The sequence below is a fragment of the Sus scrofa genome, chromosome 1, assembly GCF_000003025.6.
Source record: "Sus scrofa isolate TJ Tabasco breed Duroc chromosome 1, Sscrofa11.1, whole genome shotgun sequence".
In the NCBI taxonomy this organism is placed as follows: domain Eukaryota; kingdom Metazoa; phylum Chordata; class Mammalia; order Artiodactyla; family Suidae; genus Sus; species Sus scrofa.
The window spans coordinates 222,472,889-222,747,330 of record NC_010443.5 but is presented as its reverse complement, the minus strand read 5'-3'; the positions used below and the strand labels follow the sequence as shown (position 1 = coordinate 222,747,330).

The 274,442-nt window shown below is 42.8% G+C and overlaps 2 protein-coding genes and 1 long non-coding RNA gene across 13 annotated transcripts; all 3 read right to left on the bottom strand.

Annotated features, from left to right (window-relative positions):
• On the bottom strand, positions 22,069-88,843 carry FAM189A2 (family with sequence similarity 189 member A2). Of its 3 annotated transcripts, none has more exons than XM_021064669.1 (11): positions 88,343-88,842; positions 79,166-79,222; positions 52,694-52,804; positions 41,983-42,111; positions 40,158-40,265; positions 39,887-40,020; positions 32,333-32,486; positions 32,104-32,182; positions 29,838-29,990; positions 26,506-26,798; positions 22,069-22,999 (listed from the first exon to the last, which is right to left on the bottom strand). In XM_021064669.1, the coding sequence occupies exons 1-11, from the start codon at positions 88,748-88,750 to the stop codon at positions 22,796-22,798; spliced, it is 1,830 nt and encodes a 609-aa protein (XP_020920328.1). In that variant the 5' UTR covers positions 88,751-88,842; the 3' UTR covers positions 22,069-22,795. The 3 variants fall into 3 exon arrangements, with proteins under 3 accessions (XP_020920328.1, XP_005660207.1, XP_020920333.1); XM_005660150.3 differs by having other exon boundaries at positions 32,357-32,486; positions 88,343-88,840; XM_021064674.1 differs by lacking the exon at positions 29,838-29,990 and having other exon boundaries at positions 88,343-88,843.
• LOC110255668 lies at positions 121,759-130,773 on the bottom strand. The gene is made up of 3 exons (XR_002336309.1): positions 130,367-130,773; positions 129,059-129,152; positions 121,759-123,851 (listed from the first exon to the last, which is right to left on the bottom strand). It is a non-coding gene; the product is annotated as an uncharacterized LOC110255668 (long non-coding RNA).
• TJP2 (tight junction protein 2) lies at positions 134,342-272,813 on the bottom strand. Of its 9 annotated transcripts, XM_005660146.3 has the most exons (25): positions 272,599-272,737; positions 272,250-272,486; positions 241,074-241,194; positions 177,015-177,068; positions 173,046-173,170; positions 171,380-171,482; positions 168,991-169,570; positions 165,459-165,562; positions 164,519-164,672; positions 162,532-162,640; positions 162,294-162,427; positions 160,019-160,085; positions 158,854-159,004; positions 154,824-154,932; positions 153,839-154,049; positions 151,189-151,376; positions 150,196-150,291; positions 149,344-149,423; positions 148,760-148,970; positions 142,420-142,520; positions 141,023-141,235; positions 139,387-139,497; positions 137,877-138,206; positions 136,683-136,768; positions 134,344-135,251 (listed from the first exon to the last, which is right to left on the bottom strand). In XM_005660146.3, the coding sequence occupies exons 4-25, from the start codon at positions 177,057-177,059 to the stop codon at positions 135,086-135,088; spliced, it is 3,474 nt and encodes a 1,157-aa protein (XP_005660203.1). In that variant the 5' UTR covers positions 177,060-177,068; positions 241,074-241,194; positions 272,250-272,486; positions 272,599-272,737; the 3' UTR covers positions 134,344-135,085.

Genomic DNA, 274,442 nt, shown 5'->3' with positions numbered 1-274,442 from the left:
TGAGCTCAGCCTTGGGCCACCCAGAGTTTTTGTGGGAGCTGGGCGCAAGAGCACAGAAACCCGACAGTTCTCTGTCCCTTCTGCTAGGCTGGGAGAAGCCATTCTTGGAGGGCTGAGGGTGCCAGTCTGAGAAGTAGGAGGCAGAAGCACAGCCTTATCACTAATCTGAACCCCCTACTCTGTAGCCCACCCCTCACTCTGCTCCTATTGCCTAACTACACGACAGCTCTCTTTCCCCTCAATAGTGTGTTTGTTTCATCTTTTTAGGGCCACACCGCCAGCATGTGAAGGTTCCCAGGCTAGGGGTTCGATTGGAGCTACAGCTGCCCACCTTTCACACCCACAACAACACAGGGTCTGAACCACATCTGCAACCTACACCACAGCTCATGGCAATGCTGGATCCTTAATCCACTGAGCCAGGCCAGGGATCGAACCCACATCCTTATGGGTACTAGTCAGGTTCCTAACTGGTTTGGTTGGGGATGGGTTGAGTGAGCCATGATGGGAACTCCCCCCTCCAGAGTTTCTTATGGGTAGGGGACAAATTTTTCTCAACTCTCTAGTCATGCTGAGCTATGACTAGAAGAGTCACACACAGGCATTTGAATTATAGCTCTGCTGTTATATTAATTATATTCTTACTGTGTGACCCTGGGCAAGTTAATTAACCACTTTGAGCACCTATGTCTTCATCTATAAAATAAGCATAGCTTGGCTCAGTTCTTAATATTAGAAAGTCTGTCCTTGGAGGCAGTCATTAGGTACAAAGTACAGAACTGGAGTTCCCATTGTGGCTCAGTGGTTAACGAATCCGACTAGGAACCATGAGGTGGCGGGTTCGATCCCTGGCCTTGCTCAGTGGGTGAAGGATCCAGCATTGCTGTGAGCTGTGGTGTAGGTCGCAGACACGGCTCGGATCCCACGTTGCTGTGGCTCTGGCGTAAGCCGGTGGCTACAGCTCCGATTCGACCCCTAGCCTGGGAACTTCCATATGCCGCAGGAGCGGCCCTAGAAAAGGCAAAAAGACAAAAAAAAAAAAAAAAAAGTGCATAACTGGTCCTGGAGACAAAGTGTCAGGAAACTCTTCTCAGAGGAGGTGACATCTCTGCAAGGTTTTGAAGGCGCTGTAGGAGTTTGCCAGGTGCCATGGTTGAGGAGACTTGTCCATGCAGAGGCAGAGGCCTGGAAGAACATGGTGAAAGGATCCAAAAGCACTTGGTACCATGGAAGCGTGGTGTGGTGTCTTTCCACTGTGTCAACTTAGCTAAGCTGGAACTTGGTTTTCCACAATTCCCTTCCCTGTGTGATTCTAAGTGAGATTTGAATGGCAGACATGAAGCTTCAGCCAAAATTCTCTGAAAGTTAGAGTAAAGCTGGAGGCTGCTTCAGTGCACACAGCATTGCTGGCCTGCTGGTTCCCACTGTTGGCTCAGAGTGAAGACTGTCCAACAGCTCTTCCAGATCCTCCTCCAGCCCCTCTGAGTCCTGGGCTAGGTGTGTATTTATAATTCATGTGAACATATATGTGTATATATGTGTGTGTGTTTACACACACTCTCTCTCACGTTTCCTCCAGAGAGCCTATTGTTAAACTCTTACCAGCACACCTGCTGTGGCTCAGCTTCCCAGTTGGCTGGGGCCGTCTCCAAGCTTACTTGTGGAGAGTTTGCCTGCAAATCTTTTTTTTTTTTTCCTTGTCTTTTTTGACATTTCTTGGGCCGCTCTCGCAGCATATGGAGGTTCCCAGGCTAGGGGTCAAATCGGAGCTGTAGCTGCCAGCCTACGCCAGAGCCACAGCAATGTGGGATCCGAGCTGTGTCTGCAACCTATACTACAGCTCATGGCAACGCCGGATCATTAACCCACTGAGTAAGGGGCAGGGATCGAACCCGCCACCTCATGGTTCCTAGTCGGATTCGTTAACCACTGAGCCACGACGGGAACTCCTGCCTGCAAATCTTTATTAATAAAATAAATAATAATCTTTTGTGGCCCCCTTGGGAGCAAACAAATCTTGACGAGTCTTCATCACAGCACTTGGGGGCAGGCTCTCTGGGGTTCCCAGGGCCTGCCTTGTCCAGGTGAGAAGAGATGTGTCCTGGGTGACATCTGAGGGTCCCTTGGTGCATTGGCCTCACAGGGACTCAGAGCAAAACAAAGCACTTGCCATTCATCAGGGTTTAGCAAACCCCAACCAGCCCCACTGACAGTCAGAATGAGAACTTGCATTCTTTGGCCACCTCTAAGAGGCCAGGTAGTTGAGCCGCATCTGTGTTCTGTCATGTCCTAACACAGCACTAGCACAAGGAAGATATTGATGAAGAATCTGAACTCAGATGCAGTGGGTACATTGCCCAAAATCCAAGAGTGCTGATCTGAATTCAATCCTAGCTCTGTAGTGCTGCCCACTCTTCCTGCAGGAGCATGTGGTCAGGGGTGTGGCCTGAACTGCCAAGCAAGATGCTCATCACAAGATGTCACCTACAGAGAACTTGGCAGGAGGGGGGTTTGGTGGGGGATGGGTTGAGTGAGGGCAGAGGAGACAGATGTGTAGGGGGTAAGGAATGGGATGTTTGGGGCTGCAGGCAGCACAGTCAAGCCACCAGTGTGTCAGGCAAGGTTAGCTAGACTTAGATTGTGAAGCCCACACCACACAGATGGGAGCAAGTCCATTAGCAACTGCATGTTATTTCATTTATTTCATTCTTGACTAAAGAAGAGCTCTAGGGAGGGCACATGCAAATTCTACCTGGGCTGTTAATTACCAGATTCCGTTTTCACCCTGAGACCTCCTCAGTCCATTTCTTCAACCTCTGAGCACAGCTTGGGGCCGGCCCCTGTGCTGGGATCTGAGGAGGCCGGGCTGGACCTGAGGCACCATCTGTGCCTGGGAGCTCAGAGCAAGGGCCTGGCACCTGCATGTGGCTGGAGAGGGAGTAAGCGTGTGGTAAGTTCTGGTTCTCTTACTGCCTGGCCCTCACCAGCATGGAAGCATTTGCTAAGTTACTTCACCCCCTCATTTGAAAAATGGGACAGTAGCAGTGCTTACCTCTGAGTCTGGCTCTGAAAAGCAAATGAACAGATGAGGGACTTGGAATGGTGCCTGGCTGTGGTAAGCACTCCATGGGTGTCACCAATGATCGTCCCAAAAGAGTCTCAGTGACTGACATCCTCGTCCGGTGTCCCCATAAGGACACTCAGAATCACCATCTGGAGGTGGGTCAGGTCTCCATAGTGTGTCTGGCTCTCCTGGCCTCCTGCAGGCCAGACCTAACTGCTGGGCGGATCTATGATGTTCTACAGCCACCTGCTGGGCCTTCTGCGAATGTAGCAACTAATTCAATAAACCCCGCAATCCTGATTCTATAGGAAATAAGTCTGAGGGCTGGCCTTGTCTGGATCTCACTGCCTGTGCACTGCTCAGAGCCTACATTATTCCCATTTCTCTTTAGTAAGAGAAAATATTCGGAGTTCTCATTGTGGCGCAGCAGAAATGAATCTGACTAGCATCCATGAGGACGCAGGTTCTATCCCTGGCCTCGCTCAGTGAGTTAAGGATCCAGCATTGCCGTGAGCTGTGGTGTAGGTCACAGAAGTGGCTCGGATCTGGCATTGCTGTGGCTGTGGTGTAGGCTGGAGGCTGCAGCTCTGATTCAACCCCTAGCCTGGGAACTTCTATATGCCACGGCTGTGGCCCTAAAAAGAAAAAAAAGAAAGAAAGAAAGAAAGAAAGAAAGAGAGAGGGAGGAAGGAAGGAAGGAAGGAAGGAAGGAAGGAAGGAAGGAAGGAAGGAAGGAAGGAAGGAAAGAAAGAAAGAAAGAAAGAAAGAAAGAAAGAAAGAAAGAAAGAAAGAAAGAAAGAAAGGAGGGAGGGAGGGAGGGAGGGAGGGAGGGAGGAAGGAAGGAAGGAAGGAAGGAAGGAAAGAAAGAAGGAAGGAAAGAAAGAAGGAAGGAAAAGAAAAGAAAATATTCAACTGGTGTTCCCTTGGCTTATCTGGAGTGGGTGAAAATGAGATATGGAATAAAATTTTCCCATTCTGCTTCTCTGCTCAAGTTACTTCCATATAAAAATAGATTAGGCAGAGAGGAAACACTTGGCTGGAGGAGGGGGATAGGAGTGGCAGAAGAGGAGGTCTCCACCAACCCCGAGTTCCAGAACCTTCCATCCAACACAGTGGCTCTTATTGGCCAGGGTTGTAGGGGGTCCCAGCCAATCCAGCTGGGGGTGGTGGGGGGAAGGCGGGGAGGCGATGGGAAAGGTGTTGGAGGTGACGTATTTCCTGGGCAGGAGCTTTTGACAGCAAAAGCAAGGGATGCTTGGGAAGCCAGAAGCACAGCTCATCCTGGTATGTGCTAAAACCACCTGCAGTTGCCTTCTCAGTGGAGGTTGCTTATCTATGGCCAGAAACCCCCCCAACCCTAGGGAAATGGCTGATGCTGTAACTGGACTCACAATTCCCCAACCAGAACCAGTCTCACAAGAGTGATCAGGGCATCCTGGGAGCTGCACTGTGTTGAGCACATCAGGGGCGGAGCTTTCACATGCTCTGGGATGGATCACCAGGGCAACCCCATCCTCTCTTCTCTTCAAGTCCCCACCTCGGTACCTGCCTCTACCTCCCATCTTTAAACCACAAGTAGAGCTACATTATTCCTGAAAACAAAGAAACAAACAAACAAATCGTGAGAGAATGGAATTCTTAAAAATGGATTCTAAATGCACCAAAAAGTCTAGCCATCTAATGGCATTTACTAAACACTGCTACATCTGATGGTCTTCTGGTGGTAAATGGAAATTTTGGGTTCTTTATTTAGGTTACGGTCATTCAGTCAGTCACCTAGCATTTATTTAGGGTTAATTCTGTGCCAGCAACCGAGGAGACCACAGTGAACAATACAGACAAAATATCTGTTCTCCTGGCATTTGTGTTGTAATGGAAGAGGCAAAAAAATAAGTAAAGTATGTAGTTATTTTAAGTCACAATGTGTGCTGGGGAGAAAAATTAAGCAGGGAAATGACAGGAGTACCAGAGAGTTGCAGTTTTGAAGACGGTAGCCAGAAAAGGCTTCCCTGATAAAGGGACCCTTGAGTTATGACTTGATGCGGGAAGGAAGGGGCAAGAGATCAAAAAGCACACCAGGCTGGAGAGGTCAGGTACAAAGGCCCTGAGGCAGCAATACCTGGACAGGTTTAGAAACAGGAAGGAAGTCAGAGAAGCCTGAGTGGAGGGAGGTGGGGGAGAGGGAGAGGCTAAGAGCCAACCAAGCCAGGAGTAACCGGGATGGGATGGGAGCTTTGTATGGAGCCTTATAAATGACCTGAAGGACTCTGGTTTTTATTCGGAGCCTGGTGGGGGCCATGGGAAGGTTTGACCAGAGGACTCGTGTTTTACAGGGTTGCTCTGGCTGCTGCAGGAAGAAGGAATTGAAGAGGTGCTACTTTAGTTATCTTATACTCTGCCTCTTACCTCCTGCCAGCCAGCAAGTTCTCCCAATTCTGCTTCCCATGTATTTAGTCCTCTAAATAGTGTTCTTAAGGCATGCTTTTCAATTATGCTAAGTCCTTATTTTATATTTTAATTTTTACTTATAACCAATTTTTCTCATTATAAAATTCATGCATATTCACATGAAATTTTTCAAAAATTTAGAACACTAAGAATAAAAATGGCAATCACATACAATTTAGTACCCAGAGAGAATCACTGGGAGATTTGGGGCCCTCTTCCTTTCTCTCTGTGGGTGATGACTGTGTCTGTTTTGCTCACTTCTTGGCCCATGACACCTAGCAGAGTGTGTGGCATATGGCATAGAAAAGAGGTATGTGTTCAAAGAATGGTCACCAGTTGGCTAGAAACTCACAAAAGCATCAGAAACTTCATTGTCTTAGGTCAGTGGCTAAGACAACTTCCCGGACATATGTGGCTGTGGCAGGAGCCGTATCTGAATGTGCCCATGCTCTTCATGACCCCCACGGTGCCCTCCCTGGAACAGGCCACCACCACCATGATCTGCATTAATGCAGCAGGCTCCTAACTGGTCTCCTGTTTTCTCTCTTCTCTCCACCGCCCCCTCCAACCTGTAGGCAGAATGAACCTATTTATATAACTAAACCATGTTAATTCCCCTCCTCCAATCCTTCCACCACATCTCATCACATGTAGACGGAAACCAGGGGCCTTGCAACGCTCATGTACTGCGGGTGGGAATGTAAACTGGTGCAGCTACTGTGGAAAACAGTATTGGGCTTTCTCAAAAAACTGAAAACAGAACTGCCATATGACCTAGCAATTCCAGTCCTGGGTATATATCTGACGAAAGTGAAAACACTAAGGAGTTCCCACTGTGGCACAGTGGGTTAATGACCTGGCTTATTACTGTTGTGTTGCCAGTTCAGTCTCTGGCCTGAGAACTTCCATATGCCACAGGTGTGGCCATAAATTGGAAAAAAAAAAACCAAACACTAATTCAGGACAATACATGCACCCTAAGGTTCACAGCAGCATTATTTACAGATGCCAAGCTATGGAAGCAACCTAAGTGTCCATTAACAGATGAATGAATAAAGAAGATGTGGTATATACACACAATGGAATACTACTCATTCACAAAATGAATGAAATTTTACCATTTGCAGCAACAAAGATAGACCTGAAGGGTATTATGCTAAGTGAAATAAGTCAGAGAAAGACAAATACTATATGATATCACTTATATGTGGAATCTTACAGGTATAACAAACTAAATATAATATAATAAAAATACAGTAGACTCACAGATATAGAGAATAAGCTAGCGGTTACCAGTAGCAAGAGGGGAGGGGAGAAGGGCAAAATAGGGGCAGACAATTAAGAAGTCAAACTACTATGTGTAACATAAGCTACAAAGATATATTGCACAACACAGGGAATATAGCCAATATTTCATAATAACCTTTATGGAGGATAATCTTTAAAAATTGTGAATCACTCTATTGTATATTAGTAACTTGCATAATACTTCATTAAAAAATAAATGAAATAAAATTTAGGGCCTTACAATAGCACTATATGATCTGGCCCCTGGCTGCCTCTCTGATCTCATCTCCTATCAATCTTTCCTTTGCTCACTCTGTTTCCTCCACACTTATCTGCTCACTCTGTTTCCTCCACACTTATCCTCTCAGCACACACCAAGACCACAACTGCTTCAGGGGCTTTGCCCTCTCTGTACCTGCTCCTATGTGGCTGACTCTCATTTCATACAGATTTCTACTGGAATGTCTCCTTAACAGAGAGATGTATCCTAGCCCTTCCTCTAGTGCAGCAGGCCCTAACCTGGTCACTGTCGGGAGCAGCAACACTTAGCACCTCCTATCCCTTTATCATGCTTTATTTTTCTTAATAGCCCTTGCTATCATTGCTGTTATTTTGATTATTATTTTTTGAAGAATGCTCCATTTGTTCAAACATAATTTGTTTTAGGAAATAAATATAACACCAATACCTAAACCACCAGATACAAAGAAATATACAGACCACTATTGTTCATAAATATCATTGCCAACTTTCTACATGAAACATTAGCAAACCACAATAAATCTAAAATCACATTCGGAAATCATACATCATGAATAAGAGGAATGTATTCAATAATGCAGATTAGCTCACTATTAGGAATCCATTAACGTCATAGTCCACATTTAAAAAGTCTAAAGGGGGAGTTCCCGCTGTGGCACCATGGGGTTGGTGGTATCTCTAGAGCAATGGGATGCAGGTCTGATCCCTGGCCCAGCACAGTGGGTTAAGGATCCAGTGTTGCTGAGCTGTGGTGAAGGTCGCAACTGTGGCTTGGATCTGATCCCTGGCCTGGGAACTCCATATGCTGTGGGGAGACCTAAAAAGAAAAATTCTAAAGGCAAAAAATCAATATCCCTATCAATGCTGAGAAAAATTTAACACCCCTTCATAAATAAATAAAAACCACTCAAGATCTTAGGAACAGAGGTATAAGTATACTTCAACATGATAGAATATACATATCTTCATCCTAAAGCTCTTATTTAATGAGGAGGCATCAGAGGCATTTTCTCCAAGATCGGGAACAAAGCAAGGATTTTGATTGTCTCTACGACTCGTCAACATTATACTAGAGGTATTAGCCAATGCAGCTAAGCAAAAGAAATCAAGTCAAGTTATAAGAACTGGTTGTTGGACTGCACTCTACAGGCCTGCAAGGCCTATACTCGCCTGGATTCAAGATGGAAGAAAGCGCCTAGAATTAGCAACACAGACTTTAATGGTTTAATGGATAGGGGAGCTTCCACAAATGAAGCAACATCCTGGAGTGACTCCACGGACTCCAGTGATGCTGTGTCCTGTGGATGGTGGGCAGGACATGGCCGCAGTCTTTGCTACCAGGAGGAGAGGGTGATGAACATTTACAGCGGAAGTGACATCAGGTTGGCTCACTGGTAACCAAAGAAACTAGCAGAAGGGCATCCCCTCATCTCCCCCCTTGACAAGAACAATCACTAGCTGTGACCTGGGGCACATATGTAGGAAGGTCAGTCATGTGAATAGGGAATGGGTAAGGCAGAAGTGGTAAAGCAAGGGATGCAGAGAGAACAAGAGAACAGCCATCTTGGGTGGCCTGCCATACCCTCCACCTCTATGTACCCTGCACAACCCTTACAACCTTGGTTTGCCCTTCTTCTGAGATATCCCTGGGGTCAGGTACATAGAGGGGCACTGAAACTAGATACTGCAAATACAATACAGACAGAAGCAGCCGAAGAAAATCAAGAGTAAGATACCTAGTTTGCTGAGAACAGTTATTTTCCAGGATGTGGGCAAATGTTGGGGCCAAGTGCTTACCAGGTCAATGGAAAGGGAGTAAGTGGCAGCATTCAGTCCAGTTATAAGGAAGGTAAGGCTACCCCTGTTTTTTACAAACCCAGAGCCACTGCCACAGGGAGGAGAAGGCCCAGCTTTAAAGGAAACATTCTGTTGGCCTAGGCAGGAGTCAGCAGTCACACTACAGGTTTGCCATTCCATATTATTTGCATGTCATTAAGGGGAGACTTGAGTGTCCAGAAGCCAGCTATTCCATTCCACACAGCAAAGCCCAGGGGTGCTCATGGGCAGTCAGTTGTATATTAATGTTTAACAACAAGGGTCCTTTTGATGTATTAGCATGTGGGAAAAGAAGATGATTATAGTCACCCCCATGGGCAGTCATCCCCTCATAAGCACATTAACCAGACTGATTTTTCATGGAAGTCCAGAGGAAAACAATGGCATCTCACTGTAGACCCAGCGATTATACTCATTTCCCAATGAGGCCATTGTTGCTGCTCAGTCCCTTAAATACATTTCTCCCTCTCAGACTAGGGACAAATGTAAGACATCTAAAGGGAACAATTCAGGGGATATCATGACAATAAAGCAAAATACAGGCAGTAACCACATTCTGAGATTCCCCACCTACCTGGGGTTTCTATCCTAGTTTGCAATACAGTTTAGAGATCTCAAGTTTTCAGTAAAACAGGAATATGTCCAAAATCACATTCACAATGGTTGCCTAGTTTTACCTCGGGTGTATGAACCACAGCTACTCCACTTGGACTTTCAAGAGTCTTCCCCTCTACACAATGGCCAAAGCAGGTGTACAATACACGTTCAATAGGCCACAAACCAGGCCACTCTACTCAGGAAAGTTAAACCATGTATAAGCCAGAGTAACTCCCCCATACCTCGGTATGTACAAGTTTCCCCTCCTTTTCCATCATATCCACTTTTGATTATAAATCTTTCCACGGAAAACACCAATGATCTAAATATTTATCCTTCAAAGCTGGGGTAGTTCAGCTGCCCGGCCCAGGTCCAGATCATGCATGTCCTTCGGTGCTAGACCTCTTCCATTACTTGATTAATTTTAAACTTTAAATTATTTTTTGGCCACACTTGCAGGATATGGAAGTTTCTGGGCCAGGGATAGAACATGTACCATAGCAGTAACCTGAGTCACAACAGTGACAACACCAGTTCCTTAAAAAAAAGGACACCAGGAAACTCCTGGGCCTTCTTTATATAGGTCTAATTATCCACATATGGGGAAAATTAATCAGATATTGTGAACAGGCTCAAGAGTATGTTGATGAGGAAGCATTTTAGAGGTTGTACATTTTATCAGTTATACCCAGCTGTCACACAAGCATTGTACATGTGATTTTGTCAATAGACTTAGAACAAGCATATGAATAGTTATACTCTGTGAAAATACCATTAGATAATTTTCTTTTCCTCCTGAACATCAGGCAAAAATGTGGCTAACACAATAACTTTCATAAATCTAAACCTCAACTAAGAAAACTAGAATGTACTATCCACTAAAACACATGACTATGTTTTAACGGATATTAAATTTCTCTCTGAAATTTCCCTCATCTCCGCCAAATCAAATCACACAGCTAAATCAAGACTAACTTGTTGGCAAGCAAGTCTGGTCAATTGACTCTATGATCTCTCAAGGCCAGGAAAGTCATGTCAAAGGCTTTCCATCTTGCTCCACCTCAGTGGATTTCTTTCTTCTAGAACACCCCAAAATATTGAGATTTCTGCTCATTCTGGGAGACAGTCTTTCCTATTCACCTGATAAAGTTGCTTGTCACCCAAGAGTTTCCAATATCTGAAGTGACCAGGCAGAGAGAGAAGGAAAATGCTTCAATTCCATCCCCAAGTTTAGTTTAGCAAATTGCTTTAAGTCATAAATAACTTGAAGGCAAGAGCTTCCCTATACCTGGAAAGCATAGATCAAAACTAAAATGGATCGGGACCCTATGGAGTGTGCCCTGGTACAAATCCATTCCATGTCCTCCATTTCTTGTTTGCAGGAAGTAAGCCCCTCCCATCCAAGTGGAGAATGATAACTTCAGGCTGAATGCAAGATTCCTGGAACACCACCCTATTACCTCACAACCAATCAATCAGAAGAAAGTCACAGATCCTGTAGTCCTCACCCCAGATTTTGCCTACAAAACTTTTCCCCCAAAACCATTAGGGAGTTTAGGATTTCAGAGCATGAATTACCTGTTCTCCTTCTTGGCACTGCAATAAACCTGTCTCTGCTCCAGACCCCAATGTTTCAGTTTATTTAGCCTTACTGTGCATCTAGCAAATGCTACTTTTGGTAGCAGCAAAACTAGTAATATTTATTTAGCCTTACTGTGCATCTAGCAAATGAACTTTTGGTAGCAGCAAAACTAGTAATATTTCCAACAAAAACTATAAAAATTGTAATCATATTTAGCAGTTCATTGAATAACCAATTCTTTGTTTATCTTTTTATAAAGCCATCAGATTTTCCATTAGGATTCTTTCATTTCTTACCCAATTCAGCAGTAAGAGCTGAAATTTATTTATCAAAAAAAAAAAAAATAGCAACTGTGAGGAGAGTATGAATACAGGATATTAGAAAGGCATTTGAAATTAGGAGACCAGCAACTTAAAAACAATCTTGGATACACACACACACACACACACACACACACACACACACACACACACACTACTATAGCAAAACCTCATGGTAACCACAAACAAAAGATCTACAAAAGATACACACACAAATAAGAAAAAGCAATCCAAACACAATACTAAAGATAGTCATCAAACCACAAAAGAATAAGAGGTAGGGAAGAAAAAGATTCCCCCAAATAAATCCAAAACAATTAACAAAATGCAAAGAGGAACAGATATATCAATAATTACCTTAAATGTAAATGGATCAAGTGCTCCAACCAAAAGACATACACTGGCTGAATGGATACCAAAACAAGACCTGTATATATCCTGTCTACAAGAAACCCACTTCAAATCTAGAGACACATACAGACTGAAAGTGAGAAGAATGGAAAAATGTATTCCATGCAAATGGAAATTTAAAAAAAACCTGGAGTAGCAATACTCATATCAGGCAAAATAGACTTTAAAACAAAGAGACAAAGAAGGACACTGCGTAATGATCAAAAGAATTAACCCAAGAACAAGCTATACCAACTGTAAATATGTGTGGACCCAACATAGGAGTACCTTAACATATAAGGTAAATGATAACAGACATAAAGGAGAAATTGATAGTAACATAACAATAGTGGTGGACTTTAACACCCCACTTATAACAATGGACATATTGTCCAGACAGAAAATCACTAAGAAAACAGAATTTAAATGACACATTAGACCAGGTGGACTTAGTTATATTTATATGGCATTCAATTAAAAAACAGGAGAGTACCTAGATTTCAGAAAATTGAAACCATATCAAGCATCTTTTCTGACCAAAATGCTATGAGATTAGAATCAACTGCAAGAAAAAAACCTGCAAAAACCCACAAATAGAGGCTAAAAAATATGCTACTAAACAACCAATGGATCACTGAAGAAATCAAAGATGAAATAAAAAAAATCCTAGAGACAAATGAAAACACAAAAACCCAAGCCTATGAGACACAGCAAAAGCAATTCTAAGAGGAAGTTTATAGCGAAACAAACTTACCTCAGCAAACAAGAAAAAAAAAAATCACAAATAAACAACCTAACTTTACACCTAAAGCAACTAGAGAAAGAACAAACAAAATCCAAAGTTAGTAGAAAGAAATCATAAAGATTAGAGCAGAAATAGAGACAAAAGACGAAAAAGATAGGATTACCCAAAACTGAACCAGGAAGAAATAGAACATATAAACAGACCAATTACCAGTACTTAAATTGAGTCAGTAATTTAAACTTTCAATAAACAAAAGTCCAGAAACATAGGGTTTCACAAGCAGATTCTACCAAACATTTAGAAAAATTAAACACCTATCCTTCTGAAACTATTCCAAAAAAATGGCAGAGGAAGCAACACTCCCAAACTCTTTCTATGAGGCCACCATTACCCTGACATTAAAACCAAAGATACAACAGAACAAAGGGTGGGGGAAAAAAATGTAATTGTAATGTATACATGTAAGGATAACTTGATCCCCTTGCTGTACAGTGGGAAAATAAAAGAAAGAAAGAAAAAGGTGGAAGTTACAGTTTTCCACATTCTAAATAAAATATATTTTAAAAGGTAAAAAAAAAAGAGATACCACCAAAAAATTATAGGCCAATATCATGGATGAACATAGATGCAAAAATCCTCAGTAAAATAAAATACTAGAAAACCAAGTGCGACAATTCATTAAAAGGATCATACACCACAATCAAGTTATCAAGTGGGATTTATCCTACAGACGCAAAGATTTTTTTAATATCGGCAAATCAATCTGTGTGATACACCATATTAACACATTAAAGAATAAAAACCATATCATCTCAATAGATGCAGGAAAACCTTTAGTTTATGATGAAAACTCTCCAGAAAGTGAGCACAGAAGGAACATACCTCAACATAATAAAGGCCATATATGGCAAACCCACAGCTAACATCATACTCAACAGTGAAAAGCTGAAAGCATTTCCTCTAAGATTAGGAACAAGACAAGGATACCTAGTCTTACCACTTTTACTGAATATAGTTTTGCAATAGCCATGGCAATTGGAGGAGAAAAAGAAATACAAGGAATCCAAATGGGAAAGGAAGTAAAACGGTCACTGTTTGCAACTGACACAGAAAATCCAAAAGATGCTATCACAAAACTACGAGAGTTCATCAAAAAATTCAGTAAAGTTGCAGGATGCAAAATATACAGAAATCCCTTGGATTTCTATACACTAAAAATGAAATATCATAAAGACAAATTAAGTAAACAATCCCATTTACCATCACATCAAACAGGATACAATACCTAGGAATAAACCTACCTAAGTAGGCAAAAGACATGTACTTTGAAAACTATAAGACACTGATGAAAGAAATTGAAGATGACACAATCAAATGGAAAGATATACCATGTTCTTGGACTGAATGAATCAATATTGTTTAAACGACTATACTACCCAAAGCAATCTACAGATTCAATGCAATCCCTATCAAATTACCAATGGCATTTTTCACAGAACTGGAAAAAAAACAATTTAGAATTGAAATGGAAACACAAAAGACCTCTATTGACAAAAGCAATCCTGAGAAAGAAAAATAGAGCTTGAGGAATCAGTCTTGCTGGTTTCAGACTATACTGCAAAGCTACAGTTATCAAAACAATATAGTACTGGCATGAAAACAGACATAAGAACAATGGAACAGGACTGAAAGCCTAGAAATAAACCCACACACTTATGGTCATTTAATCTACAGCAGGAGACACAAGAATATGCAATAGAAAAAAAAACAGTCTCTTCTATAAATGGTCTGGGAAAGCTGGACAGCTATATGTAAAAGAATGAAATTAAAACATTCTTTAACTCCATATACAAAATAAAATTCAAACTGGATTAAAAACCTAAATGTAAAACTGGATACTATAAAACTCCTAAAGGGAAACAGATGCAGAACTCTCTGACATAAATCACAGCATTATCTTTTTGGATCTACTTTCTGGAATAACGGAAATAAAACCAAAAATGAACAAATGGGACCTAATTAAACTTAAAAGCTTCTGCACAACAAAGGAAACAGTAAACAAAATGAAAAGACAACCTACTGAATGGGAGAAAATATTTTCAAGCAATACAACTGACAAGGGATTAATTTCCATAACATACAAACAGCTCAATATCAAAAACAAAAAACAATCAAAAAATGGGCAGATGATCTAGGCATTTCTCCAAAGATGACACACAGATGGCCAACAGGCATATGGAAAAAGGCTCAACATCAATAATCATTAAAGAAATACAATGAGGTATCACCTCATACCAGTCATAATGGCCATCATCAATAGGTCTACAAATAGCAAAAGCTGGAGAGGGTGTGGAGAAAAGGAATCTTCCTACACTGTTCATGGAAATATGCAGTCACTGTGAAGAACAGTATGGAGGTTTTAAAAAAAACTAAAAATAGGAATTCCCTTGTGGCATGGTGCATTAAGGATCCAGCATTGTCAGCACAGTGACTCGGGTCACTGCTGCGGCAAGGGTTCGATCACTGACCCAGGAACTTCCACATGCTGCAGGTGTAACAAAAAAATCTAAATTAAAAATAGAGTTACCATAATCTATCAATCCCACTCCTGGGCATATATCTGGATAAAACTCTATTTGGAAAAGGATACATGCACCCCAATGTTCATAACAGCACTATCTCCAATAGCCAAGATATGGAAGCTATTTAAATGTCCATGGACAGATGAATGGATAAAAAGATGTGTATACACACACACACACACACAGAAATAATGCCATTTCCAGCAACATGGATGGACCTAGAGATCATCATACTAAGTGAGGTAAGCCAAAGACAAATATATGATATTGCTTACATGTGGAATTTTTAAAAATTATACAAATAAAGTTTTCTACAAAACAGAAATGTTCTCATAGACATAGAAAACAAACTTATAGTTACCAAAGGGAAAGGTAGGGGGATCAACTAGGAGTTTGGAATTAATATATACACACTGCTACATAAAAAATAGATAACCAACAAGTAACTACTGTATAGCACAGGGAACTGTACTCATTTTCTTCTTATAGCCTATAAGGAAAAAGAATCTGAAAATGAGTATGTGTAACTGAATCACTGTGCTGTATACCTGAAACTAACACAACACTGTAAATCGACTATACTTCCATTTAAAAAATAAAAAATAACTCAGGTTTCAAGTTATCAAAATCTGGAGAGACTATTTTAGATAGACATTCCCAAAACATAATTATTCCTTTGGAGTGAACCTGAAAGCTCTTTTTTTTTCCTCCTTTACTCTTAGAGATCACAGGTGATTCAAGTTCCTGAGAGCCCCGGCAGGTCATTTACATCTCAAAGGCACAAGAAGAGAAATACCAATTCCTTGGAGAGCTAGCTTAGCTAATTACCAAAGGTTCACTATGATGCTCAGCAGAGCCATTAGGAGCCATTGTTCTCCAGATGTCTGCGTGGCCCTCATTCCTCAAGAACAGCCACCATGGGGTCCCACATATTAGATGGCCACCCCAGGATTTCCCCGCCCTCCTGCAACTTTCGGGATCATCCCCACAACTTCAGGGCCCCACATGCTAGTGGATGGCCCTGCCACTGTCCATTCCCCTTACTTCTCAACATCTTGGCGCTCATGGGAGTTTCCTTGGTCTCCCCGCTGCTCACCAATTGTTGGGCATCACCCTTCAGGCCTAAAAGTCTTGTATGGGCCCAGCTTCAAGATCAAAGAAAGAGCCTGGTATTAGCAACAGAGACATCAATGGTTTAATGGATGGGGAAGCTTACACTTTTGAAGCAAGGTCCTGGAGCAACTCCCCACCGTGGGCTGCAGAGGACAGGAGGACAGGGGAGCAGACTCCTCTCCCAGTAGCAAAGGGGGCTTGCCAGTTATAGGGTGAATTGAGGGCTTGCTGGCTCCTTGGTTACCAGGGAAACCAGCAGGGCCCCGCCCCTCACCACCCCCTTGATAAAAACAATCACCAGCTGCAGGGCTGAGCCAAGTATGTAGAAAGGTCACTAGCACACGTGTAGGTGAAGCAAGCACTGGTGGAGCAGGGGAATGTACAGAGAGCAAGACAACAGCCATCTTGGGTGGCCTGACCACACCCTGGTGAATCATGAAGGGTAATATGCAGATTACCTAAATTAGTAAAATAGTTCTGGAAGGGCTCACAGTAACTATTAGTCATGATCACTATTCTGAAGTGATACACTGGTGTTAATGTTTTCATTCCAGTGGGTTCCAATCCTACATTTCCTTTACCTTCCCATAGTTCTGTGGACCCAAAAAAAAAAAATGTTGCTGGCCACTTCAGTAAGCAAAGAATATCACCTGCCATTCCAGTAAGCAACAGATATTGCCTGCCATCAAGCCATCATCCACGGCAGCTGCCCCTCAGGTGTGCCTTCAGCGGAATTCAGCGTGGAGGAAAATGGGATGCTGGCCCTAGAGAGTTAAAGTGCATATCTAAGGAATAATGTCAATGAGCCGAGACTCTTTCAACTTCTCATACATTGAAAAACACAAGCTAAAATCATTACCTTCAGATGTCTCTTTTTTTGGAATCAGTCATTAATCTTTTGATGTTCTACTACTTTTTTTCTTTTTCCAACAACAAAAAAAAAAAGGACAGGAGGACAAGGGATATCCTGGCTCCTTCCTTACCTCTCTGGACAGTTCTTCAGAGCTATCAGATGCAGCTGAGAGAAGTGTAACTTTGCATTTATTATTAGTATTTTGGTTGGTCCCCTTGTCCCGGCTCAACATTCTCTCCTCTGTACCTGGCTCATTGCCTGCTACTCTGTCGCTCAATAACTATCTGCTGAATGAATGAGAGGATGGAGGTTCCTGCAGAGAGAGAGAAATGGGAGAAATGTGGTGCCTTTGGCCCCAGACTTGGCTTCCCTTACAGAGTCCCAGGGAGGAAAGCCTTGGAAACAAAGATGCCCTTGTCCAGACCCCCAGCCCCACCCCCTCATTGTTCTCTTCTGCATCCTGGCCAGTCTGCGGAGGGGAGCAGAGATGAGCCCCTTTGTGCTGCTTCCCCAGCTCCTCTCCTGCTGGGTGGAGCCCACAGCTGCCTCTTTCCTCTGCCAGTTCTTCCTAATCCTGAGGGTCTCTCCAAGCCAGGGATTTTGGCAGTGTGGGCTTCTCTGTGAGGGGTCCTCAGGGGTCAGGCACCCTTGGAGACACATGGGTGCAGAGGGAAGGGTGTCTGCCTGCCCTCTCCTTCCCAGTCCAGCAGTTCCTCCCCCTCCATCAATGTCCATGCAGAATCGGCTCAAATGAAACCGGGAAAATCAGGCTGGAGTGGGAACCCTGAGCAGCACTGAAGTGTGGGCCACAGACCCGAGCTGAGAACTCTTTGTTCCTGGTCCCTGACAGGAGCGAGTTCAGAAAATGAGGGTGTTTTGAAATGTTCCCTTGTTAGAGCATTAAAGTACCATTATGACTGTTGAATCTAATAATTTAATAAGGGGGTTAAATGAACCATTAAGTCCTAGAAAGGGATGGAGGAAACTTAAAAGCGTATGACTAAGTGAAGTCAACCGGAAGCAGCTCCAAACTGTGTGACTCCTACTATATGACATTTTGGAACAGGCAAAATTATGGAGGCAGTAAAAGGACTGGTGGTTGCCAGGGGTTGCAGGGAGGGAGGGATGAATTGGCAGAGCACCAAGGATGTTTAGGCCAGAGAAATTACTCTGTTTAATATTATAATGGTAGATATGGGTCATTGGTCATTTGTCAAAACTCACAGAATATACAACACCAAGAGTGAAGCCTCCTGTAAACTATGCACTTTGGGAGATGACATGTCAATGCAGCTTCATCGACTGTCACAAATGTACCACTCTGGTGAGGGATGTTGTTCGTGCAAGAGCTCAAGCGTGTGTGAGGGCAGGAGGTACATGAGAACAGTCAATTTTGCTGTGAACCTAAAACTGCTCATAAAAACAAAGTTTCGTTGGAGTTCCCAGCATGGCTCAGTGGTTAATGAAACCGACTAGTATCCATGAGGATGAGGGTTCGATCCCTGACCTTGCTTGGTGGGTTAAGAATCAGGTGTTGCTGTGAGGTGTGGTGTAGGTCGCAGATGCGGCTCGGATCCCACATTGCTGTGGCTGTGGCCTAGGTGAGCAGCTACAGCTCCGACTCAACCCCTAGCCTGGAAACGTCCATATGCCTCGGGTGCAGCCCTAAAAAAATAAAATATATATATAATATTTTATATTAAATATATCTATAACACGAGAAGGGGCTCTGCATTTTCTATGTCTTTTTTTGGTTACTATTATTTCATTTTCCTGTAATCAGTGCCATTGTTAAATCAGCACCATTGACTGAATTTTATGCTCCCTCAAAATCCGAATGTTGAAGCCCTAATCCCCACTGTGATGGTATTTGGATGTGCGACCTTTGGCAGGTGACTGGGTTGAGGATGAAGCTCCTGTGATGGGATTAGTACCCTTAGAAGATGAAGAGACCAGAACTCTCTCCACCACGTGAGTACACAGCAAGAAGGAGGCTGTGTGCAAGCCAGGAAGGTGGCGGCTCTCACCAGAGCCTGAGTCTTCCAGAACTTTGATCTTGGACTTCCCAGGCTCCAGAATGGTGAGAAATAAATATTTCTGTTGTTTCAGTCATCCAGTCTAGGGTAGGCTGTTAAAGCAGCTTCAGCTAAGAGTTTTCAGCTGGTTTATTATAAAAGTTTTTGGTCTGTGACAGATTGGAGGGGGGAAACACTGGTCCTTCATCCCAAATAGTTTGAGAAGCTCTGACCTGCACCAACAGCCCTGGTCCAGGAGTTGGAAGCACTGGTCTCCTGCTACAGCTCTACATGTAGCTCTCTGCCTCAGTCTCCCCAGCTGCAAACTACAGGGGTAGAGTGACCAGACCTAGCAAATGTGGCTGTTCATATTTTGGTAAATATGGGCAACCTCTAGCAGTGAGGTGCACGGAGCCCCTTCCTTACACCTCACTGTTAGTTGGGATGTTCCAAAGAAAGCAAATTTGGGGGATATTCTTCCAGCCAGACACCAATACTCACTGGCAAGCTGCACACAACACCTTGCAAGCCTGGGAAAGTCCTGCTCTGTCCTAAGACACGTGGACACACAACAGGTGTGAAAGGTTGGGGCAGAGGCAACAACATTCTCAAAAAGCAGACTGTGTCCTGGTCGGTCCCATGAACATCTCATGAAGCGGGGACCAGACTCTCACTCTGCACTGATGCAGAGGCAACGAAGACTGTCTGGGGCTCCTAGCCAGACAGTCACCTCACCACTGAAAACTTATTTCAGATACCCCCTCCATGCCAGTTAATTAAACTTCTGGGGTACTTTTGATAAGGACATTTGAGAGGCTTTGTTACCATGTCTGGACCAGATTCTTAAGATACTCCAAGTGCAAAACAGCTGCCCCCTCCCATTCAATTCTGCACGCACATGAATATCACATTATCAATGTCTATATATGTCAAAGTATACTATACCCTGCAAGCTAACAGGGAGCAGTACCATGTGGCCTCTAAGTTCTCTAAGGCAAACAGAGATAAAATATTGTATTACCTATTGTAAGATAAATGGTAATCTATAAGACATACATTTTTTTTTGCTTTAGGTTCCTTTAAAGTCTGAGAAGTAAGACAGAAGTCAGTTATCTGACTTTACCAATACCTTCAGATCCTGGAAATACATGGGCCATTCCCCAGGCTGAGGGTCGATCCTTCAAAGCTGAGCCAGGTCCCCACTTCTTCCTGATATGTGTTAGGGGATGCCCTCAGTCTGTTTCCCTTTCCTCTTCCAGTTATTGCCGGCAATTCCCCTCTCCTCGGGATGGCTGGGACCATCTCTGTGACCCTTCCCCAAGGCTAGAAGCAGGCACTGTCCACACCCTCAGTCCTCACCTGCCTTCCCTGGGCCTTTGGGGGTACAGCGATGTTGGCAATGGCTGCTGAAGGTGCGTGGTAAGGACTTCAGACGGAAGATGGAAAGGGGTGCGCTTCCAAAGTGGGGAAAAAGAATGTAAATCTAGGAAAGTCAGAAAGGCCAGCCAGGAGGTAAGGTCTGAGAGGGGTGAGGCTGTCCTTTTCTCCCTGATCATGGAGGAGCAGCAAATTGGTAGCTGAGAGCTCCTGGGCCTCACCTGGAGACACCAGGCTGGGGAAAATAAACATCGGAAAAGGAGGAGAGCAACCAGACAGGGTGACATGGGCAGTTCACAGTGACGGTGAGCCTGGGAGGGCATGGGACACAGTGGAGACCCTCAAAGAGGGCAGGGGCTTGCCCCAGGGAAGTGGGCCAGGCCCCAGCGGGCATATCTGGTGGTGACAGCAAGGGCTTCTAGGAAAGACTGCTCACTTGCCTGGGGAACTCAGTGCCTAGGCCCAGGCAGATGGGAATGGAGAAACTGTCATTCTGAAAAGCTCCTATAAACCTCCTCCATAAACACAGCTCACCCCAGGAAATGGGCCAGCCCCCCATCTCGCCTTCATTTCCAGCTCTGCTCCCACAGGGCACTTTCCACCCCAGCTCAGTGCCTCCAAATGGTCTCTCCTCCTCTTTACTCTGTCCCCTGACCTCACCCCAGTTCCCACGCTGGTCTGGCGTGTTAGCTTAGAACCAGGAGAGTCTTGCCTCCACAATCCAAGCTAGAAGTCTCAGCAACCACTTGTTCACAGAAACATGAAATGGCAAATTGCTATGATTTGGGAGGCGTAAATGAAAATGACATCTCTAGTGCTCAACTTCTCTGTGGTCTTGGGCAAGTTACTGAACCTCACTTTCCTCATCTGTAAAATAGGGACAGTCACCACACCCATCTCTGAGGCTGGAGTGAGGGTAACATGAGAGTGTAAAGCCCCCCGCTGGGCACCTAGAGCCCAGGTGGTGCCCAGCAAAAACAGCGGGCCTCCCAGTGTATAGCCTCTTTGTCCAACTCCGCTTTATCCCATATCCTGACCTAAACTAGTTTCCATGTGGCATGCTGATCCTCTGAAATGTAATTACATCTGCACTCTTCTGTTGCAAACTCTTCCATCATATCTCACTGTGAACATAAAATCCAGCCTGAGGCTCCGCCCTGCCTCTCCCCTGGCGCAGGGCTGCAGTCACTGCCATCTCTAGTATGGGGGGTTGGGGTGGGGGATTCGCACTGGTTGTTCCCTCTGGCTGGACCACCCTTCCCTGACCCTCAAAGTCAGGTCCAGCTCAAATGCAATTTCTTTGCAGAAGCCTTCTCTCACGGCCCCCATCCTTCTTAGCACTAATCCTCAATCTGCAATCACTTTACTGATTTGCTGCCCATGGCCTCACAAGAAGGCAGCTCCGTGAAGCCAAGCGCTGGCTGAATGCATGAAGGAGGCATTGTTACCCGCCGGGCTATGTGCTTTGGGGATTAAGCTGGTTTGGTGGCCTGCCCAGACCTGACCACCTGACCACCATGGCCCCAAGTTCCAAACTCTTAGTAAGGTAAGGCCTGACCACCTACTCATAAACAAACATTGCACAGCAAGCCCAGAGGTCCGAGGTAAATGTTTTTATTCTCAGTTCTGCCTTAGCCGTCTCTAATTTTGCAAGCATGAATAAATGGAATCAACAAGAATTCTCTCCCTAAATGGCCTTCCTTAAAATTTGTCACCGAGTGAGTTTCCTGTTTTCCCTAAAGAGAATGAGATTTAAAAGTGACCTAGCATGAGGCCTGACGACTGCAGAAGATCGGGGTTAATCGTCCTGCTTCCGTGCTTCCTGCTTCCATCCTGCTTCTGTGTCAAGTTCCTCTCTCACTTGACAGCACAAGGCCACAGACAGCTATAAATAGCAGCCCGGCAGTTCTGCCCCTCCATCGAGGTAAAGAACTCTGTGAGGAAGAGCCCCCTGGGGGCGTCGGGGGTGGGGATGGGGAGCGCACCGGATTCTGAGCGGTTTCCGTCCACAGCAGGGCCAGCCCAGCAGAAAAGGAGATGCTGCTTCATTCGGGCCTCCAACTTGGTACATCCAAAAGCCACACAGGCTGGCAAGAACTTGTTGTCCCCCTCAAGTGCCCTCAGCCAGCAGAAAGGGGAGTCAAAGAGCAGGGGGAGGCAATGTTCCCGGGAGTCCCCCCCTTTCTAAGGAGAACCCAGAGGAGGCCCCCAACTCCCAGCCAGCAAACTACAGAGTGAGGAAGGGGGTTTGCTCCCTGGGAGAGGCTCTCTGCCTTCCAGGGCCCACCGTTCTTCCTGCTCCTCAGGCGCCCCGGCCCCGCAAGTTCACAGGACAGTCTCCCGGATGACACCAATGAGGCTGTGCGGCCTCTCGGCCTCCACTCGCCGGGGCCTCCTCTCGGCTCTGGGCCGCCCCACCGGGACAAAGGTGCTCAGATCTCCGCAGCTCCGCAGGTGCAGCAGGCCAGGCTGTCTTCTCGAGGGCAGCACAGGGGTCCTGGAGGCACTGGGCTGCATCGGGGCCATGATCTTTGAGAGAAGAAACAGGGTGACAAGAGGTTAGGCTGCACCAGATGTGACTCTCAGACCTGCCTCCTACATCCATCCATGGAATGTTTAGTTGAGTTGCCCTGGGAAAGAAAAAACGTGTTTTCCCAAAGAGGAACTCACCTGGAATTCCAAAGAGTCTTAACATATTGTCTCTTTTCTGAAATTCCTAAGAAATTCCCCCAATTTTCTATTGCTTCAGCTGTAGACGTGCCATGCTGAACTGTTTGTCTACTTCCATTTCTTGCTTATATTTAACATTCTTATCACTTTTCCCCATTTTCCCTGAGGTCTAAGCCAGTGATTTCTAGTGGGTCTGCACATCACTGGAGGAGTGGGGAGCTTGTCAGAAACGTGGACTTCCTGCTCCCCTCACAGCAGTTCTGACACAGGAGTCTGGGATGGGGGCTGGGTATCTGTATTTTTTTGTCTTTTTTTGTGCGTGTCTTTTTAGGGCCGCACCCGTGGCATATGGAGGTTCCCAGGCTAGGGGTCGGACCAGAGCCGTTGCCGCTGGCCTATGCCAGAGCCACAGCAATGCCAGATCCAAGCCACATCTGCGACCTATACCGCAGCTCATGGCAACACCAGATCCTTAACCCACTGAGCGAGGCCACGGATCGAACCTGAAATCTCATGGTTCCTAGTCGGATTCATCTCTGCTGGGCCATGACGGGAACTCCGGCATCTGTATTTTTAACAAGAACCTGGGTGATACCCACATACTTGAAAATTTTATAACCACTGGGATTGTGACCAGATAGATAGTAAATTTATAAAATGTCAACCAAAACCAGTGATGCCTCTAATCTATCTGAGAACTCTTCAATTAAAAACACAATACACAACATAAAAATCAGGCCAATTTATTTGTTAAAAACTCTTAAGAATGTTTCTGCTGCTAGATCCATTTTGCAGTGTACCACATACATAACTTTAAATATATCATAAGATGGCAAAAAAAAAAAAAAGGAAATTCCTGATTCAACTGAGATAGGGAAGAGCTGTCGTGTACACACAGTTTTTAAAAATGACACGGTCATGTCCCTATGACCTGTATTGCTGTGAGCACCTTGAGAAAAACTCAAGTGCTTTATTTTTTTTATTTATATATATATATATTTTTCTTTTTATGGCTGTACCTGCGGTATACGGAAGTTCCCGGGCCAGGGATCAAATCCAAGCCACAGCGGTGACCTATGCCACGGCTGCGGCAATAACACATCCTTAACCCACCATGCGGGGCTGGGATTGGAACCACCGCTTCCACAGAGACAAGCCAGATCCTTAGCCTGCTGTGGGAACTCCTCAAGTGCTTTATGACTGTCTGACATCACAGCACAATCTTTAGGATGACTTTCTGTTTAGTCTATGCCATTCTGAGACTTTAAGGTCATCAAAAGGTTAATCCCCTAAACCATGGGTCATGAAATTTTGCTAACACTCTATTATTAGATTTGTCCTTAAGGCTGTCTTTGTTTCCTGAGTAAGAAGAAAATCCTAACATTCATAGATGTCTACTATTGTTACACAGTAAATGAGGACAAGTGGTTTTAATATGGGTAAAAATCAAAACCGATATAAAAACACATTCCAATAACACTAGAGAAAGTGAAAATGCCCAAAGCTGGGTAGAGTGAGAAGTAAAAGCTCCCTTCCCCTTGTCCTGCCTCTTTCTCTCTGGGGAGTTGTGTGGCATTATGATGCCTCACCACTGGGGTCCAGTTCTGGAAGCCCTAGCAGGTGGCCCAGATCTGATCCAGTCTGCGCACGAAGACATCACAGACATCTGCAGTGAGAGCATCTGTTGGACTGTAAGTGCTTGTGCTTTTCTCCCAAAGCAGCTTTCCAGCAAGCAAAACTTTGCAAGAGGTGCTTTGCAACAGCTTCGCAGAGGCTCCAGTTCTTACCTCAACAGCATCTGGCAGCCTCCAGTACTTGGTCCTGTTTGTTGGGCTACTGGGGCTGAACAGAGGGAGGGAGGCAGGGAATGACCTCTGAGTGGACCAGGGACATGCAGATGTAAATGTCCCTCCTACACAGGCTCCTAACAGGAGCCTGACCCAGGACCACGGGTGGACCACTTTTTGAGAAAGCGTACAAGAGGGCCCATGGTTCATGTACCCCTTTGGACGGGCATGTAAAATCAGGCTGCTCTCCTGCTCCCCAGAGGCCCCTGAGGGCTGGGAGAGAATTTGCCTTCTGGTTTCTGTTAAGAGGCCAGCAGGTGGGAAGGGCAACAGAGAGGAAAGTGAGAAGGGGGTGTGTTCTATCTGCCTTAAAAACTTAGCTAGGCTCCTGTAGCTGGTAATGACCCTGAGAATCAGGCCAAGTCAACACAAGAAGTATTTGATGGGTGCTTCACACCCACAAGCACAGCCAAATAACACCCGTGAGCCATTGTGTACTGAGGTTTAAAACCACCTCCCCACAGACATGGAGCAAGGAGCAAATACCTAAAAGGCAAATACTCCTTTTAGAAGAGGAGGATGAGGAAAGCTGTGATCCATTCCCAGTTTCAGAGGGAAGTTCCACTCACTCAGAGAAACAGATAGGGAGACCACCTAGTCCAACCCTCCACTTTAAAAATAAGAAAGCTGACACCCAAGTGGAATATTTATGTGCCCAGTTTTATCTCTACACTTGTGGTTTGGGGATTGCCTTGAGTTTTTTGTGGGTTTTTTTTTTTTTTTCTTTTTATGGCTGTACCTGTGTCATATGGAAGTTCCCAGGCTGGGACTGAATCAAATCTGCAACTGCCAGCCTATGCTGCAGCTATGGCAACAGTGGGTCCAAGCCATATCTGTGACTTACGCTGCAGCTTGCAGGAAAGAGCAGATCCTTAACTCACTGAGCAAGGCCAGGGATCGAACCCACATCCTCACCGGCACTGTGTCAGGTTCTTAACCTGCTGAGCTACAATGGGAACTCCCGTGTGCTTTTTAATCTACGGACAGGAAAAGGTGTTGATTTCTTTAAATCTATCAGCTTAGGTAATCTCGCCAAACATTTCATGGGAATGTGAACAGCTCCCAGGATCTTGCCAGTATTAAAATTCCTGTGTGTCCATCATTGTCAAAGGGCTAAAAAAACACATCAGATCAAGGGAAATTTTCAACTTTGGAAGTGGGATGTTGAATATACTGCATGCTGCCCACAGCCCTCACTTTTACCCCAGTGAGGATGAAAACCCCAGTCTTTTTCGCCCAAGAGAAGAGAAACCACAGCAGCTGCTCCCCCAGGCACGCTTCCACATCCCAGAAAAATTGGTTTCTCTTCTCTTGGGCCAAAAAGGCTATGAACAAGTCACCACACCTGGAAAGAAAGCAATCAGCTTCCTCCTCTCCATCCCCAGACCTCCTAACCCCATCCCCCTTGATACAGCGACCATGACCTTTCTGAGTCTTGGATAGGAAACCAAAGAAGCTGCTTCAGCTGCTATGGAAACAAGTTATTTGACTCATGCCTGATATTAATAATAAAACTACCTGTTCTAGAAAACTGGCACTTGTGATGGCTTCCTCCATGTGCTCCTCGTCGGACTTCAAGACAGATTTAATGTTTTCTACAAGTTCATGGATATCCGGGGTCATAGTGCAGGAGGACTGCTCCAGGAACCTCGCCACCAGCAGCTTGGTGTCCATGTAAGATTTGTAATCTATTAAAGACCTCGGTCTGCATCGTGAAGCTCGGGATCTCAACCCTCTCCTCAAGGTCACCGCAGCCAGGTCTGGTCTCCCCTCAGTCTGGGTCGCAGCTTCACAGCTGAGCACAGGGACGGCTGTGGGCAGAGACAAACAACACGCACCCATTGGCCAAGCCCCATGAACCCACACCTGTATCTGAAACAGCACAGACCGTGAAACAGTATGGAAAGCGTGCGACAAATGCCGATGGCCATGCACATCTCGCTCTTGCTCTTGCAGAAGGAAAAGGCAAAAGAACCAACCAACCAACAACCATGACATGAACTTATTCCCTGAAGTGTCATTTCAATAGGACAGGTCCCCCCAACATTTTATGATGTCACACAAAACAGAACCATTAAGGTAAAGACAGATGAGAGAGAGTGTCCGGAAGACTAACTCTAACGGAGCAACATTTTCATGGAGGGATGAAAAATATATGAAGATGGGTGGGGCGGGCAGAAAAGAACATGGTTGGCGGATAGAAGAATGTTCCGGGGGGTTAATGAAGAAGCTGCTTAAAGAGAGGGACTGCGGAGAGACGAGACTTGTCGGAGGAAGGGATGCTCTGCTCGCGCTGACTGTACCTTTGTCCTAAACATCCTCAGGGGCACTCTACTACTTAAGAGTATCCACGTTGCACCATGGTTGGGAGGTGGCGCTACGGCTGATGTTACAGAAAGAGAAATCTAGCGCAGAGGAAGTCCGGGGCATTCTGGAAGTCAACAACGGGCCTGGGAAATCCACCTCAGGCTCCGATTTCCACAACTACCTACTTTAGTAAGGGTACAAGGACGGGCAGAACAGTGCGGCTGTGGCAGGAGGGCGAAGCGAAATCAGGCCTGGTCTCCACGTGTCCGTAAGGCAGCCAGCAGCCTTCAGTGTACACCACACTGGAGATTTCAGTCTGGGAAGGTCTGACAAGCAGGAATTCAGAGTCGAGGAAGAAAGGAGGCGGGTGGGGTGGGGCGGGAGAACAGGCGGAGGAATGGGAGCCCTCCTTTTCCTCTGGAGAAAGGTAGGCATGAGGAGTTCTACACAGAGGTCAGTCGCTGTCTTCCTAGGCTGCCACGTGCAAGCCACAGAGAGCCAGAGTCTTCCAGGACCGCTCACTACAGGCACTCATGTGAGGAGGGTCGGGGGCTACGCTGCCACCTGAAGGCAACCCAGTCTCTTCCACAGCAGAGGGCTCAAACAGGGATATAGGCGTCATCCTCGCCCCTGCAGCGCTGCAGAAGGAGAGCGGGCTCTGGAAAGATCTCACTAGGCTGTGCAGACAGCCAAGTTCCCATGGAGGCGGCAGGTGGCCATCTCGATTCCTCAACTTGCCAGGTTGGGGCAGAGGACCCCGAGGTGCAGACGGGTCCTTGGAGCTGAGGAGCCAGGCTGCTGGCCAGCTGGGGGGCGGAGGGTACTCAGTCCCCACTCAGAAGCCGCTGGAGAGACAAGAGGAGTGTTCTCTCTGGCTTCCACACGGTCAGTCCAGAGCTGTGACAAACAACACAGGCTGTCAGAGGGACAGAGCTGAACTAGCAGGGGACACAGGGCCTGGGACAGAGCAAGACGAGAGAGTTTGCAAAGCTGTATTGGCACAGAGCTTGAAGAGAGCACAAGCCACCTGTTAGGATAGGTCACCAGAAGACACTTGTGCTGGTGGGTTTACAGAAACTTTTCCTTTTCTTCCTTTATTTCCTTTATTTTTTACCATTTTCTACAATGAAGAGGTATTTGGAGATATCCAATCATATATTCAGAAAAAAAGATTCAATCTTATTTTAAGCTTCATTTTTTCCCCCTTTTTACAGCCACACCCATGGCATATGGAAGCTCCCAGGCTAAGGGTCAAATCAGAGCTGTAGCTGAAGGCCTACTCCACAGCCACGGCAACAAAGGATCCGAGCCTTATCTGCAACATACACCACAGTTTGTGGCAACACTAGATTCTCAACTCACTGAGCAAGGCCAAGGATTGAACCCACATTCTCACCAAGACTATCATCAGGTTCCTAACCCACTGAGCCACAATGGGGATTCCTTAATTTGTGTGTGTGTGTGTGTGTCTTTTTGCCTTTTCTAGGGGTGCACCTGCGGCATATGGAGGTTCCCAGGCTAGGGGTCAAATCGGAGCTGCAGCCCCCGGCCTACGCCAGAGCCACAGCAACACAGGATCCGAGCCACGTCTGCAACCTATACCACAGCTCACGGCAACGCCGGATCCTTAACCCACTGAGCAAGGCCAGGGATCAAATCCACAACCTCATGGTTCCTAGTCAGATTCGTTAACCACTGACTGCGCCATGACAGGAACTCCTCAAATTTTTTTTAATTAAAAAAACTGAAATTAAAATTCAAAAGTATTCAGATAACACCTATACATCAACAAACTCAAAATAGGGGCAGACATGGAGTGAAAGTTTCACCCTCTCCAGAGCTCTTTTTTTTTTTTTGGCTTTTTAGGGCCACACTTGCAACATATAGAGGTTCCCAGACTAGTGCTCAGATTGGATCTACAGCTGCCAGCCTACACCACAGCCAGAGCAATGTAGGATCACAGCCATGTCTGCCACCTACATCACAGATCATGGGAACGCCAGATCCTTAACCCACTGAGCAAAACCTGGGATCAAACCCACATCCTCATGAATACTAGTCAGGCTCATTACCACTGAGCTACAATGAGAACTTCCTATCCAGAGTTCCTTAAAAAAGGTCAGATTTGAATAATTCCATCTACTTATAAGCAATGAAAGTATAATTAGTATTAAATGATAGAAGAGGGGGTAAAAAAATACGCCCCTTTAACTTTTTCCTGGTATGAGAATGTTCATTCCCACAGGACTGGGAGCATCTAGGAATCAAGTTTGCACCCATTTTCTTTGTGTGGTACCCAGACAATACCATGTGCAACCAAACGCTTTTGACAATACTGACTTAACAAGAAAAAACCCTCCCAGCCTTAAAAGACATGGTGGATGTCTATCCCTAGTGTGCACGCAGAATATCCTATTTCCCCAAGACCTCTTAACCCCCTCCAAGTTCTCTCTCAAACCGTGGGGACTTGGGTGGCCAGAGCCACCTGGCGCCTTTAGGCAAACAAGCACCGTGCCCTGGGAAGCGCTTGGGGAAGACATCACCTCTTTCTGTGGAATGATGCAGCATCGGGTCACTCTTGGATCTTGTCCTCAGGGGTTGGAGGGCTCTCTGGCTCCTCGAGGGATGTGGCTGGTTTGCGTTGGGCGTTGATATGGATGCCCTTTCTTCTCCAGGTGTGTTAGGAATGTCCCCACCTGATTTTTTTTTTTTTTTAAAGAGGAGAAACATAAATTATTTCACCAGCTGGTGCCTTCAAAATGCGGGGCAGGAAACACCTGGAAGCCCAAACCTGCTGGGACAAGGGTAAGACAGTCAATAATATTTGCTTAGGCTGCAGGCCCAGTAAGTTTTTATCTCCCAGCACTGTGGGAAACGCTGCCTCTCCAGGCCACCCTTCCACACCTAAAACAACCAAATAAAAAAACCTCTAAGTCTAAGAGCAGAAAAAGAAGCCAGGCCAGAATGTGTGGAGGTGTTAGAATCTTCGCCAGTGAAGCTTCCTGGTGCCGCACAGGGAGGCTCCTGCCATTTTACAGTTCCTGCCAGTTCAGGATGAACTTGACTGAGTGGAAGGTAATACCGGTGAGGTGGTCGCCCTGCAGGCTGCTGGCCAGTGCAAGCAGAGAAGGTATCTGTGGGGCTGGGTTGTGAAATTCTCCCCAAAACCAAGTTAAAGAGCCAGTGGCCACTAAATGAATCAGTCAGACCACTGCAACTGGATGACTGCTCCTCTGGAAAAGAAAACCCCATCATTTGTGAGCCTAAGCTGTGGTTTGGGAAACTTTTTTTTTTTTTGCTTTTTAGGGCTGCACCCCCACAGCATATGGAGTTCCCAGGCTGGGGTTGAATCGGCGCTATAGTTGCCAGCCTACACCACAGCCACAGTAGCACAGGATCCGAGCTGCATCTGCGACCTACACCACAGCTCGTGGCAACGACAGATCTTTAACCCACTGATCGAGGCCAGGGATTGAACCCAAAACCTCATGGTTCCTAGTCAGATTTGTTTCTGCTGTGCCATGATGGGAGCTCCTGGGAAACTTTTTTAAGAAAGGGGAGAATTACAAACATACTTAGGAAACAGAATCCTACTGCATAATTCTACTTAAGGTGGAAGGTGAACAGAAACCCATTCCAAATGGTGCTGCTGAAAAATTACCGCCGTCTAAAATAGCTCAAAGTTGATCCATTATTTATCACCATTTGCAATTTTGTCCTGTGGACAATTCTCTGGGCCATTTAAAACCTCTCCAAAGAGAGAAAGCGGTAACAACGTTCCCTTAAGCTCCCAGGATAAATGTACACTGACTCTAGTATCTAATGCAGGATTGGAAATCAGCATTCAGGACATATGAAAGCAGCAGGACCTGGGTGCTCGTTATAAATGAACAAATCACTCTGCAACAGATGAAACTCTTTTTGCCCCTTTAAAAGAGCTCATCCTATTTTAACAAGAGAAAAAAAGTTAGATCAGAAAACACCAGACCTCAGAGTTCCTATCATGGCTCAGCGGAAACGAATCTGACTAGTATCCATGAAGATGCAGGTTTGATCCCTGGCCTCGCTCAGTGGGTTAAGGAGCCAGTGTTTCTGTGATCTGTGCTGTAGGGCTCAGACCTGACATTGCTGTGGCACAGGCCAGTGGCTACAGCCCTGAATTGACCCGTAGCCTGGGAACCTCCATATGCCATGGCAGCCCAGAAAGAAAGGAAGAAAGGAAGAAAGGAAGAAAGGAAGAAAGGAAGAAAGGAAGAAAGGAAGAAAGAAAGAAAGAAAGAAAGAAAGAAAGAAAGAAAGAAAGAAAGAAAGAAAGAGAGAAAGAAAGAAAGGAAGAAAGAAAGAAAGAAAGAAAGAAAGAAAGAGAGAAAGAGAGAAAGAGAGAGAAAAAGAAAGAGAGAAAGAGAAAAAGAGAAAAAGAGAGAGAGAGAGAAAGAGAGAGAGAGAGAAAGAGAGAACGAGAAAGAAAGAAAAGAAAGGAAAGAAAGAGAGAAAGAAAGAAAGAAAGGAAAGAAAGAAAGAAAGAGAGGAAGAAAGAAAGGGAAACACAGGAATGCCAAATTAAACATTGTAATCCATTTCTGAAAACAGTCTCGTTATTCATAAAAGATTCTTTATTTCTGTTCACATATGATCTCCTATGTACAAGCCCCAAGTGTTGATTGTATTTTCGCACCTGGAAGAAAGGACGTAGTTTGAACCATTTGTTGCAAGAATATCTGACCTCCAACAAACTACGATACAGATCATTATTTTATCATTTTTACTCTACTGAATCATGAGTTTGGGCAGCAATAATGTATTTATTACCTTGAATCACTGGTGTGCAGATCAGTTCCAATGGGCTGGTGGCAACTTCTGATCCTTCTGGCATTTGGAATGAAGATTGCTACATCCCAGAAAAAAAAGAGGGTTATTTGTTGATATTCAACTCAACCATCCTTTGGACTGGAGTGAACTAAAAAAGATCTGTAGGACACAGTTCCCTCCCCAACCCCGTGCTCTGGGCAGCTACTTTTCCTACCTGCCACCAACGTACCAAAGAGAATCTCAATGGAAGTACCTGCTGCTGGTCTGTCTGGCTCACCACAGCTTCATAGGGAGGCGGGGGGTCCAGAGGACAGAACACTTCCACGCCTTTGATCCGCGCTCCGTAGATATGCGGCAGTGGAATAACATCAGGACCGGCCATCCTAGGAAGAACAGCTTGGCATTAAGAAGCACTTTCTGGCCATCTGATGGTAGTGGCTCCACACGGGCTTTTGCCTTGGGAAGGGTTATCCACGGACAATGGGGAAAATCACTCACCCCTCCACACTACAGTCTCCTGGTCCAGGAGCAGGAGAATAACCTAAGCTGCTCTCTGACGGAGTGCCCGGAATTCTTAGGTGAGTGACAACACAGAAAATGCAATACTATCATATTCCTTTTAAATCTGCTAGTCAAAAAGCAAACAACAATACATAAGAGATAGAAGTAAATCAGCAGCTGCCCAGGGACCTGGGGACAGGGGGAGAATGAGACGTGACTGTTCAATGGGTACATGATGAAAATGCTTTAGAACTAGATGGAGGTGATGATTGTGCCATATGGTGAATATATAACTGCCACTGAATTGTTTTCAAACAGTAAATCTCACATTATATGAATTTTGCCTCAATAATAAAAACTAAGGACTCAGGGAAATAATTATTTCTTAGCTTAGTACATGACAAAAGTTTCTTGCCTGCATTTCCATTAAAGTCTGATTCATGATAGAAACTCATTGTCAAACAAATATTTGAAACAATGAATACCAAAAAGGGGGGGGGGAGAGCATCACAGCTCAGAGACAAAGCAGCATGCTGCAGGGGCATCATGGAGTGCCTCTTCCTAAAGGTGGTCTTTCAACCTACACTGATGGAGCACTTGCTCCAAGCCAGGCACTGTGGCTTTTGTCCTGTGCAAGAGAGCAGCAAATAAAAACAAAAACCCCACAAGATCTTCTACCAATGTTCACAGAAAATTAGACAAACCAAAAAAAAAAAAAAAATTATCTAGATAACAAAGAACCTAAACTTTACAACAACAGTTAAAAATACACGAAAGTTGGGGAGTTCCCAAGTTCGATTCCTGGCCTCGCTCTGGCATTGCTGTAAGCTGAGGTGTAGGTCGCAGATGCGGCTTGGATTCTGTGTTGCTATGGCTGCAGTGTAGGCCAGCAGCTGTAGCTCTGATTCGACTCCTAGCCTGGGAACTTCCATATGCTGTGGGTGCCGCCCTAAAAATTAAAAAAAAAAAAAAAAAAAAAACTCGTGTAAATAAGTCCTGGGGACATAATGCACAACAAGCAACTATGGTTAATAATAATGTACTGTACATTTGCATCTGTACAGATGCTGAGAGTAGATCTTAAAAGTTATCACAAGGAAAAAAAACCTGTAACTATATGAGGTGATGGATGTTAACTAGACTTGTGATCATTTCACAATATATACAAGTGATATATACATATATATATATATCATTACTTGAAACGAACAAATATAACGTTGTATGACAATTATCACAATTAAAGAAATACACAGAAGAACAAAAAACCTGTACACAGGCCATGAAGTGCTGGAGAATAAAAAAAGATACAGTAGCAAAAGTTTAATATCTGAAATGCAAAAATAGACATAAACTAAAGCAGACCAATAAAAAGACAAATTCTGGAGTTCCCATCATGGCTCAGTGGTTAATGAACCCGACTAGGATCCATGAGGACAAGAGTTCGATTCCTGGCCTAGCTCAGTGGGTTAAGGATCTGGCGCTGCTGTGAGCTATGGTGTAGGTGGCAGACTCGGCTCAGATCTGGCGTTGCTGTGGCTGTGGCGTAGGCTGGCAACCATAGCTCTGATTTGACCCCTAACCTGGGAACCTCCATATGCCCCAGGTGCGATGCTAAAAAGACAAAAGACCAAAAAAATAAAAATAAAAAAATAAAAAGACAAATTCTGGGGCTGGGGTCAGCTTTTTTTTTTTTTTTTTTTTCTTTTAGAAAGGTGCTCTCTGGATTATGGTTGTTTCGTTTGCACGCATTTACAAAAATGCAATATTGGTGGGAAAAAAACCTGAAAAAGATGTGATATTCTTTTTTCCTACCAATAATGCTTCAGGAATTCTGGGATTTAGAAGAATGAGGCTTCTGCGCCCAAATGAAAAAAATGAAAAAGCGTTCCTCTTTTTTCCTGCATCTTTGTTCAGAAGCAAGACTCTCACCCTCTGCTTGACCTGAGCGGGAAGGAGAAGGTCACATGCTGACACCAAGATGTCTGAGCTCAGGCACCGGCAGGAAGGATCCCCTCCCTGGACTGGCTGGGAAAGTCACCAAGAAAGGGATATTCTCCCTTAGAGCAGGACTGCTCATGGGCTTTACGCCAACTCTCCACTCCAGCCGAAGGTGGTGAAGAACTATTAACACTGAGTGCCTTGAGGAAGCCAGACCCTTCTTGGACCTGACTGAAGACTCTTTCCAGACAAAAGAAAAAGGCAATTTGTTTAACTCACTGAGACCTAGGCATCCTTCCGACCTCTCCAGAGGGCCAGTCTTCAATCCTTAATTAGCATAATCCTATAAGCATCTTTCCAGCACTACAGACCCTTGCCTGTTCCCTCCCTCAGCCAACTCCCCAAGCATTTCTTCACTACTGTGTTCTTGCCTAGTTCATCCTCCAGCTTTGTTTGCTACCTCTGGTGCTCTTTGGTTCATAGTCCCAGCCCAGTGGCTGGCTGTATGTTCTTACAAGGGCTTGCACGTTAGCACCAAGAAGTCAGAGGAATGGGCTCCACTTTAGATCCGAAACTACTACAGAATCTCATCAGGAAGGAAAACTGGGGTGTAAGAGGGGGTGCACTTTATCTAAATTGGCTGCAAAATGAACGGCTTCTAGAGTGGTTACTACGATGACCAGCGAAGCCTCATTTAGACGGAAGATGCTTCTAGAGTTGATGCAGAAGGAAAGTTCCTTTCCTACTATGCAACTTTTCCTTACTGGTACCTCTTTGAGGTGAATAAGGATCTGTGAAGGGAAATGGGTCTGCTGTCTCCTGCAGGTTTTGTTCCTGACCCATACGGCGCTCAACCCTAGCTAAAGCGTAGAATCACCTAGGAGCGTTTCTAATCCAGGCACGGCCCAAGCCTCACCTCCAGAAATTCTGCTCTAGCTGACTGGGGGCGGGGGGGTGGGGAGCGAGGGCAGGTGTCGCCATGCTGTCAGTGCTCCCGGATTATTGCAAGGCACAGCCAGGATTGAGACCACTGCTAAAGGAAATGGATTATGGTGGCTGAAATCAAAACTTTGTTTTATCTGGGAAAGTTGATCAGACTTCTATTGAGAACTGGTATCAGTGATATACAACTATAAATGTAATAAATTCATTGAGAAATAAAAAAAGAAAGACAGCAAAACTTAAAAAAAAAAAAAAGAAAAGAAAAGAAAGAAAGAAAGAAAACTGCTGCCTGATAAGGTAGAGCTAAGATTAAGGGTTAAATGTTTCCCAAGAGTAAGACACATGCCAAGAACACTTTAAGCCATGCAACTACAGAGGTGGAACACAGTCGAAGCTCTTTTTAGAAAGGTTTGTTAGCACATTATCTCTTCATGAGCCTCCCAGAAGCCACGTGACAAAGTAGGTGAATGAGGAAACTGAGGCTCAGAAATAGTAAGAGATCCACCCAGGGACAATCTTTTAAGACTCCAGAGCTCAGCTTTTTTCAAGTTCATCCCAAAGCCTCCAGGAACCCTTCACTGGTTCATGCTCATGAGCTCTGAAAATGAACAGAAAACTCAAACAGATCATGCAAAATATTCTGCCTTGATGTTACAAATAGGCCCTCCCTAAGAACTTACATGAGGCTGATGCAGCAACTAATATGACCTTGACCAAAGAATGATCCCCCTCCGAGTGCTGGGAAAGCTGTGCCATTCCACTGGGCACATGTTGGTAGGGTTCTGGTGGGGGATGGGGGAGTGAGGGAGGCAGGGGCACCTCGCCCAACAGCCAAGCCCTGGCACAGCTGAGCCCTGGCACAGCCCAGCTCCACCTGAGTTGGGGTTTTGAAGTTCATTTGGAAAGGAACCAGGTGGGCTTTGCTAAGTCTTCATCTTTAAGAAATGCCTAGGTCAACCTGGTTCCCATACCCTCATCTTGTTTTCTCTAGCAGGTAACATCCCACAGCACAACCTGGGCCACATTCATGGTAGAAGTTGGAGATTCTGGAGTTCCCATTGTGGCGCAGCAAGAAACGAATCTGACTAGGAACCATGAGGTTTCGGGTTCAATCCCTGACCTCACTCAGTGGGTTAAGGACCCGGTGTTGCCATGAGCTGTGGTGTAGGTAGCAGAGGCAGCTCGGATCTGGCATTGCTGTGGCTCTGGCGTAGGCTGGTGGCAATAGCTCTGATTCTACCCCTAGCCTGGGAACCTCCATATGCCACAGGTGCGGCCCTAAAAAGACAAAAGACAAAAAAAAAAAAAGAAAAAAAATTTGGAGATTCTTTTTGCCTCTTGGCTCAAGCCAACTTCTGAGCTGGTGGGACTCTCTGGAGTAGTGGAAAGGGGTCCACAGCCCCTCCTGTCCTTCCAAATTGGTTCACAAAGTAGATAATTATCTTTAGACAGAAACCTTGACTACAATCAGGCTTCTGTTTTTGACAGTAACTTGAGAAGCCCTTTCTCAAGGAGATACCAACGCATGAAATGGTTGTATTTATAGAAGTTAAATAAACCTCTTCTGAGAGGTCTCAATACCTTATAGGAAATGGGGAGCCTCTATTTCATGAGAACTCTTCACGTAACTGGTTGTGGAAATATTAATGAAAACATCTGTCAATATTCTTGCCTGCCTGCTTATGAGAAAGAAAAGTACCAACTTAAACTGCAAGCATCTATGACGTTGATTTATACTGAGAATCTAGAAAGTCGGTCAAATTTCCAAACATCTCTGATAGAGTATCTAAAGGTGAATAAATTTGGTCATTTTAAAAAGGAAGGTGGGCAAGGGGGGAGGGGAAAGATAGAGGAATGGGATTGAGAGATACAAACTACTACATATAAGCCACAAGGATATATTTGTATGGCACAGGAGAACAGAGCCATTGTTTTGTGATAACTTTAATTAATGTACAAGCTATAAAACTACTGAATTACTATGTTGTACACTTGAAACTAATATAGTAATGTAAATCAACTATACATCAGTTTTTAAAACATACGTTAAAAAAAATAAAGTGGGATATTGGTAGAATTTCAGAAAATGAGGATATTTGCCCATTGGAGATAGAAGCTAGGGCTCCAGGTATATATTTTAGGCTGAGCCTTCTTTTTCTCTCAAGGCTGTTCTGTGTTACCCCCTCTCCCCGTGGCTCCTGGGAAGTTCTGGCTAGTGAAGCCCTTGAAGAAAAGCTTATCTATCTTCTTACAGCTCAGATTTGGCCAGAGGCTAGCTCAGTACTCAGAGGGGGCAAATTCAGGGATGCCCCCAGATCCTCAAAGACCCATACTGACAAGCATGACCACAGAGGTGCAAAGAGAAAGGAAAGAGAGAAGAGAAGGTGGGGGTGGGGGTGGGCCCCCACAGGACGGCGTGACTTCTAAACCCACATGAGTCACTTTCCCTTTCTGCCACTGCAGGAAATTAAATCTGTCTGCTGCCTCCTCTGAGGTCAACCAAAGGCTCACCCACAACCTCAGAGAGCCAAGGAATTCTTCCTGCAGAGGGCATTTCTCTTCCCAATCACGAAATAACAGGCATTTATTTGCAGGCAGCCTGCAAAGGTCTCAGGTCTTAGCAAACGTGTCCTATGTGCACAAAGAATAAGTTTTTCGTTGCTATGTCCTTCCAGCCTCTGTAATACTTGGCTCATTTCCTAAAAGACTACAGAAGCCATCCTAGCCCCTAAAACTCTAAAATTCCAGTACACCAGTCCCTGTACAACAGGGAGGTTGAGCTGTCTGCCAGGCCAACTATCCAGCAAGCTAAGGCCCCTCTGGCTTTGTGGTCATTGCTACATCTACCTAGGTGGGTGGACAGGGGAGGGGCCAGAGCGGGGTTTAGATATGATTTTGAGGGAAAAGTTGGGAAGATAATCCAATGAAAATAACATTAACAGTGACGGCGCCTGGGTGAGAGCTCCTGTTGGTCACCTGCTTCAAAGTCACATATGGCTGCCCTGAATACTAGAAAATAGATTTCCAAAATTCCCAAGCCTGGCACCAAATTTGTCTGACAACTTCCCATGTGTACCTCAGGGATTAAAAAACAGAAATTCCTGGAGTTCCCCTGTGGCTCAGCAGTAATGAACCCGACTGGCATCAAGGAGGATGTGGGTTTGATCCTTGGCCTTGCTCAGTGGATTAAGGATCCAGTGTTGCCATGAGCTGTGGTGTAGGTTGCATAATCTGCCTGGATTAGGCGTTGCTGTGGCCGTGGTGTAGGCCAGCAGCTGCAGCTCCAATTCGACCCCTAGCCTGGGTACTTCCATATGCTGCAAGAACAGGCCTAAAAGGATTAAAAAAAAAAAAAAAAAAAAAAAAGGCAGAAATTCCTAGCCCGCCCAATAGCAAGTGAAAGATACTAGTCTTCCTTGGTGAATTCAGAGATTTTCTTTTGGAAGCTTAAAATTCAGGTTTGTTTACCCTGTAAATTCATACAAAGATCACTTCGTCCAACAAGCCAACTCTGATTAGCTGACTCTTCCTTCAAACTCTCTGCAGCCCACTCTCCATGTGGGGTGGGCAGTTCTCCTTCTGCATTCAAAAAAAAAAAAAAAAAAAAAAAAATCCTCCCTTTTGAGTCCTATGGGGATCCTTCCAACACTCATTTTAAGACCTAGACTGTGAGCTCTTTGATGGGGGTGGAGGGTGGGAATGGGGGGTGTGGGTATTACTCATTTCAGATTTCAATAACCCAGCACCATGATTAGTAAGCAATAGAAGATGGATTAAATGTTTGTCGGATGAATAAATGAAGTTAATCTTTAGAAAGGTACAATTCTCGAAGTAGCAAACAACAAGAACCAATGTATGTGGCACTTCATTCTACAAATAATCATTTCTGAGATTTAAGAAACAGACGATCAAATTTTGAGCTAGAATTTGAAAAGGAAGCAAAACATGGTGTCTATTCTTTTTCCTAGACCAAGGAGATGTAATTAATAATTAATCTTTTTTAATGGCTGGGAGAGAATTTCATGACATGAGGACCTGCTGATGGTGTTACAATGAATATCGATTTGGCCCAACTGAGAGCGTTTCCAGGGCAACAGCAGTTCTCAATCATGTCAAATTACAGCAGTTATCTCACTGGGTGTCAGTTTTCCTAGGAAGCTAATTGAAATTGAAAAACTATATTCTTAGGTCAAAGTTTGAACTTTGGTTTCATGCAATTTGTCAGGACCCCTCCCCCTCAAAAAAAAAAAAGAAAGAGAGAAAGAAAACAGAAAATCTTGAAAAATAACACAATGTCTAGACTTTGGAGAGAAGCCAGAGCGCATGCTGTGAGTTCTGGAGACCCTTCCATTTTCAAAACTGAGGGCACCCCAAAGAAACCTGGGGCTTAGGAGAATACCTGCGGTTCATCCGGGGTGTACACGAGTAAAACGTGGCAAAATAGGAAGGGGGAGGCACCGGAGGCACAAAGTCATCAGGGTCTGGGATGCGTCTGTGTTCCTCCACTTCTTCTGCAGAAATCTGGGATTCATCCTAATTAAACAGCACCTCAGTTAGTCCACAGCCTTCCCTACAAAGGCTCAGGGCAAAAAGCAACGGGTTACACAAAAAAGTTCGCAGGCAGGCTCAGCGGAGACATGGTCTCGCACGGCCCCCTTGCATGCACTTACGATGCAGGATCTTCTGGCTGCAAAGATCTGGAGGTAGCGGAGGGCGGCTGCCACCAAGCAGACAGTGGTAGTCAGGGCGTTCAAGGCACACAGGGCGAAAAGCACTTTCTGGAACCAGGAAACAATGATGCCCCTGAGTACCTCATAGCTGATGACCAGAATGCAACATTAAAACTTTAAAAAAGAGTAAGAGTGCTGTCCCACTAAGTCAATTCTCATGAGAAAACGTATGTAAAGGCCTTAGATGATGTTTGGCTCATGCTACATGCCAAACAAATGCTGATTACTATTAAGGCTCTCACTGGAGTTTCCTTGTGGTGCAGCAGGTTAGGGATTGGGCATTACCACTGCAGTGGCTTGGATCGCTACAGTGGCATGGGTTTTATCCCTGGCCTGGGAAATTCCACACGCTATAGGCATGGCCAAAAAAAAAAAAAAAAAAAAAAAAAAAAGGAAGAAAAGGAAAAGAAAAACACTCTCACACAATGCTGTGTACTTCTTAATTTTAAAAACATCTTCGGTACTATTGAAATCTCTTACATTTTTAAGATAATATCTTTGCAACTAAAAACAGAACTTATCTTAGAAGCTTTCCGTGCCAGGCAGACCTGACGTTACCATATTTCTTTTTGCCAGCATCAGAATCCTGTCTGGAAACGCTTTTTCCAGGCAAGCGCTGTTTCTCTTCTGAAGTCAGTGTCCTCAGTGATACCGATTCCCAATCTCCCCGCCCTCCTACCCACGGTCCCCCACCAGGACAGCACAGCTGCTTAATTTGTGGCCACTGATTCTATTTCAGGAGTCACTGGCAGAGCTGCTCCAGGCACCCAACTAGGACAACACAGGGGGCAGGTCGGCCCGAGTGTAAACAGGGCTTCTCTCCTCTAAACACATGTCTCAAAATAGCAGCAAAGCCAATTCCAAAAGTTTCTGTTGCCACAGTCGAGGCTCCTTAGTGGGGCTTTCCTCAAGCAAATTCTGGCTCAGAGAAAGTCTGGGGGTGACTCAGCTGCCAAAAATCCAGAAGCCAAAGAAGGAAGGTCTTTTTTATATCCTCCATGACCCAAAGAGTTGGGAGCTTCTCTCTCTTTTGCTGAGATTCTTCTTCCACACAAAATAGAAACCCAGAACAAAGATCAAAGAAAGCCATCAATGATGGACCATCCAAATGCTATTATCTCAGCAACTGATCCTGTCACTCACTTAGCTAACAGAGCTTAAGTCAGGACACCGCTTTTATCCAATTCCCTAATAAAGGTCAATTTTGTACATCTCTTGAGCTAGCATCATTTGTTCTTAATCTCTTTTGCCTATTAAATGAGAGGTAATGTCTTGAATTTCTCATGTATTTTCTGGCCAATGCATCTCCTTAGTCTACGTGGCAGCACTCGACAGCCCACAGGACTCATTTAAGCCAACAGAGGAGCATAGGAACAATGACCAGTGGACATCTACTTTGCAGGTTCTGCTGAACCTACATCATATACGAGTAGCTATATCATGGATGGGTAGGTGGGTATGTGTGTGTGTCTGAATATGTATATTATATACCCACACATATACATATGTACATATTTAGGCTCCTTTACATTTTTCACTAGCTTATAATTCTTGAACACAAAGAAGCCATCCCATCATAATTTAAGAGACACACAATAACCTGGTTCCTTCTGCTCTCAATTCTGTCTCTGGATCACTGATGAGGGGTTTGCTCCTATCTGCTTTCAGCAGCATTATTTGAAGAGGAATTATTTCAGGGAGTGCTGCCTTCTTTGGGGTCTCTGTGGTGTATTTATTGAGCAGGAGTGAGGTCCATTCCAGATACCTTAAGTAGAAGGTGAACAGCACTACAAGGCTGAACTGGGAAGAGCTTCAAAGCATTTTCTTTGTCTGTGCATTTGGCTGGTTGATATTCTTCACAACAGAAGCAAATCTTGCCTTCACCTAAGTCCACCTTCAAAGGGAAAAGGAAGAACAATAACTTAATTATTAAGTAAAAATACACAGGCCACACCATGGAGCACCAATTACTACAGAATGAGATATGGTAAGGTTCAGTGTCGGGCAGTGTCTACATCGGTCAGGATACTCTAGGGTATGCTATGGCAACAACCAGCCCCCAAGTTCCAGTGGCTTAGCCAACCAAGGCTATTTCTTGACTATGCTACATGTCCAGTGCAGGTCAGCAGAGGGCTCTGCTCATCACATTCCCTTAATAGGGCATCCACTTTCTGAGGACTGATGATGACTATGCTAGACACATGGAAAGCACATGAGCTGAACAACTGTACTTAAAGCAGGGCTGCTAGGTCAAAAGCTCAGTTAAATCTGAATTCAGATAAACAACAGGAGTTCCCGTCGTGGCGCGGTGGTTAACGAATCCGACTAGGAACCATGACGTTGAGGGTTCGGTCCCTGCCCTTGCTCAGTGGGTTAACGATCTGGCGTTGCCGTGAGCTGTGGTGTGGGTTGCAGACGCGGCTCGGATCCCGCGTTGCTGTGGCTCTGGCGTAGGCCAGTGGCTACAGCTCTGATTTGACCCCTAGCCTGGGAATCTCCATATGCCACGGGAGCGGCCCAAGAAATAGCAAAAAGAGAAAAAATAAATAAATAAATAAACAACAGATCATTCCTTAGCATTAGTATGTCACAAATATTGCATGAGACATGTTTACAGTAAAAACAAAAACAAAAACAAAAACAAACCAATTGGCTGTTTGTTCGAAATTCAAATTTCAATGGGTGTCTTGTGTTGCTAAATCCAGTCACCCTAGCTTGAATCTTCCTCTTGGAAATGACACTCATCACACGACCTCAATTTCATTTCCAAAGCAAATCATATGGTTCCGCCTAACTCCAAGAAGGCAAGGAAGTTTACTCTACCAAGTGCCTGTAAAAAGCACAAGATCTCTTTGGTTAACAGTAGTCCTAAACCATGCAGGCTTAAAGAAATCTCTTAGTTTGCATCTTCATTGTGTTCATAGATTGTGTAGAAGTCTTATTTGAAATGATAAGATCACTTCAAATATATATATATATGTGTGTGTGTGTATATATATATATACACACACACATATATATATGTGTATATATATATTTGTCTTTTGTCTTTTCAGGGCCGCACCGGCAGCATATGCAGGTTCCCAGGCTAGGGGTCTGATGGGAGCTATAGCTGCCAACCTACACCAGAGCCACAGCAACTCAGGATCCAAGCCGAGTCTATGATCTACTCCACAGCTCACGGCAACACCAGATCCTTAACCCACTGAGCGAGGCCAGGGATGGAACCTGCAATCTCATGCTTCCTAGTCAGATTTGCCGCTGCATCACGATGGGAACTCCATCATACATATTTTTAATGAGATGCTTTGCAAACTTTGGGTCATGTTTCCAAGTTTCCATTGAGTCAGGTTGTGGACATATGTACTACCTGATTTTGGCTAATAAGACCCCTAATTTGGGAGCAGAAGTTCATTCTTACTTGCTCTGTGGCTTGAGCTGATGAAGTTGGCAGTTCTATGTTGGCTAAAAGGAAAGGCCACACTTCTTTCATATTTGTTAAATTAAACAGGTGCCTTTGACTTCACTAGCTGCAAAATTCTTCGGGAATCTTTAAGAATGACTGAACATCTACAATGTTTTAGTTACTTAACAGAAAAAAACTCTTTTTTTCTGACTGAATTAAGACTCTTAACCTCTAAACATAGTGATAAATTTCATGGCATTCTTCCAACTTAGGAAGAACCTTAGTTCCTTCTAATACAAGTTGACTAGGAAGCCAAGTGGAAAAAACTCATACTGCTTACTGATTTACACAGCATTTTTTGGTTTGGCTTTCTTTTTCCTTTGAGCTGAAATTTACACACACACACACACACAATTTACATACACAACTCATAAGCATATCACTCAAGGAATTGTGAACCATACCTATATCCATGGAACTCAAACCCACATCAACGCACAGAACATAACATCCCTGGAGAAGATTCCATCATGTCCCTACCCCACCAATCCCTGCCCACACCCTCCTAAAGGCAACTACTTTTCAGATATTTTTTCCATATAGATTAGCTTTTTTTTGTTTTTGATTTTTATGGCCGTACCCCTGGCACATGGAGGTTCCCAGGCTAGGGGTCTAATTGGAGCTATAGCTACTGGCCTGTGCCACAGCCACAGCAACATCAGATCTGAGCTGTGTCTGCGACCTACACCACAGCTCACGGCAACACCAGATCCTTAATCCACTGAGCAAGGCAAGGGACAACCCTGTGGTTCCTAGTCAGATTGGTTTCTGCTGCACCACAATGGGAACTCCATATAGATTAGTTTTGCCTCTTCCAGAATTCCGTGGATTTAGAACATTTTTTTATTCCTTGTCCTTAAACCACATCAAAAGGGACGCATTACTATATTAACTACTGATGCCCAGATTTTGATATAAAGTCTACCTCTGATACAAAGAATGAGAACTAGAGTTACCTCAATGGACTCTATAATCTATTAATTCACTCCCACTTGGTTTCTGTCTTTTCCTGGTTTGTCCTCAGAGACTGTTATCTCAACAACGACCCCATACCTAGATTCACAACCCAACACACAACCGGCCCAAGAGTATCTGTATTGTAATCTTTCCTTCACTGTCTCACATTTTTGAAGGTACCTCTTGCTGCTAATATCTGTACTAGACTCTGGCCTTGGGAAGGAAAACTACTGTGGCCATTCAGACAGGTCTTCCCTAGGCAGAGGGGGCTGTTCTTTCCCCTCAGGAATTGCTGACTTCCTCTTGGGCCCTCTTCCATAATAATAGCAGTCCTCAGACTGAGCTAAATTCAGAAGGTAAATATTACTCCCAGTGGGCTTCCTCCTTTAAAGTCTCCAGCTGAGAACTTCCTGTTTTAATACTAAAAGCCCTATTTAGTAGTAACAAAGACACCGCTGGTAGAGATGAGTCATTCTTCTCATGTCTCCATTCTGTTCACGCCCTCTCATTTTTCTTCAACATGACACAGAGCTATTTCCATTTCTTATACTTGTGTAAACCTCAAGATTCTACCGGAGGACTTGACCTCCTTCAGATAAGACAAGGTGTCATTTTACAAAGTACTCCTTCCCACATGAGTCCATTCTTGATCCAAGGTGTTCACTTAAGAGGGAAACCGTTTCTGTGTGGGCTGCACACACATGGCGGCATGGTTCACACAACACCAGGCATCCACATATTAAGAAACCACAGCCATATGGAAACTTTAGGACAAGCCCATCTGGATGGCACAATTTTCCAGATAAGTGACGGTTAATCTCTTGACACAAGGGATCCTACCTCAAAGTTAATCATTATACAAATAACGATGAGTATTTATTACAGTGCCCAGCTGATACAGGAAAGCCCTGAGGCTCCACACAAAATGATTCTTGGCAACTGTACATTTTGTGCTCTTCCTTCTTCCTGATCCTCCATTTGACTTTTTTTTTTTTTTTTTTTTGAATTTTTAGAGCCATACCTGCAGTATATGGAAGTTCCCAGGCTAGGGATCTACTCGGAACTGTAGCTGCCAGCCTACGCCACAGCCAACTCAGGATCGAGCCACGTCTGCAACCTATATCACAGCTCATGACAGCACTGGATCCTTAACCCACTAAGCAAGGCCAGGGATCGAATCCACATCCTCATAGACACTAGTCAGGTTCGTTACTGCTGAGCCACAACAGGAACTCCCATCAACCTTCTTAATCCCATCTCTACCCAATACCTGAAAACTTGTTCTAATTTCTCTTCAATCTCTTTAAGCATCTGCAAACAACCCTGTTCAAATTTCCCCAGTCTTAAATGAAAAACATCCATCCTTCATACTTGATACTACCTCATCTGAAGCTGTCATATACTCTCCTTTCTCCTTTCATTAATCAATAGTACATCTCTTACCCTAGCTGCAGATTAGAATCTTCTGGGAAGTTTTCAAAAAATGATATGTCCATCTTTAGCAACTAGAGAAGTGCAAATTAAAGTAACGAGGAGGAGGAGTTCCCTTCGTGGCTCAGCAGTTAACAAACCTGACTAGGATCCATGAGGATGTAGGTTCAATCCCTGGCCTCACTCAGCGCGTTAAGGATCCAGCACTGCCATGAGCTGTGGTGTAGGTCGCAGATGCAGCTTGGATCCCAAGTTTCTGCGGCTGCAGTGTAGGCCGGCAGCTGTAGCTCCAACTTAACCCCTAGCCTGGGAACTTCCATAAGCAGTGCATACAGCCCTAGAAAACCAAATAAATAAATAAATAAATAAATAAATAAAAATAAACTAACAATGAGATCTTGAGTTAGCCCAATCAGACTGGCAAAAAATTAGAGAGTAATAACACTCGCAGGTAGAGGGTCACTGGTAGTAACATAAGGTAAAGCTCTTTAATAAAGGAACTGTCCATACATTTTAAATTAAATATACTTATTCCCCAACCACTTTGGAAACCTGGTTAGCAGTTTCACATAAAGTTAGATAAACATTTACCACATGACCCAGCAATTCCACATCTACCTGTTTACTCAAGAGAAATGAAAACAGCCCCCCCCACACACAAATACAAAAATGTTCATAATAGTTTTGTCGAAAATACCCCCAAACTGGAAATCACCCAAATGTCCATCCATAGGAGAACTAAGAAAAAAACTGTAGTATTTTTATACAATGAAATACTGACCTGGTTTAAGGAAAAAAAAAAAAAGCAAATAATTGGTGTGACCCAAAACATGGATGAATCTCAAAAACATCATGCTGAGCTAAATAAGTCAGATAGAAAAAGGTACATACCACACGACTCCACGTGTATGGAATTCAAGAACAGGCGAAACTAATCTACAGTGAAAGAAATTAGAAGGGTGGTTGCCTCTGAGAGAGGAGAGATAGCCAGAAAGGAGATAGCAAGCAATTTTCTAGAGTGATGAAAATGTTCTAGATCTTGTCTGAGGATATATACATGAGCATATTTGTCATGATGAATATATACAATGGTCAAAACTCAAAGAACTGCACATTTGAGATCTGGGCATTTAACAGTAAATTTTGTCTCAATTTTATTTATTTATTTATTTATTTGATTTTTAGGGTTACACCTGCAGCATATGGAAGTTCCCAGGCTAGGGGTTGAATCAGAGCTGCAGCTGCCAACCTACGCCACAGCCACAGCAACTCAAGATCCGAGCCACATCTGTGACCTACACCACAGCTCATAGCAATGCTGGCTCCTTAACCCAATGCGCAAGGCCAGGGATCTAACACATATCCTCATGGATAGTAGTCAGGTTTGTTAAAGCTGAGTCACAACAGGAACTCCCTGTCTCAATTTTTTTTAAATGGATGGAATCATCAAATGGTTGGATGTGTAATAAAAAATGAGACAAACAGAATACTCCCTATCCTGGGAGCTGACTCTGCTAAGGTCTCAGCCCCCCTAGGGATTTGCAGAATGGTATTCATGGCAGCACTGCTTCTATTGGCCAAAACCCAAACCACAACGGACAAGAAAATAGTGACCTGGTCAAAGGAATAAAGGGTGTTAGAGCTGCACGTAATTATTTTTACAAGAGAAAAACAATATGCAGGGAAGTGGATATACCATATCTCATTAAAAAATCATGAATAATCCCACCCCATACACGTCTTTGTAAGGTTATATGAGCATGAAAACATGAAAGGAACCTCCCCAGCCTGTTGCACGGACTTGGCGTGACTGATGTAGGTGGGGTGAGGCAAAGAGGGAAAGAGAGCTTCCCTTCCCCAGAAAGATTTCATTTGTCAAATAGCCTCAGTACCGGAGTTCCCACTGTGGCTTAGCAGAAACAAATCTGACCAGTATCCATGAGGACGCAGGTTCAATCTCTGGCATCATGCAGCAGGTTAAGGACCTGCGATTGCCACGAGCTTCGGTGTAGGTCTCAGATGCAGCTCAGATCTAGCACTGTTGCGGCTGTGATGTAGGCCTGCGGCCACAGCTCCAATTCGACCCCTAGCCTGGGAACCTCCAGATGCCACAGGTGCGTTCCTAAAGACAAAAAAAAAAAAAAAAAAAAAAGGCTCCGTACCGAAAAACAATTACATTACAATCCTGTTGATGACAAATTAGGTGTATTTTCATTCACAGAGATGTGCCAAAAAATTGTTAAACAGTTAACTCTGATATCTATGCATTTCTTTTTTCTTTTCTTTTCTTTTTTTTTATCTTTTTGCCATTTTCTTGGGCCGCTCCCTCGGCATATGGAGGTTCCCAGGTTAGGGGTCGAATCGGAGCTGTAGCCGCTGGCCTACACCACAACGTGGGATCCGAGCCGCATCTGCGACCTACACCACAGCTCACAGCAATGCCGGATCGTTAACCCACTGAGCAAGGGCAGGGACCGAACCCGCAACCTCATGGTTCCTAGTCGGATTTGTTAACCACTGAGCCATGACAGAAACTCCAACTCTGATATCTAAAACAGTGAGATTAAAAATTATTTTTAAATTCTGTCCTACACTGTTATGGCTTGTCCAATTTTTACCATTATATAAGCAGAAACAATCCGAGAGTTGGCTTTTGTGGTGGGAACTTTTTTTTAAATTAAAAACACACTTAAAAGCTTTAAGACATACTGATGCCCAGGCCCCCACTCCAGGGAAATTGAGAATCTCTGGGTATGGAGCCCAAGTTCAGATATTCATTAAAAAGTTCCCCCCAGGTGATTCTAAGGGGCAGTCAGGGCAGAGAACCACAGACTTTCTCAGGAAAGTCAACAGTGGAGGTCCTTACCTCTTATACTCTGGCCTCTGTGTGCTCCGGAGCCCCCAGTAATGTAATCACTAGGGATAACTCCTCACCACTGCCCTTAGGAGCCTCTCCTCTCTTGGCTCTGACCCACTTCCTTTATTTATTCATTGTTCAAGACCCATCTCAAATACCTGTGTTCCAGGTATCCTATCTCCACCTTCCCATGGGTACAAGCCCTTCTTCTTTTGCATCCCCAGAGCCCCACATCTCACACTGATGGCCAATCACAGTCTCCCTTGCTTTGCGTTTATTCATTCTCTCCACAAACACCAGTCAAGCACTTGCCACAGTTAACCTATTCTTCCTGCTATGTGATAAACTTCTGGGTCAGAAATGATGTCTGACTTTTCTCTCTATTCTGCAGTCTCTAGCATGTCGTCTTACATGTAATAGATACTACAATTCTGTCAGATGGTCTTCCAAAATACATGACTTTTCACTTCTAGCCTATGTCTGCTATCTTTGCTCCTTCCAATTTTTTGTGTGAATAGTAAATAGGAAGACCAAACTCTGCTCAAACATTTTTCTAGGGGAGTTCCCATCATGGCTCAGGTGTTAACTAATTCGACTAGGAACCATGAGGTTGTGGGTTCGATCCCTGGCCTTGCTCAGTGGGTTAAGGATCCGGAGCTGCAATGAGCTGTGGTGTAGGTCACAGATGTGAATCGGATTTCACTGCTGTGGCTCTGGCGTAGGCCAGCGGCTATAGCTCTGATTCGACCCCTAGCCTGGGAACCCCCATATGAGCGGCCCAAGAAATGTCAAAAAGACAAAAAAAAAAAAAAGAAAGAAAGAAATTCTGGGAACTCTGTGTATGTAAATAAGTGTGTAGGAGTTCCCACTGTGATTCAGCAAGTTAAGAACCCAATATAGTCTCTGTGAGGATGCAGACTGGATCCCTGACCTCGATCAATGGGTTAAGGATCTGGCAGCCGCAGCTCCGATTCCACCCCTAGCCTGGGAACTTCCATATGCTGCAGGTGTGGCCCTAAAAAGGGAAGAAAAAAAAAAAAGTGTGTGGAAGGTGCTGTTGAAAACTCTCAAGATAGCAGAGAGCCAGACCCTGTCCTCGGGGAAATTCCCCATCAGTAGAAGAGAGAAGACAGGTGTATGAATACCTTTAACCCCCAAAAGAAAAAAAAGAGAAATGTTTCTGAGATGTACAGAGTGTGAAAGATTATCTTCTCCAGGGATCAGGGACTGTTTCTTTAAGAAGATAATCATGGAATGAGGCTGAAAAAGGCTGACATCATTTAGTTGAACAGGGAAGTAAGGGACAGGGGACTGGGTGGGGGGAGGAGGGGCACAGGAGAGCACTGTCAGAAACAGGAAAGTAGGGCAGAAGCCTAGGTAATGACATTCGGGCTTGGGCTCAATTATCGGAGTGTGAGCTGCTGCAGTGGGAGGGCAGGAGGAGGGCGAATTGGAGAGGGCCTTAAAAGCCAGAAAATATTGTGAGCCTGTGCTTCCAAAACTCCAGGTTATTAAGCAATGGAAAGAGAAAAAAAACAAAAAACAAAAAAAAGAGGAAAAAACAAAACAAACAAAAAATCCCCCCAAAAACTGTGAAGGATTGTTTAAAAAGAGCATCAGTAACTGTAATTGTAATGTACACATGTAAGGATAACCTGACCCCCTTGCTGTACAGTGGGAAAATTAAAATAAAAAAAAAATTAAAAAAAAAAAAAAAAAAAGAGCATCAGGTTTTTAGTCCCTGAGGAGTCTTCCCATTTGGGAAGGCCATGGGTTTCAGCACAAGACTTTATCACAGTGCTTTGGGAAGTATGGCAGCCTTCTTGCATCCTGCTGGCTTTGACAAGGTGAGGCTGCCATGGAAACAAGTTCCAAACAAATGAGATTTACTTGTAAAGAGTCCACTTCTTTTGCTTTGTGTCACATGGAGATATTTGTTATTGAGAAGTCCTCTTTAAAAAGCTCAGAGATTGGAATGTTATGATAAGCAATGAGGTCCTACTGTACAGCATAGGGAACTATATCCAATATCTTGGGATTTAAAATGATGGAAGATAGTATGAGGAAAAGAATGTGTGTGTGTGTATGTATGTGTATATGTATGTGTGTGTGTATGTGTGTGTATATATATATATATGATTGTGTCCTATGTTGTACAGCAGAAATTGGCACAACATTTAAAAAATACCTTAACAATAACAATAAAGCTCAGAGATGGTCAGAAACTCCACTTCTGGGCATATACTCCATAGAATTGGCCCATTTCCATGGTGTATTATTTACAATAGCAAAGAGGTAGAAAGAACCCAAGTATCCTCCAATGGATAAAGGATAAACAAAACATGTCCTCTGCATACAATGGAATATTTATTATTCAGCCTTGAAAACGAAAGAAACTCTGACACATACTATAACATGTGTACATACTGAGGATGTTACATTAAGTGAAACAAGCAATTACAAAAAGACAAATACTCTATGATTCCACTTATACCAGGTCACCAGAACAGTCAAATCCACAGCATCGGAAAGTAGAAGGGAGGGACTTTCCAGTGTGGCTCAGCAGGTTAAGAACCCAACTAGTATCCATGAGGATGCAGATTCAGTCCCTGGCCTCGTTCAGTGGGTTAAGGATCCGACATTGCCATGAGCTGCAGTGTAGGTCACAGACGCAACTATGGTGTGGCATAGCCTGGGAACTTCCATATGCCGCAGGTGCGGCCCTAAAAAGACCAAAAAGAAAAAAAAAAAAATTAGAGAAAGTAGAAGAGTGGCTGCCAGAGGCCGGGAGAGGAGGGAATGGGGAGTCATTGTTGAAAATGTATGGCGTCAGCTTTGCAAGATAAAGAGTTCTAGAGACTGGATGCACAACAATGTGAATGTACTTAACACTACTGAATGGTTAAGCTGGTAAATTTTATGCTACATGTATTTTACCAAAATTAAAATGTAGGGGGAAAAAACTGAGATAGTACAAGTTCACAACCTCTTATCCATAATTCTTAAATACAAAAAGCTCTGGAAATCAAAAATTTTGATTACCGCCTGCTATCCCAGATTCCACTGGGGTGCTACAGAATGGGAATTTCCATCGCGGCTCAGCAGAAACGAATCTGACTCATGAGGATGCACGTTTGATTCCTGGCCTTGGTGGGTTAAGGACCTGGCACTGCCATGAGCTGTGGTGTAGGTTGCAGACATAGCTCAGATCTGACATTGCCATGGCCGTGGTGCAGACCAGCAGCTATAGCTTTGATCTGACCCCTAGCCTGGGAACCTCCATATGCCACAGATGTGGCCCTAAAAAGACAAAAAAAAAAAAACAAAAACCACCACCACCAACAGAAAAACCAGTATATGAGTCACACTTATCTTCTAAACACTGGAAAAACCGAAACCAAAACACACCTGGTCTCCAAAGGTTTCAGATAAAGGACTGCTGACCTGAATTCTGATATTATTTTTTCCTCTTTAGATATGAGTAGATAGATATTGATTGTGGACAACCGATCCATCTATTCACTAATGATGCATTATATTACTAGAGTTCTGAGGTTCTGCTGGCTGCTCTTTGCTTTGGAAAAAAACAGATGAAGCTGACAACCTGAGTAAAATAATTAGGGGCAGTTCTTTGTTTTGTTTTCCTGCTTCCTTTTACCAACTTCAGGTTTCACTTTAGGATGTTGCCAGGTCCTCGGTGTTGCCAGCTAAATGCTGGCACCATGGAAAGTTTGGCAGGCCATGTGATCTTTCAGGACTGCTTACCAGATCACACCTGGGCACACTGGACACGAACTGGGCCCCTTGGCAGCCTAGGATAAATCCGGCTAAATTCAGGAGGACACACACCACAGAGAGCAGCACAAAGAGGTTGACCTGAAATGGCAAGAAAGACTCAGTTAATCCACAGCAACATGGATGGACCTAGAGATTACCATACTAAATGGAGCAAGCCAGGCAAAGACAAATATCATATGATACTGTTCTTATGTGGAATCTAAAAAAGTGACACCAATGAACTTATTTACAAAAGAGATACAGACTTTGAAAACAAATTTAGGGTTGCCAAAGGGAAAAGCAGGGAGGGATAAATTAGGAGCCTGGGATTAGCATATACACACTACTATATATAAAATAGATAAACAACAAGGACCTACTGTATAGCACAGGGAACTATACTCAGTATTTTGTAATAGCCTATAAGAAAAACAAATCTGAAAAAGAATCTGTGTGTGTGTGTATATAACTGAATCACTTTGCTATACACATGAAACTAACACAACATTATAAACCAACTGTACTTCAGTTAAACATATGCATTTAGTGCCAAAAAGTTAAAAACTGTGTCCGATGATGACCAAGTCATGAAAAAAGAAAGCAGTTAGAAAAAGACAATGACTAAATTCAGAGACAGTTTGTCTGAATAAAAAAATTCATTCTTTTCCTAGAGCAAATTTTTTTAAAAAGTCAGAACCATGTTTTTAATGACAAAACTCCTCTCCCCGCACTTTTTTTGAATGTTTTAAATGTTGCTAAGAAACACCATGGACTCTCGAGTTGTCTCAATTTCCAGTCCCTATTTTTCTTTCTCTTTGCAAATAAGGGAGTTCTGACTTTTAGCTGTCCACTACACCAAGCCATGACTATTTCTTCCTTGAGCCATTGTTATTTTTTCCACACTTTACAGGATGAGGGTAACTAGACAGATGGAGAATTCTAGAACATAAGTGGAACCAAAGAAAGTCAAGGAGCTCAGAGCCATTACCAGCCAGAAATCGCAATATATCTGTGGGCATAAAGATGAGTCTTTTTTCAGCTCAGAAGAGTATTAATACTAAAGAAAAACTGTGCTATGATCTTTCATGTACTCCAAGGTTAGATATTACAAATACTACCCTAAATAGTTAGGAATTGACAAAAATCAACCAAGAAGCCAGTGTTACTTAGTGCAAATTAGAGACTACAAAGGCTTTTCCACGTAACTCTGATTATTATCAAAATCAAACCATACTACCAATATAAAAGTTTGGAGCTAACAGAGTTCCCCCTGTGGCATAGCAGCTTAAGTGCCTGGTGCTGTCTCTGCGATGGCGATGGTGCAGGTTTGATCCCCAGCCTGGCACAGTGGGTTAAGGATCTGGTGTTGCTGCGGCTATGCTATAGGTTGTAGCTGCAGCTTGGATTTGATCCCTGGCCCAGGGAACTTCCATAAGCCATAGTTCAGCCAAAAAAAAAAAAAAAAGATTGAGATTGGAGCTAATGATTATCAGCATTAGAACCAAGCACCATTTCAGGTAGCTGATATGTCAGAATTGGCTGGTAAATGAGTTCTCAAATGAACTCTAGTACAGAAAACTCATTCCTTACTGCTAGTATTCCAAGAAGCTTGGAAGCCTCTCCCCAAACCCAGGGTATAAATCAATATTTACTATCACAAGATGCCTCTTTTCTTAAGACAAATTCTTCCTCTCCAAGAGGAGTCTGGCTTGTGTTTCTCTCCTGTCCTCATTAATTTGTAAAAGGACTATGCACCCTGTTGTCAAATCTTGGGGAAAATACTAGTAGTGGCTACTGTGTTATTATTTCCCAGGCTAGATTCCTTCATGTCTGCAGGGCCTGCCTTGCATGGTGCCCCCTTGCAAGAGCCCCCTCTTGCACTGCGTCATCCCTGATCATACCAAAGCTTTCTGGAAAATGAGAATGCATAACTGGCAAAGGAGTGGACATGGTCTTCTTACATGGGCTTCTTCCATGCCCTGGCAGTTGCTATTCAAAGAGACCTAATATATCTGAAATCTTTACACCAGCAATGCAATTATTGTTACTATGAGGAAGTCTTGAATTTGCCTTTGGAAATTTTCTTTTTTTTTAACCACACCCATGCATGAGGAAGTTCCCAGGCCAGGGACTGAACATGTGCCACAGGAGCAACCTGAGCCACTGCTGTGACAATGCCAGATCCTTAACGTGCTGTGTCACAAGGGAACTCCCTGAATATTTTCTTTTAATGTAATATCAGATGCCTTGAAAATAAAACATGGTTGTGACACTTATGCCCACTAGCCTATCACTAAACTTCATAACTGAAAATTAGCATCATCATCATCTCTTTAGTGGAGATTTAGTAGATCCCAAATCTCCACTAAAATCTTAAATCCAGCTCATCAAAAGACACTATCACCAAAAACAAGAGGCAAGCCCACAGACCTGGAGAAAACATTTCATACATATATTGAACAAGAAATCCATATCCAGAATATACAAACAACTCTTCAACTCAATAATAAAAGGACAAACTAATTTTAAAAACTGGGCAAAAGACTTGAAGAGAGTTCAAAAAAGACACAGGTATGGCCAATAAGCCCCTCAAAAGGTGCTCGATATCATTAGTTACCGTGAATGCAAATTAAAACCACAGAGAGATAAAACTTCACATCAACTAGAATGGTTAAAATAGAGACTAACCACCAAGGGTTGGTGAGGATGAGGAGCACATGGACTCTCAGACATAGCTTGTCCAAGTATAAAATGGTGCCAACACTTTAGGGGAATATTTATCCATGTCCTAAAATTAAATATAAATCGCTCACGCAGAAAAATTTCAAGTAGTTTAAGGAGACACCCCATCCTCAACTCCCTACTCCTTGCATGTGGGCTGCACCAGGTGACTTCCTTCCAAAGACTACAGTATGGAGAGAAGAGTGGGAGTGACTTTCAGGGGCGAAATCTGACAAACACGACAGCATAAGGTTAACATTAGTGAGAAGTCATGATGATGGCCAGCACTCTTTTTTTTTTTTTTTTTTTTTTTTTTTTTTTTTTGTCTTTTTGCCTTTTCTAGGGCTGCTCCTGCGGCATATGGAGGTTCCCAGGCTAGGGGTCTAATCACAGCTGTAGCCGCCGGCCTGTGCCAGAGCCACAGCAACGCGGGATCCGAGTGGCATCTGCGACCTACACCACAGCTTATGGCAACGCCAGATCCTTAACCCACTGAGCAAGGCCAGGGATCGAACCCGCAACCTCATGGTTCCTAGTCAGATTCGTTAACCACTGCGCCACGATGGGAACTCCATGGCAAGCACTCTTGATATGCTCTGGTTAAAAATGAGACTTTGCGGTTTTCCTCCCCCATACCCATAATAACCTCAATCTAACTATGAGAAAACATCAGACAATCCCAACTGAGATACATTCTACAAAATATCGACCCTCCAGATCTTCTCTCTACTCTTCACTACCCTCCCCGCTTCTCAGGGCGACTGACTTGCAGGCAGCATCAATGGGGCTCCTTTGCCCTCCGGTCTGGTTGCGTTCAGCCAATGGGGAGCCTTGGCAGAAGATCCAAGGGAGGGAGGAGCATCAGGCTGGGGTGGTTAGTCTCCCGGATCCTTCTCTGCAGACCCAGGCTGGCTGTGTCCCTCATGAAAAGCCTCAGGTCCTCTCATGGGGTCATCTGTGCATGATCCCAATTTCAGTATTCTGACCCCTCTTCTCTCGCCAGGGCCAGGGATGGTAACAGCTTCACTATTCCTTGCACTCTGCACAAACCTTTATGAAAGGCCCTTAATTAACTCCTTGTCAGATGACAGTTTTATTCTGTCATCTGTGTTTTACCAAAACCTTGACTAAAACAACTTTTACATACATTTTTTTCCTTATATTTAACCTATTTTACCTGCTCTTTTAAGCCTAGCTCCTATTAGTCTCACTTCAAATACATCATGACCTGCTCAATGAAGTGAACCCCATGGGTTACATTCCTGAATTTTACCGAAGCCAATTCATCACTGGGATGTACCATCAAGAAACAGAAATGCCCAGAGTTGATGGAGAAATGCCTTTCGAAAACTTGTGCTTTAAACATGAAAGACAGTGGGACCCAAAAAGTAGAGAACTTGCCTTTCCAGATCCTGGGGCTTTTAAGGATAAGATGCAAAATCCATCCATTTAAGGGCCAAAATCCAAAGAGCTGGTCCTCTCACAAGCACTGGCAACATGAGATGAGCTTGTTATGTTTTTGGTTTTACTGTTACTAATTTGAATCCTGAGTCTTTTCTGATACTCATTATTAACCACGTAGCTTGACACAAAAGGTATGTTTTTGAATTGAGTATTTGGAATTCACCTTGACACTGATCTCTTGCAATTGTGCCCCCAGTTCATTTCAGGTCTCAATTAAGTGATCCAATAAAAGAATGTCTAAGGAACCCGAAGCTATGCAAGAAGAAACATTACCTTCAATTTGTCTGCTGAAAGTTCCTCATAACCTCCATCACATAACGTCATTAACTAATTATGCCTATCACAGCTTGGTATTGTTAAGTGTTGTTTTTGATACAAGATTTCATTCTCTAAATAGACTGACCTTTCCCTACTGCCTAAGGACTTGTATTTTGCTTCCCTACTGTTCCAAGCTCAAGAGGCATGTGAAAAGTCAATATGCATGTTTAAATAAATACAGTTCCAGTAATTGTGTAAATGTTGTTTAAAAATGAATAAGTTTAAAAGAGTGAATTGAACATAAGCATTTAGGTCTACTAATTCCCGAAAACCCATTAAAATGGCAGTAAAAGGAACTAAATTTTAAATGCAGAAATCCTTAAGGACCGAGTGAATAGGAAAATAGCAGTAAAATTCTAGACGTTAGAAAGCCAATGAGAGAGCATAAAGTGACTCAGTGGTCCTGAGAAAACTGAATCCTACAATAGAACTGAGAAAAGCCACAACAGCATTCATTCCTCAGAATCTCCAAAGGTTCAGAAATGCTGGCAGCAGATACCCCGAGAAAAGAAAGGTAGGCTAAAATTAGGACTGACTGAGAGTGTAAGAAGCAATTAGAAAGTGGAACAACCACTATGGAAAACTTTTGGCCGTTTCTAATAAAGTTAAATATCTACCACTCTCTGACTCAGCAATTCACTTTTAGGTACATACATTAATATATATGTCCATTAAAAGACGTGTACAAGAATGTTCACAGCAACTGGTTCACAATAGCCAAAAACTGAAAACAACCCAAATGTCTAAGAATAGGAGAATGGATGAACAAATTGCAGTGTACTCATAAATGAAATAAAACTGACTGCTAGGGTTTGAAAGTTTGTGTCCCCTCCCGCCCAAATTCATAAATTGAAATCTTAACCCCAAAGCGTTGGCCTTAGGAGGTGGGGCCTCTGGGAGATTCTTAGGTCATGAAGACAGAGCCACTGAGGAAGCATAAATTGACTCAGTGGTCCTGAGAAAACGGAATCCTGCAACAGCAGGAAGGAAAGTTAAAACAACGGAATTTATTCCACATGAGTGGAATTAGTGAATTTGTGTATGTCTGTGTATATTCTTTTCTATTTAAATACCAAAAGCTCACCAAATTCCTTCCTTAGAAACTTCTCAAAAACTTTTAATCAAAAAATACTTCTACTGGAGTTCCCATTGTGGGATAACGGAAACGAATCCGACTAGGAACCATGAGGTTGTGGGTTCAATACCTGGCCTTGTTCAGTGGGTAAAGGATCCGGTGTTGCCATGAGCTGTGGTGTAGGTCATAGACACGGCTCAGATCTGGCGTTGCTGTGGCTGTGGTGTAGGCCGGTGGCTACAGCTCTGATTAGACGCCTAGCTTGGGAACCTCCATATGCCGCAGGTGAAGACCTAGAAAGACAACAACAGCAACAACAAAAATATACTACTGCCTCAGAATCCTTTTCTTTCACACCTTCATTTATCTTTTAATTTCCCAAGAAAATACCACTGGTAGCCATTTAATCATGTCTTTTTTCCCCCTGCATGCAGTCTTTTGATACTGCTCAAAATAATGAAAATCAGAATATACTTTTTCCCAGTGGGGCACAAAAATCTGAACCAAGGAACCAAAAACAGAGATAGTCTTAAATAATACTGAGTGGATGAATGAATCAATCAATCAATGAACAAATGAAAGAAATTTGATTCTTACGATAAATACTGCATGGAGGTATCCTGCATCCTTACTAATATTCTGGACTATATAGAGACAGGCCCTGAAAGGACAACACCACATTTACTATCAGTGCCTGCATGAATATGGCTACCATCTTTGGTCTTGGTGGGAATGAAGATCTCATCACTTCCTGGGAATGAAGATGGGAAGGGCTAAGACTTCTATCCCATCATTTCCTAGGAAGGAGTGGACATGGTGGGTGAGTAGGTGGAAGAACAAAGCACCCAGTCCTTAGAATTCAGGTTACATTTTCCCAGAGAAACGAGAAGATTACGGGATCTGGTTGGGCATGCGACTGACATTCTAACACTGATGTTCTCAGAGACAAGCAGTCCAAGCTCCAAACCACTGCTTACTCACTGGTTAATAAGATGAATGTCAAAGGATCCTGACAGTTAATGTAACCACTTATTTGACCCTTAACATTAAAGAATTTAATTCAGTTTGGATCTTCATTTTAATACAAAGATCTAGAATCATGAACAAAGTTACCTGAATACAACACAATGACCCTGGGGGAAAAAACTGAAGACAAGACACCAAACTAAAACCTTTCTGGACTCGCTGAGCAAAATGAATGTTCTAATGGAGCGCTCAGGACCATGGCAACCAACAAAACATAATAAATCACAGCGACTCACAAAGCCCAGCCTCTTGCTGCTTTAAGCCTGTTTCGGGAGCTCACACATGCACTGACTTGGTGTGCCAGTGCGCCTTTAATCCTCAGATCCCAAGAGAACCTGCTCCCGGGCTTCACTCCCTTGACATCCTTTCAACTTCTTCCAGAAGCCTGGCAGATATATTACCAATGTTCAGACTGGCTCTCCCTGCCAACAAGCCAAACACAAGCCTGTTGCTGTGAACAGAACCAGCTGTCTCTCTTTCCTCTCAGAGATGTTGAAGTGTCAGATTTACTCATATCATGGCTGTCCCAGACTTTCTTTTAATAAAATATTTAAAATATAATAACACTGATTTCGAATGCCTTTTTCAACAGGAGTGAAAGGCTTCTTCCTCTCTCCAACAGAGTAAGACACAAATTTTCATCAGTTTGGGAACCAGCTTCCACATAAGCTAAAAGCACTGATAACCAAGAGTTGCAAATTCCATGAAAATATACAAACTTCAAGGTCCTTTCGAGGCTTCCAGTTCTTGAAAGGAAATTCTGCCTTACCTGGGGTCCTGCCCTTGTTCTCCTACAGAGGCCCCATCTCCCGGGGCTCCCTTTCAGCACATTGCCCCTCATTTCCCAGGAAAATGACTTTCTTCATGACCCAAGCAATCAGGTGTGGCAGGGATGGGGGTGTCCCAATCACGTGTCTGGCTCCATAATTCTCTGATACCACTTAGGCAGCTCTGCCACCCTAAATTAACATGTTCTCATTAGGAAGGTGGCAAAGGACCAGGAGCAAAACATCCTACTGAGAGTCTCAAAAGAAATAATCAGAGGATGACAAGACACATGAGATCTGCTCTTGAAACAGGGTAAAAGGGTCAGGAACATGCTCTGCTATGCCTCTCGGGAATAAGGTGGCAAAAGTAAATTTGGATGTGAAGGTAAGAAAGGCAGCGGAAAGTTGTATTTTTATTTTTTGTCTTTTTAGGGCCGTGACCTGCGGCATATGTTAAGTTCCCAGGCTAGGGGTCAAATTGGAGCTAGAGCTGCCAGCCTACACCACAGCCACAACAACGTGGGATCCCAGCCACATCTGAGACCCACACAGCAGCCAACAGCAAGGCCAGATCCCCAATCCACTGAGTGAGGTCAGGGATTGAACCCACATCCTCATGGACACCAGTCAGGCTCATAACCCACTGAGCCACAACAGGAACTCCGGCGGCAGAAAGGTTTAAACAAAACCGTAGGTCATGGAGTTCCCACTGCGGTGCAATGGGATTCGTGGCATCTTGGGAGCACTGCGACCCAGGTTCGATCCCTGGCCCCGGACAGTGGGTTAAGGATCCAGTGTTGTCACAGCTGCAACTTAGATCAAAACTGCTGCTGGGATCTGATCCCTGGCCTGGGAACTCCATATGATATGAGGTGGCCAAAAAAGAAAAAACAGAACAAACAAAAGAAACCCTGCAGGTCTATGATTCCTGAGACTCCATCTCCTTCTCCATTATTCTTTTCTTTCATCTGTGCTTCTCTAATTTTCATTCTTTCCCTACTTCTAGCCCCTATTTTAACTGTCTTGGCTTCCCAAGGTTCAGCAAGTTAGAGAGTCAGGTCTTATGACTCCCCAGCAATGAAAATCACAGCTCTAGAAAAGCCATCCAGAGTCAGTGGTCCAGAAAGGCGGTTGCCATCAAGTCCTTCCCTCTCTGTACTTCACAGACTGTTCCTCACATCAAGAAATTAAGTCTAATACCTACAATGGAATATTATTCAGCCTTAAAAAGGAAGTACTGACACCTCTACCGGCAGGAATGAACCTTGAAAGCATTAAGCCAGATACAAAAGGACACATATTTGATGATTATGATACATGAGGTATGAGATACCTAGAGTCACCAAGTTCACAGAGACAGAAAGCAGAATGGTAATTACCAAGGGAGAATGAGCGGTTATGGTCGGACGTTCTGTTGGGGATGATGAAAAGGTCTGGAAATGGATAGCAGTGATAGCTGCACAGCATTGTGAAAGTATGTAATGCCATTGAACTGTATCCTTTCAAATGGTTAAAATCATCAAGTTTTAATTATGCATATTTTAGCACAATTTTTAAGAACTGGGAAAAAAAAATAGGAAAAGAAGTGGAGGCTAACTCCCAATTTCCTCCCCTTGATTCTAAGCTGGCTTCGGGAACTTGCTGGACCAACAGAATGCAGCCGGCGTGTCGTTCTGAGACATCCAGGCTAAGAAGCCTGGGCCACCTGGGTCTCTTGGAACACTCATCACAGTCACTCCCTCCCATAACCCAGTCACCATTCAGGGTGGCTGTTACCTCAAGAGGTCACTTGTTCATGCTCTAGTCAACAGCCCTGGCAGAGCTTCCAGTCGTGTCAGTGTAAATACATACTGAAATATTTAAGGAGGAAATGTTATGAGGGCTGGGATTTATGTTAAACCAACCCAGTGGTAAAGGAGAAGAGAAATGGTTAGGAGGGTAGATGAAACACACTTGAACATGTGTCATTGATTATTATAACTGGGCAATAAGTACAAGGGAGGTGGTTGTATTTCTCTCAAATTAGGAGTATATGTAAAAATTTCCATTTCAAAAGAATAAGGAAGAGGAGGAGTAGGAGAGAATGGAAGAGGTGGAGAGGAATGAGGAGGAGGAGAAGAGAGATGGGGGGTAGTGAAGATAAAGAAATCAACTGGATTCATTTCTTCACAAAGTCAACTCCTGGAAGAAAAGAAGTGGCAGGAAAAGCATGCTAGAATACAAAAAAGACTGAAGAGACAGAATAGTCAAATGAAATAACTGAACCTTGACTGGGTCCTGGATTTAAAAAACAAACAAAAAAACAACACACAGGGTTACACAAGGGTACTCCCTTTGGATGATACAGAAATGTGCACAGATGATACTTCAGTTGAAAAGGTTTTGATTAATAAAAATTATACAACATTTTGGAATAATTGGGAAAATTGAGATATGGGTTGAATATTAGATGGCAGTAGGAAATTACAGATCATTTTCTTAGTTATGATCATGTTATTTTGGTAAGGTAGAAGAATGTCTTACTTTTAGGAGGTGTCTCCTAAAACATACAGAGGTGAAATACCATGAAGTCTGAGACTGTGAGATCATTCTATGTAAAATGTGTATGTATAAACTTAGCAAATAAGGCAAAAAAAGACCATTAAAAGCTACTGAATCCAAGTGGAGGCTATATGAGAATACAGTGTGTTATTTCCTCAACTTTTCTGTACATTTGAGAATTTTTATAATAAAACATTTAAAAAATATTGATGAGGCTTTTGCAGGTATAAAAGTTACAAGAAGTAGAAGAATGTGCCCACCTCCTATTACCAATGAACTTCTTTCTTTTTTTTTTTTTTGTCTTTTTGCTATTTCTTGGGCCGCTCCTGCGGCATATGGAGGTTCCCAGGCTAGGGGTCGAATCGGAGCTGTGGCCACCAGCCTACGCCAGAGCCACAGCAACACAGGATCCGAGCCGCGTCTGCAACCTACACCACAGCTCACGGCAACACCGAATCGTTAACCCACTGAGCAAGGGCAGGGATCGAACCCACAACCTCATGGTTCCTAGTCGGATTCATTAACCACTGCGCCACGACGGGAACTCCGTGAACTTCTTTCTAAAAGAGCTGAGTAGTCTGCCTGGCGATACAGGGGTCTGGGTGTAATACTCACTCTAAGTCAAGCCTTCTTCTTGGCATAAGGGGATCATCTGCTTCACTTAAGCACGTCTTAAAATAAAAGTCTATCCATCACAAAGGCTCACACAGCTGCACAGAGCTCCCAGGAAGCCCTACTACCCTTAACAGACAAGCCTGCTGTGCAAAGAGACACGCACAAGCAAGGGTAGTGCTTAAGAGCAGGGACTCGAGAAAGACCACCTGAAAATGCATCCCAAGTCTGTCACTTCAGGCTATACTATCTTGGGCAAATTACCTAACCTCTTTGTGCCTTGATTCCCTCAGAATGAAGATACGAATAACATCTTATAGGCCTAGTAGGTAAATACATGCATCTCACTTACGTGTTTATTATTATTATCCCAACTTATTACAAACATTACAATATTACAATTATTACCAACCTAGTTCTTCAGTTATAACTATAATAAATAATAAAGGATCAAAGGACATTCAAAAACTTAACAACACAAAAAAAGAAGGACCAAGATGTCAACCATAACTACTGACCCCCATGGAGAAAACATAGATTACTCACAGAACAGAAAAGAAAAAGACAATGAATAACAAGTGTAAAACTTTGAAAAGTTAAGAAACAAAGATGCTCATTTCAAGAGGGCCAACATCTGATTATTAGATATTCTAGAAAGATAGAGCAGAGCAAATGGAGGGAAGGAAATAATCAAAGAAACAGTAGAGAAAATTGCTTGGTGTGGAAGAAAGACACAAGTCTTCAAATTTAAAAAAACTCAAATTACTCAAAGGTAAAAACAATCAAAAATTATCATGTAAAAAAAAGACCTACAACTAAAGTAGACAAAAGGAGCTCCTGTCGTGGCTTAGCGGTTAACGAACCTGGCTAGTATCCATGAGGATGCAGGTTCAATCCCTGGCCTTGATTAGTGGGTTAAGGATCCAGCATTGCTGTGAGCTGTGGTACAGGCTGCAGACACGGCTTAGATCCTGCGTTGCTGTGGCTGTGGCGTAGGCCAGTGGCTACAGCTCTGATTCGACCCCTAGCCTAGGAACCTCCATATGCTGTGAGTGCAGCCCTAAAAAGACAAAAAAATAATAAAGTAGACAACATGCAAGATAGGCAATGTAAAGCAGAGAGAGGGAAATCCTAGGAAAGAGCAAAAAAAGAAATGCTAGGGAAAAAAGACATGATAACAGAAGTGAAAACTATCTTCAATGGGGTTCAATCCATGGCTTCGCTCAGTGGGTTAAGGATCCGGCATTGCCGTGAGCTGTGGTGTAGGTCACAGATGTGGCTTGGATCTGGCATTGCTGTAGCTGTGGCATAGGCCAGCAGGTGCAGCTCTGATTCGACCCCTATCCTAGGAATTTCCATATGCTACAGGTGCGGTCCTAAAAAGAAAAAAAAAAAAAGTGTTGGCAAAGATGTAGAGAAACTGAAACATGCATTGCTGATTGGAATGTAAAATGACACTGTAGCCTTGGAAAACCACTCTTCAAAACGTTAAACATGGAGTTACCATATGACTCAGCAATTACACCCCCAAGCATACAGCCAGGAGAAATGAAAACATGTCCACAAAAAACTTGAATATTAATGTTCACAGCAGCATTATTCACAGTAGACAGAACAGTGGAAATGTCTATCAACTGATGACTAGATAAATAAACTGTGATATATCCATCAATGGAATATTACTCAGCAATAAAAAGGGAAAAAAGAACTGATACATGCTACAACAGGAGGACTCCTTAAAAACACTGTGCTAAAAAAAATGCTAAGTGAAAGAAGTCAATTACAAAGGATCGTATACTATATGATTCTATTTATTTGAAATATCCAGAAGTGGCAAATTCATAGAGATGGTACAATTAGTGGTTTCCTAGGGCTGGGAATACTGAGAGGAAATGAGGAGAGACTTTTTAGGGATACAGGGTTTCTTTTTTTGGCAATGTGAAAATGGTCTACGATTGGTGGTAGTGATGTTTGCACATATCTGTGAACATGCTAACAACCACTGAACTGTACAGTTATTTTTTTTTCAGGGCCACACCCACAGCATATGGAGGTTCCCAGGCTAGGAGTCAAAATGGAGCTTTAGACTCCGGCCTACACCACAGCCATGGCAACGCCAAATCCTTAACCCACTGAGTGAGGCCAGGGATCAAACCCGCAGCTTCATGGATATTAGTCAGATTTGTTAACCGCTGAGCCACAATGGGAACTCCTGAACTGTACAGTTTAAACGGTGAATGTTATGGTATGTCAATTATATCTCTATAAAATTTTTTAAAAATACAAGAGGGAGTTCCCTGGTGGCCTACCAGTTAAAGATCCCATGTTGCCACTGCTGTGGCTCAGGTTCGATCCCTGACTTGGAAACTTCTGCATGCTGCAGGGGTGGCCAAATATATATATATAGTACATTGAACAAACTTCAAACAATAAAGAGATTTTTTAAAAAAATATAAGACGCTAGATGATTCTCTGAGATTAGGTACCTTTTTTTTTCAACAGAGAAAAAGAGAGTCCTTTAGAAACTCTAGGAAAAATGTAAATCTATATATCAGAGTCCAAAGCTGAAGTAAACTAAGACATGCTACTGAGCAAATGATAGAGAATAAAGGAGCATAACAGATTTGAGTTGGTTGCTTGAAACTGTTCACCTTTGAGTGACATGGGATTACATTTTCTTTTCTCTAGATCCAGCCATTCTTCCTGGTGCCACAGAGAATAACAAGCTGATCCCTTGAACAAGCAGGACTCATGTGCATCAACAGAAAAAGCACTTTGGTTTTCCCCCCAATATTGTTCACGCCCACGTGGTAGGGCTTCTTCTTCCTGAACCCTAGAGGAAATTCAAGGCTAGGGCTATGACTTTCCTGGTCCATAACAGACACAAAAAGGCCCCCAGTCACTCCAAGTCACAAAAAGTCCCATTATGGTCATTAAAATGTCCAGACCTGTGTCCTAGTCAAAACTTGAGAATGCATTTAAATTTCAGCTTCTTTCCTTCTCATCAGGCAGGAAGCAAACTAGCCTGCAGTGAGAAAGGCAAGGGAGAGATAACAATGGTATTTCTCTGCTTCTTTGTGTCCATTTCTCCTTCTAAAGCCTGCCAGCCACAGCTCTGATATTCTGGAGAGGAGGGAGTAAGCGGGAGGCCAGACCAAATGGGTAAACAAGGTGAGAGGCAGGGAGACTTCCCTTGACTGTTCATAACTGGCCTCTGCAAGTATTTATAGGAGACTCTCCTGAATGGGGCTTCCATTGGCTCCTCTGAGATACCCTATTTTTTGAACCTGCAGTTCCCTTAATGTAGGCATCCAGCAGTGCAGGTCCAGCCTCCCTCTGCTGTGGTCTCTTCACTCCTCTATGAGCCCCCTAGGGCAGGATATAACTTCACCTCAGGCCTGCTCTCTCTTGCAGGGTCCACCCATCTAGTGGGCTAGAAGTATGCTTCTTCAGCTTGGTCTGTGAAAGGACATTTATTTCCCAACTGCAGTCTTTAACTCTCAGGCCACAAGGTACTCCAACCAGTTCTTTAAATTCCCCAGGCAGAAGCCCGACACCAGTCTGGTCAACTGGTCAACCACCATGGGACCCATATCAGGTTCTCCTAGTGCTTATCTTTAAGCACCTCTCCCCTCCCCTATGTGGAGGTGGAACACAAAATACCACAGCAATTCAGTAACTTTTTCCAAGCATTTGTCTCTTTAGTCCCTAATCTTTTTAAAGGCTAGGGTATGGAGATTAGCTCAGGGTTGCAAAACTGGTTTTCACCCAGAAGCTTTGCAAGGCCTGCTTAGATAGTCTAACACAAACTGAAACATGGAGCTGTTGGCATCCACTGTACTTTGGCTTCAGGTGAATCTGGAAAACAAGAACCCAATTCCACCATCCTATTACAATCACATTCATATAATGAAAATACTGTAAATGCTATTATCGGTTTTCACTCTTTCAGAAACAATTTATAGACAGAGACTGAATGGCATAGTTTAAAAAAAATGTTAATGTTAAATCATGGATCATATAAAGGTAATGAATGGTGTTACTATCAAAAGGAGGTAGAAAGGGGGAAGAAGTAGAGCGAATGGCTAATTTTCTCATCTCATAAAAGAGAAACAAAAGATACTACCCCAAGTTGATGAATTAAGAAACAGAAGTTTATCAGGGCTCTCTTGTGGCTCAGTGGGTTAAGGATCCTGCATTGTTGCAGCAGTAGCTCAGGTTCAGTCCCTTGCCTGAGAACTTTTGCATGCCACAGGCTCGGGCAAAAAGAAAATTAGGGCCGGAGGATAGGTAGGAGAGAATAAGTGTTACCCATACCTCACTTTTAGCAAGATGGAGACAGCCATCAGGGGCACTAAAACCAGGAAGAAATTAAAATGGTTAATTTGGGGAAATGATGTCAAGTTTGGATGCTGGGGACAATGCACAGACATCTAATTATTACTTTTTTTCAATCACTCAATGAACTTATTACATTTATAGTTGTACAATGATCACCACAATCCAATTTTATAGGATTTCCATCCCACACTAATTATTACTTTTAATAAAAATAAGAAGGCTAAAAAACTCTTTTTTAAATAAAAAAGATTTTTTTTCCTCTTGAAAGGTACTTGGTAAATTATAAAATATCGCAATGTAAAAATTGCCACAGTGGTATGATTTAAAAAATATATATATATATGGTGTCTATGTCTGAATATGTATATATCTATATATATCACATGTTTGATAACATACATATATAGTATTAAGTATATATATCATATATAAATATATTTTATAGAAATAAATATAAAGTAAATAGGAAATAGGCATTCCTATGTGGCTCATTGGGTTAAGAACCTGACACAGGAGTTCCCGTCGTGGCGCAGTGGTTAACGAATCCGACTAGGAACCATGAGGTTGCGGGTTCGGTCCCTGCCCTTGCTCAGTGGGTTAATGATCCGGCGTTGCCGTGAGCTGTGGTGTAGGTTGCAGACGCGGCTCGGATCCCGCGTTGCTGTGCCTCTGGCGTAGGCCGGTGGCTACAGCTCCGATTAGACCCCTAGCCTGGGAACCTCCATATGCCGCGGGAGCGGCCCAAGAAATAGCAACAACAACAACAACAAAAAGACAAAAGACAAAAAAAAAAAAAAAAAAAAAAAAGAACCTGACACAGTACCTGTGAGGATGCAGGTTTAATCACTGGCCTCGCTCAGTGGATCCAGGATCCAGCATTGCCGTAAGCTGTGGCATAGGTCACAGACATGGCTCAGATCCACTGTTGCTGTGGTTGTGGTGTTCGCCAGCAGCTGCAGCTCCAATTGAACCCCTAACTTGGGAACTTCCATATGCTGCAGGTGTGGCCATAAAAAGAATAAATAAATAAATAGCAAACAGTCTCAGAGAGGTGAGACTTTGCCCTAAAGTATACAACAAATTATGGGATACCAATCAGATCCTGGTCTGACTCAAATCTATACTCTTTCCAGAATTCCCTTGTGACCTGGCAGGTTAAGGATCTGTCATTGTCACTGCTGTGGTGCAGGGTCGAACCCTGGCCCAGGAATTTCTGCATGCTGAGGCTGCAGCCAAAAAAAAAAAAAAAAATACACTCTTTCCCCTCCATCAATGTGCAGAATACCTGCTAATATACCATGTCCATTTATAAATTACTCTTTTCTGTTCATTAACAGCTCTACAAGGAGTTCCCGTCGTGGCTCAGTGGTTAACGAATCCGACTAGGAACCATGAGGCTGTGGGTTTGATTCCTGGCCTTGCTCAGTGGGTTAAGGATCCGGTGTTGCCATGAGCTGTGGTGTAGGTCGAAGATGCGGCTCAGATCCCGCGTTGCTGTGGCTGTGTTGTAGGCCAGCGGCTATAGCTCCGATTAGACCCCTAGCCTGGGAACCTCCATGTGCCAAGGGAGCGGCCCTAGAAAAGGCAAAAAGACAAAAAAAAAAAAAAAAAGAGCTCTACAAGACAATTCTTCGGTATCCTCATCGAGAAGTTGCAGCTAGTAAGACTCAATTCCACCCCTAGTTCCTCCGCACAAGTCACACACTCATCATAAACCAATCTAACTTGAGCACCCACTGGATTTCTTATTCTTCAACTAAGCTAACAGAAATGAGCAAATGTTTAAAACGAACCTCTTTATTTTTTAACTAGTTTTTTTTCTAACTTCTTTTTTTTTTTTGCTTTTTAGGGCCACACCAGCAGTATATGGAGGTTACCAGGCTAGGGGTCTAATTGGAGCTACAGCTGCCAGCCTACACCACAGCCACCGCAATGCCAGATCCAAGTCATATCTGCGACCTACACCTCAGCTCATGACAACGCCAGATCCTTAATCCACTGAGCAAGGCCAGGGATCAAACCCACAACCTCATGGTTCCTAGTTGGATTCGTTTCCACTATGCCACAACGGAAACTCCTTTTTTAACTTCTTATAAAAGTAACATTAATAGAAGAAAAAACATGGTCCCACAGCAGTCAGTGTTCCCCATTACGTTATGAACAAAAGAAAGCAACTCAGGCTATATAAGCAAAAAAGGAATTTCTTGCAAGGCTATCAGGTAGTTCAGAGAATCCACAGAAACCAGGCTCAGAAACCCGGCTAGGAGCCAAGGGAAGCCGGGCGCTGGGACCTCTACCAAGATCATGTCACAGGAAAGCCGGGTCTCTGGTTGCCAGCCTTGGACACTGGTTGCCTCTTTGTCTATTGAGTTCTAAGCTGCTCCAGCTATTCTGCATCAATGGCTCCAGGTTCAGAGTCCTGGGCAGGAGCTTCAGTGGATAGAGGTCACAGGCTCACACCCTGGCTGCTGACACTGAGAAGTGTAAGCAGCTGGTCTCCCAAGCTTCCATAGCTGGAAGCAGGGCCCTGCCTCTGATCAAGACACACAAGGGCAGATAAAACCAAGCCCCCAAACGACAGTTCAGATATGGAGATACCGGTAGCCAGAACCCAAACAAAACAGGGAAACTAAAACATCCCCCACTTCACACAACATGTCCTCTCCAGATATGAAGTGGAAAGTCAGTCTCCCTCCATCCCATCCCCACTGCACTCAACAGAGCTGCCTCGTCTAAATGGTTTCTTGTGTATCTATTCAGGAATTGTTCATGTAACTACAAACATACATTATGATCCCCAGGGTTCCTTCAAAACACACAGGTGGTTCTATACACATTATTCTGTAACTTTTTACATAACATCTACTTTAAGATGCTCCCCATTCAAAATGGTCTCCTCTCTTGCACCAAATCATTCACATATACTTGTCTCCTGGTTATACCCAGAAACTGATCACTACAGTCTGTTGGGCCCAGACATCCTGGATGCAGGAATGGTCAGAAGGCCCTTTAGCAACCCTCACATACTAGAGTGTATTTGAAATGCACTCAGAGACACTTCAGCACAGACAGTGTGATACCGTGTACATATTGATTGGTCCAAACTACACCCTCAGGACAATTAAGAAATCATATTCCAGTACACTCAGCTAGCATTTATGAAAAAGGCTACACTCCATAAGCTGCTGCTTTCACCTTTATCTCCCAAAAACATCCAAGCAGCTTTGCTAAATTAGCAGAGTGACAATTATGAGCTTGTTTAATCAGCATAATGGATGATTAAAATGGGGCTCCCATGAAAGAGGAAGGCTCTCCTCGCCTCCTTCAGAGGGATCCCTGGGCTGCCAGGGGTGGGCATGGACATAGCAGTGGGCAGCTGGCTGGTGACAAGGCTCATTTGCCACCTTGGGCTGTGAGCCATCCCTCCTGTGCCCTGAATCCCAGCACAGGGTCACCTGCAAAGAGAGGAGCCCCTCACTGTGGCCCCTTCCTCACCCAGAACCAAGGCAACAGCACTTCCCTCCCCCTGCCTTCACAGTCCCAAGATGTCAGAGCCCAGGACCCAGGGGTCTCCTGCCACCCACCCTCTGCATGGAGTGGCCTCGCTCTCAGGGTGTAGCCTAGAACTTGGGTCACCTTGGGCTCCCTGCTTTTCCTCCACACCCTACCATTATGCCCCCTGCCCCTCTGCCCACACAGGCCCCATCCCCTCAGGTGGACATCTGATTGACTTTGGCCTGGGCTTCCACAGCCCCAAGCACTCTCCTGCTGTGGTCAAAGGCTGCTATGAGAGGTCCCTCCTGGTCCCTCCCCGACCCTGACACCTTCTGGGGTTGGTGTGGCATCACAGCTCCACCAGTTTCTCCAGCACCTTCTGCTCCCATGAGCCCTCTGTCCAGGCTGACCCTTCCTGCGCTTCCCCCGCTAACTGACCCTGCCCTGTATTCGTGTCCCTTAGAGCCCCACAAATAACCAGCTGACAGCTGAGGACCGGCCTCAGCTAGTCCCCAGCTCATCATACCCTCTGGCAAGGAGTTCCAACCCCACGGCCTGCCCACCTGCCTTCGAGGTACCTGGTCCTGCAGAAAGGCTTGCCCTGTGTCAGCCTCAGACCCAGGCTAGTGCTCAAGGTGTGCTGGCTGGGGGCCTGCTCTGCGGTGCCCTCATGGCAGTGGGCCTTAGTATCCTGTCAAATGGGGACCTGGACTTGGGTAAGAGAAAATGGGGAAGTATGTAAGACAAAACACAGCCTCACCTCCCCCATCTCCCAGCCAGAGAAGAGTGGCTTGATCTCCTTTGTTTATAAGTTACCCAGGAACAGGAGCAGGTGGGGGAAGGAGAGCCGGGAAGTGTCCCAGCCCCACCAGGCCAGAGGAGGGGTCCGTGGCCTGGGCTGAAGGAGGACTGGAGGGGCAGGTGTTTTACACTCACACGAGGAGGAGCTGGAGGGCAAGGAACAGGAATCCTGACTCCTTAGCCACAAGGGTGTGGGGGGTCCCTCAGCAGGCATGGAGCTGGAGGAAGCTCCTAATTCATATTGAATTCAGTTCTCCCCACTCTGGGGGGCTGCCGGGCTGGGGCCTCAGGGACCTCTGACCCTGTACCTGGACAGGGATGGGGAGGGCCTCAGTGCAAGGATACTGTTGCATTTGGGTTTTTCACATTGCCTATTTATGAATATATGAATCTTTATATCAAATCTATTTTTTAAAACATGGAAATAGGAGTTCCCGTCGTGGCTCAGTGGTTAATGAACCCGCTAGTATCCATGAGGAGGCAGGTTTGATCCCTGGCCTTGCTCAGTGGGTCAAGGATCCAGCATTCCTGTAGCTGTGGTGTAGGTTGCAGCTCCAGGTCATATTTGATCCCTGACCCAGGAACTTTCATATGCTGCGGGGTCAGCTGAAAAAGAAAAAAAAAAAATTGGGGGGGGGTAAGAAAATGCCTATCCAAAGTTAAAACACCATCCAGGTAATTAAAGAGGATTCTAGAAACTTATAATATGAAGGCTATAAGAACTCTTTAAAAGATTATTCTGATCCAACCCCCTCATTTTATAGATGTGGAAATCAAGAGATTTTCCCGAGATCATCCCAAAATTAGTGGTCACGTGTCTGTGTTAAAATGCAGGTTTCTTGAACTCTCAAACCAGGGAGCTCATTCCAAATTATTGACGACTATGAAACACACTCGAAAGAACCAGCCTGCACAAGCGAGGGCTTCAGAGCTCCTTTTATAAATGTACAGATTCCTAAACTGTTCAGGTCTTCTGCCCCTTCCTGTTCTTCCCATCACCAGGAATGAAAGGAACCACAATCTATGTTGCAGCAGAGTCCCCCTATAAATGGACTGAGGATCTTGGGAGGTCAGTTCCTCAAGTTCCATGACCCTTTCTTCGAGGCACAATAAGATGGAAAGAACCTGGATCCCCAAATAGCTTCATGGAGCAGAGCCACCTTGCCACCTTGCCTACTTGAACTAAATTATCTGTATAGCTTATAGATGTCATGTTTGAGTTTCTTTGAGTAATGAGGCTTTACCCTAAATATTATAAGCTGCTGGCCTACACCAGAGCCACAGCAGCGTCAGATCCAAGCTACGTCTGCAAACTACACCACAGCACATGGCAATGCCAGATCCTTAACCCACTGAGCGAGGCCAGAGATCAAACCTGCAACCTCATGGCTCCTAATTGGATTCGTTTCCGCTGCGTCATGATGAGAACTCCTAAATATTATAAGCTTGAAGAGAGAAGAGAAACTGGTGGATCATTTTCTAAAAATAGCCAATTCATTTACCTCTTCTATTCTTGGTCTAGGGTTCAAATCAGCAGGACTTGCAGTTGAGAATAAACCACCTATGTGACCGAAGAACATTACCAGGGAGAACCTTCAATCTTGGTGCTAAAGAATAAAGCTGCCCTTTTATCAGCTTGAAGGTCATTTTCATCCCCTCTGCTCCAAAGAGATCTGCGTATGCATGCTATCATATTTTATTTCACAAAAATTTTTTAAATCTATGAATTAAAGATAAATACACTCTAAACAAAGACCTCTGGGACACTGACAAACTTACTGTTTTTGAAGTATAGTTGATTTACAATGTTGTGTTAAGAAATTTATTTATTTTTATTTTAACTTTTTGTTTTTTGTGTTTATTTATTTATTTATTTATTGGAGGAGTTCCTGTGGTCGCTCAGCAAAAACGAATCTGACAAGTATCTATGTGAACACAGGTTTGATCCCTGGCCTCACTCAGTGGGTTACAGATCTGGCATTGCCATAAGCTGTGGTGTAGGTTGCAGACGTGGCTCGGATCTGCCGTTGCTGTGGCTCTAGCGTAGATCAGCAGCTACAGCTCCGATTGGACCCCCTAGCCAGGGAACCTCCATATGCTGCAAGTGCGGCCCTAAAAAGACAAAAAAGGTAAAAGAAAAAAAAGAGAAAAAAAAAAAAAAAAGAGAAAAAAGAAAAAAAAATTTTATTGGAATATAGGTGACTTACAAAGTTGTATTAATTTCAGATGTACAACAAAGTAAATCAGTTGTACATACACATATATCCATTTCTTTTCAGATTCTTTTCCCATATAGGTTATTACCCAGTATCGAGTAAATTTCCCAAATTTATCTACTTTGATGCACAGACTTCGAAAATTCTTCTCTTATGCCCTAGTCTTCAGTTATGTTCTGGAGATGAGGGTGCATGATGGTTGAGTTCTATGTAGGTGGGTTACTATTAAATAAAGGGGTTATCACCATAAAAATTATACATACAATCCCCTAGATTCAGAACACTGCATAAATTTAAAACAACTAATAACCCCACTTTAAACCAAGACCTTTTAAGAATTAACCAAAAAGATCCTCGAATTTTAGTTTTTACATTGTCATGCTATGAAAAAAAAATTATAAAAATAAATAAGTAAATAATATTAACAAAGTTAAAAAAAAAAAGACATCACCAGGGAAGACCCTTCATTCTTGGTGCTAGAGAATAAAGCTGTCCTTTTATCAGCCTGAAGGTCATAGTCATCCCCTCTGTTACAAACTGACAAGAAAAATAAAAATAACAATAGCTCAAATTACCACTTCATTAACAACCAATGCCTGGCTGGGCTTTCTCAGTGGCAATTCTTACCAAACTCTTTCAAACTCAAAGAAAAAAATCAAGACAATTCTGTTTTCTAACTGAGGTGCCTACATAAGACAATCTTTGAAGTCACTCCCAGCAATGAGTCTGTAATTTGTAAACACATATCAAACACGTTATTAGAACAAAAAAGGAATGATGTCTAGAATAAGAACATTCTTTTATTTATTTATTTATTTTTGCTTTTTAGGGCCGCACTTGTGGCATATGGAGGTTCCCAGGCTAGGGGTCGAATCGGAGCTGTTGCTGCTGGCCTACACCACAGCCACAGCAACATCAGATCTGAGCCACATCTGCAACCTACACCCCAGCTCACGGCAACACCAGATCCTTAACCCAGTGAGCAAGACCAGGGATCGAACCTGCATCCTCATGGATGCTAGTCAGATTCGTTAACTGCTGAGCCACAACGGGAACTCCAAGAACATTCTTTTAAAATAGAAAGTGTTTGCTCTTGAAGGAAAATACATACATATTCTTTATAGAAACTACACACACACACATGCACACACCCCCTACCTTAATCCCAGTCATTGCCAAAAACAGCGTAAACATTCAAAAACCATTCCCAACATTTTGTTTTTGTTCTGAACCTCCAAGTATTGTATCAGTACAAGGAAGAGGGTCCCGTGAATGAAAGCTTCCAACTCGGAGTTTCTACAAAAACTTGAGTTTGAAAGAACTAGGTCAAACTGATCCTTCTTTGTTCAAACGAGTATAAACCTGGCATGATCACTTCAACAAGCACAAAAAGGGGGCACGAATGTAAGTAGCTCTCAAGAGGGAGTGTCTGAGTGTTCTAAACTGGGGTGCACTCAAGAGCTCAGAAGGAGAACAGCTTGCTTTTTGAAAGCCCCTGAAAAGACCAACCAGCCCTCTCCCAAAACTCTAGCACCAAAATACTCCCTATCCACCCTCAAGTTCAAAGAGGGCAAATACAAAGTTCGAGAGAACAAAAATAAGTGAGAAAAACATAAGACAAACAAAAGTAAGAGAGAAACTTTGAGAACTCACCCAGGACCGAAATTTCTATTGCTTGCCAAATTAAAGCCAGAGTTTAAAAATAAGTGTGTCTTGAGCACAATGGTCCTGGGGAGAGACCCCTGTCCTCGCAGAAGTGACAGACCATCTCCTGAGGGAGATAGGCGAGGAGCACCCAGGAAAGCACCCAGACTGCTTATAGACCAAGAAGCCAGTATTCGGTGTTGGGACCCTGTGAATGGCACAGACGGGGGCCCCTGCAGTTGGAGGGGGGGGCAGGAAAGATCTCTCAGGAAATGAGTGCTGAGTTAAGACCCAGAAGAGATGGAGGCAGCCAAGCAAATAGCGAGGGGATGAAAGTCTTAGGTTTGAGAAGGACGGCCTGGCTGTGTCAGAGTCAGAAGGTGCCCCTGTGGGTGGAGTGGGATGAGAAGGGGGTGGGGCTGCAACTCTGACCAGCCCTGGGCTGCAAAAACAAGCAGGGTGCTTCTGGCCTCTCTAATGGAACACAACCTCTCACTCAAATCATCCAACAGCAGAGGGCATGTTCCCTAAACTCAGGAAAGGGGATGGGTACAGAACAAAAAAAGGCAGTGTTTCCATTGAGGATGGAGGAGGAGTAGAGTCACCCCTTGGTGTCACTAGATTATCCTTTCTATTTGGAAAAGAAAACTAGACTCGGGAGTTCCTGCTGTGGCTCAGTGGGTTAAGAACTTGACATAGCATCTGTGAGGATGCGCGTTCCATTCCTGGCCTCACTCAGTGGGTTAATGACCCAGCATTGCAGCATTGCGGCAAGCTGCAGCACAGGTCACAGATGCAGCTAAGATCCGGCGTGGCTGTGGCTGTGGCAGAGGCAGGCAGCTGCAGCTTTGATATGACCCCTAGCCTGGGAACTTCCATATGCCACAGGTGCAGCTGTTAAGAAAAATGAGAGGAAGGAAGAAGAAGCTAGACTCAGAAAAGCTAAATGGCTTTGCACAGAGTGACACAGCTTTTCCTCAGAGGAGGCAGGCCTCAAAGTAGGAATGTCTGACTGGTGCGTCAGTGGCTTTAATTTCGCTTTTTAACACAGCAAAAGCACTTGGCACAGGTTATAATGATACCCTACTAAGATTCACGTGGACTGTTTTGTCCTTTATGATATTGACTAAGGCTCAAGTGACCTACTGATAAACTCAGAAAGTTTTCCCTTGCACAGTTCCTGCCACTTAATTTATCTTCTTTATAAATTGATGCTAATTAACATTTCAAAACAATTACTACATGGCCTTCTAAATACATAATTCATAACAGTCAAAATATAGAAGCTCAAATGTCCAACAGGCTTATAACTGATGGTAACACAGAAATATGACAAAATCCTGCTTAGTAATTCGAGGTGACAGGCACATGGACTCTTTGCACAGGGAAACATAATAGCTACTGAAATGCACTTAATCTAATATTAAACAGAAAAAGCAGAGCACAACATGGTGTATACAAACTGGTTACAACATTTTAATATGCGAAATACATTTTTATTAAGGCCATTTTCATTTAACACTGCTAAACTCACATAATCTGTTTACAAGGCAAAAGAAAACAAATGTTAAAGAAAGACATGCCCAAAAGAAAACAATGTTTTCTTCCAAAAGAAAACAATGTTAAAGAAAGAAATGTCTTAAAAGGTGAACTTTCTTAATATCTATCTAGAACAAGCACTCATGTTCTCTTTACCATTTGGAATTTTAAAAGTACAAACAGCATTAGAGAGTTCTCCAATTTTAAGTTAAATACGTATTACAAGAGAACTCTTATTTGTACACTTTTTGATGATAGCCATTCTGATGGGTGTGAGGTGCTATCTCATTGTTGTCTGGATTTGTATTTCTCTAATACTTAGTGTTGTTGAATGATGTTGAACATCTTTTCGCTAAAATTGTTTTATTTTGTAAAATAGCTTTAAGTTCTCTTAACTATCTATTTGTTGAAAACTAGTAGTATTTTCTTAAAGTAATTTTATTCTCAATAGTTAAAAATACCTTTCAAGATAAAATAATTTAAAATCACTATTAATAACTTTGCAAAAGAAATCATGTTTATACATCACCATTTATCTTACATTCTGCTTTAGTATAATGTTGTCTTTTACTGAAAAAAATCACAGAATAAGAAAGCTGACTTCACGAATAGATTTCAAAGTATCCTCAGAACCCCAAAGTCAGAATACAATTAAAAATAGACTAATTTTAGGAGTTCCCGTCGTGGCACAGTGTTAGCGAACCCGACTAGGAACCGTGAGGTTGGGGGTTCGATCCCTGGCCTTGCTCAGTGGGTTAAGGATCTGGCGTGGGTGCCCGCATTGCTGTGGCTCTGTTGTAGGCTGGCAGCTACAGCTCCAATTTGACCCCTAGCCTGGGAACCTCCATATGCTGCGGGAACGGCCTTAGAAAAGGCAAAAAGACCAAAAAAAAAAAAAATAGACTAATTTTAGATAGCGGCAGCTTAAAACTGGATTTGATAACATATGTTGTCTAAATCCATACTACCTCATCATGTTTATCTTCATCCATTCTGAGAAAAGACAGCTTAAAATTATTGTTTAAAAGTTTTTCTGAAATTCTAAAAATGTAATCAACATATTGGTAAAGAGAATATGTATTTTGTTACAAAAATTTTATCAATATACTCTTGCACAGTAAAAGATTTTTAATTTCTAATAAAAATTCCAATATTCAATAATAATAATTTTAAAACGTGAGGTTTGTGTTAATGAGCATTTCAATATCGACCCAATAGAAAAGAACAGTGCAAAAATGACTCTTATCACCAAATAACAGTATAAACATTGAACACTATCAAAAACTTTTCTGCAGACAAAGCCCAGGCGCTCATAGTACATGCCATAAAATTCATCCAAAGCCTCATTTGCTCTTCCTCTGCTATATAATATATTAAAATGCTTCATCAATAATTTAATCCTTCCAGAAATATTACAAGTTTCACCAAATACATTAATTAGTAGACTTATAAAATGTTGCCTGCATTGTCTTGTGGACCTGAAAACACTTCGGTTTAATTTTTTAAGACCATCAACACAGTATTAAACACCATTTTTCTGACTATAGTCTAAAATATGCTTCTTATATCCATCATCTAGTAAATAGTGGCCTGTATAAGACAAACTATTATATATGGAATGACTTTAGAAAATTATTTACCCCTACTTCAAAATGGATGGGAGAAAGTAAGAGGAGATGCTACCTAGAAAAAAATTGTAAGCACACTTCATATCAGATTTCCTAGATCCCCTACTTCATCCCTGAAAGCTGACCACCCCATTGGCAACTGTCTACTTTTTATAGCATTCCCTGAATAAAAGGACACAGCAAATAAAAACAAAGGATGAACATTAGCCAATGACTTGTACACTTTAAAATGCTTAATTTTAAGGGTGACAGTTTTTAAAATCAGTACATACCAGGAGTATCATAGGCCGTTTCCAAGTTGTTAATCCTATGATTCCAGAGAGTATCACCTACAAAGATAAACAATATCAGAAAACTAGAAAAGGGACCAATTTCAACAAACTCATCTCCAATACTGAAATTCCAAAATCTTCTAACTCAAATATTTAATATTCCTGCTGATTACATGAGCCCTGGTAGACCACTTTGGACCAAGCTTCCAAAACATTTTTTATTGACCATGTCTGTTTTTTCTTAAGGTCAGATAAGAACACACGAACCAGAAATTAGCCTATCCTCTGGTTAGTGAAGGAATCAGTATTTCCCATTCAGGCTCCCTGCCCCCGGTAGCACCTCATCTGTCACCAGAGGCAGCAGTGTAAGAAGCATGCCTAGCTGCAACCCTCCCTTTATTAGGTGGGTACTCGGCCTTCATGGGACAAGGGAACTCCTCCAAATAGTAAATAAGGCCTTTTAGGATCTTCACCTGCCTACTTCTCAAGCCTGATTTCCATGCACCCTCCGCCTTCCAACCACACACCCTCTTGCCAGGCATAATTGTCCTTCCTCAGACTGGCCAGGCTCTAGACATTCCAGGGCTTTAGCTTCTCTTTGCCACAGAGCCCTCTCCTCCCAATTCCCCTCCTACTTGCCTGAGAACTCCTATGCATCCTGCAAAGCCCCAATTCACACTCACCTCTTCTGAGAAGCCTTATTATTCCAAACACCCCACACCCCTGGAAGCTCTTTACATAATTCCCACCCCCCCAACACACACACACACAAACTCTCTTGTTTCTCTGTCCTGCCCACTTACTCTAAATTCCTCTCTTCTTTCTCTGAATTCCCAGCTCCTAGCACAGTGCCTGCCATGTGATTGGTAACAAATGTTCCTGAACATTTGTTTCACAAAGTGGGGAGGTGGGGAACAACAAGGAGAAACATTTTATGTTGCAAAATGACACTTTAATAAACAAATACCTAAAATCCTCAGTAAAGAGGAATCTGCGTTTTGCCAAAACTTAATCTGGAAACCAACATCAGCCCTTTGAATGACACAGTTCACTAAGTAGTTAAGAAAGGATAAGAAAGTAATTTCAGCCCAGGGACGTCCTGATGCCATGTGAGTACATCTACCTTTGTGTATATAATAAAGTGCATTTGCTGAATGCAGTCATGAGGATTTTCTTTCAAGTGCACTTTTTACCAAAATCACTCAAATGCACCATTTCACAATAACTATTTATTAACTGCAAACCAGTCAAGATTTCACAGTGCTACTTGAAACCCAAAGCTCAGAGGCCTACTTAAAATACTCTCCATTCTCCATTTATGGACTGAAGGCAATCATTTCACAACAAACCAGCAAAGGACACGTCTACCCACTCATATCAAGGATGAAAAACCATGTATGGACAGCTAGGTGACAGTTTCTTTGTATTCCATCTATGCTTAAACATACTAACAGCTGCCTGCTCACTGGACACAATATTTTTCCATCACCTTAAATTCAATAGGATATTTCCTTCCTCTAAAAGATTTCCTACTGGAAACTCACACAGGGCTCGTCTAGAAGGCAAGGGCTGCGAATGCTTTACAAACTAGAACGTGGAATCCATGAGACCTTGGGGGTTCATGTTCCTGACTTGGCTTCTAAGTAACCATGTGATCTTAGCCAAGTCATTTCACTTCTCGAGTCCTCCTGATCATTTCCTTGAATTTGTGATAACTGAAGGAAACCAGCTCTGGGTCTCTTCCATTTCAAAAGGTTTATTCCACTGTCATGGGTAGCAATTCCTCAGAAACCCTGTGAGTGCGTGCTGGCTCCACCTTGTAGACTAAGTGTAGGCCTGCATGATTGCACGTGTGCGGGCAAGTGTGTGTGTGCATGTGAATCTTTGCATGCATATGTGTGTGTGTCCACACACTTGTGTACTTCCTGTCCCCCGCCCTGCTGCTTTCCGGACTTTGCTGAGGAAAAGCAACTATTTTTGTGAAAACATAACTGAAAATTGGACTGCCCTTGAGGAAAACAAAAACTGCCTGCTTCACTAAACTATTAATGATGATTCGGATTATCAGTGTTTGATAATTATTAGTATAGAAGCCTGTAGTTCAGCTTTTGGGAATACATTTTTCATTAAAACAATATTATTATTAAAATGAGATGTCCAGCCCAGCCCATAAAATCTACAAAAATAGTGATATGTCCAAGCTAAGCTCTCCATATCCCCCATCAGCCACAGCATCCCACCTCTTACACGTTAACTATTTCATATGCTTACATATTTTACACACGTACATATTTTTCTTTATATGCTTATCACTAGACACACATTCATATATGTATATATACACACATGCACGGAGCGTGATTTTTACCAAAAAAACAGATCATAAAACATACTTTTCCTCCTCTTCCTTCTCTCTCAACGAATACTTCATGGAAATCACTTCATGTTTACTGCGCTAGCTCTCATTCATTTCCATTTAGCGGCTACATAATATTCCTTTGTATGACCAGTACCTAATGTATTCAATCATTTCCATATTCATGAGTATTCACTCTATTTCCAGTTTTCTGCCCTCACAAACAATGCTGTCGTAAACATCATGGACATATATCCTTAAAGACAAGCACTTTTTATTTTTATTAGATAAAGTCCCAGGAATAGGATTGTTAAATATATATGTATAAATAAATACATAAATATGTTTTAATAAATCATGACATACAATTGTCATTTCAAATGAAGGGTATCTGGGATAAAAGAACTAAGCTATCTTTTTTAAGGAGGGACTTTTGCATACATGGGCAAGCTAATTTAAAACATAATTTTAAAAATACATACAAAATGTATTTGACAAATGAGAAATGTCAATAATCTCAAAATACATATGACAAAGAAATTTAAGATCTCAGTAGGAAGAAATATAAAGCTTATTGAGCAATAACAAATAAATTAAGACATGTATCATACCCATGGATTGGAAGACAAAACACTTAAAGATACTACTTCCACTTGAATTATTTTGTACACTCAGCATAAATCCACATTAAACTCCAACAAGATTTTTGCAAACTACCCTGTTTTATAGGATGCTTCAAGAAATGACCTTACAGGTGTAGGTGGGAGTTTTGGTTACATACATCTCGGTCCTGAACTCTGAAACAAAGGCATACACCAACTTCTACCCAATTTCTCCCACTCTTCAAGCTTAATTAAGCTCTAACATGCTTAGGGGACCGGTGAGTGGTGACAAGGAAACAGGAAGCAGGACCAGAGAGGCAGAAGCCTCTGGAATGTTGAATAAAAATCACATCAGATGGGGGTGAATACCTCAAGAGTTCAAGACTTAGGGAATGTAGGCACACTTCAGGGGGGGTGGAATTTATGAATGGGGAGAAGGATGGGGAAGGGAAAAAGTAAGGAGGCTAAGTATTTAATGCCTCTACCTCCCTCTGTGGCAGCAGCAGCTGGAGTTCCATCACAAGGGACTCAAGAAGGTTCCTTAACACTGGCCTTTCATTACACCATAATGCTATTACTTGTTCAGTTTTGTTTTATACTCACTTGCAATCTCATGAGGGCTTGGATCTGTGAATATTCACTCAAGTACCACTAAAGTCTCCTAGAGGCACTCGGTTACGGCAAGAGTCAACAAACAAATGAATGAATAATGAATAAATAAATGAATGAATGAAGGTTAAAAACAGGAGATGAACTTGCTCAAAGATGACTATGTAAGCCTAAAAACATTCTTCACTCCTGTTCTTAAGAGTACATCAACAGCGAAAAGCAACTCCATCAGCATTCTTTCCACCCAACACAAGATGCAACTTGCTCTGAATGAACATGCAAGCATCTATTTTCTAACACCAAATTATCTCTATACTATTAAAATGAGATTTGTCACAATTTTGGTTTCACTCACTTGTAACCCATTCCTTGTCACTTACAGGAAAAAGCAGAGGCTTTTTTCCTCCCGATAGTGCAAAGAAGGATTCTAAGACACTCCAAGCAAGAATCATTGTTACACATCATGCATGGTGAATGTGCCTTAAATTTCCAGCTTAAAAATCAAATCAGGGGAGCTTCCGTCGTGGCTCAGTGGAAACAAATCTGACTAGTATCCATGAGGATGCAGGTTTGATCCCTGGCCTTGCTCAGTAGGTCTGGGACCCAGCATTGCCATGAGCTGTGGTAAAGGTCGAAAACATGGCTTGGATCTGGTGTTGCTGTGGCTGTGGCGTAGGCCAGCAGCTGCAGCTCTGATTCAACCCCGAGCCTGGGAGCCTCTATATGCCTTGGGTGTGGCCCCCCAAAAATAAAATAAAATCAGGGAGTTCCTGCTTGTGGCACAGTAGGATCAGCTTTGTCTCTGTAGTGGCTTGGGCTGCTGGAGGGGCGAAGGTTCGATCCTCAGCCTGGTGCAGGAGGTAAGATTAGGCATTGCCACAGCTGCAGCATGGGTTGCAGCTGCAGCTCAAATTCAGTTCCTATCCTGGGAACTTCCACACACTGCAGGGCAGCCAAGAAAAAAAAAAAAAATCAAATCATTAAAGTTAAAAGCACACAATTCTACTGCCTAATTTTTCTGTATTAATCCATTAAAAGCCTTAGGGCAAAAACATTCTGAATTGTTTGTCAAAAGTTGCTATATCTAAATAGAGAGATAAAAAGTGCCATGTTATAGAGGTCTCACATTTACCTTGCAAATGAGCACACAATATTCAAATTTCTTAATAGCCTATCTTTCCCATAGCTTTTACGTGGGAAATTTTTGGAAAAATGTATTGTGCATGTATCAGTTTATCTGTCCAGGGTAACTCAACAAAAGAACTGACAAAATGGACAACTGGATATTTCTAATGTATGTCTGTTGGTTAGCACAATGCCCCACAAAAAAAAAAAAAAAAAAAAAAAACTAGGCTGTTAATTATTTTAATTACTTTAATTAAATATAACCTTGATGTTTAAAAAACATTTACAGAAATTCTAGTATGTGCCAAACCTGTGCTAGGGCTCAGCAACGAAGCATTTTCATAAATGTTCTCTAATTACACCCACAAAATCAATTCTGAGGCCAAAATCATCCTACCCATTTTACAGATGAGTAACTGAGGCTGAGATTCTCAATGACTTGCTCAAGAACTTATCATGTGACTCCGCTCTTGTGTGAAATTTAACATCAAAGGAAATTAAATTCATCACAAAAATTATATTTAAAATACTTCAAATTAAAGTAGTATTTGATGATTATGATGGAAAAAATGTCTTGAATGTCGTTTAACTGGTTGAAACTTTAGAATTTTTGTGTTAGTTTTCCCTTTGAACGATTCATTCTTTTTTTACATTTTTGTCATTGTAATTTTCTTCTAAGGTTTGCCTTAAGTTCACAATGTCTGTCTCTTAATAAGGAACTGGAACCTTGCCAAAGAATCATAGCCTCAAGGGAGGGGTTACCATGAGTTCAGGCCATTGACTTCAATAGAGAGGCATGAATGTATGCAGACAAGAAAGGCTATTAGGGCCCCCAGAGAAGAACAAAAAACAACAATAACTAATTCTCTACCATTTGCCTGAAATGTCTCCCAAGGATAATATACATCATCAGAATCAGGAATTTTGGTTTTTGAGGGAGACACAAAGCAACCCAACTCTCTCTACTCTTTCAGTTTATCTGAAGCAATGAGGTAGCCTGGCTCCCTGCAATCCCAGCAGAATCTAACTAATATTAACTAACTGTGCCTCCAAACAAAGAGCCAGGACAGTATGGCCTGAACAGGGACACGAAGATCCTCCCTCTGCCACTCACTTGGGGCAAACTTGTTTTTAAAGTGGTTAATCTCTTAGCCTCATGAACACTGGGAATAATAATGGATTGAATCATTAACCAAGGACATCAGCAAGAAAATAAATAAATAATCATAGAGCGATCAAAAACAAGCACAGTGGAGTTCCCTCATAGCCTAGCAGTTAAGGACTGCTGAATCTTGGGTTCCATCCTGGAAAACTCCTTTTAGAAATATGTTGTCAAGTATTTAATGCTGAAATTATAATACCTGGGATTTGCCTTAAAATAATCCAGTGGGTGTTACTAAGGGGGAGTGGGTGTGGCCACATTAAGTGCTGATAACTACAGAAGCTGAGGGAAGAGTCAATGGGGGTTCATTATACCATTCTTTATTTGTTGAGATTTAAAATTTTCACAATAAAATATTAAAAAGCAGAGTTCCCATTGTGGCGCAGTGGAAACGAATCCATCTAGGAACCATGAGGTTACGGGTTTGATCCCCGGCTTGCTCAGTGGGTTGAGGATTCGGCGTTGCCGTGAGCTGTGGTGTAGGTGGAAGATGCAGCTCGGATCTGGCATTGCTGTGGCTGTGGTGTAGGCCGGCAGCTGTGGCTCCTATTAAACCCCTAGCCTGGGAACCTCCATATGCCTCGGGTATGGCCCTAAAAAGCAAAAAAATAAATAAGTGAATAAAAAATAAAATTAAATTTAAAAGTATAAGCAGGTTCTTAAGACTTTCTGGTCACGTCTATGCTGTCTCTCGGGGTCGTTTATATTTTCTTTTTAAAAATGTCCATGTACTGGAGTTCCCGTCATGGCACAGCAGAAATGAATATGACTAGGAACCATGAGGTTGCAGGTTCAATCCCTGGCCTCATTCAGCGGATTAATGATCCAGCATTTCGGTGAGGTGTGGTATAGGGTGACAACTGTAACTCCAATTAGACCCCTAGCCTGGGAACCTCCATATGCCTTGGGTACAACACTTAAAAGGCAAAAATAAATAAATAAATAAATAAATAAATAAATGTTTAAAAAGCAAAGAAATAAAAAATAAAAATATACGTGTACTGAAATATTTACAGATGAAATGATGTGATGTCTGAGATTTGCTTCAAAATAGTGTGGGAAGTTAATCTGAGAAATGCACTAGGGAGCATGCTGAAGCTAATTTCTAGCCTTCTTGGAACACCCATCCTTCTGGAGTTATCAGAACACAAAGAGCCAGCAGCAGAGCCAAGAAGATGTACAGATAAAACAATTGTTGGGTGAAGGGTAAATGAGGGTTCATTGTACAGTGCTGGAATACATATTTAAATTTCCATAAAGCAGAGTTTAAAAAAAAAAAAAACTCCTCTTTCACACACACAAATTCAAAAAGTATGCTACTGCTGAGATTTTCCTGCAACACTAGGAGACTCAGTTGTTAGTTGTTCTGAACATGTAGTATCTGTTGGTTCTATGTCCCTCTGCAAATTCTGAGGTCAACCTCAGAAAGAGGCCACCAAAAATAAGAATAATAAACAGCTGCAAGTGTGCATACAGACTTGGGCACAATGTGGAAAACGGATCCTATAGAAGAGATGTAGTTATGTATTTACACATCAGTGATTCTGTCCCTGCTCTGGTTTGCTGGGTCCTGAAGACAAGGATGTGCCCCCCACCCACCCCCCTCAGCAGGTCCAGACTAGTAGCCTTTATCTTCCAGCTGATCTATCTTTTTCTTTCAAATAGTTCATCAAGTCTAACTACGGCTTGACTGAAATCTAAAGTGCATTTACCTCTGAAATAATTCACAATAGTACAGTGATTTAAGGTTTTAATTTTAGGAGGGAAAAATAGTTTTCAATAATCCTAAACTAGCTATCTTTGAGAAGACAAGAGATTATGATTTTACAAAGAGCAAATCCCTAAAAATGTATGCAAGAGTCATTTCTGGCCCAAGGCATTTAGAAATAAAATGCACCCACTATTTGGCTGAATTTAGGCTGACAAGTGGACTAAGGAGCAAAACAGATCTAATCCCTACCCTATTGGGAATACTCCTCTTCCTGAAGTTCGAAAGGACTCCCAGAAGCCAGCAGAAGAGCCCAAGGGCAGGGTCAGGCAGGTGGGATTCCTTTTAAATGATGCACAGATTGTGAACTTCACCCACCATAGCACAGGCTGTCCCACATAAGATCATTCAGCATCAAAGTATTTCAAAATGAGAGTAAATTGGCATCAGTTTAAATATAAGATGTCAGGCCAGGCTCTAGGTACTTAATGTTCTAACAGTCTTAAACAATTAGTTTGATTTCAAGAAGTTCTCACTACAAATTTGGTCTTGAATCTGGGTTTGTGTGGATGTGCAAAAAGACAGTTTTTAGGCATTCGGAACATATATTCATTACAGATCTTAGTAAAAACTAAAGGCATTGCTACACCTTTAGATTTAGTTTAGAGAAAAGCTGTTTAATTTAAATCTTATCTTCCATAATCATTCCACCAAGACCTGTTTCCAAGTTTCCAGCAAACCTCAAGACACTGGATGCCTCAGAAGCTATGAAATCTGTTGGGAAATAGGGATGAGCAACCACTAGTGTCTACAAACGCCTGAGGGCAAAAGCCTTTTGCCCCAGATCAGCCTTTCCCGTTGGAGGAGGCAGGTCGCAGATTGGGGCAGACATCTCCAGCTAGCTGGGGCTTTGGCGAGATCAGCCATAATGATGGGTTCAGGTTCTGAAGAATTAAATTCTGTCCAGCAGTCTGCCTGGCTCCAGGAACCATGGGGCCCTGCTTTAACGACCAAGTAAGTACATGGGCGCGTTTACACACCCCGTTATTACCTCCTGAACTCTCCCCAAATACAGTGGAGCTGTATAGACCAGATATTTCACATTTACACCTGCCTTAGTGTGGAATAAAACAAGTGACGTGCCCCAGCCTCTCACTTCATCCATCCCACAAATACACCTACTATGTGCCAGGCATTGCTGATATATAACTGAACAAAACAGATTCAGATCTTTGCCCTCCCTGTGCGGACCTTGTCAGTGAAGTAAATACTCAAGAGCCGAAAGAAGTTTAATCATTTTCTTCCCATTTTCCTGCCCCCCCCAACACTCCAACCGCCCAAAGGGCTGGAAATCAGGTTTATTTTATTAGCTTGACAGGAACCACAAAACCCTTTAGCCTTTAGGAACAGACACTGTCCAGGTGCAATCAATTCACCCCTTAACGCCCTTTTTTCCAGCCGTTAAGCCTCCAAAAACTTCAACTGCCCTGAGGGGTTGTACCTCCCAAGTGCAGCCCTGGGGCAGACAATTACGAGACAATGGAGGGGACCGGCCTGAGCCCCCTGCTCCCCGGGCGGGCCCTGCCAAGGCTAGCGGGACGCGCGCAGCACTCACCGAGGAGCCGGCCCAGAACGGGCACGAGTTCTTCACCTGCGGGGAGCTGCTCAGCGACAGCGCCCCGAAGCTGAGTGCCACCATGCAGCAGCCCAGGATCAGCTGCAGCAGCCCGAGCGACAAGAGCGGGCGAGCCGGCAGCAGTGCCGAGCCCGGAGCCGCCGCAGCAGCGGCCGCAGCCCGGCGGGAGGAGAGCGCGGGCGGCGCGGCCAGCACGCCGGCGGCGTTGGCCGCGCAGCGAGGCCGCCCCGGGGGCTGCAGCGCAGCCCGGGGCCAGCGCGGCCGTAGCGGGGGCAGCGGCGCCTCCTGGGAGGCGGTGGCCGCGGCGCCCGGGCCCCCGGCCTGTGGCCCTCCCGCGAGCCCGGCCACCGGGCAGCAGGAGCCCGGGAGCACCACGGGCAGAGACATGGACAGGCGGAGAAGGGAGCGGCCGGTGGCGGCAGGGAGGGGACGCGGAGCACAGCCGCGGGCGCCGCGCACTGGGCACGCGGGCGGGCTCCGTGGCGGAGGGGGAGGGAAGGAAATGCACACGGCCCAACCACTTGCTGCTGCCGCCGCTGCTTTCGCCGCCGCCGGCCGGCTCTCGCCAGCCGCACCCACCTGCCAGCCGGCGGGTCCGCCTCCCGCCGTCCGGGCGCGCCTCACTCCCACCCGCGCACACCCACGCGCGCCCTGCGCTCCTACTGCACTGCTCTGCGTTGCCCTTGCACCTTTTGGGGTCCAGCCTCCGGAGCTCCGGAAAATGCACCCTGCCCCAAATTTAACAATAGGTCCCTAGGGGTAGGAGGTACAGGTAGCCGACGATCTAAGAGTGACTCCACCCGCCAAGCCGGGGCGGGACCTGAGCGCCGCAGAAGCACCCTGGACCCTCGCCCCGTTCCGTTCTAGTCCAGAGAGCGACTCTGGCAACCTTTAATGTGCGGGGAGTCCCGCTTTAAACTTTTTCTCCGCGGGGAAGGGAGGATGGCAGAAAGAAATGGTGTAGGTGTAAAGCCTAAACCGCAGGGTTTCGGGGAAGGACGAGCCAGAGCGAAGTCGCGGTTTGCGTGAGGCTTCCAAGCGCTGACAGTGCGCTGCAGTCCAGCCTCCAGGAAGTTGCGAGGGTGTCGGTGCGGGGGTAGGGGGGGTGCTTTCCCGGCGGGAGCCAGCAGAAGCGCAGGGGTACCTTGGAAGTATCCAGCATCCTGGAGGAAAGAACTAGGAGCGGCCCGGAGCGTGTGGCAAGGGTTACACTCAGCAGCCGCTTCACCTTGACTCATGAACTGTATTGGGCACCACCTGATAGAACATAGAATCCCAAACTTGCGAAGAAATATCCTAATAAAATCCTAATCTGTTGGTAATTTATAAGATATTTAGAGCTTAAAAGATTGATTAGCCTTTGTAAAATTTTTCCGAGTAGTCTACTCTTCCCTTGGAGGAATTCTTAGGTGTTAAAAGTGTTAAGGGGAGATCTTGTAGTGACTCAGGGGAAATGAATCTGACTAGTATCCATGAATGCACGTTTGATCCCTGGCCTCACTCAGTGGGTTAAAGATCCTAACGTTGCTGTGAGTTGTGGTATAAGGTCGCAGACGCGGTTCAGATCCGTGTTGCTTGTGACTGTGGTGTAGGTCAGCAGCTAAAGTTCCCATTGGACCCCTAGCCTGGGAACCTCCTTATGCTGCCCGTGCGGCCCTAAAAAAGATACATACAAAAAAGTGTTCTTATACATGAAATGATTACAATAGACTTTTTCCGGATTAAGAACCAGAGCAGTGTCGGTTTGCAGTAATTTAGTCTTGGTTTTAAGCTTCTTATTTTATCCGTAAGGTGAGGTTATTTTATATCCTCCTTCCCAATAAACCAAAGGAAATGTGTATCTGGTTTTTATGCTCTGCTTGCAAAGGCTATATTTATTTTGGTCATTACTTACTTCAGCCAACGATATGATGCATTGCCAGTGTGCATGTGTGTTTACATGTACACTTTGTGAATTATTAAAGCACCTGTGATTAATAGTCCCAAGGACTTCTTTTATAAACTCCTCTTGGAAATACATTTTTTTCCGAGGATGGAGGAAAAAAGAGCTGTATTTTAAAATAAATATTTAAAGTATGCTGTTTCATGCACTTTAAAACATCTTACAGTATGTGTTCTTAAATTGCAGGTGCTGTTAAATTGAAAGCTTCTTGTGTGCTAGTTTATACATTTCATTTTATGCCCAAGCTTAAAGGTATTTAAATTTTAAGATTCTACTACACCATGTAACATAAAAAAGTCTGATGTTTGAGAAAATTTGTCAGCCCAGCGAATCTCTTCCACTGGTCAGTGTCTGACACCTGAACCATACTATCAAAAATACGTTTTCTTGGGAGTTCCTGTCGTGGCGCAGCAGAAACGAATCCAACTAGAAACCATGAGGTTGTGGGTTCGATCCCTGGCCTCGCTCAGTGGGTTAAGGATCTGGTGCTGCCATGAGCTGTGGTGTAGACTGGCAGCTACAACTCCGATTAGACCCCTAGCCTGGGAACCTCCATATACCACAGGTGCAGCCCTGAAAAGACAAAAAAGACTATATATATATACACATATATGCATATATATGTGTGTGTATATATACGTATATATACACACACACATAAATATGTATATATATGTTTTCTTTGGTACTGACTTAGGGTTGCTATAGGCAAGGGGGGAGGAAGTGGCATGGACTGGGAGTTTGGATTAGCAGATGCCAACTATTACATTTAGAAAGGATAAACAACAAGGTCCTACCTTATAGCACAGGGATCTATATCCAATCTATTGGGATGGATAGATAGTAATGCAAGATAATTTAAGAAAAGGAATATACATACGTGTGTGTGTGTGTGTGTCTGGGTCACTTTGTGGACTGCAGAAATTGGCACAATGTTGTAAATCAACTATACTTCAGTTTTTAAAAAATGTTTTCTTGGGTCTGGGGAGGTTGGTGCTAGAAGTCAGACATCCACCTTTCCTTGGGGTGGTTAGTGGTTGGAAAGTGAGAGCTCCACGGGAACTGATAACCATCTGTTTCTTGCTATGGGTGCCAGTTATGTGGGTGAGGCTCATTTTGAGAAAATTCATAGAGTTGCACTTTGTGCAGTTCTCTGTATTTTATATTTAAGTACCTCAATGTATTTCTAAGCACCCTACCCTTAAATTTTTGGTCTGTTTATACAGATACAGATGAAAACAGAGATGATTAAAATCCATAGTTTTATCCAATAGCTTTACTTATTTTTTTAAGGCACTAAACCTTTTCCAAAGCTGCTAATTAAGAGTTGTTGTGTGGCGATTTTCTTTTATATTGTTATTGGCCACATTTATAGCTGTGAATTTCTTTTTCATAAACATGAATCCATGAAACATTGCCCCAACCTTTAAGATTATGCCTGGAGTATTGGAGTTTGGGGTTTTATAATCCAAGCTTGATTCTTTGCATCCCTCATAGAATTGCTTAAAATAAGTCCTTAATTATACTTGATCAAGCTGAATTGTATGTAACTAAACTCATATAAGATGATTCAGAGGCACTGATTTCAAGTTGGCTTAAAAAAAAAAATAAGTGAGAATTTTGGAAAACAGTCTGGCATTTCCTCAAAAAGTTAAACACAGAGTTACCATTTGACCCAGTAATTCCACTTCTAGGAATATACCCAAAAGAAATGAAAACATATGTCCACACAAAAGCTTGTACACACATAGTTTTAGTCACAATAGCCCAAAAGGTAGAAGGAACCCAAGCGTATATGAATGAATAAACAAAATGTGGGATATCCATGCAAAGGCATATTTTCAGCAATAAAATGAGATGAAGTACATGCTACAACATGAATGAACCTTGAAAATGTCATGCCAAGTAAAAGAAGCCAGTCACAAAAGACCATATATTATGTGATTCCACGTATTTGAAATCTCCAGAGCAGACAGGACCATAGAGACACAAAGTAGATTAATGGCTGCTTAGGAATGAGGGGGGTAGGAATCAAAAGACTGAATGGAGGGAGAATTATAGCTAAAGGATTGGGTTGCTCTTAGAGGTGGTAAAGTCTTCTAAAATCTATTATGGTGATGATTGCACAAATTTTGAATATATTAAAAACCACTGAGTGGTACGCGGTGGGCAAACTGTGTCTCAGTAAAGATATAGGTGAATCTGTCTTTATCTTTCAATAAAGCCCTTACTCAACATAATTTAGAATAATGAAAATACAGAAGAACACGTGGAAAATTTGACCAGGCCTTTCCTTAATGTAGGTGAAAGTTCAAGGAAACAATGACTGTAGTGTATTGTGCGGTGGAACCCAGGTGCCAGCTTTCCTCAGTATGGAAGCCAGATTCCAAGGAGCAATTTCCACCAACCCTTCCTTTCCCCATACCTTATTTTCCACTCTCCGTGCTCAAAATCTTTACCTTCCAGGAGTTCGGGCTCTTTCACTCAGGTTACACAGGACATCTTTAGACAACCCCGCAGGGAAGAACTATTCTTTCTCAAAAACCCCCAATCTGTCAGCTAATTACGGGAGGTTATTCCACCTCCCCCCTCTTAGAGTGGGAGCTGCTGCAAAAACTCCTCAAAACACATTCCCTGGGGGAAAAACTGTAATTGCAATGTATACATGTAAGGATAACCTGACCCCCTTGCTGTACAGTGGGAAAATAAAAAATAAAAAATAAAAATAAATAAAAAAAAAAACACATTCCCTGGCAACCTGTCTCCAGTGTTTTTTTATTTTACGAAGAGAAGAGCTTCTCTGAGTAAGGCATGATGGAATCTAGACATCCTCATTAAATATGGTGACTCTGGAGCAACTTCTCAAAGTTTGGTCCAGAACCACTTGGGCAGCAGGTCGAAATGCAGGTTCAACATTTTCATTCAGCAGTTTTCCTCCACACCCACAGAATCTGACACTGTGGGTAGAAGGCCTAGGAACCAGAATTTTAACATAATCCCCCCCCTAAAAAAATTAGTGGATGGTAGTAGTCAGACTTGAGAATCTTTATCTGGGGACTTTTATATGGTAAGTGAAAAGAAGTAGCAAACTAGTTGGAAGGGGAAAGCAGAGGTTTGGTTTGAAGACAAACTTAGATGTAAGTATGTTGGAGGGAGAGGCTTTGCTGGTCCCTTGCCAGGTACTGCTTCCCAGGTGATTTTTATGCAGGCAGGACTTAGACCACTGGGTTCTAATGGAAAGGGTACCCTCTTAGGAGCCTGGCACCCTGGGTTCTAGCTCCTCCTCCACTCTGTGATCCTGAGTCAGCTCCAAGCTTCTCTAACCTAGGTGTTTTCATCCATCAAGTGCAAAGTTATGATGCTTCATCTGCCTGTAGCTGGACCATGTGATCAGTTGGAATCTCTGGGGCCTGTGATTTTGAAATCCAACCACTTTCATGCGATGATTTTTCAGGTGACTAGCAAGAGGGCAAAGAACAAGAAAAGCAGGTGAATTGGGTTGCAGAATGGTTAAACTTGCAGACCCAAAATACCCTGGAAAAACCAGAAATTTCTTTTTTCTGATTTTAGATTTTTATTTTTTTCTATTATACTTGATTTACATTGTTTTCTCAATTTCTGCTATACAGCAAAAGTTTCTTTATTCTAAACTTTAAGGCCTCAAGTTCCATGGTTTCATGTTTTTCCTTGAGGTACAATTCTGTATAAGGATTGTGTCCAGGAAATGGAGTGGCAACTTCCATTATAATGATTCATTTTGCAGTGAAAAAGCAGTGGAATTTTTTTTTAATTAAGAGAGAGAGTGAATGGAAGAAAGAAAGCAACCTTGTGCAGAGCTAGGAAAACCAGGCACTTCATTTTTCTGAAATAATGGTGCAGACAGGTTGTTAAGGATTCGTGACACCAGTGGCCCCAAGACAGACATATTTTTCAAAGAGAAGGGCTGCAGCCATACTTTCATCTTCATTGAAGTTAAATACTGAAAAGTTCTTATAATGCAAATCTCACAAAATACCATTTGAGTCAACTGCTCTAAAAATTAGTTAGGATCATAACTTTCTAGTGGAGATAAGCTTTACATATATATGTAATAAAGTGTGTGTGCCTGATGTGTGTGAAATCTTGTGATATCAGAGCTTCCTGCAGGTTTAAGTTTCTGTAGAAGTCAAAGCTGGAATTCACCTTTGAGAAGAGACCATTCCTTTGTTCTGAAGTATCTTTTGAACTGGCCTTTTAGTTAGCAAATATTAGTTAGCAAAGCCTAGACCATTTAGGAACTAAGATGTTTAGGAAAAAGCTATAGGATGATAAGAGAGGCTGTCTGCCTGCCTACCGGCCTGCCTAGTGTGAGCAGAGTTGCCTATCCTCCACTAAGGGACTCTTGGCCTGGGGTGCTTGTCAGATTCACCAGGGGAGCTTGGTGCAAACTATTGCCTTTGGAATGGATAAGCAATGAGATCCTGCTGTATAGCACTGGAAACTATATCTAGTCACTTATGATGGCACATGATGGAGGATAACGTGAGAAAAAGAATATATATATGTACGTGTGACTGGGTCAACTTGCTGTACAGTAGAAAATTGACAGAACACTGTAAACCAGCTATAATAGAAAAAGTAAAAATCATTTCAAATAAAGTTTAAAAAAATATATCTAATCTCTCCCTCATTTATTCCACTCATCCCACACCTCTCTCCTCTCTGCCAATCATCAGTCTATTCTCTGTGTAGGTGAGGACCTTAAGAGGTACAGATTTTCAGTTGTAAAATACATAAGTCACAGGCAGTAATGTACAGCATAGTGAGTATAGTCAATAATATTGTGATAACTTTGTACGGTGACAGATCGTGGGGGTCATTTTGTAATGTATCAAATATCAGATCACTATATCATATACTTGAAACTAATATAATATTGTAGGCCTATTACATTCCAATGAAAACAAAAGATTAATTTAAAATATATATATTATATATTTTCTATATATAATATACACAGTTTCTAAGATTCTAGTTGCAGAAATACAAATGATTTGTGAAGAATGTGTTGGGGTGAGGCCAATGCAGATTATATTTAGTAAAACTCCCCAGGAGTTTCCACTGTGGCACAATAGGATTGGGGGCATCTCTGCAACTCCAGAACACAAGTTCAATCCCCTGCCTGGTACAGTGGGTTAAAGGATCTGGTGTTGCTGTAGGTCACAGCTGCAGCTCAGATCTGATCCCCAGCTCAGGAACTCCATATGCCGCAGGGTGGCTGAAAATGAAAAAGAAAGAAAGAAGGAGAGCTCCCCAGAGGTTGGAGATGCCCTCAAAAGCTATGTCTCAAAGACTTACATACCTTTCCATCTCTGTGTGTTGTATGTGTGCCTGTGTGTCCTTCTTTCCAGCAACTGTTCACAGAAGACAAAACTCCCAAAGATAGTAAAAGGATGGGCATTCCTGCCCATCAAAGTAGAGGAGAGACAATGAGATGGGTGTGGCCTCGGCTTGGCGCAGCCCATGTAGGTTGAGTTGTAGATGTCCTCATACACTGGGTTATTCATGACTGACAATGTTTAGGAAATGTAAAAATTCATTGGATTTAAAAGGTCTTAGGCCATTTAGTCACCCAGGGAGAAAGAGGTGGGGTCTCCGCTGTAAGGACAAGGCACAACTCCTGTCAGCCATCCTGTGGGAGGTTGTACCAGGGACAGGAACTGAGAACTGAGGAGTATGGAGCTTAAGATGCAGGAAGAAGAGTGACCTCATGCTTTTTCTATGAGCCCCCTGGTAAGACCAGCTACTGATCTTGACAGTCTGCTAGGACCAGACTTTGCATACATTATTTCTAATACTCAGGTATATCCTTGACAGAAATGGGCCAGAAAGGAAGAGAAAGAAATGAAAGGAAAATTACCTCAATTTTGTGTCTCTTGTGTGCATCATCTCCCTTCGTCCCTCAATAATCCATAAGGATAACGACAACAACAAAGTTGCTCCCCATGAAATGTTATAATACTAAATGACTCTCCAAGCTCTTTTAAGAAATGGGGTGCTGTTGAGAGCAGATGTGAGTTCTGTGCATTTGGAAGCCTTTCCCATGCTCACTTGCATACCTTGTTCTGATTTAATAAACTGCCATCTTGACTTTTGTGCCAGGCTCATTTGTACTTTGGGGCTTTTATATGTGCTGTTCCATGCCTACCTCCTTGGTGCCCAACTTACACACATTTTCCCCAAGCACTCCTATTCATCCCTAGGTTCCAGATCAGAGCCCCTTTGCTCCAGGAAGTTATTCTTAATCCTCCAGGGGCCAAGTCAGGTGAGCCTGCTTTGAGCTTAATTTCACTCTCTACTTCCCATCAAAGTCTTCATCACACCACATTGTGACAGTGCCTGATTTCTTGTCCAGACTCCTGCCTAGATTCTGCATGTGGAAGACACTCCATAAGTGGTAGCTCATATTTTTGTGGCTGGTCAAGACAGGATCATTTTGGAAACATGGGAGGACTTTCTGTTCAGCCTTGGCAGTGACTACTAATGAGAGTGTATAATTCGTTCTACCAAATGAAGAGTCAGCCATGTGTGCCTTCCTTGCCAGTTCTCAACACTAAGTCCACATAAACCATCTCCTAAGTGGTAGGTTTTGTTATGAAGGAGCTGGCTGTGTATTTGTTCATATTCTTTCCACCAAAGCTCAACAGCCCAATACAAACCAGTTTGATTAGAAAGGAGTATATTTTGGCCATTAGACATGAAAAAAAGAGAGATGCAAAGTGCCAGGACCATCTTTCTACCTCTTGTGATTCTGCAAGGCTTGTGCCCATGATGGCAGACATGGCTACAGGAATTCTAGCATCTCATCTTTACAGATGGCATCCAAGAAAAGAAGAATCCTCCCATCTTTCAAGTGATATGAGTCATTAGAAAGATCATAATTAGGGCAGCCTGGCTTATCTGCCCATCCTTTGACCAGTCCCAAGGCCAATAGAATTAAGTACCATGACTGGCCATTTGGGTCACCTTCCTACTTTGTGTTTAGGAAGTAGGCTCAGTACTAGATATGGAGAGAGAAGAATGTGCTGCACAAACAAAATAGCTTCCATCCTGCCATACCAAATGACATCCCATCCCATCTGGCTGTCGTTTTGGTTTGCCATCCATCCTTCCTGCAGCAAAACCTTCACATCACCACTTGAGGAGCCACTACCCTGGTCACAGGATATCCCAGGGGCCCCTATACCCATGCTGACCACCAAGAATAAACAGTATACTGTATTCACTGGAACTTTCCATGGCACTCTGGACTCTCATGTGGAGAATGGTGGGTCCCTGATGAAAGGAAAAGAATATACTTGATACTATATCCATTCATCACTCAATACTAGAATAATGCTGTGAGTCAAATGACCACAGTTTCAGCATGGAGCTCCACTTGTAAGCACCAGCCTACAGACCAAGCAGAGAACGTTCTAGTAAGTATCAACTTGTATGTGTACCTTTAGGAACACTACCTTTTAGACTCATAGAGGGTTACATCTTAAGGACACTTTAGACATTCTCTAAGGCCATGATTCCACACCTGTAACTCAAGAACCATTTGGACTCCTTGCCTTATCTGAAGACTGAATAAAGAATGTCTCATATGGAATGTATTTCCAATTAATAAAATTAAGTTATGTTCCTAATTAATAAAATTAAGTTGTTAAAAGCTTATGATTTCGGGATCTAGGGTTAACAGATACTAAAAACAGCTTCTGTCATTTAATTGGGAAATATTTGAACTTTAAAAAAAAGCTCAGACAATTCAACTTCTTAGTAGAAGCCCAAGAGAAACGAGTGCTTATTGTCCAGCAAAAGATGCGCACATGAATGTCCATAGCAGATTTTTCATAAGAGCCCCAAACTGGAAACAACTAAAATGGCCATTAACAGGAGAATGGAAAAAGATCTTATATTCATATAATGGAACACTACATGGCAATGAAAAAGCTCCTGCTACTCTCAACAGCATGGGTGAATCTCAAAGACATAATGTTGAGTGAAAGAAGACAGCCACAAAAAAATATAACATGTTGAGTCCTCCATATGAAGTTGAAGGATAGGCAGCCCTAGTGTACACTGATGGAGGTCAGAAGGTTATCGTTGTCAGAGACTGAGGGCAGTGTGTGGGGGGAGAGGGAGCAGGGGAAGATACATAATAAAGGAAACTTCAGAGACACTGGAATGTTCTACATCTTGATATAAATGATAGAGTCTAAGCTATATCACACTTAAGATTTGTGTGCATCTCTATATTCAGTTATAGCAACCACAACAAAAAAAAAGTCATGACACATGAAAAAATAAGGAACTTACTGATTTTAACACTAAACATTAAATTTTAATTAAAATTAAAAAAAAAAAACAACAATTTGGTCTTCCAGGAAGGCTTGACCAAGATCAATGTCTCAGTGGAAGAACCAAGATCATCCCTCAGGTTTCCGGATCCACAGCTCAAAGCTGTATCTATAATACTACACTGAGGTTCTGAATCAACACATGGGGGACACAAGTTCTGTTCCAACCTGGGTGGCATAGTGACTCTGGGTTCATATAGTCATCCTCAAACCTGGACACATTATACGGAATAATGACCCTTGGGACATCCCTGATGACCCAGAGGCAGTGTGGTTTGGTGAAGGAGCTCTGGATGGCCAATCTAGACATCTTGGTCATACTGGCCTTCTCACTGTACCAGGGCCTTTGCACCTGCTGTTCTCTCAATCTAGGATGCTCTTCTCCCAGATAAGTCTTGGCCTCTTACTTCATTCACTTTTTAGAGAAGCCATCCCTGACTTCCTTATCAAATGTGGCGCTTCTCCTCCACCTTCATTCCCTATCCTCATATTCTGGACTTCTTCCTGGTACTTACTACCACCTGACATTACAGTGTTTATCTTCTCCAGGGCAATCTGATAAATGTAAGCTCCACAAGGACAGGGACTTTGTGCAAAGTAAGCCTATATTCTCATCTCCTAGGACAGTGTCTCGGTAAATAGGAATCAATAAACTTGTATTGATTTACTTAAGCATTTATTGAATAAATGAATAGTCTTTGCTTTTTCTCTCACATACTGTGTGATCTTAGCCAAGTCACATCACCTCCATGGGCTTCATTCTTTTCCATTAACGGGGGGTAGGATGGAGGCACGGATGGGGAGGGGTTTAGTCTAGACTGTGTGTAGAATTCTTTCCAGTTCTGATGTATAATTCACAATGCCAGCATGTGGACTTGTTCTCTTCTTTAGGTGCCTTAGTCTCCTTTGAAGAGGTATATCCTGATTATAAATCATCTCAATGGGAAAGTACCAAAAAAGGTGTGTGTGCACATGCACACGTGTGTGTGCATGTGTGTGTGTGTAAATGAAGCTGAAAGACAACCCAGGGCCCCATGGCTCTGGTGTCAGGCTACTTGCCACCCCCATATCAGGTGTCCCACTCACAGTGGTTATGGTAGTGTCAGCCTCAGAACTCAGCCCTGGAGAGCAGGTGCTGTGCGCCTCTTCAACTCAGAGGCTCTGCAACTTAGAATGTGACTAAAGATGAGCTGGGCTATGACAGACATTTGAGGGGACTGATGCAACTAACAACAAAGGCCTCTTTGCTGGGATTAGGTGGGTGGGTGGAGATCTAAGGTGGGAGTGGGGTGGGGGTGAGGAGCGAAGAGCAGTGATGCATGGTTTCAGTGTCTTGGGAAATGGTGGATGGAGGCAGCCCAGGCAAAACCTCTGAGGACCCTGGAGGCCACTGACCATAGGCCTTGTAAATAGAGACCTCAATGGCAACATGATGTGGATGAGAAGACGCTGTACCTTACTCAGAAGTAAATCTGGGAGTTCCCGTCGTGGCGCAGCGGTTAACGAATCCGACTAGGAACCATGAGGTTGCGGGTTCGGTCCCTGCCCTTGCTCAGTGGGTTAACGATCCGGCGTTGCCGTGAGCTGTGGTGTAGGTTGCAGACGCGGCTCGGATCCCGCGTTGCTGTGGCTCTGGCGTTGGCTGGTGGCTACAGCTCTGATTCAACCCCTAGCCGGGGAACCTCCATATGCCACGGGAGCGGCCCAAGAAATAGCAGCAACAACAACAACAACAAAAGACAAAAGACAAAAGAAAAAAGAAAAAAGAAAAAAAAAAAAGAAGTAAATCTGAAACATTTACAGGGAGAGGGGGCTATGGAGCCACCTGGCAGGATATCAAGGGTCAGGGATAGCCAGAAGACAGATACTGGACACTCATATGTCTCATTGTTTATGTTAATCATTCGGTCGCCAACCATGCTGGGTAGTAAATTTTCACTCTTTAAACACATGGAGAACTTTAGGTTCAGGGATATAGAGTGACTTCCTTAAAGTTAAACTGCAAAGTCAAAGCAAAAACCTAGGCCTCTTACTTCTTAATTCAGCTTTTTTCCCAGTATACCCCAGCAGTATTTTGTGTATAACACTGCTCATCATTCAAAAAACATGGAAGAGGGCTGTCAAAGAGCTGAATTAAAGATGACATCTTTGGAATTCCCATTGTGGCTCAGCAGTAACCCGACTAGTATCCACGATCATGTGGGTTCAATCCCTGGTCTCGCTCAGAGGGTTAAGGACCTGGTGTTGCTATGAGCCGTGGTGTAGGTCACAGATGTGGCTTGGATTCTGAGTTGCTATTGCTGTGGTATAGGCCAGCAGCTGCAGCTCCGATTCTACCCCTAGCCTAGGAACTTCAGTATGCTGCAAGTATGGCCCTAAAAAATAGCAAAAAAAAAAAAAAAAAAACCAAAAAGATGGTATCTTCAATTCCGTCTGTCTGTCAGTCCCATTTCCAGGGGCTATTCTTTGCTTTACCATAACCATGTATTCCCAGGCAGGGCTGCCATGTTCTTGCCTGACTCTGAAGATTTGGAGATTGGGTCAGGGGTAGACACCTGACCTGAGGGCACCCCAACCCCTACCTCCCGCCAGCATCTCCCCTCCAGGCCTCAATTGGTTGGTCCATCAATATGACGACCTCATTACTATGACTGGAAGTCAAACAAATCCATATATGTCCAAATAAAAGAGTGGGTTAGCCCTCTAATATTTCCTAAAAAGATGTTTGATCAAATTCAGCATCTATTTTCCTAAGGGAAGGAAGCTAGTCACAAATAACCACCGTATATGATTCCATTTATATAAAATGTCCAGAAGAGGTAAATTTATAGAGAAAGAACACAGACTAGTAGTTGCTTAGGGTTGGTGGGAGGACATGGGATAAAGTCAAAGAATATGGGGTTTCTTTCTGAGGTGATGAAAATGTTCTAACATTAACTGGTGATGTTTATATATATATATATATATATATATATATATATATATATCTGTGAATACACTACAAATCAATGAATGGCACATTTTATTTAATCTCATTTTATTTGTTGCTTTTTAGGGCTGCACCTGTAGCATATGGAGGTTCTCAGGCTAGGGGTTGAATCAGAGCTACAGCTGCCCGCCTATGCCACAACTACAGCAACATCAGATCCAAGCAGCGTCTGCAACCTACACCACAGCTCCTGGCAACGCCAGGCCCTTAACCCACTGAGCAAGACCAGGGATGTTTAAAGGGGTGAATTGTACTGTGTATAAACTATGTCTCAATAAAGTTGTTTAAATATCCATTCCTAAATTTTTAATCTCTTAATTTTTAAAATAGCATAATTTCTTAACATTATATCTATCTTAAATCCTTATCAAGAACACAGAAAACAGTTTCATTAAATTTAGGAAAAAGTTAAGAATGTCTGTGTTCTCCACTTGTAATGTTCTAGGCTTTCTATCTAAGCAATGCCAAATATTTGAAAAAAGAATAATTATTATGATTTCAAAGATATGACTTAAACCTGGACAAAGAAGGACACTCTAAATATCTGGAACTTGAAAGAATAAAAGAATCCATCACTTTGAAACTTTTTTTTTTTTTTTTTTTTTTTTTTTTGTCTTTTTAGGGCTGCACCTGCGACATAAGGAGGTTTTCAGGCTAGGAGTGGAATCAGAACTATAGCTGCTGGCCTATGCCACAGCCACAGAAATGCCAGAGCCGAACCAAGTCTGTGACCTACACCACAGCTCAAAGCAACAATGGATCCTTAACCCACCAAATGGGGCCATGGGATTGAACCCACATCCTCATGGATACTGGCCAGATTCATTTCTGCTGAGCCACTAAAGGAACTCCTCAAAAATCTTTTAAGTTAAAATTTTAAACTGTTTAAATAGGCTCGCATCAGTTTCAAGGCTGGATAGAAAAAAGACATTTTCGTAAACTAAAATCAGACAAGTGAAAATCCAATCAAGTGATCATCTGGGGTGAGACCATTGGATTTTGTAAGCAGGCAGAAACTTAAGTATTTGGATAAACTGCCACATTTCTTTCCTTTCTTTTTTCTTTTTTTCTTTTTACAACTGCACCCACAGCATATGAAAGTTCCCAGGGTAAAATCAGATCTGCAGCTGCCAGCCCACACCATAGCCACAGCAACACTGGATGTGAGCTGTGTCTGCGACCTACACCTCAGCTTGTGGCCATGCTGGGTCCTTAACCCACTGAGCGAGGCCAGGGATTGAGCCTGAATCTTCATGGATACAAGTTGGGTTCCCAACTTGCTGAGCCACAACAGGAACTCACAGATTTCTTTTTTAAAGATTTTAAAGATCTACATCTGTAGCTCCAGGCCTCATACCCAGCCTTCATTTCCAGTCTTAAGTCATCCCAGTTAACTCAGCATGGTACCATATTTCATCTAATTTAAGATACCGTTATTTTAAGTATCACTGAGAAAGCCTAACTGTTTCGAATCAAGGTGTCATTGATTGTAAGACACACCCTAAGTTCAGAGATGTTAAAATGTGGGGCAGGGCAGGGCTGGGGAGGAGGGTAGTACATCTTAGAATAAGATGAAATTTCCTCAGTCAGTGAGTATCTTTTAACCCTGGGAAGATTTAGAATTAAATATTCTGAGTTCTCTAGAATTCTTCTAGTATTCCTTAGTGAGTACCAGCTTTTAATTCTGGGAAGATTTAAAATTAAGCATTAAAAATTTTAAGGACACCAGGAGTTCCTGCTATAGCACAGTGGGTTAAGGATCTGGTGATGTCTCTGAGGTGGAATGGATTCAATGACTGGCCTGGTACAGTGGGTTAGAAGGATCCTGTGTTGCCCGTGGCTGTGGCATAGGTTGCAGCTGCAGGTCATATTGGACCCCTGGCCCAGGAACTTCCATATGTCATGGGTGCAGCCCCCAAAATTAAGAGGATCAAAATCATGGTATTAATACTTTGAAAAAGGACACTTAGAGAGACTATACATATTTGATATCCTACATGTTTATAACATTGAAAAGAATTTGGTTATTAGAGTGATAGTCTTCTAACTCCCATTTAAAATATTCAATTGAATAACTAAGTTAGATTTATGATATTATGTTGAAATCCTACCAAGTTAATGCCCAGTGGTAGAACACCTAAGAGAACTTTAGGTTTCCCTTAGTTTATAAGGTTAATTTATTGCACAGATAAGAGTTTTTCAGTTCTTCAGGAAGACTGGCTTATTTGGTCAAGCAATGCTTAAAAAGAAAATCAAATATGTTAAATTGATAAATGATGTTTGAAATACTGAAATAGTTTAATTAACTGAGTTTTCAAACAAACTAAACAATATTTAAATATTTCTTTAAAAGTGATTATTAACAACTGCAAGATTATAAATAGAATTAAATTTTGTAGAATTAGAGCTATAATATATTGAGAACCACTTGTCTAAACCAAAAGTAAACTTCTAAAGAATCTTTCCTACCAATAAAGCCCACAGTCAGTGTTACCAGAAAGTTTGTGTTGACAGTCCAGAGGGGCACATGACCCTAACTGGCCAATCAGATCTTGCCTAGAATTTTTCACAAAGGAGCTGGGGACAAATAGTCTCTGGTGTGAGAGTCTGGAGTCCAAGGTCTTGTGAGCTGCCAAGAGTCTTATGTTGGACTTTGTGGAGGAACCCCGCCATCAAAGAGACTGGAGCTAATGGGCAGAGAGAAAGAGTGGAAAGAACCAGAGTAAGAACGAGAAGGGATGGGGTGGGGGATGGATAGAGAAAAAAGGAGAAAGAAATAGAGAATGGTCCTGTTGGTGTTCAAGTCCTGGTTCCTGCTATTCCTCACACTTCATACTTCCTACATTCAGTCTCCAACTCTTCCTTCAGTTACATGGGTTACCTCAGTTTCTTTCCAAATAAATCCCTTTTTCTGACTACACTGATTTGGATTTTTGCCTCTGGCAATGCAAACATTTCAATAGTCCCAGAAACCTTGACAAATGCAGGTAAAAGCTGTATAACAGGAAAACCTCAGCTCACAGAGGAAGAGTTATGTCACAGTCAATACCACCAAGTTGTTAAGAATAAACATCCTTGGGAAATTCCGCAATAAGAAAGCTTGTGTTTAAGCTGTTTGTCATGTATGGGATATTTAATTTCCATAATACACAAAATGTACCTCATAAAAGTAAATATAAGAGCTAAAACTATCAAATCCCTAGAAGGAAACATAAGAGTAAATCTTCCTGACGTTCAGTTAAGCAAATGGTTTCTCAGATATGACAATGAAAATAGAAGCAACAAAAGAACAGAGAGATGAATTGGACTTCATCAAAGTTAAAAACTTTTATGCTTCAAAAGACACAATGAAGAAAATGGAAAAACAATCCACAGATTAGGAGAAAAATTTTCAAACAACACATCTGACTCATATGCTAAGCAACTCAGTGATTAACTCTTACAACTCCGTAATAAAAAGACACCTAACTCAATTTTAAAATGGGCAACCATCAGAATAGACATTATTCCAAAGATTATAAATGGCCAATAAGCACATGGAAAGATGCTCAAGATCATTGGTCATTAGGGAAAAAAATCATAATGAGATACCACTTCACACCTACCAGAATGGCTAGAATAAAAAAGACAGTAACAAGTGCTGGAGAGAATGTGAAAAAATTACATTAAGAGAAACAATCAAAGAAGCATATGAATGAATTATGTTACAGGTGCAACTCAGTATGGTATATAAGGAGGAACAGAAAACCACTTATTACCATTTAGATAGTCCCATCCTCTCCTCTTTGATGTTAATAGCTTGCTCTGGAGGAACCCCAGAGCTAATCAGTGGGCCAGCTAGCTTCTTCTCTTTTTTTTTTAAACAAAAAATTTTAAGTGGGTTATATCACCCATCCTATTGTTTGCTCCTCTCATATAAGTGTCAAAATGTTTGATTATATTCTGCTCCAAATTCCACAACCACTGCTAACAAAGTGCACACGCAGAATTAACTCTCTCAAAATACTTTCTTCCTTACAGTTTCATTCTTCCTGAATTTTAAATGCCTATTGAAAAGAATCATCCAGAGCATCTGTTTTCTGAAAACAACCTGAAGAGCAATCACCTTGCCTTTCCAAAGTAGCCATACCATGTTTGGCTTTTCCATTCCCAAAATAACAGAACGTTTTGAGGAGAGTTACATGGCAGGGACCCAAGAGTTGGAATGCAAAGCCTTCTTGTCTCTTGTAGAAGGCTCTTGAGTCCTTAAGTAGTTACATTCCAACATCACAAGGAAGCTGAAGAGGGCAAATGCAGTGAGGAGAGTGTTATAGGCAGGCCTGGCATTCCTCTCCAGGGAGATACCAAGTTTGGTCACGCCCTAGAGAAGTTAGGGTGCCCTGCACGAGGTGTTACCACCTCTAGAGTCCATGAGGCTACCCCAAGTTCTAATCAGCTGCAAACACAGTCTTCTCCAACACTCACCTGGATGCCACCTGGTTTTATTCCTCACCTTCTTCCTCCAGAGAATTGCTCAACAGCTCAACAGTGCTCCTTCACCTGGTGACAAAGAAGCAAACTGATTTCTTCCATTCTCTTTCCCACCAGTCTCTCTCCCCTTTAAGAATGAAAAATGCATAGATCAAATGTCCCTATTTTCCTTAGTTTTTAACAGCACATAACTCAGTTAATTCCTCCCTGGGGAAACTTTTCTCTTACCTAATTGTCATTTTTTTTTTTTTTTTTGTCTTTTTGCCTTTCTTTTTCCTAGGGCCACTTCCTGCAGAATATGGAGATTCCCAGGCTAGGGGTCCAATTGGAGCTGTAGCCACCGGCCTACGCCAGAGCCACAGCAACGCTGGATCCAAGCCGCATCTGCGACCTACATCACAGTTCACAGCAACACTGGATCCTTAACCCACTGAGCAAGGCCAGGGATCGAACCTGCAGCTTCATGGCTCCTAGTCGGATTTGTTAACCACCCCCACAATGGGAACTCCCTAACTGTCATTCTTATCCCAGTGTTCCTACACTTACTGCAGCTTAGATCCCAGTGTTCCTACACTTACTGCAGCTTAGATCCAATTAAGTTATTAAAATCTATTTCTCTGTTGGTCTCTCCCATTTGTGAATGAGAAATAAATAAAAGTAAGGATACTTCAAACAAATGGTGCTGGAGCAATAGGAAATCCTGGGTGTTGGATTGGTGAAGGTAGGGGTGGGGAGTCAGATAAGCATTGACCGAAACCTCACACTTTATACAAAAATTAATCCAAAATGGATCACAGATTAAAATGTAACATAAGGAGTTCCCATTGTGGCTCAGCAAGTTAAGAATCCAACTAGTATCCATGAGGATACGGGTTCGATCTCTGGCCTTGCTCAGTGGGTTAATGGATCCGGCATTGCCTTGAGCTGTGGTGTAGATTGCATGTGAAGCTCAGATCTGGCATTGCTGTGGCTGTGGTGTAGGCTGGCAGCTGCAGCTCCAATTTGACCCCTAGCCTGGGAACTTCCATATGCTGAGGGTACAGTCTTAAAAAGACCAAAAAACAAAAATAAAAACAAAACAAAAGAAAAGCATTAAATTAAAAAAATTAAAATAAAATGTAATATTAAAGTTATAAATCATTTAGGAAAAAAATAGGAGAAATTCTTTGGGATCTAGACCTAGGTAAAAAGTGATGAGGTAGGGTTTTTTTGTTTGTTTTTTTGTTTTTGCCTTTTCTTTTTAGGGCCACATCCACAGCATATGGAAGTTTCCAAGCTAGGGGTCGAATTGGAGCTAAAGCTGCTTGTCTTCACAACAGCCTCAGCAACATAGGATCCAAGCCTTGTCTGCAATCTACACCGCAGCTCACAGGAATGCCGGATTGTTGACCCACTGAGGAAGGGCAGGGACTGAATCCTCATTCTCATGGATACTAGTCAGGTTCATTTCTGCTATGCCACAATGGAAAGTCCAAAATTTACTAGTTTTCACACCAATCATGTAATATATAAAAGGAAAATTTGCAAATTTGGCCTCATGAAAATTAAAAACTTTGCAAAAGAGCTATTAAGAGGATGAGGAAATAAGCTGCAAGCTGAGAAGAAAAATTTGCAACTGTATATGATAGAGGACTAGTCTCTGGTCTATATATTAAAAAAACCTCTCAATACTCAACAATGAAAAGACAAAAAATCCAATTAGAAAATGAGCAAAAGACATAGGTGACATTTCATGGAAGAGGATATAGTCATGACCAATAAACCCATGAGAAGGACAGATAAAATGACCATGATACAAGTTACCAGAAGCTGTTTGGCAACAGGGGAGAGGAACAATTGGACAGAAAGTATCAAGATACTTTAGGAAATTAAAGTCACATATCAAAGTGCCATCAGCAAGATGGCAGACTAAGAGGTCCCAGGCCTCATTCTCCCAGGAAAAAAAACATGATTTAACATTTTTTGTGGAGTTCCTGTTGTGGCTCAGCGGAAACAAATCCTCTAGGAACCATGAGGTTGCAGGTTCGATCCCTGGCCTTGCTCAGTGGGTTAAGGATCTGACATTGCCATGAGCTGTGGTGTAGGTTGCAGACACAGCTCAGATACTACGATGCTGTGGCTCTAGCATAGGCCAGCAGCTACAGCTCCAATTGGACCCCTGGCCTAGGAACCTCCATATGCCGAGGGTATGGTCCTAAAAAGACAGGAAAAAAAAAAAAAAAAAAGAAAAACTAAAAACTAAACACTTTCTGTGTGTGAATGAAGTTCAGTTATAAACTTAAAATAGGTGTTTATGACTACAAGATATCTTAATGCAAGCCTCAGGATAACCTCAAAGAAAAATCCTGTAACAAATACACAAAGACAAAGAGAAAAGAACCAAAGAAAATCAATACAAAAACCAAACCAAAACAAAACATGTAACAAAGACAAAAAAAATGATGATGAGAGGGAAAAAACAGCAGCAAAAAAGAAAACAGCTATCCAGATAACAACCTATTAATAATTACTTTAAACACAAATGGATTATACCTCCCAATCAAAAGGCATAGAATGAATGAATTTAAAAAAAAAAAGATCCAGTGATGTGCTGTGTACAAGAGGCTCACTTTAGATTTAAGGACACACACTGGCTGAAAGTGAAGAGATTTTAAAAAAATCTATGCAAATGGTAAACAAACCAAAAAAAAGCAGAAGTGGCTGCACTGAGACAAAACAGTCTTTAAATAAAAAACTCCTAGGGACAAAGAAGCATTGTTATATAACAATAAAAAGGTCAATGCAACAGAAAGATAAAAGAATTATAAATATATACTCACCAAACATTAGAGCAGATAAACATATAAAACAAATATCGAAAGATCTAAAGGGAGAAATCGACCACAATAAATACAAAGATAACACATGCTGGCAAGGATGTGGAGAAGAAGGAACTCTTGCAGACTGTTGGAGGGAATGCAAATAGTTATAGCCATTATGGAAAACAGTGTGGAATTTCCTCAAAATTTTAGAGTAGAACTATCTTACGATTTAGCAATCCAACTTCTAGATATATATTTAAAGGAAATAAAATTAGAGTCTTGAAGAGGCATCTGCACTCCCATATTCATTGCAACATTATTCACGATAGCCAAGATCTGAAGACAACTGACAGTGACATCTCAGTGTCCACTGACAGATGAATTTATATATACATTATTTCTATATACGTATATATCTGCAATGAATATGTAAGTATATATATATATATATATATATATATATATACTTACAATGGGCATTTTAATACATAGTATGCACATTATATATATATAACTGCACACACACACATATACACACACACACACATTATATACATATAAATATACAATGGAATATCATTCAGCCTTTAAAAAGAAGCATATCCTGCTATTTGAGACAACAGGCACAAACCTGTAGGACATTAACTGTGGATGAACCTGGAGGCTAAGTGAAATAAGTCAGACACAGAAAGGCAAATACTGCATGATCTCACTTACATGTGGAATCTAAAACAGTCAAGCTCAGAAGCAGAGAGTAGAATGGTGGTTTCCAGGGGCTGGTAGAGTGGGAAATGGGAACATGCTGGTCAAAAGGCACAACATTTCATTTAATCAAGATGATTAACTTCTAATATACAGCAATACAGCAAGAGTTAATAACAGTGCGTAGTAACTTGTCTTTGTGTGTGTTTGTGTGTGTGTGTTTTCTAGGGCCACACTGGAGGTATATGGAAGTTCCTAGGCTAGGGGTCAAATCGGAGCTGCATCTGCGACCTACACCACAGCTCACAGCAACGCCAGATCCTTAACCCACTGAGCCAGGCCAGGGATTGAACCATATGAACACTAGTCGGATTCATTATCACTGAGCCACAGTGGGAACTCCTACATTGCATACTTGGATGGTGCCTGGTCCTTCTCCCCCCACCACTCAAAGCCTACATGGAACACACAGGATCATAAGCATAAAAATAGCAAGTGTGCAGGGCTGAATAAAATGCCCAAGTCTGGCCCTGTGCTAAGCTTTTGTTAATGACTACTGATCTATAAAACACCAATTAAACTAAAATTGAAAACATACTGTTATTTCTGTTCTGGATTTTGCATGTATACATTTTTTGTTTAAATAGATCAAAGTGGTAGGAGAAAAAAAATCTTTACAGTTGTTCATGCCCATAAACATATCTGCTCTAGTTCCCAACCAGAAGGCTTTTCTTTTATCACTTCTACAGCCAGGAAGATAACAAAGCAATTTAGAGCCTAGTAGAGGAAGTAGATTTGACCTGGGCACAATTCTTTTTGTCCAATCAACAGATACAGAGGCTGAGCCATCTTTAGAGTGTCTGACTACTGAGTTGACAGGGGATCAGAGCATGCCAGAGCTGCCAGCCCTAGGACCACTACACAGACAGTTTGGGGTTCATGAGGGTTTACCTCAAAGGATATGGGCAGGCCTGGGCCAACACAGTGTGCAAGAAAGAGAATCAACTCACAGAAGCTGAATGTAAGGTTCCCACACCCAGAGGAAGGGTCCAGACATGAGCAGGTGTGAGTTTCATAGACCAATCCTAAGTCAGTCAAATGGGTGTCTCTCACATGCACCCGCATGTTCATTGCAGCCCTATTCACAATAGCCAGGACATGGAAACAATCCAAATGTCCATCGACAGATGATTGGATTCGGAAGATGTGGTATATATACACAATGGAATACTACTCAGCCATAAAAAAGGATGACATAATGCCATTTGCAGCAACATGGATGGAACTAGAGAATCTCATACTGAGTGAAATGAGCCAGAAAGACAAAGACAAATACCATATGATATCACTTATAACTGGAAGCTAATATCCAGCACAAATGAACATCTCCTCAGAAAAGAAAATCATGGACTTGGAGAAGAGACTTGTGGTTGCCTGATGGGAGGGGGAGGGAGTGGGAGGGATCGGGAGCTTGGGCTTATCAGACACAACCTAGAATAGATTTATAAGGAGATCCTGCTGAATAGCATTGAGAACTATGTCTAGATACTCATGTTGCAACAGAAGAAAGGGTGGGGGAAAAAACTGTAACTGCAATGTATACATCTAAGGATGACCTGACCCCCTTGCTGTACAGTGGGAAAATAATAAAAAAAAAAATGGGTGTCTCTGTTGTCCAGTTTTTGCCAAGGGTATTATTACAGGGAATAACAGGCATGGATTTACACCACCTGTAGTCCACCTGATAACCACACATTAACATTGACTTTCAACTGCATCTGGTCATCTGAGAATTACACACGCAGACTGTACCCTTCTGGCCACTTCTGGAGATTCCTTAATGATTTTTACTTCCATCCACTTCTTTCTCACATTGAATACACATACAGAAACACAAGATGTAGCCACTTTAAACACTCTGCAGGGGAGAGATAAGATATGAACAAGTGAAAAGACAAATCAGATGGGGAATGGACAGACACAACTTGCTTTAAAATACTTTCACCTCCCTTTTTTTGGAATAAATCTTGCCTTGTCTGTCTTTCAATGGCTGTGTTTACAAATGAACATTTTTTTTTTTTTTGGTCTTTTTGCCTTTTCTAGGGCTGCTCCCATGGCATATGGAGGTTCCCAGGCTAGGGGTCCAATTGGAGCTGTAGCTGCCGGCCTACACCAGAGCCACAGCAACACTGGATCCAAGCCGCATCTGCAACCCACATCACAGTGCACGGCAATGCCAGATCCTTAACCCACTGAGCAAAACCAGGGATTGATCCCGCAACTTCATGGTTCCTAGTCTCATTCGTTAAGCACGACGGGAGCTCCCAAACCAACATTTTCCATACTGAGGTGCAGAATATGTTTTTTAATGATCTTGATATTTTTAACTTTTGATGGATTTATTCCCACAGTGGGACTTCTTCCAAATGATGTACCATAAAGAGCTTCTACTGAGTTCAGCAAGAGCATTCTGGGCATGTTTTCCAAGACAAAACAGACTTCTAGATAGTTCCAGGGAACACCGACAAACCTTGGAAGTGGTGACAGTCCACACAGCTAAGGGAAAAACCCAGAGGTCTGAAGTCACTTGCGTGACGTGCAGAAAGGCAGACAAAGTCACACTGGTCTGTCCCTCCCCAACAGCTCTTCTTCTAGCCAAGGAAACATAGTCAAAACAAGCAGACTGCTCCCTTGTACAGTTTTGTCTGAGACTGGCGCTGTGTGACACCCCGGCTTTTGGCTCTGAAGCACAGGGACTTTGGAGGAAGAAGGTCAGAGTGGGAGAGTAACCAGAGAATCTATATAAGGAAATGATGAGTATGCGTGAGGTTAGAAAGGCATTCCCTTGGTGGGTCAGTGGCTAACAAATCCAACTAGCAGCCATGAGGTTGCGGGTTCAACCCCTGGCCTTGCTCAGTGGGTTAAGGATCAGCCGTTGCCGTGAGCTGTGTTGTAGGTTGCAGACGTGGCCCGGATCTAGAATGGCTGTAACTGTGGCATAGGCCGGCAGCAACAGCTCCGATTAGACCCCTAGCCTGGGAACCTCCATATGCCAGGGTGCAGCCCTGGAAAAGACAAAAAAAAAAAAAAAAAAAGAAAGACTTACCATTGCTTTCAGAGATCAAACAATGCTCATCACGTTCACATATACTTCCTGTTTTTCTCTCTCTCCTAACACACACACACCCTTTAAAATGTATTTTTATGTGGTAAAATATATATAACATTAACCATTTTAACCACTTTTAAGGGTGCAGTTCGCTGCTATTAAATATACTCACAAAGTTGCTCAACGCCCACCACCCTGCCATCCCCAGAGCTTTTCCATCTTCCCAAACTGAATTCTATGCCTATTAAATAATAACCCCCTATTCTCCCTCTCCCAGCCCCTAGCAACCAAAATTCCATTTCGGTCTCTATGAATTCGCATACTCTCCGTACTTCGGATAAATAGAATCATACAATTTGTCCTTTTGGACCTGGCTTGTTTCATTTAGCATAATATCTTCAAGTTTTAGAGTTCCCATCGTGGCTCAGTGGTTAATGAGCCCAACTAGGATCCATGAGGATGCAGGTTTGATCCCCGGCCTCGCTCAGTGGGTTAAGGATCCGGTGTTGCCATCAGCTTTGGTGTAGGTTGCAGATGCGGCTCATGTCCCACGTTGCCTGTGGCTCTGGCATAGGCCTGCAGCTAAAGTTCCAATCAGACCCCCAGCCTGGGAACCTCCACATGCCATGAGTGCAGCCCTAAAAACACACACAAATATATATATATATACATATATATATATATCCAAGTTTCATCCCTGTTGTAGAATATGTCAGACTTCCCTCCTTTCTAAGGCTGAATAATGTTCTATTATATGTATACAATTCATTTTGTCTATCTATTCATCCATCAGTTGAAATTCGGGTTGCTTCCTCCTTCTACACTCTAAATCATGCTGCTATGAACATAGTCGTACAAATAACTGTTCAAGTCTCTATTTCAGTTCTTTGGGAGTATATATCTAGAAGCAGCATTCCTGAACCATACAAGTATCTTTTTCTTAATGCTTCCATTATGGAAATTTTCTAACATTCACAAAAGTGGAGAGATAGTATAAGCAACCTCATGTACCCATTCCCTGGCTCTATCACTGGCCCATGGCCCATTTTGCTGCATCCATGCTCTCTACTCCCTTTGCCACAGGAGTACTTTAAAGCAAATCCCAGACACCTATCATTACATTTATAAATACTTCAGAGTTTACTTTTAGCAGAAGCAATCTAGATATTTTTTAGGGAGTAAATGTACACGGCGAGTGCCTAACTATTAAATACCAATATGGATAAATACTCACTGACTATTAACCATTGTTTGGAATGTTGTTTAAAGTGGCAGGCCTTTTTTTTTTTTTTTTTTAGGGCCGCACCCGAGGCATATGGAAGTGCCCAGGCTAGGGATTAAATCAGAGCTATAACTGCTGGCCTATGCCACAGCCACAGCTAGGTGGGATTTGAGCCATGTCTGCAACCTACACCATTAGGGGTCTAATCAGAGCTACAGCTGCCAGCCTACAGCACGGCAATGCCAGATCTTTAACCAACTGAGCAAGACCAGGGATCGAACCCACGTCCTCATGGATACTAGTCAGGTTCGTTAACCACTGAGCCATCGTGGGAACTCCTGAAAGAAAAACGCTTCCAATTCTGGAAATGTTTATTACTCATCACTAAAAGCACATATTTTTTAAATGACAGAATCTCTGCTATAAATTCTCATAAATATCAGCCCAAGTTCTCAGCCACAATATGATTCGTGCTTTATCTGAACTCACTTATCTTTCCTCCCTGGCCTAAATCTGAGCAACTTTCAGCTTTTCCAGCTTAGACAATTATTTACAGAAATAACAAATTATCATTCAAATAAAGGCAATGGCTAAGAAGTTATTTCTCCTTTTATCATAAGCACAGAAAATGTGTGGTTAAGAACTGAAATTAAACACACGTCTAACTTTAATGAGGAATTTGTATAATTTTTAGAGACATATTTCCTGGTTATTTTTATAAATGATTGTATCACAAAGCTTTTGCTGCTTAATGAATCATGGCCAAAATTTATTGACTTAAAACAATGATCAAGGATTTTCCATTGTGGTACAGCAGAAACAAATCCGACTAGGAACCATGAGGTTGCAGGTTCGATCCCTGGCCTCGCTCATTGGGTTAAGGATCTGGCATTGCCCTGAGCTGTAGTATAGGTCACAGACGCGGCTCAGATCTGTCATTGCTGTGGCGTAGGCTGGCAGCTGTACCTCTAATTAGACCCCTAGCCTAGGAACCTCCATATGCCACAAGTTCGGCCCTAAAGAAAAAGGAAAAAAAAAAATCGATCAAGACAGGATTTTCTCTGTTAGATATCAAAACTTATTATATATCTTTGATTCTAAGATACATTTTGTTATCTTTGCATGGATCAAACAGTCTATGACATTGTAAGCAGCAGTCAGGACATATTTGTTATTACCTTCACAAAACTGAACTTGGTCGTGGGTGTTCACTTGATCACCACCCAGCTGAGTAGGATGCATCGCTGTATGCATGTGTTAAGAGATCTTCAAAAACAGTGCAATAAAATTCGGCATAGAAATGAGAAGTTATTGTGTACCAAGAAAGGTGCTGAAGCAGATCAACTGCATAGAAAATTGGTAACAGTGAAACACATTTTCATTGTTGGAGAAATGACCTTGATTAGATAGACATGTCCTTACAGATCTGTGCTTTGTGAGACCTAAGAAAGGATTATATGACACTGTGTTGCATTTTGTAATTCAAATGCATGCAGAAGAATTGCCCATCCCAAACTAAGAAACATCTCAAAATGCATGCTCTTCATAGAGCGCTCCAGAGGTTTGCAATCCTTGTTTGACTTTTAGAATGTCCATACATTGACTGCACAAGCCCTCACTTAGAACACTCAGAATGTATACTGGTGAAACTAAAGACACAATCTTTATTCTAAGATACTCACCAACACCCAGCAATCCTATGGCCCCCTTGTCCACACATGCTTCTAATGCTGTATGAGCAAAGCACTTTGCATATATCTTAGAAACGGGCTGACTAAATCTCTGCCTAAGACCTTTGTCCTGAAGTTTTTCTGAAGATTCAACTGCTTAAACTTAAGGTCTCTGTCATGGGGCAGGGAGTTTCAACCAACCTGGTAACCATTATTTACCCAGGTTCCTTCCTCTGGCCCTCCTTTTCCTTGGACTTCCTCTCAGGGATCTCACAAGAAAACCAGATCGAGTATCTATCCTTGTTTGTGGCAGCAGAGCACAACCTTGTTCGTGTCCCTTCCCAATACCATCACCTTTCCCTATTTCAAAGTGTAATTATTTCGGAGTCTTGGAAGCACCTTGGTATATACTCCCTTTGCAACTTATACAATCTGCAATTTAAGTATAGCAGATTGTATTTTCCCAAAAAAGTCACATCAAAATTTCCAATCCCACATTTTTCCAGAACTTTGCCTCTCTCCAAGAAGAGGGGGAATTCTATTTAGTTTTTCCCCGGACCTGAATGGAACTTGTGACTGCTTCAGTGAATAAGGTGCAGTAGAAATAATGACCCATGACTTGTGAGGCGAGGTCCGAGAAGGAACTATATATTTCCTCTCTTGGAGCGCTTGCCTGCAGAACTCAGCTGTCACGCTGTGAGGAAGTCCAAGCCAACTCTCACAGAGAAACCACATGAGAAAGTTGAAGTGGAGAAGAACTGACAGTCCACCCAACAGCTGGCATCAACTGCTAGATGTCTCTGTGAATGAGCCTTCAGATGATTCCAGACCCCAGCCTTCAAGACCTCTAGTGGAGGCCTGACATTGTCCATATCTTTCTTTTTCTCCTTTTTTTTTTTTTTTTTTTTTGGTCTTTTTAGGACTGCACCCAGGGCATATGGAGGATCCCAGGCTAGGGGTTGAATCAGAGCAGTAGCCACCGGCCTATGCCACAGCCCTAGCAACACGGGATCTGAGTCACACCTGCAGCCTACACCACAGCTCATGGCAAAGCTGGATCCTTAACCTACTGAGGGAGGCCAGGGATCGAACCTGAGTCCTCATGGATACTAGCTAGGTTCATTAACCACTGAGCCATGACGGGAACTCCCATACTGTCCATATCTTAACCCAGGGCAACCATGCACATTATAAATGGCTATTTCTACCATGCACTTTTAGGGTAATTAGACAGCTATAGTAGCTAGAACAGCAAACCATGTATAAAATATGAAACCTTTTATAGGTCCTTTCATTACCTCGGTTTCTGCAGACCTCTACTCTTCCTGTGTCACGGTAGAGATGCTCTGAGACTGGAGGGGTAATCACAGGGATGGTTCTGCTGCTGCAGCCAGCTCAGCCATGAGGGAAGAAAAGACATGGAAAATGGGAAGAGACCTACAGAGCATTAAGAATAATTGGGAATTATAGCAGAAATTGGCAGAACAATGTAAATCAACCTTAAGAGAAAAAAACTAAAAACTTAAAAAAAAAGAATAATTGGGAATTGACTATACAGCATAGAATGTAATTTACCCAACCCTGACTATTTCTAACCCTGAGGTTGTGTTTCCTAGAACTCTGTTTTTGGCACTGGTGTTGTACAGTCGACACTCCCCCACTTTTTTTTTTTTTTTTTTTTAAGAAAGAAGAAAAGAGAGAGTTTCCCATCGTGGCTCAGTGGTTAACGAACCTGACTAGTATCCACGAGGATGCAGGTCTGAAACCTGGCCTTCTTCCATGGGTTAAGGATCTGGCATTTGCAGATGCATCTCTGATCTGGCATTACTGCGGCTGTGGTGTACGCCAGCAGCTTTAGCTTCGATTCAACCACTAGCCTGGGAACTTCCATATGCCTTGGGTGTGGCCCTAAAAAGACAAAAAAGAAAAAAATAATAAGAAAAGACATGAGGGGAATAGAGGTTTGAATTAGTGCATTGCCCTGGGCCTTATTGCTTTGCGTTTCCTGACTTCCTTCGCTCTCCCATTCATACACATCTTCTCCTTATTGCTTAGTTTGCTAAAAACAGGATTTATGGAATTTAATAAGCTGAATACCCAAGAGTGGCAGCACTATTAGCAAGCCCCAGTAATGTCCAGTCATCATAATTAACATTGCTATCACCATGATCTTTGCTATGACCAAATGATGCTTAATCTTGTAAAAAGTGTACCTCCAAACCATTGAACACTCTATTCTTATTCATTTGTAGCCATCTCATCCTTGGTCCCCCATGCAGCACCCAAGACAAGGACTTATGTGCAGGTGGTCTATGTGAGAGACAATCCCCAGGAGCTAGAGTGAAGGAGAGAGGAGAATGAGACCAAGACAGCAGGAAAACCAATAAGAAACCTTTTTTTTTTCTGTTTTTGTTTTTTGGCCACCCTCATAGCATGTGGAAGTTCTGGGGCCAATGATCAAACCAGTGCCACAGCAGCAACCTGAGCCACAAAAGTGAGAATGCCAGATTCTTAATCCACTGAGCCAGTGGAGAACTCCAAGGGTACATTTCTGAAGTTGCGACTCTAGATAGTGGAGTATGATTCCGTGGGACTTCCTGAGAAGCATAGGGAATTTCTCCATGGTAGAATAATATTGGCTAGTATTTGAAGTTCTCACTGTGGATCAGTGGGTTAAGGACCTGACGTTGTCTCAGTGAGAATGCAGGTTTGATCCATGGCCTCACTCAGTGGGTTAAAGCTCTGGCATTGCCTTGAGCTGTGGTGTAGATCACAGACACAGCTGGGATCTGGTGTTGCTGTGGCTGTGGCAATGGCAAAGTCTAACAGCTGCAGCTCCAATTAGACCCCTGGCCCAGGAACGCCCATATGCTGCTGGTGCAGCCATAAAAAGAAAAAAAATATTGGCTAGTATTCACTGGGCACAGATTGTGCTATGTATTTTCAAACAGTTAATCCCCATGACAAAACCATGAGGTGGGTTTTAATAATCCCATTTTATAGATGACAAAGCTGAGGCTTAAAAAGCTTAAGCTGCCCAGGCAGGGCAACAGAGCTAGCAGAGGTGGAACCCCATCCTCTAACTTCAAAATCCTTTGCCACTTCAGTGCAGTTTCTACTGTGCAAAGGGGGCAGAGGGTTTCATTGGTTTCTTTCTCAGAAGCTCTTAGAAAATGCAAAATTATCTTTTTGCCCTCAAATCAAAAGCATTGGAGGAAAAAGTTCCAACAGGTATGATAGGAATTATCTAGCAAAACCTAAACTCAAGGCTCCCAGCTGGAAGCCCGGCTGAGAAGGAACATTCTCTGGGTCCCTTGATAAGCCTCTCCAGCTGGTGTTATTCTTGTGATTATTCAGCTGACAAGATTTCACAGAAACCTACAGATAGCGAAACCAGAGACCAATGGAAAACCCAGGAGAAAAGGACAAAACTGAGTTTTAGATTTTAAGGAATCCCTGGCAAGAAGAAAAGTTCCTGGCAGCCCCATCGCTGCCGCCCTCCTTCATCAGTCAGAGTCCTATTCTTAGTTTGAGGTATCTCAGTTGTCACCAACGAGAATTCTCAACTGGCTGAATAATGACAGTGGCCCAGAATAGCACCACTGAATTGGGGAAGAGCGAGCTGGCAGCTGCTAAATTGTTAAGTGAAACTGGACGGGGAGGAGGAGACTGTGAACACTGAGATGCCGCTGGTCACAGCGCCTTCCTTTTCACTCAGGGAAAAGTCTGGAATAGCCTGTTTTGTTGCAATTTGTAAACAATGCTTTAGGGGAGAATAAGCAAATTCAAAGTAGAGAACTAGTACCCAAATGCCAAAAAAAAAAAAAAAAAAAAAGTTTTCATTCATTTAATGCCTTTTATTCATTTTGCCAGATTTAGAAAATGGAAATAGCTTTGTTGTCTTTAGTTATAAAATTAACATACACTAGTTGTAAAAAAAAATCAGATATACAGTAAAGTAGAAAAAAGGAAAGTAAAAATCAGCTACAATGCTATTACCCAAAGCTCAGAAATACAAACTCTATTCACTTTGTGATAGTTTGTCTACTTGATTTTTTTTTTTGTATGCAAGCAACTGGTATTTGCTACCCAGAACTTTCCCCTCTTCCTCCAGGAAAGAAATCTGTCCAAATTCTTTTAGCACCTGTTCTGTGTCTCTATTTCTCAGCCTGGTGCTTAGGGATTGCCTCACCCTGGGCTCCACTGTCTGGTCCTTAGTGGCTTCAGCTCACTGCTGCAGCCCCCACCCCCTGGACCAGGAATTTGGTTCAGGAGTGGTCATGTGACCCGAGCCAGACCAACCCAAGTGAAGTTCGTGTCTTTTTCTGGGACACAGAAACAAAGACGCTCTCTGTGTTCTCCCGGACATGAATGAGGAGACACGTAGCCCCAGGGACTGTTGGCAGCTATCTTGGGATCATGAAAGAAGAAGCAACACCACAGAACGCAGAAGAGGAAGAGAGAAAAGCAATGTCTTATCTTTAACCCACTGCACCAGGCAAGGGATCAAACCCACATCTCCTCAGGGACCTGAGCCACTGCAGTGAGATTCTTAACCCACCACACTGCAGCGGGAACTCCAGGCCCTTGGGGGTGTTATTGAGCCCCTGGAAACCCTGCCTTTTCAGTGACAGGAATCAATAACTTAATTAATAAATCAGCTTTGAGGAGTTTCTGTCGTGGCTCAGCAGTTAACAAATCTGACTAGGAACCATGAGGTTGCAGGTTCGGTCCCTGGCCTTGCTCAGTGGGTTAAGGATCCTGCATTGTGGTGAGCTGTGGTGTAGGTCACAGACACTGCTCGGATCCCGTGTTACTGTGGCTCTGGCATAGGCTTGGCAGCTACAGCTCCGATTCAATCCCTAGCCTGGGAACCTCCATATGCCGCAGGTGCGGACCTAGAAAAGGCAAAAAGACTAAATTAATTAATTAATTAATTAAACAAATCAGCTTTGAGCTGAGTTTTCAGTAACTAGCACCTGGGAAGATGTTCTCATCAATATCAGTTCCTTCGGACTTCTTTCTGGCATATACCCCCAACCCTACCCCGACACATAGGGCTTTAGGAAAAAAACAAGGATGGTAATATCTTTGCAGGTCAAGAAATACAGGCCTACATAATAGCAAATTCAAATGTCCTTCTTGCCATTTACAGCTCTACATAAATGTCATTTCTGTCAGGCTTTCCCTGACTTATGCAGTGGAAAGTAGCCCCATCCCTAGTCATTCTTTATCACAACACCCTTTTCATTTTCATCATTGCACTTGCATCTCTGAACTTAAAAAAAAAAGAAGTACTTATCTGTTTATTCCAGGTACCAACCCTTAAAATGTAAGCTCCATGAAAAGGAGATATCTGTATCCCTAGATTTTACAATAATATTCTCACAACAGACATGCTCTGTAACTGCTTACTGAATGAAGGACTGAATGTCTGAATAACACGTAACGTCTACTTTAAATGTAAGACTGGATACAATAAAACTCTTAGAGGAAAACACAGGCAGAACACTCTTGACATAAATTCCAACAGCATCTTTTTTGATCCACTTTCCAAAGTAATGGAAATAAAAACAGACACAAAATAAGCTTTTGCACAGCACATAAACCATAAACAAAAAGCCCACAAAATGGGAGAAAATATTTGCAAATGAAGCAACTGACAAGGGGTAAATCTCCAAAATATACAAACATTTCATACAGCTTTATATTAAAAAAAAAACCAGCAACCCAATCAAAAAATGGGCAGAAGATCTAAATAGACATTTGTCTGAACAAAACAGACAGATGATTAAAAAACACATGAAATGATGCTCAACATCACTAGTTATTACAGAAATGTAAATGAGGTGTCACCTCAGAATGGCCATCATCAAAAAGTCTGCAAACAGAAGTTCCTTCGTGGTGCAATGGGTTAAAGATCCAGAGACGCCACAGCTGTGGTGCAGGTCACAAATGTGGCGTGGGTTTGGTAATTTCCCCACGCTGTGGGAACAGCCAAAAAGAAAAAAAATAAGAGGCTTCTTAGCCAAAAAAAAAAAAAGTCTACAAACAATAAATGCTAGAGAGGGTGTGGAGAAAAGGGAATCTTCATACACTGTTGGTGGGAATGTAAGCTGGTGAAACCACTACAGAGAACAGTATGGAGGTTCCTTAAAGAACTAAATGTGTTGCTTTTTAAGGAAACTTTATCCTTTGCCCATTTTTCTGTTGGGCTTTCAACCTTCCTTACTGACTTGAAGGATGGGTTTTGTTTTTTTTAAAAAAATTGATTGAGGGCATTAACCCAAACCTTTATACCATATCAGTATCCAGACATCTATGTCTGAAACTTCAGATATTCATTTGAAGTTAGAACGTGCAATTTCTGGTCCTTTCCTTATTGCTGGCCTTCTCAGAGAGCGAAATGATGGGATCCCGGGGTCGTAGTGACCAAGTGGCCACACTTGAGTCTCAAAGATATAGTGGGTATGACTATGGAACCACAGTCAGCAGTCTGACCTGCAGACATCTTGGGCATGGGCTATTGACCACAGTGATGTAGAGGGCAACCCTTCAAGATTTTTATTTGACTTGTATAAGCCAAAAAACCTTATGTTTAGTGATGAGACTTGAATGATCACAATGAAGAGAAACAGCCCCTCAGTCAATTTCAGTCACATACAAGTCTCTGAAATGTTATGCTAAGTAAAAGATGCCAGACACAAAAGGTTCCATATTGCATGATTCCATTTATATGAAACATTCAAAATAGCCAAATCTATAGAGATAGAAAGCAGACTCACAGTGGCCAGGGGCTTGAGGGTGAGTTGTATGGGGAGTAACTATTTAAGGAGTGCAGGGTTTCCTTCTGGGTGAGGACAGTGTCTTGAACTAGATAGAGGTGATGCTCACCCAACATTGTGAGTGTGCTAATTGCCACTGATTTGTATGCTTTAAAATAGTTAATGGTTAATTTCTTTCTTTTTTTTTTTTGGATATCTTACAATTTTATGTGTGAATTATACTGCAACAAAACTCTTGATGTGGCCTCCTCTTTGTCTTCTGGAGCAGGATATCTTTTTGAAAGTTTCCAGTCCATTTGGTTGAAGGTTGTTCAGCATTTGATTGTAATTTTGTTGTTTTTATGAGAAGCTGAGCTCCAGTCCTTCTATTCCGCCATCTTAATCCTGTTTCCAATGGTTAATGTCATATTATGCGCATTTTACCTCAATTTAGAAAAAGGAACTTTTGCATCTATTTTTTAAGGCATACGTATTTCAGTACCCGCCCCGTGCTAAGAAATTACCTATAGTATAGCATGTAATCCTTACAATCGACCTCTTGAGATAGGTGCAACTTTTTTTGTTGTTGTTGTTCTTTTTAGGGCCACACCCGCAGTATATGGAAATTCCCAGGCTAGGGGCTGCAGCTGCCAGCCTACACCATAGCCACAGCAATGCGAGATCCAAGTTGTATCTTTGAACTATGCCAGAGCTTATGGCAACGTCGGACCCTTAACCCACTGAGTGAGGACAGGGATGGAACCTGCATCCTCAGGGATACTATGTTGGGTTCTTTACCTGCTGGGCCACAGTGGAAACTGAGATTGGTGCAATTTTTTAAATAAATTCATTTACTTATTATTTAATGTTATAGCTGACTTAGAAAATTATATTAGGAAACAGGTGTAATTTTTATATTTAGTTTACAGATAAGGAAATGAAGCTATAACAAAAAATTTATATGATTAGCCCAGAGTCACTAATCAGGAGTTTTCAGAGTGGAATTCAAACACAGGTAGGCTACTCAGGGGGCAACATCCTCAATCACTGTGCTTTGTGAACTGACTGCCTTCAGAGGAATTCTACCCCCTGAGCTTTGCCAAAGAAGAAAGGAAGCTGACCCATATTGGTGGTAAGTTTGGGCTGATATTTTTGCAGTAGCTATCCTGGGTCAGTCATTTCTATAGATTCTTCCTTTAAATCTCACAATCACACTTTGTAGGAGGAACTGCTGCAATCCTTATTTTGCACAGAAGGAGCCTGAGGCTCAGGCAACTTACCCCAGGTCTCAGGACCAGTGAGTCAGTGCAGCCGGATCAGCTGAGATGCCAGCCCTTGCTCTGAACCAAGGATGGAGGGGACGAGCTCCACCCCAGCCTCTCAGGCTCTCTCTCACAGGACCCTTTTCCTCTCTCAGCTCAATCATCTGTGCAGCAGACTGGAAAGAGACAAAAAGCGAGAAGGCATTGCCTCCCCTTCCCATCCCACAGAAAGAGTGTTATCATCCTCCCACCCAATTAGTACAAATGCGCAAGACGGGAGAGCTGGTCCTAGTCCCTTCTGTCACATGCATATCTATTGATGGGTAAGCATTGACTAATTTATGAGAATGTTAACCCATTTAGGCCTGAAGAGGAATACAAGCCCAGGGCCAAGTCCAGCAACAGGGCCTGAAACTATTACCTTATCTCCTATAAAATCCTAGACTATTAATTTAGAGAATTTTTCAGAATACATTTCCCCAGATCAGGTCCACATATACGACCCCTGCAATCATCCTGTTAACAAAGTTGAACAGCCATCCCTCCAAAATCCCATTTGGTCCTGATTCAGCAGAGCTTAGGAGCTCATTTTCTAAGTGACAGAAATATATTTGACACCCTCCCTCAAATCTCTATTTCTCATTCCAACATATTTCAACTATAGTAGGCATAGAGAACAGGACCTGATGACATATACTCATGAGTTCTGTCTAGAGTCAGATGAAATTTCTGGCCCATCTTGTGGAGTAAGCAGCAAACTGTGCCCAGGACCAGCAGAATTCCTTCTGCATGTTCAGAACAGTGGCATCCCTTGCAGTTGAGTGGATGCTACACGCCCAGCATCCATGGTGGGAGGGGATGCAGGGAAGAGGAGAGGGAGGGTTGCCAACTCAAGGCCTTTACCTATCATGAAGATCATGTTAGTAAACGAGGCTGGGTGGGTTATATACAGGGCAGTAAACACCCAGCTCCAGCCTACAATTGTTGGGCAAATATGTGCACCCAGGAATTCCTTTCGTGGTGCAGCAGAAATGAATCTGACCCAGAACCATGAAGTTGTGGGTTTGATCCTTGGCCTCGCTCAGTGGGTTAAGGATCCAGCGTTGTGTTGCCGTGAGCTGTGGTGTAGGTTGCAGACGCAGCTCGGATCCCATGTTGCTGTGGCTCCGGCATAGGCTGGCAGCAACAGCTCCGATTAGACCCCTAGCCTGGGAACCTCTATATGCCGCGGGTGCAGCCCTAAAAAGATTAAAAAAAAAAAAAAAAGGCTGTGCACCCAGAAATGCCAGACCTCCCATTTTTTAAAGAAAGGCCTCAAATCTGGACATGTATGTAAAATGTGATTTTTAAATTTAAAAAAAAGTCATTATCCTGTGCAGGCCAAACAAAACATAGTTGTAAACGAGCTTAGTTCCATGGAGTCTGGCAATTTGTAAATTCAGTTTTTTTGTTTGTTTATTTTTGTCTTTTTAGGGCAGCACCCGCAGCATATGGAGGTTCCTAGGTTAGGGGTCAAATAAGAGCTGTAGCTGCCAGCCTACACTACAGTCACAGCAATGTCAGACTCAAGTCGCATCTGAGACCTATACCTAAGCTCACAGCAATGCCAGATCCTTAACCACTGAGCGAGGCCAGGGATTGAACATGCATCCTCATGGATCCTACGTTGCTGTGGCTGTGGTGTAGGCTGGCAGCCTACATAAGAGACACATGCACACACACACACACACACACACACACACTCTCCTTTTAAGGGAGTTTAGAAGTGAGTGGAGAGCAGTTCTGTACACTGATAACTACAATGTCAGAGGATACAGATGAAGAGCTAGGAAAACTTTTTTGAAGGAACCAGTGTTAAATTTGAATGGGGGCATCAGAGAAGGCCTGACAGAATGTGATATATTAGCTGAATCTGGAAGGATGACTAGGCTTTTGAAAAATGGTGAAGAAAAGGGAAGAGTATTCCTATCAGAGGAAACAGTAAAGAATTTAAAAAAAATGCAGTGGGGACAAATCTTCTTATGAAAGAACATACATGGGCTTTGTGGGAGAAAGTTACCTTAAAAAGGATTTGAGAGTCTATCCTTACGTAACAAACTACCTCAAACTCAGTGGTTGAACACAACATCTGTTTAATATTTCTTTAGATATGCTGATCTAATCTGGGCTTAGCTAGAACATTTCTGCTTCATATCCCTCTCACCCTGCCCTGGAAACAGCAGGTAGCTTGAGGGGTTTCTGGCATAGGATGGCAGCGATTCAAGAGAGCAAGTGACAAGGTCAATCTAAACTTAAGGGGTGGGGAAATGTATTCTGACTCTTTAGTGGATGAAATTGTGAAGTTATATGGCAAAGCACATAGATACAGTGAGGGGTGAAGAATTGGACCCAATGATGCAGTCTCCATGGGGACACACAGTAGGAAACCTAAATGCCATGATAAAGATTAAACTTTGTTATAAAGAAGATGTGGTACATACATACATACAATGGAATATTATTCAGCCGTAAGAATGAAAGAATGCCATCTGCAGCAACATGGATGGACCTAGAGATTATCACTCTTAGTGAAGTAAGTCAGACAGAAAGACAAATATCATATGATATCACTTATATGTGAAATCTAATAAAAATGATACAAAAGAACTTATTCTAAAACAGAAAAAGGAGTTCCCGTTGTGGTGCAGTGGTTAACAAAACCGACTAGGAACCACGAGGTTGCGGGTTCGATCTCTGGCCTTGCTCAGTGGGTTAAGGATCTGGCGTTGCCGGGAACTGTGGTGCAGTTCGCAGACATGGCTCGGATCCCGCATTGCTGTGGCTCTGGCATAGGCTGGCAGCTACAGCCTTGATTAGACCCCTAGCCTGGGAACCTCCATATGCTGCAGGAAGTGGCCCTAGGAAAAGCAAAAAGACAAAAAATTAAAAATAAAAATAAATAAATAAAACAGAAACAAACTCACAGATTTCAAAAGCAATCTTATGGTTACCATAGGGAAACTGTGGTGGGGAGGGAGGAATTGGGAGGATGGGAATAACATATACACACTAGCGTATAAAATAAATGATTAACAAGAACCTACTGCATAGCTCAGGGAAATCCACTCAATAGCTTGTAATAACCTATATGGAAAAAAGAATGGATACATTATATGTGTGTGTGTGTGTGTGTGTATGTGTGTATGTATGTATGTATGTATATAAAACCAATACAGGAGTTACCATTTTGGCTCAGTGGGTTATGAATCTGACTAGTATGCATGAGGATGCAGGTTCAATCCCTGGCCTCACTCAGTGGGTTTAGGATCTGGCTTCACCAGAAGCTGTGGTGTAGGTTGCAAATGCAGCTTGGATCCTGCGTTACTGTGATTGTGGTGTAGGCTGGCAGCTGCAACTCTGAATAGATCCCCAGCCTGGGAACATTCATATGCTGCACCTGCGGCCCTAAAAAAAACCAATTCATTTTGCTGTACAGCTCAAACACACAACAGTGTAAGCCAACTTACTACAATAAAAATTTTTTAAAAGATTAAATTTTGTTGCTAAGAGACTAGATCTTAATTATTCTAACCACAAAAAAAAAAAAAAAAAAGAAACATGATAGAGGTGTTAGCTAATGCCAAAGTGGTAATCCTATTACAATATATAAATATAGCAAATGCTGAAGTTCCTGCAGCAGAAACGAATCTGACTAGGAACCAGGAGGAGGCAAGTTTGATCCCTGGCCTCGCTCAGTGGGTTAAGGCTCCAGTGTTGCGGTGAACTGTGGTGTAGGTTGCAGACGCGGCACAGATCTGGTGTTGCTGTGGCTGTGGTGTAGACTGGCGGCTATAGCTCTGATTCGACCCCTAGCCTGGGAACCTCCATGTGCCCTGGGTGAGGCCCTAAAAAGCAAAAAAAAAAAAAAAAAAAAAAAAAAGGAAAAAAATGAATGTATCAAATCAACAAGCTGCACATCTTCACCATACACAACGTTTTATGTCAATTATATCTCAATAAAAAATTCAAGAATTAAGCTTTGTTCTAGACAAGGGGAAGTCATCAATTTTTTTAAGCAGGAGGGAGACATTCTCAGGTCTACATTAGAAAGATGATTCTGCCTGCTCTCTAGGAGGAGGATTAAAGAGTTTACAACCAGCTGAACTAGGGTAGTGGCTGTGGGAAAAGTGATAGAGGGACAATTCAAAAATAGTTCTTATGTAGAATGAAGTAGGTCATCATTTGGAGGAAGAGTAAGAAAATGAAAGATACCACTCAGGTTTCTAAATTGATATGGGAAAATCACTGAGGATTATAACACTAGTTTTTTATTGAGCATTTATTTTGTGCTGGCTACTATTGCAAACATTTTATGCATACCATTTGATTAAAGTGCCACAAAACAGCCCTGACACAGTGTTATAGTTTTCTATCCTATTTTATTTAAAAAACAAAAAACAAATCCTGAGGCTTAAAATATTTGAGTGACTTGCGCAAGGTTCTAAGTTAACAACTGACAATATTTGGGCTTTAACTTAAAAATCATTTCATTTCCAGAATCTGAGCTTATAACCTTTATGGACTGCTCCAGAGGGATAAGGATAACCAGGAAACCAGCTTTAGGGGGAACCAACATTTGATTTAGGGAAGGGACTGGATTAGTGACACTATATTCTGGCCCATCATACTAATTTTAAGTAATGAAATGCCAGTGTACTTACTGGTATAAAACATCATTTTGAGGCATTCCCATCGTGGCTCAGTGGTTAGCGAATCCAACTAGGAGCCATGAGGTTGCAGGTTCGACTCCCGGCCTTGGTCAGTGGGTTAAGGATCCAGCCTTGCTGTGAGCTGTGGTGTAGGTCACAGACACAGCTTAGATCCCACGTTGCTGTGGCTCTGGCGTAGGCAGGTGGCTACAGCTCCAATTGGACCCCTAGCCTGAGAACTTTCATATGCCGAGGGTGTGGCCCTGAAAAGACAAAATGAAAACATCATTTTGATATTTTTACACGCCTGAAATTTCAATCATTTACATTTTGACTCAAAGTTACATTCATTTGTAAAGATTCAGAACCCATCTCTCCCTTGTTTCAAACCCTTCCAAAGTATCTTGCTCTAATTCCCACTTCCCGCTTCTAAATGAGGTTTATGTGTATTCATCATTTGTTTCCACAGGTCCTTTGGTCCACATATACTTACTGTGTAGTCCCTAATGGAGTCATTTTAGAACTGGGGGGAAAGGCAGAGAGAAAAGAGCATTTAGTGGGGATTAGGAAAGAAGCAAGAAAGGGGTTTGGGAAGTTTCTAGTACAGCTCCAGCCCTACCCCTCATTTTTTCCAGGTCCTCATTCTTTCCACTTCTCTCTCCTCTCATCCTCAGAGACAGATCTACTGTCATTACCTCAATACATCTCTTCTCCCAGGTTGTTGTATACCAGTCTCTTCCTCAGTCATCCTTCCTGGAGACACTCGAGCTCAGGACAGAGAAACCTGGACTTGGAGGTGGAACAGAATCTGAGGACAGTGCAGAAGTAATGAAACCATATCTTGCTTTTTTGTTACACAAAATAAATATCAAAATACTAGTATTGCCATTACTAGTTTGGGGAAAGCAGACTGTGACAATTTTATACCTCTGTAAAGACAGATGTGATTTAAAATAAAAGGTAGGATGGCAATGGGTTTTATTACCTCCCTATTTACACAATGTATTAACTGCCATTCAGCCTTTTGTTTAAATCTCATTTATTTCACTAAATATTACTTTAAAATATCAACTATTTTTATTGGGATTTCTCAACTCTATTATTTGAATCCCTTTTATTCATTTTTGTTTTCCCTTAATGCTTAAGGTTTTTCTTTTTTCTTTTTTTTTTCCTTTTTGTCTTTTGTCTTTTCAGGCCTGCACCCGTGGCATATGGAGGTTCCCAGGCTAGGGGTCTAATTGGAGCTGTAGCCACTGGCCTACACCACAGCCACAGCAACATGGGATCCAAGCCGCACCTGCAACCTAAGCCACAGCTCACAGCAAGGCTGGATCCTTAACACACTGAGCAAAGCCAGGGATTGAACCCGAGACCTCATGGATATTAGCGGGGTTCATTAACCACTGAGCCACAATGGGAACTTCCCTTAATGTTTAAGGCTTTTCTAACTAAAATTGAATTTATTCTTTACTTAAAATATCAATATATAAGTAAAACATACAACTATATCACATAAAATTACAAAGATGTGTAAGTACATGTAATTCTCCCTTCTTTTGGTTCATTCATGCTCTAACAGTGGCTAAGAAGCAGGAGTAGCTTACAAGGTGAAGGGTGCGGTGATGCTTAATTCTGTGTCTACTTGGCTGAGCTATGGTGGCCAGGTTATTTGGTCCAACATTATTCTGGCTGTTTCTGTGAGGGGGTTTTGGGGATGAGATTAACATTTAAACCTGTGGCTTCTGAGTAAAGCAGATTGTCCCCCCCCCAAATGCAGGTGGACCTCATCTGATCAGTTAAAGGTCTGGATAGAGAACAAAGACTGATCTTCCCTGGGCACAAGAAGGCATTTTGCCAGCAGGCCATTGCCTTTGCACTCACACTACATGTCTTCCCCAGTGGTCTGCCGACCGAGCCTGTAGACTTGGGATTTACCAAATAATAATGGCCTCCACTATGATGGGAACCAATTCCTTGAAATAAATCTCTATTTATATACATACATCCTACTTGGTTCCGCTTCTCTGGAGAACGCTCTGTAGGTTTTCACCTTCCCTTGGGGATAATTCCCTCATTCTTCTGTTCTCCCAGCCCACTGTAAGACACTAGACAGAAAAACAAACAAACAAAAAAAAACCCTCACTTTGGAGAACTCAGTAGAGTCACAGCCTGATCATCATCATGGTACACGCTGTCAGGGCTCCTCCACCCTGGGCCTTGCACCACTGCAAGCTCCAGCCTGTTAACTGCCAGCCTCTGCATTTCTTTGCCTGAAGTAGGGAGGCGAGGGCATCTCCTTCCCCGCTCCCCACACACATGGGCACTGAGCAGCCCTTAATAACCAAGGCATGGAAACAACATAAATGTCCATCAACAGATGAATGGATAAAGATGTGGTACATATACACAATGGAATATCACTCAGCCATAAAAAAAAAGCACAAAATAATGGCATTTGCTGCAACATGGATGCCACTGGAGATTCTCATACTAAGCAAAGTAAGTTAGAGAAAGACAGATACCATATGATATCACACATGTGGAATCTAAAACAGGGTACAAACGAAACTACAAAACAGAAACAGACTCACAGACTTGGTTGCCAAGGGGGAGTGGGATGGACAGGAAGTTGGGGGTTGGTAGATGTAGCTATTACATTTAGAATGAATAAACAGGAGTTCCTGTCGTGGCGCAGTGGTTAACAAATCTGACTAGGAACCATGAGGTTGCGGGTTCGGTCCCTGCCCTTGCTCAGTGGGTTAACGATCCGGCGTTGCCGTGAGCTGTGGTGTAGGTTGCAGACGTGGCTCGGATCCCGTGTTGCTGTGGCTCTGGCGTAGGCCGGTGGCTACAGCTCCGATTGGACCCCTAGCCTGGGAACCTCCATATGCCATGGGAGCGGCCCAACAAATAGCAAAAAAAAAAAGAATGAATAAACAATGAGGTCCTACTGTACAGCACAGGGAACTGTATCCAATCTCTTGGGATAGAACATGGTGGAAGAGGAGTTCTGTTGTGGCTCAGTGGTAATGATCCTGACTAGTATCCATGAGGGTGTGGGTTTGATCCCTGGCCTCGCTCGGTGGGTTAAGGATCCAACATTGCCATGAGCTGTGGTGTAGCTCACAGACACAATTCAGATTCTGCGTTGCTGTGGCTGTAGTGTAGGCCGGCAGTTACAGCTCCAATTCAGTCCCTAGCCTGGGAACTTCCAAATGCCACAGATGTGGCCCTAAAAAGGAAACAAAACAAAACAAAACAAAATCATGATGGAAGACAGCATGAGAAAAAGAAAGTCATATATATAATATATATATGTGACCCAGTCATACATATATGTATACTATATATATACACTATATAGTCACTATACTGTAGAGCAGAAACTGGCTCAACACTGTAATCAGCTATACTTTAATTAAAAAAAAAAAAACCCTGAACCCAGCTGGTGAACATACACCTAGTCTGGGTGGGAAAACCCTGAGGCACATGTTTCATGCCATTCACTGGCATTTCTTGGGGGGGGGGATTAAATTCTGGTCTCCGATTGTGGAGTTTCCTTGTATTTCCCAAACTACTTTCACTCAAAACCTGGTCTGGCGACCTGCTACCCCAATGAAGATCTCTCCAACTCCCCTACAGTCCCCTCCCCAATTATTGCTGTTTCATTAACCCAATAAAATTGTGGTCGATGGAAATAGTAATCAGGGATGAACGGAAGTTTACGCTGCTCACGAAGGGGGACTGCAGTGCAGACTCAGGAAGTCTCAGGTCGGAGGCTGGAGGCTGCTCTGAGTGCAAACCTTCAAATAAGTCACACGTTTTATCCTATGAATTTGTGTGAGGCTTGCACTCTTGATGCCTGATCTACTCTGCATTTCAAACACCCCCCAGCCCACTCTGAGTGAAATGGAGAAAGACGGATAACATGTGTTCCTTGGGGGCTTCATGTATGTCCTACTACTATGTGAGAGGCAATGACCTTGAATGCTCTAGAACTTATCTCTTGATTAGATCAGAAGGCAGAGCAGTGCGTCTACACTGCAGCTTTGGGTACTTTCTCCAGAACTTTTACTAAATGGCCTTCGGAATTATGCTACTGCCCTACGTGGAAGAATGCAGTAAGAAAGGGACCTCCAAGATCCTTCTTGCACGAAAGGGGTCACAAATGCAAGATGCAAAAGAGACACTATAGAATAGAACGGGGGAGGGGAGAGAATTCTGGAACAACTTCCCTCCCTCCCATGGACATGTTCATTCTGAACCAAATCATGGACCCGTCACATCTCCGCCCTCTGAGGAGGAGAGGAGCCTTGACAGCGTGTAAAGTGAACACTCCCCTCACTCATGCTTGTCTTTTCCATTCTGATATTCTTCCCTCTCCCCTCATTTGCCTAGCACACATTTTTTCCCCTACTTGTGCTCCGCAGATGTACTTGGCAGCCTTAAATCCTTCCCAGGACAAAGCAGAATACAAATTACAAAGGGGTGGGACATGCACTGGTGGTCCATTGGGCACTGTCAGGACATTCTAGGGAATATTGGTCCTTCCTATCTGTACCACGTACAGCATCACAAAAAAGTGCTGGAGCCAGATGTCAGCCCAGCTCCTGTTCAAAAGCCTGTCCTCCCCTTGCTGAGTCTGCAAAAGGGCTCATTCCTGTATTTAAAGAACATAGCAAAATAGGAGTTCCCGTCATGGCTCAGTGGTAAGCGAATCTAACTAGGAACCATGAGGTTTCGGGTTCAATCCCTGACCTCACTCAGTGGGTTAAGGATCCGGTGTTGCCACAGGCTGTGGTGTAGGTCGCAGATGCGGCTCGGATCCTGCGTTGCTGTGGCTCTGGCGTAGGCTGGTGGCTACAGCTCTGATTAGACCCCTAGCCTGGGAACCTCCATATGCCGTGGATGCGGCCCTTAAAAAAAAAAAAAAAGAACATAAGCAAAATAAATTCATGCTTTTTGTTCTATCCACAAAAGGTGGCTTTTATTTATAAAATATGCAGATTTGAGTCAACGCCTTGAAGCCTGCTCAGAAATTCAAGGTACTGCATTATACAGTTTATAAATTACAGCCACCAAGTTGACAGAGACACAACCAAGGAAATATTTATAATGTAATTCGGTTATAAGTACACTGAATTTCCCACTCAACTACAATACAAGCTTATCACCTTTGTGTCAATTCATATAAAAAACTCTTATTAATGGAACCAAGACTCTTCTTTCCTAGATTCAGGGTACTTTTGATTCACACAAGCCTAAATTTCTAGGCCATCTCGTTTAAATTCTATTTTAATATTTGGAGTGAACGCAGCAGTATAAATTGATGTAACTTTCGAGGAAGCAATTCAGCAGTAAACATCAACAGCCTTAAAAATGTCCCCCTGCTTTTGCTCAGTAATTCCATTTCTGAGAACCTGACCTGCAGCAAAGGATTGAAATGCTGATCATTGATATACAAATCAAATGAGGTACATTTCATGTAAAAGGAAGTAAAAATCCGGAAATGATCCAAACAGCCAACAACAGAACTATCCACCTTGGCAGCAGCAGTCACAGGATATACTGTTCTGCAGTTATTAGCCACGATGTCGCGTGAGTTTTAACTACCTGAGAGAAACTCTCAAATAAATACAAAAAGTAGGAAAGAGAACAGCATATTCCCAGTTGTAACACACACAGCATCCATAAATAAATAATTAGAGAAATGCATCAGTATTACCTGAGGGATGGGATTATGGGTAATTTTTATTTACATTTTCGTATGTGTCTCCATTTTCCAAAGTTCAGTAATGAGTATGTCCTCACTAGTTTTTTGGCTATGCCAGGGCCAGGGTCACTGCTATGACAGCACCGGATTCTTAACCTGATGACCCACATAGGAACTCCACCATGTCCTCACTTTTATGGTAAGGGAAATAAAAGCCACACTTAAAAGTAGAAAGTAATGCAGAAATCCACCACAAAGCACCTTATTGATTGCAATATCCTCCTTTTTATTAAATTATAAGACTGACTGATGTCAATACACACTCGGGAAATGTGTTTTTCTTGAGTATCTGCTTTTGTGCAGTGCATGGTTTCAAACAGACAGACAAAATATTTCTATACCCACTTCTTGTTCTTCGGGCTGTTTAGCACTGGTAGATAGCTCTTATATATACAGTCAGAATTTATGGAAAATATTACGAAGACAAATGCCTTGAAAAGATGACACAGTACAGAGAAAACTGTAGTTATTAAACTGGTATAAAAATTTAGTCAAAGTGTTTTAGTCATTATGGCTTTGTGGAGAGCCTCAAAGGAAGAAAATTTAAGACACTTCTCATCAAAGGCACTTATAGAGCTGTAATAAAATACTTTGAATTTAGTTTGAGTCCAACAGTATTTTTATTCCTTTTTTTTTTTTCTTCACTCTTTTATTGAAACAGTCCTGGAAGGCAGTTATTAATGAGGAAAAATAGTTATCATTTCTTAATATACATGTCAAAAATACGCAAACAGAATTAATACAGATTTTGGTCCACTGAAGCAGGTAACCGTATCAGACTGTAGTGTTTCTCTTAATTCTGAGCAAAAAGTCATCAACTCCCCAGACCCAGCCCCTGGGCTCCCCAGCAGACCTCCACAGTGCACTGAAACTGGAAAAAAACCATCCTCCCATCACCGGTGCGAGTGCTGCTCTAAGTGGCCGCAGTGGGGAGTCAATCCTCAGACATCTATAATTCCGTGTCCCGGTAGCGCGAAGGCTGGCCATAATAACCACGTTTTGAGTGTTCTGACAGCTGCTGCCGGTATTCTTCCTCTTCGGCATCACTGCCATAGCTTCCTCTGGGATCCTGATAAAGTCTGGCGGGACCTCTCTGTGGCTCGGGGGGCCTGGAACTAACAAAGCAAGAGGGTTACATGCAGCCTGTGGAGATGTAATGATGCCTGCCTTGGGCAACTGCCAGGACAGATGGCTTATCTCTGAGCCACACTCTGCCAACAAACCTGGGCACCCCTGGCCCTGCTGCAGGTGCACAGAGTGGTGGTGGGAGTGGGATGGAAGCAAGAGGTCAAGGTCAATGCCCACTGGAGCAGTGAGTGGGGAAGCCAGCCACACACTCCCTGACCTAAGAACTTTCCAGCTAGATGGAGGTGCCTTCCTAAGCTCACTGGCTTTATGTGCACAACAGAGCGAGTTCTCTGCCAGGTTCAGTCAGTTATACCAAGTTCTCTCTGTTGCCAGGAGCTACCTGGTTGGCTGTGTCACTCTTCAGTTAGTAAAGGAGAAATTTGTCTCTAGATTTCTATTGCTATAAAACTAGACTCTCATTTCTGGTCAGGATGGCTGTAAGAAAATGCGATTTTTATCTCCTGTCCTTGGAAGTGGAAATGATCCAGTATGAAGCCTCAACAGGAAGACACTGCGATTATTACTAGTGCTTACACAGCACTTTAAACATAAAGATTCTTATGACACCGGTCAATTGATTGCCACCTTCTCCTCAGACCACAGTTCAGCACAAGTGTCCTGACTTTGCTAGGTAACTCAAAGGAATTAAGGAGCTTGGCTAAGAGCAAGAAAATATTAGCATTGAAACAAGAGGCATAATTCATGTGCTATCTTAACATGATTTTTTTGCGGGGGGGGGGGGTGTCTTTTTAGGGTCGTACTCACGGCATATGGAGGTTCCCAGGCTAGGAGTCTAATCAGAGCTGTAGCCACCAGCCTATGCCACAGCCACAGCAATGCCAGATCCAAGCCGAGTCTGCGACCTACCCCACAGCTCACAGCAATGCCAGATCCTTGACCCACTGAAGGAGGCCAGGGATCCAACCCACAACCTCATGGCTCCTAGTCAGATTCGTTTCCGCTGCACCACGATGAGAACTCCTATCCTAACATAACTGAACAGATCTCTGCTCCAATGGGCCTAAGGGGACCCGCATGAAATGTCCACGACTACTTTGTGTCAGTTTTAGCACACAATCAACACTACCATGAAATTCTGACTCTGTTATCTTTATAATTAAATTTGACTGAATAGGGAGTTCCCTGTGGTCTCAAGGTTAGGATTTGGTGCTTTCCCCACTGCAGCCTGGGTTCAATCCCTGGTCTGGGAACTGAGATTCCCACAACAAGCTGCTGTATGTCTTGGCTCAGGGGAAAAAAAAAAAAAATTTTGACCAAGGTGAAGAGTTAACCAGGAAAAAATAAAAAATAAAACAAAAATCTTGTCACTTTGGGATGGTGACGGAAATTCTTTCTTAGGCATCCCAGTCCCACACAAGCCCCACTTTTTAAACCTGTACCTTCTGGGCAGCCCTTACCTTATATATTGGGGCAGGCCAGAGTCTGGCTTGTGTGTTTTGATTGGAACTGCATAGATATCAGGATGTTTCTGAGCAATTTCAATCTGCGGTGATTAAGGAAAATAAAAAAGAACAAGAGGGAAGAGATTAATGACTGGACAGTCAGCTTGCTCATTTCCTGCTGGCCCCATTTCCCAATCCCATTTCAAGGAGAAGAGGCAAAAGAGAAGCAACTCTCTAGTCTCCAGGGTCACAGGTAATGCCTAGTGGTAGATGCCAAATAGGAATAACATTGAAAAGCAATGAGATTCTGTCACATGCTGCAAGGTGGTTGAACCTTGAGGATACTACACCAAGTGAAATAAGTCAGACACGAAAAGACAAATATTGCATGATATATGAGGCTCCTAAGCTGTAAAATTCATGGAGACGGAAAGTGGAATGGTGGTTAAAGGGCCGAGGGAGGGGATTATGGGGAATAATTAATATATATGGGGTTTCAGTTCTGGGAGATGACAAAGTTCTGGAGATGGATGGTAGACATGGTTACACAACAATGTGAATATACTTAATGCCACTGAACACTTAAGAATGGTTAAAATGCCAAGTTTTATATACATTTTACCACCAGATAGAAAAGAAAAAAGGAAAAGGCTCAGAAGCCCTGTTGTTGTAATAAACATAAATGAACTCCCATAATCGCTGGGCAGAATATGCTTCATGAACCTTTACTTAAATTCTTCTTTGCCTTTGAAAGGTTACAAAGTATTTTATGTGCACGTGGCATAAAAATTAAACAACATCAAAAGGCCAACCTATAAGCCTTTTAACTTTAACACCCAAGGTTTGCTTGGTTTCTATGGCAAATCTGGGAGCAAATTAAAACTCAGTGACCAAACGTAACAAATGGTAAATTTAATGGAAAATAATTTCAAAGAGACCACAGATTCTCTTGTCACACGTCCCCATTCCAAACCCGATATAGACTTCAGAAGTATAAAGAGCAGACTCTTATGCACCGACAATGTTACTTGACTAGAAGAATAAAGGGATGCCCAAAGAGGTGACAATATAGAAACAACACACAGGTGTTCTGCATCATGCATGTGTGCGGCAGTGGCAAAAGGATTGAAAATCATTACACTGCAATGAAACGTCTTCAAAATTCTTATGTCAACACGCTAAGATAACCTAGTGGTTGCAAACAATTACCCTTGCATTCTGTGCTTCCTGGAGCTCTTGCATCCTCTGTAATCTTGCCTTGTGATCCATCTTCTCAAATATTTTTACTTTGCCCAGGACAGACTTGGGAGCGCCATCTTGCTCCTCACTGCCCTCTCCCACCTCGTCACTCTCTGGGGGAGGGACGGGAGTGGAGGGCTTCAGTATAGGCCGTCCAAAGGAGGGTTTCGCTGCAATGGGAGGAGGACAACCTTTGGTGGATGTCCCCGGAATTTCATTACTGGCAACGGCTGAGGGATTTGATTTGTATTCGTAGGATCTGGAGAGGTCAAAGGAGTCTTCTCTGTTTGCGGTTTTGGCCTGCAGAGAGCAATGACATAGTTTTACCTGGAGCTTATGGGTTCTTTGCAAATCTCTATTAGTGATTTAATACACTCCATTTCCTGATCAGTTTCCAAAGGTGGTCAACAAATTCTATTCCAACAAGGAATCAGATATGGCAGGGCACACGGCCACTGGTCTGGCATCCGGAGCCCTCCCTCACTCCCTATAGAAGAGCACTAAGTGCCTGAAGAAACCGAGAGGGTGCTGGGGAAGTGCTGGAAGGCCCAGGAGTATTAGAGGCCAATCAGACCTAACTTTGTCTGAGAGGCAATTAGAACTTCTGTGAAGACCTCCGAACAAGGCAGGCTTCAGGATGGAAGAGTGGCTCCTGGGTTGGCACCATACCACGAGTGCATGACCAACCTAAAGATAAGACCCAGGTCCAGCCAGAGGTACATAAGCCTGGATTGGGGGGCAGGGAGGGCAGCGTATCACGCTGATGGCCACTTTTCCTTCACACTTTCATCCTAGGCCTGCTGGTAAATTTACACTGATCTCTTTTATGAGGCCACTAATTACTTCTAAAAGCTCACAGAAGCCAATTACTACTTTCTTCTTATTTCAAGTATTGAGTTACAGACAAATTTTATTGGGCTATAAGCAAAAGCCAGAGGGGTAAACAATCATATGACATATGCCCAAGTGTCCTCACATTGATTCTGTTCTGAATAATGATGTATTAAAAAAATAATAAACTAAGTGGTCCTTATATGAGAGGCATTGTAAACAATGGTGGTGATTGTCTTCTGTAGCCAAGTTACCACCAAGGATTTTTCAGGTACATCTGAATCAGACTGTGGGCAGGAAAATTTAACTGGACAGAAAAAGTAAAATAGATTCTAAGAAAGTGATTCTGGGCATGCAGTATTCATTACACGTCTATTCTTTCTATATAAACAAATAAACAAAATGAAACAGACACTAATCGTTCTAAAATTGTACCTTCTTCTAAAACTGCCTTGTCTGCCTGCTTTTTTGCCTTTTCCTAATTTTGGCTTCACCCAAAAGGCCAAAAGAGAGGCTCTAATAGAGAGTCCAGTAAATGGAAAACATAATCCAACACCATCTTATTGTTTGAGCTCCTCCCTGGCTATGTGTGCGGTCCAAGGGCGTCTGCTTCCTCCGCCTTCCCATCCTGGGCTTCCCAGCCACGTACCTTGGGCGGCTCTGGCTTGAATGCCGGGGGCGGGCTATTGTCCCTAAGTTGATCTCTGCTAGCAGCCCTCCTCATCTGAGCTCGTGGCTCTGGGCTGGGTTTCCTTATGCTCTACAAGACATAAAGGTTCATTCACAACAAGAACATCCCAGCAGAAAGAAGAGAGCACTGGTCTGCTTTGCTGGAGTTCTGTGAACGTGTGTGAATTCGGAAGCTGAGGTACTGACCCAGGACTTCTTGACCAAAAAGGCTGTTACCAGGCATATTCCCCTACTAGCAAGTGCTTAAGATACTGTGTTCCAAAACTAGCTGCATCCACTGTACTGTTCTCTTTAGGTCTTCCCTAAAGTCTAAAGTCTCTTTTTGACACTGAAAGCTGCTAACATTATAAAGCATTCACGCAGCTGAGACATTTCAGAGTTCATTTTAAAATGGCTGCACCCAAGGCATATGGACATTCCCTGGCTAGGGAGTAACAATGAGCTGCACCTGTGACCTACACCAGAACTTTCAACCTGCTGCGCTGGGCCGGGGATCAAACTTGTGCCTCTACAGTGACCTGAGCTGCTGCAGTTAGATTTTTAACCCACTGTGCCACAGTGGGAACTCCTAAGAGTTCATTTATCCTTTACAACTTGCCTGATATATATACCAATTTTTTCTGTCATAGAGAGTTGTTCCTCCTGTCAACTTAATATATGGTCATTTTAAGGCTCCACCTGTGGCATATGGATGTACCAGGGCTAGGGGTTGAAATGGAGCTGCTGGCCTATGCCACGGCCATAGCAACCCGGGATTCAAGCCACATCTGTGAGCTACATCAAAGCTCACAGCAACACCAGATCCTTAACCCACTGAGCAGGGCCAGGGATTGAACCCACATCCTCATGGATACTAGTCAGGTTCATTACCACCAGGCCATGCTGGGAACTCCATATTTTTGGTACTTTTATTTCGTAAACAATAAAACCATTCACTGATGTGAGCTAAAGTGCTAAAGAGGAGTTCATAGCAACAATTATCCAAATATATGGAGAGGCTTATCTACAAAGATCATTATTCCAATGTTCTCTGAGGTGAGAATAATCTACATTCTGGTTCTAACTTAGTGTCTGGTGATGTGATTTCTTGGATCACAGAAGCTGTTTGTACACTGGCCAGTGGATGCACAGTACACGGAATCAGACATATAAATGATCATGAACTCAATTAAAAAACTGAAATACAAGAGAGAAGGAAACTGATGGGGAAAACATTCAGGAGTTTTGGCAAGATTAGGAAGGTTAAAGGGAGGCTGGAGAAGAAAAAGCACAGATACCTAAGAGTACAGAGACCTAATCAAAGGTTACAAGTAAATACAACAATATCGTATTTAAAAATAACGTCCCACTTGAAATTTGGACCTCACACGATCATCGTGCCCAAGGACATCTGTGTGATGAGTACTGATCACTCAACCTCTCCCAGCGCTTACTTCCTGTCCTGCTTCCGGGCACCCTAGACGTCATCCGGTCCAACCCTTAGGAATACCTGCCACAACACCCTGAATCAACACTGGCCAGAGGAATTCAAGTGAAACGCCAGAACCTCCTTCTCCTACCCGTGGCCTGGCAGCCCGTGGCCTGCCTCGCCTCACCTCCTCATGCTGCACCGGCTCCGAGGAGCGGGTGATGGAAGACACCAGTGGCTCCTCGGCTGGCTCATCCAGCTCATTGTCAGTGTAGGCGCCTCCTTCGCCGTCGGTGTCTTCAAAGTCACTGATGAGGCGGCTGTCGCAACTCAGATAGTCTGCGCCCATGGCGGTTAAGTAGGACATGCGGTCTTCGGGGTCATCATCCATCCCTTCCATCTAGAGGAATTTGTTTCGGAGGGTCAGTGGGATCTGACATGGCTCCTGGGAGTGAGGGCTCAAGAAAATTCCCAAGGGCACAGCCAAGTGACAGAAACCTTGACTTGTTCTAGAAAGGGAAGTCACCTTTAGCTTCTTGCAATCACTTGGCTTTAAATTACAAAGTTAATTTTTGCACAGGGACTTAGAAAGCCTCTACTCTATCTCTTCTTGATACTATCCTTCCTATATGCCTCCAATGAGCCAGCCTTCCTTAGATTGTGGTGCTTCTCTTCCAGAATCTAGGTCTCCTCCAGCTTTTTTCTGTTGAACTGTCTCCTGGTAATAGGTGCCTTGAGCTGCACCCCTCTCCACTTGGCCACGAGATCCTCAAATCCTTGTTCAACCTGTTCTCACCAACGGGGTTAGCAGAGAGCCTTGGTGGGTGTAAGTGCTTAGGGGATGCTAGATACCCTGATTAAATATGCAGTTCCTAAAGGGTGAGCCTAGGACTCAACAGTCTGGTAACTGAGGCACTTCTGCCACAAAATCGTACCTCTAAGGACTCACAAACTACCTCAACTCAAGTGGACTACAGAAACCAGCGCCAAAGGCTCTTGGAACCAAAGGACATTCTATAATTTCTCTGCTTCCTCCCTGCAGTCTGTCCATGTGCAAACCACCTGCACGGATGAGAACCTGGCCAGTGTTAGAGCCTATACAGGCATCCCAGTGCTCTCTCATCACCAACTCAAACTCCTAGGACACATTCTCTGCCAAGCTGCTTTGTCAGCCAATGATTCCAAATCTGTTAGCTTTTCTTCTATGAATTTTTAACCATATTCTCCACGCCCCTCAACCTCATTTCTCACTTCCACACTGACTTTCCTGAGTCCTTAGTAATAAGCTGTTGAGCTCAGCACAAGGTCTTGTAAGCTCTGATTAGTGTGTTTGGAACACAACACTAGTTACTACGTTAAAAGCAAAAGGGAAGTGAATGTAGGGCTGCACATAGCACATTCTGCTTTTTTTGCAAAAGTCCCTTCATTTTATTACTTTTTCAGAGAATTTGTGAGTTTTCAAACGATTAACACATATGCTGTGATCACTAGAAATGGGCATGGTTTCACTACATTCACTACCCTCCTGAGAAAAAATTCAGAAGACGGACTCTCACCTCATAGCAGAGTCTCTGTGTCACATACCTTTCCTTCAGAGACCCAAACTGCTTCCCCTTGCTGATGCTGAATTGTGTCCTTCAAGCTGCCAAACCAGCTGTCATTGGCTGAATTGAGGTTGATCGTAGCTAAAGAAATGTAAACCACAAAGGTGTGCATCAGTTTCCGGAGACCTGCTTATTAGAAATCCTACTTGACATAATTTATTCCAACTTGTTATATTTAAATTAAAACTTTGACAAATGGAAGAGAAAGTTGGCACATATTTCAACACTAAGCCAGCTGTGGGAATTTACATCCCAGGTAGATGTGAAAAAGCTAAAAATGGACTAATTTCTTTTCAGAATGGCTATTTTTCAGAAAAGCTACCTTCATTTATTTATTTGCTTTTTAGGGCTGCACCTGCAGCATATGGAAGTTCCCAGGCTAGGGGTTGAAACAGAGCTCCAGCTGCCAGTCTACACCACAGCCACAGCAACACCAGATCTGAGCCATATCTGCGACCTACACTGCAGCTCAGGGCAACGCCGGATCCTTAACCCACTAAGCAAGGCCAGAGATTGAACCCACGTACTCATGTATACTGGTCGGGTTTGTTACCCCTGAGCCACGATGGGAACTCCGAAAAGCTACCTTTAAAGATGTTTTTAGAGTATGTTCTTCAGGAGTAAAGATAACATAGCTAAATCAAATATAAAAGTACCATATTTTAAAGATGAGTACATAGACATGTATATTACAAATTTTAAAAGTGCCAATGTACTTGTTTATCTCCAATAAAAAACTAAACATTTAAATGTAGATCATTTTGATCAGCTTAAACATTTTAGAATATAGATATACCTTAACCAAACTCTACAGGTGGGTATTTATGGAATAGACATTCTCTATTCAGAAGAAAATATATCTTGCATAATAGCACACATAATGCTTGACCAAGCGCTTTTCCAAATAGCTTATGCAGATTAGCTCATTTCATGCTTCAACAAACCTTACAAGGTGGTACTGCTATCGCTTCATTTTACAGATGAATAAGTGAGGCACAGTAATGAAATTAACTAGCCCGAGGCCTCATACCAAGCAAGTGGAGAAGCCTGGATATAAACTCCTAAGTTTGCTTTTAGAGCCTATGGTTTTAGCAACTGCACAACATACCATGACACAGCCCAAAGAAAAACAGGAATTTAGAGCACCAATATAAAATACCAAGTAAAACATATGTGATCATTCTTCAGCAATATGTACTAATAGACCGAATAGGGATAATCAAAACTGAGCCTAAAATGATCAAACTACAAGTAGATTACAATTTTTAAAAACAAATCCTCATGGCCAATTTATTAAGGGATATTTTGTTGTGGTGGTCTTTTTGTCTTTAGGGCCGCACCCACAGCATATGGAGGTTCCCAGGCTAGGGGTCTAATCGGAGCTGTAGCCGCTGGCCTAGGCCACAGCCACTGCAATGCCAGATCTAAGCTGTGTCTGTGACCTACACCATAGCTCATGGCAACACTGGATCCTTAATCCACTGAGCAAGGCCGGGAATTGAATCCTCAACCTCACAGTTCCTAATTGGATTCATTTCCACTGAGCCGCAATGGGAACTCCTTAAGGGGTACTATAAGTCACCCAAAACTGGAGCTTACTAGTAAAAGCTGTTTGGCAGCCTGACCCATCTATTCTAGAGGCTGCATAATTTTCTGTAAATAGCCAAAATGAACCAGTAAGCACATTTCATAAACAATTCTGCTTCAAATTTTCTTCTTAGTAACATAGAGCATTCTTTCGTTTAAAAAGTCCTAACACTGACCTTGGAAAATTCTGAATGAGCTTACAATTTCCTTGGTTACTAATTATTCATAGCATTAGAATAAGCTGATACCTTGGACAAGGAAAATTCACCTTGACTACTTGGATGTATGTATCATTATCATGGTACTTTTGAAGATTATTGTCCTCTTGGTAATAGAAGTGAGACTGTGCACCCCAGAGACAAAGTGAGTGATTTGCACTAAATGTATTCAAAACATTCAGCCACCGTTTAAAGCTTTATGTTGGAGTTGTCTGAAATGGGTACAGTTTGTATTTATCACAAGAAAAACCTAAAGTTAAAAGGGCAGTTTGTGAAATGCAGAAAATACATTTCATGCCCCTTAATAAAATGAAAAAGTCGGAAAACCTCTGATTGAATTCACATAAGTATACGGGGGTGGAGGGGCGGGGGGTTTTCACAGTAGCTAATTTCCTAAGCCTCATTAAAAGGTAATTTCCGACGAAGCTGCTAACATCCCAATTTGACCTCCCTTTAACAGGTGGGTGCACAGCCATGATGCTGCTGTCCCTCCACTTGGAATCAAGTTCCTTGGGTTTACTGTTGGCTTTTCTGCTCATTAAGTTTTTCAGATTCTTTGACTGCAAGCAATATTGGTCAGTTCCTCATGTTTCCAGCCCTGGACTAGACCTATGTTCTCTTGGACAGACTAAATACATCTCAGCCTCCATCTCAGCTGGGAGTCCTGGAGTTCTGAGGGCATCCATCCCCAGCCCTGGCTCAGTACAACTAGTATCTGGGAGGATGTGAGTTTGATCCCTGGCCCCACTCAGTGGGTTAAGGATCCGGCATTGCTGTGAGATGCGGCGTTAAGTCACAGATGTGGCTTACTGTGTTACTGTGGTGTTACTGTGTCTGTGGTATAGGAAGGCAACTGCAGCTCCAATTAAATCCCTAACCCGGGAACGTCCATATGCCACAGGTGCAACCCTAAAAAAATGAAAAAACAAACAAACAAACAAACAAAAACCCCCAATAACACCAACCAAAAAAAGGAAATGGGATTTTCTCATCATTTTACAATAAGGGAAAGAGGACACCCTTTATAACAAGAGGAAAAAGGACACCCTTGGTGAGACCACCTGCAAGATAAGCCTTGATTTTGAATTACTATTCAACAGGAGTTCCCGTCATGGCACAGGGGTTAACGAATCCGACTAGGAACCATGAGGTTGCAGGTTCGGTCCCTGCCCTTGTTTAGTGGGTTAGCGAGCCGGCGTTGCCATGAGCTGTGGTGTAGGTTGCAGATGCGGCTTGGATCCCGCATTGCTGTGGCTCTGGTGTAGGCCGGTGGCTGCAGCTCTGATTCAACCCCTAGCCTGGGAACCTCCATATGCCGCAGGAGCGGCCCAAGAAATAGCAAAAAGACAAAAAAAAAAAAAAAAAAGAATTACTATTCAACAAAGTAGCTCTATTAGTCCTTATTAATTCATTAAAATGCCATAAATTTAAAATCATAAAAAAAACCCCTTGATTTTGGCCATAGTGCACAATGAGTATCAAGTTACAACTGAGTGAGACATGGGCCATAGGAAGTATACAGGGATACGCAGCTTTCATGAGTTACTTAGAAGTATGGAAGATGACTGTGAAAGGCCATCTAGTAGACAACTGAGGTCTCTTGGCATCTGCTCCATCCATCTTCAGGATCGAGAAACATTTCGTACTAAAGGCTGGCAACCTATGATGACAGCAGGTCAGCTCAGAGTTCTAGATGAAACTGGACACTCATAGTGTCTACATTTCCATTCCAGCTCCTAACCTGAGCTACCCTGAAACCTTCAACTTCTTAATTCACTTGGTCAAGAAATGGTTTGGTGTGCTGGAGGCAGTCCTGATTAAGTTACAAGCATATATGCCTTGCATGAGGCTAGCTTTCAGCACACAGCTGGATAATGTTCAGTCTCTGCCTTCAAGGATCACTTAATCCTAGTGGAACTGAATGAGGAGTTGTTCAACCCTTGTGCACCCTGGGGCTCCTCTGGATCCTTGATCAGATAGAGCCAGCTAGTAAGGCCTGTGCTCCAAAGAGCAATTGATGCTGACTCAAAGTCAGACCAAGGAAGCACCCCAGAGGCACTGCCTCCCTCCTTCTGCCCTGCTCTCCCTTTCCTCCAGCCTCCTTCACCCTGGTTTTTCCTTCACAACTCACTATTTCTCTTCCTGGTATCTCATATCCCCACAGGAACCCCCAGTTCAACTCTCTGGGGGATGCCCCTAGCCATTCAATGGACTCTTTAAGGTAAGGAGGGGAACTGAAGCGGGCGTAGGATCGACATCAGTCACAATCACATGAGTCTCAGTTCAATGGGCAAATTATACGTTAAAGGGAGAAATGGGCACTGCATGACACCTTCTGCATTAGGATAATATGTCTGTGCTGTAATGTATAAAAGATATTGGACAACAGAGTGCTGGTCTGGGCTCAGCCATACACTAATGTGTGACCTTGGAGAAACTGCCTGGTCTTTCCTATGGCTTAATAAGATAGCACACATGAAAGGCGGTACCACTGTTAGCTACCTCTATATTAAAAATAGTAATGATAGGAGTTCCCGTCATGGCTCAGTGGTTAACGAATCTGACTAGGAACCATGAGGTTTTGGGTTCGATCCCTGGCCTTGTTTAGTGTGTTACAGATCTGGCCTTGCCATGAGCTGTGGTGTAGGTGGCAGACGTGGCTGGGATCTGGCATTTCTGTGGCTCTGGCGTAGGCTGGTGGCTATGGCTCCAATTAGACCCCCTAGCCTGGGAATCTCCGTATGCCGCAGTTGTGGCCCTAGAAAATACAAAAAGAACAAAAAAAAAAAAAAAAAAGTAACGATAATAATAATTATATTAGTAGTAGTAGCAGCAATGGTAAAACAAACAAAAAACAAAAAAACAAAAAACACAAAGAGGGAAGATTATATATGAACATACTAAAAACACAAGTTCTTAAGGGTCTACAGTCACGAAAATCCAGTTTATGACACACACTCCCTTCTTTGCATTTGGCTAAATTCCCTCTGTTATAGCATTTCACTACAATAGTAAGCAGTATGTCTCACTCTTGAACAAGAAAAGCCAGTACCAGTAAAACAAGGGTCTAACGTGAACATTCATTAATTCACCCTTTCCCTTCCCAGCGAAGGATAAGCTAAAAATGACACAGGTTGACGATAACTGGCTGAATGCAAACGAGCTATCATTATCCTAAGGATATTAAGTATAATCATACAGTATACTTACATTGCTCCCATAAAACTGCATGACCAAAAACTTCCTGTAAGCCTTTTATACCCTTAATTATACCACAGAACTAGTTGTTTTTATAGGTAGTGCAAATATTCAGTTACTAAAACAGTCATGTTCTTAAATCATTTTACTTTCATGAATAATAGTAGCAGTAGGTCTGCACTTCCGGAACTTTAAAAAATGTTCTAGGAGTTCCCGTTGTGGTGCAGTGGTTAACAAATCCAACTAAGAACCATGAGGTTGTGGGTTCGGTCCCTGGCTTTGCTCAGTGGGTTAAGGATCCGGTGTTGCCATGAGCTGTGGTGTAGGTTGCAGATGTGGCTCGGATCCTGCATTGCTGTGGCTCTGGCATAGGCCGGCGGCTATGGCTCCGATTAGACCCCTAGCCTGGGAACCTCCATATGTCAAAAGAGCGGCCCTAGAAAAGGCAAAAAGACCAAAAAAAAAAAAAAAAAAAAAAAGTTCTATTAAAGGTAAATTGGAGAAAAAAGTATATACTGAAGCAGAGAGAACGGTTTAAGTAACCCCCACGTACAAACCACCCAGCTTCAACAACTATTGACTCTTGGCCCCACCTGCTTTCCTCACCAAAGATTATTTAAGCAAATTCCAGACATCACATTCGGTCATCTATAAATATTTTATTTAGCATTACTGTCTAAAAAGGACTCAAAAAAAAACCGATAATCACAATATCATTATCACTCTAAAAATAGGAGTAATAAATCCTTAATATCATCCATCATCCAGAGTGTTCAAGTTCCTACTTCAGGGACATTTTCAAATAATGAAACCAAGTTCCTATCATCTTCTAAGTTAGCGCAAGTATAGATGATAGGCAGAGAACAAAGACAGAAGCCATAACAGATGTGGGTACTTGATGATATGCTAGGCTTAATCACTTGCCTTGGAGTCCCATACAAAAATTTGAACCTCATCAACATGAGCAATTTTTGTGTGTTATGGATCTTTATGATCATTTTCAAATAGTCAAAGTTACAAAGTTAAATATACAAATGCCATGAGTCTAGTATACTCACTTTATAGGATGAGCTACTTTTCAAGGAGTCATGAAAAGGATTTCAGATTACCATTCTCCATTCAGATTATTTTCCTATCTCTTACAGTCTACAATTCTCTATTTCTCACTTTTGAGCAAAGAGCCTACTTTTTTTTTCCCAGCCAGGATTGAACCTGCACCAGAGCTGTGACCTGAGCCACAGCAGTGAAAATGGCAGCACCTCAACCCACTAGACCATCAGGAAACTCCTGAGATGACATTTTCTCCATTTCACTTACCTGTGAAAAGATGCGCACAAGTTTTTTTAAGTTTATTGGCTTGATCAAATAACTTCCGAGAACTTTTGTTGGATGATGGGTTCAACCTCTGTCTCATGGTTTTGACGCCTTGTCTAGAGTCTGGGTTGAAAAAAATCACAATTGGGAACCACTGAGTATAATTCAAGAGGTCCACGGCTTTGGGAGTCACATCCAAGAGTGCATGCTTGTCCTGTAAGAAATGGGGAACAGTTACGTAAATGAGCGGGTAAAGTCACATAGCATCAAAAAGTTTGTCTTAATCGGTAAAGGCTGCATCAGATAAAGTGTGCCGATTTAAATCAAAAAGCAGAAAACATTACCCTCCACATTAGGTCCATTTTAGCATTACCAATCTATTAGAACTTCCGAGGAAATGATTTAACAATTTATTTGGTATAATGCTCAGAACTCAGAGGAAACCAATACACCAGTGCCACAGAACATCAGCTAGTTTATAGTCTGCTTTTATCATTAACATTTAGTAGTTAATAAATACAAATTCCATTCTTAAAAAGATTGCAGGAAACCAGGACCCAATTCCTCATTCAGGTGGATTTTCTCACCTGTTCAATAATTTGCCTCACGGTATTCAACCGTACCACCCCAGTAGATTTCTCGGATCCTGCGTCTCTTGGTTCTGTTTCTGCAAAAGCAAAAAAAAAAAAAAAAAAGTGTTTTCTTATTTGGGGGGGGGTCGAATGAATACTTTAGAAATCAATGACAACCAAGTACCCCCACCTAGCATTAGCAAGGATAGAACACATGACATTCAGTATCTTCTAATGAGAGGTGATGGGAAGGATCCATTCTCCCTGTTTAACCAAAATCTAACCAGGAGAAACAGGCCAGGACAACAGGGGACATTCTAAGAGATAAGTGGCTTGGACTCTTCAAAATACCACGTCACAAGATAATTTAGAAAAGGGGGAGACCAGAACGATCTAAAATTCAAATGTGCTAATATGCCTTGTTGCATTATGAATTTAAAAAAGCAACAACAAGCTATGGAGGACATTACTGGGAAAACTGAGGAAATTTGAAAAAGATTACATATTAAATACTATTATTGGATCAGTTCAAATTTTTTGGCTGTGATAACACTGTTGTGATTGTGTTGGAAGAGAAATAGGAGATTCACAGAAGTAGGAAGTGTTATAATGCCTGCAACTTAAACTTTCAAATAATTCAGTACAAATTGTAAAAACTGTGTGTGTGTGTGTGTGTGTTTGTGTGTCTATGCAGGGGAGGAATGTAGATGGCAAAATGTAAAAACTGTGTGTGTATTTGTCTATGCAGGGGAGGGGTGTAGATGGCAAAATGTGGGTTTTTTTTTTTCTTTTCATTTTTTCGGTATGTTAGTTATTTTTCAAAAGAAAAACTGGGAGATTTAAAGAAAAAAAACCTGAAAAACTTACTAGCAGTTTGGAACAAGTCAGGCAACTCATTTGCCAACTTCTCCATTGCTATGTCTGCTATGGGTCCGAATAAGACCACAGGTCTCTTGAAACCAGCTGAAAGGAGATAAGAAAAGTCATAAATTTAGGTATAAAATAAACTACAAGGATATATCATACAGCACTGGGAATATAGCCAATATTTTATAATAACTACAAATGAAGTATAACCTTTAAAAATTGTGAATTATGATATTGTACACCTGTAACTTATATAATATTGTACAGCAACTACACCTCAATTTAAAAAAAAAAAAAAAAAAGAAAGGAAAGCCGTGAAAACACCTACATATCTACAGCTATTAAAAATTAAGTAATAAGAAGTTCCCACTGTAGCTCAGTGGTAATAAAACCGACTATTCATGAGGATGCAGGTTTGATACCTGGCCCCTCTAGTGGGTTAAGGATCTGGCGTTGCCATGAGCTGTGGTGTAGGTCATAGACGTGGCTCGGATCCTGTGTGGCTGTGGTGTAGACCAGAAGCTTCAGCTTCAATTTGACCACTAGCCTGGGAACTTCGATCTGCCACAAGTGCAGCTCTAAAAAGAAAGAGAAAAAAAAAAAAAAAAGAATTAAGTATCAATAGGCTATCGGTAAGCCAATTAAAAGAAAGAAATTGTGTGTTCTCTCACCTCCAATTCAGCGCAGTTCTTTTCTACAGTCTAGGCCTTCACTCCCCTCACTATTAGTAAAGATAAACTTTGCTCTACAGAATATACAAAAAATTCTTAATGGGAGTATTAAAAAAAAAACTGAGGTTGTAGAAATACAAGCCTGCATAGCTCAATTTTTGGTAAGTCTTAGTTCGTGTTTAAATATGATTCCAACTCTGTAAGCTGGCTTTGGCCTAAGTGATATAGGCAAATCAGAACATGATCATTAAAGTCTAAAAACGAAGAAAAACAGGCTCAGAGCCCAGTCAGATTATCTCCTGACCCCACTTGGCTTCCTCACCTTCTCGAAGCAAAACCCTCTCATAAGCCGGGAACTTGGTGCTGATGGACACCACGGCTGTCAGGTCTTCCCGACTCTTCCGTAGGTTCTTTTTCACACCTGATCTCTGGCCACGCATCCTCCAGAAATCAGCCCTGTCTCCAGCGCTGTCTCTTTGGGCAGTCTGAACGCTGGCCATCTGCTCTGCTCTAAAAGAAGAAACCAGGGGATGTCAATCTCTAAAGCCAGGAAATGCTCAAATGTGCATATTACAAACCAAACCCAGTCGTTGTTACTCATGGACTTGGATTAGAGAAGATGCAGCTTGACAAGGACCGAGTTTCATAGGATGAGAAAAGTGGAGGCTTCCTCTTCTGGATGGAGGAAGAGAAAGGCTGGGTGGCTCAGTCATAACCACGCTAACTTGGCTTGTTCTGTTAGGCTGGTATACAGGCGAACCCTGTCTTACTGCACCTGGTTTTATTGTGCTTTGCAGATAATGCATTTTTTACAAACTAAAGATCTGTAGCAGAGTTCCCATGGTGGCTCAGTGGTTGATGAACCCCACTGGCATCCATGAAGACATGGGTTTGATCCCTGGCCTTGCTCAGTGGGTTAAGGATCCACTGTTGCTGTTAAGCTGTGGTGTAGACTGCAGACAAGGTTCGGTCGCTGTGGTGCAGGCCTGCAGCTGCAGCACCAATTGGACCCCTAGCCTGGGAACCTCCATATGCCATGGGTGTAGCCCTAAAAAAATTAAAAAAAAAAAATCTGTAGCAACTCTGCCTTGAGCAAGTCTATCAATATCATTTTTCCAATAGCATTTGCTCACCTCACATCTCTGTGTCAATTTGGTAATTCTTTCGAAATTTCAGACCCTCCAACAGCAAAAATATTTTGAGGCTTGTTTGTTGTGTGAACTCACTGAAGCTTCAGACGATGGTTAGCATTTGGGGCAATAAAGTGTTTCTAATTATGGTCTGTACATTGTTTTCTTAGACATAACACTACTGTGCAGTTAACAGACAATACTATACTGCAAACATAACTTTTTTTTTTTGTCTTTTTAGGGCCGCACCTATGCCATATGGAGGTTCTGAGGTTATGGGTCAAATCAGAGCTGTAGCTGCTGGCCCTCACCACAGCCACAGCAATGCAGGATCTGAGCCACATCTGCAATCGACACCACAGCTCATGGCAACGCCGGATCTTTAACCCACTGAGAGGCTAGGGATCGAAACCGCATTCTCATGGATACTTAGTTAGGTTCATTAACCACTGAGCCATGACAGGAACTCCAAATATAGGCTATTTTATTTATTTATTTATTTATTTTTAGAGCCATACCACGGTTTATGGAGCTTCCCAGGCTAGAGGTCAAATTGCAGCTGCAGCTGCCAGCCTACACCACAGCCACAGCAACATGGGATCTGAGCCGTGTCTGTGACCTATAGCACAGCTCATGGCAACACTGGATCCTTAACCCGCTGAGCGAGGTCAGGGATTGAACCCACGTCCTCATGGATGCTAGTCAGATTCGTTTCTGCTGAGCCACAACATGAACTCCCACAAACATAACTTTCCCTTTTTTTTTTTTTTTTTTTTTTTTTTTTTTTCTAAGAGCCACACTAGTGGCATATGGAGGTTCTCGGGCTAGGGGTCAAATCGGAGCTGTAGCTGCGGGCCTAAGCCACAGCCACATCAACATGGGATCCGAGCTGCATGTTTGACCTACACCACAGCTCACAGAAACACTGGATTCTTAACCCACTGAGCAAGGCCAGGAACTGAACCTGTGTCCTCAAGGATGCTAGGCATATTTGTTTCCGCTGAGCCACGAGGGGAACTCCAAACATAACTTTCATATGCACTGGGAAACTACGAAACTTGTATGACTCACTTAATTGCGATATTTGCTTCATCGTGGCTAGTTTAGAACCAAACCTGCAGTATCTCTGAGGTATGCCTGTAAACATACCTGCTGTCAAGCCACAGTTATTTTTGTTTCTTATTCTCCCCACAGTCAGCCAACCAGTAAATATTCACTGGGATATGTAAGCCTCTCCCAAGGATGAGGGCTGAACACTGGAAAAGGGTGCTGCTAAGGCCATGTGGTGTCTGCTCACACAATGCACAGAGCAGCAGACATGCTCCTTAGGAAATGGTCCAAACACCAGGCAAGAGCAAGAACCAGCCACGAGATGCTAAATGCTCAAAGCAAACCAGCTGGAGTCCCCGTCACGGCTCATCAGTAACGAATCTGAGTAGTATCCATGAGGACTTGGGTTCGATCCCTGGCCTCTCTCCCTGGTTAAAGATTCAGTGTTGCCGTGAGCTGTGATGCAGGTCACAGACGAGGCTTGGATCTGGCATTGCTGGGCTGTGGCTTAGGCTGGCAGCTGCAGCTCCAATTTGACCCCTAGCCTGGGAACTTCCATATGCAGTGGGTGAGGCCCTGAAAGACAAAAAAACAAAGCAAAACAAAAAAAGCAAACCAGCTGGTGGTAATTTCACAGCTCCAGGCCACTCACACACAAGAGGTAGATGATGGCAGAGGACATGATGACAAATGATGAAATTGCATGAGGTTTCCTTATGGGGGGAGGGGTTTGGTGTTTATTTGGGGGAAGGGCAGCTTAAGGGGGTTATATAGGAGTGTGTGGTCTGTTACCTGCTTTTGTTGGGAATTAAGCCTTTTTCCAATTCATTTCCAATCCTCACGGCCAGCCAGTGGCCCAGCTTGCCATCATACAGCGTATCTACGACGCGGAAGACCTCCCCTCTGGTAAAGGCCAGGCTCTGCGGAGTTTCCTTCTCACATTCAAAGTGGCTTCTTATAAAAAACGAATCCCCTCTGCCACAAGCCAGGATGTCTCTGTACACTAAAAGACAAAAGCATCATTGCACACTGCATTCAGCTTGGCCTGAGCTCTTTTCTGGAAGAGTTATCAGCTCCTCCGAATCTCTGATTACCCTCTGCACCTTTTCTTCAAACAGGGAACTTAGTGCACTGGCCCCATGAGAAACACAGCTTAAACAGGAAGAAGGGCAAGTAGCTAAATTCAAGAGTTGCTGTGATGGTTAATTTTACGTGTCCACCTGACTAGGCCATCAGGTGCCGAGGTATTTGGTCAAACCTGATTCTAAGTGTGTCTGTGAGGGTGTTTCTGGTAATTTTAGTATTTATCTCTGAGTAGACTGAGTGAAGCAGATTGGCCTCCCTGATATGGGTGGGCCTCAGCCAGTCAGCAGAAGGGCTGAATAGAACAAAAAGGTGAACCCTCCCCCTGGCTAAGAGAAAATGAATCTTTCTTTCAAAGTGGGCCATCAGCTTTTTTCTTGCCTCAGACTCTAATAGATACACTGGCTCTTCCTGGATCTTGAGCCTGCCAGCAGCAGCACTTTTACTCCAATATCAGGCAGCTAGTGAAATTTTTTCAGTGGGGGCATAGAACACATTTCTATAGAAAGTTAAATGATACCCCAAGTTTTTCCATATACTGTGACCCAGAGATGAGGTGTGAAGATCTACTTCAATTTTTTATTTTTTTAATTAATTTTTTTTACTTCAATTTTTTAATTATAGACTTGCCCATTCTGGTACCAAATTACCTCCCTCTCCAACCCCGACTGAACTAATGACCAAACTTGCTCACCATCAGCTCGGCTCTGAGCTAAAATGGTCACCATTTCACCTTTGGGGATTTCTAACAGGTAGAGAACAGCATCTTCCCGAACCAGCCCTCTGAAATCCTGTGTGTTCACCTGATGGGAGAGGCAAACAGAAAAAATGAAACAGCAAAAAATAAGTTATTTTTAAAAAGGTGCCACTTGAGCCTTTTTTCTGTTTGGTTCCATGAGGGCCTAGTCAGAGCAAACCCCAGATGTACAGAAGTCCTTACAGCCCTACTCAGACCTTCCCAGCCCACTACTATGGGCCTACCCTATGTGGGCACCAGCACATCCACCCGCCTACCCACACTTGCAACCACCCTTAGGGATATGCCATTCCACTAAGGATCAGATTAGATTTCCTGTGGTTGTGTCTGTCTCCCTCTCTTCTTTGAGTCTTCTATATAGGTGGCCAGGAAGGTCATGTACAATTATGAATCAGATACCTATAATGCAGTAAGGAGTGGTAGGGTCTGTGGCAAATGAGTATGCCGGCCCAGCTAAAGGCATTAACACTTTTTGACCTGGTTCAAATAAAAGCCTGAAAATAAAGGGGACCAAACCCACCTTTGTCTTATAGTTTCTATCACCTGATAAAGAGCATTAGCCTTATATGGCAGACCATTAACCTAATATATAGGCTTATACACATAAGCTTCTGAAACATAATGGGCAAGAAGCCTACATTTATCCCCCAATGACTAAATAGGGTATATTTTAAATAGCTTTTGGAAGACAAGTTCAAGAGCAAGTAAAATTAAAAAGTGGGCCAAAGAAAAAAGATACTTTGACTTCTTTGTTCTGTACCTTTAAAACCATTTTAAAACAGATTACATATAAATAAAAAACAAAAGTTACAGTATCTAATATTTATTTATTTGGTCTTTTTGTCTTATTAGAGCTGCACCCGCAGCATATGGAGGTTCCCAGGCTAGGGGTCCACTCGGAAGTACAGCTGCCAGCCTACGCCAGAGCCACAGCAACCCCAAAGCTGAGCCACATCTATGACATATACCATAGCTCACGGCAACACTGGATCCTTAACCCACTGAGCAAGGCCAGGGATCGAACCCGCAACCTCATGGTTCCTAGTCGGATTCGTTTCTGCTGTGCCACAACGGGAACTCCCATCTAATATTTTAATAATGTATTTACAGAAGTGAAGATACAGATTCCTATGAAATATTTTCTTCAATCATAAGATGTGTAGAATCCTTTAATCACAGGGTAATGCCTTACTATTGAAAAAAAACCATTAACTAAGCTTAATTTAATTAAGCTTTGGATTTAGGATTAAGTGAAATAAATATTAGACTAAAATTTACCTGGCATTTTTAAAACAGAGTAATTTACTAAATCAATGGTGTTAACTTTTCCTTTGAAACAATATTTAGCATTTAAGACAGCTCGCTCCCATCTCTCTGTTCTCAAATTAGGGATATTTGCACTTTGGTACCTAATCCTTTCTTGCATGCCATCTGCAGATCTACCTCTGTGTCTATTTATGGACACATGGATGTTTTTATAGGCATGGTACAAACTTGTATGTTTACTTAAATAAGACAAGGTCATGGGCATGGAGGAAGACCCTGGAGGTCTCTGTCCATGCTTATGGCCACTTGAGACTGACTTTCCATCAAGCCCAAATCTATGACGCTCAAATGGTAGCTACATTTTTAAAATCCCCATGGTTAACAACTAAACTTAGAGGAATTTGTTCTCTTTTTTTCTCTTTTCCTTCACCTAAGAGTTTCTGAAAAATAAATGGCATACCAGGTAAAAAAAATAAGCAAAGATCTGGGTAAGGCAAGCCCTAAAGCAAGTGTATTTCTGTTATTTAGAAGGCACATATTCTACCACAGCACACTCATGTTTTTGTCCCACATGTTAAGCTGTCACCTTCATGTATTTATTTATTTTTTTTGTCTTTTTAGGGCCACACCCACAGCATATGGAGGTTCCCAAACTAGGAGTCCAATCAGAGCTGTAGCCGTCAGCCTACACAACAGCCACAGGGACGCGGGATCTGAGCCACGTCTGCAACCTACACCACAGCTCACAGCAACACTGGATCCTTAACCCACTGAGTGAGGCCAGGGATGGAACCCTCATCCTCTTGGATACTAGTCGGGTTTGTTAATCGCTGAGCAACAAGGGGAACTCTGAGTTCAACAAGGGAAACTCCAAGTTCAACAAGGAGGAGCTGCACTTAAAAAAACTGGCGACAAAAAATTATTTTATCAGGTACAATGTACCCTGATATATTCAATTTGACTATGAATATATCAAGGAATGGTGAAACAAATTATAGGAAAAAAGGCCAGGGCAGCACTTTGATACTTGAAGGTTAGGTTGAAAGACCCTCTCTAATAAATACCCTCTTTTATTATCTATTTGGTAGTCTCCAGGGTCTAGCTGTGTGTGCTATGAGCCTGAAGAGGATTCTGTGTCAGCTACACTATAACTGTGTAACCACTTCTCTGTGACAGTAGGGGAGCGCAATCTTTTTTTTTCACCCCTTTGTAGAACTGAGGGTTCGATAGTTAACAGAAAATCTATTCACCCCTAAGAATGAAGCCCATCTACTACCTGACCTCCAGATGAGACAGTGCAAAAGAAGGTGGTTCCTACAGCTTCCTTCTTGTCGTCAGAGTGACAACAGGAAAGAAGACACTTTCTTAAAGAGACAGCGCTGCATACCATGACTCTGACCCATGGAAGTGACTCTCCCTATCTTTAATGACTTAGAGGAGTCTCAAGCCCCTGAGTGAATTTACTGGGTTTTTTTTGTTTTGTTTTGTTTTTATGGACATTCAAAAATCTACCTTCACCTGCTCCATGAAATCTGAACCACTGTCATGAGGCCAAGAAGGAAAAGGACCATTTCTTTTCATGCCCGGCTGCCTACTTCCTGAGGAATTCTGCTTTTCTTCCCGCTCCTTTGAGACCAGAGATTCTTACCAGATCCCCAAAGTAACTCATACAGAAGAAATGCTAGTTTATAGAAGCAGAAATTCCAGGGAAGATAATCCCCTAGCATTCTGTATTTTTATAGTCATGAGGTACTTAGCATTTGTGACATTAATTCTGAAGTCAATGGAAAATACATGATATGTGCATCATAAAATGTCAGTTGGGTTGGTAACCATTTTTTTTAAATCAGTAGATTACACAAACATATATATAGTAACTTTAAAAGTACCAATGTTTAGTGAGTTCCCTTGTGACCCAGCAGGTTAGGATCTGGCATTCTGAGGTTGCTGCTGTGGCATGGGTTTGATCCCTGGCCCAGAAACTTCCATATGCCAGGGGCGCAGCCAAATAAAAAAAAAAGTACCAATATTTGATTAACCAGGGATTCCCCTGCCTGGTCAATTTTAGATGTAAGTAACACACTGAGTGGCAGCCAAGTCCTTATTCTCCAATGGGAAAAAGAGCAGACATTGAACTTCCTACTCTGTGCAAGAACTCTGGTGGATACCTTGCGAGTATCACCTGTTCTAATTTTCCCAGGGTCCTGTGAGGCGGGTATGTTTATCCCCATTGGACAGATCCAGAAACCCGAGTCTCAGAGTTGAAGTCAAGGCTACAGACTAACATGAGGCTGGGACAGGATTCAAACCAGATGATCTGATGCCAACACCCAACTTTGCTCAATTACATCGCACAGCTTGAAGAGATGTAACGAGGCAGGGGAATCAACTAAAAACCAAACATTGGCAAGATCTTTTGAAAGATCTTCCATGTAGGCCTTTAGTCAAAGTCTCAATTTTGTAGTTAATCAAACTAATTAAAATCTGTGCAAAGGTCTAGAAACTATTAAATTCCCACAGAGGTAGGGATGAGTTTTAGATCCCAGAACCAAGGAGACAAGGCCCATTTGAAGGAAACAGAGACTTTATGTTCAGCAGCGACACAAGCTGGGCCACTTCCCCCACCCTTATGTAAGAAAGAACCTCCAGGAAACCCCTCTTTTTCCCAGTAACATCTAGAAACAGGGCTGGGATTTCTTACCTTCAGAATCTGGTCCCCTTCTTGAAGACCTTCCTGCTCTGCCGAGGTACCCTCTTGAATGCCAGCCACAAATATTCCAACGTCATTGCCACCAGCCAACCGGAGGCCCACGCTATCTCCCTTCTTGAACCTGATCATTTTGGTATTGGGACTGCAGGGGAGTCCATTTCAGGAAAAAAAAAGGAGGGGGAGATTTTTAAAATTTTGGTAAAGGAGAACCAACAGTAGCAGTGAGAAATTAAATTTTTTCTATCTATAAAGTGATCTACCCTTTAAAAAAGTTCTCATTGGGAGTTCCCATGGTGGCTCAGCAGTAACAAACCCGACTAGTATCCAGGAGGATGCGGGTTTGATCCCTGGCCTCACTCAGTGGGTTAAGGATCCAGCATTGCCATGGCTGTGGTGTAGGCTGGCAGCTGCAACTCTGATTTGACCCCTAGCCTGGGAACTTTCATATGCTACAGGTGCAGCCCTAAAAAGAACAGCAACAAAAGCACTCATTTTTCTCCTATAAACTATAATTTTATCTTCCTTGGGGCTGTGAGATGAGTATCAATAGGCCACTTTACCAGTGAAGAATAGAAATAGAGAATGTTTAAGTAAACTCATTCAAGATTAGAAAGTAAATAAAGGCAGGAATAGGGCAAAAATCAAGTCCGTCTTGACTCCTACTTCAGGATTCTTCCAAGGGAAAGACTGCTGTCCCCACAAGCTTCTTGTCAAATGGACCCAGCCTGGGTCCAGGGAAGCTGCTCTTGATCACCAAGGAACCAGGGGTTCCCCTGTTAGTGCAGAGCACTGTATCACTTCTCCCGGCCTCCATCTGTCACTACAGCCCCTTCAGAAGCACACTGCTGAAGCACTACTTGACCTATCTGGGAGTTCTTGATCTGGCAAAACTCAAATACTCAGAAAACATCTGGAACACAAGCCAGGTAAGCAGACAATTGGAGTTAACACCACAAAGGTCACTCACTTTCACTTTTGACTTTTCCTACAAGTGACTTCTCTCCTCATAACCACCACCCATAAAGGTTGGTTAAAAGCAAATGATTGCATACAAAATCACCATCTGTAGTTTAAGAACACTATTTTTCCAGATTTCAGTTAAAGAGAGCTGTGTGGACAAAGAAAGGGGGAAAGCAAGACAGACTCGAATGCATACCCATATATTGCTAAATCCTCAGGACTCGGACGAAGAACGTTTCTTGGGGCTGGTTTTGGAGGAGGAGCTGAGGATTAAAAAACATCATTACTAACCTGAACTATTAAGTTTGGTTGTCTCAAAGTATAAAGATCACAAAATCCACCAAAAATTCAAGTCTGCATCTTATGCTACATTTGTGTCATCACATCAAACAACAAAGATAAGCCTTTAAAAGTGAAATTTAATTTTGAGGCATTAGCAGGTGTCAATGGTTTCTCAAAAGAAGCGAGACATAAACCTTTAAAATTCGAAGTGCATAATCACATTTATAGGCAGCAGCAATTTAAAAAAAATAATTTAAAAAACCATGAATATCTGGAATCTAATATATGGCACAAATGAAACTTTCCACAAAAAAGAAAATCATGGACTTGGAGAATAGACTTGTGGTTACCAAGGCGGGGGGGGGGGGTGAGGAGTGGGATGGACTGGGAGCTTGGGGTTAATAGATGCAAACTATTGCCTTTGGAATGGATTAACAATGAGATCCTGCTGTGTAGTGCTGGGAACTATGTCTAGTCACTTATGATGGAGCATGATAATGTGAGAAAAAAGAATGTGTACTTGTATGTGTAACTGGGTCACCATGCTGTACAGTAGAAAAAAAAATTATATTGGGGAAATAACAACAACAAAAAAACCATGTGATGATGCTATTCTCTTCCATGGATAAATATTTATACATTTATGAGACTGTCACACTGCAGGCTGTGCTAAAAGGGCAGATTATTTATACATTTCCATCATGACGACAATTTTATGGGGGTAGAGGTAGGAAATGGGGTTGAGATCGGAGATGGGAGATAACAGGACCTCAACTAATCAAACTTGACAAAATGTGACCATGACATAATTAGAAATATGTATTCAGTCCTTGCTCCCCAGCTCCCGACGCAGAGCTTCTAAAAGCCCTATCATTTCTGGAGTGATGGGGTGCCAAGAGCATCTCTGGCTCTCATGTTTGGTCTCTGACCCCAGTCCTTTGGAATTTCCTGGGTGACAGGAGTGTCCTTTGTTCTAAAAAGATGACTCCTAGCAGACTCCCAGATAGCCTCATGATGGGGCCAGTCACCAGAATAAGGAAGCCATGCACACGACAAAGCCTCCATAAACTAGAGGGTTCGGACTGCTTCAGGGTCAGTGAAAATACTGAGATGTTGGGAGAGTGACATGCCTGGAGAGAGCAGGAAAGCTTGTCTTCCATTTAGCTGTTCCTAAATTGTATTTTTTATTAAAAATAATAATAACATTAATAGTGAGAAAAGAAATTTCCTGAGTTCTAGCAAATTATCAAATGCTGGGAGGGGCTGATAAGAACCCCCTGTTGAGAGCTGGTTGGTCAGAAGTGAAGGCAGCAACTTGTGACTCATGTCTGCAGTGGGGCATCCTGTAAGTCCGAGCTTGAACCTCAGGGATCTGCTCGGACTCGGGCAGTCAGTATGAGAATTGACCTGAATTGTAAGACACCCAGTTGGTGTGTAGAGAAATTGAGAACTGGTAGTTCGGGGCAGAACAAAACTTACGCAATTGCTGTCCGAGGTATTGTGAGCAGAAAGTTTAGGTGGGGGTCGGGGATGGGAGGCAGAAGAACCATGACTAATAAAACATCACAAAAGGTGACCAACCTGTTGCCACATAGAAGGGCTATTATTCTTTATATCGTTTCAATGTTAAATAAGATAGAAGTACCTCTTCCACATAGAAGAACAATTTTTTAATAATTTCTCTTGGAGTTCCTGTCATGACCGAACAGTTAACGAACCTGACTAGTATCCATGAGGACAGGAGTTTAGTCCCTGCCATTGCTCAGTGGGCTAGGGATCCAGCAATCCAGTGAGCTGTGGTGTAGGTGGCAGACATGGATCCTGCTTTGCTGTGACTGTGGTGTAGGCCAGCGGCTGCAATTCCGATTGGACCCCTAGCCTAGGAACCTCCATATGCCGTGGGTGTGGCCCTAAAAAGACAACAACAAAACAACAATAACTAATATTAATATTATTATATTATTAATAATATTATAATGTTACTATAATAATATATTATATAATATTATTTATATGTATAATTATACAATTATATTATACATTATATAATATTATACTATAATATATAATATAATAGTAATATCTAATATTATCTAATATTATTATTATTATTATTTCTCTCCTTCCAGCCACCCTCTGGAATTACCAAGCACACACACCTGAACACGACTGTTTAAAAGACACCTCACCTGGGGCTTCCTCTTGATATCTGGGTTCTTTGCTGGGCTCAGTGCTGACCGCGGCTGCAATATCCCCAGTGGACTTAAAGGGAGTGGGTGTGGCGCCCATCCTGGACCATCTGCTCTGCATGTCCTCTCTTGAACTTAAGCACACGTCATGTTAATGTCTCATCATGTGACAGATTTGCAAATATGTATGTGTATACACCACAGGAACGCGTGCAAGGGAAAATACACATCATCTTACTTTGGCCTTTCCTTCAGCTTCTCATTTGAGGAATGATAATCGTAATCAGAATACTGCTGCCGTCTCTCCTCTGGAGAAAATGATCGGTTCGACTCTATTTCTGAGATATCTGGTTTCAAAAATAAGAAAAGACTTTCAATAAAATATTAAAGACCTGTGCCGGAAACTATTCTAGTCTCTGGGCAAAGAAACATGGGAAATGGAAGAGAGGCAGGCAGTAAATGTGCTATTAGTTTGACAGTCTTCTATTGGAAAAAAATAATCTGATCGTTTGAAAGGCAAGGCATTAATGAACAAAGAGGAATCCAAAATCAGAATTTTATGTTCCTCTTTCTTCAAACTTTCCATCAAAGCTGCCACTGACGAGTCAAAATCCAATGACAGGAATGCATCTGTGTGTGTACCTCTTGGTATTTGGGTTCTTTGCTGGGCTCAGTTCATTTTTACCACATAAACCAGTGCTTCTCAAACTTTGCTATGCATGCACATCACCTGGGATCTTGTTAGAATGTAATTGTGCAGGGTGGGGCCTGAGATTCTACAATTCTATCAAGACAGATGACACAATGCTGCCAGTGGGCTGAGGACCACATTTGAAATTATAAGGAAATAAAGGGAGTTCCCATCGTGGCTCAGTGGTTAATGAATCCGACTAGGAACCATGAGGTTGCAGGTTCGATCCCTGGCCTTGCTCAGGGGATTAAGGATCCGGTGTTGCCATGAACTGTGGTGTAGGTCGCAGACGTGGCTCGGATCCTGTGTTGCTGTGGCTCTGGCATAGGTCGGCGGCTACAGCTCCAATCAGACCCCTAGCCTGGGAACCTCCATATGCCTCGGGTGCGGCCCTAAAAAGACAAAATACAAAATAAATAAATATATATAAGGAAATATACTGTAAGCTTCTAGAATGCTGGGGTCATTTCTCATGCTCCACTTCTTTTCCGGTACTCACAGAAGTAACCACCTGATCAGACATTTTATATAATGGAAATTAAACAAAGTTTTAAGGTTTCATAAAGCAATTATTTGAATGATCGAGTCCATTTTCAAACTTGGGAACTTAATATTTTCTCAACTTTTCTGCACAAAGGCAATACTAAGTTAAGGTTAAGGAAGATACAGCCTGGAATTCTCCCTTGGTGCAGCCTTTGGGTTGCTGCTGTGGTACCGGTTTGCTCCCTGGTCTGGGAACTTCCACATGCCATAGGTGCAGCGCCCTCCCCAAAAAAGAAACAAAATAGTGTATTGGTAATTTTTACATGCTTAAAATATTATTCTATGTATTGTTTATCAACTACACTTCAATTAAAAAAAATTTTTAGGTTATGCCCAAGAGCGAAAAAGAAAAAAGAAAAGAATAAAAACCGGCTAAGAAGACATGAAACTATTGGGAAGGACATAAAGTTGGATTTGCTTATGGAAATAAACAAGACTGACCAAATAAATAATGTTATCCTATGTATAATTCCTACTCAAGCTTAAAAAAGAAATGAATATAGCATCATGCACGAGAAGAGGTGATACAGACTGCTAACCAATGAATACCACCATATTCAGCCATTCCCACTGAGTCTTTACTACAGTGTCAACCTGTTCTATCTGTCTTCCACCTTGTCGTCTCTTTGTTGGAAAGATTAATAGCCGCTTTAGAAAAATATCAGGAGTTCCCGTCGTGGCACAGTGGTTAACAAATCCACTAGGAACCATGAGGTTGCGGGTTTGATCCCTGGCCTTGCTTAGTGGGTTAAGGATCTGGCGTTGCCGTGAGCTGTGGTGTAGGTTGTAGACTTGGCTCGGATCCCGAGTTGCTGTGGCTGTGGCGTAGGCTGGCGGCTACGGCTCCGATTAGACCCCTAGCCTAGGAACCTCCATATGCTGTGGGAGCGGCCCTAGAAAAGGCAAAAAAGACCAAAAAAAAAAAAAAAAAAAAAAAGACAGAGACAGCTTCCTCACTTCCAGCTAAGCTCACAGCCTCCGCTTCCATTACCTTCTACTTCCGAGTCGCTGTCATTTAATGAGGGGATGTTGATGAGCGTCTGCTTGCTGTCTCTCAGCACCACGAGCTGCAATTTTCCTCTGGACTTTTCTATCAGTTTTCGAGCATCCGTTAAGGACATGTTCTCAGTTACCGTTCCATTTATCTGTGCATTTATGAAGAACAGTAATGTTACAAGCGATATAACTATTCACAGTGAAATAGAAAATTCTTGTTTTCCCCTTCTAAAAATTTAAGAGCTTTGCCCAACTATTCGAACAGACATGGGCTTCAGGACAACTGACTGAAAAAACATGAATTATCCCCAACCCCCGCTGTTTTTTTTTTTTTTTTTTTTTTTTTTTGGCTGCACCCACAGCATGTGAAAATTCTGGGCCTGGGATTGAACCTGTGCTACAACAGTGATGCGAGGCACAGCAAGGACCTGAGCCACTGTAGTGACAATGCTGGATCCTTAACCCACTGTACCACTAGGGAACTCCTGAATTATCCTTTAAATTAAATATAACCCTGCATGCCTCGGACCCAAACACAGGCTATAATGTACTTAAGTTACTCTGCTAATTTATTTAACTTCCAAACTCAAGATGTTGGGCTTGGTTTACTACTGGAACCCTGACTGAAGAGGTTTACAGAAACTATTAAATATTCAGTATTCATATACTACTAACTTGCCCTCTCATCTTTCTTTAGAGAATAGGAGCTTAAACTCTAAATAAACAAGGAAGAAAGTTGCTGTTGAGTTTTTTTTTTTTTTAACTGCCATTACGCTATCACAAATCTCCAACTCTGGTTTTCCTGATAAAAAGGATCTCTCTGCCCCACTTCCAGCTTTGTCTCACTGTTGGTTCCCATCTCAACCAAGTGTCACTGTGTTGGCACTTGAATGTGGAAATGCAGACCCTGTGAGCATGAACCCTTGTCCGCCCACCTTGAGAATGATGTCTCCTTCGTGCAGGTTGCCATCTTTACTTGCCAGACCAGTTCTCGTCATTTCCTTTATAAAGATCTGACTCCCAAGCCGGAGACCATACTCTAGGAGACAAACACACAGACATACACATACTTCATCAACGTGCTCAGAAAACTGAGCCTGGCTTTTGGGACTATTTAAAAATAGTTGTTGGGTTCCCTGGTGGCCTAGGGGTTAGGATTCAATGCTTTTACTGTGGGAGCACAGGTTCAATTCCTGGTCTAGGAACTGAGATCCCACATTAAGCCACTGCTTGGCATGCTGCCACCAAAAGACAAAACAAAACAAACACACAAACAAAACAAAAAACAAAAAAACATTAAAGGTTTAAAAAAATATTTATGAACACTTAATTTTGCATGTGAGACAGTCTGCAAGGCTACTGGCCTGGACTCATCAAAATAAAAAAAAAAAGAGGCAGAAGAACTCTTTTACATTAAAAGAGACATAAAAACCAAATGCAATGCATGAAACTTCACAAGACCCTTGACACAACGTGGAGTCAAGGTAGGGAGTAGGGATGGATTACTCATTTTGGTGCAGCCTCAAAATGAACTGCACTCGAATATATTACAAGGCATACTAATGATAATTTTTTCAAGAGTGATAATAGCATAATGGTTATGTAGGAGAATGTTCTTATCCTCAGACGATACCTGCCGAAATATTTAGGGGTAAAGGATCATGCTGCCTGCGATTTACTTTCAAGTGGTTCCAAAAAAACCATTGTGAGACAGAGAAAGGAGGTAGGGCAGGAAGAGGGAGAAGGAGAAAAGGGAAAAAAGGAGAAAGAAAACAAATGTGGCAAAATGTCAACAACTGGTAAAACTAGGTGAAGGCTATGAGCATTTGCCACAAAATTGACACTTTTCAAAACAAAATGTTGGGGAGAACAACAATTCGCTATATCTTAATCAGCATGTTCTACTGACAATGCAGTTGCCTACAGAAGCACCACAAATAGTATGCCCTCCATCTGTAACAATTTAGATTGTGTGAGGTTTGGCATTAAAAAAAAACTTCTGTGTGTGAAAAAATGGGGAAAAATAAGCCAGCAAAGCAACAAATATTTAACCAAAGCTAGCACAGCTCAAGGGGGTTTATAGACTTTGAATTGCTCTCAAAAGAAAAACCACTGTATTTGCTAAGTATTATAAAATATTTTAAATGCTTTCAGGCCATTCTAATTTTAATTACTAAAGTTGTAAAAAATACGTATTTTTCAGGATGAATTTCGGTTACTTCAGGAAGCCACCTAAACCTAGCAGGTTTTAAAAGAAGCACATTCAAAATTTATTATTATGGTTATGGATACAAAATCTCATTTCAAAACAAAGTAGCTTTCTGCTAGGAAGAGAGTTAGGAAATATAGTGACTTAGAGTAAGTTAGCATCATCAGATCCTACCACAAAAACAACAGTGTTTTCCTTTCTTTTAGGGAGCTGACACTCAAGAAAGAATAAGGGTAAGACAGATAACATTTTCTTTCAAGGATGGCAATTTCTTTCTGGTTAAACTGCCTCATAGCCCAGGACAGAAGGCTGAGACAAACTTGAGCAGTGACCTTTTTTTTTCGCATGTCAACAATTCCTCTATCCTCTTAAAAACTGCACTCTTCATGTAAAATTGCAAATAGGTTGCTATTGGTGTAGTCATCTCTTAAACAAAAAAAAATTAAAAAATCAGCTAACCATCTTCTAAGAATTTTACCAGCAAGGCTATCTGACACCCATGAAATATGTAAAACCTGACCATGTGAATGGATCATATTTTTCTTAATCAAATGTAGACAGGCCTTGCTTACATCCAGATATTTTTAAAAATGAATTCTCATGTAACTCTAGCCAGTGACAGCTAAATTGTCATGTAATCATAGCAAAAGGTGGCTAAAAAAATTTTAAAAAGTGGAACTTTGGGGAAAAAAACCCTGAATTCTAGGCTGGAAGAACAAAATGGCCCAGAAGAGTAAAATGCTGTATCAGGAAAGGGGTGTGAGCCCCATTTTTTCCTTGAGAGTAGTACTACTAAGACCAGCTATGACTTGGGCAGTTTCTTAGGACAGACGTCTTTTTTTTTTTTTTTTTCTTCTTATTTTTAGGGCTGTACTTGCAGCACATGGAGGTTCCCAGGCTAGGGGTTGAATTGGAGCTATAGCCACCGGCCTACATCACAGCCACAGCAACACGGGATCCAAGTCGAGACTGCGACTTACACAACAACTCATTACAACACCGGATCCTTAACCCACTGAGCAAGGCCAGGGATCGAACCCTCATCCTCAGGGATGCTAGTCAGGTTCGTTAACTGCTGAGCCACAATAGGAACTCCTCAATACCCTTTCATTATCCAGTATTTCAATAAGTACCCAGTTCTATAACTCACCTCTTTATGCTCTATAGAAGAACTAAAGCAAACAAACCCTCTCATCTGACAGACTATTTCAAATGCAAATTCCCAACCTAAAAAGCATGATGAAGTCTTTCATTTTGGATTCTTGAGTACTCTTTACCTTTTTTCCTCCTTCAAGGAGAACAATTAGTGAACAAAAGGAGATAAAAGATATGTTACAAGGAATTCAAAAAGTTGGAAGCCAAGAATCAATGCAAGGAATACCTCAACCCTGGGCTCTAAATCGCTCCGTATATACCTATTTACTTCCTATCCTCTATTTCCAAGAGGTGAAGTTTGAGTTCCAATTCCACCCCTTATTTATTGGCTTCAAGATGTGGGCAAGTTGCCTCCCTTCTCTAAGTTTTGGAATCCTCACCTACACTGCAGGTGCGACTAGCTTCCCTAGCTGCCACACGGGGCATGTGAATGTGGATGTGATTAAGTGTGTGCAACTGCTCCGGACATGCAACACAGGATGGACAGACTGGGCCAGAGCCTGACTCATCGGTGGGCATACCACAAACTTCTCTGCACCTTAGTATTCCCACCTGTAACACAGGAGTGAAGTCTCCTACCAACTACACAGGCTTCTGATGAGGATCAAATACCAGCATTTAGTCCAGAGAGGCCCTGACATGGGCTGGAGTATTGTCCTCCCCTGTGGTTTCAGCAGCTTATACTGTACTAGATTCATCAGGAAAGCTTGTTAACACAGAGATTCCAGGGGCCACCCTAGTGTTTCTGATTTGGGGGGGTGGGGCTAGGCTGTAGCCTGAGAACCTGCATTTCTAACAAGTGTCCAGATGATACTTAGACCGCTCTGAGAACACTGGCCTATCAGTTTTAAAGACAAAATTCTGCAGACTGGCTCAGCCACTGGTGATACAACTTTGTGCAAGTCAATGAACTTTTCTGTGCCTCAAGTTTCCTTGACTATGAAATGAAGATAGGAGTAACTCCCACATGAGGCAGTGGTGAGAACGAAATGAGTTAATCTGTGCAAAGCATTTCATTACGTCATCTCTTGGCACATAGCAGGTGCCACATAAGAGTTAGCTGTTGTTATGGTTTACAGCTTTTCTTCATTAAGCATGACTACCTTCATTCGCTTTGCTTTTCATCAGAAGGACCCCGATGGGCCTATCCGAGTCCGGCTGGTCTGGCCGCCCTTGCAGCTCTGGGCTGGGGCTGCGGGAGTGGAGGTGCTCATGGCTGCGGCTCCGAGATGCGGCGTACCGGGCATCGGGCTGAGCCCTGCGGCCGTACTCCTCCTCTGGGCTGTAGGCGCGATCGTAAGTCGGGTCAATGCTCCGGCCGCGGCTGCTCTCCCGAGCTCGCCCATAGTCGTCATGGTCCAGGCCTCTCTCTAAGCTGCGGCCGCGGCTGCGCTCGCGAGCTCGCCCGTAGTCGTCATGGTCTAGGCCCCGCTCCAGGCTCCTGCCACGGCTGCGGTCCCGCTCCCGGCTGCGTTCACGTTCGTGGGGACGGCCCCTCTCTGGGCTGTCCTCCCAGCTGTGGCTGCGCCCTCCGCGGCTGCTGGGCCGGCTTCTCTCGCTGTACCCGCTGCGCGCGCTTCTGCCATCAAACTCATCCATCACCTCGAAAGCCCGGTCATCCTCGTGGATAAGAGGGCTGCCCTGCACCGGAGCCATCTGGACCTTCCGGGGCCTCTTGACTACCTGTCACCAAACAGCGGGGATGCAATACAATCACAACCAAACAGAGAGAATGCAGTGGTGAAGGTTCTCCTTCCAGTAAAACTGCCTGTCCCCACCCAGTCACTAAGCCTTGGGTTCCTCACCTGGGAAACAGGGACAATAAATGCCCCAAGGGCTTGAGAATAAAATAAGGCAATGAGTTTAATGCTCTCAGCACAGTGCCTCCAAAATCTGCTTCTACTCAGACTGTGTAAAGCACCAAGGGGCTTTAAATCACTCATTTACAAAAATAAAAATCCAGAAAATGAGACATTCTGTAAACAACTGGCTAGGTTCATCCCAAAGTCAATGTCATTAAAAAGAGGGGGGCAGATAGAGGAAAGAGTGACTCTCCTAGATTAAAAGGAACGAAAGAGATAAGGATCAAATGTGATGAGTGGCCTTTGACTGGATCCTAGATGGGGAAGAAAAATGGTCTATCAAAGTCATCTTAGGACATGGACTGTATATTAAATGTAGTTATTATTCATTTTCTTACATAGGATAATAATAATAGTTACATGGAAGAATGTCCTTATTTAAGAGACTTGCTAGTAAGAATGACTGAACTGTTGTGTCTGTAATTTCCCCTCAAACGGTTCACTAAAAATACATCTTTATAAGCATAAATAGGGAAAAAAATAAATGAATATGGCAGAATATTAGCAATGCAAAAGATGTATGTGTTGATTATACTTAGCTTTGAACTTTTCTTTTTGTTTGAAAATTTTCATAATATAAAATTGAAAAAAAAAATTAAATACCACATACCCAATGCATCTACCTAGGACTGCCCCTAACATGCTGTGTTCCAGTTCTGGCTTAGCACATCCTCTTGCCCCACTAGAGTAAACACTACTTGCTGCTCAGACCTGCTTTAGAGCCAAGTGTCTTCTGGCCCACAGCTGATTTTCAACTAATGTTTGCTGAATGAATGAGTGAGCCAATAAGTGAAGGAATGCTACAGACTGCCAATATCTCCTAAGAAACACAAGTTTATGAAGATACAGCAGATCCTGTGTGAGCAATGAGTTTCTGAGCTCTTAATTTACTTTTCAAATTAATGCTGTTTGATCATTGTTCTTTTTTTTATTTGCTTTTTAGGGTCGCACTTGCTGCATAGGGAAGTTCCCAGGCTAGGGGTTGAATTGGAGCTACAGCTGCCGGCCTATACCACAGCCACAGCAACTTGGGATCTGAGCTGAGTCTGTGACCTACACCAAAGCTCATGGCAATGCCAGATCCCTAACCCACTGAATCCGCATTCTCATGGATCCTAGTTGGGTTCGTTAACCACTGAGCCACGACGGGAACTTGATCTTGTTAATTCTCTTAGGAAATAACTGTCTAATCTGGCTCTTGAGGCAAATTCACTCGCATAAAAGAAGTATTGGTCTTAAGAAGTTAGGAGAGGATGAGGAGAAGGCAGGGAGGGATAACTTACACATCACCCTTAATATCACCCTCCCTAAGTACTGAAAATACAGAGGCAGTGGCCCCTAGCGTGTGTAACTCTGTCCAGTGCTTAAGAGCAAGCGGTGATTTTCTTCTGGGCATAAAAACAGTGCTACTGGAGTTCCCGTTGTGGCTCAGCAGTTAACGATCCTGACTAGTAACTATGAGGATGCAGGTGCATCCCTGGCCTCGATCAGTAGGTGAAGGATGGCATTGTTGTGGCTGTGGTGTAGGCTGGCAGCTATGGGTGTGGCCCTAAAAAGACACAAACAAAACAAACAAACAAACAAAAAAATGGTGCTACTGAGGCGAGCTGAGAACAAACCCAGAACGTACAATGGCAGCGATCTTCCCACTTTTTCTCAACTGCTGAACGGCAAAGGAATGGAGCACATCCTCCATGGGGGTGCCGTTAACCATGACCACCCGATCATTTTCTCTGCAGACAAAACAGAAAAACGGAATGTGAAAAACTCCCATCCAATCAACTGTGAATCGCTTATTTGGGAACAAATAATAGCAGCAGATGGACCTCAGTGTCTGATGATTCCTGAGGCTTTATCTGTCAACTCTGTCTGAGCTCTTCTGAGGAAGGAACCCAGTTGCTGCTCAGCCCACTCTGGACAGTGTCCTCTGGAAACAACCTGGGCTCCCTCCAGGAGGCAGTGGACAGTAGTGAGGTCTGAGCACAAATGGAGCTTGTGCATTGAGCCCTCCCCACCCACTGTACACGGTGCTTCAGCACATCTACAAATCCCCCCTAAGGAGGTGGACATACACTTGTGTTACGGAGAGGAAAAAGTTAGAAGCTCACTTCAGAGTCTTCAGGGAATTTTAAGGTCATAGAACCCTAACTCTGATCTTCTCTCATCCCACAAATCATGTAAAAATTCTGCTTTGCTCTTTGTAGGAAGGACTACTAATGTTGAGAGGACCACTGAGACTTGAAATGCCAAAAGCACCTACCTAAACTTTGGAGCTATCTGGCCAAGGCAGCTGTATGATTACCTTTTAGATTTCACCCTGAGCAATTATCATGAGGGGATGCAAAGATGCATCTTTTCAAATGGCGTTCTCCCTTCAGACCAGAAGACTGGCAGTCGGAAAACCTGGGTTTTTCAGGTAGTAAAATTCCCCAATTTCCATATCCCTTTTACAAATAAGATAATCATTAAACCAGAGAATCCTCATTCTTTATTGGGGAGTGTGGGGAGGCGGCTACATCTGTAGCATGGGGGAGTTCCTGGGCCAAGGGATGAAACTGTGCCACAGCAGTAACTGGAGCCACAGCAGTGACAATGCCAGACCCCTAACCCACTGAGCCACCAGGGAACTCCAAGAATCCTCATTTTTTTTTTTTTTTTTTAAATGGCTGCACCCATGGCATATGGAAAGCCCCAGGCCAGGGATTAAATCCAAGCCACTGCTGCAACCTACACTGCATCTTTGGCAACACTGGATTCTTTACCACACTGCACTAGGCTAGGGATCGAACCTACACCTCTGCAGCAACCTGAGCCACTGCAGGCAGATTCTTAACCCACTGTTCCACAGCAGGAACTCCAAGAATCCTCATTCTTAATGAATAAAAATTAAAATAAATATAGATTGTATGGGTAGGCATTGAGGAGAAAAAAAGCATGCCAATTTTATATTCCATGTTCCCAAATAATTCTTAAACCCAGGGATGGCAGTTATGATAGGGAGCTATAAATTATAACTATCTTCCAATGGAAATGACTACTTTCCTTCACTTGAAATCTGAATGTTCCCAGAGATTTGGGGACTGTTAAAACATGGTGTGTTATGGTTTCAATTACTGCCTGAATACTTACACATATAATTTATATATAAATAGTAAGTAATTTATATACATACATATATATATATATATGAGTTCCTTTTCTCTTTTAATTTTAAAAGTGCACACCCCCAGAGTCCCCTGCCTAGGGCCAACCAATGGGGGTGGCAGGGGTTGGGGGCGGGGAGAAAGGACACTCACTGAAGCAGCCCATCGGCGGGCCCACCCGGGAGCACGTCAGAAATGACGATTGATGTCTCCCCATTTTCAAAGTGGGGGTTGTCTCTGCCTCCGGATACTGCAATTCCAAATCCTCTCTTGGAATCCTGTTCAGTGGAGTTAAGAGAAAAATTAAAATAAAATCCTTCCATAAGTGGCTTTCAGGATTTATTATAAGCAGTCAATAAAATAAAGGTCAAAAAAATAACCAGAGAAGCTCAGGAACAGAGACCTTACAGAAACAAATGAGAAACAAAATAAAGCATCATCATGGTTAGCTGACAGGTTTATAAAGGGAAATTCCTTCTCCCAAAGAAACAGCCTCATCAAAGCTGGACAAGATTGATAGCACAAACCAGAGTTATCACTAGAAGCTGGCAGGGCTTGGGAAATTACATCTTTTGTCCAAATAAGGAAGTGCTATTGGAATCACCAATTGCACCTGTTCTCATATCCTGGCCTGAGCTGGAACAGCTTTAGTCACAACTGAATCTGTGCAAAAGCCGTATTTTTAAAGTATACCTTTAATTTCTAAGTTACAGAAGCTGGTAGCTTCACTTTAACACAGGGTGGAAAAAAAAGGAAAGAAATTTTAAAGATAAAATCCAAAGATAAACTTAGTTTTGAGACTTTATATAATCTGAAGATAAAATGAACTTATTTAAAAACAGAGACACAGGCATAGAAAACAAACTATAGTTACCAAAGGAAACATGTGGTTGGGGGAGGGGACAAACTAGGAGGTTGAGACTAATATATACACACTCCTATAAATAAAATAATTACCCACGAGGACCTACTGTATAGCACAGGGAACTATGCTCAATATTTTGTAATAACTGATCAGGGAAAAGAATCTGAAATAGAATATATATACCATATAATGTACATTTATATATATGTAAAACTGAATCACTGTCCTATACATCTGAAATGAACACTATACTGTAAATTAACTAAACTTCAATAAAAATTAAAAATAGGAGTTCCCGTTGTGGCGCAGTGGTTAACGAATCCGAATAAGAACCATGAGGTTGCGGGTTCGGTCCCTGCCCTTGCTCAGTGGGTTAAGGATCTGGCGTTGCCGTGAGCTGTGGTGTAGGTTGCAGACACGTCTCGGATCCTGCATTGCTGTGGCTCTGGCATAGGCCGGTGGCTACAGCTCCGATTTGACCCCTAGCCTGGGAACCTCCATATGCCGCAGGAGCGGCCCAAGAAATAGCAAAAAGACACACACACACAAAAAAAAAAAATTAAAAATAAAACATTCCATAGTTTTAAAAAAAAATCTGAAGATAAACTTAGTTTTTGAGATCTTATGAGAGACCAAAGGATTGAAGTCTTTTCTAAGATGAAAACACAGATCAATTACATCCAAGATTAATCTAGCAATGTACAACAGTGAACCTGGATAATACATAATCCTAATTCATTTCAGTGTTTAAAAAAGCTAAACTCAGAGTTCTCCATCATGGCTCAGTGGTGACAAATCTGACTAGGATCCATGAGGACACAGGTTCAATCCCTGGCTCAGTGGGTTAAGGATCCGGCGTTGCCATGAGCTGTGGGGTAGGTCGAAGACGTGACTCGGATCTCACATTGCTGTGGCAGTGGCTGGCACCTGCAGCTCTGATTTGACCCCTAAACTGGGAACCTCCATATGCCAAGGGTGCAGCTCAAACAAACCAACAAAAACCAAAACCCAACCCAAAACCAAAAAATAAAACAAAACAAAAAATAAATTAAAACAAAAAAGCTAAACTCCTGGATTTCATCCAGATGACAGGGGTATATGTGACTATAACACTAAATATAGGTTTGATTACATAAAAATCTACTCAGAGAATAAAAGAAAAAGCTGCCATGACCACTTTCTGCATCATTCCACCCCAGGAAGTTTCCAAGTGGGGCCCACTAGGCCAATTGATGACAATTAACAACACCAAACAAGCTGGCTGTTGTCCATTAATCACATGGCTTTGAATTTGGCAGCACTATCACCTGGTACCTGGTTTTACGAAGAAGTAGCTCCATCCTCTATACCAGGCCTAAAATGTCTCTCACCATTACCAATTTTGAGTCCAAACTTACAGAGTATGTGGTGGAAGAGAAGCAAGAAGAGTCAGAAGATGACAAAGGGTGAAAAATAAGACCTAAAGGGGGAAACCCCTCAACTGAAGAAACCACGATTACTGCCCCAGAGGTTTCCACATCTGGACACTGATCTCTCTTTTTCTACCTGGACTGAGTCAATACATGTTTATTCAAGAAAGAACCAAATTTTCACTGAAGTCAAAGTATGAAGTTCGTGGTTCTGATGGTCAAAGGAAAGCTCTCCCTTGGAGGAACTCACAATCGCTCAAAGAGGTGACAGAGACTGAAGGGATTCAAAGTAGGAATAAGAAACAAATGATGCTGACCAAGAGGGCTTGAGAGAATAAGGCTTTGGAATGACGAGCGCATTTCTCACACAAATCGCTTATGGACTCTTGGTGGCTGCACTTATTTTGAGTGGGACTTACACCTACACGCCTACCTTGAACTTTGCTGTCAGAATAAAAGGAACAGAGCTAATACTCATTAAGCAGTAACTGTGTGCTGGACTCGAAATACCAGGTCTTTGTATTACCTAATTTAATCAAGAGGGGAAATAACTTGTGAAATGACTTTTAAAATTAAGACATATACACTCATATGTGCTATTACTTCTATTTTTCAATCCCGTGGGTGTGTGTGTTCAGCATCTCTTAATATAATCAGAACTGGACAAAGAATACAACCGATGTCTCCTGACTGCTCATCCAATGTTTTAAAACTTAGTTTGGATTTAAAACTCACTGAGGGGCTAACATGTGTTATAACCAAAATTACAAAAGTTGTAGAAGCCACTGTAATATTTTTAAACAGAACAGGTGATTTCCGTTCCTCCCTTCCATTTCTCGTCTCTTTCTTCATAAACTATTCTACTTGGAGACAGGTAAATACATTAATTAACCTCTATAATTTTATATATTATACAGACCTTAGCCAAAAAATAACATGCAAATCCTTGTTAATTTAGCAACTGCATTTGTGTAAAAATAAACAAGATCCATGATATATGTGTGTATATATGTCTGTGTGTGTATGTACACAATGGAATATTACTTAGCTATAAAAAAAGAATGAAATAATGCCACTTGCAGCAACTTGGATGGACCCTGAGATGATCACACTAAGTGAAGAAAGTCAGAGAAAAAAAATATCGTGTGATGAGGAATCTAAAATATGGTACAAATGAACTTACTTCAAAACAGAAATAGACTCACAGGCACAGAAAACAAACTTATGGTTGGTTACCAAAGGGGAAAAGAGGGAGGGTTAAATTAGCTTGGGATTAGCAGGTGCAAACTATATATATAAAATAAATAAACAGCAAGGTCCTACTCTATAGCACAGGGAAATATATTCAATTTCTTGTAATAGCATATAATGAAAAAGTACACATATATATACACACACACACACTGTTATATATGTATATATATATAACTGAATCACTTTGCTATACACCTGAAACACTATAAATCAGCTCTACTTCAATTTTAAAAAGATCTGTGAGGGAGTTCCCATCATGGCTCAGTGATTAATGTGACTAGGAACCACGAGGTTGCAGGTTCGATCCCTGGCCTTGCTTAGTGGGTTAAGGATCTGGCATTGCCATGAACTGTGGTGTGGGTTGCAGATGCGGCTCGGATTCCGCGTTGCTGTGGCTCTGGTGTAGGCCGGTGGCTATAGCTCCAATTAGACCCCTAGCCTGGGAACCTCCATATGCCACAGGAGCAGCCCTAGAAAAAGACACACACAAAAAATAAATACATAAATAAATAAATTTAAATAAAAAATAAAAAGATCTGTGATCTATAAACTCAAGAACACAACTGTAACAGATATGAACCATGCAGCACTCACCTTCTGTAGGGTCACAGTGTACTGTTCCCATATCAGTTCTTCCATGCCTGGAGCCTATTTTAAAAGAATCAAAACCAATTTGATTAAAACCACAAACATTTCAATGCTAAAAATAAACCTGTAACTCGAGATGTCTCAATAGAAATTCTAGTTCACACATTCCAAACATCAAAAAGAGTGATTTTTTTAGGAACACTACAGTACTTATTTTCAAACACATGCTTCTCCTTAAATGAAATGGCTGTCTTGACAATACTAGAAAATTAGTAAAATGCAAAGTGAGAGATACATCCTAAAAGGAATGAAATATTAAATGTTAAGCATTTTTATTATCACCACTCCCAAACACTGTCATGATAAAAGCCCTTATCTAAAGTTTCAAACAGATATATTGTCATTCTTTAAAAAAATAAATAAAAAAAAAATCATTCCCCCTTCTTCCTGTCAAAGTTGATCTCCTAGGCAAGTTTTATGCATTTTTTATTTATTTACTTGTTTGTTTATTTATTTATTGCTTTTTAGGGCCATACCCACGGCACATAGAAGTTCCCATGCCAGGAGTCGAATCAGAGCTATAGCTGCAGCCTATACTACAGCCATAACAACACCAGATCCAAGACATGTCTGTGATCTACACCACTGCTCACAGCAACACCGGATCCCTGACCCACTGAGCAAGGCCAGGGATCAAACCCAGGTCTTCGTGGATGCTAGTCAGGTACATTATTGCTGAACCATGGCAGGGACTCCTGTGCATTTTTTATATTTAAAGGAATCCTTGGCCTTATCACAAAGAGTGCCGAATTGTGTAATGAGATCCCTTGGCCTTTTCTCCATCAGTATTGTGGGTATGAGAGATAATAATGCCTGGGCTTCAGTTTCTGACAATATTCTCAAATAGATGTCTAGACAAACCTGAAAATAGTGGATACCACTTAAAATAATAATTATAATTATAATCCATTAAATGCAGGCTGTCTTTTAGGGTAAATCTTTAAAGTCAAGAAATGCCAAGAAACCTCAAAGCCAGAGAGATAAGGCAGAAGCGAAGCAGGCATTTCAACAGGAGGCTGAGAAGAGAAACTGCAGGATCCAAATAGGGTGGAGATCAGATCAGAGTGGATGTACGAAGGGAAAAAAACACTGCAGGGACAGTGGCTTGTCTCATTCTTTGCTCTGGGGAGAACGGAAATAACTAAAGCTATCCCCCTAGGGAATTCCTGTCTCAACAGACCTGTACTCAGGCAGGTGTGAGACTGAAATTCGTATTACAGATGGAATTCCAGGAACACACTAAAACACAGGCTTCAGAGAAATCCCCCAGATAATTATCTGAGTAACCCAAGTTCACAATTTAAACACGCACACAAGGCAAGGCACCATGAGTGAGAGGTTAAACAAAAAAACCTACAGAACCAAGCACTGCAAATCTGGAAATAGCAATCACAGACCAAAAAAGTATGTCTAAGGTTTCATACATTTATCACAACAAATTTAAAGGGGAAATTTAAAGTATAATGAAAGAATAAGACGTCATCGAAAATGACCAAGCAAATCATTAAAAAAAAATTAGAAATAATAAAAAAATCATAATAAAATTAAATTTAAAAATGGGAGTTCCTGCTATGGTGAAGAGGGTTAAGAATCTGACTGAAGGTGTTCACAACATGGTGCTTTGGAAACAAATCCAACTAGGAACCATGAGGTTTCGGGTTCAATCCCAGGCCTGTCTCCGTGGGTTAAGGATCTGGCATTGATTGCCGTGAGCTGTGGTGTAGGTCGCAGATGCAACTAGAATCTGATGTTGCTGTGGCTGTGGCAATTGGACCCCTAGCCTGGGAACCTCCACATGCTGAGAGTGCAGCCCTAAAAAGTAAAAAAAAAAAAAAAAAAGAATCCAACTGCAGCAGCTTAGGTTTGATTACCGGCCCAGTGCAGTGAATTAAAAGAGCCAGCATTCCAGCAGCTGCATAGGTCTCAGATGTGGCTCAGATTCAATCCTGAACCAGGGTTAACATATGCCATGAGTGAGATCATTAAAAGAAAAAGAAAAAAAATGGATTAAACCACATACTACACCTGGTGAAGATACTGAATTGGAAGATAGATGTGAAGAAATTACTCAAAATACAGCTCAAAGCGCTTAACGAGTGGGATATATGAAAGAAATTAAGAGTGAGAAAGCCTTGCAATGTGTCTAATTAGATTTCCTGAAGGAGATAAGAAAGTGTAGGAGAGAGCCAATACTCAGATAACACCTCTTCCAGACTTGATGATTTTCGCGTTCAAGAAGCCTGATACATCCCAGGCAGGGTAAATTAAAAAAGAAAGAAAAACCCTTTGAAATACATGATAATCTCACTGTAGAAAGATACAAAAATTTGAGAACAGCTGAAAAAAAGAGAATAAAATCTTTGTACCAAGATTACAAAAGAGCAATTAAAAGTAACAGCCAACTTCGAAATAGCAATAATGAAAGCCTGAACATGGTAGAACAGTATCTTTAAAACAGTATTTGTTAATTTGGGGGGCAGAAAAGATTATTTTTTATAAAACAAAAATTGGGTCAGATTATCACCATAGAGAAGCCATAATAAGAACTTTTAGGGAGTTCCCTGGTGGGCTACGATTCAGCACTTTCACCATTGTGGCCCAGATTTGGTCCCTGATCTGAGAACTGAGATCCCACATTAAGCTGCTTCACATAGTGACCAAAAATAAATAAAATAAAATTTTAAATTTAAATAAATAAAATTTTTTAAAAATCCTAAAGGATAAATTTAAGGAAGAAAAATAGGGAGTTCTCGCTGTGACTCAGCCAGTTATGAACCAACTAATATCCATGGGGGTGTGGGTTCAATAGGGCTCACTCAGTGCGTTAAGGATCCAGTGTTGTCATGAGCTGTGGTGTAGGTCACAGACGTGGCTCGGATCTGGTATTGCTGTGGCTCTGGCGCAGGCAGGAAGCTACAGCTCTGATTCGACCCCTAACCTGGAACTTCCACATGTCACAGGAATAGCTCTGAAGAAAAAAAAAAAAAAAAGGAAAGAGAAAGAGAAAGAAAGAGGAAACAAAGATAATCCCAGAAAGACCTAAGGTGCAGGAAGGAATATGAGTAAGCCTGAACACATATTAACTGTGTGCAACTATAATAATGTACAATTTGTGAGAGTTAGACCATTAAGATAGAACCTGCTGATAAATGTGGAACTTCACTGAGTAAAATCTACATGTTAAATTTTCTGGCATAACCACTATAGGAATAATTAGAGTTCGAAACTTCCAAAAGAGCAGAGGAAAAAATAAAATGAAAAACAAAGCACAACAGAAGTTAATCAAAGAGAAGACAGAAGTGACAAAAACAGAAATTAAAAAGCAGGGCAAATAACAAAACACAAGCCATAATTTCAGAAACAAATATAGAAGAGTAATTATAATAAATGTAAAGACAGATGGTCAGAATGGATTACATATAAGAAGATCCAGTTATACGTTTTTAATAGAGAATTTCTAAAACATGAGGACACACAGAAATCTAACTATATGAATAAAAAGCCTTACTGTTATTATATACAAATCATTTAAGAAAAACTATGTAGGAGTTCCCATCGTGGCTCAGTGGTTAATGAACCCAACTAGTATCCATGAGGACACAGGTTTGATCCCTGGCCTTGCTCAGTGGGTTAAGAATCCAGTGGTGCCCTGAGCTGTGGTGTAGGTCGCAGACACAGCTGGGATCCCGCATTGTTGTGGCTGTGGCATAGGCCAGCAGCTACAGCTCTGATTTGACCCCTAGCCTGGGAACTTCCATATGCTGCAGGTAAAGGCCCTAAAAAGACAAAAAGGAAAAAGGAAAAAGAAAAACTATGTAGCTGCTTTACATTAAAAAAAAAAAAAAAAAAAAAAAAGCTTTTTAAATCAAATTTGCCATTCCTGCACTGCTACTAATATGACAGAGAGAAAAGAACCGAAACATATCCAGCTAATATGCTACTGTTTTACCCAGTTAACAAACTCTTGGGATTGGGGGAAAGAGGCTTAGCACAAAACATAATTCTGACAAATGATAATATTGGAGCAGATAATTTATTTCCTTTGTTAGAACAGGGTTAGGAAAAGGCATTTTTGTTTGTAGAAAAGAAAGATGAGCCTGCCAACTCTCTCTCTCTCTCTTTTTTTTTTTTGTCTTTTTAGGGCCACACCTGTGGCATATGGAAGTTTCCAGGCTAGGGGTTGAATCGGAGCTATAGTTGCTGGCCTACACCACAGCCACAGCAACGCCAGATTCGAGCCACGACTGTGACCTACACACCACAGCTCAGGGCAATGCCGGATCCTTAACCCACTGAGTGAGGCCAGGGATTAAACCCGAGACCTCATGCTTATTAGTCGGATTCGCTTCCACTGCACCACAGTGGGAACTCTGAGCCAACCTACTCTAGAGGAGCTATAACTGATTCCTCAAACTGAGAGGAATTTCTAATCCCTTAGTTCCGTCCTCCCTCTATATACACACTGTGGGACATTTCCCTGATTAATACCATCTGGCTCCAAGAGATCAGAATTCTCAGGGAGAGATTAAAAAGCAGAATTCAGATCACCTCTAGGGTTAAAAAGAATCCCCCAAAAAACGGTACCGGGAAAAGATGAGAACTAGGATTTGTGCTACCAGCACACCTGGGACTGGGTGCTATGATTGGTCGGGGGAAGGGGGGGGAAATCAGCATCCCAAAGGCTGATGTTTAGATTAAGTGTTGTTTAGGTTACATACTTACAATGAAATACGTAAACATTCAAAAAAGGTCATGATCTAAATTATGTACATCTCCCCTGCTATTCAAGTTTGTTCACGATGACCCGTGTTTTTCAATTAAAAAAAAAAAGAAAGAAAGAAAGTGGACTTTCAGGTGAGCTTTTTTATATCACTCACTTTTGTCCCGTATCTCCCAGAACAGTGTGTGACACACAGAGTAGGCACTCCAAAAGATTTTCTTTTCCATAACATAACAAATGGATACACTACTCATTCACTGTCTAAGTAATATGAGGAAGGCACTGGTTTCTACTATTTACAAGTTTTCTTAAAGGAAATAGCTATGACATTCAGTAGCCCTCTGCTTCTGTAGCACACCTGAGCTGGTTAGCGGGCAACTCAGGTACCTATGGTCTGGTGTTCCAGAGAGCAAGAGTTTATGGCTGTTCTTCTCTGGAATTTTGTCATCTATGTCTAAGACAGCATTTTCCAACATATGCCAGGACAACACAAGTTTTCCAAGATTTTAATCAAGTTTTCTGTTTAACAAGAGGAAGAGTTTTCTTAAAGGGAAACAGGAGGCAGAAATCCAGTGGATCAGAAATGATTGTCCCTTTCCATTTCCACAGAACACCTCCTAATTCCTTGGAACCATCAGTTTTCAGTGTGGCTTTAGCACAACCAATTTCCTATCACTCAGAAGTGACCTTACTAGCATGCCTATTTTCCATGTTTATCTTCTCTTCACTTTACCTCACAGCTGACAAATTTTAACAAAGTGAATTACTCTGGAAGTTGCAGTAAAATAAAAACAGTTGCCAATACCCCCACACATTAACAAAAACACCACCCATGGAGTTCCCATCGTGGCGCAGTGGTTAACGAACCCGACTAGGAACCATCAGGTTGCGGGTTCGGTCCCTGCCCTTGCTCAGTGGGTTAATGATCTGGCATTGCCGTGAGCTGTGGTGTAGGTTGTAGACGCGGCTCGGATCCTGCGTTGCTGTGGCTCTGGCGTAGGCCGGTGGCTACAGCTCCGATTGGACCCCTAGCCTGGGAACCTCCATATGCCAAGGGAGTGGCCCAAAGAAACAGCAAAAAGACAAAAAAAAAAAAAAAGAAAGAAAAGAAAAAACACCACCCAGTACCCCATCCCCAAAATGTATTTAAAAGTTATCAGGAAAGAACCAATACTAAGACAATGACCCCTAGGACTGGGCAACGCCATGAGTAGGAGTCGGGGAGCACAAGGTCCAAAACAAGAGTGATATTAAATGAATTAACACAATGAAAAACATAGGCGCTGAAATAATTATTTAACTTCTGTCAATTTTTAGTTTTTTGATCATGATGATTGAGTTTTCAACTAGAAAGAGAAAATTTGTTTTATATTTTCAGGTCTGCCTGCTGTTGGGAGAAGCAATGGGAATATAAATTGATATAAAACTTCCAGGGGGCAAATTACTAATATGTTTCAAAATGTAAAATCTATACACTACTTGATCAATCAATTCCAATTCTGGACATTTATTCTACAGAAATATTCGCACAAGTGCACAAAGATATACATACAGATTTGTTTACAGCTGCTTATAATTTTTAATAGATAATCAATGAACTGTCCAATAAGAGGAGACTGGTTACATATAAACAGATCTATACTTTAATGTCTCTTGAGGGGAAAAATCAAGATGCAAAACATTATTATTTGTTCCTATTTTTTATGTCCTCAGTATGTTTATAAGCACATAGGGAAAAGACTGGAAGAGTTAAGTACCAAAAACACGTTAAATTACCCCAGGAATTAAGGTATGCCAGAGAATATTTTTATGTTACTTTTAGAAAAGATATGTAAAGAAAAAAAAAAAAAAAACCTCATAGCAAACTCTCTATTAAAAGTTTCAGATTTAAAATTTTTTGTCATTTAACAAAATAACTGCATTACTACAAAATTTTATTTTCAAAATATTGCCCAAGTATGAACCTGGCTTTTGAAATTCATTGTTCTTCCATAATAAGATTATACTGCCTTTAAGTACTTCTGGGCTGACTGAAGGGGTAATTTAAATTCAATTTGTCAGAGAAAGGATTAATCCCTTCCACTACCAAACCAACAGGACTGAATCAAAAATTTTGGCGGGGTGGGGGGAGGATGATGATGCACCATATGGAAGTTCCCTGGCTAGGAACTGAATTTGAGCTGCAGCTGCCAGCCTACACCACAGCCACAGCAAGGCCAGATCTAAGCCACACCTGTGACCTACGCCGCACTTTGAGGCAATACAAGATACTTAACCCAATGAGCGAAGCCAGGGATCCTCATGGATACTAGTTGTATTTGTTTCCTGAGCCACAAGGGGAACTCCTGGGTCAAATTTTTAATGATACACACCTTGCCAGGTGCCAAAGGTCTCATCAACTTGTAATAAAACCGCTCAGGATTTTTTTTTGTCTTTTTAGGGCCACACCGGCGGTATATGGAGGTTCCCATGCTAGGGCTCAAATGAGAGCTGTAGCTGCCAGCCTTCTCCACAGCCACAGCTACTCGGGATCCACTGTGCCTCGATGGGAACTCCAAAACCGCTCAGGTTTTAAGTGCCTTATTATCTAGGGTTAATGAGTAGTTTATGTCATTACTACTTATAATATTAAAAGAGTATACTAAGTAATAAATTTTAAATCTTAATTCTTAAGGGGTAGGAAATTAGAGTAAAAATAAATTTTAATAGCTCCTTTGAGTATTAAAATTACACTAGGTTGGAGTTCCCGTCGTGGCGCAGTGGTTAACGAATCCGACTAGGAACCACGAGGCTGCGGGTTCGGTCCCTGCCCTTGCTCAGTGGGTTAATGGTCCGGCGTTGCCATGAGCTGTGGTGTAGGTCGCAGACGCGGCTCGGATCCCGCGTTGCTGTGGCTCTGGCGTAGGCCAGTGGCTGCAGCTCCGATTGGACCCCTGGCCTGGGAACCTCCATATGCCGCGGGAGCGGCCCAAAGAAATAGCAAAAAAAGACAAAAAAAAAAAATTACACTAGGTTGGAGTTCCTCTCATGGCGCAGTGGAAACGAATCTGACTAAGAACCATGAGGTTGCGAGTTCAATCCCTGGCCTTGGTCAGTGGGTTAAGGATCCGGTGTTGCCATGAGCTGTGTGGTAGGGTCACAGATGAGGCTTGGGTCTGGCATGGCTGTGGCTGTGGCGTAGGCCATCAACTATAGCTCCGATTAGACCCTAGCCTGGGAACCTCCATATGCCTCAGGTGTGGCCCTAAACAGACAAAATAATAATAATAATAATAATAATAAAAATAAAATTACACCATGTTATATTTAGCCCACAAAGCTGTACTTTTTACAAAGGTCCCAGAGAAAACTCTTTATTCACTCTTCTCTTGTTCACTCACTCACAAATATTTATTGGGCACCCACTATATGCCAAGCACGTGGTTTGTGGCATCTGCACTATGATGCTAAAGAAACAGCCAAAGCCTATGTACAGCTTACTAACCATGGGAGTGCCCAAAAAACAAATCACACCGCCTTCTCTAGCTCATCTATATACTGTCTTTCCAGAAATATAGAGAACCCCTTACAATCACACTTAAGTCCCCAGAAAATCAGCTCCAGGTACATCCTCAGGGACAGGTGGTTGGCATGCAGCAGCTTAGCTTAGAGAGGAGATGACGCCTTTCAAACTGGGCCAACGGGCTCGGGCCCCACTCAACCCGCGCTGGGCTGTGCAGAGATCAGAGAATTGCTATCAGCGTAGACTCTGCACTAATGCCGGCAGGGAGCTGCTTGGCCTTTGGAGAGCTTTCCCATGCAAGGCCACAGGAAGAGCACACACATCAGAGTGCATTAGAGCAAAGGTACACCTCGTCACAATGCGGTGATTCCTCTCCTGAGGAGAGGCCCTAGAGGTGCGCACAAATCCACACGGAGTATTCACAGCAGCATTATTTCCACAGCCCAAACCTGGAGACAACTCAAATAATCCATCAACAGCAGCATGGACAAGTAAATTGTGATACATTATTAAAATGCGATGTTATATGGCAATGAAAACAAACTAGAGCCATACATCTAGAGCACAGATACATCCCAAACATAATATTGAGTGAAAAGCATCGAGAAGAATTTATAGAGCTGTCATCATTTTTGTAAAATTCAAGAAGAGAACACTTTCACAAAAATATGAATATACTTAACACCAATACACGGTACACTTAAGAATGATTAAGATGGGGAGTTCCCATTGTGGTGCAGTGGTTAACGAATCTGACTAGGAACCATGAGGTTGCAGGTTCGATCCCTGGCCTTGCTCAGTGGGTTAAGAATCCAGCATTGCGGTGTGAGCTGTGGTGTAGGTTGCAGACTCAGCTCAGATCCCGCATTGCTGTGACTCTGGTGTAGGCTAGCAGCTACAGCTCTGATTCGACACCTAGCCTGGGAACCTCCATATGCCACGGGAGCGGCCCTCAACAAGGCAAAAAGACAAAAAAAAAAAAAAAAAAAAAAAAAAGAATGATTAAGATGGTGAATTTGATGTTATGCATTTTCTATCACAATGGGGAAAAAAGCAAACAAAACCAATCTTTTGTTTAGAGATGTTTGTGTGTATCTATGTGTGACCTAGGATGAGGCAAGGGAGTGAGAAGGGACCTTGGGTCCATCTTGGTGAGGGTCTATGGGTATGTGTGATGGGCTCGTATGTTTGATAATTATGCATTATAATTTTAGACACATAATTCTATGTACCAAGCATTTTGTAAGTTAAAGGGGGGGGGGTCCATACGTGAACATCAAAAGGTACCTGATTCTTGGCCCAAGGACTTCATACCAAATATTTATTAATGTGGTATAGACTCTGCAGTCTTTGTAATCTTTGCAAGTCAAAGAGCAGAAGAAAGTGCAACCATTTGGACTGGAGAAGGGCAAGGTAGAGCTCGTAGCAGTAATTTGAAAGGTTCATGGAAGGCAAAGAAAGGCAGGTTAGATGGAGAGACAGGCTAACTTTGGGAGATCAGCAGGCTGCAGCAGACGCCAAGTCTCCTTTTCACCCCAAGAGCCAACATTCTAGCAGCAGAAGGATCCTCAGGGCGCTTTTCACCACTTCCCACATCACTTTCACTTTTCCTGCAAATAGTGTGAACAACCACTTCCCCTGCCCCCAACATTGTTAATGCCTCATTCCTAGAGGACATTGGAAAAATAAAAAGGAACCAATTATTTTTGTTAACCATAAATAAAAAACTCTGTGTTAGCAGTAAGGTATTTACATGAAGAATGAGAAAGGGACAAAGACAGTTACCTGAACTGTCTTTTAAAAAATATCCTCTACTTGCTATAAAATTTATTTTCTTTGAAAAATCTTGAGCAAAGAAGTAAATCCCCTATTTTACATGTAGAATATGGAAATGTGTTAAAAATCAACCAGAAGGCAGACACCAGAAGTTTTCATGCCCTGAATCCCCCAACGGGAAACTTTGAAGCTTTCTGTCCATAAATTTCTGCTTCTTTGTGATGGGGGGCGGGGAAGGGGGTCAGAGCCAAAGTTAAAGATTAATCAATATCTGCCCATAAAAGACACGTCTGATAAAAATCCCAAGTCATAAAAATAAACACTCATACATGTCATAGGGCTACATATATTCAAACTATAAGAGGAAAAAAAGAACATGCGAAAAACTTTTTTTCTATCATTTAGAAACCGAGATGTAAAAATTAACAATACAGATTTTTGCAGGATAGGAAGCAAAAAGTCTTTCCCCCCAAAAACAAAAATTACAATTACACAAACACAAATAAACATCTTAGAGGAGGCAATACATCGTTATCACTCCCAGGAAGCAAGATCGCGCTTGCAGATTCCCAATACATGGAAACAGCAGCCTTGGATTCATAAATCCTTTAAGCAGCTATCAGTTTCTGCTAAAAATAAGACAACTGTTTAAAAAACCCAAGTGTGACTATAATCCGAGTCTCACCATTTGTGAGTGAAAGTTGCAGAAGCATAAATAAATCAGAGGAGAAAGGAGCACTGTAAGAAGGCTCCCGGCTCCCAACTTCCCACAAAGAAAGGTCAGGAAAGAAAAGGGGGGGAAGAGCTTGCAGCGGGACTCACGTGGCCTTTCCATCTCCCCAACTTTTTGACAGCCTGGATCCACATCCTGTGGAGGACCTGCGCGGGCTTCATGGCCTCTGGAGGGTAATCAGCCAGACCACTGCCCACAGCCCAGGCTGTTCACCCATTACCATCACTCCACGTGGTTACGTAAGGCGGATACAATAGTGGCCCACATTCCCAGCAAATCCTGTTGTCATCTCGCACAGTGACACATCCATGCAGCGGGGACGCCAAACACTTTGAAAAGCACCACTTGTGAGGAAAAAAGAAAGCAGTCTGGATGTGCACCACTCTGACAGCTCACTTTTCCTCCCTCTCTCCTGTGCCAGGGAACCACAGAATCGGAGTAAATAGTCTTTTTAGATGTAGAAAAGGATTCGGTAGTCAAGGAGAAATTATTAAGCAGAACATTCTAGAGCAATATGGTGGAAAGAAATATTTAGAGAAGTACTTGTGTACCTTACAGACATACACACAAGAAAAGCATTAAGCAACTAGAGAGTGAGTGCCTGGTAATGTTTCAGGTGAATGGAACTGCCTCTGTCACCTAGAAAAGCCATAGAGATAAAATGTTACACATCCTCAGAGATAATGAAGTCTGTGCTTGGGCAGTTGGTGCAGCCCAGAGCCACCGTGGGGACAGAGTGCTCACTCAGCACAGCCTCCTCCTCTCTCTCCCCTTCCTGTAAATTTGGCAGATAAAAGAATAACAAGGAGCCCTTTATCTATTTCTTTCTTTGTCTTTACCACTTGGTGGCCAGAAGGAGTGGAAAAGCACTTTTGGGGTTTCTCAATATCTAAGATAGACTGTATGAGATGCTGGAGGTGCTGAGGGTTGGTCTGCAATGTGGGAAGCAGCTGGTGATCACGAGATGCAGACCATACAGGAAGCAACTTGCAGGAGAGGCAAGGACATGAGTTTTAAAGGCATAGGATCTGGCGGCAATCACTGTCCAGACCCTTAGCTGTGGGGCCTGGGATAATTAATCTCCTTCTGTATAAAATGGGAATAATCCTCCTACACCTCAAAGGGCCAATGTCAGCCCAGAACGAGGAAACCTCTCCTTACAATGCGCATGGGCTGTCGGGCACTCAAAAATGGTCACGTCCTTCCCTGGGACTTTATAAGAGTCTGTTCTTCAGAAGTGTGGGACAGCAAAACAGGATGGGAAATGAATGAATGAAAGTTTGTTTCAAATCTTACCCTGAGGAGGGCAGGGAGGACAATGGAGGCCTACTGAAGCAGGACCCTTGGAAGCTGCACAGGTGCCCAGGACTCCACCCTGGCTGGGCTGGCTCCCTGCACCAGCCAGGCTCAGCCCAGGGCGCCAGGCGCAGAGAAGCAAGAATGGTGGGCACAAAGCAGCTCACTCCTTTACTGTGACAGTCCTTAGGAAAACGATATGCTTTCCTGAAGACAAGGTAAATACGTCTTTCTCTTAAATTTATGTGTACTGGCCAGAATTCATAGGCATCCTCAAAGTTAAGAATTCCAAATTCTTGGAAGTTCTCTGGTGGTCTAGTGATTAGGACTCAGTGTTTTTACTGATGCAGCCCAGGGTCAATTCCTGGTCTGGGAACTGAGAGCCATATCAGGCCAAGGCCAAAAAAAAGAAAGAAAAGAAAAAATGGAGAAAACATACAATAGATAAGTAAATATATACAATTTTAATGGAGAAAACAGACAATAGACAAGTAAACATACACAATAATCTCCAGTAGCAGCAAGTGCCATGGGAGGTGACACTGAAGAGAAAGAATCATAGGACAGCCTAGATCTCTTCCAAGAAGAGGGTACTGCAGATGTCAAGGTCATGAGGTGAGAAACTTAAACTTATTATGATCATGACAGAAAAAAAAGCTGTGTGAAGCTGGAGAAAGGTGAGCAAGGTAACCCATGAAGTCATGGCAAGTACATAAAACATGAAGTTCATGGCACAGGTGTAAATTAACTGGAGAAGAGGGGTACAAGGTGGATACAGTGCCCCAGGGGCAGGGATGGCCCTCGCACATTCTATGGGAGCTCAGCGCAGATGCATGATTACCTCGTTGGGTGGGTCGCTATCCTAGGAAGGAAACAGTGGGCACAGCAGGAGGGCTATTCTGCAAGGTGTGTGCAAGCACTCAGTGTGGCCGGGCAGGACGCTGTTTAATAACACACATGGGATGCTACATTCTCAGCATGGACGGATGTGTCTAATAACCTAATCTATAGCTTGGGAGTCTTAAAACACCCACCCGCCCTGGAAACAGGAGACAAGATGGTTGTGAGAAAGAGAATGGAAGGAAGCCACTTAAAACTCAGCAGGCCTCTCTAGGTAGTTTTTCACTGATGCCCGCAACCCTGTGAGTTAGCCATGATGGTCCCCATTCTACAGAGAGGAAAGCTGAGGCCAGAGTTTACACAGCTGACACTGCCAGGCACGGGTGTGAGGAGTGGGAACCACTCTAGACCTGATTCCTTTTCTTCCTGTGCTCTGTATACATTAAGCCCTTAATAAGAGTGAGGCGGGCAGCTAGAAGGAAGGAAATAAAGGAGGGAGGAAGAAAGCAAATAAGACACAAGCAGCACAAATCAAAATCATCAAGCTTCCCAAGACGCCCCAAAGAGCACATCTGAAACCCTGGGAGACCACTGCCTGGAAAAAATGGAGCCAAAGGTTTTCTGCATCGGGATCCCTCTGGTGTTTTACGCCGTGTATCATTTTATTTATTTATTTTCCTTTTTTGACACCCCCCCTCACACCCTCTGTGGCATAAAGAATTTCCTAGGCCAGGGATTGAATCAGAGCCACAACTGTGACCTATGCCACAGCTGCAGCAACGCTGGATCCTTAACCCACTGGGGCAGAATTCAAAGTGGTGCCTCCACAGAGACCAGTTGGATCATAAACCCACTATGCCACGCACAGCAGGAACTCCCTGGGATGTCATTTTAGAAGGCATCTTAAGTTCTTAGAGTGTGTTAATAAATAGCCAACCTGGAGTTCCCAATGTGAGTCAGCAGTAACGAACCAGACTAGTATCCATGAGGATGCGGGTTAAAGGATCCTGCATTGCTGTGAACTGCAGCATAGGTCAAAGATATGCTGTGGCTGTACTGTAGGCCGGCAGCTGCAGCTCTGATCTGACCCCCCTAGCATGGGAACCTCCATATGCCACAGGTGCAGCCAAAAAAAAAAAAAGAAAAAAGAAAAAGTCAGCCTCAGGATGGATCTTGCCTCTGAGAATGGAGCTTTTGTAGTTCCCCTCCTCCTCTCATGAAATTGGTCTTATTTTAATGATTGTGAAGGATTTAGACCAAAAAGAATTCTCTTCACCAGACACAATTTTGAAACACCTGTCAGATAAGTAAACAGGAACCTCTTTTTCCCAGAAAAGGCAGAAAATGGGCTCCACTCTTGCTCTTCCTAAAATGAGTAGTTTTTTAAACTATAAAACAAGTCTTTGGCTTCAAGACACCTGCCTGTGTCTCTTCAAAGCTAAATTTTTCCTGGTAGCAGTAAACTAGTCAGCAGTGAGTTAAACAACCTCTTATGTAATTCTTGGTTTACCAAAAAAACCCAAAATCTTTCACAGTTTATTCCAAAAGTATTTCACATTCAAATGTGATTACAATGCACTCGCTCTTCCTTTGCAACGCACAACAGTGAGTGCTGAGAGGGAACAATGACAACTGGTGTGGACGGTGTGCTCACAGCACAGAACTCACAATGGACATAGCCTGAGTATGACCGGGTTAAAGAGAAAAGCTTTAAATACACAGAAGTTTAAAGAGGATTTCCTGATGGCTCAACAGAATTCACAGGATGAAGTTCCAGACCTGTGGTTGATGGGTAACAGAGTTATGTGTGTGTGCATTTTTGTTTTTCTTTTTACCCCATCACCCTTTATTTACCAAAGGTGAAACTTTAGTGAATATTAAAAATTAGAGTATTAAAAAAATTATGAAGTTGCAGGTTCGATCCCTGGACTCGATCAGTGGGTTAGGGATCTGGCATTGCCATGAGCTGTGGTGGAGGTCACAGACACAGCTCGGATCCTGCGTTGCTGTGGCTCTGGCATAGGCCGGTGGCTACAGCTCTGATTAAACCTCTAACCTGGGAACCTCCATATGCTGCAGGTGCGGCCCAAGAAAATACAAAAAGACAAACAAACAAACAAACAATAAATAAATAAATGGATAGTGGGAGAGGATGACATTAAGCCTGGGGGCACAATCTGTAGGGGCTTCTTCCCCCCCCCTTTTTTTTTCTTTTTTTAGGGCCGCACCTGAGGCATATGGAAGTTCCCAGGCTAGGGGTGGAATTGGAGCTGTAGCCACTGGCCTACACCACAGCCACAGCAACACCAGATCTGAGCCGAGTCTGCAACCTACACCACAGCTCATGGCAACACCAGATCCTTAATCCACGGAGTAAGGCCAGGGACTGAATCCACAACTTCATGGTTCCTGGTCGGATTTACTTCCACTGCACCACAATGGCAACTCCACAATCCATAGTTTTGAAAGCAGTTGCACTGAAACACAAAAAGCAATGAACCCAGACTCCAAGGAGACACTTCCAGGCATGATGCTGCCCCTCCCAACTGACGCATGACCTTAGGCACCCATTCAGTTCAATTCACTTGGAGAAAACAAGGACATCATCATTTATTTCACAGGACAAAATGAGACAGTCTCCCTCGAAAACAGTGTAAAATTCAGGCCAGTAAATCTTCAACAGGAGGTGGATTGTCATTAAGACCCACAACAGCAAGCACTTCCTGTTGTGGTGGAGCAGAAATGAATCTGACTAAGAACAAGGAGGTTTCGAGTTCAATCCCTGGCCTTGCTCAGTGGGTTATGGATCCGGCATTGCTGTGAGCTGTGGTGTAGGTTGCAGATGTGGCTTGGATCTGGCATGGCTGTGGCTGGCAGCTGTAGCTTCAATTCAACCCCTGGCCTGGGAACCTCCATATGCTATGGGTGTAGCCCTAAAAGGTTTAAAAAAAAAAAAAAAAAAAAAAAAGACTCCCAATAGCGGCGGTCACAATAATGGAGTGGGAAGAGTTCTACAGGCATTGCACACACCTGGGACCAAGCTCAGCTCCCACACACTCTACAAGCTCTGTGATCTTGAGCAGTTTGCTTGCAGCCCTCAGTTGCCTCCTCTATTATATGGGCTTGAAATCCCCAACCTATTATAACTGTTGTGAGAAGTGAATGGAGTAATGCTTATAAAGAGCCTTGCCTGGCGCTCATCACAGAATCAGACTCTCCACAAAGCCGCCCTCCCATCAATACTGCAGTGACAACAGAAGGTCAATTCTGGATAAGAACCTAGTTTCTTTCTTCCTGAAGAGCACAGCAAGATGACTAGCACATCATGGAAGCCAGGGGAACTGAAAACACATGTCCACACCAATGTTCACTGCGGCATTATTTATCATAGCAAAAAAGTGGAAACCACTGAAACATCTATCAGTTGATAAATGGGTAAACCAAATGAAGTATATGCATACAATAGACTATGATTTAGCCACAATAAGGGAAGAAAAACCAACACATACTACGACATGGATAAAACTTGAAAAATTATTAGTAAAACAAGCCAGATGCAAAAAGGATAAATATTATATGATTCTGTTTGTAAAATTCCCAGAAGAGACAAAGTCACAGAAACCAACTGTAGATTAGTGGTTGCCTAGGAAAGGGTCTATCAAGTTTTCTTTTGGGGGTGATCAAGATGTTCTAAAATTGATATGGTGTTGATTGCACAACTCTAATTATACTAAAAAAAAATTTGAATTGTACACTTTTTAGTATGTGAATTATATCTCAATAAAGCTTTTCTTAAAAGAATGCATCATGGATTCTGCAATCAGAAAGTGAGGATTCTAACCCTTGCTTCACCATTTACACTATTTAACTTCTCCTTGGCTAAGTTTCCCCCATCTGTAAAGCAGGAGCAATAACAAGACCCACTTCCCTAAGATGGTTGTGAGAATTTATCAGACAATTCATGTACAGAACTCAAAGTAGTGCCTTACAATAAATAATAATAATAGCTGTTATCTCGAGCTATTATCAATATCATATAATTATTAGACTCATTTTACAGAAAAGACCGAAGTCAGAGAAATAAAGTAACTTGTTTGAGGTCACACAAGTCAAATGTAGCAGAGGACAAGATGCTAACTGCCATCAGTATAGCAGTATTCTTTTGAATCAAGTAGCTGCCTCTTCCACTGTGCAGTGATTGTGCCTTTCAAATCCTACCCATGAGTGATGACTGGTCCCTGAACTCCAAACAAACAAAGAAAAAGCCACGATTGTTTTGCCTGGGCACCAGACCTGTGATGGAGCCAATCACTGTGACAACTCACAAAGTCTTAACAAGCATGATGGTCACTTTCAGGCAGTTGGCCTGGGCTCAGTCAACCCGGCTCACTAACTCTTCGCCAGTGACTTGGTAAGAAGAGGGCACAGATTGGGAACCAAGTTGGACTTTATTTCTAGCTCTTTTAATAACCAGTTAGGTACGTTCCCTAATAGGCTGTGCCCTTGTAAACACACATTTAAATGAGGGGTCATGAAACACATCATCATTAATTGAATGTTACAATGTGCCAGCCACTGTGCTGAATGCTTTATGGCTGTTGCACATTAATCCTTTCAAAAACTCTACACAATTCCTCCCTTTTTTACACATGAAAACATAAGCCCTGATCATCCATGAAGCAAAACATTGAAAAGCTAGACTTCATTAAAATTAAAAACCTCTGCTCTGTGAAAGACAATGTCAAGAGACAGAGAAGACAAAACACACAGTGAAAGAAAATATTTGTAAAAGATATATCTCATCAAGGAGCATTATCTGAGATACACAAAGAACTCTTAAAACTCGACAATAAGAAAACAAACTACCCAGCTAAAAAATGAGCCAAAGCCCTTAGCCAACACCTCACCAACAAGACATACAGATAGCAAATAATCATACAAAAAGATGCTCCAATCTTAGGTCATCAAGCAAATGCAAACTAAAATAACAATGAAATACCACTACATCCATATTAGAATGGTCCAAATTGGAACCAAATGCTGGCTAGGATGTGGGGCAATGGTAACGCGATGGTAATGCTCATTCACCTTTGGTATGAATGCAGAATGGTACAGCTACTTTGGAAGACAGTTTGGGAGGCTCTTAAAAAAAACTAAACATGGGAGTTCCCATCATGGCTCAGTGGTAACGAATTGGACTAGTATCCATAAGGATTTGGGTTTGATCCCTAGCCTTGCTCAGTGAGTTAAGAATCTGGTGCTGCTATGAGCTGTGGTGTAGGTCACAGACACAGCTCATATCTGGTGTTGTTATGGCTGTGGTATAGGACGCAGCTACAGCTCCAATTGGACCCTAGCTTGAGAACTTCCATATGCTACAGGTATGGACCTAAAAAGCAAAAAAAAAAAAGGGGGGGGGGCCTAAATATAGAGTTCCTGTTGCTCAGCGGGTTGAGAACCTGACTAATGTCCGTGAGGATGCCGGTTCGATCCCTGGCCTCATTCAGTGGTTTAAGGATCTGGTGTTAGTGCAAGCTGCAGTGTAGGTCACAGATGTGGCTCAGATCTGGCATGGCTGTGGCTGTGGCATAGGCTGGCAGCTGCAGCTCTGATTCAACCCCTAACCTGGCAACTTCCATATACTGCAGGTGTAGCCATAAAAAGAAAAACAAAACAACTAAACATACTCTTACCATATGATGCAGCAATCATGCTCCTTGGTATTTATCCAAAGAGGTGAACTCTTATGTCTACACAAAAACCTGCACATGGATGTTTATATAGCAGGTTTATTCATAACTGCCTAAACTTGGAAGCAACTAAAATGTCCTTTAGTAGGTGAATGGATAAACTGGTACAACCAAACAATGGAATATTCAGTGGTAAAAAGAAATGAACTATCAAGCCCCAAAAAGAAATGGAGGAAACTTAAATGGGTATTACAGTCATTCCTTCGTATCCACGTGGTCTACAGATCCAACCAACAGCAGATCAAAAATACCCCCCAAAAAAACTCCAGAAAAGTTCCAAAAAGCAAAACTTCAATTTGCCACATGCAAGCCAACTATTTCTATTTCATTTATATTATATTAGATATTATAAGTAATCTAGAGGTAACTGAAAGTATATAGGAGAATGCGTCTAGGTTTTATGCAAATACTATGCTATTTTACGTAAGGGATTTACCTGAGCATCTGTGGATTTTGGTACCTGCTGTGGGTGGAAACTATTTCATATATATATATATATGTATATATATATTAGATATATGTGACAGATATTTTTGTATCTATATTACATACAGATGTTAAGGAACTTGCACACAACCTCACAGCTAGTAGGCTGTTACGATGTGAATCCACATCTGTATGAGTCCAATTTCAATAAGATAGGAGGCAAAAAAACAAAAACAAAAACCTACCATCAGCAGATAATCACATTTAAGACCTCTAAGTTCATAGTCCTGGTACACTGAGCTATAAAGTATCATTATAATTTAAGAGACCATTCTTATTTATAATCACAAAGCCATTAATAAGCCAAAAAAGAAGGGGCCAATTTGGCAACACAGATACAGCCCTGCCTACTCTATGATTCTGAATCTCACTAAGCCAGTATAACTTAAAGTTTCACTTTAAGAAAACAAACAGCACAGCAAAGGAAACCCAAAAGAAAACAAAAAGACAAATTACAGAATGGGAGAAAACTGTTTCAAATGATGCAACTGACAAATGCTTAATCTCTAGAATATATAAACAACTTATACAACCCAACAGCAAAAAAACCAATCAATCAATGGAAAAATGGGCAAAAGACCTGAATAGACATTTCTCCAAAGAAGATATACAGATGGCCAACAAACACATGAAAAAATACTCAACATCGCTGATTATAAGAGAAATGCAAATCAAAACTACCATGAGATATCACCTCACACCAGTCAGAAGGGCCATCATTAATAAATCCACAAATAACAAGTGCTGGAGGGGCTGTGGAGAAAAGGGAACCCTCCTGCACTGCTGGTGGGAATGTAAACTGGTACAGCCACTATGGAGAACAGTTTGGAGATACCTTAGAAATCTATACATAGAACTTCCATATGACCCTGCAATCCCACTCTTGGGCATCTATTCGGACAAAACTCTACTTAAAAGAGACACATGCACCCGCATGTTCATTGCAGCACTATTCACAATAGCCAGGACATGGTAACAACCCAAATGTCCATCGACAGATGATTGGATTCGGAAGATGTGGTATATATGCACAATGGAATACTACTCAGCCATAAAAAAGGATGACATAATGCCATTTGCAGCAACATGGATGGAACTAGAGAATCTCATCCTGAGTGAAATGAGCCAGAAAGACAAATACCATATGATATCACTTATAACTGGAATCTAATATCCAGCACAAATGAACATCTCCTCAGAAAAGAAAATCATGGACTTGGAGAAGAGACTTGTGGCTGCCTGATGGGAGGGGGAGGGAGTGGGAGGGATCGGGAGCTTGGGCTTATCAGACACAACTTAGAATAGATTCACAAGGAGATCCTGCTGAATAGCTTTGAGAACTTTGTCTAGATACTCATGTTGCAACAGAAGAAAGGGTGGGGGAAAAAATGTAATTGTAATGTATACATGTAAGGATAACCTGACCCCCTTGCTGTACAGTGGGAATATAAAAAAAATATTAAAAAAAATAAATAAATAAAAATAAAAACGGGTTGTCTACATGTTAAAAATTAAAAAAAAAAAAAAAGAAAAGAAAACAAACATACAAACAAACCACCACCCATGCTGGTACCAAGATAAAATTATAAACTGCTGTGTCAAAAGGCAGGTTAGAAAACCAATTCGAGCACTCAGCTAAATCCTGCCAGCAGGATCGGCCCGGTATTAAATACCCAAGGTCAACGGTCCCTCCAGACCCAAGGTACCTCCGAGGATAGTCACACAAAAAAGGAGCAACACGATGTTTCTGCCATACATCAGCGTGCCTGACCACACCCCAGAATGTTAGTAAGCTTATAGACAGAGTCCTGAACCTCAAAGACATGAGCACTGGGGAGTCAATGCAGGAACTTAAAGAACGTTTTTAAATACTGTATTGCCAACACCCAGGAGCCTGGTAGAAATGCAGAATCTCAAGCCCTACTTTGGACATGTTAATAAGAATATGACTTTAGGAGTTTCTGTAGTGGCTCCTTGGAAACAAATCTGACTAGTATCCGTAGAATGCAGATTCGATCCGGGCCTTGCTCAGTGGGTTAAGGATCCACTGTTGCTGTGAGCTGTGGTGTAAGATGCAGACTCAGCTCGGACCCCGAGTTACTGTGGCTGTGGCATAGGCCAGCAGCTATAGCTCCAATTTGACCCCTAGCCTGGGAACCTCCACATGCTGCAGCTATGGCCCTAAAAAGACAAAAAAAAAGAAAAAAAAAGAATATGATCTTAACAGGAGCCCCACGTGATTAAGATGCACGTTGAAAGTGGAGAAGCACGAGTCCTCAACAACAAAACTTGGCACCTAGAAAAGCAGTGCTCTGCAGCTGTGCCGTACAACATGGCAACCACTAGCCACAGGTGGCTGGTGAGCACGGGACATGTAGCTATTACCATTAAGGAACTAAATGTCTAACTTAAATTTGTCAATAGCCACATTTAGCAAGCAATTAATTTGCCCTAGCCCTAGCCATCACCTAAGCTGTTTCCATTTTTTTGCTGCTGTAACTAATACTATGGCAAACGCTGTTGAGCATGAAGCTCCACCCTATAATTTGTAGTATTTCTGAATTACAGAGTACTCATTTCTAGGCCTCTTCATGTATACTGACCCATTACTTTTGAAACAAGTTCTAGCAGTCTACAGTGCTTTAGCAAGATGAGTCAAATGCCATTTTGAGAAGAAACAAAATACTACTTATTTACAGAAGCAGTGCATGTTTTCATACTTTAAGGATCTTTTTGGTATTCTTTTAAAACTTTTCCTACCAAAAAAAAAAAAAAAAAAAAAAAACTTGTAGGGAAAAAAATATTTTGAACTCCTTCTGTTGGCCCATCAATAAAATTTGGCAAATGACCCTTTGAAAACACTAATTTAACCAGGTCTCAGTAAGAGATACAATAACTTCCTAATAAACCATTAATATGTGGAGATTGAAAAGTTTACAATTTATGGCTTCAACTGCCTGTGTATTTGTTACACTTTTTTGTTTGTTTTTGCTTTTTAAGGCTGCACCCACAGCATATGGAGGTTCCCAGGCTAGGGGTCCAATCGGAGCTGCAGCTACAGGCCTATGCACACAACCACAGCAACTTGGGGTCCAAGCTGAGTCTGTAACCTACACCACAGCTCACAGCAACGCTGGATCCTTAACCCACTGAGCAAGGCCAGGGATGGAACCTCCATCCTCATGGATGCTAATCGAATTTGTTAACCGCTGAGCCACGACAGGAACTCCCTGTCACACATTTGAAATATCACACATTTGACGAGGGAATATGTACTTGCACAGTGCATTCAGCACAATAAGCATGCACTGCTTCACAGAGGAAAACAAAGAACCAACCACTTGTGGTTTAAGAACACACTCCATTAAGGGGAGGGGCCAGCAAAGAGCAGACAGGAATGGGGGAGAGGTGAGGTTCCCTGCATCCACCTCCCACACCAATGAAAGGTAAGAGCCCAAGCCAAGCTACTAAAAATAACGAAAATACACATCAGCAAGCCTTAGCAAGGATTTTGACTTTAAAACAACACAGAGTAAATGAAACTGAAGCAAGCTGTGCCAAAATAGTGAGGCTTCTCCTAATTTATTTTTCTCATGACAAAACTGAAAAAGAAGTTCAGATGTTTGAAACAGCATAACTGCTACACTTGGAAACCACATTCTTTGATCTAGTATCTTGCAGCCCGCTATTATGAAAACTGAGTTAAACAGTCCATAAAAAAATGTGGAGGACACCTCCCTGTCCCTACTCTTTGCCATTCTTTTCCTTTGTCGGTGACATAGGAAATTTCAGATATAGGTCACTGTTATTTTTTAAATTCTAAATTAAACGATGTTGAGTTCCTCTCCAAAAACCCATCTGTGCCTAATAACATAAATTGTTGACAGAAATTGTACATGTTCTAAAAGCATAAAAAGGAACCCAACATTTATTTCCCTTTTGTGGAATTTATGGTTATTAGAAAAGCAGCAAAGACCACTGCAGAGTAACAGACATAACAACCCACTAGGTGGCGCAACAATGCAGAAATAAAAAGAGATTGCCCTTTCCTTTCAAATTTAACTTTCCAAAATGTAATTCGGAGATTAGAAAAGACTCTAATAATTACAACAAACCCCCACCACTACAGCTTTTATCAGAAACAAGGGATATTTGCAAATCTCTGGGCGGAGGTGGGGGACTAAAGTGGAGAACTGCACGTTTCAGTTGTCATTCATTAACCTTAAAAAAAATACAAAAGCATATTACAATCAACTGACACCCTATGACGCTTTGGCCCTGCTCCGGTAGTGGGAGAGTTAAAGCAATTTAAACCATCTGGAAGGTAAAGCATAGAATGTTCTACTTGTTAAGCATCGGAGCTAATTGGTATGGAGGAACTTAATTTCCAGGAGAAAGAGCTACAGGAGTTAAAGTTTCATGTGGAAGGTGGAATCTGCTCATTGGTTCATTCAATAAATATTTATGAAGCACCTCTTTCTTGCTAGGCTTTATACTGAGCACTAGAGACTCAACAGTGAGGATAATAAACTAGGTCCTGCCTTCACAGAGCTCACAGGCTAATGGCGGATCAGCTGTAGGACTAAAACTGTGATGTGAGCTATGAAGGGAAAGCACAGAAAGGTCTGGAAGAGGAGGGACTGGCCTCCCCAGGGAGATTAGAGGACGCTCTCCTGAGTGACTCTGCAGCCCTCTGAGGAAGGTCAAGATGCGAGAGAGCACATGGCTGGGGCACGAGAGAGGCAGGCAGGTGGGGGAGCCTGGGTCTCATCTGTGAGTAAAAGAAGCAAAAGTCTAAAGCAGGTCAATGGCATTTACATTTTGATATATTGTTATGGGTCCAAAATCCCTTGTTTTCTTAATTTCTTTCTTTCTTTCTCTCTTTTTTGTCTTTTGGTTTTTTTTAGGGCCACACCCATGCCATATGGAGGTTCCCTGGCTAGGGGTCCAATCGGAGCTATAGCCGCTGGCCTATGCTGGAGCCCCATCAATGCCAGATCTGAGCTGCGTCTGCAACCTACACCACAGCTCACACAGCGATGCTGGATTCTTAACCCACTAAGCAAGGCCAGGGATCAAACCTGCGTCCTCATGGATGCTAGTCAGGTGCATTTCCACTGAGCCACGACAGGAACTCCCAAATTCTTTGATTTCAGAGATGCAGAGAAGAAATCTAAGCCTAGGTGGACAGCCCCAGCAGGTCACTAATACAGGAGTCCAGAAGAAGAAAGAAAAGGGGATGTGCACTGAGTTTCTGGGGAAGTAATGGCCTTCTCAGGGCAGCTGACAGCACCCAGCACCCATCCAAGGGTTTAAGTGCCAGCCAAGATCCCCCTTCTGTGACTGTGAGGAAAGACTAAACCAAACCACAATTTCTAAGCTGAGTGCCAAAGACACCTTCGCAAGTACATAATTTAGGAGTGGCCAAGAAACTGTTATCTGGGTATGTAACAGGAATGTTTACCAGGCATTCTGAGAAATGGATGCAGACACCAGAATAAGCCAAAGCACCAAAGGAACAAACTGCACTATCTCATTGCAGCACTATTTACAACAGCCAAGACATGGAACCAACCTAAATGCCCATCAACAGAGAAATAAAGAAAATTTGGTACATACACACAATGGAATACTACTCAGCCATTAAAAAAAGAATGAAATATGCCATCTGCAGCAATATGGATGGAACTAGAGCTTCTCATACTAACTGAAGTAAGTCAGAAAGAGAAAGACAAATACCTTATGATATCACTTATATCTGGAATCTAATACACGGCACAAATGAACCTTTCCACAGAAAAGAAAATCATGGACTTGGAGAAGAGACTTGTGTTTGCCAAGAGGAGGGAGTGGGATGGACTGGGAATTTGAGGTTAATAGATGCAAACTACTGCCTTTGGAATGGATGGGCAATGAAATCCTGCTGTTTAGCACTGGGAACTATGTCTAGTCACTTATGATGAAGCATGATAATGTGAGAAAAAAGAATGTATACATATATGTGTGACTGGGTCACCCTGCTATACAGTAGAAAACTGACAGAACACTGTAAACCAGTTATAATGGAAAAAAATAAAAATCACTATAAAAAAAATAAATAATGCCATTTTTAGCAACATTTTGGATCTAGACATTATCATACTCAGTGAAGAAAGTCAGAAAAAGACAAATATCATAGGATATCACTTACATATGGAATCTAATAAAAATAATACAAAAATAGTTATTTGTAAACAGAAACAAACATACAGATTTCAAAATCAACTTATGGTTACCATAAGGGAAACTATAGCTTGGAGGGAAAATTAGGAGGATGAGAATAACATCTACACACTACAGTATATAAAACAGATAACTAAAAAGGACCGCCTGTACAACACAGGGAAATCTACTCAGTAGTCTGTAATAAGCTATATGGTTAAAAAAAAAAAAAAGAATGAATACATGTGGGTTTTTTGTTTGTTTGTTTTTCAGGTTTTTTGTTGTTTGCTTTTCAGCATATGGAAGTTCCTAGGCTAGGGGTTTAAGCTATCGGCCTGTGCCACAGCCACGATGACATCAGATCTGAGCCGTGTCTGTGACCTACACCACAGCTCACAGCAATACCAGATCATTTCACCCACTGAGCGGGGCCAGGGACTAAACCCGAGTCCTCATGGACACTAGTCAGGTTACCACTGAGCCACAACGGCACTCCAAGAATGGATATATGTGTATGTATAACTGAAGCACTTTGCTGTACACTTGAAACTGATACCACATTGTAAGACACCTATACTCTAATAATTTTTTAAAAATGCACTACCAAGAGTGCTCATCTGGGGAGTTTCCACTGTGGCTCAGTGGTAACAAACCTGACTAGTATCCATGAGGATTCCAGTTCAGTCCCTGGCCTCCCTCAGTGGGTTAGGGATCCAGCACTGCTGTAGCTGTGGCTCAGGACAACAGCTGTAGCTCCAATTCAACCCCTAATCCTCGAACTTCCATATGCCGCAAGTGCGGCCCTAAAAAGCAAAAAAAAAAAAAAAAAAGAGAGCGAGAAAGAAAAAGGAAAGAGTGCTCATCTAAATATGAGCAACAACCAAAACTTGTCTATGAAAGAATATTCAGGGAAGGACTTTTATCACATCTGCCAAGAGGACTCAAGCTTCTGCTTTCCTAGCCGTTGGGACTGGGGGAACAGACAGCTGCACCACAGGCTGAGCTCTCTCCAGCTGGTCTGGTCTGTCAGTGAATCCCAGTTTGTCACCAACCAGCTATAAAATTTCTAAGTTCTCTGAACATCAAGGGTGGTGTGAAGATCAAAGACTCTTGTGAAGATCAAGTGAGAATTTTATGCAGAAATTTTTACAAACCATGAAGTTTCACACAAATCTACTTCCTTAATTAAAGAAATCTCACTCTTAAAAAAAAAAAAGGCAACTGTGGTAATGTTTCATGAGACATTTTTTAAATATATGGCATTTAGTCACTTAATACTTGAGTATCTACTGTGAGTCAGGCTTTGAAAACAAAGGCCTATGGGCATTGTTAAGCATAGCCCCCCACCCTCACAGGATGCTTTTTTTAGGATGTAGAAAGGCCTAGAACAGTCCAGAGAACAATGGCAGTTAATGTGTACTGAACTGGGGTATCCGTTACTGATCTGTCTATCGGCCTTTCCAAATCCCCTGAGTCAGAGGAACATCATTAATTCCTCCCCTGCCCGACATTTCTTCAAGACTTCAACCATGACAGTGATTTATCATAACTTTAAAGTTTTCCCCAATAGGAAAGAATGAACTGTTTGCAAAATAGCCAACAACTGGGAAATACAACCAACAGTATTTGTTCCCAAGCTGGAAACCCAGGGCATAAATAAGAATATCCAAAACCTAGAAAGCAACGTTTTATCATAGAGGGACATCTCACTTTTAGGGCCTTTCTACACCCCCAAAATAAAATGTGTTTTGATGTACACTTTCTCCGTTTTCTTGTACTTAAGTTACTGCTTAACCGGGAGGACGTCTACATTCATAACTTCTCAATTGGCCCCTGTTAGCAGTCACCTTCCTAGACCGAAACCAGAAGCAAATCACCCCTTCAGTCCTCAGACTCACCCTCTTCTCCATCCAGCTTTCCCACAGCCAAGAGGGACCCCAGACAAGAGCGTCCTTATAAAGCCAGAATTTTTCACAACCCAGCATCTGACATACCTATTCCCAGATGGAAGAAGAATAGGCCAGAAACCCAGCACCCTGTTTTTGGAAGTTCTAAACCAGGGCGGAGCAAACACTTTCTTAAGGGGCCACATAGTACACATTTTTGGCTCTGCAGGTAAGAGGATATTACCTCTTATACAACCATTTCAAATGTAACCATTTAGGGAATTCCTGTCGTGGCGCCGTGGTTAACGAATCTGACTAGGAACCATGAGGTTGTGGGTTCGATCCCTGGCCTCAATCAGTGGGTTAATCAGCATTGCCATGAGCTGTGGTGTAGGTCACAGAGCCGGCTTGGATCTCACATTTCTGTGGCTCTGGTGTAGGCCGGTGGCTTACAGCTCCGATTGGACCCCTAGCCTGGGAACTTCCATATGCCGCAGGAAGGCCCTAGAAAAGGCAAAAAGACAAAAATAAATAAAATAATCAATCGCTGGCCTCGCTCAGCGGGTTAAGGATGCAGTGTTGCTGTGAGCTGTGGTGTCCCAGACTGAGCTTGGATCTGATCTTGCTGTGGCTGTGGTGTAGGCCAGCAGCTACAGCTCTGATTTGACCCCCATCATGGAAACCTCCATATGCCAAGGGCGCAGCCCTAAAAAGACAAAAAATAAAATAAAAATTAAAAAAATGAAACATAACCATTTAATCCAGCGTGTCACTACAGCAGCTGGGGTTGCTGCTGTGGTGTGGGTTCCATCCCTGGCCGGGAGAACGTTCACGTGCTATGTGCCACAAGAGGGCCTCCCTCCACCACCACCAAAAAAAATGCAACCGTTTAAAAAGGTAGGAACAATTCTTGGAGAGCAGGCAGGAAAAAATACACCACCACCACCCAACCAACAAGGCAGCTGGCTGTAGTTTGCTAACCCCTAGTCCACATTTCTGCAAAATTTAGTTAATTGACTGCTAACAGATGTGCAGGTATCTGTCCACCAAGACACAAAGTTTACCCAGCAAGGTGCTCACAACTAGCACCGAGGGAGGTTCACACACTTGATTCCTGCTTTCCTCCACCTTGATTTTTTCACTTCTATCTTCAATAAGCCTTCGGACTGTTCTCGGCATCCAGACACTATTTGGGGATAACCTTGTTTCATTTGCTTGTTTCTGTCTTTACTTAATGAGGGCTAAGTCATTAGTGGGTGCATAATCCAAAAGTCAGGTCAATTCAGAGTGAACTACACTTGGTTTCTGGTAGCAATGGAATGTCTCTGGTTATATTTTACCTTGGGAAAAAAAAAACAAACCTGAACTTGTTCTCTGTTTCCAATCATATACTGCAGGGGAAGCTGGCCTGAGATCAAAATCCTGCTTCAGATAATCCTGCAAGTGGATAATTAACTACAGGTGGTAGCATTATCAACCTGCATGTTGGGCAAGACACTGTGTGAAAAAATGTGTTACACACAAAGAAGTAAAAGCCTTGGCTCCTGATCTCAAGCTGGGTTGCTGTCTGTGCACTCTCACAAAAAGACAGTGACGATTTGGCACCCACAGCCCCAAGGCAAATGCCACTTGAGGAGAAATTTTTATTTTATTTTATTTTATTTTTTTTTTGTCTTTTGTCTTTTTTGTTGTTGTTGTTATTGTTGCTATTTCTCGGGCCGCTCCCGCGGCATATGAAGGTTCCCAGGCTAGGGGCTGAATTGGAGCTGCAGCCACCAGCCTACGCCAGAGCCACGGCAACGCGGGATCCGAGCCGCGTCTGCAACCTTCACCACAGCTCACGGCAACGCTGGATCGTTAACCCACTGAGCAAGGGCAGGGATCGAACCCGCAACCTCATGGTTCCTAGTCGGATTCGTTAACCACTGCGCCACGACGGGAACTCCCTCTTGAGGAGAAATTTTTAAAAGAGAGGGTGAAAACACTAGAAGTTTCCACTGCCTACCATGAAGTCTGTCTGACTCAGAATCCGGTCAGAAATATATATCCAGCCTTTGTCATGGCTGAGCTTAGAACCAAAAATCAACACTTCAAATAGTGTCAGCCTTAGTAGGCTATCTATGAAAGTTCATCAAACTCATCAATTCTGGGTCTTGGGGGGAAGAAAGCCATGTAGTGAAGCAGTGAAGAAAAGACAAAAGCACTCTTAATTCCAGGGGGGACAGGAAAGAAACAGTTTGCACTTAGAAGCTTCCAACTCTTTTTACCCCATGGGCTTGGCTGCTCTGGTTTTCAATATCCTCCTACCCTAAAGCATCCAAAGGTGAACCCCCAGGACTCCATAACATCTGCTCCATCACCAAAATTCCCTCTCTATCTGTACCATCAACAGGAATTCAACAATATATTCCATCTCAGCTAGATAGCACAAAGAGCTGACCTACTTCACACTAAAGTGTGAATGTCTGGTAACCTCTTAGAGGTATTTGATGTTTTTCAAAGGATAGACTCTTACCCTGAGAAAACTTGTGATGGGATTCTCATCCTTAACAGGGATGTTCCCCAAAAAAGCAGCACATCTAAGACGAATGTTCTTCTGAATCCCACAACCATATACTTGGTAGCCACAACAAGTTTTTCTTAACATGAGCAACAACTGTTTTCTGTGGGAAACAGCCTCTAGTTAGTCAATTCTAACTAGAGGCTGTAGACTTGAAGAGACTCTGTTTCACCTGGCAAGACAGTCTTAACATTTCTGTAACAACTGTGATTTAAGTTAGTTGTCTATGTAATCTACTTACCCGTAAGGCTGTGTCTCACTCATCTTAGTCTTTGGGGGTGTCCTACAGTAATGGACACACATGGGTCACTTAAGAATGAAAACACCTCTTAAAAACATTGATATGTTAATCGCAACTCACAATTCCCTAGAGGAAAATTTCCATATATTACTACTGTATAGCATAGGGAACTATATCCAACTTCTTGTGTAGAACATGATGGAGAATAATATGAGAAAAAGAATGTGTGTGTGTGTATATATAGGTATGTGTATACACACACACACACACATATATATGACTGAGTTCCTTGGTGTACAGCAGAAATTTTCACAACATTGTAAATCAACTATACATTAAAAATTTCTTTCAACCCCTTGCCTGGGAACCTCCATATGCAGCAGGTGAGGCCCTAAAAAGATCAAAACAATAAAAAGAGAAAAAAGCTAAAAACAACCACCCCAAAAAATTTCTATATACTTTCAGTGATAATGTGTAAAATCCTACAAATCAACAGAGGGCTGCTATTTTCTTTTATTTCTCTGCTCATCTGATTCTAAAAAGCAGAGGCTGGTGGAATGGAAAAAATCTACAGGTTTCAAGTGAATTAAATGGACTTTGGCTCAAATTCCCACCCTGTCACACACGCCATGTGACATGAACAAGTTGCTTAACATTTCTGAACCTCAATGTCCTCACCTATGAAATCAGGTTTTAACGTCTACGCGCTCACTTGGTGGGGAGGACTCGATGAGGTCTATACCAGGGCTAACATGCATCACCCACAAGGCTTCCTTCTCTCACTTCACTAGAGAAAAGCCTGACCTGAGCCCCCACAGGATTAGACATTTTACAGAAACACCAGGAGTTGTGCTGGACACTTGAGAGCAAGCCAATGAACAACTGAGAGAAAACACAGCTGGACCAATCTCATTTCAGTTTTTGTGGGACTTCTCCGTTCTCTTCCTTTCACCTTCCCTCATTTACTGAGCAACTATTCTGTGCCTGGACTAGTAATGCCAAGAACCAGACTTGTCCCCGGAACTCACAATCCACCCGCCAAGGTTAAAAGTGACACCCCTAGCAACATGAGACAGAGTCCAGGCCTCGCTGAAAACACACTGCTCTTCTGAAAGGATAAACACATACACTGAAGTTTATATCTAGCTGAGGATAGTGTTTGCGGTTCTAAAACATTTTTCCAAGCATTTGTTTTTTTTGTTGTTGTTGTTGTTGTTATTGTTTTGGGGGCCGCACCTGCAGCATATGGAGGTTCCCAGGCTAGGGGTCCAATCAGAGCTGAAACTACACTGGCCTACACCACAGCCACAGCAACACAGGATCTGAGCCGCATCTGCCATATACCCCACAGCTCACAGCAACACTGGATCCTTAACCCACTAAGCGAAAGCAGCGATTGAACCTGCGTCCTCATGATGCTAATCAGGTTCAGGGGTTCTCTAACCTCTGAACCATGATGGGAACTCCAAGCATTTGTTTTGATTAAGCTCATTTCAATTAAAAAGCTTATGGGTGGGGGGATATGAAAGCTTATGCTGCTTCTCATGAAGATAATGGATGTCCATGTAGCAGACTACAAAAACAGAGCCAACATATCCAAATGGGAAGAGATGAAAGAGACACGCAGACAGACAGACATGACAGCACCCTAGTTTCTAAGGACAATCAGCTGCATAAATCATTATTCCAAATATAAAGCCAAAAGGGCAAAGCTGATGATTGTCTGGAATGATACGACTGCTGTTCTCTCAGGATGGTTCACTGCTGAGGATATAATCCAATCAGGTCAACATTTCTATGGAATCATCCAATCACACTCAAAGACAACTTCGAGCAATGCAAATGTTACTCAGAGCTTATTACTACACTAAGCCAAAGGAGCTTCCTTCCCCCCCAGCAACATGTGTACTCTCCTTGGCTCCTGTTCTATTAATAGGCCAGAGAGACTCTTTAAGGCAGAGCATACTGACTGCAAATATTCTGAGGTGATAAACAGCAAAAACATTACCAATGTATGATTTCTACACAAAGTAAATCACAAAAACAAAATTTAAGAAATTCAGAAAGCTGAGCAATGCCTGAACTAATTTTATTTTCAAGCTAGTTCTGGTTCCTCACATTTTGTAAAGAAATAGCCCACAGAGAACTTTATCTTTAAAAAGCCAGTGGCTAATCAGTTCCCAAATGTGAAGAGGTTTCAAGGACTGAGGAGGATACGCAATGTCAGCTGCCTTTCCCTAAGCTTTTGTGGAATCAGTTCATGCCAGAACTTGACTTTTTTAATTTTTAAAGGATAATTTCAAATAAAAATAAAAGCCATTTTACAAAAATACACAAAGCAGCACTACACATTCCTTCCTCGGGCTGTAACGCTATTAGCTGAAATATTTATAGACCCCTGGATCAGAAATACATATATGTTTAAAACCAATCATTTCTGTGGAAGGAGTGAATTGGGTCAGTGCCCTTAAGAAGCTCCCCTTCAGCTCTATTTTCTGCTCTCCAAACAAAGAAAGCCTTTGTGCATTGTATTAGCCACTGTAAACTGTTTGGACACCCATTGTCAGCCCTGGCTGACTGGATCGGTCTGGTGAAAAAGAGATAAAACAGGAGATCCTGTCAATATATTTCTAGCACATTCAAATCTAAGCACGCCAGCTCACCCTAACTGAGAAACCAGTGGCTAGGATGAAGTTACTGCTCATGCTTATCTTGACCCTTGGAATATTTGATTTCCTTATCGCTTCAAATTTCTCCGCAAGGAGTCTTCGGAAAGGGCACCGTAGCTCTAAATCCAAAAGAAAACACTGATGAATAAATTGCTTGGCCATGCTGATTCTAGCCACTCACCGGAAAGCAAGTAAGGTCCCTAATCAGTCAGGGTTATAGGGAAAATTATTTGAATGAGAGTGAAGATTCACAGACATTCTAAAGGAAGAAAAACTCATTCTTTCCACATGTGACATCATCATAAGGATGATTTTGCAGAAGGTGAGTCATGATTTCTAAATGTCTCAAGAGCTATACATGATGGCTCGTATTTCACAAGCAGGACAGCTAAATGTTGGGGTGGACTAGAGCATGCCGTCAGCCTGAGATGTGAGACCCAAAACAGGATAAAGATCGAAATCTCTTTCCATTTATGTTGATAAAAGAAGACAGAGGGAGAAAAGGGAGACATTCCCTTCAGCCCACCTATAAACCAGATACATACCTTTTATTTTCTTAAAAACCAACAAATCAAAAGGACTTCAAAAAGAAAACACTCATTTTTGTTTCATAAAATTATGCATCAAAAAACAGCAGCTCTTAGAATCAAGCCACCTCTCAGACTGTACTAATTTATAGGCTTCCAAATTATAATTTCTCAAACTTACTCATATATAAAAGTACTGGAGTCCCCATTATGGCTCAGTGGTTAACGAATCCGACTAAGAACCATGAGGTTGTGGGTTCGATCCCTGGCCTCGCTCAGTGGGTTAAGGATCCGGCGTTGCCATGAGCTGTGGTGTAGGTCACAGACGCGGCTCGGATCCCGCATTGCTGTGGCTCTGGCATAGGCCAGCAGCTACAGCCCCAATTAGACCCCTAGCCTAGGAACCTCCATATGCCTTGGGAGCGGCTCTAGAAACACCAAAAAGCCAACAAAAAAAAAAAAAAGAAAGAAAGAAAGAAAAGTACCTAAAACCACAGAGCAGCGAGAACTTGAGTCCCTTCAGGTAGGACATACATATGGCTGTGTCAACACTGCACTAGGTGACTATAGAGTCAAAGGACTGATTCTGAACACGAATAATAGAAAGAAGCCCCATCACATTTTTCAGTAATAATGATGATACAAGTAAATTATAACTGCTACCATTTAAGCTGCTTTTGCATCCCCAAGAGGCATCTATGCCATTTCTTGTTTGCTGACACTCAGCTTCTACTCCCAGAGGCCAGAATCCCACGACTCCCTTGCCAACAGGATGTCAATGAGGTGCAAGTATTTATTTAAGTTCTTAAAGGATGAAGGGAAGCAGATGCCATTCGTTTTCCTTTTCCTGTAGCAGCAGTCATGGGTAAAAACTGATTTTCCAGACCTGAGCTTTGCTGCTATCCCCAAGCTCCCTACCGCATCAGCCTCCTCTGAAGAAAGGTGAGATGGTTTTTTTGAAGGTTCTGGCTCTGAGCAGCAGCAGCGTTCTAACTCTGGTGGTGGGGGGGGGGGGTAGGTAGTGGCACAAATCAGAGAATTAGTAGTGGGATCTTGGTTGTCATCCTCCAGGCTTTTGTTCTGGAGGCACCTAATTCTCTCTGTTAAATCTCTTTCACCTTGAAATAGCTAGAATGATGTCTGTTTTCTTCACTGAATCCTGACCGAAAGGGTAAATAATGTATATTACAGCTGAGAAAACCAACCCTTAGAAAAGTATGCTACCCAAGGCCAAGAAAGTGTCAGGACAAAAAGAATTCAAACAAGGTCTGCCTGACTTCGACATCACTAAATGAAAGTTAAACACACAGAGTGAAAGTTAAACATATCTCCAACCCATGACCCAGCAATCCTACTCCTAGGAACTTACACAAGAGAAATGGGTACATAAGCCTACAGAACAAAGTGTAGGTGATTTTCTTTTCTTTTCTTTCTTTCTTTCCTTCTTTTTTTGGCTGCACCTGTGCTATATGAAAGGTCCTGAGCCAGGAATTCACCCACACCACAGCAGTGACAATGCCAGATCCTTAACCTAAAGCCACCAGGGAACTCTGAAGATTATTTTCATGGAAGCTTTATTCATAATAGAAACAAAACAAAAAGCTGACAACAATCCAACTATCCATCCACAAAAGAATCAATGAACAAACAAACTCTTATAAACGGAGTATTAACTACTCAGCAATAAAAAAAAGACTACTGAATCACACAACATCACAGATGAATCTCACAAAGGTTACTCTAAGGAGAGAAATCAAACACCAAATGGCTTTTTTGGGTTTTATTTATTTGTTTCTTGTTGCTTTTTAGGGTTACATCTGCAGCATACGGAGGTTCCCAGGTTAGCCACAGCTGCCAGCTTACACCACAGCCACAGCAACTCGGGATCTGAACCTCATCTTCAACCTACACCACAGTTCATGGCAACGCCAAATCCTTAACCCATTGAGCGAGGCCAGGGATTGAACCCACAACCTCATGGATACTAGTCAGGTTTGTTCCCGCTGAGCCACAATGGGAACTCCCCAAACACCAAATGTTGATTTCATGTATACAGCTTCTCTCGAGGTGAAGCAAAACTACACTAGGCTGAGAGCCATCAAAAGAGAGGTTCCCTTGTGGGCGCGTGGGATGGTAGCAGTCAGAAAAGTGGCGGGAGAGAAACCTGTAAAGTGATGGAAATTTCTATTTTTTGGTCTAGGTGGTGATCATACAGGTGAATACATTCATGTAAAAAAGTACATTCTAGATAGTGGCAGAGGTTACACAACCTTATGCCACTGAACTGTACACTTTAAAATGGTGGATCTCGTGTGTGTTTTACAATTTAAAAAAAATTACCAAGCTCTCCACTTCGGAGTTGTGCACTTTACACTTCAATAAAACACCATGAAAATGATACTATAGAAAAAGCTTCCCTGTAAATAAGCAGGCTTTGGAGGTCAGACCCAAGATACCACCAGTCCACAGGAAAAATGTTCTCGGTTTCAGGTAAATGTGTCTCACCTCAGTTCTTCGGTAAATTGAGTTTAACCTTTCCCAACTCTTCGGTAAAGACATCTGCAAACTATACATTTAAGCAGAATCAGCTGACTAAACATGTCTCCCAGATCTCCGATTAAAATCCAAAATCAAGATCTGCTAGAAAAAAGGCCACCAATGTTCAAAATGAACTCCGTGCCTCTTTATCTCAACATGTCACCACTTTGCCTGTTTTCAGAGTTTAACAAAACACCAGGAGGAAAAGCACCAAGGTTTTCAGTTCCATTTCTGGAAGATTTCAATAGGTGTCAGAGCTGCCGCAAAGCTCTCTCCCTTCTTAAAACTCACCCAGACACTAAACAGACCAGGCTGAGGCGGGCGAAGGGCTCTCCCTGAAGTTAGGCCGAAAAACTCAGATGTGCTTGAAGTAACCCTGAAACGTGGCTGCTGGCAAATGATTTCACATCAGTCAGTGAATGGGTAATGAGGTCTTGTGACAGTCACCAGGAGGCCTGTCTTCAGCGTGTTTGCGAGGTACAAATCAGAAGGGGCTCCCAAGGGTAGGCCTGCCTTACCTTCCACACTCATGCTACAGGCAATATGGTCCCTGGGAGATAGGTCCACAGGGAAAGAAGTGGGTGCCGGACACTCCCAGGATGCAGCTTTTACTGGGAAAGGCAGAAGGGAGGAAGAAGGAGTGATTTTCAAGCTCTGCGAGATGGTTGCAGTTGCTGGCTTGGGACTGCAGGGGGAGGAAGGGAATTCAGCCCCCACTGAGCTGCTACATTATTGAAGCTGCAACTGAATAATAGATCTTTCCATCACTTCATGAGCTAAACAAGACAGCCTCTCTTAGAAAATCACCATTTAGAGAGCATCTATTGGATCTCTTCTTAAAAGAGAGAACAAAAGAGAAAGGAAACACATACAAAAGTTGTCTAAGGAGTATAGAAGCACTTCGAGATGACACGAACCAATAGGATTTATATTTAGAATGTTTTCAAGGCATTATACCAAACACTCAGAATCTTAAGCATTTCAAAAGACTTCAGAGATGATCAAATATAACTATTCATTTCCCTATAAAGAAACTGAGAACTGGAAATACAAGCCTTAGCTAAAGTCACCAAGCTGATTTGCAGTACAGCTTACAATAGGTGTTGGAGATGCCACAAAGCTCTCTCCCCACCCAAACTCGGCCAGACACTAAACAAACCAGGCCGAGGCAGGCAAAGGGCTTTAGGTCTGTATAAAATTCTTTATTTTTTTCTTATTGACAAATTATCATCCATTCACTTTACCAATGTCAGGAATCCACTTTTCTAAGTTCTCAATGAATGTTCAGTTCTTACTAGTTTATGCAACAAGCCTTCCCCAAATCAAGTCAGTACAATGTGGTCGGTGCTTAGTGGCCTGTCAGCTTCTGGGGTGACCAAGGTGACTCACAACAGGGAAGGGCTCACGGCTGACTGACTGACAGGAAGTGACTGGCGTGTGGCAGATGTGATAAGGGCTCAAATAAACAGTGGCATGTGCACACTAACCAATCACAGGCCAGGAGGCAACTGATTCACCCAGCAGGAAGAAGCATAAGGGAGGAACTGGGCTTCGAGAAAGAGCTCGCCAGGAAGTTCCTTCTGAACTATTCATTCTTTGCAAGAGCCAAAATGGCTAGTTTTGCTCACGTTAATTCCTTCAAAGAATTTCATTCTGCTTTGTCAGATATATTTGGGGACAGTTTTTCAAGGTTTGAGAAGGGTCTAGCTGCCTCCCACAGCCTGCATTACCCCTCCTGCCCATCTCAGAGCTCCACCCACCCAGGGCCTCAGGTGCTCCCCGCTGTGGGAAGCAAAGAAGAAACACCACACCCTAGGACTTGGAATGCTTCCTTTATAAGAAATCGCTCTGGGCAAATGGAAAGAAACAGCTACATTGGGAACATTATTTCCTCCTTGCAAGAACAAAGGGCTTAGATGCTACAAGTCCTGGAAGAGTTCATTAAATCCTACTGATGATGACTAGAAAGCAGCATTATTTCCCCCAATTCACCTTCAACTCAAGTGACAAAGTCTAGAGCACCACAGCACTCTATGGTGTAGGTTGCCTTGTTCTCTCATCTGAAAGCTTGTTCTAATACAATGGCAAGGATATAACTGGGTTCTAATCATTTCCTATTAATTACAGCCTAATAATTATTACTGACTAGCAAGACTATCCCAATAATTCTCTCCCACAATATATGATATATAGTCCCTTTAAATGCCTCTGACTTGTCACCAACCATATTGTCACTAACTGTAAATATACATATTAACTATGTATTTAGTCCCATGCTTATAAAGGCTCTCTATCAGATGAAGCACACCATAATTGAAGTTTCAAAAGACATGTCATTTTCTCTTGTGAACATAAAGTATATTTCATACATCTGATTGAAGTCTACAATAGAAATAATAATCACCATATTAATTTTGAAGTCCATGTTTACATACGCATATGGGTAAAATTTAGTAAACATCTGTATTCAAGGATGTGACATGAGATCTTTGCAAAGATGAACAGCAGAGTTTGAAATCTGGGGATCAGTTGAGCTTCCTACAACACAAACAATTCTTTTATTCTCCAAAGATCTATCAAGTCTTTTCATCACTACTATCATTTCAGCCACCCTCCAAGCCCCTCCCCACCAGTAACACACATACAATGATGGGAGAAGAGAAACAGAAACTATAATCCACAAATATTCTAATCAGACTGAATATTTAGTCTGAAAGTTAAAATGAACTCATTATTACAAAACTATATACTACCACAGTCTGCAATGCACAATAGTGTATAAGTGGTTAAGAAAAGCTGCATCAGGGAGTTCCCATCATGGCGCAGTGGTTAATGAATCTGACTAGGAACCCTGAGGTGGCGGGTTCGGTCCCTGCCCTTGCTCAGTGGGTTAATGAGCCGACGTTGCCATGAGCTGTGGTGTAGGTTGCAGACGCGGCTCGGATCCCGCGTTGCTGTGGCTGTGGTGTAGGCTGGCGGCTACAGCACCAATTTGACCCCTAGCCGGGGAACCTCCATATGCCGCAGGAGCGGCCCAAGAAATAGCAAGAAAAGAAAAGCTGCATCATGTTTTTAAAGTTAAAGACCTGATTTAACTTTAACCACCTGGCAGAGGCACTAAACAAATGTCTGTACTGATTCCAAATGACTCAAGTACAAGTTACTAATTGAAGGTGTAGGACTTCTCATAAAAGGTGTACACACACGCCTACAATTACGAATTTTGGTGACCGAAACAAAATATTTTCTACTCTGGTTTTATTCACCTCCCATGAATATGAACTTCAATTGCTCATTTTGCCAGGTCATAGCAGGGTTTTTTTTCCTACCTTAAGACTTCCAATTGCTACAACAACCCTTGTTAAAGCCTATTTTATAGACCAATATAAGCTCCATTTTTAAAGAGTCAGATACATTACATGTGAGGTTGCTTGGATCTCTGTATTCTTTTCTTTTTTTTAAGGCTGCACCTGTGGTGTATAGAAGTTCCCGGGCTAGGGGTCAAATCAGAGCTGCAGCTGCATGCCTACACCACAGCCACAGCAACACCAGATTCGAGCCATGTCTGCAACTTTTAGTGTAGCCCACAGCAACGCTGGATCCTTAACCTACTGAGGGAGGCCAGGGGTTGAACCTGCAACCTCACGGAGACCTTCTGAGCCACAGTGGGAACTCCCATGGGTCTGCATTCTTTAGCACCAATGGATCTTGAGTGAGATGCACTCAGTAACAGAGTGACATAGGCCAAGAGTGCCAAAGCTTCCTCCACCCTCCCCCTAACCCCAGCGTTCACTCTATCCTACTGCAAATGTCACACTTAACAGACCTTAAAAATGCAAATGTCTTGTGGGAAGCAAAGAAAGCAATGCAACTTAGGCAAGACCTTCAATAGGTGCACAAGTACACTGTCTACAGTAACACAGAGAACTGGGTGGACGAGGGCAAGATGCAAATGTTAAGATATAAAGACCATCAAATTCAACTTTCCTGGCTTTTCTGGACCATTTTGGGTCCAACTCTTCTGACGGTGTGGTTGAGGTATACCTAGTTTTCCATTCCTAAATGTCATACTCATATTTAAAGAGTATTTCCCAAGTCTCAGATTTCAAGGGCTACCTTCACAATTTTTGCCTTCACCTCATATCACTCATTCTAATAACTTACTGTTCTTCTTAAATCAAACTCACATTTTACTTAATACTTACTTTTGCCTCATTCTAAGCAATCTATCCATGAAATAAATGAGTTCGGTAATTGGCTCTATGTTTTTTTATTTCTGAACTACAAAAGTCATACAGAATAATTAAAGAATAGGCTCTCCCAAAGTTCCCTGGTGGCTCAGTGAGTTAAGGATCTGGCATTGTAACTGCTGTGGCTCGGGTTTGACTCCTGGCCTGGTAACTTCTGAATGTTATGGGCATAGCCAAAAAAAAAAAAAAAGAATGGGCAAGTCTCTCTCTGTGTCACCTGTAAGTCTGTCTGCATAGCACACTTTGGAAAAAACACTGTTTCAGAGATGGTTAAAAAAAAAAAAAAAGGCAGAGAAAATGCCTAATTAACTTAATAGGTGTTTTTTTGTTTTGTTTTGTTTTCAATATGACAGTACAGTCTCTCGAGTTTACAGGTTATGGGGGCTGATGCAGCATTGGATGCAGTAGCCAGCTGGATGATGAGGATGCTAGTTTCCTTGAAAACCAGAAGGAAACAGTCCCGCGGTCATGGAAGGCGTATGCAGGCTTGCCTGAGCTCTAGCACTCAGACACTAAGTTCTAAGAAGGACATTTCCTGATCGAATTGCAAACACAGAAGCAGGTACTTTCCAACCTAGAACTCCGTTCCTCACACAAAAATATAAGTGGCAGGCAAGCTCAATCCACTGCTTTCCGAGATAATCTTCACACTTGGAACTAGTTATTGCCAACACCAGATATTGGGACTGAGTACCTGATAACTTTTTTTATGCTGTTGTATGGTTGTTGCAAAAATTTTGTTTGCTTTTTGCTTTTTAGGGCTGCACCCATAGCATATGGAAGTTCCCAGGCTAGAGGTGGAATTGGGGCTATAGCTGCTGGCCTACGCCACAGCCACAGCAACAAGGGATCCAAGCCACATCTGCAACCTACACCACAGCTCACAGCAACGCTGGATCCCCAACCCGCAGAGCAAGGCCAGGGATTGAACCCATATCCTCATGGATACCAGTCAGATTCGTTTCTGCTGCACCACCACAGGAATTACCCCCCTCCCCAGCTCCATTTTTTTTGGTTTTTGCAAAATTTTTAATGGGAATACCACCTCATACATTCATAAATTTGCTGGCTATACAGGCTTCTACTCACAAGCGTCATCATAAAAATTCCTGTGGGGATGAAGTAGGTGCTAAATCATTTTAAGGCACATTTCTCTTTTAACCTGAAGAAAATACATGTGAAACAGGTTTTTTTTAACTGACTAAATAGAAGTTAAATCTGACTTCAGGGTCACTTTCTGACCCTGACCCTTGGTTTTAAGATGAAGAAATGAACTCAGTAAAACATCTGAAATAATCATTCTGCCCCACCCACCCAATTTTCAAAGGGAAATGCCTCTCAACATCGAGACTGGCTGGTCCAAGGCCATTCGGGCCAGCACTCACTGACCCCCTATTACTGCTTAGAGTCTGATCAATGAGGCATTTTATAGGGTGTCAGCTCTCAATTTAGATAAACTAATCTGCAGCCACAACTCCTCAATGGGATTTGCTTTAGGGATTAGGCCAGGAATTCCCTGATGGCTCATATTCTTAGTAGAGGCTATGTTGAAAGTTTCAGGGTGATTACAACCCTTGCTAACTCTTCACCCTGCACCCACCACGCCCACAACTCATGCCACTCCCCCGCCAAATCTGCAGGACTTTCTACACTCCAGAACCTACTACAGGACTAAATTGGCCCCACCTAGTTTCAGGAATTTATCTGTTTCCTAAAAAGAAAGCCTTCTAGAGTTCTCTTATGACGAATCGGGTTAAGGATCCAGTGTCGTCATTGCAGCTACCGTAGGTTCATTCCTAACCTGAGAACTTCAACATGCCTCAGGTGTGGCCAAAAAAAAAAAAAAAAAAAAGCCTTCTTCAGAAGAAAAAACCTCACTACTCAAAGTCACTGCAGGGATTTTATCATCTCCCTCGAATCCCCAGACACTTCTTCCGAAGAAGAGAAATGGTTGGCTATGACCTTTTGTCAATGTACAAGAATTAAATTAAATGTTAAACAAATATAGGCAGAAATTCTTGCAAATGGAATTCCCCACAGGGTGATGTTAAAAAAAATGTGTTGGTCTTAAGCTTATGAATGCCCCCCAAATAGTAATATTCCCTGTGTGAGGGCAGAATGGGGGTGGAGTGCCTAGTGGGGAAACTGGTTCACTTCTTTGTAGGAAAAGTCAAGTCATTAATATATTAGGGCTTTCTGTGGCTTTTTTTCCTTTTCTCAAAGTTCTCTTACTGGCATCCAAGGCCTGTTTTAGTGTGAGCAACTTCTGCTCTTTCCCTCAGCAGCTGCCCCGACCCTACCTGGCACCTTCTATCCGTCCTTGCAAAACCCACTTCCCTTAGTAAGCCGGGACCCAACACTTAAAAGAGTTTTCAGCTCCTGTTTTCATATTAAATTGGCCCTCCTTATCCAAGGATTGGGCCAATTATATAGATCAAGGGGAAAAGAAATCCCCAGAAGTTCCAAAAAGCAAAACATGAATTTGCTGCACACAAGCAAATTTACATAGCATTTACGGTGTATTTACATCTATTTACATAACATTTACATGGTATTAGGTATTGTAAGTAATCTAGAGATGATTTAAAGACTACAGGAGAATATGAGTAGGTAGGTTATATGAAGCATATGGAGGTTCCCAGGCTAGGGGTCTAACCAGAGCTGTAGCCACTGGCCTACACCACAACCACTGCAACGCCAGATTTGAGCTGCATCTGCGACCCACACCACAGCCCATGGCAATGTCAGATCCTTAACCCACTGAGTGAGGCCAGGGATCAAACCTTCATCCTCATGGATGCTAGTAAGATTCGCTTCTGCTGAGCTACGAGAGGAACTGCCACTATGCCATTTTAGATAAAGAACTTAAGTATCCTAGGTTTCTGGTATCCTAGAGGAATCTTGGAACCTCCCCTGCCCCAGGACACCGTGGGATGACTGTACCAGCTACTGTTTACTTAGCACCCACTACAGGCCAAGCTCCCTACGTCATTTCACTCAATCCTCATTCAACTCTGTGAGGTGTGTTGTTAACCTCATCTTCTATATTGGCTTACCCTGTGAGGTATCTGTTCAAATAGTGAACTTTTTTTTTTTTTTTTGTCTTTTTAGGGCCACACCCATGGCGTCTAGAGGTTCCCAGGCTAGGTAGGGGTCTAATCAGAGCTGTAGCTGCCGGCCTACACAGCCAAAGCAACTCCAGATCTGTGCTGCATCTGCAACCTACACCACAGCTCACAGCAACTCCGGATCTTTAACCCACTGAGCGAGGCCAGGGATTGAACCTGCAACCTCATGGTTCCTAGTCGGATTCATTTCCACTGGTCCAGGACGGGAACTCCTGAACTTTCTTCCTAATAAGAATCCCTGAAGGGGAGTTCCCGTCACAGCGCAGTGGTTAACGAATCTGACTAGGTACCATGAGGTTGTGGGTTCGATCCCTGCCCTTGCTCAGTGGGTTAACAATCCGGCGTTGCCATGAGCTGTGGTGTAGGTCGCAGACACGGCTTGGCTCCTGTGTTTCTGTGGCTCAGGCGTAGGCTGGCAGCTACATCTCCGATTGGACCCCTAGCCTGGGAACCTCCATATGCCGCTGGAGCGGCCCTAGAAATGGCAAAAAGACAAAAAAAAAAAAAGAATCCCTGAAGGGAGTGTGCACAGGAAGACCCCACACTTTGTTGTATTTTTGTACTGCACAGTGTGCATCTGTGCAGCACACTCCCTCCTTTAGCCACAGCAGAGAGAGCCTGCAGTCCAAAAAACATCTAAAATTTTCAGATCAAACAGACTCTTGAAGTTGAGTCTTACTCACCTCACACCCCCACCTCCCCAACAGTGGCCGGGCACAGGTGGGTGCTCATTAATTTATTAACTTCGCGGTCCTAAAAAAGTTGCAGCAGCCATTCTGGGGGGGGGGATCCCCCTTCATCAATCTTTGGCAGTAGCTCTGAAAAAGCTCAAGATACAACTCAAAAGCCACCACTGCCTTAGTAAAACACTCCTTTCTCTCAGCTCCCCAGAGAGAAGCAACTCCAGCATCCTGTCCCTATTTCTAACTGGAACTATCAGTCTTCATCATTTACAGGTTTCCCCAACAAGACAGTGTGGTTGGTAGAAGCACACTCTTAACATTTCTATTTTCCACACTGAGATGAAGGTGCTCATAAAAATGTATTAAACAACCAATTTCATTGTTTTAGGCAGGATAATAATTGGCACTTTGGCGCAAAAGCAATCACTACTACTAACTCCTCAATTAAAATGAAAACCATCTGCTTCCCACGTATGCATGTAGACTGTCTTTCCCAGGAAGAATCCTGACAAAAATGACCCTGTTCTCCCAGCATGACCTTCAGCACCTCCAGCACAGACCATCTAAAGATCTGAAGGAAAAGGGCCGCTTTCCTTCTGTGATGGGATTCCCCTAGCTGAAGAAGGGAGGGCAGTTTCTACCACGGGATGAGACTCCACTGGGAACTGCTGGAAAACCACAACCATTACTCAGGCCAGACAGCTGCCAAGGAAGCAGCACTGCCTCGGAATTGAAGCTAAAATAGAGGTGGGAGGGTTGTATTCCATTACTAAGCCCTGGAGTATTCACTCCCAAGTTCATCCACGTTTCAAGAATGTTAAAACCCTGTAGGCAAAACCCTGATTATTTATAACTTAAACTACTGTGTAAAGCAGAAACTTGACAAATGAAAACATAAAAGAAAAGGAACTGGTGACAGGTAAGATAATACCAGAATACAAAGTATTCATCACTCCCTTTTTGGGGGGTCCTCCAAAACCCTATCTCCATTCCCTGCCACAAATAACTTTTACTTATACTGCCGACTAAAAGAGATTGAAAGGGAAAATGAGGATTCCCATCTCCAAAGAGTCGTCAGTTCGTCTCATGCACACATGCTCTAACTTTGCATCAATTACAGAATAACTGGTTTGAAACTAAGAAGGAAAACTCAAAAGCAAACAACAGGCGACATAACAAGCTCAACGAGATGCCTCAAAGGTAGCAGGGATCCAAAACAGAGTTCAAGAGAGTTTCCCCTACTCGCGACTGAAAACCAAGTGACTTCATAGAACAGAGAAAAAGATTCAGGAATCCTGGAGGCCCTGACCCAGCACCTCTGCCGGCGAAACCTACTCCCTGCCCTCAACTCCACCTCCGGATGGAAGAATCCCAGCCACCTACAGCGCATCCGGGAAGCCCACCACGCGCTCCTAAGCTCTCTCCTCGCGACCCTTCTCCCAACCGAGCGGGACGCCAGACGGCACTTACATGGAGCCAACTTGACATCTCCCGCCTGGGTGGAAACCCGCGATCTCCTCGCACCGGCATTTTCGGGCGCGGGTCTCTCATGGACGCACCAGTCCCGAGCCCCGCTCCTCCTGATACTCCGGGCGGCAGGTCAGTTCTCAGTCCGTCAGCCGCGTTTTGCCTGGGTGACGGCCCCACGGGGACCCACCCCTTTGTCCCTCCTCCCGCGGCCGCGGCGGCTGCGGCGTCCGCCCGCCCCCGGCCGCAGGCAGCGCCTCTGCGCCGGCCGCCGGCCCGGGAAACTCTGAAAAGGGCCGCTACCACCCCCGCGCGGCCCGGGGGAAGGCTTGCCAGCGCCGCGCCCCTCAAGTCCCCACCGAGGGTTCGGGCTCGCGCGACTCCCCGCCAGGGACGGAAGAGGGTGGAGGCAACAGGCAGACACCGAGGCCCCAGCTTACCGCGCCCCCCACGTCCGAACCTCCCCCCTCTCCGGCCGGCCGGATGGTTCGCTCCGCGGCATGCACAGGGCCTCAGGTCCCGCTCCCGCCCCGCGCGTGCGAGGGAAGCGCTGCAAGTTTGCTTGCAGCGGTAAGTGTGGGGTGGCGAGTTAGTCAGCAGGTTCTCCCATTAGAGATCCTGTAAGAATGCTTTTTGGAGACTTTTGCAGCGCCCCCTCCTCGGTTCTCTTCCGAAAGGAAGAACCCGGGAAACCCCGAAGTTTTTGCTGTCTTGCCTAGAGGCTGGCAACACAGGGCACTGTACCCCAGGTTTTTCAGCTCAACAATTCCCCGAATTCCGAGGGTATAAGATGTTCATGTTAAAGAATAAAACATGATTTTTGAGGGAAATATACGCCAGGTTATCTCTTTGGCACATTTCCAACAACTCTAATAAAGAGATGGAAACTCCTCTCTCATCACTAGCTTTTAAAAGGCTTTTTTTTGAAAAATAGGTTACAAATACTTATCAGGCAGGATTCATCAAATTCAACTCAGTACATTTATTTGTTTTAGAGTCCTCTATACGAAGAAATGTGCACAATAAATAAAATCTTATTTGGGGAGTTCTCAGAGTGGCACAGCAAGTTAAGGATCTGGCATTGTCATTGCTGTGGCTCTGTCCCTATCCCATGCCAAGGGCACAGCCCCAAAATTTTTTTTTCCTTGTTTTAAGGTAATGTAAGTTATTTGGAAAATCAAGACAGGTGCACTGATGTAAAAAAATAAAACTTTGGGTTTGGACTCTAAGGAAACCACACTGTAAGAAAAAAAAAATGTGGCCATCCTGCTCTTCTAAATTGAAAAGCAAAACTCGGCCCAGGCTCCCAAGAAGGTAAAAGGTAAAAGGTCAAAATGGATCCACTGACGAAATGCAGATGCCCGGCTCTCTCCCTAAAAAGTTGCTTCACTTCCTGCCTAATCAAAACAAGTTTGGCAGTTTATGTGGAAAAACAAGTCCAGCAGATGCCTCTCTGAAAGTGTTAGGCTTCTGGCCTCCTTTGGAGTAGCTAAGTGCATGACTCTGAATAAAAAGCACTGTGAGTAATATTTCCCATTTTCATTCAAGTGTTCAGAATTAGACATTTCGGTTGTATTTCTGATGTAAGGTGTTACTCTCCTGATGAAAGCACTATTTAAAAAAAAAAAAATCTTTTCCAAAATAGATGTTGCTGACTAATAATAACAGTGGCAGCATTTGTGAACTGGTCACACCTTAGTGACATGAGCTGATACCACTAAAATTTAAAAAGGATAAAAAAAGCCAGAATGTAACAATTATATCTGCTGAGTGATTTCCTTTTTCTCTCCAGAATTGTGCAGTCCAATATGATGACCACTTGCCACATGTGAATATTGACTACATTTAAATTTAACTAAAATTAAATAAAATGAAAATTTCAGTTTTCTTAATCACATTAGCCACATTTCTAGGGCTCAGTTAGTAGCCACATGTGGCTAGTGGCTACCATATTGGACAGTGTAGATATAGACTATTTCCATTGTCACAGAAAGTTCTATTACACTACTCCAAATGATGACATTCTTCCATAGTACAAATAACAAAATTCTCACAATACACAGACTCAAAGAGTGGTGAAAAAAGTGATTCAATTGATACAGGAGCTTTGCTGGTGGCAGTATAAATCAATACAACTCTTTGGAAAAGAAAGTTATAGGAGGGAGTTCCCTTCAAGGCTTGACGGAGACAAACCTGACTAGCATCTGTGAGGACGCAGGTTCAATCCCTGGCCTCGCTCAGTAGGCTAAGGATCCAGTGTTGCTGTGGCTGTGGAGTAGGCCAGCAGCTATAGCTCTGATTCGACCCCTAGCCTGGTACCCTCCATATGCTGAGGGTGTGGCCCTCAAAAAAAAAAGAAAGAAAGAAAGTAAAAGAAAAGAAAACAAAGTTATTAGTACATATTTTTCACATTTGGGGTTTCACATATGAACACCACTCCTAGCATTTTTTCTCCAAAGAACTTCTATCCAACAAGTTATTACTGAACACCTTCTGTCAAGTCAGAACCCCCTGATTAATGACTTAGGCTCTTACCTCGGAAGTTCAGTTTACAGCAATTGGCAATCAGTAAATTATAAGAAATCAAGTAAGTGCTGAGATTCCTGGCAGACTCAGGGTAGTCTGGGGGCTTTCAGGAGGGGTTACTCACCCCCACTAGGAGTATGGAATTTAGGGAAGGCTTTCTAGAGATGAGGCTGCTTATGCATTCTAAAGGATAGGCAGGAATGAGTTTGTGAGACAATAAGAGAGGAAAAAGTTTTCTAGGTGAAGGCAATAAATAACAAGTGAAGAAACAAGAAAGGAAGAGATGGTGGGCTTGCCAGGAGGTGAGATTGTCCAGGCAAGCAGGGACTGTGTTCTACTGTGAACACAGTAAAAATGGGATTAGGCTAGCATTTTATAAAGATCACTGTCAGCTTCTTGGAAGATGGATGAGTTGGGTGAGGGTTGCAGGGAGGTGCGTCATTAAGAATGACAAGACCAGCAAAAAAAAAAAAAAAAAAAAAAAAAAAAAAAGGATTTTTGTGTGGGAGTGCAGGTGAGAGATGATGTGGCTATGAAGTTAGAGACAAGGAGCCAGTTCAAGAGAAATTAAGGAAGTGTAATAACCAGTAGACTGGGTGAGTGCCTGATCAGATATGAGGTAAGGAAGAGGGAAGTGAATCTAAGGTGACTCTTAGGTTTCTGGCTTGACTAAGTGGCAAACACAATACAACTCTTTGGAAAAGCTAGTAGGAAGAACACCGGAGTGGCAGCAGATCTTGAGAAGAAGGGTGGTGAATTCAGTTTAAGTTCTATTTTAATTTCAAGGGCAATGGGTCCTTCAGGGGGAGATGTTCGAGTGTCTACTATGTGCTAGGCACTGATGAGTGTTTGGGTTGAGAGATTTGGGGTGGAGGGAGAGATCTGGAAACCATGAATGTATCAAGAAAGGTTTAGTCATGGGAGGTAATAAGACTATTCAGAGACATGATGTAAATTGAGGCAAGAGAAGAATAAGGACAGAATGCCAGTATCTGGGGACAAGCTTGAGGCCCCAGAGTAGAGATGAAAGAGGAACTGCCAGAAAGGGAAGAAAATGCTTTGGAGCAGGGGGTCCAAAAAGTCAAGAGAAGAATGAATTTCAAGAAGGGGAGTATAGCCAACAACATGGAACTCTGAAGAATTCAATTAAGAACAGAAGATGCTTGGAGTTCCCGTCATGGCTCAGCAGAAACATATCTGACTAGTTTCCATGAAGATGTACAGTTTGATCCCTGGCCTCACTCAGTGGGTTAAGGATCCAGCATTGCCGTGAGCTATGGTGCAGGTCGCAGACGCAGCTCAGATCTGGCGTTGCTGTGGCTGTGGCGTAGCCGGCAGCTACAGCTCCAATTTGACCCCTAGCCTGGGAACCTCCATATACCACCAGATGCCATTGAATCAGCACTGTCCAGGATGAACAGTGGTCCTCTTCTTGGTGAATATCTTTTCTTCTTCTTTTTTTTTTTGCCACACCTGCTTCGGCATGTGGAAGTTCCCGGGGCCAACTATTGAACCTTTGTCACAGAAGCAACCCAAGCTGCTGCACTGACAACACTGGATCTTTAACCCACTAAGCCATAGAAGAACTCCAACATCTTCTTTTATCTTTTTCTTAGAGGACTGGAGGTTAGATGACAGTGGGTGACTGGAAGGTGGAGCAACACTTGATTCTATGTCTATTTATAATAACATAAGATGGAAATGGAAACCATTACTGTCTAATGATGGAGGGCTATTAAATTACAGCAAAGAGTTCCCACTGTGATGCAAGGGGATCAGTGGTGTCTTGGGATCGGTTGGCTGCAGGTTCTATCCCCAGCCTGACACAGGGGATTAAGGCTCTGATGTTGCTACAGCTGCGGCTTAGGTTGCAACTTCAGCTCAGATCTGATCCCTGCCCCAGGAACTCCATATGCCATGGGGCAGCCGAGAGAGAGAGAGAGAGAGAGAGAGAGAGAGAGAGAGAGAGAAAAGAAAGAAAGAAAGAAAGAAAGAAAGAAAGAAAGAAAGAAAGAAAGAAAGAAAGAAAGAAAAGAAAGAAAGAAAGGAAAGAAAGAAAGAAAGAACGAAAGAACGAAAGGAAAGAAAGAAAGAAAGAAAGAAAGAAAGGAAAGAAAGAAAGAAAGAAAGAAAGAAAGAAAGAAAGAAAGAAAGAAAGGAAAGAAAAGAAAAAGAAATTACAGGAAATCAACTTAATTAGCATAGCAAACCATCATTTAAAATTATAATAAAGAAGTCAAATACCAACAAGGATAGTAACAGCATAATAATCAAAAAAAGAACACAAATAGTATCTATCCTGATGCACTAACAAAGAAATTATACACATATATATAAAAGAATTGAAAAGTATATGGGAACATGATTTGATGAAAAGATAGGATTGCATTTTTCTTTTTAAATTGTAGTTATTATTTGTGCAATGTTATTTGTGCAATAGACAATTTTTCAGCACTTGTTATTATGTATTACAGTGTATAAGGTCTTTGAAACAAGGTCAGAAGACTTCAGATAAATGTAATAAACTAAACACTTTTAATCAGATTTCCTCAGAATGTTACATTTGGGGATACACACACACACACACACACACACTCACACATATGTATGCATCTATATTTGCAACATGATCATACATGGGAGCAAAGGAACCTGACATGAAACTGTCCCAAGTTAACTGAGCAATTTAGTTTGGCTGTACACTGGATGGCAAATTGGAAACAAAAAGACACTCTCCTGCAACAAGCATTTCTTGAATGCCTCACATGTACCCTGGTACCCTAAGGAAGGTATATAGAAGATAAAGTCAACATACAAAAATATACCACAGGGGGCTTGCTCACAGTGTGAGGAAGAAAAAGACAAGTAAATGATGACAGGGCACAAGAATTGCTCACATATATGTATGACTAAAGTGCTGGCAGTTAAAACTCTGCCCAAGGGAGGGGCACTTTTCAGGAGAAATGGCCTGGCATTCCCTTGCTTACCCAGGCTAAACAACAATTACAACAGTAATTGCGCATATTCACTTAAAGGACTCCTTCTTCCACAAGCAGCAACCCCACCACCACCACCACCCCAGTTCCTAAAATAACATCCAGGAGAGAGGAAGTCAACGTTCTGCTCTGCCCCTCGTGGCTTCACATTTAGTTATTTAATATTACTCTTGCTCACTTTCAAAGTCTGTTAGCTCCTATTGCAGGCACCTGGGAATGGCCCTGTACACACACAGCAAGAAGATGGCTGTCTACAAGCCACAAAGAGGGCATTCTCAGAGGACCAAACCTACTGTCACCTTGATCTGGGACTTTCCAGCCTCTAGAACTGTGAGAAGTACATGTCTGTCGTTTAAGCCACCCTGCCTGTGGTGTTGTGTTATGGAAACGTGAGCTAAGGTGGCCTCCGCGTCCTATGTGAGCGGACCCTGCTGCCTCATCCAAGCTCACTTCCTAGAGCCACACTGGGCTTTCTTCATAGCTGTTGCTCTTGAGACCCTGCCAAGCTCATCCTTGCCCCAGAGTCTTTGTTGAAGCTTCTCGGCCTGGACCAGAGAGCCAGCTCCTGCTTAGATTTCTCTGTCTAAAGTAGGAAGCATTCCTTGAGGTGGCTACCAAGCAGCAATACCCTCAGGAGAGAGTCAAGTTTTAAGTTAAAGCAAGGAGGTGGGTCCAGCTGAGTGTTTCATTTGGTAAAACAAGGGTTCCAGAGAGCACAGTGCAGGGATCTGAAAGGGTCGGAGCAGTGGGTGGTCTGTGTAGGAGAAGGGAAGCTCAGAGAGGAACAACAGCAGGAAGGGAGAGTAGCTCAAGAAAGCCAAGGAGACTATTATCCATGTTTCCCTCTTTTTAACTTTATTATCATTATTACCGTTGGTAATATATTGGCACGGCTACTGTTAGCACTCAGTGAAAAGATGTTAGAGTAAGTACAAAAAGGATGAAAGTGTCAGTAGTCAGATTTATGGGGAGAGCACATTCTCAGTTCTCAACGGATGGTGCCTTCCATTTGCCTCTCCTCTCCCTGCTGATGACACAAATCCCAAACTCCAGCAGCACCCCCCCACTTCCCCACCCCCAGCTCTGTGTGAGAACCTGGCCATGTTTCTGTCCATGATGGGTTTAGCTGACCACAAAGTTGATGAAAGAATTAGCTATGCAACTCAGAGTCAGCTGTGGATGGATTACAAGTCTGAGGAGGCCCTGGTGCTGGGGCAGTTCTGGTTGGAAGTAGGTAGCTGTGGTCTGGGCTGACCTCTGGGGGTGGGGGCAGGCTGTCAACAGGCAGACTCCTGGGAGACTTACAGGGCTAGTCAGGATGTGCTTACAGGATAGCAGACAAGATCAAGGTGTACTCAGCCTGGTCAAGAGGGAGTTGAGACAAAGCATAATCCAACTCCAATCCTGGAGATTCTAGGAGCCCCTTCTGGGGCATAGCCTGCTCTGGGCAGATGCTGTGAGGCAGAGCACTCCTACTGCGCAGGAACCCTTCTGGCAAGGTGCCCTGAGTCCCAGAGGCACTGTGCTCTGCGTTTTGGCAGCTTTTTATTACTTTACAGCTATTTATAGTGCAGAGTGTATGAAATCCACATTCTTCAGGGGTAGGTGCCACTTGTTAACCCTACATTAAAAACAAACAACCATGGGAGTTCCCGTTGTGGCTCGGTAATAACGAACCCGACTAGTATCCATGAGGATGTGGAATGGATCCCTGGTCTTGCTCATGTAAATCCTCCCATCGCCCTGGTACATTTGGTATCCCTGCCCTGCCTTGAGATGAGGAAACTGAGCATCCTGGAGGCAAAGAGCTTGCCTGAGGTCATCACTGAGTAGAAGGTGGGTAAGACCTCAAACCCAGGCCTGTTGGACTCAAAGCTCATTCTCATCACTGCTCTCATCACTGCTCTCTGGCCCCTCCATTCATTGCCTCTACAGCAATAAGATAACTGCATGGAGTCAGGGTAGAAGTGGGTCTTTTGTTATTATTGTTATTTTTCTTTTGGCTCCTTTTAATAGAACTCTAGGGTTTTCACTGACACCACTAAACAAACAGCGTTGAAGAATCCTATTTGTGAAACTATTAAAAAGATAAGTGCTGCAGGAGTTCCAGTCGTGGTGCAGTGGTTAACGAATCCAACTAGGAACCATGAGGTTACAGGTTCGGTCCCTGCCCTTGCTCAGTGGGTTAAGGATCCAGCGTTGCCGTGAGCTGTGGTGTAGGTTGCAGACATGGCTCGGATCCTGCATTGCTATGGCTCTGGCGTAGGCCAGCGGCTACAGCTCTGATTCAACCCCTAGCGTGGGAACCTCCATATGCCGCAGGAGCGGCCCAAGAAATAGCAAAAAGCCAAAAAAAAAAAACCAAAATAAGTGCTGCAAGTGCCATTTGACTCCAGCCAAAGACATAGTAATTTGAATCTTGAATTCAAATATGATTCTGGGGTCTAACTGAATTTCAGAACTCCCTGTCGCAGAATAAGTTCTTTAGGAAAAACATGTTAATAAGTTAACATTTTTCCTGAAGGAGAAAAGCCCTCATCTCACATGCAAGGAAGGGAATCTGAGGTGAGATAGGCCCAGGGGACTGTCCGTGTGACACCAAGTCCTCTGGGGAAACCAGACGGGCCTCTGCAATGCCTGAATTGCTTTAAAAACATTATCACCAGAATCCTCTAGCCCTAAGAATTCAGTATCCCTGATGACACAGATTAAAATTGCTGAAATGTCTCCTAGATTGTCAAAGAATCCTCAGACCTGAAAGGGGCCTTACAAAAAAAAGTTGCGTTTTCCAGAGCAGCAAAGGAAGCTGGTCTCTTAAAACAAAGGAAGCTGGGCCTGGAAAAGGCACTTTGAAGAGACACTCTCGATAAAACCTGAAAATATGGCTGCAGCATTTATATTTCTACAAGGACAGCTTCTTAAATTTCCCTGATGATAAGAATCACCTGAGGCATCCCAGGTCCCTCCCTGAGACCCTGAGTCAGTGGGTCTGAGAAGGGCCCCGGGGAAATATACATTCATAGCACATACCCCCAGGTGAGTCTTATCATCAGGGAGGTTTAGGAAATTCTGCTAAAGGGACATTGTTACAATTCTCTGGCACAAGACAGGAAGGTTACACTTTTGAAGGCAAGTAGAACATTTTGAAGGTCAGAAAATAACTCTCTACTTGCCAAATGTCTCGTTTACAAAACAAAGAGTCCGATCCTACCATTCTCTTGGTTATGTTTATTTAAATATGTATTTGTATAAACACATATGTTTGGATTTTAGTTATTTTAAAATTAATGATATTTGTTTATTTATGCAAACCATATAGTAGATCACACACAAAAAATAGTAAAACACAAGGAAAATGTCACCACTCAGAACAAACTACTGTTAACAATTAGGTGGGCTTCCTTTCCAAGTACATCCATACACAGGTAAACAGGTAGATACTGTATACAATGTTATACACCTGGGGCCACACGAGACATGTTCCTTTGCTACTTGTTATTTCTTTTTTGTTTTTATTTGTTTGTTTTGTTTTGGCCATGCCTGCAGCATGCAGAAGTTCCCAGGCCCAGGGATTGAACCCACACCACAGCAGTGACAATGCTGGAGACTTAACCTGTTGCATCACCAGGGAATTTCTACTACCTGTTATTTCTACATAGGGATATTGTTTGACTAATTTTTTTATGGCATTACAGAGGTATGTCATCATTTTCCTAGCTGCATAATACTCTATTTATGTGAATATATCATAACTTGCTAAATATATACTTTTTTTTTTCTTTTTCAGCCACATTCTTGGCATACAGAAGTTCCTGGGCTAGGAATCAAATCTAAGCCACAGCCGCAACTCCTGCCACAGCTATGGCAACAGTGGATCTTTAACCCATTGCACCACAGAGGGAACTCCACATATACTTTTATTTAAAGTTCTTTTAAAAACTGGTATAGGAGTTCCCATCATGGCACAATGGAAACGAATCTGACTAGGAACCATGAGGTTGCAGGTTGCGGTCTTATTCAGTGGGTTAAGGATCCAGCATTGCTGTGAGCTGTGATGTAGGTCATAGATGCGGCTCAGATCTAGCGTGGCTGTGGCTGTGGCGGAGGCCAGCAGCTGTAGCTCCGATTTGACCCCCTAGCCTGGGAACATCCATTTGCCACAGGTGCAGCCCTAAAATGCAAAAAAAAAAAAAAAAAAAAAAAAAAACTGGTATAGAGGACAAGGTAAAAATCAGATAGATGAAACTTCTAAGATTTATTTCCCATAGATAATGAGGAAGCAAGTAGTTTGTTAGAGGCAAATTCCTAAGATGTGTGTGGTGTGGGTAAGTATGTTAGTAACTTGTAAGAGGTATTAAAAACAAACAGAGCAGTGTTTTGTGTTAAATATAGATGAAAGGAATGAAACAAATAAGAATGCTACTCATAAGAAGAGGAGTTCTGATGGAAGGACAAAGTAAATCTTAAATATTAATATTTAACAAGATATTAATAAATGTAATAAATACCCAATTTATAATTATATTTATTTAGACATAATATAATGTAATATATTTCATAACTTAGTTTACATTATTATTAATTCATTCCTATCTAATAAAATATTAATAATAAATAATAAAGCCCAGTTTGTGGTACCTCCAGATTGACAGCAATGTCATCCCTCAATGGCTCACCTACCACATTCAGTTCTGGCCCTGTGTTTACTCTGCCCCAAAATGCAGACAAATTGCTGGTGAGTTATAGCGATTGACCAGATATACTTGCCCTATGTCCCTTCACTGGGACAAGCCTGTGCTGGCTTCAGACACCTTCTTTCTGCTGAGACCCCTCGTTCAACTCAGATCTGGTCTTTGTTGACCACACTATCATCACGGAAAGCTGTTACTGCACAGACAGGCCATGTGAAGACTGCAAGCTCAGGGCTCCAGAGCTTGGACCTTTCACCGTATTTGTATCCTAACCTAATTATGGTAAACTGTTCAAATCTTTTCCCCTTGCTTCTCACTGGGTGTTTTCTTTGTTTTTTCTTTCATTTTTTTTTTTTTTTGTCTTTTTGCCTTTTCCAGGGCCACTCCCTCGGCACATGGCAGATCCCAGGCTAGGGGCCCAATCGGAGCTGCAGCCGCCGGCCTGTGCCAGAGACACAGCAATGCTGGATCCGAGCCGTGTCTGCAACCTACACCACAGCTCATGGCAACGCCGGATCCTTAATCCACTGAACGAGGCCAGGGATTGAACCTGCAACCTCATGGTTCCTAGTCGGATTTGTTAACCACTGAGCCATGATGGGAATTCCCTGCGTGTTTTCAAATTAAATAAATGATGTGACTGGAACACATTTTGGTCTCTGAGCCCTTCTGTCTCCTAATCTCTGAGAGAACTTGCCTGGCAGTGTTCCTGGAGGCTCAGACTGCCTCACACTAATTTCCAACACTCCTTGAGCAAAGGCGGGAAGCAACAGGGTGGGCGGCTATAATGAACAAAATTACATACACAGAAGGTGCATCAAATTCTCTGCTACTCTGGGCCATGATGGAGAAGTTTACCTAAGAGTGAATTCTTTCATTTTTTCCTTTTTAGGGCCATACCCTGCAGTATATGGAAGGTCCCAGGCTAGGGGTGGAATCTGAGCCGCATCTGTGAGCACATCAGATCCTTAACCCACTAAGTGAGGCAAAAGGATTGAACCCATATCCTCATGGATACTAGCCAGGTTCTTAACCCACTAAGCCACAAGGGGAACTCCAGAAGCGAAATCTTTCATTCAGTTTCAGGAATGTATGGAGCTTTCAGCTTTTCCTGCCTCCAAAGTTATTATCTAAGTTTTTAAAGAAATCAATCAAGATTTATTTCTAAGAGATTCAGAGTGCTCTGAGGTTTATATTCTGTACACTAAATTACACAAAGTGTTTTTCTATTAATTTTTCAGAAGTAATTCTAGCTATTCTTCCCAACTACATTTTATTTTTCACCCACGTTCTCTCTCCTTTATCTAGTTCTGCTTCAGCTGGAACCATCCTCCACTTGCTATATAGTATTTTGATTCTTGTTCTAAATCTTGCCATATGTATTCTGCTGAGCTAAAGCCATCAGAAGAGACACATTCACTTTAACATATGAAGAAGCCTCTTTCAAAGTGTGTTGCTACAGTTATTTTAGTAACCAGACTTAAGATCTTAACCCAAAACAATCCTGCATATATAGTTATTTTAATTTTTTGACTATCAATAGTTGTATTACAATATTGACTCAAATATCAATGTCAATAATTATAATTAAATAGTCATGTGTACCTTGTGAAAAATCAATTTTTTTCAAATATCAATAAAATAAGGATTTAGGTGGGGGAAATCTTGTCTGGGGTGTTTAATCTTGTTATACAACCAGATTACCTCTATTTTTATTTATTTATTTTTTTAAGGGCCGCACCTGTGGAAGTCCCTGGGCTCGGGGTTGAATTGCAGCTGCAGCTGCCAGCATACCCCATAGCCACAGCAATGCCACATCTAAGCTTCATCTGCGATCTACCCCAGAGCTTGGGGCAATGCCAGATGGTTAACCCACTGAGCAAGTGGGAACCAACCCATAACCTCATGGATACTAGTTGGATTCTTTTTTTTTCCCTTTTTGTCTTTTCTAGGGCTGCACCCTCGGCATATGGAGGTTCCCAGGCTAGGGGTCTAATCAGAGTTGAAGCTGCTGGCCTACGCCACAGACACAGCAACACGGGATCCAAGCTTCGTCTGCGACCTACACCACAGCTCACGGCAACGACGGATTCTTAACCCACTGAGCAAGGCCAGGGATCAAACTCGCAACCTCATGGTTCCTAGTCAGATTTGTTAACCACTGAGCCATGACGGGAACTCCCCCAGATTACCTCTTAATGAACTACAATTTTGGCTGAGCTAAAAACTGATGAAAATGAAAATGATCAAGTACCAATGATCACTCCTCTCCCAACCAAAAGCTAATTGCATCATTTTACTATAAAAGGAATCATAAAATAAGCTGCCTCCAGGCTTACCCACACAGCCACAGGACCAGGCACCCAATATAGACAGAACATACAACAAAGTAACTACTGATTGAAAATTCAACTGCCACTCTCAGCCAGCAAAAGCCCTTACCCTGGAGTTCTCATCATGGTGCCTCGGAAATTAGTCTGACTAGTATTCACAAGGATGCAGGTTTGATCCCTGGCCTTGCTCAGTGGGTTAAGGATCCAGCATTGACATGAGCTGCAGTGTAGGTCACAGGTGCAGATCAGATCCCAAATTGCTTTGGTTGTGGCATAGGCCAACAGCTAAAGCTCCAATTCGACCCCTAGCCTGGGAACCTCCATATGCTGAAGGAGCGGCCCTAAAAAGAAGAAGAAAAAAAAAAAAAAAAAAGCCCTTATCCATGAATATTTCCTCAGGCAATGCTGTGTTCAGCCCAGAGGCTACCTGAAACCATTTATAGGATCCCTGAGTAGCAGCAATAGGTGGGGGAAGAAATGCTGAAGAGAAAGGCAGGGGGTGGGGAGGAAAAAGCATACTAAGTAGAGATGCCTTTAGGAAATGCGGCTGTGAAAAGTAAGAGAGAGGCAGGGCTCTGGTACACAAGCCCTAGTCATCTTTTAATTCCTAGGTTCTGAATTCTCCAAAACAGGCAGGAGTATAATTAAATTTATATTTCAGAACCTAGATTGAATTTTACTCATCTATGTGCTATACTTAAAATGTTCAGACATCTCAGATTTCCAGAGATAGGCCAAAGGCTGGTACTGTCTTGTTGATTTTATGAGTGAACCATGCACTCTAATTTTTGTTTGGAAAACACATTAGACTACAACACATTTGAAAGTAAGAATAAACACTTTTTTTTTTCCTTCCACTTCAATGGTATACCAATTTCTCATGATGAAAGTTTGCTTAAATTACTAAAATGGCAAAGTCTTTGGATATAAGCATTTTATGGCTGCACCTGAGGCATATAGAGGTTCCCAGGCTAGTAGGTGAATCAGAACTATAGCTGCCGGCCACAGCCACAGACACGCTGGATTCGGGCCATGTCTGCGACCTACACCACAGCTCATGGCAACGCCAGATCCTTAACCCACTGAGCAAGGCCAGGAGTCAAACCTGTGTCCTCATGGATGTTAGTCAGATTCATTAACTGTTGAGCCACCGTGGGAACTCCAAAAAAATGGAATTATTGTAGGGTACTGACAAAACTGCTTGTTTGAAATCTCTATATCTAGATAATGAAGTTGCTTGAAAGCCTGAATCCTGAAGTAATTCCAAGTAAGTGCACTTATACTACTGGTGCAGGACTGACACATTGCTTACAAACATTTAGGTTGGTTTGAGAAGGAAATTAATAATTGGATATTTACCCTTGTATGAGCTATGTATTTATAGGTATTTAACCTTTTCACAGCAATATATTTTATTTTATTTTTATTTATTTATTTATTTTTGTCTTTTTTTTTTTTTTTGCTATTTCTTGGGCCGCTCCCAGGCTAGGGGTTGAATCGGAGCTGTAGCCACCGGCCTACGCCAGAGCCACAGCAACGTGGGATCCGAGCCGCGTCTGCAACGTACACCACAGCTCACGGCAGCGCCGGATCGTTAACCCACTGAGCAAGGGCAGGGACCGAACCTGCAACCTCATGGTTCCTAGTCGGATTCGTTAACCACTGCGCCACGACGGGAACTCTCACAGCAATATATTTTAAATTCCATACACACTAATAATTTCCCACCACTCTCCTTAGACAGGTAGGATAGAAAACTGACATATAAGAGTATCTTATCCAGAAACTTGAGAACCAGAAACAAACAGGCTAGCGACTGGGTAGCCTGATCTCCCTACCACTGGTTTTCCCAGTGAACCCTGAGGAAACATAGCAGGAAAAGGAAAAGCCAGTAAACAAAGTGAAGCACTGGGTGAAAAAGCACAATGATGAATCAGAGCTGGGTTTCACCAAGCCCCAGTTCTGCTGCTGCTTAGGTTTAACATATGACATTACCACTAATCAACTGCTTCTGACCTATAAAAATGGCAAGTTTACATGGTTCAACCTAATGGCTGTGTGATTTGATCAGCTTCTCTAAAATCTCTCAGCTTCCATTTCTTCATCTGTAAAATGGTGTCATGAATTGTACTGTGTCTCCTCAAAATTCACATGTTGAAGTCCTAACCCTCATTACCTTGGAATATGACCTTCTATGGAGACAGGGTCTTTACAGAAATAATCAAGTGACAGTGAGGTCTTTAGGGTGGCCCCTAAGCCACTATGACTGGTAGCCTTATGAAAAGGGGAAATCTAGGGAGTTCCTGTTGTGGCTCAGTGGGTTACGGACCCAACTAGTATGGCTGAGGACGCAGGTTCAATCCCTGGCCTCGCTCAGTGGGTTAAGCATCCAGCGTTGCTGTGAGCTGTGGTGCAGGCTGGAAGCTACAGCTGCGATTCAACCCCTAGCCTGGGAATCTCCATGTGCCTCGGGCAAGGCCCTAAAAAGACCCAAAAAAATAAAAAAAGAAATAAAGAAAAAGGAAATCTAGACACTGAGATGGACACACAGAGGGAAGGCAGCCATCTACAAGCTCAGGAGAGAGGCCTGGAACAGCAGATTTTTAACTTACAACCCTCAGAAGGAACCAACCCTGCAACAGGTTGCTTTCAGACTTCTAGTCTCCAAAACTGCAAGACAATACATTTCTGTTGTTTATACCTCCCAGTTTGTGATACATTTTCACTGCAGTCCTAGAAAACTAATACAAATCAAGATTATAGTTGGACCTACACCTCCTGGGGTGGGGGTATGAGAATTAAATGAAGATGACGCAGCTAAAACATTTGGCACAGCACCTAGTATACGATAATAAGCACCCAAGTAAACATAAAGCTTTCATCTTTCTTACTATAGGCTGATGCTTCACTTCATGTTGGCATTACAATGCAGTTCTCACCACAAACAACTATTCTTTCCCAGGACAGCGTCTCCAGGCCTCTGATGTACTGTCTCTGCTCCCAGAGAGTTTCTTTTCCCCTCTTTGCACATCTGGCCAACAACTTTTCCTCCTTGGGTTCCTCTTAAATATCACCTCCCCCAGGAGGCCTTCCCTCGCTTAATCACTGCCTCAGGCCTTCTGTTCACATCCACAGTATGGGGTGAGTATAGCCCTTTCACAGGGCGATGCAATTAGTGAGCCCAAATTAGACTCCCAGGTTCCCTTAAGATTCCTCTAAACTTCCTTCAGGCAACGCTGTGTGAGGTGTTCATTAAATATTTGAGGAAAGAATCCCTTCACCACAGGTAGGGAAACTGGCTACACACCCCACCTATCGACAAGCCCATGCTCTATAGCAGCTGCTACAAGTACTGTCCAGGGAGTTCCCTGGTAGCCTAGTGGTTAAGGATTCAGCATTGTCACCATTGTGTCTCGGGTTCAACCCCTGACCTAGGAACTTCTGTACACCACAGGTGCAGCCCAAAAAAAAAAAAAAAAAAAAAAAAGTACTATCCAGGTTAGTAGGTCTCAAAGTGTGGTCTGGAAATCTGAAGTATCAGCCTGGATGGGAACATTTTGAAATGCAGATTCCTGGACCTCACCCGAGAATGACTGAAGCAGCAATTCTGGAAAGATGCACCTAGGAATCTGTGTTTTAACAAGTCCTCCAGGTGATTTTGCTGCAGCTTAAGTTTGAGAGCTACTGTTCTGAGTGTCTCCAATTCCATATGAAGAGGCTGGGCTGCTGGTGTGCCCTCCCTGGGTATTCATTCCTACAGATGAGGAGGGCAGACTGTAAGCGGGCTCCCAGGGGCACAGAAGTTAAAAGTTTTTTTAACTTTCATCTTCAACTCACTTTTGGAAGCCCATACTATGGGCTGAGCTGGTGACAGCTCTAAAGTATCCAATGGTATACAATGGGGATCCAAGTCCAGGAAGTGAGGTTCTGCCCAGACTCTTAGCATCCTTCCTGAAGGCAAAGAGGTAACGATGATTTTGCCACATCAGAAAAGTGAACACCAAAACCTCTCAAAGTAGCAAGAAACAAGCACCAGACAATAGTGCTCTCCAGAGACTCCAAGATTTTCAAAGAGGCCAGCACAGGTAAAAGCTGAGGATCAGAAACCTTAGGTCAAGGGCAGGGCTTCAAGCTCCATGAAGTTAGCAATAGAAACCAGCTGCTATTATAGGAATTTCACTGAACTGGGGAGTCAGAGGCTATGCAATCTTGGGGAAATCATTTAAAATCTTTGAATCTCAGTTTCCTTATTTGCAAAAAGGTGCTGGCCATAGTTTCTCAGGGATGTTCTGAGGATAAACAAAATGGATGAAAGCACCTTGCCCAGTGCCTGGAAAATAAAAGGCTCTTGGTAAATGTTTGCTGGATATGAAACTAGAACCATGTGGGAAAAACTCACCACCCAAGCTTGCCTGAGGCTAATTCATCCCAGAAAGCCAAGCTTCAGTGTTTATACATGAAGGAGCTTTGGAGTAAGACACTGACTTGGGAAACCAAACTCCTGTTGAAGCTTATGTGGTCACTAGTACAGGGAATCAGAACCAGGGAGGAGATATTTATCAGGAGGCACTTGCTTGAGTCAGAAAGATCCTTCCCTTCAAAAACAATGTCAGCTCCAACCTCCCCTTTGTCAAAATTCATGCGTCCCTCTAACCCATTTGACTAAAGACACAGATCGCAGACATGGCTCAGATCTGTCGTTGCTGTGGCTGTGGTGTAGGCAGGCAGCTACAGCTCCAATTAGACCCCTAGCCTGGGAACCTCCATAGGCTGCACGTGCGGCCCTAAAAAGACAAAAAGAAAATAGAAAAGAAAGAAACAGATACTATATAGAAATCTCGTTTCAGGAAAACCACTTCTGGGGACTGGGGAAGCATTGCTTTTTTTTTGGTCTTTCTGTCTTTCAAAAACAAAATCTTGGCATATGGAGGTTTTGTTGGATGCTAGTTGGGTTCGGTAACCACTAAGCCATGACGGGAACTCCAAGCATCTGTTTTCTTCTGTTTGGAACCTTTAAGAGCACCACAGAGAACATCTCAGTAAACAAAACCCATTCCTAGCATTGTCAGTTCAGTGAAAACTAAGAACTTTCCCACTCAAGTGTCCTCATTTGTTTTTTGGGGGGTTTTGGGGCTTTTTTTTTTTTTTTTTTTTTTTTTGCCACACTTGTGGCCTGTGGAAGCTCCCAGGCCAGGGACTGAAGCCAAGCCATAGCAGTGACCCAAGCCACTGCAGTGATAATGCTGGATCCTTAACCTGCTGCACTGCAAGAGAACTCAAGTGTCCCCATTTAGACAACTAGACTGCAAGAAAGGTATGTGCCCAGTGCTTGCTATATGTTAACCCAATCAGCTTCATGTTAACATTCCATTTTTACAGATGAAGGATCTGGGGCTCATGGACATTAAGACATGCCCAAGATCCCACAGTTAGGAGGCAGGAACATTGGCATTTGAACAGCTATCTGCCAGCAACACTCCACTAAACTCCAGCATGGACATGCAGCTGGAATCCACCCCAGCAGGGTCCTGGAGCTTAAACAGACAGGAATTATGAAACAAACACCTGAAAAAAATTCTAACCCCATTCCAGCCAGTCATGGACTGGCCTATCATCATGGGTTAAAGTATAACTAAGAACAAATATATCCCAGCATCTGTCAAAATAAAATTCAATGCCTTGTAAATCTCATTTAATTCATACTTAAAATTGAATCAGTAAATGGATAATACTCAGCTCTTTTGCTAAAAGCCTGCACATAATTAATCTTTGGAAGCCAGTGTGACTGATGTCTTTTTTATTTTCAGCCAAATGCTTACCAATGTTACATAATTCTGCTAACCTCACAGATAATAGAAAAAAGGTGACCTACCAGAATGACCTATAACCTCAGACATCAAAATACCTTGCTAGGCATTTATTCTGAACCAAAGAGGTTAGACTTCCATGCTTTGGCCCGGAAGGACCTCAGGTGGCATTCACCCAAAGTTACCTATCAATTCAGACCATAAATGCAGGTAAAAATCTTTCTGTTCTCTGGGAAATGGGCTGATACAATTCATTTTCTTGGATTTTAAACAATTTCTCTATCAACAACATTGAAAATGGTAGCCTTGACTTTCTAGGATGTGACATAGTTTACATCACACTTTTGGTGGAGGAAAGCTAATACCCAGGCTGATGAGAGACAAAAAAAACGCAAGTACCTGGTAAAGCAGGCTGTCGGCTAGCAGGAGTCTGTGTTTTGTGGAGCACTTCCGCCAGGAGGTACAGCTGGGGTGCCAGTCCCACTCACAGGGAGATGATAATAATGCGGTACTTCGAACCCTGCAGAAAACAGTGTTGTTAAAATCCAGCATGGTCATTCCCAGCTTGGTGAGAGCTTCCAGATGCTCTGGAGCTCACATTCTGTACAATTCACCCCTTTATATATAGTATGGCTTTTCTTTTATTCAAAGACTTGTGCAAAGAGAACCACAATTCATTTTAGAACATTTTCATTTCTGCACAGAAGAAACCCAAGATCCCTTAGATGTCATCCCCTAGTTCTCCAATTCATCTCCACTGACCACCCCTGCCCCACCCCCTGGCCCTAGACAACCACCAATCTAATTTTTGTTTTTTATAAAATTATCTATTCTGGAGTGAGTTTGTTTTCCGGTTGCTGTGTGTGGTGGCTCAATGTGGGACCTCAGTTCCCAGACCAGGGATTGTACTTGGGCTGCAGTGTTGAAAGTGCCGAATCCTAACCACTAGACCACCAGGGAACTCCCAAGATTTCATATAAATGAACTGATACAATATGTGACCTTTTGTGACTCTACTTTCACTTAGCATAATGCTTTCAAGTTTCATCCACATTGTAGCAAGTGTCAGAAGTTCACTGCATTGTATGATACACTATAGTTTACTTACCCTACTTATCAGCTGACAGGCATTTTGGTTAGTTTTTCTACTTTTATTTATCTATTTTTTTGTCTTTTTTTTTTTTTTTTTTTTTTTGTCTTTTCTAGGGCTGCACCCTTGGCATATGGAGGTTCCCAGGCTAGGGGTCTAATCAAAGCTATAGCTCCTGGCCTATGCCACAGCCACAGCAACGCAAGATCTGAGCTGAGTCTGTGACCTACACCACAGCTCATGGCAACGCCAGATCCTTAACCCAGTGAGCGAGGCCAGGGATCGAACCCACAACTTCATGGTTCCTAGTCACAGTCGTTAACCACTGAGCCACGATGCGAACTCCCTAGTTTTTCTACTTTTTATCTATTATGCACGATTTTTTTTTTTTTTTTGGTCTTTTTTCTTTTTAGGGACACACCTATGGCATATGAAGTTCCCAGGATAGGGGTCCAGTCGGAGCTATAGCCACTGGCCTACACCACAGCTCACAGCAATGTCAGATCCTTAACCCACTCAGAGAGGCCAGGGATCGAACCCGCACCCTCATGGATTGCTAGTCGAGTACACTAACCACTGAGCCATGACGGAAACTCTTATTATGTATGCACAAATGTTTAAATGGACCTTTTTTTCACTTCTCTTGGATATATACCTAGGAGTGGAATTACTGCCCCTAATGTTTTCAGTATTCAAAAAGATGAAAAATGGCCTGGGAACTTCTCCATGCTGCAGGTGTGGCCAAAATAAAATAAAATAAAGTAATGGGGGAAAAAAAGATGAAAAAAATAAGTAAACATGTAAAGTTTGGCACCATCAATCCACCTGAGGATCATCCTGAGGGGAAAAACTCTTAAAGCATTCAGAGTTCCTGCTGTGACAAATGAACATCTCCTCAGAAAAGAAAATCATGGACTTGGAAAAGAGACTTGTGGCTGCCTGATGGGACGGGGAGGGAGAGGGAGGGATCGGGAGCTTGGGCTTGTCAGACACAACTTAGAATAGATTTACAAGGAGATCCTGCTGAATAGCATTGAGAACTTTGTCTAGATACTCATGTTGCAACAGAAGAAAGGGTGGGGGAAAAAATGTGATTGTAATGTATACATGTAAGGATAACCTGACTCCCTTGCTGTACAGTGGGAATATAAAAAAAAATTATTAAAAAAAAAAAACAGAGTTCCTGCTGTGGTACAGTGGGTTAAAAATGCGACTCCAGTGGCTTAGGACACTGTGGAGCCATGGGTTTGATCCCTGGCCTGGACAATGGGTTAAAGGATCTGGCATTGCCACAGCTGTGGCATAGGTTGCAACTGTGGTTTGGATGCAACCCCTGGCCCAGGAACTTCCATATGTCACAGGTGTAGCTGTTAAAAAAAAAAAAAAAAAAAAAAAAATTCACTTTTCAGGTTTAAAAAAAACTCAGCAGGTGAGAAAATATCTAGAGAGTTTTATTTACTTGTGGTAAAACATGCTTAACATAAAATGTACTTTTTTTTTTTTTTTTTTTGGCCATGCCCGTAGCATGCAGAAGTTACCAGGCCAGAGACGGAACCATGGCAGTGACAATGCCAAGGCCTTAAGCACTAGGCCACCAGAGAGCTTCTGATCTTTATATTGATATGTGTGGATTGCCCCCCCTAATCAGAAAAGATGACAAACACTTTTTCTTTTTAACCCACACCCCAAGAAAACCCAAGAAAAATCCCTTCTGGACATTTTTCTGAATCTTCCATGTGCCTTTCAAACTCCTTGCCAGAAGGAGGCAAGCTCATTCCTGGGCTGGGCCTGGGTGCCAGCAGCCCCCCACATGGCATCAGAGAAAACAAGTGGGAGGAGGAATGTGGCTTCTCACCAGTTCTGGACATACTCTTCTGTTTGCTAGACAAAGTCATATTGTGGCATCTGTGCAAAACACTCCCTACACAATGAAACAGAAATAAAAGATAGTGTCCATTTTATTTGTACAGGCAGGGAACACATTTCCCTTCTCCAAGGATCAGCAGGAAATGTGGGCACAGGCTAAAGCAGAGCCATCTGGATAGCCTACAAAGCAAGCAACAAGATCAGAGCCCAGCCCATATACAGTTTCTATTATTACTTCCCATGATAAGTAAATGCCCAGCAAATCAAGATGGCCTTGGTTATGCTTTTGGCCTTAATATGAAATTTGCCTATAGGTATCAGCTCCAAAAAGAGTTTGCTTCTTTTATTGAAGTGGCTTGCTTTTGAATAGAATCAGTTTTCTGCACTGACTCTATTCAAAAAAAATCATTCTGTTCAAAAAAATTATCCTGTTCTTTTTTTCTTTACTTTTTAGGGCCACACATGCAGCATATGGATGTTCCCAGGTTAGGGAGCTGCAGCTGCTGGCCACGGCCACAGCCACAGCAATGCCAGATCTGAGCCCCATCTGCAACCTACACCACAGCTCATGGCAACACCGGATCCTTAACCCACTAAGCGAGGCTAGGGATCGAACCCTCATCCTCATGGATACTAGTTGGATTCGTTACCACTGAGCCACAACAGGAACTCCAATGACATCTTGATTTTAACTTTCTTTTATAATATTGCCTGAGGTTTCCAATAAAAATCAGCCATTTCTAAAACATACTGTTATCGCCTAGGGCTACCTTCTTAAGAAAAAGCTTGGAAGAAAGAACTAAATAATCCTATTGGTATTTTACAAACATGTAAAATATTTGTCAGGTAATATGAGTTAGTCCTGGAAAACTTTACAAAATTTTAAAAGAGACGGAGTTCCTGTCGTGGCGCAGTGGTTAATGAATCCAACTAGGAACCATGGGGTTGCGGGTTCAATCCCTGGCCTTGCTCAGTGGGTTAAGGATCCGGTGTTGCCTTGAGCTGTGGTGTAGGTTGCAGACGTGGCTTGGATCCCACATTGCTATGACTGTGGCGTAGGCCAGCAGCAACAGCTCCAATTCAACCCCTAGCCTGGACACCTCTGCATGCCGAGGGTGTGGCCCAAAAAAGGCAAAAAAAAAAAAAGGAGGAGCTACTCTTGAATACTATGCAGTATTACATGTAATTAAAGCAACTGGAATATTTCTTGAAAAGAATGAAAGGGACAGAATTCTTTTTTTTTTTTCAGGCTCCACCACATCTACAGAATTAGAATCTGCATTTTAACAGTGATTCTGAAAAATAAGACATTACAGGGCCTCAAGAGTTCAGAACTCATTAATAAAATAATCAAGAAAGGAGAGTTTACTACAAGGTTAGTGAGGGGTATTAATAGGGTCACAGAAAGGCTATGTCAGGTGACAAGGGAGTCAGCAACCAAAAAAAGGGGATCAGCAAATTCATGTCTTTGTCCATGTGTATTCAAAGAACTCAGAGAATTGCAGATATAAAGAATATCTTGACCTGTGGTGCAGTGCTATTTCATCAGACTTAAAGAATGTTCTCAACTAAAAAAAAAAAACTCAACTTCCCTTATTAAGGAGCACTTTAGAATGACTAATTTGACTTCTGTTTGACTAGACTTGGGGAATTGAGGAGAAGCAGAGGTGGTTCTACTTACGGTACTTACTCATTCTGATGGCTGGGAAAGGTCATGTCCAAAAAGAAATGAACAATGCGGCAGCTAATTGACACATCTGAATCATATGTGTCTGTTTAGGGTGAATCCCTTAATGAATGGTCCTGAGCCAGAAACTGGGAACATCCAATTGCTGTCTGAGGGCCCAGCCCTAGCTCATGATGACTCAAATGAGGCTATTTCACACTTGTAAAATTTTCAAAGACTAAATTAGAATTAAGGAATGGCAAATATATAAAGCACATGTAATGCAACTTCCCAATCTTCCAAATCTTACGCCCAGAACAAACCTCCCTCATTATACACAATATTCCTTCCTTGCTAAGCCCACACTGGGCCTGGGGAACCCCCCTAACTTGACTCTCGAAGCAGTCCACCCCTCAACCAGCATTGGTGTGGCACAAGAAACTTGTTTGCCAGCCCCGACAAAAGTCCCTCCCAGCTCTAAATTTCTGTCATTCAGGGACAAAGGTCCACGCTAAGGTATATCCAATCTCTACGCGCTACTTGAAGAATCACAATTTGGTTATTACAACATGGTTTCCACAGCCATCACTAAACAATGACCCACATGGCTTCTCCCAGGGTCACCCTATACCTCTTGCACCCTCTACATATATACATATTTCTTTTTACTTTCAAGACAACAGCAAAATCATCAGCAGCATCATCACCATCATCATCATCATTATGCTGCCTCAGGATTCCATTCTAAAGCATCTCTAAAATTTCCCAAAGAGGAAGTTTCCTTGTGGCACAGGCTGCAACTATGGCACATGTTTGATCCCTGTCATGGGATCTTCCACATGCCATGAGTGCAACCAAAAAAAAAAAAAAAAAAAAAAAAATTCTCAAAGACATATGGAAATTATTTCCAGTAATGACTACCTTTTAGATTTGAAGCAAATCTACCTTAAGCAAATGTCTCAGCAGTGGCACTATGGATATTTTGTCTTTTTTTTTTTTTCTAGGGCCGCACCCGCGGCATATGGAGGTTCCCAGGCTAGGGATCTAATCGGAGCTGTTGCCACCGGCCTATGCCAGAGCCACAGCAGTGCCAGATCTGACTCGCATCTTCGACCCACACCACAGCTCACGGCAACGCCAGACCCCTAACCCACTGAGCGAGGCCAGGGATCAAACCTGCAACCTAGTCGGGTTCGTTAACCACTGAGCCAAGACAGCAACTCCACTATAGATATTTTGGACTAGATAATTCCTTGTTGTGGGTTCTCCATCCTGTCCATTGCAGCATGTTGGGCAGCATTCCTGGCCTCTACCCACTAGACAAAAGTACCCCCCCACTAGGGTTGGAACAACCAAAACCCTGCCCAGACATTGTCAAATGTCCTTTAGGGGACAATTCCTGCCGCTGCACCCCTCCTTTGAGAAGTACAGACCTAAAGGATCATAGTAATTCTCTTAGGAAAATGGGACTATGGAGTTTTTTGTTGTTTCGTTTGCTTTTTATGGCTGCACCCGCAGGCATAGGGAGGTTCCCAGGTTAGGGGTCAAATTGGAGCTATAACTGTCGGCCTACGCCACAGGAACAGAAATGCAGTATCCGAGCTGAGTCTGTGACCTACACTACAGCTCACAGCAGCAGCCAGACCCTTAACCCACTGAGCGAGGCCAGGGATCAAACCCAAAACCTCATGGTTCCTAGTCAGATTCGTTTCTGCTACACCATGATGGGAACTTCGCGACTATGGAGATTTTTTCCCTCCTTATTTTTCTGGATGTATATTGTTTATATGATAAAAATGAGGTAGTGACTTTCTACTTTTTAAAAAGAAATACCAGGAGTTCCCTGGTGGCTCAGCAGGTAAAAGATCTGGTGTTGTTACTTTTGTGGCTCAGATTCTATCTGGTGCCCCAGGATTTCCACATAACAAGGGCACGACCAAAATACATATACATATATTAGCTACACAGATATCTCATGTTGATCCTTGAGTGAGTGCCGATGTGTGGCTTGTTCAGTGTAAAAATGGCATTCAGTCTTTAAAAGTACTGTATACAAACACCTTCAGTTAAACTTCTCAGCATGTGAGACACAAAAGAGGGACTTCAGAAAGTCAGGATTGGGGCCTCATAACTATTCAGAAAAGAACATCTAAACTCTTCCTCAACATGGTAAATCAGTTGGGGCTGCAGAAAGAGATATGAAGCAAGAAGTGCTGTTTCAAGAGAAGCATTATCTGAATCAGAGTCTGCATGTACACTTCAGTCAGAAAAATACTTGCATGTGGCGGAGGGCGGGGCGGGGGTGGGAGGGAAGGCACAATTTGCTTCATCTTTAAGAATTGCTGGAGTTCCCATTGTAGCTATAGCGGGTTACAAACCCAGCCAGTATCCATGAGGATGGCCTTGCTCAGTGGGTTGAAGAAGTGACTCGGATCTGGCATTGCTGTGGCTGTGGCGTAGTCTTGCAGCTGTAGCTGATTCGACCCCTAGCCTGGGAACTTCCATATGCCACAGGTGTGGCCCTAAAAATAAAAATAAAAATAAATTGCTATGTTTGTAGACCATGCAACTTTGTCAAAATCATAAAATTTAAAAATATGAATATAAAAAAAGGGCTCTAGATACACCCATGCCTTCATCTTCATGATTATTAGACCAGGAACTTTCTTTTCTTTTTTCTTTTTTTCTTTTTTTTTTTTGGCTGTGCCCATGGCATATGGGCTCGGGATCAAAGTCGAGCCACAGCATCAACCGGGGTGTTACAATGACACCGGATCCTTAACCTGCTGTGCCACCAGGGAACTTTAATCAGGAATTTTCTTAGAGTATTATTGCCACGAATTTCATACTGACCATTTTAATTTTATCTGGGAAGGGCATATTTTCAGGAGGAAACAAGTTCTTATTTGCTGAGACAATACTAATTTGTTATCTGAGCCAAGACTAGACTAGAAATGGAGTTTAACTTTACCCATAAAAAGGCAGCATGCTTAGAGAATGAGTATGATAAACCAGATAAAATGTATAAATTGCTTTGCAGGGCTATATGATTTAAAATGCTGATAAGAACTAAACAAATAAATGGGAGGCTAACTACAAAAAAAGACAAGACAAGAAAGAAACAAGTGCTCAATAGAGAACTCGATGGCTCTTATGCTTATGACAGGGGTGATCCTTCCTTCCCTCGAGGCCCCCAAACACACACAAAACCTCTCCTGGTCTCCTATGCTTACCCAGGATGCTGCCAAAGGTTCACATGTCTTCTGCTCTCGGGTAGAAGTTCTCTTTTGTTAAGTGGGGTGATGCCAACTGCTGCTTCCAGAATAGCCATGTATTTCTTGTACCTCATCTTGTCTCTCTTGGTACCGGGTTGTGTAAATTTCAGGCCCTGTTCCGCCGGAGCTGGTGAAGTGATGACTGCAATACTGGAAGCCGCTCTGCTTTTAGATGCTCAGTGTATCCCTAGCCAGAGCTATAAAACGCTCCCGTGGGGGGTACGGCATGGGGGTGAGGCCAAGGCCAAACCACAAACAAATAAATAAATAAAAGGCTCCTTCAGATTTCCCTGCAACGTCAGGATTATATAAGGCTAGGGAATTTTGAATAAAGCACTAATGAAAATGATCTGCAGGACGCTCATGGTTCTAAACACAGGGATCTAATGCACACTCCCCAATTAATCCGCACATAAATCTTTGAGGCCACTAATCCTTCAAGTACTAATGGCGCACGAGGTGATTTATCTCCAGGTCTAGTAATAATTGGTCCCCAAAGCCTGCATGCCGCTGGATGAACTAAAATCAGAAGCAGATCTGCTCCTTCTATGAATGCCTCTCTCTGAAAGGCTGTGCTTGGCAAGGAAAAAGGAGTTCCATTTGTCACTGATGGCAATGCACTTCTAAATGCTATAAACTTTTTCTCAAGTCAATAGCAAAGCAAAGATGAATTAATAGATAAACAATTCTGGGTTTTTGTTTTGTTTTTTAACATTTTATTTACTTCTTCCACCTGTGGCATGTGTAAATTCTGGAGCCAAGGACTGAACCCACACTGCATTTCCTGCATCACAGCTGCTGCAACACCTGGATCCTTAACCAGCTACACCACCCAGGAACCTCCATATATATATACATATATATTTTTTGGGGCCACACCTGCAGCATATGAAAGTGCCCAGACCAGGGGTCAAATCAGAGCTGCAGCTGGTCGCCTACACCACAGCCACAGTGATACCAGATCTGAGCCACATCTGTGACCTATGTTGCAGCTTGGGACAACACTGGATCCTTAACCCAGAGCGAGGCCAGAGATCAAACGTGGATCCTCATGGCTACCCATCGGGTTCTTAACCCACTGAGCCACAACAGGGACTCCTACGATATTTAAAAAATATCTCTATACCCAACATGGGTGAGCCCCGCCAGCATGAGAATGTACACTATTTGGAGATATTCAGAATCTATCCCCTCCTCCCTTTTTATAAGTGTCTCCTCTCATCTTTAGGGATTTTTTTTTTTTTAAGTTTTTAAAGACTTTTCTTACCCTCTTCCCATGGGGTAAAGGTGGAGTGTCTATCACAATGGTCCACCTAATGGGTCTTGGTCCACATGCCCCAAGCTGGGTGGATCAGTATTCCCCAGGATAAAACAAATAGGACATTTAGGAGTTCCTGTCATGGCTCAGTGGCTAACAAACCCAACTAGCATCCATGAGGACACGGGTTCGATCCCTGGCCTCACTCAGTGGGTTAAGGATCCAGTGTTGTGGTGAGCTGTGGTGTAGGTCACAGATGCAGCTCAGATCCTGAGTTGCTGTGGCTGTAATATAGGCTGGCGACTACATCTCTGATTGGATACCTAGCCTGGGAACTTCCATATGCCACAGGTGTGGCCCTAAAAAGGCAAAAATAAATAAATAAATAAATAGGACATTTAGAGAGAAATGTCCTCACTCCACTGGAGGTGGTAAGCTGGGATGACAGGAAGTTAGAGCTGTTAGCAATCATGTTCCTTACCAGGTGGAGAGGCTTCATACTAGCTGCTGAGAAAAACAGTATGGGGGAAATGGGGTAACATCATTTGTGTTTTTGTTTATTTGTCTATTTATTGTCTTTTTAGGGCTGTACCTGCGGCATATGGAGGTTCCCAGGCTAGGGGTCGAATTGGAGATGCAGGTGCCACCACAGCTCATCACCAAGCCAGATCCTTAACCCACTGAGTATCCTCATGGATGCTGAGCCATGATGGGAACTCTGAGCATCTTTGGATTTTGATATCTTTGGGGGTCCTGGAACCAATCTCCTGTGGATACTGTAGTATAATCTGACCACAAGTGGTGAAAACAAAGGACTAACCATTTGGTCTTAGAATATTTCATTTCCATGGAATTCATGAATATTACTCCCACTGGTTGTTTCACAAACAATTAGTACCAGTTAGTCACAGGAATTCTTTTATAGGCTGTACTTGGTTGGCTACAGCTGGCCACTGCCGAAAAAAGCTCCAATACAGCCCTCATTTAATCATACAGGACGATGTAATTATACTTACACAACAGTCTTTGTTCTAACTAATTGTATTTCTAATGACATGTGATAAAAATTACTATACAACCCTCTCAAATAAGAAATGAAGTCTGAGTTACCAACAACAAAAAAAACCAAGCTAAACTTGTTACCCATTGGAAGCTACTTTACTACAGTGAAAGTGTCACAGTGCTTTATAAACAGCTTGTTTTAAAGCTGCATTTTCTACAGGAATTCTGATGTATTTAATATAACAACTCTTACAAAGTGATTCTTATTTATGATGATCTTATACCAAATTAAAATCAGGTCTTTCATTCGAAAAAGAATTGTGCTTAGGTAAGTAATTAGAAAAGAATTTACTTTTGCTCCACAAATGAGTTTTAGTTTTCTAATTTATTCATTTTTAAAAACTGTCATCTTTGTATGAACTCATTCATAACAGAACATGAGGATAATAACACAGAAAAAAAATAAATCTAGCCAAAATACTAGATATATAATTACATGGCTGTTTTGTTAATTCTAGAAATTCCTCAGAAATATTCATTTACTTGGTTAATTTCAATTTCTAGAGTTCAGGAATTCTTTACAACTATCTGATTAAAAATCATTATTTGGTGCCATTTGCAGCAACATGGATGGAACTAGAGACTCTCATACTGAGTGAAGTAAGTCAGAAAGAGAAAGACAAATACCATATGATCACTCATATCTGGTATCTAATATACAGCACAAATGAAACTTTCCACAGAAAAGAAAGTCATGGACTTGGAGAATGGACCTGTGGTTGCCAAGGGGGAGGGGAAGGGAGTGGGGTGGATTGGGAGCTCGGGGTTAATAGATGCAAACTATTGCCTTTGGAATGGATCAGCAATGAAATCCTGCTGTATAGCCCTGGGAACTATGTCTAGACACTTAGGATGGAGCATGATAATGTGAGAAAATAGAATTTGTATGTGTAACTGGGTCACCATGCAGTACAGTAGAAAAAAAAATTGTATTGGAAAAATAACAATTAAAAAAATCATTATTTGGGTTTTTTTAATTGTTAAATATACATGATCCAAAAAAGTTAAATTGGGATGTTCAAATTCTCTTTCTGAATGATTAAAAATTGAATTTAAAAAATTCACATATAAAATTGACCTTCTCTTTGAACTGACTATTTCAACTTATTTATGCTGGAGGAAAACAGCAGACATCCTTCTTCACTGGGTATTTTAACTGATCCTATGCTTTGGAAGTATAAAAATGGAAATGAACTAATGCCCCAAACAGGCTGTTATACAGGGTGTGGTCTGCTTTTCAGGGAGCTGAAAAAAAACCATAACTAAAAGTAGAAGAGTCAGAGAAAGAGTCCCTCTGCCTTTTTTAAGCTCCACTATAAATGGAGTTCCTGTTGTGGTTCAGTGGATTAAGAACCCGACATAGTATCCATGAGGATGCCGGTTCGAGATCCCTGGCCTTGTTCATTGGCCTAAGGATCTAGATCTAGCATTGCCGTGAGCTGTGGTTTAGGTCACAGATGTGGCTTGGATCTCTCATTGCTGTGACTGTGGCATAGGCTGGCTACTGCAGCTCCCATTCAACCCCTACCCTGGCAACTTCCATATGCTGCAGGTGCAGCCCTAAAAAGACCCCCAAAAAGTTAGGAGTTCCTGTTGTGGCTCAGTGGAAACAAATCTATCATCCATGAGGATGCAGGTTCGATCCCTGACCTTGCTCACTGGGTTAAGGATACAGCATTGCTGTGAGCTGTGGTGTAGCTCGCAGATGTGGCTTGGATCTGGCATTGCTGTGGCTGTGGTGTAGGCTGGAAGCTGCAGCTCCAATTCAACCTCTAGCTTGGGAATCTCCATATGCCACACGTGTGGCCCTAAAAAGACAAAAAAAAAAAAAAAAAATTAGGACTTTGGGAGTAACATATTCACACTATAATGTATAACATAGATAACCAACAAGCACTTACTGTACAGCACAGGGAGCTATACTCAATATCTTGTGATGGTTTATAATGGAAAAGAATTTTAAAAGGAATATATATGTATATGCATAACTGAGTCACTTTGCTGTACACCTGAAATACAACATTGTAAATCAACTGTATTTCAAGCTTGAAAAAAAGATCAGTTTCTCCTAGAGAAGAGAACCAGGTGATAAGCTGCAATTAGGGGATGGCAACAATATTGCTGACCAGGCATGAAGATCCAGACGGAAACTAAGTTTCCAAAACCAAGCTTGCATCTTACCACCCAAGATGGAAAAAAAAAAAAAAAAATCAACCTACACCAACACGGCAGAAGAGAACAAAAATGCAGATTCCACAGGCCATCTTTGTGATGTCAGGTTGCCTCGAATGAAAGTGCAGTCCAAAACTTTCAAGAGAGAGGAACTGAGATGATGTGACCGTCACATAAAGAAATGCAACTTGTAGGGATATGGCCTGTCAAGGCAGAGCAGTAGGTAAAAAGATCTGGAGCAAGTGACGAGCTGAGCTGTGACTGTGAAGAGCTGGAGACCTACCAAAAGGGACTGAAAGACCTTGAAGAAAAATTGCAAGGACCCCTTCTTCTCAAGCCAAATTCTTTTTTTTTTTTTTTTTTTGGAGGTCAGTTTATCTTTTATTTTATTTTATTTTTTTATTACTCGAATGAATTTATCACATCTGTAGTTGTATAATGATCATAACAATCCAATTTCACAGGATTTCCATCCCATAGCCCAAGCACATCCCCCCACCCCCCAAACTGTCTCTTCCAGAGACTGTAAGTTTTTCAATGTCTGTGAGTCAGCATCTGTTCTGCAAAGCAGTTCGGTCTGTCCTATTTTCAGATTCCACATGTCAGTGAAAGCATTTGATGTTGGTGTCTCATTGCATGGCTGACTTCACTTAGCATGATAGTTTCTAGGTCCATCCATGTTGCAAAAAATGCTGGTATTTCATTCTTTTCAATGGCTGAGTAATATTCCATTGTGTATATGTACCACATCTTCTTGATCCACTCCTCTGTCGATGGACATTTAGGTTGTTTCCATGTTTTGGCTATTGTAAATAGTGCTGCAATGAACATTGGAGTACGTGTGTCTTTGCGAGTCGTGGTTTTCTCTGGGTTGATGCCCAGGAGTGGGATTGCTGGGTCAAATGGTAGTTCTATGTTTAGTTTTCTGAGGAATCTCCATGTTGCACCAATTTACAATCCCACCAATCAAGCCAAATTCTATCCCTTCCAAAAGGAGCTTATGATCATTGTTCGAGAGTGTGGGACACTGGACAAAATCCCCTTCTCTCAGGACAGAAGGGTTCAGATTTGAGGGAAAAAAAAAAAAAACAGAAGAAAATTTCTCTTGTGGCACAGTGGGTTAGAGATCCAGTGTTGTCAGTGCAGCCACTTGGGTCGCTGCTGTGGTGCAGATTTGATCCCTGCCAAGGAACTTCCACATGACATGGATGTGGCCAAAAAAAAAATTTTTAATAAATAAATAACCAAAAAAGCAATGAAGCTCAGGTCACAGCAATTCAAGGAGAAGTCAGCGTTACTGACCCCTTTTTATAAAGAAAAAATGAAGGATCAGAGTTGAGATACCTGCCCTAGATCACTTACTTGGTTCCTAAGCAGCAGAGCCAATACTCAAGCCTAGGTCTGACTCTTTGCTGCTCTGTTCTAGTGCTTTCTTTTTTCTTTCTTTCTTTTTTTTTTTTTTTTTTTTTTTTTTTTTGTCTTTTTGCCTTTTCTAGGGCCGCTCCCACGGCATATGGAGGTTCCCAGGCTGGGGGTCGAATTGGAGCTGTAGCTGCCGGCCTACACCACAGCTCACAGCAATGCCAGTGCCTTAACCCACTGAGCCAGGCTAGGGATTGATCCCAAAATCTCATAGTCGGATTCGTTAACCACTGAGCCACGACAGGAACTCCTCTAGAGTTTTCTTGAGTGGACCATCATGCATCCGAGGATCCAGACAGCACATCTGCTTTCTGATCCCTGGCAGAGATGCTGCTTCCTCTGAGACAGGAGGGTTTCTCACCTCTACTCTCTCCCTGCTTCCTCCTGGCTGCAGGCTTGCCCCTTCCCTCACCTCCTCTTTCCCAAATCTCCTATCATCAGTGGATCCAAATGTGGAGTTTGTGGAGTTCCTGTCATGACGCAGCAGAAATGAATCTGACTAGGAACCATGAGGTTGCAGGGTCGATCCCTGGCCTTGCTCAGTGGGTTAAGGATCTGGGGTTGCCCTGAGCTGTGGTGTAGTTCTCAGGCGAGGCTCAGATCTGGCGTTGCTATGGCTATGGCATAGGCCAGAGGCTATAGCTCCAGCTCCAATTAGACCCCTAGCCTGGGAACCTCCATCTGCCATGGGTGTGGCTCTAAAAAGACAAAAGACAAAACACAAACATACAAAAAAAAAACAAAAGTGGAGTTTGTGGCAAGAAGCAATCCTCTTCCTTCTCCTTCTCCAGGAAGCACCCCCACCACCCCCAACTGCCATCACCAAGCTGGCTTCCCACGCAAGGGTCACTTTCCTCCTTATCCTCCCCTTCAGAGGCTTGAAATTTCCCTGGACACCCCCATTCAGACAATCCAGGTGAGTTACCTCTTGGGTTCACTGAGCTTCCACCTGACCCTAACAGTCAAGATCCTGAAACAACACAAGGTTTTTAAGTCATTTTGTCTTAAATTTTCCTATGAAAACTTTCTAAGTTACATGTATTTATTTTTAGTTAAAAATTTTTTTACATTAAGCGCTTCTAATTTTTTCGCAAATAGTACCTTGATAGTATTATAAATTTTAGGATACCTGTTGCCACCATTTAATCACTACCATTACATTAGAAACTAGTACAAATAAATGGTCAGTTTCAGTTTGATGAGACAGCCCGCTAGTTCCGAAACAATACGTATTTTGATGAACATTTCGGCCACCAAACACATTTGAAATAGCAAAACACTCGCTTCTGCCAATGGTTCTGTGGACCACAGTCACAAAAGAAAGGTGAAATAAAGGTGGGTCTTGGTATGTTTCAAATGACTTCAAAAAGCACAGCTCTGTCTCTCTCTGTGATTTTTCTCTCCTACCCTAGAAGGTAGGTACCATGTTGCACCCATTTTTATATCTCCAGCATCTCTCCTCTCTCAGGAATCAGCATATGACAGACACCCAATAATACTAGGGCTTACTTCCTAATTAAGAGGCAGCAGGTGGGGTTCCCATTCTGGCATAGTGGTTAATGAATCTGACTAGGAACCATGAGGTTGCGGGTTCGGTCCCTGCCCTTGCTCAGTGGGTTAAGGACCTGGCGTTGCCGTGAGCTGTGGTGTAGGTCGAAGATGTGGATTGGATATGGCATTGCTGTGGCTCTGGCATAGGCTGGCAGCTACAGCTCTGATTAGACCCCTAGCCTGGGAACCTCCATATGCTGAGGGAGCAGTCCTAGAAAAGGTAAAAAGACAAAAAAAAAAAAAAAAAAAAAAAGAGGCAGCAGGTACAATGGTTAAAACTCTGCTCTCTAGAACCAGACTGCCTAGGTTTGAATCCCAGGTTCACGTTTAATAAACTGTGTGGCCCAGCCAAGCCTCTGTACCTCTCCAGGGCCTCAGTATCTCTCCAGGGCCTCAGTTTCCTCATCTATAAAGAGGAGATGATAATGGCACCTACCAGTTCAGGTGGTGTAAAAATTAAATTACTAAATTTAATTAGTAACACTCAGGGCCTGAACTATCCGAATTGCTAAGTGCTCACCATGAGTATTATTTACTCAGTGAAGATTTATAAGCCCAGGATATTACGGACTGAATGTTTGTGGCCTCCCCACATGCGTCAATTGGAGCCCTAATTCCTAGGACGATGGTAATTGGAGGTGGGGTGCTTGGGAAGGAACTTGGGTTTAGGTAAGGTCATGAAGGTGAGAGCTTCACGATGGGGCAAGTGCCCTCATAAGGGCAGGAAGAGAGGGAGATGCTCTGCCTCCACGCGCATGCACCCAAGAAAGGCCACACGAGCGCACGGTGAGAAGGCAGCCTTCTGCAAGCCAGGAAGACGGCCCTCACCCAGAAATGGACCAAGCTGGCACCCAGATAGATCTCAGACTTTCAGTCCCCAGAAATGTGGGACAGTAACATCTGTTGTTTAAGCCACCTAAGCTGTGGATCTTGTCCTGGAAGCCTTAGCTGACTAAGGTCGGAGATCCAGCCCAGACAGGTTTTTCAGCTCCCTTCCTCAATCAACCTTGTGTCCCTTAACCCCAGTTTTCCGTGCTCCCAAGTAGACCACTTCAACCTTCCAAGCGTCCACTTAGATCTCCATTGAGTCCTGCCCTTTGGCAGCTGGGGTGCTGGTAACCTTTAACCTGCCTCTCCATCCCCATCTGATGGTGTGGCTCCCTGCCAGACCAGTCCTTCTAGCCTCCAAAACCACGCACACTGCAGCAGATAAGCGCACACTGCCCAGGGCATCAGCGTGAGGACCGCCCCTTTCTCCCTGTTCCAGCTTCCCTTGCACCTGCTGCTGGAGCAGACTCTGTTCTTGTGTCACTTCTCTAATTGTATGTTTACTTGTTTGCTGTCTTAGCGCCTGCTCTAGACTGTAAGCTCTGCTCGGAGGGCAGATAACTGTTTTGCTGAATCTATTTCTTCTTGGGTTTTCTAAGTTCAACCCAACACTCAATCATTCATTTACTCCTGAGACAACCACTGAGCTGCTCCCTATTCAACATTCTGATTGCTGCTGGACATACAAATAGTATGAAACCACCCCTGTCCTCGAGAACCACCCAGTCGAATAGAACTAGTAACTGCCACTCAGCATATAGTAGCAGGGATACAAGTGACCATGGCACAGGGATGGGACAGAACAATCCTGTCCAAGGGGCTCACTTGGGGAAGTCTTCACAGAACAAGGTACTGAGTTAGGTCTTTTAAAAGTAAGAGGAGACATTCCATAGGCTGACAAAAGGATCTGAAGCATCCTGGACAGAGGGGAAAGTATCCCCAACACAGAGCAAAGTGAAAGAGCCAAGCACATTCACAGGCCAGGACATAGGGCGAGCTGGAGGGAAGGCAGCCTGTGAGCCCAGGGCTGAAGATGCCTTTGGACCCTTAGGCTCTGCACAGAGCAGGCATGGCCAATGTTGCCCCTCCAGCTAACACAACCTTCCCTTCACCCAGATATGGCCGAACGATATTTAGTGCACATGTTCACTGTGCCAACCAATGAGGTAAGTGCTCCCACATGCATTACCTTATTTAATTTTCACAAGGTCCTGAAGAGGGAAATTCTCCCCATTTTCAGATGAAGAAATTCAGGCACCAAATGACTAAGAAATTTTCCTTGGGCACACAGGTAGTAAGTGGTAGAGGTGTGAATCCAGGTTGGTCTGAGACAAAATTCATCCCTCTGGCACCATCTAAGCCTGGGCAGGTGGCCTGGGGCCCTTGGCATGTTCCCCTCATAATGAAATGGAATTGCTTCTTTACTTGTCTCCCTTGTGGATCTCATGAGGGCCAGGAGTGCTCTGTTCACCATTCCATCCCTAGCACCTGGCACAGGGCCTGGCAGAGCATGGGCATCCATGGAGCATGCTGAGGATGAAAGAAAGGGGCTTTGAACTCTTTGCCAGGGTGTACTCTCACCCTTCTCTGGCCCTGAAGTGAAGGAATCTCTATTATCATCCTGAAGCCAAGATCTGAGTGCAAAACCCAAGTTCACCTCTGCCCTCTCCCACTTTGGTCAGAGGAACAAAAACTCCTGCAGCAACAGATTCCGAAGCTACATGGATGTACTCTTCCCCCAAAGGCAGGGTCTTCTGCCACCAGCCTCACTTTCCATCCTCATCCCCATCTGTGCACAAAAGCGTTAACATCCTTTGAGAGGCCTGCTGACAAGGTTGGCCCTTGGCTGGCACCTGGGAACTTGGATTTGAGGAAGGGTCCACCATTCCCAGGACAGATAAGGTTTGCTCACTGGTTCCACAAACAATGAAGTTTAGGCTTAACACCTGCTTTTCTTCTGGAAGCCTGAACTTTTGGTACATGCAGGATACCAACATAATAGGTCTCCAGAAAAACAAAAACCAAAAGAACCCTGGGCACTGAGTATTTAATGAACTTCCCTGGTTGGCAACATTTCACACAGGTGGTCTGTTGGACTTGAGTGTTTCCCACATGGTTCCACCAGCAAAAGACATTTGGAAGCTTGAGCCTGGTTTCCTCAGAATTCAATCCTTATGCCCCTTTTTTGTTTTTTGTATTTTTAGGGCTGCACCTGAGGCACATGGAGGTTCCCAGGCTAGGGGGTGAATCAGCTGTCAGCCTACACCTTAGCCTCAGCAAGTTGGGATCCAAGCCTCATCTGTGATCTACACCACAGCTCACAGCAACGCTAGAGCCTTAATCCACTGAGCAAGGCCAGGGATCAAACCCGCATCCTCATGGATACTAGTTGGGTTCATTACCACTGAGCCACAATGGAAATTATGATCCTTATGCTCTTATTTTTGATTTTTTTTCTTTTTCTTTTTCTTTTTTTGCTTTTTATGGCTGTGGGTGCCTCATATGGAAGTTCCCAGGCTAGGGATTGAATCAGAGCTACAGCTGCCAGCCTGCGCCACAGCCACAGCCACATAGGATCCGAGCCATGTCTGCAACCTACATCACAACTCATGGCAACAATGGATCCTTTAACCCACTGAGCAGAGCCAGGAGTCGAACCTGCATCCTCATGGATACTGGTCGAGTTTGTTACCACTGAGCCATGACAGGAACACCAAAAAAAAAAAAAAAAAAAAATCTTAGGGCTCTTCCATTTGCTAATTTTGCTTTGTGTCCTTTCGTTGTAATATTATAGAGGTGAGGACGACCATATGCTAAGCCTGTGATCCTCCTAGCAAATCTTCAAAACTGGAGGTGGTCTTAGGGGTCCTGAGATACCACCTCTCCCAGAAGCAGTACTAAAGAACACTTACTGTCTAGTCCTGACCATGAGCCAGAGGGATGGCACACTGCGGGCCCACAGGGGTTACAGGAATGTAACACCGTGCAAGCCACCGAGTGGGATGGAGGACACAGAGCTAAGCCTAATGTAGGCAGTGGCTGCTCAGGTCCAGACTCCATGAGCAAGTCACAGGCAGAAGTGGGCACAGATCACACCCACTGACACTAAACCCTCTCCCTCTGCTCACGGCAGGTGCCCCCAGATGGTAACACAAACACCTCGGGACAGGTCTTGGCCTTGTTCCAAAGCCCAAGAGAAAGAAAGTCCTTATATTCTCAGATACAATGAAGATTCCTTTCAAACAAAATATGAAATAAAATTGGGAGATGTTTGTCTCAAGTCTGTGAAACCACAGGGAGGGTGGGGCACAGGACCCAAGATCGGTGGGCTGCTGCTTTTTCTGGATTTATTTTCTGTAGCAAACCTTCTGACCTTCACGACAGGGATTGCCAGCCTCAGAATCAGCTTATGTCAAGTTATGCTAAGGAGACTAGACACCTGGCAGCACAGATTTTTAATCCATTAAGCTGAGCAGGCAAAGGTGTGAAAGTAGGAAAACTAAAACTCAATGGCCACTACCTGCACACAGGACTCCTGTTCTGGTTTACAAAGCTCCTCAGGTTCTAGGCTAACTATTATTAATAGTAACAGGCTGGGCAGAAGACATAAATAGACAATTCTCCAAAGAAGACATACAGATGGCCAGTAGGCACATGAGAAGATGCTCAATATCACTAACTATTAGAGAAATGGAAATCAAAACTGCAATGAGGTACCACCTCACACCAGTCAGAATAGCCATCATTAATAAGTCTACAAATAACAAATGTTGGAGAGGATATGGAAAAGGGTACCCTCCTACACTGTTGGTGGGAATGTAAATTGGTAAAACTACTATGGAAAACACTATGGAGGTTTCTCAGAAAACTAAAATAGAACTACAATACGATCCAGCAATCCCCTCCTGGGCATATATCCCAAGAAAACGGTAATTCAAAAAGATTATATGCACCCCAATGTTCACTGAAGCCCTATTCACAATAGCCAGGACATGGAAATATGTCCATCAAAAGATGAATGGATTAGGAAGGTGTGGTACATATATACAAGAGAATACTACTCAGCCATTAAAAAAAGAAAGAAATAATAGCATACGTGGCAACATGGATGCAACTAGAGATTCTCATACTAAGTGAAGCAAATCAGAAAGAGAAATACCATATGATATCACTTACATGTGGATTCTAAAATATGGCACAAATGAACCTATCTACAAAACAGAAACAGAAACAGACTCAGACATGGAGAACAGACTTGTGGTTGCTGGGTAGAAGAGGGGGAAGGAAGGGAGTGGGATGGACTGGAAGTTTAGTATTAGCAGATGCAAACCACTAGAATGGATAAGCAATGAAGTCCTACTGTCTAGCATAGTGAACTATATCCAGTCTCTTGGGATAGAACATGATGGAAGATATTATCTGAAAAAGAATGTACATATATTATGACTGGGCCACTTTGCTGTACAGCAGCAAACTGGCACAAATGTAAATCAACTATTTTTAAATATGTTAAAAAAACAAAATAAAAGCTGGAATGGTAACAGGCAAGAGGGAAAGGGGCCAATCATGACTCCAAGACTGAGGCCCGAGGGAGGCATGTCCACACTTGGCCCCATGGCCTCAAGCAGCACATTCTAGATCTGGTAACACCGGCCTTCCTGGGAGTGAGGCTGTGCCTTTGTTCACACGTAGTTGGGACAAGGGGTGTTACTAGCCTTTGTCTCCTTAGAACTCTCTGCCCACCCTCCCCTCATCTCAGAGGCTTCTCTTCCAGCCACCCCTCCCACCAAATCTCTCTCTCTCAGATCCCAGTTCTGTGATGGCCTGCCTCAGTCACATCTACTTCCTTGGCTCTACCAGGCTCCTGTATGTGCAGGATGCCTGAGCCCAACCCAAACCTTGTCCCTTCCCTCACTCTGGCTCCAGTCCTACACTTCAAATGTCTCCAATCCACTGGTGCTCAAAATGTGGTCCCTGGACCAGCAGCATCAGCATGACCTGGGTACTTGTTAGACAGGCAGATTCTCAGGCTCTCATTCCAGACCCAATGAGTCAGAAACCAAACTCAGGGGGTTATGGACGTGTTTTTTTTTTGTTTTTTTTTTTGTCTTTTTGCTATTTCTTGGGCCGCTCCTGCGGCATATGGAGGTTCCAGGCTAGGGGTCCAATCGGAGCTGTGGCCGCCAGCCTACGCCAGAGCCACAGCAACGCAGGATCCGAGCCGCATCTGCAACCTACACCACAGCTCACGGCAACGCCGGATCGTTAACCCACTGAGCAAGGGCAGGGACCGAACCCGCAACCTCATGGTTCCTAGTCAGATTCGTTAACCACTGTGCCACGACAGGAACTCCTGGACGTGTGTTTTAACAAGACTCCAGGTGATTCAGGTACAGCCCAGTGTGTGAGAGCCACTGAACCACACTTATTTATTCTAGGGCTCCCTCAAACAATTTGCAAAAGGAAGTAATTTTCTTCTTCTAAATCCTTCTCTTCCTTCGTAGAGCCAAGGAAGTAGATGTGACTGAGGTGCCATCATAGGTGTTGGGACCTGAGATATGGTGGGAGGGGTGGCTGGAAGAGAAGCCTCTGAGATGGGGGAGGAGTGGACAGAGTGTTCCAAGGAGACAAAGGCCACTAGCCTATTTCCCTGTTTCTCTCACTGCTCCCTACATTAACCAGTAATTCAAGATCCAAACATCACAACCCAAGTTCAAAGCAGTGGGTCTCTAAAATACCAATGGGTATTTTATTTTATTTATTTTTTTACTGCACCTGTGGCCGGAGCATGTGGAAGATCCCAGTCCAGGGATCGAACCCACGCCACAGCAGCCACCTGAGCCACTGCAGTGACAATGCTAGATCCTTATCCTGCTTCACCACAAGGGAACTCCAGCAACAGGTATTTTAAAAATTTATGATTGATTTGTAAATATAGACCATAAAGACAATTCCCCACATGGCTATAGAGAAAAAACACCGCTATGCAGCTTGGGAAAGAAAGAATGAAAACGTACAAACACATACCAAAATGTCCATCAGCCTACCCTCCGGTTAAGTACATGAAAATAAAATCAGGAGTACTCTAGCAAAATATATAAACAACTTACTGACATGATTTGTAAAGTATATTGTTGTATATTTTATTTTATTTTTTTTCTTTTTGCCATTTCTTGGGCCACTCCCGTGGCATATGGAGGTTCCCAGGCTAGGGGTTGAATCAGAGCTGTACCCACCGGCCTACACCAGAGACACAGCAACGTGGGATCCGAGCCACGTCTGCAACCTACACCACAGCTCACGGCAATGCTGGATCCTTAACCTACTGAGCAAGGCCAGGGATCAAACCCGCAACCTCGTGATTCTTAGTCGGATTCGTTAACCACTGAGCCACAACAGGAAATCCTATTGTTGTATATTTTAATAAGGCAATTGGACAGATATTAATCAACACAATTTCAAACATATGCTAGTTCAAGTGTTTAAAATGTCTACCATCAATATTTTTTGGTGTATTATTAACATCTGAGAAGTGTATGATTTTTTCATGGGCATTAAATCAGCATATAGAATCATAGGTCCCTGCCTGCTTACTCCCCTTCACCTCCAAGAATCTATGCATTAATTTTTGTTGTTGTTGTTGTTGGTCTTTTTGCCTTTTCTAGGGCTGCTCCCGTGGCATATGGAGGTTCCCAGGCTAGGGGTCGAATTGGAGCTGTAGCCGCCAGCCTACGCCAGAGCCACAGCAACGCAGGATCTGAGCCACATCCGCAACCTACACCACAGCTCACGGCAACACCAGATCCTTAACCCACTAAGCAAGGCCAGGGATCAAACCCACGACCTCATGGTTCCTAGTCTCATTTGTTAACCACCAAGCCACGACGGGACCTCCAAGCATCTACGTATTAATTCTTCATTCAAATTCTTTGGAACATCAGGTATTATATGTACAAAGCCCCAAGTCACATAAAAAAGATGAACCAAAACCAAAATAAATTTTAAGTGAGCAAAGGGCTCAATTTACATTCTCAGTATTCCTCTCAACCACTGAAACTTGGGAATCTATTCAAAACTGATTTTCCAGAGTTTCCGTCATGGTGCCACGGAAACAAATCCGACTAGGAACCATGAGGTTGTGGCCTCACTCAGTGGGTTGAGGATCCATTGTTGCCATGCTCTGTGGTGTAGGTCACAGATAGGGATCAGATCTGACGTTGCTGTGGCTGTGGTGTAGGCCAGCAGCTGTAGCTCCGATTCAACTCCTCCTAGCCTGGGAACCTCCATATGCTGAGGGTGTGGCCCTAAAAAGACAAAAACAAACAAACAAAAAAACCGATTTTCCTCTTGCTTTACCTAGTTCTCCCTTAGAAAAGGATTTTTTAAAAGGCCAAGAAAGAATGGCTTAGTAAATAAGCACATGAAAAGATGCTCAGCAACATTAGCCATCAGAGAAGTGTGAATCAAAACCATTTCACACCAACTAGGATGGCTAAAATAAAAAAGACAGATGACGACATGGAGAAATTGAAAGTCATACACATTGCTGATGGGATTGTAAACTGCTGCAGCCACTTTGGAAAACAACCTGGCAGTTCCTGGAAATGTTAAATATAAAAGTGAACATATGCGTTTCCTGCTGGTAGGTATGTACCCTAAGAAATGAAAACATATGTCCACATAAAAACTTGCATATGAATGTTCAAACCAGCATTATTCATAATAGTTAACAAGTAGAAACAACCCAAAAGTCCACCAACAGATGAATGGATAAACAAAATGTATTATACACTTACAATGGAACAGTATTTGGCAATAAAAAGGAAAGAAGCTCTGGAGTTCCTGTCGTGGCACAGCGGAAATGAATCCAACTAGGAATCATGAGGTTGCATGTTCGATCCCTGGAATTGCTCAGTGGGTTAAGGATCTGGCATTGCCATGAGCTGTGGTGTAGGTTGCAGACGCAGTTCAGATCTGGCATTGCTGTGGCTGTGGTGTAGGCCAGTAGCTGCAGTTCCGATTTGACCCCTAGCCTGGGAACCTCCATATGCCACAGGTGTGGCCCTGAAAAGACAAAAAGACCAAATTAAAAAAAAAAACAAAGAAAGAAGCTCTGATACATGATGCAATGTAGCTAAACTGTGAAAACATTATGCTAAATGAAGTCAGAAACATAGGATCAGATATTGTATAATTCCATTTATATCAAATGTCCAAATCTATAGACAAAAAGCAGATTAGTGGTTGTTTAGGGTGGGACAGGCAGGGAATCAGAAGGTGCCAGAAAAATGGGTGGTAGGTGTTCACGAAGGGGTGGTGTTGTTTTTAGGGCAATAAAAAATGTCCTAGGGGGTCCCGTCAGAGCCCAGTGGTTAACAAATCTGACTTGTATCCATAAGGACACAGGTTTGATTCCTGGCCTCACTCAGTGGGTTAAGGATCTGGCGTTGCCATGAGCTGTGGTGTAGGCCAGCAGCTACCACTCCAGTTCAACCCCTAACCTGGGAATCTCCATGTGCCTCAGGTGCAGCTCTAAAAAGACAAAAAAAGGAGTTCCTGTCATGGCGCAGAGGTTAATGAATCCGACTAGGAACCAGAAGGTTGCGGGTTCGACCCCTGGCCTTGCTCAGTGGGTTAAGGATCTGGTGTTGCCATGAGCTGTGGTGTAGGTTGCAGACCTGACTTGGGTCCCAAGTTGCTGTGGCTCTGGTATAGGCCGGTGGCTACAGCTCTGATTTGACCCCTAGCCTGGAAACCTCCATATGCCACGGGAGTGGCCCAAGAAAATGGCAAAAAGACAAAAAAAATAAAAATAAATTTAAAAAAATAAAAAGACCAAAAAAAAAAAACCTCCTAAAAATTGACTAAAAACCAAAAAATTGGACATTTTATAGGTGAATTGTATGGCACATGAATTACACCTCAATAATAAAAAAAAAAATTAATGGGCCTAAAGCTAGAAATGAATTACAAACTCAGTTAACCAAAAACTGTTAGATTCTACAATGTGTGGCTTCTTCTGTCTCCTTTACATTGTAAAATTCTCCCAAAAGAAGGTAATAAATTTTTACTATCATTTTACAGTATACAAGCACTTTTATAAATAAGTCCTTTTGAGTCCTTCCTATAATTTTAGAGGGAGTTAATTATTTCACTAATTTTATGTTTGGAGACATGGCAGCTCTGAATTTATGAGGTTTACTTCCCCTCAGTCAGCTGGTCAGAATAAACATCAGCTCTTTTGCACCAGAACCCTGTGCCCTTTCTTCCACACTGTGTGGCATCTTAGGGTGTCCAGCAGATGCCTTTGGGTTGCTGTGTGGAGATGGCACTGCTGACCAGCCTTAATAAGGAAGAATGCCTATGACTTGATTTTTCTGGGAGCGGACTAGCTATGCTAATGCTACATTCAAGCCAAGTATAATCTAACTGATCACTCACCAGAGGTCTTATGATAACATGGAAAGAATCCTTTGATGTTGAATCCCTTGCTCTTCTGGAATTTATTTCAGTTTTGGCTCATCTTTTTATTTGCTTCAAAGCCTAAGCATGCAGTACCTGATGTTCCAAAAGATTTGAATGAAGAATGAGTGAAGCCATAGTTTCTGGAAGATGAAGGGGAATTAGTAGGCAGGGATTTATTATTCTACATGGAAGGACCATGGAAAGGACCACATTCTAGAGGAGAAAGATCCAGGTTGGCTTCAGTTTTCTCATCTGTAAGATGAGAAAAAAGAAAAAGAAAAGAAAATCCACAAAATTTTTCTCAAGGTCATTGTACAGATTTAATGAGACTATAAATGAAAGTACTCAATTCAAAATACACATTCAACAAATGTTTATTGATATGGAGTAAAATGGTCTAATATCTTGATCTCTCTTAGGGAGACAAGTAGATTCTTCTAGACACTAAGGATTCTAAACCTCAGATCTCAAAAATAAAGAGCAACATCAAAAGGTATTGAATCAAGGAGTTCCCGTCATGGCTCAGAGGTTAATGAATGCGACTAGAAAACATGAGGTTTCGGGTTCGGTCTCTGGCCTTGCTCAGTGGGTTAAGAATCCGGCGTTGCTGTGAGCTGTGGTGTAGGTTGCAGACGCGGCTTGGATCCCGAGTTGCTGTGGCTCTGGTGTAGGCCAGTGGCTACAGCTCTGACTAGACCCCTAGCCTGGGAACCTCCATATGCTTCGGGAGCGGCCCTAGAAATGGCAAAAAAGACAAAAAAAAAAAAAAAGGTATTGAATCAATTTGCCAAATGTGAAACAATGACTACCTCTTTTTTTTTTTTTTTGGCCCCTAGCATGCAGAGGTTTGATATGGGATCTCATTTCCCAGCCTAGAGAGTGAACCCATGCTGTAGCAGTGAAAGTGCTGAATCCTAACCTCTAGTCCACCAGGGAATACTCCAATGACTACCTCATTTTAAGGAAGAATTCATTATTAATTTTATTTCATGTTTAATATAAAATTGAATTCTCTTGTACTTTCAGATTAATTTCTCAATATCTTAGTTTGCATGTGTATATGACTTCCAAACCTAACTATTTATTAGAATCACCAAAGTGTTATTAAACCTACAGATTCCAATGCAGAGTCTCACTCAGATGGTCTGGAGTAGATGAAGGGTTCCATTTTTACTTAACTCCCCAAATGATTCTCCAGGCATCACTGAATGAGAAATAAATCCATTCACTGAACACTTGCTAAGGAATTTTTTTCACCGGTGTGCATTACAAAATAGCATTTGTTCACCACATAAAACACTGAAATATATTGCCATTTCAGAAGAGAACACAGTGGAGAAGGGGAAATCTATTCTCTTTTGCCTTACTAGAATTCTAAAAATATAACATTCTCAAATTCTGTGAATGCCAAGAATCTCCTGAAAATGGAGAATTTTCTGCCAAATCTGGCCTATTTGAATTATCTTCATCCATTATTTCAAAGGGATTTTTCTTTTCTTTCTTTTTCTTCTTCTTTTTTTTAATGGCCACATCTGGGGCAAATGGAAGTTCCCAGGCAAGGGACTGAATCTGAATAGAGCTGCAGCTGAGACCCAAGCCGCTGCAGTTTGATTTTTAACCCACTGGGCCACACACAGCATGAACTCCCAAAGGAACCTTGTAAGTTCCTTCCTACAAGATGATAGCTTCATGCTAACCAAAGTCATAGTACAAGAAAAGAAACAATCTGGGAAGAATTTTAAGGATCTGCCACTATTCAGCTATTTATTAGATCTTCCCAATATCTCCGATCACTTATGTATTCTGAACCACATTCTTGATCTATAACAATGTCTTTGTTTTTGTTAGATCATGAATGAAACCATTCTTACTAGTTTGCCAATTCACATTTCTGTTCTAACTGAAAACATGTCCTCAGCCAACCTGGACAATTTTAAGCAGATGAAGGCAGACAGCTTTCATGATTACAAAGCCTTTCCATAAATTAAGAGTTTAGGATTAACAGATACACACTACTCTATATATAAAATAGATAGGAGTTCCCGTGTGGCTCAGCTGGTTAAGGATCCAGCATTGTCACTGCTGTGGTTCTGGTTACAGCTGCGGTGCCAGTTCAATCCCTGGCCTGGGTACTTCCACATGCCTTAGGTGTGGCCAAAAAATAAATAAGTAAAATACACAAACAACAAGGACCTACTGTATACTTCAGGGAACTATAGTCACTATCTTATAATAACCTATAATGGGAAAGAATCTAAAAAAGAATATATATGTGTGTGTGTGCATAACTGAATCACTTTGCTGTACACCTGAAATTAACACAACACTGTAAATCAACTATGCTTCAATTAAAACAACAACAAAGATTTTCTAAATTATACAAACATTTTTACAACTAGAAATAATAGACCATTAGACTCACCTGACAAAGCAAAAACAAAATAGTTTGGGGTGTATTAGAAAAATATTTTTTAAAAAATAGAAAAACATTTCAAATCTTTTTAAGTCTTTCTGTGACCTTCTCTCACATATTCGCCAAGCAACAATTTTTTTTTTCTTTTTTTTTTTTTTTGCTTCTTAGGGCCACACCTGTGGCACATGAAGTTCCCAGGCTAAGGTCAGAATCAGAGCTGCAGCTGCTGGCCTATGCCACAGCCACAAAAGATCGGAGCCACATCTGCGACCTACACCACAGCTCATGGCAATACCAGATCCAATCCACTGATCGAAGCCCGGGATCGAACCCTCATCCTCATGGATACTAGTCACGTTCGTTTCTGATGAGCCTCGACAGTAACTCCAACACTTTTTCCTAAGGTTTATTTCAACTACCTTTTTTTTTTTTTTTTTTTGTCTTTTTGCCATTTCTTGGGCCGCTCCCGCGGCATATGGAGGTTCCCAGGCTTGGGGTCTAATCAGAGCTGTAGCCACTGGCCTACACCAGAGCCACAGCAACGAGGGATCCGAGCCGCGTCTGTGACTTACACCACAGCTCCACGGCAATGCCAGATCCTTAACCCACTGAGCAAGGCCAGGGATCGAACCCGCAACCTCATGGTTCCTAGTCAGATTCGTTAACCACTGCGCCACGATGGGAACTCCTATTTCAACTACTTTTAAAAATGAGTTTGAGTCAGAATTAAAAAACAAAAACAAAACCAAAAAACTAAACCCAATGTAAACAGGAAACCTAAAATAAAGCCAATTAAAAGAAGCACAGAGGTAGATCTTACCAGGCATGTGCACCTAGTTAATTAGTGCAGTCTGAGCCCTGGGTAGCTCCATCCCTTACCACCCAAACCAGAAAGGAAGCCCTCATAGGTGCTGGTTGTCTCCATTAAAATAAAGAACACGCAATCTAAGAACCTAGAGCTACAATGCCACATCCACCAGGCCAGTGATCCAGGAATTTCCAAAAGTTTATTCATATCCTGCAAACGTCCTTTTATATTTTTTTCTTTTTCTTAGGGCCGCACCCACAGCATACGGAGGTTCCCAGTCTAGGAGTCCAATCAGAGCTATAGCCGATGGCCTATGCCACAGCCACAGCAACACTGGATCTGAGCTGCATCTGTGACCTACACCACAGCTGGTAGCAACGTTAGATCCTTCACCCACTGAGTGAGGCCAGGGATCAAACCCGAGTCCTCAAGGATGCCAGTCGGGTTCGCTAACCACTGAACCACAACAGGAACTCTATAGGCATCCTTTTACTTTTACTTTACGTTCCTATTCAACCTTTTCTATACCTTACAGAAAATGTCATTAACAATATCCTGAAGCTCAGGGGCTGGGAAGAGAGGGGAGTAGGGTATTTTTTAATGGGTACAGGATTTCTGTTTGGGACAGTGAAGAAGGTCTGGAAAAGGATAGTGGTAATTGATGGTTGCACAGGTACTTAAAGCCACTGAATTGGACACTTCAAAATGATTAAAAACGGCAAACTTTAGTCTGTGTATATTTTATCACAGTAATAATTTTAAAAGTACCTAGAAACAAAAAGCTAGTGTGCTAATCAGAGGCCCAAATCTTGCTTAAGGAGCCACCTTGGGATAGAGGGGTGGTGACCCACAAAGCTGTAGTGTTTGTTTGCAAAAGGAAGATTCAAACGTGGGACTGGATGGAAATGTAGGGAAACATACTGTCAATCACTTCTTTTTTTTTTTTAATGATTTTCCCACTATAGCTGGTTTACAGTGTTCTGTCAATTTTCTACTGCACAGCAAAGTGACCCAGTTACACACACACACACACATTCTTTTTCTCACATTATCCTCCATCCTGCTCCATCATAAGATATAACCAGATAAAGTTCCCAGTGCTATGCAGCAAGATCTCATTGCTTATCCATTCCAAAGGCAATAGTTTGCATCTATTAAACCCAGATTGCCAGTCCATCCCACTCCCCCCAACCCCCGCAACCATAAGTCTGTTTTCCAAGTCGTGAGTTTCTTTTCTGTGGAAAGGTTCATTTGTGTCAATCACCTCTTTCAACAGAACAACAAAACTTCACCCCAACCTGCCTTAGGCCCATGTTTCCCAAACGTTAATATGCAAAGGATCCCCTGGCGATCTTGATTCAGCAGATCTGGGCGGGCCCTGAGGTCCTGAATTTTTAACAGGCCCCCAGGTGATGCCGCTGTTGCTGTTCCTTGGACCTCACTCAAAGCCACAAGGCCCCAGAGCGCTTAAAAGGAAAGACTGTCGCCCTCTGAACCTAACCCTCTAAAACCACGGTCCCCTAGCCCGGAAACACAAAGGGTTGATCATATCTTTCAGGCGCAATGGCTAAGCACTTAACTTAGCTACCAACCACCTTTTGTAAAAAATGCGTTGAGAAACTTGGATAGAAGGCCTGACAGAATGGGACCTCCCGAGAGTTTCCACCCACCTTCCGGACTAAGAAGCGGCCACAGCCGATAAGGATAGCTGACGGAGCGGCAGTTTCGCAGAAAGCCCTGAAGCGGACTTCAAAACAGTCTTGAAAATACCCTTCTCAAGTTTGAAGAATGCCTGGAATTCAGTGGCCTTTATCCAAATAAAGATGTCCAACTCAGTTTTAACCGAGTTCCCTATAGAAGAACTTTGCAATGCAGTTCTTGAAGACTGACAACGCCCAGCACGTAGACAAGCCCGGCCCCTCCCTTACAAATGTGTCAGAAAGTGAAGGGAGAGAAAAAAAAAAAAAAAAATTCTCCAAAACTCTGCTGCTCTGGGCGCGCGGATTCCGCTCCCGGCCTGAGCTGGCCGCACCTCCCCGGCCTCACAGTCATACCGCTCAGGTGTGCGGAGTTTTCAGGCTCCGCAGCTGTCTCCACCCGCAGCCCAGGCAGCCATCACCTGCTCTCAGCTAACCAGCAGCCCCCACCCTGCCCCCTTCGCACGCATAAATCCAAGACCCCAGCTCCCGCTTCCTTCAGATACTGCAAACGCTGACTGCACCAACAGAAACTCAGAGGCCCTTTTAATCTGGTTAAAGAGAAGCTCAACAGAAAGTGAAACAGTTCCCACCCCTTCGGGGACAAGGCGCCAGGCCAGGTAGGAAAAAGAAGGTGGCTCCCAGGCACCTGTTGCTGCCCCAGTTGCGCGCTCCAACCCACTTCTAGACGATTCCCCCAAGAGAAACCCTGTGACGCGCTGTCATCCCCCCGCCGGGGGAGGGGGAGAGGGGGAGGGGGAGGCAAAGGTCAGTTAAGAATCACCAGAAAGGAAAAAAATCAATTCCCAATAAAGTACACCTCAACTCCACAGGGACATGAGGTGATACCGACTCAATTCACTCGCACTGCCCCCTACCTCCGCCCCCACGACGGAGCCAGGGCGCAAGCGCTCCTCCACACCCTGCAAAACCCTCCCTCTCCAAAGTCAGGACCTGGGGAAGGTATCCGCGAGCCGTGAGCCTAGGCAGAAGGGTACTTGCCTGGAAGCGGGTAGTGGCTGCAGTTGGCGGAGTCCGGCGCTGGGCGAGGGTGGCTCTGCCAGGCGCTTGGGCGCCTCCGACGCGGCGCCGGCTGCTGGGCCGGTGTCCCCTGCGCTTTCCTCGCGCGTTGCCGGAGGCGCCTCGCCCGGCCAGAGTGCTGGAGGCGGCCCCGGGAATGGGCGGGCGCGAGTGGCCTCGGCTGCTGCTCCTGTGTATTATTGTGACTCAAACTATTTCCTGTTTGGAGATTTGGGAGAAAGGAAAAAAAATTCAGAGTGGGGGGATCGGGGCGGCACCGATCCAGAGAGCGGCGGTCCGGAGGGGACGAGGGTGGGCAGCGTCTTGTTACCTGCTTCCTTCAAGCCCCGGAGAGTGCCAAGAGCGCGAGCCAGGGGAGAGAAACTCCGTTTGTTGTAGCGCTACTTTGTGGGATCGGGAAGGACGGAAAGGGGCTCACACTCGCCACCCAGCGGTGGGGCAGGGACTGCGGCCACAGGGACAGTCTGGTTACTCCAGCCCGGACGCCCACTCCCTGGCCTCTTCCTTTCTCTGCAAAACTGCCACTGGGCTTTCTTTCCGCCGAAGGGCAATTGGAATTCGCTGTGCTCCTTTCTTTATTCGTAACCAGGTCGAATTTTCGATCCTCTCCAGGGAGGTGGGCAAGGAAGGGGTCAGCCTAGCAACCCTTTCAAAGACCACAGGAGGTTGGGGACCATTGTGGGTGGGTGTTTGATTGGTGGTGTTGGAGGTCTTTGTTTTTGTTGTGGGGGATGGAAAAGCAGGTTAATTATTTTGGTGGAAAGTTGACTTTTATGATCAGCTTCCGTTCCCCTCCTCCACCGACCTCACCCTTAGCCAGAATCACAGGGTCTGAGGCCCCAATCCGGAAATACCGGTTCCTCCCGCTGGGACAATAGGTGAGGGCGGGAGTGTTAACCCGAGAGCCAGTTTAGTCACCACGGAATCCCTGCTCAGCTGGGAAGGCAGAATCATCTTAGTGCCTAGGCCTGCAACTGACAAGCAGGTGCTCCTTCCTATTTAGCCTTATTAAAAAGCCTGGGAGTTCCCTTTTGGCGCAGCAGGTTAAGGACCCCTCGCGTTGTCACTGCAGCGGCCTGGGATCTCTGCTGTGGCGCAGGTTCCATTACTGGCACATGCCCTGGGCGTGGCTCCCTCCACCAAAAAAAAAAAAAGAAAAGAAAAGAAAAGAAAGAAAGAAATCCTGGAAGGTTGTGGAGACATTGTTTAATGGATGCAGAGTTTCCGTTTAGAATGTGGAGATGGATAGTGGTGTTGGTGGCACAACAATGTGAATGTACTAAATGCCACTGAATTGTGTGCTTAGAAATGTTTAAAATGGTCAATTTTATGTTATGTGGATTTTACCACCAAAAATATACATTAATTTCCTGGGAAGGTCATGCCCTCATTCATTCAAGACAGCTTTGCTTATGACTGCCAAGTCCTCCTCCCCTCCTCCCTACACAAACTTTTGCCAGAAGTAATGGTATGAATTAAAACTCAAGTTCATTTGGTTTAGATTTCTGGGAATACCTATCAACAAGTTATTCCAAGAAGTGAGTAGACTGAACCTAGAAGACAGTACAGTTTTTAAAAAGATGAACTGTAGATTGTCAGAAACATAGTGCTGACGAGATGAATAAAGGTGTATATAGTGCCTTATTATTTATCTAAGAAAGCAAGAACACATACATTTGCTTATGGATTTTTTAAGTGGAAAGATAAATTATTAAATCAAATAGTTACCTTTTTGGGAGAGATGAAACAAGTATAAGGAAAGAATAAGGATAGAAGCTAGACTTCTCTGTATCTTGTTTTGTAGATTTGACTTTGGAATAACGTAAGTTTTACAGAATTATGAAAAATCAAAAATTTAAAAACCAAAACGCAACAAATGAATGTAGGTATCAAGTTGGTGGCTTAACCAGGTAAAGGGAAATCATGTCGGGTGACTTTATTATTATTATTATTATTGTTTTTTGGTTTTTTTTGTCTTTTTAGGGCCGCACCCACAACATATGGAGGTTCCCAGGCTAGGGGTTGAATTGGAGCTATAGCCGCTGGCTTACACCACAGCCAGAGCAATACCAGATCCGAGCCTCATCTGCAGCTGACACCACAGCTCACAGCAACACCCGATCCTTAACCCACTGAGCGAGGCTAGGGATTGAA

Bases quoted from the DNA above. Each gene is read 5' to 3' on its own strand.
- FAM189A2 (XM_021064669.1), bottom strand. From the start codon at position 88,750: ATGTCTCTGCCCGTGGTGCTCCCGGGCTCCTGCTGCCCGGTGGCCGGG. The intron at 42,112-52,693 runs GTAAGCAGTCCT...TTCCCTTTGAAG, and splicing joins GTGTGCCCAGGTGTGATCTG to GTGGACTTAGGTGAAGGCAA. The intron at 26,799-29,837 runs GTGATGTCTTCC...CTCTGCCCACAG, and splicing joins GCATCATTCCACAGAAAGAG to CCGTCCCTGTGCTCAGCTGT.
- TJP2 (XM_005660143.3), bottom strand. From the start codon at position 222,405: ATGAGAGACCCGCGCCCGAAAATGCCGGTGCGAGGAGATCGCGGGTTT. The intron at 173,171-177,014 runs GTGAGTGCTGCA...TCCACTGAACAG, and splicing joins ACACTGTGACCCTACAGAAG to GATTCCAAGAGAGGATTTGG. The intron at 149,424-150,195 runs GTAAGTTTTTCA...TTGCTTTTGCAG, and splicing joins TGACTTGTTCCAAACTGCTA to AAACAGAACCAAGAGACGCA.